Here is a 288,358-nt window from a genome sequence, read left to right on the forward strand (position 1 = left end):
TCATATTACACGCTTTTAGAAAGCTCCCGACAGTTTAAACGGTGAACAGGCTTCGAAATACACACGAAGCTTTTTTGAACGTTCACTGATGTGAGGTGCCAGTGTAATCGGGAAACTGCGTCATGACAGGAAAAAAAAAGGGGGGGGGGATTGTCTGAAAGACTCGCATTTGGAACACCTCGCCAGAATAACTCGGCCTTCTACATCCTGCCTGCAGGATACAACGAGATAGCCTTGCCTTTTTCGATACCGACCTTGTTGATTATATGCTTTGTTTGGTCGCCCCCTTCTCCTTTTTAACTTACACGTTTCTGGGCCTATCACACCGCGTTCACCTGTGGTTTAGTTTGCGAAGTGTATTGAATATTTTTGGTAAGGCATTTGGGCGCCGGTATTTTAGACGGTAAATTCAATGTTTTCTTGTTCTTGTATGTAACGACGTGGAATAATAGGGCTGGGAAGCATCGGGTGCCCGAACGCAACTACTTCTATGCGCATTCGTCCACCCTAATACTGTTAGTTTAGCTGTTGGAGATCTGAAACACGACGGTTACCAGCCCAGTATGGCTGCCCAAACTCATCCTTAAAGTAGTCTATACCTGTGAGCAGCCAGCAATATTAGTAGCCACCTTTGTGTTGAGAGCACTTTTGTTTGTTGCTGAAACGTAAGACCTGAAATAAAGGTTTTGAATATAGCAAGAATGGTTTGCAGTGTTGTGTACTTGATTTTGCTAGGTGTTCTTTAATAATTCTATATCGCTGATCCACTGGTTACCGGATCGAATACCGGCCACAGCGGCTGCATTTTCGATGGAGGCGAAAGTGCTCGACGCCCATGCATCTACATATTGTGTGCTCGTTAAAGAACCTCAGGTGGTCAAAATTTCCGGAGCCCTTCACCATGGCGTCTCTCATAGTCAAATCAGGGTTTTGTGCCACGAAACGCCATCAATTATTATAAGTAATTTCAATTTTATTGGCAGAGCAAAAAAGCTATGTCTGTGTTTGAGATAGCATTTGAAAAATCCTATTAGAAAAAACCTCATTGGGCTATGCGACTGATTACGACTCAATTGGCCACGTATCACTTTTCTTCGCTGCAACATACATCGAAAGATGAGAGTATTTTATCTCGAAGCGCGGCGTGAGATATGGCGTCATGTGGCAGTGATGTGAAGAAACGACAATGTTTTTAGAACGCGAGCACACTGTTTAACACGTACGTATTGATTTTGCGACTCAAATATGCGTAATATTTGCTTCTCAATCGACAATGTTCACAAGTAAGAACAAAGCCAACAGATAAAGATGAGTGAAATTTGCGCACGGGCTTAAACTTTCGCCTGGTGACTGAATCGACGGACAGGCATTTACACGGGCAGACCTAATTTTTTTCATTGAAGTATCCCAAGAAAGACTGTCGTCTTTAATATGCGGTGAGTGTGGCACTATCAAATCGCACGCAGTTTTACGGAAATACGTCAAAAGTTACAGGTGAACTTTAGCGGCCAGTCATTATGCGATGCAAGGTGTTCGAGAGGAGCAAGAGGAGGAGGATAAAATGAAAGAAAGAAAGAGCGAACAGCCACACTCCCACATGGCAATAGAATGCTGGAAGAAGTGCGTCGAGAGATTGAAGAGAAAGAAAAATACAACGGTAGAAAATGTTGTGGGGATGCGCCAAATTCATGTTAGGAAGCCAGAAAAGTATATGGAGTTATGTTTCGTGACTTTCACGACCTTTGTCTCACGCTACTAAGAAGTGTGAGAGCACTGCACCTGTTCTGTGAAGTTATACCACCACCTATAGACGAAGCTTTCCGACAGCAATGCGAGGATGTTTAGAGCTCTATCTGTGTTTTTGAAAACGGGTAAAACAAAGGCAAGTATTTCAATCAGGTTAAGACCCTAAGTGCCTCATCAGAGAGCGTGCAGTACAAAACATCGCGTGGCCTCGCACGCAAAGAAATAAAATCCAGGAGTTAAGTCGGATTACAACCCAGGCAGTCTGCACGGCTATTGAGCCACTCCGCAAGTTCTTGAAGCTTTATCGCAAAAAAATTGCACAGAAGGTGTACCGTCATCCGTATAGCCACGTTAACCCACGTAACTGCACGATGCAACCATGGAAAAACACTATACATAACACCAATAAACACATATAAACTGTGTAACGAGAGATCTTGATTTATAGCTGGCCACCTAGTACCGGAGGATTAATACCCGTGCCACAGAGAAAATTTACCCGTGCCACAGAGAAAATTTCATTCACCTACTAATGCCTTCGGATTGAATGTCATTCGCGCGGTGTCACACGGATGAACGAAATGGCATTCGCCCAAATGCCATTTGTCACCTAATGCCATCGCCAGAACTCATTCAACTGAGAACTGCGTACTCTCGACGGTACAGCTAATATCGTCATTGTATAAAACGACATTTGATTCGACTGGAAGGAAACTTTTCACGTGTTTTATTTACACATTACACTAATCACCTGAACAAGTACCTGAAAAACCTATCTTCAGCTGGTAGACGCTGTAAAATGCATGCGGCTGGCGTCATTTTCTTTTGCGCTGCGGATCTGACTAGCTGTGGCCTAAGTTGCTACATGTTCAGTTGCAACATCGTGCAACAAAGTAACGAATGCAATCTAACGGCAGCGTAATAAGCTTATTTATACATTTATTCATTATCTTATGTGTATGAAGCTTGTAAACACTTGTTTATGTTTTTATTGCTGGTCACCCAATGCTTACGAGGAAGTTGCTGCGATCGACATCATCAAGTCAAATGTCTTTCGCTTTGGACGTGTAGCAGTGCCGCCAAAAAAGATGTCATTCGGGAACTGTATGCCTTCGCTACCGAATCTCATATTAAGTCTCCATGTGGCAGGAGTATTAGTCATAATTTGTCATCATTATTGCCAGTCAGAACATCCGCATAGGGTGCATGCACGTAGGTGGACGTGTTGTCTTACAGACGCGTAGTGGTGTATTCGTTGCTTCTCAACACAATCATGAATTACGCCAACACAATCATGAATTACACTTTTCAAGACCACTTGCTGAAGGTCTCTGATGTAGCTTAGACCAGGCTCTAAAGCCACTCTTACAGCTCAAAGGGACACTGAAGGCAGCTATTAAGTCGATGTTGGTTGTTGAAATAGCGGTCCAGAAACCTCGTAGTGTTGCTTTTGTGCCAATGAAGTGCTTATTTTGAAACAACCTCATGTGTTAGTGGTGCGCATCAAGTTAGCGTAGTTCAAATCCCCAGCCGAAGCGTAACGTCTCGCGTCACTGTTGCTGTGTGCAATGTTGCCCAGCTTTACTGCGTTGCCGCCACACTAGTAGCAGCAGTACGAAAGCAGCAGGAGCTACAGCAGCAACAACGGCAATTCAGCAATTCCCTGTCATTGACTCCGAAATGGCAGACGTTATTGATCCACTTTGGGCCCACTAGATGGCACGACTAGTCCAGTTTAACCAGGCGAAAATTGAACTTTGATCCACTCGCACAATTCCCAATGGTAACGTCCGGTGGTTCTTTTTTACATGAATCAAATAGAAACAAACAAGCAGCGTTTTATTACGTCTCTTGATGGTCGGAAGGTTTTATTTAGTGCAGCTAGATCGATTACTAGTAATTAACTGTAGGCGGTACCGCTGAAGCCATCGGGATAATTTTGCGAATGTGCTATCGTAACACATGTGTTCTCGTGCATTTACCTTGATTTCTCGGTAAGTAGGACACTGCAGGTGATAATATGATCGTTTTAGACGTTGTCATACATTGAGATTTCCTTATGACTAAAATTGTTATTTGCCTTCAGCGTCCCTTTAACCACGCAGATTGGCTTTCACCTTACATAGCCGCTTTGGACAACAAATGAAAAAACCTATGAGTTTTTGCTATGATACGATGCAGAAACCACAGTTTATTGCGTTAATATGGAATAAACTGTACTTAAACATAGCCTGGTGATGCTTAAAACTTTGCAGTGTCTTCTGAAGGTTACTCTTTTCATTCAGCGAGTGATTGTAGAGACATAGCTTTTCTATTTTCGTTAACCCTGCGTTAGGTTTAGCATAACGCAATGGTTCACGTAGACACCACCACATAAACGTTACCTGTATTATCTTTATGAACATAAAAACAACACAATTGATCCGGTTGCGCATGCGATATACCTAATACCTAGAGCAACATCACGATTCGGAGTATAAAACAGAAAGCCATAGGTTTCAATTCAATGTAGAAGCATTTCTGGACATGCTAGTCTATAAGGCACAATAAAACAAGCAGAACTCAATGACGAATTGTTGGGCTTCCTGTATGGCGCTTGACATTAGCCACCCACTCTTAAACTACATTCACTGAATACTTTGCTCCTTTTGCAGCTTATCTCCTCTCAAAACCACATTGTTCACCTATGTCGCATGCACTCCCCTTATTCGGCGTTGTGAACCTGCGGTAACGAACGGCGCGCCCGTATCTGCGTGACAACGTGTTTCCTGAAAGGGAAGTGGTCGGCCTAGTGCTTTTATTTCGTGATGGGAAAAGCGGCTGTTTTTAAACTGCATAAGGTTTTTTCCCCAGATAACTCTGTGTACGCTGGTCAAAAAGTGCTTTTACGAGGGTACCCTGTGCTTAACGGTCCGACAAGTTTGAACGTTTCCTGGCCAAAGCACAATGGGTGCGCGTTTATATAGTGCACGAGGCGTGAAATCCTGCTCCGAATGTGCCTACGAATGGCGTTGGAAGGACGTGCACGTCTTTGCTTCATCTGAAGTAGCTTAGTGCAGCCTGCTCCAATTAAAGTTCGCGGTAAACAACGTCTACACAGAAGAATGGTTAGTTGGGCAAGTTGATACTTATCCATAAGTGTACTGCGCAAAAGAACGGACAGAAACACGAAGTATAAAAAAGGGACAGGCAAGCGCACACTATCAACTGAAGTTTTATTGCAAGACCGAGGCAATAGATAAAGGGAAAAAATGAATAGCGAAGAAGGGCAAAGGGGGAGGAGAAAAATGCACAAGGGGCTCAAATGACAAAACCTATGCATCATCGGGAATAGCACGCACGTCATGCAAAACCTTGATAGGTCAACTGCTTATCGTGTATGGTCACAGAAGTAAAGCTGACGCACGACTCAGACATCTTGTGAATATTCGCAGCCTCAATAGGCTCGCGCACTCTTTGGTTTTTAGGCCGAAACTGCACAGAAGTGTCATCAAAGAGCGGGACGCAGCCGCATTCCTTACAGTGGGCTGGTAAATCAAAGTCCGAGTGGCCTTTCAGGGAATCAAAATGTTCTCGGGGTCTGACATTAAGACAGCGACCTGTCTGACCCACGTGTGCACATTTGCATGACAAGGGTATGGAATAGACAACACCGGTGATACATCATACTTAATTTTGAATCTGACTAGCTTTGCATGTATCTTGCTGGACATATATGTTATTCGCGACTCGTCTATCTGCTTTGGCACACAAAGTGGATAACTTGTACCCGGCAGGAATAACCACTCGGACATCACATCTTGAAGCCACCTTTTTTAGGCGGTGGGTAAAACCGTGAACATATGAAAGAACAGCAAATTTCTTATGCTTCGCCTTCTCATCCAAGTTGCAACCAACACTTGGGCCTCCTTTTATTTTCTTAATCAACTTTTCTGAGACCTTTTACAATACATCCCATGGGAAGCCTGCTTATCTAAGTTTTTGTACCTGTCGAGCAAAACTTTTTTCAACTAAATGAGTGCAGAATTTCTGCAGTACAGGGCTAAAACAAGAGAGTGCAATTGCATTTTTAACCAATTTTGTATGACCCGATTTATAGTTTAGCATAGGTTTCACAGACCGAGGGGTGTAGCACCAACACACATGCGTGGGCGAGAACTGTTGCTGAAGATTAAAATTGGATACATTGGTCCTTCAAGTATTCCGAAGTGAACTTCAGGCATAAACCACACTGCTCGTTTCTCTTTAAAATACCTGCAGACATGTCTTCAGTTTCCTTGCGAAACAAAAAACAATGTAGTAATCGACATAATGAAAAACGACATAACTGAGGCCTGTAAAACCAGTTGGAGCACCCGATCACCTCTACTTAGATAAATATTGCCTAAAACCGAGGTCACCTTCGATCCAATACGTACACTTTTCTTCTGCAGGTACATCACCTTGGAAATAAATTAATAAAGAATGCGCTTTACTTTTTCATAGTCATGTGTATGGTAGGATCCTAGGTTATGAATGCTTTCGTTAAGAACCAAGTTAAATGAGGCCGTTGTATCTGAAAATTTGTTATTCAACTCCGGAAGGATTCACTTTACTGCAACTTTTTTTAAGGATACTTACTTACGCTTTTGTAGTTTTAAATGACCTATATAGCTTAGCACCATTGTTATAATTGTAAGCTAACTTGTGCTAGCGTGGCAACGATGCAAAAAGTACGTGCTTAATGTGTTTTCTAAAACTAGCACGTTAACTATACTGTCGTTAGCACGAGGGGGCGTTCATTTCAGAATTCATAGTTTTTGTAAGCTTGTTTTCATTTTTTACAGGAACGTCTTCAAACTTTCACCATACGCCTACACAGCATGAACCTGACATCAGTAAAGTCCTGAACCCTGACTATTCTCTGAATTATGCAAAATGCAAAGATTCGCGATTCAGCTTTTCCCACTGGTGCTGCTTTCCACTCTCGCATTATGCAGCTGGAGTAGAGTAAACGAAAATAAACTCCAAAAACTCGCCGTTCAGCATGTTTCAATATACGCTCTCTGGTTGCCACACTTGTCATTTTGCTTTATTACGACGCCTTTCAAATATACTAGAAGATTCAGAGAGATGAGACTTCGTAGAAGTACACTTCACCATTCTTCTTTTTCTTCCCATATTTGCCGAAACATTTATAGAGTTGTTTTTTTATTGTTTTGAGCGTTAGTGAACTTTCTACGCAATTTCGACTGCAGTACTTGTAAAAAATTTACTTTCCGGGCATGCAAACAAACAAGAGGTGGGAATGCAGAGATGATGCAGGAATTATTGGAGCGAAAAAAAAAAGGTATAACAAAGGCATTCATTTTAGGGGCGAAGCTCCTTATGGCGTGGCTTGGGCGTCCCTCGTATGTAACCACCAGTGGCACATACCCGAAATAGGTATAACACTTGACCTCCAAGGTGGTGCCAGTGAGAGATTTCTTCTGTGCGTTGTTTAACAATAAAAAATAGTGCTCAATGTACATGCCAATGGCTGCTAATGGGGAATGAGAGACATGAGCATTCGGCTTTTAGTCAACGCGCACGCTGCGATCCCCATTAGCAGCCATTGGCATGTATATTGAGCCCTATCGGACAAGAAAGGGATGCTACGTTATACTCGCTGGGTGTAACCTCCTTAGCTTTAGAAAGGTTTAGCGAGCGCTGAGCCGCAGTGCCATGAATACAATGAACTTGTATATACCATGAATGAACTCAAGGTGGTTAAAAATGAGAAGTAGATACGAAGCGCAAGCTGTAAGAAAGTAAAAGCCGAATTCTCCTGTCTCTCATTTCTCATTAGCAGCCATTGGCATGTAAATTGAGCCCTATCTGACAGGGAAAGGTTGCTACGTTATACTCGCTGGGCGTAACCTCCTTGGTTTTCGAAAGGTTTAGCGAGCGTTTGGTCGCAGTGCCATGAATACAGTGAACTAGAATATACCATGAACTCGAGGTGGTTAAAGGTGGGAAGTGAACCCAAAGCGCAGGCCGTAAGAAAGTGTGCGTGTGCCACCTCTCATTTAGTCCTTGGAATGTCCGCTGGATGGCGGTGCTTCTATATGGGGAATATATGATAAAAAGATGCGAGATGGTGGGACTTGGAGTGTTGAATAGATGAACGAACGGACACACAAACAGATGCATGGATGGACGCATGAACGGACACAGGGGCGGATGCATGAAAGAACGCAGGGACGGGCGCACAAACAGACGCATGGATGGTCACACAGACGGACGCATGGATGGACGAATGCTTCGCCCCACTCTCCATCATTCACTCCGTGGATATGCTGCCATTTTTTTTATGCCTTGATCATGCTATGTCTTATGCAAGACCGAGAAACATGGTCCAGCAGCAGCAAAAAGAACTTGCGCCTTTGTACTCATCTACTGGGATAGTACTAATAAATGACAATACTATAAGGATATGAGAAAAAAGTCCAATAGTAATGGTTCATTTCGCCTTATAGCAATATCTATAAATCAGTTTTGAGCAATTATTTGGACGTGTGATCTATGGTTACGTACCAATAACTTGGCATTTACACTTACTTTACAGTTAAATTGGATTAGAACATATTTGGCTTTCTGTTCGCGACCTACGCACATTAACTGGCTCTACATAGTCGACCACGACACTTCTTGAACTAAGTGACAAAAGCGCACTTCCGGAGCGTCCAACGTAAAGGCATCATTGTTTTGTAACTACAATAGTTTGATAATTTCCCGTGTCATACAGGACACCCATGCCATAGACATCTAATAACAAAGTAGTAGGCTTAGCATGGCCAAATGACGTTGCGATTGCTATCAGCAACAAATTGCTGACATCTTTATAGGCGAATACGAAACAATCAATGCAGTGCGTGAATGGAACGTCTGTAACTTCCAGCCGTTAGGCAAAGAATACCCACAAGTTATCTCCGGAATTCGATCGCGGATGAAGTTTAGAGAGATAACCGAAAAATATTTGTTTAAGGTCATACTGCACAACATAGGTCAGCAAAAAAGGAGGACGCGGTCAGAAACACCCAGAAATACTTCTTGCGTTTTAGATCTTCTCGGACTCGCCCTCACCGAAATTTTCTGTGTTTAGAAAAAATAGTTAACGATTTAGAGCCCTAGGTGCTCTACTATGGAAGAGCTGTGTGCCGTCCCTGATAAAACACACCCCTGTTGACCACCTTTCGAGCTGCTGATGAATGTAATTTGTTTGTTCCACCGAACTCACTCTAACCTAAACTGATCAACATATTACTCACCCGGACTCAGTCACCACTTGATGAGTCAGCTCCCCGACCTAGGCTGCACAATGCGTCTTCCTGTAAACAAATGATATAAAATAATGTGGCAACACAAAACAAAAAAGGATAGTCATTTTTTCTTAGGCGTTTCTTAAGCTTATAGATATGTTAAAAGGGGCAGCCATCGCCAAAAAACGCCGACAAAAAAGCTTTCATTCTTCTGTGTTAAAATAAACAAAAGCTAATGTTAGTCATCGTCAAGCAAAATATATATCTTGAACTTCTAGAGATGCAGAGATGTCTTGACCGTACGTCGACATATTTTAGGGCAATTGGGGATCATTTTAACCAATGCCATCATTTTCCTCACAGTTGTAGCCGTCTTTTATGCACCGCGTTGCTAGTATAAAGGCGATGTTTATCTCATAAACTCGCACTTAACAGTTCGTTTGTTTTGTTCCTTCTTTTCAATACTGTTTGAAACAGTCGTGTCAGCTCTATCTGTAGACGTGCACAGAGGGATAAACTAACGATAACACATCAGTCAAACGTAATGTCAATTTTTCAGACCAGCCTTCAAAGAGCCCCTTGTAAGTTCTACTGGGGCAACTGGAAGTCTATAGCCAAAACTTGCCAACTGAAAAGAAATATTGCTAATTTTTGAGAAGGAAAGCGACCACTATGCTATCTTATTTTGTCGAGAAGCGAGTGGCCTTTCTACACATCTGAGATACACTATGTGTACTCTTTAGATTATGTGATACATTGTGTTCGCTAAATGGTGATGAAGGAGAATACCTCAGCTTTTGTAATAAGTTGGAAGCTTTAAGCGACTGACTCAGTACGCAATTCACGTTGTGTGGTGCCATGTTATTCTACTCTTCTACCACGCTATGTAATACACATATTAGCGTAATTTCTTGGTTGAAATGACGCCTGTATAGAGTATTTTTGCGAAGCCACCTCAAGAACAGGCATGGCTGTTCGTAGTATATTGGAGTGGCACACAAATGGCATAGGTTCAAATACCACGCGTCCCTGATGTTTTTTAATACTTTGCGTGACAGAGGTGTCAAACACCGATGGTGGCAGCGGAACACTAAAAGACCAAGACAAACTCCTGTGATCTCATAACAGCTTTAGCTGTAATGAAGATAATTGGAAAATATTCCGCATAATACCGTGTTCCTTAATCTAAAAAAACAAAAGATAAGCAAGCTAACGCAATGCGTTAGCGTCAAGTGAAAGTCACACTTATGAACGTAAATTAAGGCTTCGTAAACTAGGCTCTTCGATTTAGTGTGGGAACGCGTTCTGCGTTTTTTTTAGCGCAAAGGAACGCCACTAGAAAGAAGACGGGACAAAGCTCTTGCCCCTGTCGTGTATCTTGTAGTGTCGGTTCACGCTAGGAAACCACTAACAAGATGATCTTTATGCTCTTGAGCGCCACGCCACGGTGGTGTAGTGGCTAAGGTACTCGGCTGCTGACCCGAAGGTCGCGGGATCAAATCCCGGCTGTGGCGGCTGCATTTCCGATGGAGACGGAAATGTTGTAGGCCCGTGTACTCAGATTTGGGTGCACGTTAAACAACCCCAGGTGGTCGAAATTTCTGAAGCCCTCCACTACGGCGTCTCTCATAATCATAGAGTGGTTTTGGGACGTTAAATCCCACAAATCAATCAATCATTTATGCACTTGAGCCTGAAAGTCTCGTGAAGGGTTTTCAGCCCTGCTTTCACACATTTGCCTCAGTTATGACGTACAGATATGTTGCTTGTCATTATGTCTTCGAAATGGGGCTTCTGGGGTATGCTGATCTAGCGAAGCACGCATTAACCGACAAAGTTGTATCCAATGTGTTTTTTGACCTAAAAAGAAAATGAAGGTTACAGATGATTTTAAAAATTCTGCTGTTTTTTAGGTATTTTCTTCTGCGACGGTTCATTGAAACTTCCTATATTTCGAATCGTTTCTTCATAAAATCTCTAGAGAATCGATGTATTTTTGCATATTTTTCACATATTCCTGTAATAAGCTAAAACAAACATATATAGATTCAGTGTAATCCCAAACAAAACGCTTCACTAGGGTTTCAAGCCACTGGTCTAGCATTTATTCCACATGGTTGCCTAAACTTTATTGACGAATCAGCCGCAGCACACACGGCTCTTTAATTTCACGATGCAGTGCCCAATGTAGAAGTTACCACTCTGCTACTACAGTCACACCTACGCGTTCTATTTAAAACATTGCATCGTTAAAGTCAGCAGTTTCAAGTTGTAAAATCTCTGCTAATTTCCTCGGTCAAACTTGCGGGTGAGTATGCGCAAGCTAATCGATTCCCTGTCCATGAAAATTCTATATCGAACGAAAAAAAAAGGCCTCCTGTATAAGCTAGAGCTTATCTTAACGGTAGCAGCAGGTGCATTTCTCCGCATAATCGTTGATGCTCTGGACACCCATTGTTCACCAGTTACCCACAAAAACTCAGAACCGGCAATCCTTGGCACAAGCGACTGTAGATAAATTGGGCGTCGATTCGATGTCGCTACGCCCGTCCACTTTTAGGGGTCCCAATTTTCTGTTTACTTTTGCCATCCTATAGCTTCCCGCATGTGCATCAATTTTTCGCTTTCTCATGCCACCTTGTTGAAGCCTCATTTTAGCGTTGTCGGTTTTTGTTTTGTTTGGATTGCTTGTGCGAACTGCTCCATAGGCCCGACTCAGCCTGTCTTTTTTTTTTTTTGCTTCATCACTTTGTCGTCGTCTTCTGTTCTGGTTCGCCGAGCTTGCGTCTTCGAAAGGCACGCTGCCACTCCCTCTCCCTCTTCACCTCCCTGATGATGGTCTTTCAGTGGGCGGCAGTAATCGCTGTTCATGTAAGTGCGAAGCACCTATCGATGGCCAAGTTGCAGCCGCCTCATTGATCCGAACTCCGAAATAGAGCCACGCTACCGTACGCCCACCCAATCAAGGTCAATTAGCGATTCCTTCTTCGCGTCCGATAATCTATAATGGCGTGCCTAAGCGAAGTTGCATCTATCTTGTGACTGTGCGCTTAGATGGTACTGTACCTCGAGGACGGCAATTCCAATCCACGCAGAAGTAAACGCCACAGCTTGAACGCCGAGTAGTACAGAGCAAGTGCGGGCGTGCAGATCCATATTCAAAATCTGCGCATATACGACTACGTGAAGCGTATGCCCTTGGCACGCGCGGTTCTATTCTGTTTGTTTCGTAAGTTTTCCAAAAGAGAAATTCATGTTAGAAGGGCGCGTGCAGACGCACCGAGACGTCATGAAAAACAGCCCATACCAATAACACGTGGTGTTACGGGATCGTTGCATATACTTGCTATAAAGTATTTGCGCCAAAGCGATAGCACTAATAAGAAGCCAAAATATGAGCTGGAGGTTGATAAAAGAAAGACGCAGAGTAAAATGACAAACTAACCATGTTAACGAATTGTTTACCGAATGTTTTGGTAGTGCACTACCATAACATTCCTAACCTAACCTAACCTTACCTAACCTAACCGTTGTCATTTAGAATGCACCATGGTGCATTCTAAAAGACAACAATATATGATCCCCTGTTCTACTGCTTGGTGAGTGACCAGAAATTTGTATAAACGTTTCAGGATTTCCCATAAAATATAGGAATACGTATAAACTTTTCGCACTAAGAAATGACCGAACACCAGTTACCACTATGACAGCAGTATATAATAATTATTTATATTCACAAAAACTGTTACTATACCACTAATACTACTACTACAACTCCTAGTAGCACTACGTATACTACTACTACTACTAAAAAGATAAAATAATGAAGTAACCTAGTAGAAACCCGAAAGGAAGAAAGGAGGAACAACAAGAGAGATGGCAGTCAAGACACGACCTATATAAACCGTATCAGGCCAAACAACTCTATGCTGCAGTGATAATCTACCTCATTCTCCTCGCTGGATGACAGTTGAATTAAGGCACACCAATCGAGGTGATTCGTAATGCAAAAAATGAGTTAACGGGGCTTTAAGGGCATACTAATACGTGGAACATGTGCCCCAGCACTTGTATATTAAAAAAGGAAGGGGGGCTAGATTCACACGTTAAAGAAAGTGCAGGAATAGACTACAGCACATGCAAAAACAAGTTATCTCACTTCATTTCTACGTACATACTATTTTGCAACGAATAGAGGCACAATAATTGAACAACAATAGCTTTACGACCAACAGAGTGACAACTATTAAGAAGTAATGTGCGTGTATATTGAAGGAAAGCATTCCAGCATACTTCGCCGTAAGTATTATGGAGATCACTCGAGGGCTTAAAATTCGAAGGAGGGGCAGGAGTGTGGCAGTCGTTCAAGCCACTTCATGATTAAGTGCCCGGTCATGCTTAATCGCAGACGACATGACAGGCCGCGACAGCTAATTAAGAGCTCCGGTACCTCCGTGCTCGAAGGCTCGAGTTCAATTTTTTCGCCATGACGAACGCATTTAGATGTGGGCAGACTGTAAACAACCACGTGTACGCACATTTGGGCACACGGTAAACAAGGCCATGCAGTCACAATTATTCCGCGATTCCCCCCTACAGTGCGCCTTGTAATTATATTATGGCTTAACCACGTCAAGCTCCAGACGTTAGTGAATTCGTACCGTGGAGACAGGCACTGAGAATTGGGTGATTTGGTGCAGCATATTATTGCATTGCTATAGTGCAGCCCAGTTTTAGGATGAAGAAAAATTGCCACAGTGAAGAAGCCCTAGCTCATGGTGTTGTTTGTTTTTCTCTTTCTTCACTGTTGCACAATTTCTTCATGCTCAAACTGACCTGTCCTATAGCAATACGGAGAGCAAGCACGTGTAGCTAGAAACAGAACTTTCATAAAACTTAAGGCAGTCTTACGGTGCAAACCTTAGTCGAGAGCCAAGAAATCCAGAGCCACTCGTTCAAAATGGTCAGTCAGCACTTGCAGGTCAGCGAGCTCCAAGCTGGACAGTGGCGATTTCACCACTTGACCGTGTGTGTTGGTGTTAGTCTCGTTTGAGTGTGTGTAAGGTGTGGGGATGCTTTGAGCAGCCAAGGTAGTTCAAAAAAAATTTCAAAATGAGGTTTATCTATAGCTAAAAAAACGCTCTGAAAAATGGAAGAAGCGTCAAAGGGGTGAAGAGGAAACTTGGGATAGGCAAAAATCAGATGTATGCACTAAGGGACAAAGAAGGCAAAATAACTACCAATATAGATGGTTTAGTTAAAATAACGGAGCAGTTTTACAAAGATCTGTACAGTGACCGGGACAACCACGTCCTTATTACTATAAGAACTAGCGGTAACCCAGATGACACCCCACCAGTAATGAAAGAAGAAGTCAGAAATGTCTTGGAGAGTATGCAAAGAGGCAAAGCGGCTGGTGAGGATCAGGTAACATCAGATCTGCTGAAAGATGGCGGACAGATTGTGTTAGAAATACTAGCCACTCTGTTTACGAGGTGTCTCCTTACGGGAAGAGTACCAGAGTCGTGGAAGAATGCTTACATCATCTTAATACATAACAAATGACATGACAAGGACTTGAAGAATTACAGGCCGATCAGCTTGCTCTCCTTAGTAAACAAGCTATTTACAAAGGTAATTGCTAACAGCGTTAAGGAAACAGTAGAATTCAATCAACCAAGGGAACAAGCATGATTTCGAACAGGCTACTCAACAATCGACCATATTCATACTATCAATAAGATAATCGAGAAATGCTCAGAGTATAGCCAACCACTATACATAGCCTTCATAGATTCCGAGAAGCCGTTTGATTCAGTAGAAATATCAGCAATCATGCAGATACTGCGGAATCAGGGCGTCGATGAAGCATGTATAAACATCCTGGAAAAAATATACAGGGGATCAACTGCTACCATAGTACTCTATAAAGAAAGCAACAGAATACCAATCAAGAAGGGTGTAAGGCATGGGGATACAATCTCTCCAATGCTATTTACCGCGTGTTTACAAAAGGTTTTCAGAGGCCTAGAATGGAAACAGTTAGGCATAAGAGTTAATGGAGAGTACCTTGGTAACCTGCGCTTCGCCGATGACATTGCATTGCTGAGTAACTCAGGGGATGAGTCGCAACTCATGATTACGGAGTTAGACAAGGAGAGCAGAAAGGTGGGTCGTAAAATTAAACTACAGAAAACAAATGTAATGTACCACAACCTCGAAAGAGAGCAGCGCTTCGGGAGAGGCAATAGGCCACTTCGAGTTGTAAAAGACTATGTCTACTTAGGGCAGGTAAAAACCGCGGAGCCGAACCACGAGAGTGAAGTAACGAGAAGCATAAGAATGGGGTGGAGCACATTTGGCAAGCACTCTCAAGTCATGACAGGTAGATTGCCACTATCCCTCAAGAGGAAGGTATATAACAGCTGCATCTTGCCAGTACTTAGCTAGGGAGCAGAAACCTGGAGACTTACAAAGAGCGTTCAGCTCAAATTGAGGACAACGCAGCGAGCAATTGAAAGAAAAATGGTAGGTGTAACCTTAAGAGAGAAGAAGAGAGCAGAGTGGATTAGGGGACAAAGGGGGGTTAAGGATATCATAGTTGAAATAAAGAAGAGGAAATGGACATGAGCCGGGCATGTAGCGCTTAGACAGGATAACCGCTGGTCATTAAGGGTAACTAACTGGATTCCCAGAGAAGGCAAGTGGGTTAAGGGGAGACAGAAGGTTAGGTGGGCAGATGAGATTAAGAATATTGCAGGTGTGAATAGGCAGCAGCAAGCACAAGACCTAGTTGACTGGCGGAACGTGGCAGAAGCCTTTGTCCTGCAGTGAACGTAGTCAGGCTGATGATGATGATGATGATGATGACGACGATGTTGATGATGATGATGGTGATGATGAAAAAGATTACACGCAGCGATCCGACCCTGGTGCGAAGAAATCCGCGTGCTTATTTCGAAGTAATGCATTGCATCAAAGCAGGCAAGCTGCGTGCAACAGCTGGTAGTGTGTGCCACCCAGCGTTATTCAGCCCGGCGGTGAGCAAGAACTTCAGCTCCTATAATCGAGAACAACTTCGCAAGTCCATGGCATTTCGTCCTAAAATGTCGATGCACGCAGGCCCGCACCAATGTGCACCCATTCCATAGTGACGTGATGAGCAGGATCACCGGTAACTCCACCTACGCAGAACATTGCCGAGTGCATGATTGCGACCGTGTTTTCGGGCCGGGGAGGTGATCGAATGCCACTCGATCTTCGGAGTTGGCCTCTCTGAAACTTGATTGTATTGTACTATAGGAAAAAATAGTCATGTGTTTACCTTTTAGAGAGGGCTCATCTCCAACGTATATGACCTTTTAAAGAGACACTGTAACACCAAAAAAGCCGAAGGACAGTTTTTTTTTCTTAGAATATGCGTTTTTACAATAAGTGCTTCTATGGCTCTTCTCAGCCGTGCAGAATGACACCAGCTGTCTGGCCCCATGGGCTTACGGCTTGACTAACTCGGAATCACGCTAGCTCTAATAAGCCTATTGTCAAACTAGAAAGTTTTAACAAAAAATTTATGCGTCTGCAAACTTTTTCTTAGTTTTTTGTAGGTAACTGACGACGTTAAAGATGATGGTAAAGCTAGTGATGAAAAGCGTCTTGTGGAACTATAACACACATGGGAGATTTTTTTATTTGCGTCATGACGAGTATGACGTCATTGATATAGCGATAGCGGCAAATGGCTGTTGCTAATTTTTTTTCAGAGTCAATGGTCAGCCCGTGTCACTGATGTGCTATAGCCTACGCCGAGTATATTAAAAAAATAACATATACCTTTTAGCCGCCAATTTTCAAGCATATATCAAAAGAAGCCTGTAAAGGATTCAGAACAAATTAAAAAAAACTGTAAAATTTGAAGAGGTCGCCTGATTCAACAGTGTTCCTTGATGTACCATAATAGGAAGCTTGCTTAAATTGTGAAGCAAATGAGCGAACGCTGAAACCACAAGCTACTCTGAAACATTCTCATCTAAATGTCTCACCGCATTAGCGTTGGCAAATGCGATGACTGATGGTGAAAACAGAGATATACGGATGCAGACGGAAACAGAAACGCCAAATACACACAAAAAAAGAACTTTTGATTCGAATGTTGCCCCTGCCAGTTCGTCGCCGATAGAAGGCTTCTTCCACGTGAAGACACGCTAATAATTTCTGCATAGCTCCCACATTAAGCCTGCCTTTTTTTGTTTTCTACGCATCAGGACAGCCTCGATTAAAAAGCAGCCATGCGTCATGCAGTTACAAAGGGACGCTGTGGCAAAATAAATCAAGTGCGGCGACCGTTAATAGAACAGCGCATATACTGAAAATGACCCCAAACCAAAACGTCGCTAACAAGCGCGCACCCACAGACTCGGGCACGCCAGCCCTACAGCGCACAAATTGCCCTCGCATTCCCACATGCGACGGTATTCGCGCGTCAACGCGTTAACTTCTGCTGCTGCGCGCGCTTCCGACGGTGTGCGCGCGGGCCCGCGTATGCGGTCGCGGCGTAGGGCGCGCTCTCGACTGGCAAATATGTTCGCAGAGCGGTGCCGACAAAGAACCGCCAACGACACACTCTCCGCTTTGTGCGAGTGATCATGCAGCACAAGCCGATGTTGATACCACAAAAAAAATAGAGGAAACGATGCCGCTGGCGTTGCTTGTGCGTAGCGGCGCATGTGGGCTGGTTCAACGGTAATTGCGTTGGACGCTAATGGAAGTAATTGAGGGTTGGCCGCAAGAGAGGTGGGTTCGCGCTAATAGGCCACGCTACGGTGACCGGCCATGCGCCCAGCCTTTACACGTAAATTGCTACGCCGAAACGAGAAAAGGGAAGGGGTGCCCGCAAAATTGGGAAATGTTGTGTACACAACTGGATGCAAGTTTAAAAAAGGAAAAAGAAAATAATGTTTACGTTAGTGAAAAGATGGATATCGTCTATTCAGGGTGAAGACCCGAAAACAGGCTGCTGTTTCGACTCCGCTTTCATGATAACGTTGTACAGTGCTAAAGCGTTCTCGTAACCACACTGATAACTCATTGTTCTCTCCTTGGCCTGCAGCAACGCATAGCCTGTGTGACGCGCCACAATAAAAAACGTGTTTGGCGTTTTTGCAGCTACCGACTTTTGACTAAAGTTCATGAATAACTATTTCGTGCATATCTGTGTGCGTGACTGTACGAGTTGTGCTCGTCTACTAGCCAGAAGGTCGCGGATGCGATCCCGGCCGCTGCAATTCGACGGAAACGAAGTGCTGGAGGCCCGTGAGCTGTGGAATGCCAGAGCGCGTTCAAGAACACCCGACAGTCAACATTTCCGGTGTCTTTCACTCCAGCACGCCTCATAATCTTATTGTGGTTTTGCCAAGCAAAACCCAAGATATTAATAATGACTGTGCGTTTTATTCGTGTGGGTTTGTGATCATTGTGTATACTATAGTCAATGCTCCACATATAAAGTAGGGAGCGACGTGAATAACCTGGCTAACGTCTCCGGTTGCTGTAAAAGTTTATCATGCGTATGAGTTCTGGCGGTGTAGGCCAATATATGGGTAGAGAAGAGCTTTGCACGAGAAACAAAACAGTACTTAGCAGCTGTGCATGTCATTAGAGGATGCGAAGCCGAGCATAATAGAAACCCGCTTTCTGCCGACTTACCACAGGTCTGCAGTTAAGGTGTCCTCGCCACCTCTGTGAAACAGGCCTCAGGCCTCTTTCACTTACCGTGTGGTCGTTCCGCTTGCCTACATTGTCCGGAGAGGGGGCAATGGGTGCCGTAAAAAGAAGTTTTTTTGATTAAGTAATATTGAAATGTTTTTGTTTCCTTCGTTTTTTATGCCGTTTTTCCCCACATAGAGATACAAATTATTGTGTTGGAGGGAAGAACGGTTATTTCAGGAACCGGCGCTTGTATTCTTGTTTTCTTCCTTCTCAGTGTTAAGTTACTTTTTTTGCGCCATTTCAAACTCATGATGCATGTGAAAAGGAGACAAAGGAGGAGGAGGTAGACGCAGAGAGATGTAACAAAACGAAGCAAGCCCGCATACAGTTTAAACCCTCAATAAAGCCCTCAGGAACGGAGTTCTCACGGCAAAGTCGTAATCCGGCCATCCCGGCGAACATATATAAATATCAATGAATTAGCCCCCCTCACGAAAGGAAAAAAAATTTTAAAAGCACTCCCGCTAAGTGTAAACTATCATGTAGGGATCAGGAACTTTTTTTTCAACCATTAAGCCAGGTGGAACCCCGAAGCTTGAACATTGCAGCACCGCTCATTCGACATGTCGGGCACATCCAGTGCTTCCGCGTTCCGCGCGTCTGTTACCGTTAGTCCTGTGCGTTTGTCACCGAAGTCCGTGGTACTGACTAGGGGAGCACTGAGTTTACTTTTTTTCATTTTTTTATGGTTTCGACACACGCATTTGATATTTGAAAACTTCTCTTCTCAGTAATAGGAACCGTCGCAGATGCATGCGGAACCCGTGTACATTTTAATGGTGACCGTCCCTTTAAATAAAGCTGAGGAGAACACACGGAAATGCCTACACTATAAGTAACGCCCACGAGACGCTCATTGAATGGCAGTGACTATTTTGGTTAATAGCGTTCTTGATAAGCTAATGCTTACAAGTATTTAACGGAAGAGGTCCAGTTCCTAATACACATATATGTTGCACGAGATTTCCGGCACATTGCATACATGTGCTGGCTCTGGTCTTGGAACTCATTTCAAAAATCAGTTTAGCCCACCACGATACCATCATTCGATAATGCCATGAAAAGAAGGCTCTTTTATTTGCCCGAGGATGTCTCACAAGCTAGAAAAGAAACGCCAGTGAAATATTGGTGGAAAAGCTGCTATGAAGTGCTCAAAACAGCTCGCCTACACTTAACGGGCATTGACGCAGTACGATTGAGGCAACAACACATATGTAAAGGAGGAATAGGATAAAATTCAATATAGATTTTTGTAGTACTCCTATATCGATAGTTTTTAGCCTGAGAGCACGCCTAAAACAGATGCAACCTCAGTACGGTTCAGTAAATACCTAGAAATGAATTTTTGTGATGGGCCAGTTCACCATAAGAGAGCTTGTTCAAAAGAATAATTTCTTTCTCTCTTTCTTCATTTCTTTCTTTCTTTCTTTCTTTCTTTCTTTCTTATCAAAGTTATTTCACTTCTTTTCATATCTCTCGCTATGGGATGTAATAATGTTGTGCATCATCTCTGGGAAAACTTCAATAAATATTAGCAAGTTTCGCCTTTTACATTTAGCCTTGTCAATAAATCCGTTACGCAAAGAAAACAAAATTAGTCCTTTGAATTAGTGCTGTATCAAATCAAAGCTCGCTCGCTGGGTATCCTTACAGCTCCACGTTAAAGAAATGTTCCCTGAGATGAAACGTCCTCATGAGTACGCATTTAGTGGTAACGAGAGTGAGAGAGTGGGGCCGACTCACTTCACTTGAATAAAAGACGCTCAGCAGAAATGGCGCTTGGGGATGTATAGCTGGACATCGAGGCACAAAAAAAGAGAAAGAAAACACGAATGTATAATTGCGAAATGCAGCCTATCAAAAAATCTTGACCAAGAATCGGGGCCTAATGAAACATCAAATAGAACTTGCACACTTCAAATCGATGAAGACGACCTTGGTACTTATTGCTCTCTTTCGCTCTACAGCCCACGATAAAGTGAACGAATTGCTTATTCAGATATTCAGTACCACGTAGTCTTCACAGAACCTAATGACAGTAAGGATGCTAACGTGCTCATGCGACAACACAACTGCAGTTTAGCGTCCAGAGTAATGACGAAGCGTAACAATGCCAAAATAATACATGAAATGGAATAATGTGTCCTTTTCTAGTACCTAATGGCTTAACATTGTTAAGTGCAAAACAATTAGGAGCGAGTGCAACTATCTGCGGGACTAACAATATGTTGATGAAGCCTTATATCGCTGCAACAAGATCGCGACGCATTTGCAATATTATTACAAAGTAGTGAAAATTTTGCGATGTATTTATTAGTAATGAACAGCCGTTCTTTTTTTTGCTTGATAGTGAGAGCAAAGTCAGTGCAGTGGGTCTGGCTTAACGTATTAAAACATGTGTTGGCTTTTAGTGCAGGTACTAAAGATGTTGACGCAGTAACTGTAGTCAATAGGGGGATGCGTAAAGAACTTGGTCACGAAAATAAAATGGCATCACATGCAGTCAAGTGTTTGCCAAATGCACATGTGGTTTCTTCATTCTTGAATTAGTGCTTCGATTGTGTACACAGAAAATAGGTGCATGGTACTTGACAAACTGTTGCAATACACCTCAGACACAATAATATCAATTTGTAGAATATGCCTGATTGTGAAACCTGTGAAGCTGGAACATCATAGATCTGCATGTGTGTCATTATGCGGATGGCAAATAAGCTATGCTACCGGTTGGATATGGCAGCCCAGGAAAGTGCCTATGATGAACCTCAATAAATTGTGCGTATGTCTGCAGTACTGTTCGCATAGACAATCACCCTGCATTGCACTCGATCCACTAAACGACCAGAATCTTTCGGAAGAAAGAATCCTGCACGACAGACAAGACTACGTCGCAGAACAAGACTGTGCATGTGTATTCTTTAATATATATATATATATATATATATATATATATATATATATATATATATATATATATATATATATATATATATATATATATATATATATATATATATATATATATATATATATATATATATATATACCATTGTTTTGACTAATATTTTTCTGCCTCTGTACACGATTGCAACCGGTTCCTCTCCCAGGTTAACCTCCCTGTTTTTTCCTCCTTTGGTCATTTCTCTTTTTCTGAGTGATAGACCGTAGCAGACAATGCATGAATACTTTTCAGAGACTGAAGTAGATTTCCTGTAGTATTTTAAGATAAAATACACAAATTGCGTACCATTGTTACGCTGCATGTTAAGAATCAATTCGAGTGAACTACATTACGATAATTGGGTGAACGGATTGTACTCAAGCTCGAAGAATATTCTCTCGCCTGGCACAGTAAAAGTTAGGCTCACAAAACTTCCGTTTCGCGAATGTTTTATATTTTGTTGAAAATCAGCGCACATGTAGCGTCCTCTCTTGACCTCTCTGTGTGCCATTGTGATAAGTATTACCTAGTGTCTTACAAGCAAGGCCGCATTTCTTCCACTTATTCTGCATTTGCGAACTTGCCGCACTCGTGATACGCGCAGTATCTTGACTTGGTAAAACATTATTCGACGAACACTTCTGAAGTAGTACGCCAATTTGCCAATACAGACCCGAATTCTCGCAACTGCAGGAGAGAGCGATACTTCCCTCGTAATCATTCAGCGGTTTTCAAAATCAACCATTTCAAATCAGCGGTTTTAAAATCAACCAGCTCCGTTGTGACTTTTTTCCCGTTAGCAGAGAAACGTTTTGCACGAATAGCTTATGCAAATGACGTCTATTATGAAAATATCCTCATTAACTTGCATGAAGTGAAGTTTACAATGATTGCATTCATATGCGCCTAGGTGATAGGCATGCTCGACATGCTGCACGTGCTGTATTTTCAGCTTGCGGCGCTGTGTCACGCCAACAGGGAAATTAGGTATCGACCATGGCCCCGAGAAGTCACGCGTCATTAACACTCGTTTTTAATTCACACTTCGTGTTCTTCGCGTCTCTCATGAAATGTAAACAAACTCAGTGTGCCAGGAGAGGACACCGTTGGCCTAATCTTCTTCACCCTTTCTAAGGTGTTCCGGCAATCAGCTCGCGTGTGTTTGCTTGAGAACTGCCCCATCCGACCGGTTTCACTCGGACTAACTGCTATGAGTGTTTCGTATAACGAGCGCACGTGGTTTGCCCCTCGTACCTTCCCGTTTAACTGCTGCCACAAACTGCGTTTCATTACGCACTGTTTGCTTCAAATTCACCAAGTGTCTTAGGTTTACGCAATGACTTTAGCCTGAAAGAAATTACACGCCATGGATTGGCTTGTATAATGCATTTCAAGCTGGAGTTGTTGAGCTGCTGATACATTAAGAAATATTTAGCGGAAAGTGACATATGGACGAGAATAGACACAACACGTGCGCTGATGCGTGTGTTGTGTCTTACCTTCTTCTCTATGTGTCACTGTGCACTAAATATTGCCTAATGTCTCACAAAAAAAAAACAGAATTTATCCCCTTCACACACTAAAGTTGCCCAAATTCTTAACTTGTAAAGTGTAGAAGTTGTCAGGCTCAAGTTAGCTCGCGTGTAGTGCAGCATTGAAGAGGTTATTTGTTTTGTAGTGCGAAAATGCAGCATGTATAGTATTGTCGGCCGTTTTGTATCGCCTTGCAGACTGCAGTTTTTAACACAAAACTCTTTTCTGCTTGGGTCCACCAAGACTTTTGTAGCGTGTTTACTCCACGAAAATGATGTCGAAGAAATCTACAGGATGACAGAGAAAAATGTTCTGTCAGTGGAATTCGAACGCACGACCTCCCGGTCAACTGGAACACATGCCAGACAGGCCATCCACTGTGCTGGGAACTTTTCTTTCTTTATTGCAGCATGCAAAAATTTATGCGCCATCGTCACTCACCCAGGAGGATTTGCAAACGCGCCATTTATATCTCACAGTTTCTTCTCGGACTGTTTTTGGTTGGTGGGGTGGTGTCGCCCTCTAGGAGTGGTAAATGGAAATGAAGTAACGTGATTGTGACCGGTGCGATTAGATCCTGCAACACGTTGCTGCTATAAGTCCACCCCTTTGGACGTGTTTGCAATTACAGAACTAATTTAGTCTTAAACCTCCTGAACAGCGTCGACTTCACTCATAGCATGCATCCATGCCACAAATAGGACTGCGACATGCGTTTACTTCGCCTGGCCGTAACTCCGCGTGTCGCACTTACGCACTTCACCAGAAAAATCGAGGGTGGGCTACCGGGCCGACACAATGAGCGTTGCGTTTCCATTTCATGTGGCCATAGTTTTCAGTGTATTACCATATCACGGGATGGTGACCCTAGCGAAGTTCTGCGCTCAACCAGTAATGTTTTTGGCAGTCGCACAACCTTTTCTGATAACGCTTTCCCCGTTAGCTGCTACAGCTACAACAATGGTTTTGTTGCGCCCTGTACGCGCCAGAAGAATCCAGCGAAAAAAACACGGCGATGATGCATCATGGACGAGATGATTGCGCCTCTTCCGGTTCGCACCTACCAAAATGGCTTCAGAAAAAATATATGCATTGTGTTATCGCAGCAACAACGTCTGTCTGTCTGCTTTCACAGTTCGTTTGAAAATGAACATTAGTCGCTGGGATAGAGATGCACGTACCATCAAGCTTCAATATGGGATCTACGTCAAATTGTGCTATGGCTGCCAAGTGCCACTACATGTTCTTTTTTTATCAATGTAAGGTAAACATTGCTCTAATTTCAATGACGGAGGGATGAAGCACATTTATTTTGTTGACAAATGCTGCATTATAATGCAAAACCAATGTACAAAACTTCAGAGAAAGCCAATCTGGTATATTATACGGCTGATCTCCGCTCAAGTACCTTATAACAGAACAATTGAGATGCAGCGCACAGGTGTAGTGGTTATGGTGCTCCGATGCTAACCCTTTGGTCTCGAGGACAAATGCCGCACTTCGGTGGACGCGAAGAGGCTTGTGTGCTTAACTTTAGGTGCACGTAGTGGCAACTTCCGGAGGTCTCCACTCTGGCGTCTCTCGCAGATATACGGTGGTTTCGGGTTTCATGGTATTGTGTGTGCGCGTGTGTGCGTGTGTGCGCGCGCGCGCGTGTGTGTGTGTGTGTGCGTGTGTGTGTGTGTGTGTGTGTTTTCTGTTCTGTGATTTGTTGGCTTGGATTGACTTCCGAAGTGCAAATAATGGGGAGAGAATTCATACCCCCCCACAGAGGCCCATTCAAAATAAACAAGTGCTCTAACCAAAGTCGTGACCTCTGTAAGCCAGCACTGTGACATCATGAGCATGCTCTCGTGAACCAAACTCTGTCCACGTAAGTTTGTAGGTTTCGCGAGCTCGCAGAGGCATTTAAATATAATGTTTAGTTTTCACTCGAAACTAGGCTACCATGTGGCAATAAAGCGAATAGTAATGTTTCGTTCATCATACGATGCGGTATTGCTCTTCTCTTTTTTTTTTCTTCTTAAGCTCGACAGTTGCACATATACATTTGAACTCCATTTACTTATTTAAACTCCTGTCGAAATGCTTAACACTTATGGGCTGTCGGGTTGTTTCGCTTTAACGCATATTGTGTTCTGCTGGATGATATATTTTGGGCCTTTCGTATTTAGGATTTTTTAAAATCCTATGTTTGCTTTTCTTAGTTACTTGAATAATCGGTGTAATTATAAAAGCATTCTATTTAGAAAAAAGTTATTTTGTCTAAATAAGATGCAGAAAATTTTCTTTTTGGAATTTTTCCCTGGCCCAAAATTTTCTTTTGTTCAAAGTTCTCAATCATGCAATGTGTGTTCATTATGCATTTCTTTACGTTTTGCAAGTCATAAGGTTATCAAGTTGATGTGCCTGCATCTTATAAAGGAATATGTCCATCGAACACACTGTGGAGATGGTTCCACGTGATAGTTTTATCAGCTAGCAAAACGTTATGAATGCATTACTATGAGACTTGGCTCTAATAGTGTGAGGCTGAGATACTTTCGCTGTATGTCGACAAAATCAACAGTGTCTCGGTGGCATGACAGTAAAAATGACAAGTCGCGCACAATAAAGAGCGTGAGCTTTAAATGAAAATACAACCAAAATTTATTGCCGTCACCACAGCAATTTTCTTGCTTTTATTAACACATTACAATATGGAACCTTGAAAGGTCGTTGTTACTACGCGGTATTAAAAATAAAAAAAAAACTTAAGAGCTTGACTAAACTTAAGGCACATATTGCTAGCAAGATGTAGTGGTGAACGCGAATATGGTGAGTGGGCTGTTGTGTGTTTTTTTTTGTAGAGGGCAGTAATTATGGACGATGGTGGCTGAACCATCGCGCTATAACGAGAGCTGTCCCTCTGTCATTTAGGTTAAATTGGGTGTTAAAATCTCAACACACTTGACGTCTTTCAAATTTGCAGAAATTTCGTAGAGCACGAATTTCTCAGCATGCTCAACACGCTGACGCAATGTGTGTTGAAAAGTAGTCATCATTCACGGGAACGCATTGCATCAGTTATGACAGCGTTGCATAAAATTTCTCTCTTTCTTCACAAATGTGTTCTTCAAAGTGAAATTGCATAGCCAAGAAAGGGGACTGCATGTCGCAAGCGAGCAATATTACGGTCCGGGGAGGAACGTGGGTCTCAGCAAAACGCACGCTAATGCAGCATGGAAGAAAAAACATTTTTTGTGTGTGAAGTTTGGATGCGTCGTATTCGGGTCTAAATGGAGCCTCCCAAAGGTGACCGACTTGGCAGAAGGCGGTCGTTCATAAAGCAAAAGCGTATGTCTGACATTTACGTCTCAGCATTACCCTCGAAATGCTCTTTCTTTGACCTTCATGACCCAGGCTGTTAACTCAAGACGCACATACACACACACACACACACATACACACACACACACACGCGCGCGCGAGCGCGCGCGCATGCTCGCTTGTTTGAAAGCTCAGCAGTTATGAACATTAATCACTGATAAAACGTTATTTGCATGTCCCCTTTTTTTCTCGCATACCTCCTTTTTAGCTATTTTCAGCAGTTTTCTTCTCTTTTTCTATCCAGATTTCTCTTACTAATGCAGCGTAGCAAGTAAAAAACTTGAACTTCAGTCAAGACAACTGCAGGTTGCTGATATATGTATTTTCAGAAAATAAAACAAACCGCAGCAATTCATAATGTTAGTTGGAGGTGAAAAAAATGAAGAATGCAAGCAGACATTTTTAATGAAGTTTGAACTGAGTTTGTCTTGTATAGCTTGTTTTGTGCATCCTGCGCTACATGCACTTCCCAGTGTCATCATAGACCAGCACGAACACACATTACTTCTTGTTGCTCTAAACCAAAGATCTTCTTTTGAGCTTGCTTCACCACATTAAAACTGTTTTACCAGAGGTGCACTCTTTACAGGCGGGTTCTTGCAGCAGAACGAGTAACGTGTTGCCTTACAGCACATGGTCGTCAAAGAGCCCGTGCCAAAGAAAAGACGCCATCGACTTTGGCGGCGAAGTCCATGCGAGAAAATTCAAATGGCTTCAATTATTAAAAATAATTGTTTGAGGTGGCATTATTTTCAGGTAGTTTGCGCGGCACTCAAGTATTCAACTGCAGAGCCGTGCAATGCCTGCAACTGCTAGGAAAAAATACAGTTTGTAATGTCGGGCAAGATCTAGCATTAAGAGATGTATTACGTCTGTGCAGTAATGTGCAGTCCCAAAATGGTGTCACAAATTATCGATTACGCTATGAGTGGCTCATTCACAGTCACAGCATGCACAAAATGTCACATACGTGGGCTTTCCTGTTGCCGTAGAATTGCGTAAGAGATTCTTCTAAATCAAAATTGCAGCAGACGCCCTATGCTAGTTCATAATGACGAATACCACGCGCAGAGGCGTTCTTCTCATATCAAGATTCAGGCTTATGCCGAGAAAGGAATCACGTGAATGGCACCTAAGATCGCTATTGATTTCACTCTTAAAAGCCTCTAAACCGCCCCGAGTTCAATCGTTTGGCAATAGTTTCTTTCTCGCCTTTACTACCCTTTATACGAGTGCTTATCCTTCTCGCCACTTATTTTTCTTCATAAAACGCGTGGAAAATTTGCAATAAATGTTTATTTTGCGCTTTTTGACCACACGCTTGCTGTCTGCCTCTTGCGCAGTCGCGAACTTAGAAAACGGATGGAAATTCGTTTATTACGCACGATTGTCCTGCGAGACAAGAAAGAACGAACATGCGACTGCGCTGAAAGGCAAGATAGAGGACATTTTAAAACAAATATCTCTCATACAACTAGTGTATCAACCAATCGAAAGCTTATTTCATTTTGACGTCATGTGAGCAATCAGCGGTCGTCACGAATAGGGTCGCGAATACGGTAAATGCCAAAAGAGGATAACCTGCTTCTTTTTGGTATTTTAGAGGCCGTTTAGGGGCTCTTAAAAAGTTTTAGGGTTCCATATAGTTTTTTTTTGCAATAAAGAAGCACGACAATGCGCACAGTGGTTGCGGCGGCTGCATTTTTGATGGAGGCGAGAATGCTGTAGGCCCTTGTGCTCAGATTCGAGTGCATGTTGCAGAACACCAAGTTGTCAAAGTTTCCGAAGTCCTCCACTACGGCGTCTTTTATGATTATATGGTGGTTTCGGGACATTCAACTTCACACAATATTTTTACGTGGAAAGTGGGCCACTAGACTGTGAGTCATCCAGTGTAGAGCGCCAAGTTGAGACGCCTTTAGTCCGAAAAAAAAATGCACCTCTTGAGCAGCTCTAGTCAGAACGCTATTCTAGTAGCCACAGGCTATGTTCACACGCCCTAAACACCAAGAGCAGCCTAGACGATTCTCTTCCAAATGTACAGTATTCATGCGAAGACACCTGCGCGATCGCTGCAGTGTGCGAGAGCTTAGATTCTGGAATGCGTTAAACAAGCTTGTGTGCTCAGAAGGAATTGAAGTACGCTCCGAGAAACAGCATTTGGTATCACTCCAAGTATTGAGAATCCGAAACATAGGCGACACGGCAAGCTGGTGTCCTCTGGATAATAACTTTGGCGGTCTGCTGGTAATACAAAATGAGCAGACATCAAAATTTTTCATGCACTCTACAGCTTTGCAGTCATTTAAACGCCATATAAAATTCGCCACAGTGGTTTGGTAGCTATGATTATTATCCGCGGGCCACCATTGAAAACGCAACTAGTCCATATGTGTTAATTTAGGTGTGCGTTCATAAACATAAGATGGTCTAAGTTTCCTGAGCTCCTCACCATTGTGTCCGTCATACGCAAATTGATATTTAGGGATGTTAAGCTCCAATAAAGATTAGTGTATTATCAACACTATGTATAAGCTAAATTACACTGCAATAGGAGCATTTTTCTCTTGTATAGTGTTTCTAAAATGTAGCTTGTTTGTTTGGCACCAGCTACTCCTTTTCAATAAATTATATGAGAAACAATCTTAGCGATTGCAACAAAACAAAACAGAGGACCACCATGGCACGATGCAGGCCAATGGAGGAACATTATCCACTAAAGTGTGTTCAAAACAATTCAAGAAATTTTCGCAAAACTTAAAATCGCAAGACACGGGCTCTAGAATATGCCCATGACTTTGGGGTACAGGTTTTTAGAGCTGACAGAGCGAGAGACTACCAAATTACTGTGTTCAAGAGGCATTTATCATTAGGTATGTTTAAACATGTTGTGGGTACTTATGTGCGTATGAATGAACAGATGAACTTTAGTAGGTTCTTCGCAACGTACTTTAACACGTTGCGGGCAACTCCCACGTCGTAAAAGAAAGATTAAGCCTATTTGCTGCTTCGCGGGCCCGTTCAACTGCCCATAGCTGTTTTTTGAGTTCGAAGCTGGCAATAGCGCCCCCGCCCCCTTTCAGGAAGGCGTTATGACTTCACACAGCGTAACGCAGGGCACAGCCAGAGCATGTGTTCTAAATTAGTTATACCATTGCAGAAGGAACATGTATTTTTAGGCTGTATTTCGGTATACATCTAGAGCAATAACGCGATGTTAGGTTACACTCCAAATAGAAGAAGCCTGAGTGTCAAAGATTGAGGTCAAGTTTTCTGTGTGGTGGTGAGTATTGTATGCTTATAATACAATACACGTTTCTTACTAAACAGCTGTCACACCCTTCTCTTTAAGCTACCTGTGTTACATAAATGATATGCCCCTGTTTCACATGTCATCATGTTTTGGGTCTATTTTTGAAACGTCTCGTTCAAAAAATCAAAAAATTACCGTATTCAGCAACCAAGCGTGTAGTTGAAAGTGAAATCCGCAAATGTGCTTTCTTAAGCATCAGCGCGCCGTTAACATCACACGGAAAGAAACATCAACGTAGAGAATGTGAAAAGTTGGCCATCGCTCCTTTTCTTCGCTGCCTTTATTTTTTTCCGTATTGGTAAAGCACCACAGTTTACTGTCTAAACACACCATTTCAGATATCTATAGGTCCAGCCATTATGCAAAGGAGGTCCGGTAGTGGCATGTGATGATCGGTTAGCGGTTATCGCGTGGGCAACAGGCATTTCGCAATTGCGCACCGAACTACGGCTGGGCCGGTGGTGTTCGGTTATTTACTGTGATGTATACAGTCTGATGGCAGCTTCGTGACTTCGGTGCGGAGGATACGTTTATCTAGGCCTTATGAGTATTATGCGAAGGACATTCTTCATAGTTAATAATGGTTCCTGCGCATGCTCTGGGCACCTGGCTTCTGAGGAAAGATTTCACCGCTCGATTACCTCGAGTTTCCCTATCGAGGTTTGCGTGGAAGCAGCGGTCCCACGTTGTTATCTCGTTCACATTTTGTTATGGATGGCTGTTCGCTTCGAAACACCCGTTAAAGGCGGTACATTTATACAAGCAGGAGTACGCAGACGGGATCTTCTGACGGAAGTAATTATGAGTTTTCAATTACTAGTTAACACGCTACCTGCATCGAATAAGTCAGTACTGTAACTTTAACAGAGACGTAAATAATTTTAAGGCTGGCAAGTGTTAAGCAATAAATTTAAAGCTTTCAGTACTATTTACGTGAAAGACGTTAGTACAGTGGAGGTTAGTTGACCACAACGTAGTAAAACGCACTAATTCAAAATACGATACCAGATATATATATTTTGTTGTCAAAAACTAAATAAAGTAGCCAATTTTCGGTGTAAGGAGGAGGAAATAAATAAATGTAAAGTGAGAAGATTGTCTAGCATCATACCTTGAAAAATATGTGGGTTATAATACTGCCGCACATAAAAACAAAGACAAAAACAGTTATAGTGAACAAAAGTATGTGAATCAAGATATTACTTCTTTCTATGAACAAACGAAGTCGTTGAAGCAGGTCAATTTTTTGTCAATGCGCTTATTCTTTATCCTTTTCTGGCACTCGTGAACTTCTCAACTTCTTGGTTTCAACACGAAGTTTTGAAGTTGATAACATTTTAGAGCGTCAGGCTGTCGTACACTATTCTGTGCTGTAGCATGCTGACGTCTTTGCCCAGCACGTCAAGGATAGCGAGAGTGCACTCGTGCCAAGAAAAATTATTCTTCCTCGTCTTCTCCAAGCACCCTGATGATGATAAAAGAGCGCTCACTCGCACCAAGGAGCAGTCTTCGAGTGTGTTGATTATGATCACCTATCTTCATCAGCAAAAAAAAAAAAAACTAGTCCCCTTGGCATGACGCAGGCAAAATCCCATATACGAAAAAAGACACTACATGTGGGTTTTAACGTCTCAAAACCACCATATGATTATGAGAGACGCTGTAGTAGAAGACTTCAGAAAATTTTACTACCTTGGGTTCTTTAACGTGCACCCAAATCTGAGCACACGGGTCTACAGCATTTTTGCCTCAACCAAAAATTCAGACGCTGCAGCTTGAATTCGATACTGCGACCTGCGGGTCAGAAGCCGTGTACCTTAGCCACTAGACCACTGTGTTGGGATTACATATAAAAAAGTGATGAAAATGTTCAACAAAACATGAGATGAAAAAAAGAAACAGAAATATTCAAGAGAGAGAAAAATTGGCAGAAAATTGAAAGAGCAAGCACAAAGAAATAGATAGTGAGGTTAATGGGAGATATAACTAAACATCAAATGAAGAAAGAAAAGAACACAGATAAAAATGAATCAATCGCGATTTTATTGACCTAATTCTTGACTTCGCACTTGCGCATCTTGTAAATCAAGTCACACGTCAGCACAACATTTAGATCTTATATATACATCTTCTCCGGATAACACAAAAACTTCAACCTATAACTTTCGGTTTAATGACGACTTGCTTCTGTCCGCTGCGTTCGAGATATCTGAATGTTCACAAAACGTAGAACGGAAACCTATTTACAACAACAGTAAATCGATTTATGAAGCCAATTACCACGGCCTTAAAATTTTTGTTATACTTTCTTTCTATCGTTTTCCTTCCGTTCACTCACAGAAAACTGGTGTTTCTTTGGACATAAACTAACCGAGTTGGCTCATGCTCACATACCACGTATCTCGCTTTGAGTAACAGTATCTAAAACAAGGTTCTACAGATCGCTGCACGTTATGAAAAACAAACAAAAACTAAACTGGCTGATCCCACGTACAGTGGAAATAGATATGAATAGAAGTTTGATATGTCACATTATAATCAGCACAACGTTATGATGAGGACGTAAATTATGCCATACGTGACTTTCATGTCAGGATTATCATGCTTGGACATGCTATTTACCTCATTCGTCTATTTACGTCACGTGATACCGAATTTGGTATATGTGCAGCTAGAGAAATGGCTGCGAGCGTGCTATGAGCGTGCTATAAATAGTCATGTTTACATGACACCCATGTCATTATTATTATGTTAGGACGTGTCATTTACCTTCATAATGCATTCAAATCTCGTAATACTAAATTTTGTATATATCAAACTAGCGAAGCGGCCGCGAGGGCATCATGAGCGTGGCATGTAGTCATGTTTTTACACGACACGTATCGCCCTTCAACGGTGTAGTGAATAAGGTACATGGCTGCTGACCCACAGGTCGCGGGATCAAAATCTGGCTGCGGCAGCTGCATTTTCGATGAAGGCGAAAATGCTGTAGGCCCGTTTGGTCAGATTCGGGTGGAATTTAAAGAACCACAGGTGGCCGAAAGTTCTAGAGTCTTCCACTACGGCGTTTTTTATAATCATATAGTGGTTTGGGACGGTAAACGCTGCATATAAAATTAAATCTTCACACAACACACATCTCATCAGTATTATGTTTGCACCAGTCGTATACCCTCGTCGTCCACGCGTCTTGTAACACCAAATTGAGTATATGTAGAGCTGGCAAAATGGCCGTGAGTTCATCATGAGCGTGACAAGTAGTCATTACTTACATGACATGCATGTTATGATTTGCACGTTAAGGTCTGTAATTTATGTTAGCCCTCCAGTCATGTCATACCATGTGAGTTTGCAACATGTCATGTGAACGAAACCACCGTAAGAGCAGCAAGACCATGAACTGTAAATCATGACATTCATCGCAATAACGTGATAGTTTTCATGTGATGACTAGTTATGTTTGTCATACAGTCATGTTATGTCATACCAATTTTGGTATTGATACCATTATCTAAACGGCCAAGAGAGCTAAAAGTCGTAGGCAGCTAGCTAGCTAGCTAGATAGATAGATAGATAGATAGATAGATAGATAGATAGATGGATAGATAGATAGATAGATAGATAGATAGATAGATAGATAGATAGATAGATAGATAGATAGATAGATAGATAGATAGATAGATAGATAGATAGATAGATAGATAGATAGATAGATAGATAGATAGATAGATAGATAGATAGATACGCTCAATGTTCCCGAAGTTCCCTTCTGAATACTTTGAAATGCTTCGCATTTAACATCTACTCAAAACGGCAAAGGTCAGGGCACTCTTTAAGCTCTGGCGCAATATTGATCTGCAGAAAAAGCCTACTCTCGCACCCTTCATGACGCTAAATACAAGTTTATGCCTTGTGACCTCCAATCACTCATCAAAATGAAACCGAAAAGTTCTAATAATTCATTCCTGCTATTAACAACGTAGACGATATTTCAAGGGGGGGGGGGTGACGGGAGAAATGTGGATTCCAACGTTGTGCCACCTTGTTTAATAATTATTTCGCGAGTGTTTTACTAAGAAAGACCATTCTAACATTCCATCTGCAGAACAAGTTGATTACAGGTACATTCAAACATAATCGTCATTACTGCGGGAATCTCAGCACTCATTAAAAATATAAAAATATTGACGCGCGCAGGCGTCGATGGTATTAATACTGAAGTTCTTAAACAAAATTGTATTTATCGCCTTCATACTTGCCCACATCTTCAATCAATCACTGTAAAAAGGCGAGATACCGCATGAAGAAAAAAATTGGCAAAATAATACCTCTGTACAAATCTGGCAACAAAGCTGATGTTTGTAGTTGTCGCTGTATATTTCTAACTAGCACGCCGAGTATACTGCTCGAACATGTCATGGCATCTAACATCGCTGAGCACCCTGAAGCTAAGAACTTTTTTCATCGGAACCAACAGGGGTTCATAAAACGTTTTCATGTGACACCCAACTAATGAAATTCACATATACTGAAATGAGAGAGCGTTGTTACACCAACCATCAACCGACTTTGTTGTGTAAGTGTGTTAGCTGCGCTCGTAATTACAGCACGCATGACGCGCATACGTTAACGAACGGGAGGAAACTGCACCCCAGTCACCGCTGTTTTGAACAGTCACGTCAATGTAGTCAATTGCTTGTTGCGCTCATCGGTTCGTTGGTTGCGGCTTCACCGTAGAATTTAGCATTTCATTATTTTATGGTTATTTCTAGAGGCCCCTTTTCCAAAATCCTAAAGTGGCAATGGGTTCTTCGCATGAATGACTTCCATTCTGTGATTTGACTTGACTGCCTACCTCCCCTAATTAAAAATTTAATTAACTTGGGTTTCCTAACTACTGTTTCAAGTGCTGTCTTCAACCCTTCTAAGATATCTGCCACTACAGAAAAAGTAACTGCGGAGACAGCGAGGAAGTAGCGTCTTTTGTCGATTTTTGAACAATATTGGGCACATTTCTTGAAACAACCTGCATACACGCACACATGCAGACGCACGCGCAAACATACATGCAGTATGGTTCAACCCCCTGCCCCACCCCCACAAGAAATTTGTGGCTACGCCTCTGTTGTTCACCGGTACAACTTTAGCATCGCGCGCAGTGCCCAAAAATGCCTTTTTCCATTTTCCTGCTCCGAGATGCCCTCTCAGCCCTTTGAGCAACGCCGAGCGATAATTTATATGCTTCTCACTGCTCGACCAAAAGATAGATACCTGTTGTCATCGATCACACGCTAAGCAGGGACTTCACCATCGCGATTTGCAAACGCTAGCAATGTTGCCTCTTATTTCACACCAGACACTACGTCATTCTACAGCACGGCGCAATAGGTGAGCCACCCGGTGACCGAAGGACGCATATTTTCGTCTGACGTCGTCAAGCATTCATAGAGACATTCACGGTCTTTCATCGGACCACCACAAGTTACAATCATGAAACGAATGATTCAACAGACATATCTCACCAAACATCCGGTAATATCATGACAATGTACGTCGCTACCGCTTACTAAGACACGGGCCGTGTGGCGTTTGCGCCCAAAACACTGCTACGCCGACTACGTCTCGACTCTCTCCTTTGTTCTATCAATACGGACCGAAGGCCTCCAGCACGTTATGCGCAATACCTTATTTCCACGCTTATGCATGTGAGTGAGTGGACGGCAGTTTCCCAAGCTGCTTAGCGTTGAAAAGTCGCCGGAGAGCCCGATCTCACGCCACTGCTGGTGCGCAGCGTAAAATGCACTATCGAGATCTATCGAAATATTTTAGCGTCGTATCCCCGTGACTGAGTTATATGGCTCTGGACTGGCGCTGGTTGTCGAGCCACATGAGCTTTCTTCTAATGTAGTAAGCAACAAAGTCGAGACATGAGATTGCGCATACAGAACTAACTGCTAGAGCCTTACTATTATGGCCTGTGCCGTGGTGTTCTGCCCGTAATTCTCCGGGATGACTGTTTCGGAAGGGAAAAGCGTCACTGCTTGCTGAAGTAGAGAACGCTGCTCACGTAAAAAAGACGATTCGGCAACATAAGTTTTGCGCTGGTTCTGTCATTGCTGGTCAGTCTCTAATAGTATAGTGGGTATTAAAAATTCTCCTAATTATACTAATAAAAGCTTTCTTCGTGCTTTCGATGAATCCTTAAAAATTATTCAGTTAACTGCTGATGCAGCAGTTAACTAAATATTCACCTGGTTCCCCTTTCTGTGTTGTTTAAATAATGGGTAGCGTAGTAAGAAATAATAAAACAATGAAAGCTCACTTGCTCCATTTTCAAAAACGAAACAGGCACTGCAGCAAAGATTCTGGGTGTAACGCTTTAGCGAAAAAACAAGCGACTGATCCTTCAGCAATCACGCACAAGTGATAACAGTTGCTGGAGTATAACATACCAGAACTACGATATGTTAATGGGGCGTGCCGCAGAAGAGGACTGGACTGGAAAAACTATAGCCTAAAGGCTGCACCACGTGCTTAGTGCGTAGCGGGCGTCTCTCATTCTATGTTGCGGCTGAGTGGAGTGCCTTAAATTTCGACCATCTGGAATTATCATCACGTAAATATACACCTACATACAAGCATCTATATCTAAGTGCTCCAGTACTCTCTACTATCTCGAAATGCTGGAGCCGTGGTCAAAATTAAACCACTGTTCTTTGAAACGGCTGCCGGGCACTGTGACCACGGACAGAAACTCTGTAAAAACAAAAAGAAAAACTGGAAAAGTTTACTTCGGATTAGAACTCCCGCCGCGTCAAACTGACCAGGAGTGAGCTACCAGCTCGGTCGCTCAACCAACTCGGCCATAACACTAGCCTGTCGTTTGGTGATGAGAATAGAGTTATAAGTGATACTATTTTCCACTACGCGAGTCGATGTGACTCTAGTGTAACAAAACTCTATTTTGAAACCTGTTTTGTCCCGCATAAACACGGTTGTGGGCTCAAATGAAAGGCTAGTCTTTGTACTACTTATATCTATGAGAGATTTGCAAGTATCTGCCTTGTTTTGTTAGACGGCCTATGTTTGTCGCGAAAATCAAGTTGTGATTTTGGTTACTTTCATAGGGTTCCATTGCGTAAACTTTATTTTTGTCATGGTAACAAATTCAGAAGCCCCGACGTTAACGATGACGCATTTATTAGGTGGAGTACAGCTACTAGAAATTTTTCCTTTGAGAAATTTTGGAATTTTAGCCTCTGTGATTTTTAATCGTCGAAAAAACGACCTTGTATTATTGAAAACGTGAGAACTTCCTGCTGTGGGCGCTAAGAGAGCTTATCAACGAGTGTACTTTAAAGCTAGATATGGTGTGCTATGGGTTTGTTGTTAGTTTTAATATACATCAATGACTTGTCATCCAATATCTCCTCTAAGACGATTACATCATCTATCACAAAATTATTTAATCGTTAGATGACCTCGCTCTTCAGGAAGACCAAAATCTTATAACTAGTTGGTGCTCACACAGCCAAATGACGTCTAGTACTGATAAATACAAGCTAATGACCTTCACCGGCGGTTTCATTACACTTTTGATAACTATCATGTGAGATGCACATCATCGTAGAATGACCATGGCCTGTATCTTTCACCCTTACTCTCATGGCTTACGTTTATTGACAAAAATTAATCGCAGGCATTCCGCATTTTTGGCTACTTCAACCGTAACCTTCACAGTGCTCTAACATCGACCAAACCACTTGCATAAACAACTTTTGTTGATTCTCAACTTTAATTCGCCTCATCAGTTTGGTTACCTGATCAGGCCTATCTTATGAATGGCCTTAAACGTGTGCGAAACTGTACCACGCTTATTGTTGCTAAATATTACAGCCTAAACTCCAATATCACTCACATCAAATTACGCTATGCTTCAAAAGCTATTGGGGAAAAGCTACGCGGGAAGAGGACGGAAGAGAGGGCTCAGCTTGGCGTTATCAAATTTTCGTTTGAAAACATACACACAAAAAAGCTACTGAGGGAACTGCAATGTAAAGAATTGTTTCGAAATAATATAAATGCGTGCTACCGAGAGATGACCCGGCGAATATGCGGCGAAGAACATATACATCACGTCAAAGTTCACATTTTTTTTTTCATTTCCTAACGGTTTTCCGGCAACATTGCTTTTCCACCAGTCTCCTCGTCTACCAGACTCATTCCTTTCAAGAAGGACCGAAAAGGCAAGCTATCGTTATCACTGCAGACAGGAATCACTCGCTTCTCCGAGTACAGCGGCTGCTAGTCCGCTGGCCTCTTTCGGGAACTCGCCATTGTCAGCAAGTGCCACTTTTCCTCGCAGTTTTTCTCTTCTAATATATTCATTGCTCTTTTTTGTTTTTTTCGTCCCTTTCTTTTCTTTACTCTCTTCAAAGGGAGCGCGCGTAAGTCTTTTCGCAGAACTCGAGGCTTCCACACGCCAACTGGGTGTACTCTGCTTCAAATATGCATGAACCTTAAGCGAGTACCATTGTGTATTTTTCTACAGCCCCTGGCTCATATTTCTATTGGTAGTATACGTTGAGAAAGAACGAAATAAAGAAAGAAAGATGGGAAGAAGGAAAAATGGAAGAAAAAGAGAGAGAAGAAATAACTTGGCTGGTGTGAAAGAAAAAGTATTAGAAAGAAAAATCAACACAAGCTGTATACGTTAGGAAGAGAAAAGGGAGGAAATAGACAAAACACCATTTGGTGCTGGCTTCGGCGAAAGAGAGAAACAAAACGAAACGAACAGCGGAGAGCTGTAACAATTTGCACAATTCGCACCTACCCCTTTGTTGCGTGAACTGAGCCCGACGATGGCGTTTGTGTGCCATTGAGCCAATGGTCGCTACCACGACGTAGATGCATATGGAAGCCAACTGCGAGAGTCCCAAACCCATAGTTTCACTCTCGTTGAGTTTTAGCACTGGAATGTGCACCTCTAGTGTTTCTGGAATAATCGAGAAGCAGTTTAACTTGAGAAAATTTTACACAGATATTCATATTAGTGACAAAAAAAATATACACTCTAGATTCAACATGTCAATTCTCTTCATACAAAGCAGATTGTGTTAAGCCTACCTTCACATGTCCCGGGGTTATTCGAGTTGTTACCAGGCGAAGCAAACTGTTTGTTTGAGGGCATCAAATATTGTAACGCAATAGTTCATATAAGCTCTAGCCTTATGGATAGTACTGGTGAAATAAACTTGACCATGAGATAAATAAGTGAAAGATGGTAGGAGGGCTTGTGGCTGAAAATAGTGGAGCATGGACAAAAACAGACAAGTAGTCCGAAAAGCAAGATTACTTAACCTATACAAAGCTAAGGCTTTATATGTTATACGTATATGTAAAAAAAACAAAAAAAAAACATGGTTCAGGTAGACAAGGCTAAGGCAGAACTGGGCTTCCCGGCTCACAGGTCATCGTCTAATTACAAACGATCCATACATCCATCCAGGTAGGCCGTTTCGTTTGACACCCAAGTGAATATTTCACAAAAATAAAAAAAAATGATAATTTTGAAGTCAGCTATACTATTAGTGTATGCCGGAGGCCGCCTTTCGTGTTCTACATTACTATGTAGAACAAGAAATTACTGCGGAAAAGCACGAGATAGGATGACATCTGGAGTAAATTGTTGGAAAACCACTCATACTTATGTGTTTTTGTGTTGTCAGTGTCAGATTGTTTTTTTTTCTTTTTGCGTACTAGCTGTGATAAAAAAAAACTCCGCTTGTTATAAATTAGTCTCCAACGGCTGGACCAAATATGTGTGCGGTGGCTGTCGTACAATCGATGATAGACCGATAGATAGATAGATAGATAGATAGATAGATAGATAGATAGATAGACGGATAGATAGATAGATAGATAGATAGAATGATAGATAGATAGATAGATAGATAGATAGATAGATAGATAGATAGATAGATAGATAGGTAGGTAGGTAGGTAGGTAGATAGATAGATAGATAGATAGATAGATAGATAGATAGATAGATAGATAGATAGATAGATAGATAGATAGATAGATAGATAGATAGATAGATAGATAGATAGATCGATAGATGCGAACCTAAATTTGCGACCAATCGGATGAGGTCGTTGTGACAGCAGCTTTAATTATCACTTTTAATTAGAACAAGTGTGCGGTGTTCTGTGTTCGAAAGAAATACAAAATTAACATTTTAGATGTGTAGAGCCACAAAATTAAAAATAGAAGACCAGTTTTAGGTCACCGCATAATATTATACGTGTTGTGGGAAGTTAAGTACGTTAATTAAGGCTATTGAAACAGAAATGACATGTCCAATAAAAGGTCAAGTTCCTGTATTGTGTAGGCATAGCACGATGCTAGGTATAATAGTTTAGGTGTTACTTTGACTAAGTGATATATCCGCTAAACGATGAGGTGCCTGAACTTCACTCCATACAGAGAAATAATACTTAGGCAGTGATAAAAGCGACAGCTACGCTCGAGCTAGTATTGCATTGGACAACAGCAGAAAATTATGAAATAAAAAACTGAGAACAATGCAAACAGAAACAGTGATGCTGAAGACCGTTGTGTTAGCAAAATCACAAAAATGTTTAATGTCCTTTCTACTACCTTGAAAAAAATGTCGAAAGCAGTACTGCGTCTCAAGCATCGAAAAATCAAGAAAAAGTGTAGGATGAATGGATTAGAATTTTAGAATGTGAGAATGACGAAATAGTAAGGCGCATTTTGGTTAAGGCACCAATGTTAAGGCACGTAGAAAGGGCAACGGAAGAAAAAAAAGAGCTCAAATTTAAGTTAGTGCCGTTCGCTTAGAGAAAATGTGTGCAGATGTTCTCGTTGGTTTTTGAGTGATTTCTTACATCGCTTTCTTGCACTTGGAAACTTATTTTCTGCAAACAAAGAATAAACAGCTGTCGATTGTAACTCTTTTTCTCGAATGCTGGCACAAATGGTTGCATGACTTTTTTTTTTCTTGTGGTGTTGCATTAAATACGCATATGTGTAACAAAAGTATTTTGCTAAATCACAGCATTGCAGGCTGAGATGTGTCGAAAGACGATGTTTTACTAGAACAATCTAGCAAATGCTTACATTCCAGGCTTACAGAACTGCAATAACATACTTTTGCTTGGTGGCTTATGGGTATTTTTCTTATTTGCAGCTATGCGGTGGGGACGCTGCTTGGCTAGGGAAAAATCTCACAGAAACTCCTTCTGTCATCCCATGATGTCTTCACCAGCGGGTAAGCATTACATATATATATATATATATATATATATATATATATATATATATATATATATATATATATATATATATATATATATATATATATATATATATATATATATATATATATAGTAAACTCACCTCGCGTCATCTTGCTGGTGCTCAAATGAACACGCTTAAATGCTGCCGAGTTCTGCGTACCGCCAGTGATAAAAGGTGTGTATGAGCAGCTCACTGTTAGCTTTTTTAGTAATGTGCACCATATAACCAAGTCGTTAAGCACCGTACACTGCGTATTCAGGGATCGCAAGTTCGATTCTTGGTGACGAAACGTTTTCTTGTAGTCTTATAGTTTTTTATCATCAGTTCTTGTACATTTTATCACCATATCCATGACGGAAATAGGTCAGCGAGGTTTAGGTGGACATCAACGTAAAAAAATATTACTAAATTAGTGTCTCAGACAAATTAATGGTATGAAATATTGTAAGAGGAACCAGTATCTGTTGTATGTTGCCGAATCGTGTACAACTTGTTCGTCCTTTTCACCGTTCGGATACTCCAAGACGTCAATTATTTGGCTCATTCGACTATTGGCTAGCTTTCTGGTTATTTGCTTTGTAAAAAAACAGTTCATCCTGATTTCAAATCCCAGACCTGGAAATGTCTTGTGCCCTAGGAAGCTTTTTATTACGATAGCACATATATGGACAGCCCTGCCGTGGTGGTCTAGTGGCTAAGGTACTGGGCGGCTGACCCGCAGGTCGCGGGATCGAATCCAGGATGCAGCGGCTGCATTTTCGATGTAGGCGAAAATACTGTAGGCCCATGTGCTCCGATTTGGGTGCAAGTTAAAAAACCTCAGGTGGTAGAAATTTTCGCAGCCCTCCACTATGGCGCCTTTCATAATCTTATGGTGGTTTTGTGACGTTAAGCCTCACATATCAATCAATCGCATATATGGAGAGTCTCGGCTGTTTTTTTGCCAGGGCCACCACCATTGATCACTCTATATGTATATGTATCTACATAAACGAAAAAGCAAGAAAGAAATAATACAGAAAAATACTCCGGCGTGCGGAATCGAACGTTTGACCGCTGAATTGTGAGCACGAGGCATCAGCCACGAAGGAGCACATGTATGAGCATTCAAATAGCAAGCTATTTATATTTACCACTAAGCGCTTGCTATACGTACATCTTGGGGGAACTATCGTGGTTTCAGAATTACCAGCGAGATGGCGCAATGAGCGCGTGGCGCCTGATCGTCACGACGCGGTGGCGTGTGCTCTTATCTCCCGCGCGTAATTGCCCCGCTGAGAGGGTACGCTCACGCTTGCGCTCGTTTATATCGCGGTGGCGACATTCGTACGCCTTGGGCTTCCGTGGTAGTAACCAGGCGTGGTAGTTACCAGGCGCACAAAAGTCACTGCACTCGTTGCACAATTTCCATTTGTCAAAAGGGTGCCCTTTTCAGACACAGCGAAGTAACAACTGAGAGAATTTTTCGCGCCCATCTGTACCTGTGACTACGTTTTGTGCGTCATTTGTGCTTGAGAAACGCGGGGCACATTTTGATTTGCTTGCCACTCTTCGCGTGGCTTTCCAATTTGTTGATATCGCTTTCATTGCTTCGCCTTTGCGGCAAAGCTGTGACTTTTTTCCTCTTAAAAAATTCATACAAATTTTCTTGTGCGTTTGTGCTACAAAGTTGTGAATGCCGAATTCTAACATTCTTAAAAACCGTGTTTGAAATAACTCGATTACAACATCTGGCACACAACCCTCACTTCGTCAAGATATTTTGCTATTACAGAAGCTGAAACACACAATGGCTTGGCAGTGCACAGAATCTTTGTCGCGAAAAATAATACTGAACGGGATCTTATAAACATTCAGTCTACCATATTGCAGACCATATGAGGTATTCCTGGAAAGGCTTGATATTTGAGCTGGAAAATAACCACTACTTCAGGGTTAGGAAGTTTGGGTATGAACTATGACTTTTGATATATAACATGGACGGCCGTAGCACATTTGTGAGTTCTGCTTTATTCGAGCAACGCATCACTGCAATTTATGAAAGGATTTTTCATGACGCTTTTCTGTATTGATCTCTTAGCGTAGCTTATAAATTACTGTAATCTAAACCCTGTCTCACACCATTTTCATTATGCGTTATTTAAGTCAGTGCGTTCTTTATCTCTCATTTTCCACCTCTTATATCATGTCATTGGAGGGTAGCAAATCAAAAGCTTCTGTTCCAGGGAAAGTGTCTGCATTTTTCTGATATATATCTTCCTCATGAAACTAAGCCAAAGAAGTGATCGAGTTTGTTTCGCCACATAAAGGCTCTATAGGCACTGGTGCACTCTTTACAGGCAAATTGGTGCATAGCTGTGCGGCAACGTTCACGCACGTTTGAATGAGTGCATTTGTCGTTAAATATTCAACGTCGTTGTCGCTGTCATAATCGAAATCCACAGCGTCATCGGTTCACGAAAAGTCCCAATGGTTGCAAAGAACTAAATGATCAGTGTGAACGACGCGACCTTTAAAGTACCGGTATTTATGGTAGCAGTTGGGGTAGTGCTGTTGATAATCTTCACGATGCTGATAATGCTGATAAAATTGTTACACCGTACGGCTTTCGTCTTCTATTTGTCTTAGGCGAATGCGCAAGAAAATTTTCAGTTTTATGAAAGAGCTTTTACCTGATAAGGTTCAGTATTACCGGCAAAGAATAACTTCGCAGTTCAAGCATATTTTTAAAGGGCAGCTCATAGGCTCCCATTCTTGCATTGAGTGGCGTCGCCGTTGGCATTGTTACCGATGGCGTAACCAACAGAGCAAACGGGGACGAAACAGAGCGAACATGAAGTCTCTAAATATCTAAGCTCACCTTCTTCCTTGTCAGGCACGCTTTTCCATTGGTAGCGGTCACGGAGAAAATAGTAATATTCTTCCTCCGTCGTAGCGCCTCATGCGCATGCAGGGCTGGAACGTACACTGCTGCAGGCTTCGTTTGTCGCAATGAAGCTGTACTCACTTCCCTCGGTTCACGACGGCTTCAACGCACAGAGTGGTGTGCGTAACACTTGAATGCTGGTAGTTTTCGTGGCAACATGTAACAAGGGTTCAAGTGCTGCAACTGCGCATAGCCAATTCTGCAAACGCTTTTGGCATTGCATAAACATGAATCTGCACTCAGAATTCGCATGAGCAAATTTTATTTTCAAAAATAAATTTGATTGTTCCCTTTATGTAGCATATGGTTAGGGCGTGCAAAATATGGCTAGAGCTGCCATGCCGTAACTGAACTCGGATACACAAACAAGCGTAAGTACAAACTTATGTATGTCGATGCTTGAGCATCCGTGGTTACTGAACATTTTCAACGATAGCTGAAAATGTTCAGTGACCAATGTACACCTGAATTGTGAGCGATGCTATATCTAACTTTCCCGATAACCACATTTACTCTTCCTTGTAGTAATTTCGCGGCTACTAGAAAGTAACTAATGTTATTTTTGTGTTTTTTATATGTGAGGTAGTCAACAACCTAAAACCAACACATTTCGTTAAGAAAGAATAAAGGTATTTTATGGTTCTTTCCTGCTATAGATCTCCTTTGCCATTCAAGAGCCAGGCTTTCGGTTGATCTTACACAATCACTGCCGCCGGTGTTCTCGCTGTTAGAGAAGCAAGGAGTTCAATTAATCCCCACACTTCCCTAGGTAGTGACTAATTATGGCCATATATAAGATCCCTTTGAAATTTAGCTTTACGCAAGGGAACTCCAGCAGACCGACCATCCGCCTTCTTATCAGAATCCAGCACACATTCACTTTCTCTACGTCTGCCGCTTTAATTCTTTTTTTTTCTTTTTTATCGTCAGCTTTATTTTCATCCGCCCCGGGCTAAATCAACGAACTCGGAGACGAGCATTGAGCCCTCCTTTGGAATTATTCATTGCCCATTTTCACTTCGCGCTGCTTTATTATACTCATACGCTCAGATTATTTTATAGAGTATACGCTATTACGGCTGCGAGCCAGAACGATCGATGAGATTTAAATATTAAACAAGAAGGTGTTCGATATAGGATGAAGACATGGAGGGATTATGTACGAATTTGAAGTGAATAGCGGGACATAAAATAGGCCACGTGAATTGGAAATAAGTTTAGAACGACGGCATTTGTGAAACACGTGGCGAAAACTAAAAGTGTGCCAGAAGATGAAAAATAAAGAAATGCAAATAAACGACGAAGAGATACGAGAGAGATGTACGCTAGGACGTTTCGAAATAAAAATGTCGAGGAAAGAATGCAAAGATAAGTTAGAGAAAGGAAGCGAAGCTGAAAGTTGGAAAACAGGACAAAAAAAAGCAATAAACGTTAGATGGTGGTGTTTTCCCAAAACTGAGCGATCGAGGACGATGGAAGCTCAGAAGAATACGGTTAATAACATGAAGACCAGGGTCACACACTGATGCTTCTTTTGTTTCTCTGTTTCTTGTTAAGCGCATCCCCCCCCCCCCCCCCCTTATTTTCGCGCTTGCCTAGTCTCTTGGGAATCTACCACTGCCCTATTGCTCTGACTTTCAATGCGGAAAGAATGACCAAAATAGACCTTGCACAATCAATATTCTCCGAGGCAGATCGGTCCCTTGTGGTGGTCAATTATGGCGTCGTGATTACGGCAGACAAAAAAAAAAGCCTGGTGACATTTCACCGTTACCTCGAGACTTTGCGACTGGTACGTGAAAAGGGCGGTATGTGAAGGCCATTTATTTGTCTCACCAGCCTTCATCGTTAGGAGTAGACGAAAAACTAATACACAAAAGAATGCCATGAGAGAGAGGTGGGGCAGACGAGATCACTATGTTTATTGTAAATAAGATTGGGATTGCTTTTTTGTAATGTTATTGACTAATAACTGAAGCAAGCTGTTGAAAGCAATGGTGCGCGTGCTTTGCGATATATTTAGCGCAAAAGCGTTCCGTTCAGACGTAATTGGTAAAGTGCGTGATAACCTCTCGAGAAAAATAAATAAATATGCGCCTTTGTGCAGCTCAATGGTTACAAAAGGTGGCGAATGAAACCAATAGGTTTTACTTTATCTCACCTTTAAGCTTCTTTGACGTTCGTGATTATTTAGAGGCTTCAGCATAACTCGGAAGCAACATTATAAGACATTTATTTGCCAGTCCTCTCTGCGTCACCAATGAAAATGGGGCCATCGCTCGAACGCGGGACATAGTGAAAATCCAACACAAAAGCTCAAATTTTCATTGGGCACCCCACAGTTGCAGCTCACGACTTCTGCTGGAATAGCTATCCTAAACAAGCGCTCGCAGTCAAGCGCTGCGATTAATGGCTTCCAACCTGTGAGATCTGTACAATGTAGTAGAGAATATCGAAAATTCTCAACCACATAGCTTCTGAATGAGATACAGTATAAAGACAGAAGCTGACTAAGCGTTTTTGTTGGGAAAGCACTTGTGAATCTCAGGTGAACATCAGACTTCTTTGTGTCACTCCTAAGGATTTGGGGACACGTATACGTAGCGCCAACTCTCGGCAACCGCAAGTACGCACAGCTGGAACTGAATGGGAAAGAACAAACACGTATCATATTTGTCAAAACGCAAAATACGTATTGAAAATGACTCCCGGGTATAGACAGCACAGACTCACTGGAACAGTTTAGCAATGTTTGCAGTATTGTAAGACAAAGACCACCTAATCACTGTTTAATAGAAACCCATGAAGCCGTATTTCAAATATATAACCTTTCTGAGAAACTGCTGGATGGTAGCGTGATAGTGGAATGTTGACAGAATGTTGCAGTGTGCCTCTGCTGTATATAACCGGAAATCATTTTAAGTAACTATGCTTTTTTAGTAAGACGTGACTTTCAAGTCTACGTCCCATTCTGTTATGGCCGGGTATTGTTGCCATCGGCGGTGGGTGGCGCTTTCCGCTCATGTCCCGTAATACTTGTCTTGCAGGTAGCCGTGGGTCAAAGGAACATCCTGCGCCTGTTCGATCAGTCTGCCAAGTGATAAATTTTTGGCGTCCACGAAGTGTTCACTCATAGTTAATGAAGCACCAATGCATCGTCGGTTAGCAGTTACTGTAGAGCGCATTTCCATAGGACATTTGAATATAAAAACGACCTCGTCGTCAACGCTAGTGTAACAAAGCTTGCGCAGCGAGGCCGACCTTTATAAAACTTTCCACAAGCACGTCTATTCACCTCGATGGGTGCTTTATGAATGGCCGTCACGCTTCTACCATCAATCACCCGCCCTATTAAAGTGCGACCTTTCATGTCGTCCCCGCTAGGGCATGCGCGTTCGTAGTTGTTGTGAGCGTGTGTTTTAATTCATTACCACTCATTATGTTTCTCTTGTATACCGAGAAGGCCCAATGTTATGTCTGCTTTTTCCACTCTCAACTCGTGCGTGACGATTGATCTATTTAGTGCCATGTAACGCCAAATGCCACTCAAGAAAGACAGGTTCGCGTGTCAGGGCATTCTTTGTCAGGATGAACGCAAGACCCTTCACCAGCGGCCTCATGTAATAGATTCGGATATCCGAGGGGTCAGTGTGACTGGCTTCCGTCTTAACCTTAACTAATTTCTTCTGAATCTGAAATATCCCAATGCCCCGCCGTGTTGGTCTAGTAGCCAAGTTACTCGGCTGCTGACCAGCAGGTCGTGAGATCAAATCTCAGCTGCGGCAGCTGCATTTCTGATGGAGGCGAGAGTGCTGAGGCCCGTGTGCTCAGATTTGGGTGCACGTTAAAGAACCCCAGGTGGTCGAAATTTGCGGTGCCCTCCAATATTACGTCTCTGATAATCATATGGTAGTTTCGGGACGTTAAACCCCACATACAAATCATATATCTCAATCGATGAAGACGAAAACTGGTCGTGTTCACGTGCGCTATAGTGTACGTGAACAGGACCAGCTCTACACCACTACTTTCTCGGCTGAACCCTACTAATTTCACCTGAACCTGATATGGTCCAATTGATGAAGGCGAAAACTGGTCGTGTTCACGTGCGCTATAGAGTACCTGAACGCGACCAGCTCTATACTGCTACATTGTCTAGACCACTAATGTCTACTTTGCCAACTACTTCGTCTCGCCCGCTATAGTGAGCCAGACAGGGTAGTTGTCTATACACAGTCTTGTAAAGTGACCTCTATATTGGTACGTGGCCCGCACGTTCCTAATATTTTCGTATAAATAAGGTCGAGTTGAGCTACGTGCCTGTGAAATCAACTCGTTCACGTCGAGTTGGTGCAAATGAAGCCATCACACTAACATGACTTCAACTTACAGTAATATTGTTGGTAAATTTTCATTTCTTCGTGCCCCAGAGATTGCTTTCACCACGTGATAAAACGGAGTTTGAGGATTAGAAGATTGTCTTGTTGTAAAGGAGAGGACGAAAGTATAGATGCACAAATAAGCATTTCCTATAGAGAACAGAATCGAGAGACAATAACTTCAGCTCCACGTCTGAAATACAATCTCTTGCTTGTTACCGCCAAAAGTAAAGTTTTCTTGATCATCACACGCAGTTATCACTGTGAGTATACTACTAAACTTATCTCTGAGGTAAAGAATTCTCACTGCATTGACGTAGACATCAGCATGTTCTTTGCATTACGCTAAGCAAATGACTACTGGGCGTCTTAGTTATTGCGTGAAACAAGACGATTTTACTATAGTACTCAGGATCTGAAACGAAACAATTCAGGGCTAAGCAATGGACTGACTTTCGTCTCTATCGTAGTTAGCTCGTGTCACAGTGGCACAGTTTTCACCCCAGTGCTTACATCCGAGCCAACATGACCTTTTCCGTAACGAGACTCGTGGCAACGTGTCGTCGTTATCTCTAATAACTGCACATTAAAATCGATCGTAATACCGAAACTTGTGTTGTCGCATTTCAATCCGTGAGCCCCATACCTTTTGACTATCTTTCTTTTATGTTGCACCAAAGCCGACACGGTAAAATGTTACACCTGTCCGTATCTAACCTGGCACTCGGAACACGTAGCAGCCGCGGCCGCCGACCAGGACTATGATATGGTCCGTTTACGCAAATCGCATTCCCGATCAACAATTAGCCTAATGAAAGAAGGCCCCATGTTATAGCCTCCGCGATTGCGCAGTGCACAGCTCGACATCTGCCCTCTGCCGTTCTTGTTTTGTGCACCGCGCGTGTCAATGGCTGCCTATAACTCGTTGAGAGATGCATGCACGCCCCCAGTCTCACCTAACAGGCTGACCACTGCCAAGGTCACCCTAATTGGAGCTATCTTTAGCCACTTCGTAAGCAGGGTGCTTGCAGTGCACAGAATGATGTGACCGGCAAATGAAAGCTTCGTACAGCAGGCTTCCACGACCGCGTCAGTTGCACGTTATTAAGCGAATGGGAGACAAGTGCACACCTAATATCTATCCCGTATGAGCATAATGAATAGGCAACACCCCAAAAAAGAAAGTATAATACGCAGAAAGCTCGGCAGACATACGTCAAAAAGTCATGTTTCACAAAAGCTTGGGTTTTTGCGTAGGAAATGATGTGGTAATTGCATCAGCGCGCTTTTCCCCTCTGAGTTTAGACCATCGTGGTAGTGTTGTGCACTACATGTATTCACTTCAAGTTCTATTTAACGTCGTACATGAAGCATAGCAACACTGCTTTTCGAAAAGTCAACAAAGACACAGACAAAAAAAGTTGGCACTATACCCACTCTCATCATTGTGTTAAAGTAATCACAGCTTAATTTCACATATTCTACTGGTGCCCTAATTTGTCTCAGCCGAGAAAAGTGAACTGGACCTCGGCTGATGCTTTGAATGAGCAATAGCTTCATTTTCACTGTACACCTTGTTTTGTATGAAAATGAAACTGAAAACAATTCGTCATTTCAAAACGTTTACTCTGATAACATTTCCTGAGAAACAATTTTTTATCTCTTAAAACATACATTTTCCTCTGAACTTCCACCACTTTTAAATTTCTTTGAACGTAAGCGTCCTTTACACACCTGACGAGTCAACAAAGTCGACTTATCCATCTCTCGTGCTTTCTCGACGCTGTTTTTTCAGGTGCACCATATATCAGCTAATGAATATATAATAAAGGTGAGCTTCAGCTGTAAAAGGGAGTTTCAGGTCCACTAAAACATCAGGATTGAGAACAATATCACAAAGACGTGGCTGCTGCCGATCATCCATACAAAGCCTTACCAATAAATAATAACGCAGTGTGCCACTTGAGTGATATCTCTCCTTTATGTAAGTGCTGAATCGTTATACCAAAACAATTCCATTATGGTTGTCTCTTTTCTTTGTTCTATTGGCAAGCTTCGTCAGCCGTTCCAGAGTTTCTCTGCACCCGCTATTAAATGCGTATTTCATTCGCTATCATTGAGATTGTCGAAAAAAAACAACACAGTGAATGTTTCTCTATAACACGGAAGTATGCAAAGGTGAATATATATGTATGTTGAGAGAGAGAGGGAGACTCAAAGGGGAAAACCGATATGGTGGTGAAGGGGTCGAAAACGCAAAGTGAGTTTAAAGCTTTCGGCAACAACAACAACATAATAAATATTTTTCGTCACTTCGGTCGGTGAGCAGACTTCATATACGCGCTAGAGTCCGGTTGAAAAATCACCTAAGCTTTTACTGTGCTGTCGCTGTCGCACCGAGGGTCTTGTATTTATTTCTCTCTCTTTCCCTGTTCTTTTCTATATATTATGAGGAAGAGCTTTAATCGAGGCGAGCTCGAGCTGGCACACACTGATGATGATATCTACAGATGAGGAAATTATACAAATGATCATGACACGTCCAATTGATAAAGAAAAGTCGGTGACTGCGTTCACACTAATTCCCCGTCATGCTGGAAGCGGCCTCCTGGCCGCGCGAGAGACAATATTAGAAATTGCGTCGGGTGTACAGTTTCAGCCGAGAAACGTGCACAATTTCTGTCCCACGGCAACGGTGGTCGGAGGGAGCGTTAAGTGGTGAGATACGGTAATTAACGGAGGACGTTTGTTCAATCACCGTATAAGGCCCTATAAAACGACCGAGGAATTTTTCACATAAGCCGGGCACACGCACGGGAGTCCACAGAAGAACTTCGTCTCCTGGGGAAAAGGTGACAGCACGGTGTGTTGAGTCGTAGCGAGACTTGCGAGCTTCCTGAGAGATGCCGGTGTTGATTCGGGCCAGATGACGGCAGTGCTCGAGGCGAGACAAAAATTGTGTGGATAAAGGGCTTGCTGAGGTAGCAGGAGCCGAAAGGAAGGAGACGTCCACAGTTACACTTGTAGAGCGGCCATGGACCAGAAAATAGGGAGAAAAGCCGGTGGTGCGTTGCGTAGCTGTATTGTAGGCGAACGTTACGAATGGCAAAATGGCGTCCCAGTCCGAGAGGGTCCGATGAAAGCGTTCTGTCAAGCCATTTGTTTGAGGATGATAAGTAGAAGTTGTTTTGTGGATGTTTTGGCAGCGCGTAGAACCTCAGCAACAATAGGGGAAAGAAATACCTTGCCGCGGTCACTCAGCAGAACACGTGGAGCTCCATGGCGTAAAAATTTGTTACGCAGAAAAAAATTAGCTACTTCAGTGGCTGTACCAGCGTGCAGTGAGGCGGTTTCCGCGTAATGAGTGAGGTGGTCAACAGCCGTTACAATGCAACGATTTCCATTGGAGTTCACGAGAAGGGGGCCGTACAAGCCTATCCCGACGACTTCGAATGGAAAAGCGGGGCAAGGAAGAGGTTGAAGAAAGCCAGAAGGAGCAGTCGTGGGTCGTTTCCGCCGTTAACATAAGGCACACGAAGAAACATATTTGGCAATCGCGGATGAGAGGCCAGGCCAAGTGAACCGACTGCGTATTTTGTCGTACGTTTTGTGATAGCCGAGATGCCCAGCAGTAGGATCATCATGGAATGTCTCAAGAACCTGACGTTGTAGACAACGTGGTATAACGGGGACCCATTTGTTTCCTTCAACGTAGTAAATATAGCGATGTAAAACACCATCGTGAAGCTTGAATTTCTTTAGTTGTCGGCGAAGTCGGGCGTTCGGAGGAGTGAATGTACCTTCTAAGCGTGCTATTATGGAGCTGCAGGAAGAGTCAACGCGTTGATGCGACACAAGGGTAGAAGGGCGGGCGGATCTTAGCCAACTGAGACCTGCGATGGGTAATGCTGCGGTGGAATTTGGTGACGGTGGGCTATTACGGTTGGGTAAAGGGCTACGAGAGAGAGCATCAGCATCTTGGTGCTTCTTACCAGACCTGTAGATGACATCAAAGTTGTGCTCTTGTAAACGAAGCACCCAGCGGCCAAGACGACCCGGTAAGTTCTTTAGCGACGAAAGCCAGCACAATGCGTTGTGGTCGGTGACGACTGTGAAGTGGCGGCCGTGGAGGTAGAGAACGGCACCGAGACCATGACCACTGGCGTCAGTGAGAAGAATGGTGGGTGCACCTGGATTGAAATGACATAGTACCGGGTCGGATGTCAGGGTTTGCTTCAACGCCAGGAAAGCCTTTTCACAGTCTTCAGACCAGACGAATGCCGTGTTATTTGCGAGCAGTTGATGGATAGGAGAGGCAAGCCTTGCGAAATTGCGTATGAAGCACCTAAATTAGGATGCCAAGCCGAAAAAACTGCGCAGGTCTTTTTCACGCAACGGACGGCAAAACTCGAGGACGGCGGCAAGCTTTTCAGGATCCGGTCGAATACCGTCTTTGCTGACTAAGTGCCCTAGAACCTTGATCATCTTGCTTGAGAAGGTGCATTTTTTTTTTCGTATTCAGCTGTAAACCAGCTTTTGCAAGAAAACCTAGGACTTCGAGACGTTGTAGATGTTGCGAAAAAGTAGACGAAACACTATGATGTCGTCTAGGTAGCATAAGCAGGTTGTCCACTTCAGGCCACGCAGTACGCTGTCGATCATACGTTCGAAGGTAGCAGGCGCGTTACAAAGTCCGAAAGGCATTACGTTAAATTCATATAGCCCATCTGGGGTGGTAAAAGCCGTCTTCTCTTTGTCAGATTCGAACACTGGTATTTGCCAGTAGCCCGATCGCAGGTCAAGGCTCGAAAAATACTCTGCGCCATGCAACGAATCTAGTGCGTCATCAATTCGTGGGAGAAGGTAAACATCTTTGCGCGTTATTTTGTTGAGTGCCCGATAATCAACGCAAAAACGTACCGTTCCGTCTTTCTTTTGCACCAACACAACCGGCGAAGACCACGGACTCGAGGAAGGACGTATGATATTTCGTTGAAGCATGTCTGATACGTTTTCCTCGATTATCTTCCATTCTGCGAGAGACACGCGGTATGCGCGCCGGTGAATTATTCGGGAGCCGTCAGTCTGAATTCGGTGAGTCGCAGAAGTTGTCATACCAAGGACAGCGGAATGAACGTCAAACAAAGGGCGATGTCTGTTCAATAAATTCAGCAATTCTTGACTCTGGGCTGCTGTCAAATCAGGGCTTATCGTCACTGATAGAGGAGTGGGAGAGATGAGTGGCGGCGTGCTTGGCTCTTGTAGGTCTTCTTGACTTGGAAGGGCAACAATTGCAACGGGATACGGGTCAATATCGCATGTGACTGTTGATCCACAGGGCAACAATAAGGGTTCGGGGGTCTGGTTTAACGCAGTAATAAAAGCAGACCCTTCAGAAAAACGAACAAGGCCTGGAATGATCAGAATGCCTCGATGTACCGGGAGGCCATAAGGTAGTAGAAGCACGTCGCCATCCACAACGTTGCTGCAATCAACGCTAATTACTTCTTCTTGGGATGGCCAAAGAACATAATCTGAAGTGGTGACGAGACGAATGCGCTGTACGTGTTTCGATACAGAAGAGTTGGTGGGATTGAGGTGGATGAGGCGCTGACGACAAGATACAGAAGCGCGTGCAGACGACAGAAAATCCCACGCCAAAATGAGTTCGTGGGTGCACTCACGGAGAACTGCAACAGCAATATGATGACGAATACCGTCTATGAAAACGCGAATTGTACACTGGGCGAGTGGACGACAAATGGCGTTCGTCGCAGCACGGAGAGACGGGCCCGAATAAGGTGTTGTTACTTTTCGGAGACGGGAGCAAAGGTCAGAGCGAATAATGGAAATAGCAGCACCAGTATCCACTAGAACTTCGACGCGTATACCTTCGACTAACGTGAACTTTCTTACAGCGCAACACCAGAAAAAATACAGGACAGGGAAGGAGTAGAACAGAAAGAAAAAAACGGCGCTTTTTTTCTTTCTGTTCTACTCCTTCCCTGTCCTGTATTTTTTTTGGTGTTGCGCTGTAAAAAAGTTCACGATGGATCCTAACCAACTGGCCCGACTTACCGTCTTACTACCTTCGACTAACACTGTTAACAAGTTCGATGGTCTGTCTGGAGGAATCGCTGGCTGTCCGGTGGATGCAGTTTCCCCTCCTAAAACTGCATTGGGGAGTTTTCCGGGTGGGCATTCAGGACATTGGAGGCGGGTCGCAGAGGCGACACGGAACGGCAATTGGGAGATGGTGAGCGGCGGCGAGACTCACGGGAGCTCACAGGCAGATGACTACCGTAAGGTGGAGAGGGCGAACGCTGAAAAGAAGACCGGTAAGGCGTGCGCCGGTAGTTCGTGAGTGGACTGAAGCGTCCGCGTTCCTCTGGAGCGTAGCCACGTTGCTCGTACTGTTGACGCCTTCGGCAAAAGCGAGATATATGACCCCTATAGCCGCCATATTAACAGATTCGGCGTTGAGGACGCGGCATGGCGTAATACGGCTGTGGGCGCATCGGTGGTGACACGTACGCCACAGGTACATGGCCACTTGGTGTAGACGATGGTATAGTGGTGGGTGCTGAGAGCGCCGCGACTTCTGCGTACGTTGGTACCTCACGAGGTCTGGATTCGGCGGAACAAGGTGAATGTGACGCAGATGCAATCTCTTGCCTAATGATGTCCCGCAAGTTGGTTGGAGCTGAGGCTAAAGTAGACGATGGGGCGCAGGAAGAGCAGCGCCCATGAAGCTCCTCACGAACGATGTCGCGGACCGGGGCACGGATGTTGAGGGCCGCAGGAAGCCAAATGTCCGAGGCATCATGGCAAAGACGAAGAGACTGAAGTTCTTCTAGTCTCTGGCAAATGGTGACGACATCTTGAGTCGTGGTAGGGTTTCGCGACGCAAGGGCGTTGAATGCGATGGTATTTATGCCTTTGATAATATGGCGTTTGCTTTGAGGCATAGCTGAATTTACACGCTTGCACAAGGCGATAACATCCTCAATGTACGTGGTGTATGATTCACCCACTAGCTGAATGCGTTCAGCAAGCTTCTTTTTTTGCTGCTTCGGCGCGGACACAGGGGGAACCGATAATCTGACGGAGCTGCCGTGCGAATGTGTCCCAGTCGGGAAGATCTTGGAGGTGGTTACAAAACCAGGTTTTGGCAACATCAGTTAGGTAGAAAGGGACCGTACGCAACTTGTGTAGAGTATCCCACCTGTTCAACTCGCTGACGAGGTCGTAGGTGTGTAGCCATTCTTCAACGTCATCCCCTTTGAGACCCGAGAATACTGGCGGATCTCGCTGGTGGCTGTGGATGGCCAGGGTCGACGGCGGAGGCTGCACTTGGCTAGTGGTGTTGGATTGACCAAGATTGTCTTGCACTGCCATGGCTGGTGGTAGTAGACGACGACCCGAGCAGAGCTCCGGTGGTAACGTGCGAGAGGACTTGGGGATCGAGAAGCACCGTCCACCACTTATGAGGAAGAACTTTATTCGAGGCGAGCTCGAGCTGGCACACAGTAATGATGATATCTACAGATGAGGAAATTATACAAATGATGATGACACGTCCAATTGATAAAGAAGAGTGGGTGACTGCGCTCACACAATATATATATATATATATATATATATATATATATATTATTCCGATCTAACAGACAGTAATTCCAAGGTTTGTATAGGAGAAGTTATTAGTACAAATAAAAAGTAAATAAGAAGAAAGAAAAGTGGGTGAAAAAATAACCAGCCGTGAGCAGGAATCGAACCTATGACCTTCGAATAACGCGTTCGATGCTATATATATATATATATATATATATATAGAGAGAGAGAGAGAGAGAGAGAGGGGGGGGGGGGAGGGAGGGGGAGAGAAAGCCAGGAGTAAACAGGAAGGTGGAACACCCATGCTGCAGTGAAAAAAAAAAGTGAGAACCTCTTCAGGGCTGAGAGCTGTGGTTTCCGTGCGGGACCTGTTTAAAGGCAATTAGCGAGACTCATTAAGCTGCGTGTCCCGTCTTTTTAAGAGCGGTAACGAGCAATCACGGGTCCTTCTCACAGGATCGATCAAGCGCGGTGCTCAGGGCCGATGCTCATTATCGTGACACAGCTATCAGGCGGCGGAATAAGAATCAGCGACGAATCTAGGCTTTGTGCCTGAAATTAGTTGGTTTCCTGGTTGGTTGCCGGTTCATTTGTCTGGTGTAACCTTTTCCGAGGAACTGGCCATTGTTGCCTGAAGGAAATTCAGACGAGCGTGTCCTCTTGGCGTGTGTTACAAGCATTTTTGAAGCAATCTTACTTTTGGAGTATTCAGTCAAGGCTTAAAGCTTGCTTTATTAGTTGCGAAAAGCGCTAGCTACCAAATGCAACGGAATTTTGAGATACGTATGCAGAAACACTCTTTGACATGAACTTTAGTTGCCAACGCCTTCAATGCAGCACAAGCGCGTTTCAAACGCATGGACTGTCTTGAGGCTGTAGCAATTCAAGTTCAAGTCTACGACTGTTTCTGTATACGGGGGTAAGTCTACCAATGAAATTACTACAAAACTTACTTGAGGTAATGCCTGAGCTGGCATCTATGGATACCCCAAAACAGGTGGCGTGAGCCTGAGTTGGATTGCCGGTTTCTTCATATATTTGCACACACTACATCTTTGTAGCTGTACATGGCTTTGACAATATCCGAAATCTTAAAAAAAAACTACGTTTTGGAAAAACGATACATTGCAGTGATTTTACGATGTAGCTTCTCCACCACCACTGCGGAAATTTAAGGCCATCTGAATACGCCGTGTAAAGAGCATCAACATATTATAACAACTTATTGTAGTTTTAATAAAAACGGAGAAACTCTACATGAAAACACTTGGGTTGGCGTTTAATGTACACGGCCAAAACTAGTACTATCATCTACGCTTTACAAAGTCCTAAACGTTTCTAATAAGACAGATCCGAGAAACGCACTTCTCGAGCATGAACGCTGAATATTCAATACCATTATTGCTTACTTTATTATCTATAGATAATCAGTTTTCCTGTCACACTCTATTAAGTAGTACTCCAAAAGCCCACCAAGGGCCGAACGAGATAGGCATCAACTGATTCTAGTGCACCATTGATCGCGTGTATGAATTGCGCGCGCCTTTAAGTTTGCGTGACTGGACATGAACGCTCTCTAATTTTGGCACAAAATTTTGCATAATATATGTAAGCGTTGATGCCGAGAAGACACTTTATATCCCGCACGTAATTATCTGCATAATGTTATGTATTCGCCATGCTTAGCTCTATTACAAGGACGCATTGTCGATTGTTGATAAGCACTTGAAATTCTAAAACGGCCTAAACTGTAGGGAGATGTAAGTATGTACATCATCTTGAAAAGGCTGGCTAATGCTGTTCATTGGTTTCGTAAATAGCATAGCTTTTAAGCTCTTCTAAGAATGGTAGCGTACAGCAGTCCAGAAAAATTGCACAATGTTTTCCGCAGCTTACGGTGAATTTGTCGGTGAATAGGGTTGAAAACTACTTCAATATTGTCATTGTGATAACGTTGATGTGGTGATGCATCGTCGTTCACTTACATGCGTCATGCAGGTAAGATTAAGAGTAGTCTAATATAACCAACAAGCAATCTGCTCACTATGTTTGTAACCTGTGGTCGCCCTGGTATGGCAGACACTCCTACATGCGACTACTGCGGAGCTGAAGAGACCATCGAACACGTCCTGTGCAGCTGCGCTTGCTACGACAAACAGCGATGCCAGCTCCGGATGGTTTTCAATCGACTTGACCCCGGACCATTTTGTGTGCAGAAGATACTAGGACCTTGGGCATCTGCCTCAGTTGCGCAGAAAGCAACTAAAGCACTGCTACTTTACCTTAAGTCAAAAAACCTGAGCGACCGCCTGTAGACTTTGTGTGCTCCCCGAGTGTGCTCGTGATCGTGTGTACCTTCTCATCTTTCTGCAACCTCTTTTCTCCCCTTTATTCCTTCCCCAGTTCAGGGTAGCAAACCGGATGTGCGTCTGGTTAACCTCCCTGCCTTTCCTTGCATCTTTATCTCTCTCTCTCTTTCTGTGGTCGCCCTGACACTTCTGGCAATATAGATAAGACGCGCGTAATCTTCCGTGTTTACGAGGGACGTTGAGTTGCCGCTACGTCAATTCTCACTCTCACGACACTGTATTATTCAATAAGAGAGATCCCCATTTTCTTTCTCTCGGTGAAATTATGACAAGGCAGCGTTATGAAGCTGACGAGGGCAGCAGCGATATTCATACCTAAAAGAGTCTGAATTGGTTGGTGAAAGGGCCAAAGCCATAAGGATGCCAACTGGGTAGAAGGTGTAGAGAAAAGTAGACAAGGAGACAAAGGCAAGCAAAACCAGGGAGGTTAAGCAGACGCCCCACCGGTTTGCTATTCTTCGGGGGAGGAAGAGGGATAAAAGGAGTGATAACAGAGACAGACCTAGATAGAGATATGGACACAATACCATGGTGTACACCGTATACAAAACAAAGGTGGTAATGTGAAACAACAACAGGGTGTTTGATCAACACCCCCGTTAATAGCACCGTCTATAGCATTGATTATTTTTATCCATAAAGAACGGGGCCATAAGGGCGCATAAGCTTTATACCACCTCTATTAGCAATGTCGAATCAAACTGCAAAAATAAAGAAGCCTGTATTAGACGAACAGGAAAACGTTGCCGTGGACGTTTGATGTAAATGGCTAAAAATATTATTACCATATGTGTTCGTGACAGTACCCTGGACGCTTACGATTACATAAATCCGAGAAATAGACCTCTAAAGCATGAACATTTATTATTAAATACAATTACCCCTTATTCGTTTGTGTTTAGCTAAATTTTGCTACTTGCGTAGTCCTTCGGGTGACATCATGACTCCCCAACCAAGCACCCAATCAGCTAGGCATCAGTTGACTCTACTGCACCATCGATTGCATGTATGAATGGTGTGGGCCTGTCGACTACCGTGGCTTGGAATGAGTGCTCCATAATTTCAGTAGAGGGTTCACTTAGTACGTGTAATCATTGATGCCGTAAAGCAACCTTATGTACCGCACGCTTACTATGTGTATCGTGTTAAGTATTCCCTTTGCCTTTAGCTGTGTTAAAATACATCACATTTTGATTGTTCGTGTGCGCTAGAGTTCTACAGCTATCTGAAATGCAGTGTGAGGTAAGTATACTCAAATTCTCGACAATCGGACACAATGCTGTGTCCTTTACGTTTTAAATGCAAAGCATTTCTTAGTGAACTTCAGCGACTTTGAGCGTATTTATCTATCTATCTATCTATCTATCTATCTATCTATCTATCTATCTATCTATCTATCTATCTATCTATCTATCTATCTATCTATCTATCTATCTATCTAGCCGCTTACGTTTGGGTACTCTCGTGGTTACCCCCTTAACTTGACGTGAACCAAAATTAGCATGGGAGGGTAAGATGAATTGACAAACATGACGCACTGGTCAAGACATGATTAATCTCACAATCTAGTCGCGTACGTCATCAAACACTTCTCGTCAGGCAGCGGCACATACCCACTGGCGGGTATGTGCCACTGGAATGCGGGTATGTGCCACAGGTGATTGACACGTAGTGTCTACCTATAAGCGACGTGAACACACAGGCAATTTTCACGCGTAAGCGTTAATAAATACCCGACATCGGTAGAGTCGACCCAACGGTGGTATAGTATAAATTTCAGTGTTAAGAAAAACATGACATAGGCAGCGTTTACCCACCGCTGAATGCAAATAATGAATTTCTGGGTCCCAGCAGGAATTTAGCCCAAGCATTTTGCGTGGCAGTCAAGCATTCTACCGCAGAGCTACGCCAGGTCTCGGAACTACTTTTCAAATAGACGCTAATCTTCGTGAAACGTCAACAATGGTTGCAGTGCTGCCCACCTAATTTTATAGAAATACATGTGTACTCCTTTAATACAGCGGTCACGTCGGGTTAACGTCAATTGTGGTTAGGTACCGTACGCTGACATTGATTCATGTAGCAGTGTCCAGGGCCAGCATCTTCGTGAGCATCAGCGCTTCATATAAGCTTCTGGTGTTGCTAATGCGCATGTTTCAGTTGACATCGTTGCACAAGTGCAAACAACTGGTTATATAAACATCAGCAACTCTTCAACATATGTCTGTGCATGCAACATTTTTACATGTACTTATCGTCATTATATGGCGTGTATCTCAATAAAAAATATTGCAACTAGGTCACCTTCCCTCTGCATGCTTCGCACAACGTCGATTCCCACGTACGTGGGTTCTGCCGATTTTTTTTGTCCTTCTGTCGGTGCTATCTGTATCAATTACCACAATGATCACGACAATCCTCATGAAAGGCACCCACTGATTGCGTAAACTACATGGCACCTGGCTAGGCGCCTTTAACCATGCTCTTCCGAGTACAGAAGCGTAAGGTACATTGGCGAAATATAGGGTACCTCTAAGTTTCACTATTAAGAGTTGAACGCGATAGCGATATGCTCTTCTTAGTGCATACCTCAACTACCTAGTACCTACTTTTTTGTATAACGTTACTCGAGCAGTATGAATTGTCTATTACTACGATGTAATCGATAAAGTTGAAAGTGGTTTGTGTCATTGAAACGTTCGAATATGGTTCTATTCTGTGTAATGGTTAACATGCTTTAAACCACTAGCAACCATTTGTGTGAATCTTTCCGAAGTTGCTATGTACCCACTACGTGGACTTAAGGGAATACTTGTGGTAACGTAAGTGCCTTTTCTATTGGGTGGCCGGCTTTAAGCAACGAAGTCATCACAAAAATCCCATGTTCTGATGCCCGATCACTTGTACCACACAATGTCACTGCGTGCATCACGCAATATCCCCACGCAATACTATGTGTTGTATTGTAAATCCCATATAAAGAATGTCACATGTTTAAAGCTTGTAAGTTACTTTCACTGCATTTCCAAGCAGATAAAGTTATTTTCGCTGTGTTTCAAAACAGAGCTGTAGCTGCGAGGTAGAACATCTGCTTGCCCTGTAGATGGCCTGGGTTTGATCAGAACTCCGACCGGGAAATTTTTTGTTTATTTAGTTTGCATCTTTATCACTGTTGTTGTCACGTACAACATGATGATTTCTCGCTCACAACCGACTAACCTGACGCCGACATGGACGCCGATGCCGGAATTATTGTGAAACGAGATCATTAACGCTATCGCGATATAATTGCGTGATGAATGCGCCCACTGGAAGTGTATACCTGCACCGATTAATTATTGTAGTTACTAATGTGCGCTCACTAATTTATCACCAGCAAAACATTTGTGTTCAATAGTCAGGATAAATATTGGAAGCTTCCCATACTCCCTACGTCTGCTGGGGCACTGCAGGCAACAGATGATGCATGCTTTATTTTGGTTTGTTTACGAGAGACACCGAACGTTCTTGCGACAACATTTTTCCTTGCTAGTGACAGACGCGTGCGCTAAAACATCACCACCGAAAAAAAAAAAAAATTGGGGAGGCGTTCACTAGAAAAAATGCGAACCTTCTCTTTGATGATGCAACTAGGACAAATCAGTGCTACAAAGCTAGTAACCACACATGGGGCATTTTCACTTAAAATGATGTATTTCAACTTGCCAAAAATCATGCACCATGAGCATGTAAACTGGTTAAAAAATACACTTTGCTGCAAAACCGTAGAGCACGAATGTTGAAGTGAAGGCACTGCATGGTGCTTAAACAACCCCTTCCCACTGAAATGCCCCCCCCTCCACCTTAAATCCAAACGTTACCTTGTTTAATTTACTAACTCAGGAGGGAGCTATAAGGACACATATGCCCAATACCACTGGTATCAAGAATGTTGAACCAAACTACATACTAGAACAGTCCACAATAGACGAATAAGACCCAAGGCTATATTCGTCATAGTTGAGCAAACGCATCCAGAATGTTTTTTTGATATTCAGTTATCTAAGTTGTACGCTAATAAAACGTCGGAGAACATGGCGCATTTACGGAGTATTTCTGCCACACAACTCTATGCTCATCAGGCTTGCTCGTTTTTCGTTTCGTAAAAACCCCGTTGTCGCCACTTTCTATCAAGAGTGCATGTCGTGCTCACAACGCGCACCTCATTTGTGACCGCAAATAGCTGGGACCATGGTTATAAATAAAGCAAAGAAAATATGCAAAGTAGTTAACAACTGATGTTGTATGGAAAGAATACTGCCCCGATACACGATATAATTGCCAGATATACGCATATGGTAGCGTTTTACAATACCTAAGCACAATAATCCTTTTTTCACGGCGCTAAAGGTAAGCGTACCCTCTGCTGAGAAAGTACGCAGGGTAGTAGGCAAAACATTTTGTTTTAAACTTTCCTACAGTGCTTGTCTCGTTGAAAAACTTTAGTTAGCTGGGTGTTGCGCACTGTGTTTTGTGTGCTATGTATGTTATGCATTTTCCCGCTTGGCGTGTCCCCGTCATTCTTCTTCACGCTTTTTAAAAATAGCATGCTGGACATGCCACCGGAGAACCTCTCCTGCAGTGTTCATTATATGACCTTCCTTATCTTGCTCTCTCTCTTTCTCTCTTTTCCTTTTTCACTGAGCGCAGCTATGCCGTAATCTTGCACATTGCGAGTCGCAGGCAACGGAGGAAAGTGCCAACTTGCATAGGAACTTTCTTTGCACAGAACATTGTTCATAATAAGTATATAACACTCGTTTAGTATGAATTCTTTGAGTGCGTTTCTCGCACTGTAGTGCCAAATTTAGGAATCAGCGTATCTGATCGTATCCACATTTTCATTATGATTCAAAAGAAAGCGCTGCACGTAAATGAGATAAAAAAATCGGCAGCATATCAACGGAGTGAATGACGGAGAGTGGGGCGAAGCATTCGTTCGTCCATTCGTTCCTGCTTCCGTCCGTCCATGCGTCCGTCTGTGTGACCGTCCATGCGTCCATCCGCCCGTCCGTGCGTGCACTTGTTCGTGCGTCTGTCCCTGCGTCCGTCCATGCATCCGCCCCTGCGTCCGTTCATGCATCTGTCTGTGTGTTCGCTCGTCCATTTATTCAACATTCCAAGAACCACCATCTCGCATCTTTTCATCATATATTCCCCATATAGAAGCACCGCCATCCAGCGGACATTCCAAGGACTTAACGAGAGGTGGCACACACACACTTTCTTACTGCTTGCGCTTCGTGTCTACTTCCCAACTTTAACCACCTCGAGTTCAGGGTATATACTAGTTCACTGTATTCATAGCACTGCGGCCCAACGCTCGCTAAACCTTTCTAAAACCAAGGAGGTTACGCTCAGCGAGTATAACGTAGCAACTTTTCTGTCAGATAGTGCTCAATGTACATGCCAATGGCTGCTAATAGGGATCGCAGCGTGCGCGTTAACTATAAGCCAAAAGCTCCTGTCTCTCATTCCCCATTAGCAGCCATTGGCATGTACGTTGAGCACTATTTTTCATTGTTCAATAACGCACAGAAAAAATATCTCACTTGCACGACCTTGGAGGTCAAAATTCTATACTTGCTGCACACTACAACGGCTACGAGGGACATATGTGTGTCGCTATAAGGAGCTTCGCCCCTAAAGAGTTGCCTGCTTTGTTACGCTCAATGCAGCCATCAAATATTTCAAGAAGACGCAGGTTTCTTTTACCCTTCATTTTTGAGCGTTCATCCAAACTTGACGTAAAGACCTTTGCCGATCTGGCTATGGCATATGCATATCATTGCATAAATATTTACGAAGTACGCTCTGTACTGCCCAAACGTTAACGGATAGATAAACCATGGTCCTTATTAAAATTTGTGTTCTCAAATGAAACGCTGTTTCGTTGAAAATAAATAACAGGGCATGCACGGTAATTCCGTGTTTCGTCCTCGCCATCACTCGTGACGGTATGTAAGCCGTCGAATGAAAGAAAATCCATAGTTATTGAGACTAATTCTTGCCGTACAACATTGATCACGCTAAAATTAGGCATCTGCATAATCCTTCAACCTTAACGCGTATCCATTCCTTTCGTCTCTTCCTATGGGCTTCGTGCAACGCTCCATTCACGTCATCACCGAAGTCGGCTGCCCGTGAACGCTGGATCATACAGGAAAGCACTGGGTCAAACAAAATACATTAACCAAGTTGAGTCTAGGTGGAGTAAAAATAATTAGCGTTGCCCGCAGTATGTCGCTCAAGCATGAGTCGCATAGCAGAGCTGGTGAGCTGGTCCTGGCTTGGATAGGCTTTTAACTATCTCACCTCTTTTCATTCGCACCTCTCACAGTGATGTCGACTTTATTTATGTCTTTGTTTGTCCTAGTTTATTTCTTTTGCTTTCTATCTGTTTCTTTTCCTTCCTTACTCTTCATATCTTCATTTCTCCTAGCCTTCACTCTCTCTATATTCCTTTCTTCCTTGCCTTTCCTCTCTCCCTTCCTCGCTAAGTATGTAATTTTCTCTCTGATTATTTCACGTTTTTTTTTCTTTCTTCCCTTTTTTCTTCCTTTCTTCCTTTCTTTTTTCTTTTTCTTTCTTTCCCGTCGCTCTTTATCTTTCTTTTTTTCTACGCTATGTTTCACTTCCTCTCTTTCTCTGTTGAAATCCTTGCGAGTACAGCGCACGTTATTAACACCAGACCGTAAAAGCTTTTCGCAGCTCTATATCACGGCGTCTCTCCTGATCTTTTCGTGGTTTCGGGACTTGAAACCCAAGATGTTATAACCCGTTATACCTGCTTAGTATACAATACTACGCTTTTCAAAGCTATGATATGCTCCGCTACCACGTCCAGATAGCCAAGTAGTTACGACGCCCTTTTTGAGATCGTTGGTAGACGTATTTGAATCTCGTTTTGGAAGAAAAACGTTGTCGACAAAATTTTTCTCCTCATCTTTCTCTGTCTTCATTTTTTTCGCTGTGTGATTGTTTTTTCGCCTCGCCGAATTTTGGCTTCCCACGCCAGAAAAATAGGCACACGTGTTCTGGAAGTGAATCACAAGAGGAAGATGTGGACCAAGATGAACAAAAAATTAGCAGAGATTACATCGGTTCATAGTGATAATTCTCTGTTTACGACACACAAAAAACCTCACGCATAAACCAACTGTTCTGTAAAAAGAAACATCAGACAACATACAAATTTCCTACAACAGCCTGCGTATACAATAAAAAATAAATAAATAAATAGACACAGAAAACTTAAGCATTACTCCAGCTGATAAGTAATACTCATTTCATTATTTTTCATGGCTCATACAAGGAATGCACTAGAAAAACGTTGGAATAATTTTTATTATTACATTTTGTTATGAAAAGATATCATTATTCCTTGCTTTGACTGAAACAATAAGAGTAAATATATATAATTTGAAAGTAAATGAAGAAATACTGAATTTTTTGCCGGCGTACTTGCAATATTAGAATCACTCGATGCGTTAGCAGCACAAACTCCAATAAAGCTTTCCTCTTTTTTTAGGCAAGAGCTGTTTTTTTTAAAGCGATATTTAACAGTTATTTGAAAGAGAGCATTCAATTGCATTTTGTTCCAGTCATTCTAACAGGTTCAGAAATAGAAGTGGCTTCGCACTACTCGTACTAAGCCTTCCTTACAAAAATATATTTAGACAGTCTACAGACTGTTTAAACACGTTTGTAGGAAATCTGTCTGAATCTCTCTTTGTATGGCTGAAAAAAGCCTTTTTGTTCGGTCACCACTTTCTCCTTCTTTCTTCCTCTCTTTATTCCTTTGAATCTTTTATTGTTTTTCTGTAATTTCTCTCTTTTTTTTTCTAATCCTTTGTAGGTTTCTTCATATTTATTTATGGCTTTATTTATCTATCCGTATATTTCTTCCTTGCTTCCTCTTTTTCAGTTTTGATACGTGATTTTTGCTTGCAGTAGGCCAAGCGAAGGCGATAGCATGCAATCCAAGCCCCCGACAGCCCAGGCCACAAAAGTACTTTGCACTTGAAAAGCAAACAGCCATCAGTGAGAGGCCTTGATTTTACAGAAAATGACGCAGTATGACTACTATCCAATTTCGCGGTTAATCATTCAGTTGTGTGAAGCACATCATTGAACTAATTCGTACAATAACAATACCTTGATACAACTACATTGACCACTCACGAGATACAAGAGCTTACAACGTACTTTCCCTCGATAAGAAGCTAACAAGCTTGGCGCGTAAAAAATAGTTCCAAAAACAGCAATTCGTGTAGCGGGAAAAACATCCAAGAAATAGAGAAATGGTTGGTGTGATAAAATTTTTCAAGAAAAATAAATCCCATGAACGAAAATTGACAGAACAGGGAGGCACCTAGAAACCAGAAAATAAACTATGCTACTATTTCATAGATGTCTGAATCATTCTAGGGCACTCTGACGCCCGCACATTCAAGACAGAACTGACGTCTAAAAAATCCCAATGCACTCTCTCAAATGGATATGCCTAACATTGTGATGGAATATAAGCTTAGGACAAGAAGGCGCATCTTTTCGCGGGACAAAAGAACACAAACACGCTGAACAAAGCTTTTTCTATCTTTGTCTCAGTGAATCCAATGGTTTTTTTTTTTTGAGGAACTCGTATTTGCATCGGTGAATGCAGCATCTGATATGCATTGCTTTGCCATCATACTACGTTATTGCTTTATGTCTGTGCCTGTATGTATAGTATGAAACCTCTGGTACCACGGGAGTTTCTTGCTTGAGTGCTCCAACAGATTCGCCCCGTCAGCCATCAGCAACAATGCGATGTTGTAGCTTGTGTCGCCCTTATGGTTGTACGTTATTTACTTGAGTAACGACGCCGGATGATAAAAAGGGCTGTCAGTAACCTTGAAATAATGCAGCGGCGGAGAATGAAACAAAACAACATTTTTTGCCATTAGTTTGAAAATCAAAGCCCAAACTTTTTCTTTCTTAGCGGTAAATGTTCTTAAGACTTAGCCTTGTCTTTCATTGTGGTTATGGTATGAAACCATTGCTTAGTCCAAAGATTAAAAAAAAATGGTCTTACGATAGACTTCAACGTGGACATAGGCGAATTATAAGGTAAGGAATCTCTGTTCCCAGCAAAAATAACCAATTGAGAACAGTATTAAGGCGTTGATCTTTAATAAATTGTGTTTTAAGCTTGTCAAGGAAACCTGTAACACAAAGGCACACGTCGGGAACTAAATGTTCGAACACATCACCCGTATTAAAATACGAAAAAATGACAGGCAGAGAAAGTTGGAAGCTTGCGATGGGAAAATTCGTGAGGCTTGAGGAAAAGACTTTCAGTTGCCGAAACATCAGCTTGACGCAACCCCCGTTTGCGAATTTTTCCCCATATTTTAACGGTATCTTGCCACCAGTAAGATGGTGGGTTGAAGGACTCTTGTTTGCATCGAGGCAACTTATGGCTCTCTTTTAATAGAGTGCCTATAGTGCTCCAATGCGATCACTGTTTACTCTAAACATTCACTTTCGAGGCATATCCTCCGCTCTAGAAATTTCGCAAATGCTCTTTCAATTGTCTAAATCTACTGCAAGGCGAAATAAACTGAAATTTCTAATACACTTACGGCATTTAATTTACATTATGTACAGTTACTAACCGATATGATAACCAGAGTTTCGCCCAGTCGCCTAGATGCCTAGATGTGTGGAACTTTTTTTTTTTATTGCTTCTTTGCATCCATTAACACGAATGCATATTAGCACGTCAAACGGGTGGCGTGATCTCTTTTTAAGAAATGCAAATCAACACAGCAAGATTACACGCATTGTATTCCATTTGAGAACCATAAAAAATACCATATGTGCCCAGAACCCCCATCCCCTTCCGCCCCCCCCTCCATAAATCGCAGGATTTCTTACGCCATCACGTAAGATGAGTGGACAGGAAAAGCTATCACTTTCGTATTCTTCAGAGTCAATGTGTAGACCACGCCTGCTCTCCCCTTCCTAAAGCTTTCAACACCTAACGTGCCTTTGCACTACTTCTGTGCTCGGCCCACCAAGCGACCATGCCATGCCATGACGCCGCCATCTGACGCCACATCTGCGTAATGATGACGTCCTAAGCTTTGCAAACGTGTGACATCGTGATAGAAAACATGGTTACATTTTCAGGTGATGATGCTTTCTTTGCGACATTTGGGTTGAGACATGAGAGAGACTGATAAAATGAAAACGCTTGGAGGTTTACCTGGAAAAAATAACCGGTTGGCTACTCTGTGTAGGACCAGGGAATTAGGGTTGCTAGCCTAGTATTCTACGACTGACCCATGCCAGTGCTTGTTACTCGTTTCTAAACTGGCTTTAGGCAGGCTTGATGTCAAGAAAGGAATCGCGTTAAGGTGAGTAATAAAGCGTTTTAGGACATCAAAGGAACAACCAGGCGTCACACAATGCAAATTGCGTAACGAGTGGGTCATTTATGTTCCAACCAATTAAAAACTTGTTCTTGATCACCTAATAAAAGTGGCTTATACCCACTTCAGGCACAATTCTTCATCATCGTCACCCACCAAAGGAAAAATTGCACAAAATTTCTATTAAGTGTGTTGCCGATACCACACATCTGCAAAGAATGACGAAGGATAGCATAGTGAATGCTGTTCTATATACTACACAAAAATTGGGATTATTTAGGGCGTAGTGGTAACCCAGCAAGTGTGGTTTTAGTAGTTACCCAAAGAGTGTTTAGAAAAGGCTCTGAAAGGCTGCTTTGACTGTGCTGCGCGTTGCGCGCTGGCCTGGCGTTTATTTTTTTTTTTTCTCGCAATGCATGATGGCAGCCGATTTCTTGCCTCCTTAATTTTTTGTTGTTGTTGTACTACCCGAATCGCTAAAAATCACGTGAAGCGTGTTGTTGAATTTTGCTGATGAGTAGTCAGCCAGTAATCTCCGACTCGCACTCACGCTTAGGCAGCGACACCACCTCGTGGCCTAGTCACAACCAAGCGCAGCGACATATCACAACGGTGCCTTCCCGATATTCACACAGACCACGATGCACCGGTCGCATCGTTTCGCTTCTCGGCTGTCATTTTTTCGTTCGTTACGTCCACTATCACGTATTGCGGTCTTTCTCACACTCCTTTTGCCATCTCCTTCCGACACCTCGTTCCCTATTCCACGCCATCTATACGATATAGGCACGACAATCCATCACATCGGGCGAGGCGTGCATGCAAAGCGAGAAGTTCGAGTGACATTGGGCACGCACGCCAATATTGGCGTGGGAACCGTACGACGCATGATGAGGATATTCGCTCGGAGAGAGTGACTGTATGAGGCGATGAGAAGGACACCACCCGTAGACAGCGAAGCCTAACCGACTGACAACACCCGTTCATTCGAAGGCAGCCGTGCCTGTTGTCGCCTGTCGCGGTGCGCTTGCTTTTCTCCGCACTGAATTCATATCTTCTTTGTCATCTTCGCCGCAGTCGTCGACTGTCGCGGCGTGCCTGACATCCGGTCCAGATGCATGCAAGACTCAATCTCTGGCTGTACAAGCCGGGACAGAAAAAAAAAAACGGTGTACGTTTCTTGTTGCGCTTTCTCTCTTTCCGAAACACTGGCCTCGTGTCAGCCGCAGACGTCCGACGTCGTGGTAGTCAGCTGTCTCCGGCAACGCCTCAGCTTATCGGCAACAAAGAGGTGTGGACACGCCAGCGGTATACGTCTTGTATTTTTATGACGACACTTCTCGGGGGAAATAGAAGTCATTCTAGAAACTCAGAAAAAACGACACCACAGCCGCGTGTGTACGTTATCACCCATTGTGGCTGTACTCTGCGTGATATGAAACGAGAAACGTATACGTCTAATGCATGATATTGTATATTTTGTTAGCGCTATTATACTGTGCTCACGAGTTTGCACGCGTGATGCAATCCCATGCCAAACGGGACAAAGTTTAGAAGGACGTAGGCGACTATCTACGTTCCTACCGTTCCTACCGGAATGATGCGTTCCAGCTTTTGTTCTTCGTTGAAGAAGCACATAGTTTGTCAAAGCAGCGTGTGAACGTTTGAATTGTTTAAGTATAACTGGGTCTACTTTGATCAATCCATCCTGAAGCAATTCGCAGCGTGATTATGTTGAGCTGTTCAACTCATTGTTCTCGTGACGTGGAGGCAGACTAGCGCGACTCGCTTTTGAAACAAGGCAATGAGGCGGCGTCTATCAATAGTGCCGCCACAAGCTGTAGCGAATGCTTTGCCACAAATACAAGAGCAGCGACACTTGCTTAAGCAATCCCAGCGCAGAAAATCTCTCGCGTAGCATGTCAGTGATTTCGGAAGTGATGTTGCAGCTAAGCGTACAAACGAACCTACTGTTTGTCAAACCTCGTAGTTAGCCCCGGAACTCTCTGACCAATGCGTGCTTTGCTTTCTACAATATCTGTCGACTGTTAGAATGCAGAATTCGTGAGTACACTCTCTAGCGAGTGCCAGGGAAAGAATACGATAAGAAAGCAATAAATGCACTGTTTCGTTACGTCGATGTCTTAATCATCTACAATACTTCCCAATTATTTCTAATTGTTTTTTCGAGTTTACGCACTGAATGCAAAAAAAAAAGAGTATACTGAACGCTAAACCAAACCGTGCGTTTAACGCATTATTCACAATTTGTCTGCCCTTCTTTGCTCATTTTTTGAATGATTGAATTGCTATGCGGAGGGACATCGGCCACTCCGAAGCCTCGAAAAAGCAATTATAAATCTCGGCCGCAGCTTGATTTCGCAATTACCGAGATCAGTTCCTTCCGGAGAAATCAAGCTCGAAAGAAAGAACAAGAACAAAAACCGCCTGGTTTGAGAGTCTGCAAGCCAAAACAAAAAAAAAACTAAGGATGGAACTAGGGAGAGCAAAATAATGGCGTATCGGAAAAGGGGTAACTTGCTCGAGAATGCCGCTGGCATGGAGGGCAAAGCGAAGTGGTTATGCACCTTTCACTTTGATGTCTGGGAACGAAATGAAAAACAGCCTTTTTTTCAAGCGCGATAGATGGCGAGGAAGAATGGAGACTGAGAAAACAGAAATGTGCGATTGAGGGAGACGGCATCAAAAAAAAAAGGAGGACTTGCTGAAAGCACGTCATGGCTGCAATAAATCTAGCAACGAGGGAGAGACATGCGTGTCTAAACGCTCTTTGAAGCGGACTATTCAAAGGGGAAAGTACGTCTTGATGTGACACAGACAAGAGCGCTTCATTTTATGTCTTCCGCATGTTAGTTTCCCAATACGGGATGATTGCTACGAAGAATGCACCTGCAGGCACCATGATAGTTCAGCTTCGTAAACCAGTAGTTGAGAACGTTAAACAAGTTGTGTTAAGACTAGTTGTTTGACAGAATTAATTTATGTCAAAGTGATACGTGGTAGGGATAATAAATCAGGTAATATGTTTTTGTACAGTCTACGTTTGTGACATTTCAAGGTGAGGCTAGCAGGCGAGGACAAAGGGCGAAGTGGAAGCACAGCACTTAATGCTTTTGACTGTCCCATTTATTGAACTCGTGTAGTTCACCATGGTGGTAACGTAGTTGCGTTAGTCGGCTGCCGACGTGAAAGTCGTGGCTTTAATCTTGATTGATTGATTGATTGATTTGTGGAGTTTAACGTTCAAAACCACCATTTGATTATGAGAGACGCCGTAGTGGAGGACTCCGGAAATTTTGACCACCTGGGGTTCTTTAACGTGCACCCAAATCTGAGTACACGGGCCTACAACATTTCCGCCTCCATCGGAAATGCAGCCGCCGCAGCCAGGAATCGAACCCGTGACCTGCGGGTCAGCAGCCGAGTACCTTAGCCACTAGACCACCACGGCGGGGCGTGGCTTTAATCTTGAGTTTGGCGGTAGCATTTGAGGGGGTCGATGTGTGAGAGCCCCGCATACCGTGCGGTACCAGCGCACATTAGGGAACATTGTGCGGTCTTATTTCACGCAGCCCTACACGGTGGTGCGCATTGTAATATAATCGTCTTTGTGGTAGGTGAAATCATTGTTAGATTTTGATTTGCTAATATAAGGGAATCACAAAAAAGCAAACCTCCAATACATTGAAAATGAGGAACAAGGTAAAATGTCAAGTACATTTTCGGTTGCACGTCAATATGCCGCATCATGTAAACCCGAGCAAGTGATGACGTTTGCCGATGATCACGGGCCACAGGAATCGTATCGTTAGTGAAGCAGCTATTGACAATAAAAAAACTATATGCATATCCGAGGCATTTTCGCCCACACGTGTGTCCTTGCGGTTACCGTCCCATCCGATCATCATCGTAAAGCCTTACCCGGTATGGGTTTCGCTCAGGTGCTTCGCCAGTCACACTAGACGCGCCGCTCACCGACAATTACGCCATCGCGACTCGCCTGAAGCAGATACAAAGTGCCAGCTCTGGGTTGCGTGGCGGCCACGGCTTATACGATAAACAGAGACCAGTGTCCTCACAGAGTGCTTATATTTGTTTTTGTTTGTTTTTTTCAATGGGGTGGCAGCGACGCGCTGAGCGTATAACCATGCTCCCCTCGCACACGTTCCAGCCAGCCGTTCATTAAAAGCGTGAGATTGCGGCCGCGCGTTGTCGACGGTATCGGTCTGTTGGGAAACCTGACAGTACGTCCCGAGCGAGACGCTCATCTAATGAGTGTATTTTCGGTGCCCTAAATGAACCTGACGGGTGAACGTCGAAAGGAGGCCCGGTGGAGCTTGCACCTTGTGGAATGAGCTTCAGTGTGAGAAAAAAACAAAAAAAGAACGAGGCTCAAACTACACACTCCGACAAAACCTTCGCGCCTTCTTCGAAAAGGGTCACGTCCGCTTAGTCCTCATTCTCGCAAGTGCCTTAACCATTAAACAATAGATTTCATATGCCTCGCTTGTTTTTGCTACTATACCTTTTTGCTACAGTTTTGTCAAACCACTTTCTGCTTTTGTCGCCCCGTAGAATTCATTAAAATATGCCCAATTCTTCAAGAAAATTTGTATTGGGGCGTACATATGCAGCTAAAACACGAAAGTACAAATACATTATCTGTTCTATTCTGTTCCAAATTATTACCTGGACAGGTTGAAATTTATTTTAGCTTGGCCGTTATACTTTTCTACTTTCTGTAGCCCAAAATGGTTGTTCGAACGAAGAGTGCGCCAATAAAGAAAAAAAATTAGTAAATAAAACAAAATGAGGAAAATAGCGAGGACATGACACCTCGTTAGCAAACAAATTTTCGGACGCTCTCACTTTTGTTACTAACAAATTACGGAATAGCACATCACTGAACACATCCCCTCGACCACGCCACCATCACAGGTGCTTTAGTGCTGTTTCCTCTGAGGAAGATTTCCAAAAACTCCCTTATGTTGCTAAACCTGCTACATGCATTATAAATTTGACATTATTTGAACGTCGAAATAGTTTTCCAGAGCTGGTCATTCAAGGTCTATTCGCTGTTCTATATAGGTAGTGTGATTTTGCGATGGCACCCGTCAAGGTGCAATTGTACAATCGCACTACCTATATGAACATTCCGAGATAAATCTGTCTTGCGGGGAAGGGATCGGATTGGTCCCGAAATGTTGGGCTCTTCCCAAATTTTGCTGCAGCCATTTCACCCTCCTAAATCATACTGATTTACAACCTAAAACGCTTCCTGAACCAAAAGATGAGCTTGTGTTATAAGTACTATTACAACAATCTGTCACCAGAAACATTGCTTTTGAACGCTATTTAGAATTAGTTAGACCACCCTATAGTGCAACATGTTTTGCTGAACTAGCTTAATTCGTGTGGCAGGTGACTACAGATTGTGCATTTGAGGCGTCATTCTAGCGTTATAGAATGATCCGTAATGGCAGCTAGAGAAGCGCTGATGTTCGCTTTGTCCAGCTTATGTTTGTCTTAAGATTTGAAGTGTTTTATCCGGCACCTGCGCAATAGACCATCAAAAATCATGTAACGAACAGTTCCGGGTCAACATTGCTTGCAAAAAACTTCTAGAATGCTCACCGCAAGTAGAGATGAACAGAATGCGCCACTTTACCATGTAGTCATTGATGAGGCCATGAAGGCACTGAAAAAGACGTCACAGAAAAAAAAAACGGTCGTATGAAAAACAAGCACTTCGTCGCAAAGTAGAGAGAACGTTAGAAAAGAGCAATTCATCGCACGTGATTCCTCAGAGTGTCAACAGTGCTAGAGTTTGAATACTAAAAAATTCCACAAAGAAAAAAAAGTTAAACAATGTAAAACAAATTATCCTAGGCCAAACGGCACTCTTTACTGTGCACTATGCCCTCGAGGGTAATTTTTAGATCATCAGGGAAGAAATGTTTAAGTCAACCAAGATAATAATCTTGTTTTCGAAAAAGCACCACTTGGATGTATCATAACTATTTAGCTCATAATGAACACATGTGTTTTCTATATATGGATCTAGTTGACGAAGGCATTACAATCGGAGTAGATGCATTTTGGAGAGAATAAATTCAAGCGCGCAACCTGACGAGGAAGGTAGACAGACTGGAGCTAATTTGTAAGACCTTACTGAGGTCCACACTGCGTGCCATATTTATGTAACTTGTGGTAAGATGACTTGTAAGAGCAGTCATTCAGAAAATCAGTGACCAATTAATTTACGAAGACAATGCGAAGAGTATTATAGCAAAGAGAGGATATGAGAATTCTTTGAGTGACTACAGGCACATTTTCAATTTAACTTATCTTCACAAGACAAGCAACTGTTTATACGATGAAGATTGACAGAAAACACTACGTTCCTGATTGCTACCTACGCACAACAAAACTTCGTGTTGCAGACACCGAAGTCATTGTGTTTCCCATTCAACGTTCGCTTTACCACATGCTGTATTTATACGCTAAGTCCGGGTCATATAATGGTGAAATATGCGGCACCTATTTAGGTCTTTCGTTACCGCGCGAAAATGGTTGTTTTTCATATGTCTCGAGAAGATCAATTTTGCCAATTTGAACAGTACTCCAGCACGCATTGAAGCAACCAAACTTTGCACAATGAAGAGGTTTTTCTAAAAAATATATTTTATATTGCAACCAAATATTAAAAAAGAAACATATAAGAAGTGTTGAATTTGTCGTCGCCAGCTGGTTAAGAGTGCAATAAAAACACTTTGCATGCAAAAATATTCAAAAGAAAGAAAATTCAGAATGTACAATTTGTAAATAAATGCCCCAGGAAACGTATAAAGAGTAGTGAATGTCGTACGAAAATGTTTCTCGTGACATAGACAAAGAAAATCAGGACCGATTTCTGCTTCGTTTCTCGTGCCATGCGTTGAAGCATTGCGTGGCTTTTGGTGAGACGCAAGTGTACTCGCACACTTTTTTCAGTAAATATTTGTCTTGCGATAAGAGTTTCCAGGTGTCTTACTATAGATGGACACCCGAGATGTGAATAACTCCTCTATAAATGAGATCTCCAATGAACTCCGGTATTTCGTCTAGAGTCACCTCTTCCCATAGGCCACCTCACATTGCATAGGTTGTCGTTCCAATATGTGCATCCAGGCTTTTTTCTTTGCATTTTTGCGCATATTGTACGCAGTTCTAAAACGTTTCACACTGCTCCGTAGTAAGGGCCAGTATGTGCTCCGGGGGCCTCCTTGTCATTAGGAAAAACTCTGTAGTCAGCGCCAGCACACTGCGTCTCAGCGAAGTGTGCAGCTCGCACGTAACCAGAGGGCATATAAGGCTGTGCACAAAGGTCAGAAGCTATAAGCGCTTTCGGTGGAGGAGACAACTAAACAAAACAAACACACGAAGGGCTGCGGATGTCTCAGGCTGACGCAAAACATCGTCGCCATAAAACTTGAAGGTGAGGTGCTCTCATCCTTGAACTTTAGGCTCGTCCTCACTCAGTTCAGGTGGGGTTGCAAGACATTTTCGAGCAGCGCGTGTGTTTTGCATAACTGATACGCACTCATGTGCGCATGACGACGACGTCATAGGAGCACCTATTGGCACTAGATGTAACCCTGTGTGTCTGAATAACAATGCAAGCAAAATCAAAGCTGACGAAAACTGTCAAAGAAGACCACCTCCAAACTTTAAACACGCGGTGAACCTTTGTAATTACTTTTTGTAGAACAAATTTTGCCTGACTCCTAGAAAAAACTTTTTATTGATTATGTGGCACACATTTCTGGCGATTATTACTGCTCAAGATAGTCCATATGAGAAGCTGAAACGGAATTTCTATATATGGCTTGCAAATGTTATTTTCAATGCAGAACCTCGATGTTACTGTAGCCTAATAGAGACGCACACGCACTTCTGTCAGGTTCGCCAGGCTAGCGCACTTTTCCAACAATAAACGCCCATTGGTTCGCGCAATAGTCTGTAGAAAATTTATGTTGTCAAAGCGGGCAACTTCAAATGAATTATGATAGGTTAGTGGCTGGACCCACGACCATTTTAACCACCACATTTTGATGAACTAGAATTTACAGTCGCTCGTGACTAAGAGATCACAGAGGCTTGTCTCCTGCGTAAAATTCTGTGCGCGATACCGAGTGACTGAACACTTTGAACGAAAAAGGGCAAAAGTAAGGTTGCGGTTTAAAAACGTTTTATTATTAAATAAAATGAGGTGCTTTTCAACAACTTCACGGCGAATTCAGAGTTCATGGTTGCTGGATGGTTTGCAAAATCCAGTACGACTACGTCGATCTAGACATGCAAGGTTTGTCTTCTCCCAAGAAATAATCTTACCGAAAACCGAAAATGTGCAGCAATGCACTCTTTTAGCGTACCGTAGACTAATCTCAAAGTCCCACTTACCACCACTCCGGAAGAAGAAATTGTACATTTATTCAAGTGCACAGTAATTGCATGTTGAGAAAATACTTGATTGTTAGCATGGCAGCTTGGGAAAAAGTATGGGCAGTGCCGCTAACTATAAAGCGTAAAAGACTCTGATACACTCCGGCGCGCTTCGAAATGCAAGTGTCACTATTTGATACCTGAGCTAACTTTTTATTTCTTCACAGCATTATCGCATAGATGCTTCGAAATAAAAGAGTATGAAAATGTTTTACAAAACTCCGTTGCGCAGTTTCAATGATGAGATGCAGGAGTGCCGCATTCGTTCTCTTCACGTTTCGCAAGGTCTTTCTATTTACTGAAGCCAATATCGAATACGTTGTCGACGAAGTATGAAAGCCAGATCACCAGCAATACTCAGGCCCAAACCACTTCACTCATGGTTGAAAAATAGCTCTTTAGAGCCTTATCATGAAACGCGGTGCGCAGTGCAAGGTATAGTGAAAGGCAAGATTTAAATTGTGCTCTTATATCAGCTTTCATTCCCATCTTGCGGTTGTCTACATAAAAAAAAGTAAACGTGAACTTCCACTACCACTATCGAGGTTCGCTGAACGCACAAACTGAACGCCATAATCTTCAACATACCGTCGATTTCCTTGAGCGTTTTTTTTTTTCGTCTCGTGCAAGAAGCGTGTACATTCTATATACGATGTATCCATACGTTCAGGAAAAAGCTTATTCACTTTTTGTCTCATCTCTGGAAGAATCAATCAGTTTTTCTTTTTGTGTTCATTGTATATTCCCTGCCTTCCTTGATGATTTCGCCCCTGTGTTTTCAAAAAGAAATAAGGAAAGTAAAAATGAGGTAACATTTTTCAGCCTTCGTATTTAAAGAAACAAATACAATAAATAAATAGGTCGACGTTAGAGCGATACGTTTACCTTAAAAGAGGTCTTGATGAAAGCTTTCCTGCTCGCCATTATCTGTCCATTCATCTCACATAGAGTGTTACTTTTTTGTTTTTCATAACCTTAGAATGTGCGTTACGTAACCATCGAATCTGAGCATCGGCGCTGAACGAGTAGGCTTAAATAGCTCTATAATAATAATAGTAAACTACCTCACAAATACTCTTACAGATGCACCCAAGTCAACTCAAATGCGGCACCTAATTTCTTTTCTTCTTCGTCACTGTATCCATCACCCCCTCTTCTCCTTTTTCCCATCCCTGCAGTAGTTTTCTGCAGCTTGCATGGCCTCCGTGATTGGTGCTCTCTTGTGCTGCTCATGACGTCATGTGATGACATCATCACCGATCATTGTGGCACTATACCTCACTGGTCACCTCTACTAGCCCTAACATTATGCCCGGAATAGCGCATTTGAAATCAGCCACCAGCAACAATACCATAAGCTTTCTTTTTTTTTAAGGCGAAGCATTTTTAAGCGAACTTCGACGAGTTTGATCTCGTATCTATCTATCTATCTATCTATCTATCTATCTATCTATCTATCTATCTATCTATCTATCTATCTATCTATCTATCTATCTATCTATCTATCCACTTACGTCTGGTTGCTCCCATGATCACCCGCTTCACTTGGAGTGAACCAAAATTAGTATGGGAGGGTGAGATGGTTTGACAAAATTTACGTGCTAATCAAGACATAAATTATATGACGATTCTGTCGCTTACGTCGTCAAACACTTTTCACCAAACAGTTGTACATACCCATGGGTGGGTATGTGCCACAGGTGATTGGCAGTTATCCCAGGAACAGCGAGAAGACACATGCAAATTTTTAACGCGTGAACGTTAAGAAAAAGCTGACATTGGCAGTGTTGACCCAAGGAATGCAAAGTATCTGTCAGGCTCCCAGCAGGAAATGAACCCCAGCATTCTGCTTGGTAATCAAGTATTCTACCACAGAGTGACACCAGGTCTCGGATATACTTTTGAAATAGACCCAAGTGTTCTTGAAACATCAAATGTGGTTCTGGTGCTGGCTATCAAATTTTATAAGCTATACATATGTATATATTCCTATGATACAATCTTCACGGCGGGTTACATTCAATTTTCGGTGCGATTCGCTGAAGGTGATTTATGAAGCAGTGTCCACGGCTACCATCCTTGCGAGCAACAGCGCTTCATATCAGCTTATCGCTTCTGCAGTGCTAATGCTCCTGTTCCTGCTGGCATCGTTGTGCAGTAAGTGTAAACTACTGGTGCTATAAACATCTGAAACTGTTCAGTGTATGTTTGTGCGCGCAACATTGCGTCATTTCATAACCTGTCGCTCGATAAAAAAAATTAACACGGTCACCTTTCCTCCACATACTTCGCATAATATCGATTCCCAAGGTACATTGAATCTGCCGAATTTTTTTTTCTTTTAAGCTAACACCCTTCAATTTTAGGTGCCTCCACTTTATCTGTACATGTAACAAGTAGCTTTCCTTACTGTGACGCAACATAAACACGCGAATTTTGCTTTGGTCTTTATAGACCGTTAAATGAAGTGACCAAAAAGCTTTTCTGGGTACAACGCTTGCTGCTACTATCGTATAGTCTTGAAAGCATCGATCCGTGGGGAGTTGAGCCACACTACCAAGATCAGACAATCCAAGCAGTATTCACACAAAAAAATTGTACCACACACTCCATGGACGACCGTTCAGCTGTATACGAATGGTCGCGCTAGGCAACAACCTCTAAGATAACGTATGATCACCCGATTTAAAATACCTTAACCATTGAAAGTCTGTGACATTTATAGAGAAGTACGAAATGTGACCGGCTATCAGGCGCCTGCGTTTATAATTACAGCCATGAATACCAACTTAGATCACTTTCGCGCGTATAGTACTGGTACATAAACTGAAAAAGTTCACTGTATTTCGCACACGAGTGCATCTGACAACAACGAAAAATTTTATTCTCGTGAAATGTTGTTAGCGTGCTTCAGCAACGCTGGTTTTCCATGCGAAACGTAAGTACAGCAAGGTCGGCACGCAGCTTCATTTTCACACAATAAATCGATTGACCATTTCGTTTTTCTTTTCACGTTGCTGTCTGCAATGAACTTCTCACGAGGCTAAAATATTCAGACAAACTTAAGTGATAATCACACCGTACGGGAAATTTACAGGCCGTGCTTACGTAGTTACCATATGGTTAACCGGTACAGCTGAGAGTGAGAGAGATAGAAAAAAAAAAGAAGGCCGGAATGTTAACCAGATATTGGCATCTGGTTTGCTACCCACAACTGTAGGTGGGGAAATAGGGGCAAGAAAGAGAGGGTAGATAGAGAGAGAGAAAAAAACGCGGGTGCACTCATGATAAAACGAAAACACACACGTGAAAGGTGTTCTGCCGACTACCGTTCAGAAAGACCGGTCGATCGCAAAAAGTGCAGTAGCTCTTTCGGGGCCTTCTTCTGTGAAGTTGCATCGTGTCGATATTGTAGAATTCTTTCCTTCGACAGAGGTTGATTATCTGATTGACTGAATGGTTGATTGATTATTTGATTGATTGATATGTAGGGTTTAACTTCCCGAAACCCCCGTATGATTATGATAGACACCGTAGTGGAGGGCTCCGCAAAGTTAGACTACCTGGAGTTCTTTAACGTGCACCCAATTCTGAGTACACGGGCCTACAACATTTCTGCTTCCATCAGAAACGCAGCCGCTGCAGCCGAGGTCGATTATCTAATTTGCTGAGTTCCTTGCAAAGGCATTGTCGTTGTCTACTGTACTCTAGGCAGCCACAAGGGATATGTTGAATGGTTTCTTCTTTGCCACAGTGGCCACAGGCTGCGGTGTCGGCCATCCCAATGCGGAAAGCGTAGGCGTTGGTAAGCGCAACGCCCAACCACAGCCTACATAAAAAGGTTGGGCCTGCTCGGCAAAGCATTGACGGAACTTGAAGACTTAACGTAGGGTCAAGCGAGTACAGTCGGGCATGCTTGAAGTGCGGCTGATTCCATTGCGATGTGGTTTGCCGGCGAGCAAGTCTGCGGAGCTCTCGTGCAGCATCTGTCCTAGAAGTGGTAGTAGCCATTCATGGTCTTCTGCGAAGGCTGAGCGGGCAGCTTGATCGGCCCATTCATTGCTGATTATTTCGCATTGACTGGGTAACCACTAAAATGTAATTTGGTGCTCCTTCTCAGTCAGGTGGTGTATAACCTCTGCTATCTCTAGTACTAGCTGCTCGTGTGGTTCACGGCGTAAGGCTGAGAGCGGAGACTGCAGTGCCGCTTTCGAGTCGCTGAAAAAGGCCACTTGCGTGTAGGTTGATCAATAACAAATTGCAACGCGGTACGAAGTGCTGCCGATTCTGCTGTCGTTGATGTTGTTGCACGGGATGTCTTGAATCTATTCGTCGTGACCACCCTTGGTATCACGACTGCTCCGGTTGAGCTGTTCGGCTGAAATATATATATATATATATATATATATATATATATATATATATATATATATATATATATATATATATATATATATATATCCTGATATTTTCCATACAAAAGAAGTAGTGTGAGCTGCTTTTGAGCCGATGAGAACAAAGTGGCTTTTTACTGGGCGCCAGGTATGGTAATATTAATATTTGGTTGAGTGAGGCACCATGGCGGAGTCACAGGTTTAGCGGCAGGAGAGTACGAAGTTGGGACCGACTCGCCATGTGCGGTCACTGTTTTGCAGTAAGATGTGCGTGGTCGGTCCTCTGGTAGAGAGGCTAGATGATGTCGAGGAGTTCGATTAAGGTGTCGTATATGTGGCCTCAGCACTTCAACATTAATGTGGGTCTTGATGAGGTGGTTCCTTGTGATGGCGATAGTTGCCGCTGTTGATGCACTTTGGGGCAAGCCTAGACAAATTCGGAGTGCTTGAGCCTGGACACTTAGAAATATTCGTATACTTGTTTTACTTGCGTTGGTTAACACTTGTAGACTATACCGTAAGAATCCAAGTAAAAAAACCCTCTATAGTTGCAACAAAGTGGCTGTGGACAATCCCCAGTCTTTCGCAGCGAAGACCTTGAACAAACGCCAGATGCCTGTCAGCTGCCTTTTCATGTATGATACATGTGGGCTCCATGAGCGGTCTCTGTTAATTACAACACCCAGGAACTTGTGTGATCGGAAGTAAAGTATCATTTCGCCGTTTATTAGAACGCTGTAATTCTGCATTGGTTTGCGCGTAAATGCCACAAGTTCACATTTCTCAGAGGAAATTTCCACACCTCGTTTACGGAGGTAAATAGCAGCTTGAGTGGCAGCTCTCTGCATTCGCTCTCACAGCTGTAGACATGTTACTGCAGACGTCCAAACGTATAAGTCATCCGCGTACAATGAAAATCTGATAGTACTTGGCTAAAACACTCTATTTACTACACCAACTTGTCTTCACCTAGTAGGCGCATGCAACAATACCAATTATAGTCCTTGTCTTTTTATTTCCTTGTTATCTAATGGTTTTTGGGACTATAATCACTCTAGCTGTGGAACCAACCTGTTCACATACAATGGCGTGTTCACATACCTTAGAAGTGGTGAAGCGCGCCGCATCGAGATAAATACAGTACTACTCCCGCCTCAAACGTTGTGTTGAGGTTTCGCAACATCAATAACACAAAAAGTCGTTCAAAAGAACGACGACCGCACACTGGCCTGGATATCTCCTCTTGTGCCTAGCCTCACGTTCCCGTTGATGGATGAAGCCGCTGGAATGGGTGGTGCGCGCTTTTTTCTCTCTAAAACTCGGCTTCCTTTCGCCGACAGCCAGTTTTTGCCGCATTCTTTGAATAATGGTGTGCGTGCCCACTGTTTCCCCGTGCTTTACTTCTTTCTGAGAGCTCGTACAAGTGCGTCTGGTTTTGTTTAGACGAGGGAAGAGAAGAGGGGGGAGGGTGCAGACTGTGTGACGTAGTACATAAAACAGACGGGCTTCTAACCTCGAACATAATCTATAATGTGACCTTCACGATACTGCCTGCACGTGCAGAAAGGTCGAAGAAAAACAGTGCGGTTTTTTTCTTTTTCTTTCGCTTCTTCGACTACTCTACTTTAGTGTTTATCCTCTACTGAAGGTGACGGGGAGGAGGGGGAGTGAAACAAGACCCTGTTGTGGGGACCTGAAAGCGAGGCAAATGTTGGGTAGTGTGCGTGACAATGGTGACGGATGGATATTGCAGTGCATTCGTTTTGTTTTTATTGTTTTGCGAATATCCAGATGTATTTTTTCCTCGCTGGTCAAATACTAACAAACAGTGAACAGCCAGAGATTGAATGCGGAAGAAATGAAAAGAGAAGATGGCACAAGCTAAACGGAAAAATGGAGAAGCCTGGCTTGCGAGAAAGCGGGCGAAACAAATGGTGCACCCCGCTCTCATTGAGTTTGTTTTGCCCGGTCATCTTTACTTCTTTTCTTTTTTGCAGAGTATAGTTTGGCCAGCTTCTGCAGTGACTGACGGCACATGGCAGCGACCGCGCAATATATGTATGCGTTTATATGGCATACGGATCTGCCGTGGCTCGCAGTCGTTCTCCGGAAACTCCTGTTTTGTTTTTTTTCCTCTGTCTTTTTCGACTCTGTCAGTATGTTTCGCACCATTTGTCACGGCCGCATATATAGTTCATTGTGAGTGTGACACTCGCACTGAAGTTGTGTTATAGAGAAAGTTCCGAGGCATTTGTGTGTGTGTGTGTGTGTGTGTGTGTGTGTGTGTGTGTGTGTGTGTGCGTGTGTGTGTGTGCGTGCGTGTGTGTGTGTGTGCGTGCGCGTGCATGTGCGTTTGCGTGTGTGCTTAAGACCAATGTCGACGCGTGTGGCACTTACAGCGTTCGTAACTGCGATGCAACGTGCGGCGGACATCGGCTTTTGGTCTTAAAACGTAATAATTATTTAGTTATTTTAGAATTGCCCTGGGAATATCACATTACGTCATATGATAACTCGCACGCGTTATAAAGAGCCACTTATCTCCTTTCTCGTATCATCTCTCTACTTTGGAAACTGGATAGGTGTTGCCATGTCTGCACAGTTATTAGCTGATGACGAAAAGGGGTGCGCACGTGAGAACGCACAAGCTAGTGGTCTCTATTATGAAAACGCCAACACCCAGCACCTGAACTAACAAAAATTTAAGTTTGGAAGTAATCTTAGCTAGTGACTGCTAGCCTTCGCTAATAGAAAATTGGCTGTGGCCTAAAGGTATGCCTGAGGGTGCGTAGAGAGAGGTGCGGTAATCTTGTTGTAAAGCTTGTTTCTCTGTATGGTTACTCATCTCGAGTCGTGCGGCTAGTTTTTCCTCCATCTCCCAAGCCCGCTGCCTCCTCTTGATTTTGTTCTGATGACAAGGTCTGGCTTCTTTTAAACAATCTAAATTACTCTCTATATCTGCCAACGCATCCCACGGAGCCAACCCTTCTACATGTACGATGCAACGCTGGCTCCTTCTCTGTTTATGGAACGCAGTTTCACCAGCTCCTCCTCTGTTATGCATCGCGGTTTCACTGGCGCCTCCTTTGACGTCATGCCAGATGGTACGGTGCGCAGCGCTGCTAGATGCGGTGGTTGCAAGGCAACGGTTCAGCTTGGGGTGTGGCCACAGGTCACAGCGGAATGGTGAGAAAACGGTGATTGTAGGTTTTGCGACAATATTTACAGGCTCCGTCATGGATTCGCCTAAAATGATTCGAAGGCTAAAATGACCTCGGGTGGCAATTTTCTGACCACTACTATATTCATAATATAATAATGACCATCATTTAGGAAGCTGGAGAAGTCATGTCAGAGGAAGCGCACCAGCTGTAGGGGTAAGATTGAAAGGTTGGGCGAGTAGAAATCGACCAACACGTGGAAAACCAGCATACACGCAACCAATATGTTCTAGGTGCCGATGATGATCATAACTAATTATAGCGCAAAGCTTTGTGAAAGCTTAGAACAAAAAATTGACGTGGTTTGAATGTATTCATTCTCAGAACTATCCAGAGATAAAAAAAACACGAAGGACACAAGAAGTGCACACAACACGCGCTGACCCCAGGGATTTTTTTAATCATAAATACACAAAAAAGTAAAGGAGAGACGTCATCGCATCACAATACATATGCTTCAAATGAAAATAACTTTTCCGGCTCTAGAACATTGGATAAACATGCGCACAGCGAGTTCCATGCCGAATTCTCTCGCGCAATGAAAAAATATTCGTAATAAATGCGAAGCATTTCTTTCCCCACCACAGCACTTTTATCATCTATCTATCTGTCTATCTATCTATCTATCTATCTATCTATCTATCTATCTATCTATCTATCTATCTATCTATCTATCTATCTATCTATCTATCTATCTATCTATCAGTTTACGTGTGGGTGCTCCCGTGATCACCCGCGTAACTTGGCATGAAGAAAATTAGTATGGGATGGTAAGATGGCTTTACGAATATGACGCGCTAGTGAATACATGAATAATGTCACAATCCCATCGCGTACGTTGTCAAACACTTTCCACCAAACAGTCGCACATACTCGCGGGCGGGTAAGTGCCACGGGTGATTCGCTCTTATTGCATACACGGAAACACAATGACACAGAGAAAAGAGGGAGAGAGCAAGCTGGCAACTGCCACCTGAAGGGGCAACACGCCTGCTCACTCTTTTGGGAGGAAGAAACAGAGGAAACGAATATAAGAGGAGAGAAACAAGAAACAAAATTCGGAAGTAAAAAAAATGATGATGACTTAGACAAGTAGAGTAAAAAATTAAGAAAAATCTCACTATAAAAAGGTGGCCTGGTCCGCAGAGGTTGCTCGTGTGAATCGCCACCAAATAAACACCAGATTGTATATACAATGAGGGACTCGAAGCATTTCGTGGTGTCGTAGTCTCTGTACACTGGCAAGATCCACACGCCATCACCGTGCATCGGGAATTGCTGTGAACGCCTACGAAACCCGAAAGTCTGAGCTCATCATTTCTTAAATTGGCTTCTTGGAGAGCTACAATATCCGGTGCATTCTTTATTGCAAGGAGCATTAGAATGAGGTCAGCATGGCACGGTTGTAGAGACCTGAAGTTCTATTGCAAGGCACGTGTGGACGGGGCTTGCGACGGGTGTTGATGTTGCTTTCAGTGAGTACTGTCAAGAAATGGAACGGGAGCCTCCAAAAATTGTTGTGTGGCTAACGCTGCTGGCGTTTGACGACCGGCTACGATGGATCTGATGACGTTAACAAGCATCCTAAGCATGGTGAGAAGTTGGGCATCATCGTTAAATGGAGCCATTTCTGGCGCCTTGTTTACAGTATTTTCTACTGCAGACATGGCCTTGGCGGAAGCTGGTTCTGACACTTTATGAGGCGTGACCTATGCGGAGGTTGTGTCCGACGGCTTTGATGGAAGCGCCGGCCACGATGTTGTCGAAATGCTGAAATTGCGCTTCCCTCCGCGCTTCAATTCACTCTGACTGTACTATTCTTCGGACGGGGAGGTGCATGCTGAGTTGTGCCATTTCCAGGTACTTGATGCGTTCTATGGCTAGGCATCTTTTCTCCCGATGCCATCGTTTTAGCTTTTTCTTTCAGGACCTATCATGTTTTTGTTTAGCTTGGGACACTCTTTGTTCGTAGCCTAGTGTTCGCCATTACAGTTAGGGCAGCGAGATGTTGCACTTTCACAAAAATTTACGTTGCGATTTGCGCCACATTTAGCACAGACCAATACACTTGTGCAGAAAACCAGTACAAGTCGAAGCTTGAGACATTTGCAGTATTGTAAAGGTTTTGGTATGAAAGGTCCGACCAGGCACCCCACTAGTTCTGCCTTTATGTGACTAGGTAGCTTTTCGCACCCGAAAAGAATCTTCACACACTTTGAAGAGCCAAACCTTCGAGCGTCGTATACACAACAGATGAGAAGATGGTGCAAATCGTGCTCGGTCTATCTCAGCCATGCAACGCCAACGTTTGGGCTTTTATTCCACATGGTGCTAATATAACAGCTGGTGTTATAGCAGATGTAGACCTAGATTGATCAGACGGCGTTTTGAAAAGTATGATCGTTTGCACACCACGGTTAGCCCAAGAACGACGAAAACAGACATGGGTAACTTTAACGCGTTAGCGTTAAGAAAAAGCCGAGATTGGTGGCGTTGACCCGAGATATGTACACTAAATGTCAGGCTCCCAGCAGGAATCGAACCCATTATTCTGCTTGGAAATAGAGTATTCTACCACAGAGCAACACCAGGCCTCGCATTTACTTTTCAAACATACACCAGTGTTCGTGAAACGTCAAATGTGGTTGCAGTGCTGGCTATTAGGTTTTATAAGCATTACACATGTACTCATATGATAATATGGTAACGTCGGGTTAACTTGAATTTTATGTGCCACTCACTGAAGTCGATTCATGTAGCAGTGTCCACGGCTACCACACTTACGTGCATCAGCACTTTGTATTAGCCTATCACTTCTGGTGTTGCTAATAGTTCCTGTCAGCATCGTTGTGCAATAAGAGCAAACAACTTATTATATGAACATCTGCAATTGTATAACATATGTCTGTGCGCGCAACATTTGTATTCATATCTAGCTTCATCTCATAGCGTGTCGCTCAATAAAAAAATTCAACACGGTCACCTACCCTCCGCATGCTTCGCATAAACGCGAACTTTGTCATACGTTTGCTTAATACAGCATTCGCTTTTTTAGCGTAATGAGTTGTGTGCTTTTGTTCACACGGGCGCACATTCCAGACTGACTGTTTGGGGAGGAAACGATGGTTTACACTCCACAGCCCTTGGCAAGAATTTTGAAGCGATTTAAAAGCTTGTGTGCATAGTAAATACAGTGGTTATTTTTTGTTTTCCGCTGCTTTCAGTTGGTGCTGTCTTTTGCAGCTGTGATTTTTGGACTATAAATTTTTCGCATGCTATAGCAACTGTTCAAATCGTACTCTTAGCGTGGAAACTATGGAGGATATCGTGTACCCATGTTCTTTTTAGTCTGTACAATGACTGCAGGAGAGTGTGGTTCTTGTTTTATACGCTCAGGATGGGTACAGAAAAAATGAATCTACACCCACTACACGAACCCATGGTACCATGTGGAAAAAAAAACAGCTTGCCCGATAAAATATCGAAGATTTTCACATAAGGAGAAAGAACGAAATACGCGTTAACCAGTGATCGAAGAAGCTTTGGAATCATCATCATCATCATAAACACCATAATTACCATTGGCCTGGCAACGACCACTGCAGGACAAAGGCATCTCCCATGTTCCACCAGTTAACTCGGTCCTGTGCTTGCTGCTTCCACTTTATAACCGATTCCAATTTAATCTACCCACCTAATTTTATTGTACGTAGCATTGCACTTGAAGTTGTAAAAGAGTACGTCTACGTAGGACAGCTAGTAACCGCCGATTCGAAGCACAAGATTAAACTAACTAGACGAATAAGAATGGGAAGGAGCGCAATCAGCAAGCACTCTGTAACAGCCCAACCTTACCGCTACTTACCTACGGAGCAAAAACCTCGATGATTACAAAGAGGATTCAACTTATGTTGAGGATGACGCGGCGAGCAATCGAAAGGAAAATGATAGGGGTAGTTTAAGAGTCAAGAAAAAAACAGAGTCGGTCGAGAAACAAAGCAGTGTTAAGGATATCATTGTTAAAATAAAGAAGAAGTGAACGTGGGCCGGGTATAGGTAGTGCGTGGGCAGGACAACCGCTGGTCATGAAGTGACAAGATTCCAAGAGAAGGCAACCGAGTGAAGGAGAGACAGAAAGCTTTGCAATGAGGAATGTCAAATGTGAATATTCGGTCAGCAGGTAAGGTAATCTGACACACAAACAAAAAAAAAACTTGTGTTCATGTTTAGATAAGAAACAAGAACAAGAAAAGTTTTTTTTTTCATTTGGAGCTCATGTCACGTGACATGGTGCATTTTCTGTTTAGTTTTCTGTTTATTTCTGAATACAAATCAGTTGGAAGTTAGGGCTTGTCATGTGCACTTCTTCCCTCCTTTGTCCTTTGTGTGATCGCTGCACAGCCCTAAGCCCTGTAATGAGTTCACAGCATTCATCAACCTACTCGCTGTGCAATTCACACCCTGCGGCGTCATGTGGGATTCCATGCTTCCGCCGCAGCAACATTAGCTCTGTTAACGTGACGTGACACCGGACATCGCGACAATATAGGGTCTTTTTTCCTCAGAGACTTTTCACACGCGTGGCTCCGTGGTGGAATATTTGACTGGTCCCTATACTACCTCGATGCGATGTCAGTTCGAACCCTTACTTTGTTTCTCTGATTTCTATCGCAGTCACGTGAGTTTTGATGCACACCTCATTTTTTTTATGGCAAGCGTCTTTTGAGGCACTCAAGGCTTTCGCCCTAATATGCACATATTCAACAATAGCTCAAGGCTCGCGGAATCAACAACTGGCGAATAATATTTTTTTAAGAGTGGAAAGTTTCAAGGGGCCAGACACACGTATGCCCTCATGGGCTCTAGTATGCTATATACATTATGTCGTCGTCGTCACACGACATACCTCTCCAGGTGTAATGCTCTCAGCGCACGTTTCACACCAGGAGGAAGTCTGACACCTCAACAGGGAACCTTTTTTTTAATAAATGAATAAAAAGAGAGGTCGGTGTCAATGCGTGGTGCTGGCTACTCATCTTCTCTTGCATGAAAATTCACATCGCACATTTGATGGCAAAGACAAGGCTAAACATATATACATAGCACAACACTTACGCAACAAGTCAAAATTTACAATACTGAAGTGTGTCCCCACCACACAGAAACGTGTCCGCACCACGCAGAAATGTGTCCATGCCACACAGAGTTTGTGAAAACACAACTATTCATGCCAATTTACGTGTCTACACAAAACATGAAAGTTCTCTAAAATGGCAAAGGTTATGATGTCTTTTAAGTATTGAACTGTTTTTACAAAAGTTTTCACAAAGATATTGTACTGAAATGTAAAAATATGGTTATGAAACTTCTAACGCAGCAAACGACGCAAAAACAAAGCAAAAATAAATGAAGAAATAAAAATGAATAGAAAGAAAAACTGAAAAGTAAAAAAAGAAAGAAAATAAGGAGGAAATAAAATGCAACCTGGAGAGAAACAAAGTAGGCTCCCCAGCTCCGCAATTTCCTTCGGCTTGACTCCCTTACATAGAAGCTGCTTTACCTGATCTTTCTTTCGTGAATGCGAGCACAGAGCTTTATTATTCTCTCACAGAGAACGAGAGGTGCCTTGGATACCACATCACTGTTCTTTTTGGGGTAGTTACCCGGACAGACACCCTTATGAATGCGATTTGTTCTCTTTATTCAGTTTTTCATAGGTAGAGTATACGTAACGGCAGCATTGTCGTTCACGTTCAGCGCACGGCGTTTGCTGAATTGCTCCACTGCTTTACACTTACAAAGGTCGAAAATTGACGACGTCTCGACTTTCTTAATAACCGCCTGTTTGCGCTCGATATCTCTTTTTTGTGCCAGTTAGTACGGACAGAAGAACTTTTCTGTACCTCAACAGTGACCCAAGGGAGATAAAGAGAAATATCCAGATGTTCATTAACACATCTTCTTGTTTGCCACCTAAAATTAGGACCCGTGTATCGTGAATCGCAAGAATAACTAATTGTGGGCGAAACCGATGTGCCCTAATTCAGCTTTGATATTGTATTATCAATGATGTCCTTTCTTCAGGTCTTATATAGGTATTGCGACGTTCCAGGGTTTCTATTTGCTCTTCTTTTCTCGTTTATTACTCCCAAGCGGACACTTTCCGTCATAGTAAGAGAAAATTGAACGCATTTTTTCTCATCGCATTTTCACTCCGTTCCACTCATGAGCTTATTCATGTGCGATTTGTGTCATTAGTGTCGTATATATTGCCTCTACATAAAAAAAAATCTGTCTAAAGTTAATCATCAAAACATCAGAGCCTGAGTCAGTAAAAACATGTTACACTAGAGTATTACTCATAAGAGAAGCTTTCAGCTATAGACTTGTTGCTGGACATTTTATTATCCAAATTTGCTGGCCAATGGCGAAGAGTGCTTACAATTGTTAGTGTCGGCAGGGTTATTTGTCAAAGACAGAAAGGTGTCACAACTGGGAATCCACGCGCACCAAAGATTGGTCGAGTCCGAACGAACGTAAGCTTTGCTAGCAAATCATAAATGAATATTAAGCCATTACGTGCTTCTGACAACGGCTTGTCGATCGTTCCCGGCTTTACAGGGCTAAAAGGTTAAGTAAACATTTCTCACAATCCAAAGTCAGGTGCCCTCAACAGTCAATACTATTTACATTTACATCTCCTTATCACAACATTACCATCAAATATATCTGCAGTTCAAACATTGACAAGGATTGACTGACTGGGGACAAATATTCATACACCAAGATTAAAAAAGGTGCAAGAACACAATACACAAATGAAGCATAGGTACACGAGGACGAACTCCGGGCTTGCAACACACCTTTCTTCACGTCGTCTCACGCATAATCACAGGCACGCGGTTACGGAAAAAAGCGAAAAGGACACGTATGACGCTTGCCTATATATGTGTGTACCCTTGACATTTTGTGTGACCACGTGTCTGTGTATATGCCTGAGCCGACGTGAATAAAGATATGTTGAGATTCCGGCACCCGTGCTCGTGTACCTACGCTTCGTTTGTGTATTGTGTTCTTGCGCCGTTTTTAATCATGAACCCACACCAGTTTGCCCAACTGTTCCTCAACATGACTCATAAACTATTCTAATTTCTTCTTTTCTTAATGCGTTTTGCATCTTTAGCTGGTTTAAAAAAAGAAGTCAATATTCAAAAATGGGTTTTGGAGGTATCCTACACACTTCTGACATTTTTATGCTCTTACAGTGCACGTTGAGATTACAAGAACTTAAGCAAAACGTAAGATAAAGACAAGGTTGGCTCGTGAATACAGTCCTGAAGGCATGAGGCAGTCGTTTTGGTAGTGTAAAAAATAAAGGCACATTCATAGGAGAGTGTACGCCGACAGGATGGGTGCTGGCGTCCTGTCTACACCGACAGAAGCGCCAATAGCCGGCTATAAAACCTACTCTGAGCCTCTTACTGCATGATTAAGAGGGGTAGCCACATATTCTCCCCCCTCTCTGTACAAATGCCTATCCTTACAACTATGAACTCGCGAACCCTTGGAACCAAGCTAGAGAGGCCTAACGTGGTATAGTGTGCTAAGAAATGACCACAACGTGGTAACAAATTAGAATATCACACCAAGAATGAGAAGCACTTCGATATATATGTATACTTTCACCATACCACAGCAGCACAATGATTATTATATTATTATTATTATTATTATTATTATTATTATTATTATTATTATTATTATTATTATTATTATTATTATTATTATTATTATTATTTGATTTGAAAACACAGATACACAAGGACGCAGAGGAAAGAGGAAGAGAGCAAGCTGGCAATTGCCACCTGGAGGGGCACTATGCCTGTTCACTCTTTCGGGAGGAGGGAAGAAACAGAGAAAACAAAGATTAGAGGGGAGGAAGAGGAAAGAACATCTGAAAGAGAGGAAAAAATGACGAAAACGTTGACAGAAATCAGTTAAAAGAAGAAAGAGAAATTATAAACGGGTGGCCAGGTCCGTTTGGTTCATAAATGTTTGGGAAACTCGGTGTGCCTGGTCGCGTCGGGAAGCACTACCACTCGGAAAGAGGTAGTCGTGTAGGGTCACGCACTTGAGACCTAGGAATTTATATTCCTTAATATGCAAAGACCGCTGTGTAGCAAATGTGGGACAGTGCACTACGACATGCTCAAGTGTTTCGCAGGAGCCACAAGCTGCGCACAACGGGCTGTCCACACGCCCTTGACGGTGTAATCGTTAACGTAACAGCACAGAGCCCACTCTTAGTTTGTACAACAGCGTTCGGGAACTACGAGGCAAGCTACGGCCACGAACACGGGGAAAGAACGATCCGTTCGCCACACGCTGGTCTGGGTGCTGCTTTAAGAGGTGTTTGCGTTATAGGCGGACGAGCGTTGTCCATCGTACATAGAATTTTCGGACAGTCACAGTCATCATGGTTGCATGACGAAGCAAGGCGATCCGCTTCTTCATTGCCCACAATACCCATGTGCAAAGGTACCCACTGTGCAGCTAGGCATACCTCACGTGACAGAATATTTTTAATTGATTCCATGATACTGCTCTCAGTATAGGGCTGTCGGTCTCCTTGCTGGTGAGTCTGCTAAGGCCAACACGAGAGTCGGTGAGGATGACAACCTTCGATGCTGGTAACCTTTCTTGTACGTACTTAAGGGCGACATCAATCGCGGCTAGCTCGGCCATCACCGACGACGAGGGGTGTGGTATTTTCAACAACCGCCTGATATCGGTTGAAGGGCAGAAGAAAGCTGCAGATGCGCTCAGGCCATCGCTGCGTACAGAAGCGTCCGTAAATTCTTTTGCATAGTCTTCGAAGTTTTCAAATAAGTGTGAATGGGCTAATTGGTATAGTTCCGAAACAGGTTGGTCACACTTTTTGCGTATTCCTGGAATTGACAGATGGGTAGGGAAGACACATGGCCTGTGCTCTGTCGATGTTGCCAAGTGAATGGGTTCACCGGAATTGCCAGTAATGTCATTGAACAAAGCCGCCATTTTACCCATTCGAGAAAGTGGGTGCTGTAACAGCCTGTTAAAAAGTGTCTTGCCATGTGGGGCTTGGTTCAGACGCTCAATATGATGTAACGCTCTGTGATCAGCTTGCAGCCTTAGTGGCATTTGGTGTGCTTCAGTGAGTGGTGGGATGGATTGTGCTTCACGCGGTAAGCCAAACAGTACTCGGAGGGCAACACGGTGATCCTGTTCCAGCTGACCCATTAAAGCAGGCGGTACATTCAAGACTGGCAAAGCATACATCACGCAAGAGAGTACAGCTGATTGGTAAACCTGTAGTGCCATCTTCTGATCAATGCCCTCACCCCTATGTCAAAAGACAATGCCAGCCATCGTTCCGTAACAATTTTATATGGACCTCCATGTGAGATGGATGAGGCAAAGTTTACCCTGGCCGAGTAGCGTCATGCACTTAGCCTCTGTTACCGTCGCACTGCACCAGGCGAAGATGGCGTTACGTACCAAGCCTTACAAAACATTGATGAGGTCTTTCATCAAAGTATCCTGGACGAATACAACAAAGTGTGGCAAAAAAGTCTCATTCCTGCTGAATGGAAACCGTCTGTGGTAAGCCAATTTCAAAGCCTGGTCGCCCTGCAGAACTCCTGAAGTCATACCGGCCAATATCATAAATTCTAATATTATGAAGCTGATGTAACGTATGGTGCTGTTCGTGTGGACGCCAGATTATAAAAGCTCACTTTCTTCTCTGATGTCATGAGCGAATTTTATTGCCACCGTTCAGCTCTCGACAGCATAACAGATCTTGTATCATTGCTTGAATCTGCTCGAGCAAACAGAGATTCAGCATATGATCTATTTCTTGACATACAGCAAGCGTTTGACTTGGTGCCACATAAGGCGATTATTTGTGTACTAATGAATGGGGGAACTTTAGGTCGTCTGTTACACTTTCCCCTTGATTTTATATCTGAGCGCAAAATGAAAGTGGGCATTGGAGTAGTACAGAGTCAACCTCGCGCTGTTAAATGTGGCGTCCCGCAAGGCAGCGTCTTGTCACCGCTTCTCTTTAACAGTGTACTTGCAGGACTTCCAGGCTGACTACCGCAAGAATGTGACTTTCCTATGGGCACAGCGATTTATGATCATGACATTGCACTCTGGGTCAGTATCCGTCGCACCATGGTCCACGTCTTCCTGGTATATTACGGCGAGCTCTGAATGCAACTTCAGAATACTTGGTGGAAGTTTGCCCGCAGGTTTCACCTGCGAAGTCAGCTGCCATCGCGTATCATCCAAGGCAACGCGCTCTTCAAAGCCTCAGCAGGCTTTACCTCGGAGACACACCGAAACAGTTGGTACACCAACATCGCTACCAGGATCTAATCATCGATGATCGCCTTTCTTGGCGCCCTGCTGTTAAAACTGTGAGGCGAAAAGCACTGCACAAAGATGGACGCTCGAAAAAAACACACGACAAGCGTGAACTAACAACCGTCATAGTTTTCCCGCGCTTTTTTTTCATTAGAGGAACGCGCTGACAATATCCAGAATGCAAAAACCGACACTCTCTCTTTTTCTTTTAAACTGTAGCACGTGTATTGACCCCTCTGCGTCTCCTGCCAAGCGGTGGCGTCTGACACCTCATGTGCTCAATGCTTTTTATTTTGTTATTTATGGGTGAAGCTTTTTACGGTGTAGGTATGTTTCTCGTAATCCAGACGACATCCCACTAGTAATGATGGAAGAAGTCAGAAAAGTTTTGGAGAGCATGCTAAGAGGCAAAGCTGCTGGTGAGGATCAAGTAACATCAGATCAGCTGAAAGATGGAGGACAGATTGAGTGAGAAAAACTAGCCACCCTGTTTACGAGAGGTCTCTTGGCGGGAAGAGTACCGGAGTCTTGAAAAAATGCTAACATCATCCTTATACGTAAGAAAGAAGATAAGGACTTGAAGCATTACGGGCAGATCAGCTAGCTCTCTGCAGTATACAAGCTATTTAGAAAGATAATTGCTAACACAGTAAAGAAAACATTAGAATTCAATAAACCAAAGGAACAAGCAGGATTTTGACCAGGCTACTCAACAATCGACCACATTAATACCATCAGTCAGGTAATAAAGAAATGCTCAGAAAATATAACCAACCACTATACATAGCCTTCATAGACTACGAGAAAGCGTTTAATTCAGTAGAAATATCAGCCTTCATGCAGACACTGCGGAATCAGGGAGTCGATGAAATATATATAAACGTCCTTGAAGAAATCTACAGGGGATCAACTGCTACCACAGTGCTTCATAAAGAAAGCAACAGCATACCAATCAAGAAGGGTGTAAGACTGAGGGACACAATCGCCCCAATGCTATTTACCGCGTGCTTACAGGAGGTTTTCAGAAGCCTAGAATGGGAACAGATAGGGATAAGAGTTAATGGAGAATACCTTAGTAACTTGCGCTTCGCGGATGACATTGCATTGCTGAGTAACTCAGGGGACGAATTGCAACTCATGATTACGGAGTTAGACAAGGAGAGCAGAAAGGTGGGTCTTAAAATTAATCTACAGAAAACGAAAGTAATGTAAAACAACGTCGGAAAAGAGCAGCGCTTCGAGATAGGTAATAGTGCACTTCAAGTTGCAAAAGACTATGTCTACTTAGGGCAGGTAATAACCGCGGAGCCAAGCCACGAGATTGAAGTCACTAGAAGAACAAGAATGGGGTGGAGCACATTTGGCAAGCACTCTCAAATTATGACAGGTAGATTGCCACTATACTTCAAGAGGAAGGTATATAACAGCTGTATCTTGCCGGTACTAAGCTATGGAGCAAAAACCTGGAGACTTACAAAGAGGGTTCAGCTTAAATTGACGACGACACAGCGAGCTATGGAAAGAAAAATGGTATGTGTAACCTTAAGAGACAAAAAGAGAGCAAAGTGGATTAGGGAACAAACGGGGGTTAAGTATTTATAGTTGAATAAGAAGAGAAAAGGGACATGGGCCGGGCATGTAGCGCGTAGACAGGATAACCGCTTGTCATTAAGGGTAACTAACTGGATTCCCAGAGAAGGCAAGCGTGTTAGAGTGAGACAGAAGGTTAGGTGGGCACATGAGATTAAGATGTTTGTGGGTATAAATTGGCAGCAGCAAGCACAGGACCGGGTTAACTGGTGGAACATGGGAGAGGCCTTTGTCCTGCAGTGGACGTAGTCAGGCTGATGATGATGTCTCCTGTAGTTGTTTATTGTGGCCATAATATATATATACATACATATATATATATATATATATATATATATATATATATATATATGTGATGCTACGATGAATGGGCGACGTGGCCTGGCGCATACCCCATGTTTATTCCGTTCTGCACTTCTTCCTCATCCTCTACCAACCGTCGCTCATACGTTACACGATTCCCCCTCCCCCCGAAAGAAGGCACGGATTACGAACGAGAAGTAGTAAACAAGGAGAGATTGAAAAGTCACAAATGTCAAAATTCATAATCGGTTCTATGCTTCAGGGGAGTTCCGTAAACTTTCAAAGACTTCAGGAGATAGTGCAGCAGTCCGGTTTACGCAGGAGTTCTGGTGGGCGAGGCTGACTGTGGCGTTCTGGAGAAGATAACCGCGTCCTGCACAACTGCACTGACCATGACACGGCTTCAGCAGCTGCGAAGAACCAACGATGCTGGACGTCCTTGTAGAATTTGAAGGTCGGACGTCGTAGGCGCCGAGTTTTCTGCCGCGGGTGCTGTATTCTTTGTCGTGGCTGAGACAGAAGCAGTGCTTCAGGATTGCGTTCACGAGATCCGAAGTTGATGATACGATGTCTATGTACCTGCAATTTGCAAATGGTAACGTTCAGTCTCTTTCGTGGTTTTCTGTGGTGGTATCTCCATCGGTAGGAGAGTACACGAAGCCTTGATATCTCGTACAGAAGACTTCCTTGACGTTTCCTTCTACGAATATGGCTCAAATGTTGACTTGGTCTTTCCTTTAGTTGGTGTCGTTTCTGACGACCATCCTTAAGCCACAGATCTGCTTGTGATCTCATTTTAGTTCGTCGTTGTGCTTGATGTAACTGCCGTAGTTTCCGGAGTTCTTTGAGTTCTTGATGGCACTGCTGATGTTGCGGAATCTTACGAGGTGGTACTCGTTTAGTAACACGAGCCTGCTTTTTCTTCATAGTTGATGTGACTAGTAGATAGTTGGTTGTCGTTGGGTTGTCGCGATTCTCGAAAGAAAATGAAGGTGGTGCACTAGAATCGACAGAGAAGTCTTTGGAGGCTCTTGCAACGCCATTCTTAATAGACGCTTCTGGTACAGGGCAGTGCTTGAGAGTTGATTTTTCCGAGCCTACTGTGTTTTTTGGACTCTTAGGTGGCTGGGAACTCGACGGCGACACTGACAAACGCTTGATTTGGTCGGATTTTGCTTGGGATTGTTTCTCTGTCTGCGCAACTTTGCAGGTTAACTGTTCTGATGCATGAATATGGACGGTAGACCCTGGGCTTGGCTGAGTATATTCGGAGTTCCTCAGCTGTATACCAACCGTAGCGAGCGTGTGAGGCGTGAAGTGGGCGTTGTCAGTAACTGAAGAGCAAAGTGACGGAAAACCAGGTGGTGGGCCAAGTGTACGATGCGGGGAGTACAGTGCGCTGGATGGTTCGGTAACACCAGTCCTATGGTGCAGTAATGGTGTAGAGGTCAATTGTCGTGCCGTAGCAAAACAAGGTGGAAGATTAACTCTTCGCGGAAATAGACCTTGATGTCTTTCAGTGAGCGGATGTTTGAAGAGGTCTTGTCGGAATGGGAATGGCCGACTCGATTTGGCTGTTTTAGTGCTTGAAGACTGCTGGTGGTTGTGACAACTGAGATCGATTGCCTTCAGATCACGGGTTGTAAGTGAATCCTCATCGTAATCTTTAAATCGAATGATCATTTCTTCTTTGATTTTTTGCCATGATTCGTCGTTGTCGAATATGTGGGTGAGGTAAAATTTAAAAGCCTCACCAGTGACGTAGTCGGTAAAGTTGGTGACCATCTCCCGTTCCGACCATGATGCAGCGGTAGCGTGGAGCTCGAACAGGTCGAACCAGTCCTGTACAAGTCCATCGTCCGCTGCTCCGGTGTACTTGGGGATGGGAAGGTCGGTCGATGATTCCGTCATGATGCTCGTCGATGTGTACTGCTAGATGCTGGTTTGGTAGTTCACTTATGGTCAGGGTGTCTTGCGGACAACCTTGTCGATGATGTGCGACTGATGAAGGGGCTGCCAGGTCTTCATCCTGTCGGCTCGTGTGATGCTACGATGAATGGGCGACGTGGCCTGGCGCATACCCCATGTTTATTCCGTTCTGCACTTCTTCCTCATCCTCTACCAACCGTCGCTCATACGTCACACACACACATATATATATATATATATATATATATATATATATATATTCACACAAGGGGGAAGTGAAGTAGAGACTAAATGAAAGCCAGCCAGAAGGAGAGACACATTGCAGACCCCCCCACACACTGAGAAGTCATTTAAAATAAGTTGGTTCAAGGGGATGGAGAGGAGTAACTAATGGATAAAAAAAAGAAAGGTACAACCGCGAAATACAACTTAAGCACGAGCTCGCCTAACACCAGCTCGGATGTTTTCCACTGCACAAGTCTAGGTCCGAACAAGTCTTATCGAGGAACCAAGCGAATGTGATAAAACAGAATGCAAGAAGCTGCAGCATCAACAGTATCATGCAAGCGTGACCACCACCGCCACCAACCAAAGGGGTCACCGGGCGACAAGGGATGTGAGAAGGGCTTTTGCCGGCATGAAACCATATAGCGACGGAGTTCGCGGTGGCGCGAGATTAAGCCCACTCGCGCCACTGGTCCTTTAATTAATTTCCACTGCAGCCCCGATTTTTCCGGTCTGGCGAAGCTGTCTGCAATTTGTGATTGTGCGGGTGTGTGTGACATCACAGAAACAAGCGTGCAGAGAGGCAATGCACCCACTCTGTTGGTGCGTGTTGTGTGTGCGTGTGTGTGCATTCATGCATGTGATATATATATATATATATATATAGATATATATTTATATATATATATATATATATATATATATATATATATATATATATATATATATATATATATATAGAGAGAGAGAGAGAGAGAGAGAGAGAGAGAACTGGTAAAGACTCCCTGTATAGTTAAGTACCATTTCCTCGTGACAGCGTTAGAGCGCTCGTTTCGCAGAAAGTTTGTTCATGGCGTTGACGTCGCTGGTTGGGAGCTGAAAACCTGCGAAGTCCGCGAGAAAAACTTGAACACACACACACACACACATAAATATATATATATATATATATATATATATATATATATATATATATATATATATATATATATATATATATATATATAGAAAAAGGAGTAATTCACACACAACGAACGTTTCAGCACAGTTTAGTCCGACGTTTCGACCGTGGGACCGGTCTTCGTCTTCCCAGACGAAGACCGGTCCCACGGTCGAAACGTCGGACTAAACTGTGCTGAAACGTTCGTTGTGTGTGAATTACTCCTTTTTCTATACTATCAGAGCCTGCGTGATACTTCCTATAATCCCTTCCCTATATATATATATATATATATATATATATATATATATATATATATATATATATATATATATATATATATATATATATATATCAGATAGAGACACGCCAATACATCGCGGTGGTCTACTTATACGCTTGACAAAATAAACTACCGACATACTAAATAGAGGGATGTTGTATAGTCCATGCCAGCCAGATGGTCGTGCTCAAAGCCATTACTATGTGAACACAATGGTTAGCAAACTAGACTGGGTCGAGGTAATCTAATTTGTCCCTCAGTCTGCAGAGCAAACAGTAGCCTACACATCGGCCTGCTACGAGGACTCAGATAGAGGCTCTCAGGTGGAGCAACGACAAAAAAGTGAATGTCTTAAAATCACTAGTTACTTCGAAGGCACGAGAGTAGGCGGAAGCGGAAAGAGTACATAAGCTTTCTGAACAAGTATTACTAGGGCTAGTCTAGTTTCTGACAAAAATAATGGAAGGATGAACGACTCCGTGTTCTAGCAGATGGCGCTGGTGAGCGCCATCTTTGTACGCTATTGCTAAAAAAAAAACATAGATGAAATTGTTGTACCAAAGAATTTTCAAAAAAACACATGTACTAAAAAACTGCTGGAAGTAATCTTGGAACTCAAAAAAGCCGAAGGACGCGATTGCGGCTTTGGTGGCCTAGATTCTTCTTGTTTGCACTAGAGCTTTCGAGCAGTTGATCTATAATGGGGAACGGGTGTTTGCACTGCGCGTAATATGGTGGCTGACGATGTTTGCTCAACGTGCAAGCCGTTATGAAACCAGAAAAAGAAACAAATCACGAAACAGGCCAGCCGGAGAGCACGGATTATCCGATTCACCATAATGGAGCTTCAGAAATATTAGATATTGACCAAACGAGTCACATTTAGGTTTTGATTTCTCAAGGGAAGCAGGAAAAAGAAAAAAAAATTGTTTTCATATCCGTTGTAGATGTAGGGTGCTTTTCAAAAAAAAAAGAACTGTGCCACCTATAGTGTTAGAATGGGTGGTGATAATTGAATTGCATGCCGTATCCATATAGCTTGGAAGGTACATATAGAAGACGAACTATTGAGAAAAGTAAGCTAAGCGTATGATAACCATAAAAAAATTCATTTAATAAATTACACTCTGCTGTTGCAGTTAGCTCCAGCGATACGATTATTTGAAAGAACATGAGAATATAATTTCACCGTTCAAGCAATCTTGCGTAACCCTTAACTTGGGTATTAGCTTATTATTGAGTTGATTGATCTGTTGATAGCGCTCATAAACTGTTCACTTTCCTTGCACGTAACATGCTCACTGCATTACGCTTATTGTTCAAAACATTAGTAGAAGCCTGCTGGTTCTCTTTTATTTGTTTCTGGCGCACATTTTCAGCACTATGTGATTGATAGATAGACATAAGATACGAGCCAAAGCTCATGAGCTTCTTATCAAGTGCGAGGCCCTAGGGACGGCTTAATGTTCTCCCATAGTAGAGTACATAGTACTCTAAATTGTTGACCACTTTTTCTAAACACACTGCACAATAAACTCAGTTGGAAGTTAGCGCTCGTTTTTTTTGTTTTCTTTTCGTCGTTCCAAGCTCGCCCTATAACAATCGTCATTAGCGGAAGACTTTGGACGAACCCGTTTTTTTTTTCATGTCTGTATACACAGTCAGGAGAAAACGCCCTTTCGGAAACTGTATTCATATCTGAGCATAATCACGTTGAAAGGGAACTTAATTTAGAGGTTTAGCTTCATATCGGGTTGTTATCAAGACTGCTTTCAAAACATACGACTGCAGTTTGTTTTTTTCATGCGACCATGTTCTGAAGAACGATTGATGGTCGTTTTAAACAGAAGGTCTCATGTACATTGATGAACGAGTAATGTCGAGTCGTTTCAGCAATCCTTCCTTCTTTCCTGTTTTTCTTCCTTCCGTCCTTCCTTTCTTCCCTACTTTCTTTCTTCCTTCCTTTCTTCCTTCCTTTCTTTCCCTCTTTATTTCTTTCCTCCTTCCTTCCTTCCTTCTTCCCCAATATGGAAAACGTACAGCACGTACGTCTTCTTTAACTTCTTGTAAACAAATCCTGTTTTCTTTCTCATTTAATTCTCGCTGGGAACCTCACATTGTCTTATTTGTTAGTTTCCCCTTCATGTCGTATATTTTTAATGTTGCGTTTCCTCTTTCACTATCTTTTGTCTTTATCACTTCTCTGTTCTATCATCTCTTACTCCCCTTACCCTCTTCTTCAGCACGGGGTAGCCAGCTGGTCTGAGAACACCTTAACCTTCCTGTCCTTCTTAGAGTTCATTTGTTCTTTCCTCGTTGTTCTTTTGCAATCTTCGAATTAAATATTAGTTATAGAATAATTTTTACAGGCCCTTGTTTCATTTAGCAACATGCAACAGTATATTCATGTGATATTTCGCCACCAGTTTTTTCATTTATTCCATTCAGAATTATTTCACTGTCTACGTGCACAGTTTACTTACCATAACAGTAAAAACACACAAAAAATTAGTGCTCTCTCAAATACTCGGCACATTAGAACTCTCGCACTTTAGCTAACACGGCCGGATGAATTATGAAACGCGTCGATCAAAAAGTCACACCGTTCTAAGGCGAAAATGGATTTGGAAGTATAAAGGAACGGAAACGACACTGAAAATATATCCGAAAGGTAGTGACGTGCTTACTCTTTCCTTCACGAGTTACTTGCATCATTTATGCATTGCATGAGACCTCCTCTCTGTCGTTCTTCTTTCGAAAATTTTCTATGATGCCGGTATTCGTGGTATAGCAGGATATGTGCTTGAGTATCTTGGTGTATAGATTGGAACAGTGGAGTCAAAAGCCCTCCATTAAGGTTGAAGGCAAACACGTGCTTCTTGCAGAGGTGAATCTCCACAGCACCAGCACTTCTTTTTCAGCGGACTTTGGAGAATCGATGGCTTGGCGCTGGAAAGCTTGAGTCCTAGGATAACATTGTTTCTTAAGGCTGGCTGGACAGCCACGAGGGTATTTTGCGAATCGATGAACTGAAATGCTCCTGGGCTTTTATTATAAAGAAAGAACTAGAAGCAAACACCGAAAAAAATCGAAAAACTAAGGTAATGTAAGCAAATGTAAGACTAAGGCAGCGTGGTATCACCTTTATTGCTGCTATGATGGGCAAGTAGACTTTGCAGTGCGAATCAAGTATTTTCAAAGCACAGTCAAGCTTTTATTCGGAATGGCACCATGTCGGAAGCCCCGTACTTCTGTAACGTCAAAAAAAAAAAAACGTGTCGCATGTACAAGGACTTTTTACTATATATATATATATATATATATATATATATATATGTGTGTGTGTGTGTGTGTGTGTGTGTGTGTGTGTGTGCGTGTGTGTGTGTGTGTGTGTGTGTGTGTGTGTATCTAAGTGCTCGTTCTTTTGTGTTTTGACACAGTAATAATGAGATCTAACAGACAATAATGCCAAGTAAAGTATACGGGAAAATATTACACCAAATTCCAATGTTATTGTGAAGAAAGAAGAGTGGGGAAAAAAGATAACTTGCCTTGGGCTGGAACCAAGCCTGCAACATGCGAATAACACGTTCGATGCTTTACCACTGAGTTACCACGGCAGCTATCGCCCCAGTCATTTTATTGGGTATATATGTGAATCTGAACGTGGGATTGTAAGTCAGCGTGACCAGTAGCCACGGCGGCGTTTGTGGCACACTCTTTATGAGCTTGTTTGGCGTCATGCAGCACGTGAACTTATTACGAGCTTGCAGCTGACCGGAATTCTTTCGTATAGTACCTAAAAGCACCAAGTTTGCCAGTACGGGACCCTCATTGTTGAATAAGGAAAGAAGCGTATACCTAAGGGCTCGTTTTTTTTTTGTGTTTTGACACAGTATTAGTGAGATCTAACAGAAAATAATGCCAAGGAAAGTATATATAGGGGAAGTAACTAGACCAAATTGCAGAGTTATTTTGAAGAAAGAAAAGTGGGTGCAAGCAGTACTAGGATAACATTATCGGTATTCGAAGGTCGCAGGTTTGGTTCCTGCCCACGGCAAGTTATCTTTTCACCCACTTTTTTTTTTGGAAGCTTTGGAACCGCTTTTGGAGCTTATGAAGTCTTCGAAAGCTTTGTAATATCAATTGGTTAGGCTGGTGTGGTCTGAGCTCCGGTAAAAGAAATACATTATCGAACTACCTTTATGATAGCCCTAGCAACCACATGTCAGAAAATTGTCTACAAATCTGCAATTTCTTCAGTAATCACCAGTTAGTTAAGCAGCACGATACTGATATACGAATGATAACACACGCGCAAGCAGACAGTCTCACGAGCGCGTGTTTATGAACGCACACATAAACGTATATATGATCACCAGCCCGAGAAAGGACCATATTAGGCAAATCCACCGGTCTATACCCTAGCATCTATAGAGTAAATATTTCATATTTTTAGAAAGACATTGGCACACCAGTTTTCAGCAAACAGATCAATTGAGTGAAGTGAGCTCAAAGGTCAATGCAAAGTCACGACCCCATAGGCAACAAATAGCGAAATAACTGGCATTCGCAGAGAAGCGAGCAAGCTTGAAGAGTCGGAGGAGTGGCTAGTACAGAAGAACAGGTGGTATAAGGAAAAGTAGGCTCCACACTCTTAAAGAGTGCCGTTCGCAAGCTGAACTTTATGTCGCATCTTCATTAAATGTTCCGAAAAACTGCGTAAGGTCCTTCTTATATACTTGTCGGCCCTTTTTATCGTGGCTGTACTCAATGCAAATAAGCCTGACGGATGAGACTCCATTCCGCCCTGTGTTCCTACATGAGTGCCTTGGTTAGTTCTTATTGTCGCAAAGGTTTCTAACACCAGCACACCCATGTCGTTCGATTCCTCCCCTTTTCACCCTTGAAATATTTTGCGCAGCCGCTCAGAATAGCAAGAGTTCGCGAACACACTTTCTTCCTATGTTGGTGTGAATGTTAGTGCTGGATGCTTATCTCGTATTCCCACTAACAGTTTGCCCAGTTACGGACTTCATGAATTATCCAATGACAATTCCACACCGCCAAAGCAGATGCCACTACATAGAGTGTGTTGTTAGGCAGACTACAATGTTATGAAGACGGACACAGTGTTCATATAAAATGAAGCAACGTTACATTATCTTCTAACAAGTTAGAGCGCTAGAATTATAAATCATTTTGTACCATGTTCTCACATGCTGTTCTATTTAGATGCCAACAAACTTTTCTGTTTTATCATTACTTTTATGAAAGGAAAATACACATATCTGTATATTTTCCTTAATCGGAACGATGACGAAGTTTTCTAGAAAAGTTCGAATTTCTAGCCAAAAAGGAGCAGCCCTCTGCAAAACAATGGGCAAGCGATTCTTTACACAATTTCTTCTGGATCCACAGGTCGACACTTTCCAACACCCAACTAGCCACTGACCAATATTCTTCGCCATGTGGCTTCCTTGAAAAAAAAAATTCAGGTTCTTCGAACATACGGCAGGAGGTTGACGAAAATTACTCCTCCTCCCCCCTTCTTTTATTTAAAAAAAAATCTTGGCAAACGCTGAAGGGTGATATGAAAACTACCAGCTCAGAGTCTTCACACCACTATTGTTTAGCTGTCTCAATTCGTTTCTCTTGAATTTGGGTTCTCTAATGTGAAAAAATACTCAAAATCATTCCGAAATTAACAAGCTATGATTATTTGTGAAATACAAGCCTAAGAGGGACGACGACGAAGTGTCTCTTCATAGAACGCTTCTGCTTTCGGCTCCGAGCATTGTTATCAAGTTTTTCGCTTTTTACGGGAGACGCTGCTCCCTGCCCCAAGGCGACGGACGCGGAGTCATCCACTGGTCCGCCCAGCCAGAGGTCTGCTATGGCGAGCTCCTCGGTAAATCAGCGCGCCTGGCCCAGAACCAGTGAGGCCAACGGTGATAGTCACTGCATCATGGCTGTGGACGTGGAGCCTTCTGCGGCTCTGTCCGACCATAGACCACCTTTGGCAAGCTCGTCGCGGAAACGAAGCACCTGTTCGAGCACCAGCGAGGACACGGAACTGTACTCGGCCACTGGCGACGACTCGTCGGATGACGACTTCGAGACCGTGAGAAGCAGGAAGGCCAAAAGAAGAAGTATCAAGTCGTCTTCACCAGCAGGGACATTAACGTCTCATTCAAAAGGAGAATGCTGGCCGCACACCATCCTCTTCATGCCCGAGGACTCCACCATCAGCCTTCGAGCAGTAAACAGGCAAGCTCTCTCTATGTACTTTGAGGGGGTAGCACCAAACGACATTAAGGATATCCGGGTGAACACGCGGAAGAATATTCTAGCTGTGGACACAATGACTGCCAGCGCCATAGACAAGCTTCGCAGAGTATCAGATTTGGGAGGCATCAAAGTTCGACCGGTTATTCCAATGGACGGTGCCTGCACGGCGGGAGTAATCTACGACATTGATTTGGCCATAGCAAATTCGGACCTCCCAACTCTCATAAAACCAGCGAACGAAGGAGTTCTCATCGCGAATGTACTTCGCCTCGGAAACACCCGATGTGTAAAGATAATGTTCAAAGGAGATTCCATTCCGTCGCATGTCAAAGTGGGACACTTCCGACATCCTGTTCGACCATTTGTCCCTAAACCACTCCAGTGCCATAACTGCATGAAAATTGGTCACATCAAGAGTGTATGTACAAACACCACAGTATGCCCCCGATGCGCTGAGCCGCACACTGCAGACGCATGTCGGGCAACAAGTCTGAAGTGCAGAAACTGTGATGGTCCGCATGATGCTGCATCCAAGGAATGCCCTCGGATTAAGAAGGAAATCGCCATTATCAAACAAATGGTTAGGGACAATTCAACCCACAGAGAGGCTGCTGAAAGGGTACGGCGGCGACGTAGTCGCCGACGGAGGCGTGTAGGACAGAGTGTTGCGCATAACCCATTTCCTCCGAGCACGAGAGAAGTAGTAAACACGAAGCGAAATGAAGTGGAGAAGCTCACAGCTGCGGATGAGTGGCCTACGCTTCCGCGTACGCAGCCGGCAAAGGAGCCTCCTGCGAGGCCTCGCCGCCCTACACCTTCCACCGAGTCTACTTCCGTTGAGGATGTGTCAAGGGTCGATCGACAGATCATCCCGATGTTACGATCCCTCGTCGCTGTCATGGCAGACATACTAAGAAGCCTGGGAACTCCAACCGCTCGAAGCGGGTTACAGGTGTTGGACGCGCTGAGCCCAGTCCTCGCCTCCCTCGCGTAGAGTCATGGCAGGAGATCAACAATCGTTCCGCAAAGACGTCAGAGAAGCATCAGTCATCCAGTGGAACGCAAGAGGACTTAGATCACGGATTTCCGATTTTCGTCAGTACGTGTTTTCTAACCGTTTCCCAATCATCGTAATATGTGAACCGAAATTATCAAACCCGATCAGGCTATCCGGCTACGAATCAATCCCGTCCAAAACCCGAAACGAAAGCAGCAAGGTCATTGTGTATATTCGTCGGGAGCTTACCTACATCATTCAACCTGTGTCGCCTCATGATGAGAACCAATATATTTGCCTGACTGTGAAGCAGAAAACCCTCACCTTCACATTAATAGGTGTCTACTTATCTCCCTCAGCCCGTTTTGATTGCCAAAGACTGGATGACATTCTTTCGAGCGTCCCGGATCCGTGGATAATTATAGGGGACTTCAACGCCCACCACCCAATCTGGGGAAGTTCAAAAGTCAATACCACGGGCCGGAGGCTGGCTTCATTTGTATCGACTCATGAACTGTCTCTACTTAATGATGGGAGCCCTACATTTCTGCGAGGATTAACGTACAGCAGCTGTTTGGACTTGACGTTCGTGTCACGTCGCTTCGCCACAAGCGTTAAGTGGTTTTTAGACATCGAGACACATGGTAGCGATCACATCCCCAGTTATCTCACCATCGAAGGCTTTGCTAGCGACCACCCGCCGAAAACCGTACGGAGGATCGATCTTTCAGCATTCACAACCAACATTGAACACGCTTGTGAAAAAGGCTTAACCTCTGGCATTGAGCAAGCGATCAAACAAGCAGCGCAGAGTGCGATGCGCACGCTGGCATATTCTTCAAGGCCCTCAGAAACGGACATGGAGTTAGAGCGACTCCGTGCGATTCGTCGGCGTGCGGAGCGTAGATATCGACGCACAAAATCCATTCAAGATCTACGGATGGCCAGGCGCATGCAAAAGAAGATCCAGCGTCGTATAGACAAACTGGAGTTTCAACGGTGGGCGAAATTTTGCGCGAGTCTAGACCCTCGCAAACCGCTTTCTCAAATATGGCGAACCGTGCGAGGCCTACGCATATTTCCTCAACAACGTTTTCCGTTTAAAGCCTTGGCCCTTTTCCAAAATAGAAGGGATATCGAGGTAGCGGAAGACTTTTGTAAGAAGATTGCGGGCCCGCCAAATTGCACAGAAGCCCTTACTGCTGATTACACGCCACATTCACTGGACCCGCACCTGGACCTGCCTTTTTCAATGGAAGAACTGAATATGGCTCTTGCTTCATGCAATCGATCGTCATCGCCTGGGCCGGATGGCATATCATACCGCCTATTATGCAATCTCGGTGATCGAGCACGAAGTGCTTTGCTGGAAGTATTCAATGAGTCTTGGAGAGATGGAACGGTCCCCAGAGAGTGGAAAACAAGCCGGTTGGTTGCACTTCTCAAACCTGGAAAATCGCCTCTAGAGCTGACATCATACCGCCCAATAGCGCTGGCTAGTTGCGTAGGGAAGCTGATGGAGCGAATGATCCTTGCCAGACTCGAGTGGTTCCTAGAACGCCATAGAATATATCCAGACGCCATGGCCGGTTTTCGTCGTCTTCGGAGCTCCATTGACAATGTCATTGACCTGGTGACCTACGTACAACACCAGAAAATGAGCAGACGGTTATCTGTCGCACTATTTTTAGATGTCAAAGGAGCATATGACAATGTTTCTCATGAAGCCATACTTGACGCCCTCGAGTCAGTTGGTTTGGGTGGGCGAGTGTACCGCTGGATCCAATGCTACCTACATATGAGATCATTGTTTATGCAAACTGATGATGGGCCGACTTCTGAACATTATACACACCGTGGTGTTCCTCAAGGTGGTGTATTGAGCCCCACACTGTTCAACCTGGTTCTGATCGGTCTCGTTGAACGCATACCAGATTCCGTGCAGATATCTCTCTATGCAGATGATATTTGTGCCTGGACATCAGGTGTAACACGTCCTCAGGTACGTGCGAGACTCCAGAAAGCAGCGAATTCAATATCGGCGTACCTTAGAGAACAAGGCCTCGAGATTTCTCCTGAGAAATCGGCGCTGGTCGCGTTCACGCGGAAGGCAATGACGTCATTTCCCATCACCATCGATGGACACAGTGTCTGCTACGCCAGGACCCACAGGTTTTTGGGGGTCACGATCGATCGAAATCTCTGCTGGAGTCCCCATGTGGCCACTCTAAAGAAGCGCCTAACGGCCATCGCACAACTTTTCAAGTTCCTCGGAGGCAAAACGTGGGGCACATCAGTGCACGCGATGTTGCATTTGTACAAAACGCTGTTTCTGGGGTACCTGCGGTATAGCTTGCCGGTTCTGACGAACGCTTGCAAAAGCAGTATACGCACAATAGAAAACGCCCAGGGCCAGGCACTCAGAGTTTGTCTTGGATTACCACGCTGTACATCAACAGCGGAAACCATCGCAATCGCCAAAGATCATCCGGCCACAGTGCACATTACTTTGGAGGTGCTTAGAGCTCATCTTAGACACCTTGCTCGCGCCCCTGCCCACCACCTAGCTTCGCTTCCAGAAGATCGACCGAGTGCCTCCTTCTGTAAGAGAGTATTGACTTTCCGTGAGTGCCTTCCAACAGTCTACACGCCTCCGGAACGGATACTAACACCTCCTTGGTGCTTGGACCGACCAAAACTGCGCTTGACAGTGCCGGGGATTCGCAAGAAGGCGGAGCTCTCGGCGCCAGCTTTAAAGCAGATGATTCTACTCATGCTACACGAAGAATACAAAGATCATGTCAAACTTTACACGGATGGCTCGACAACTGTTGGAGGATCTGCAGGAGCTGTGATCTTCCCAGCAAGAGCCGAAACCATCCAGTTCAGAACGTCACACAAGACGACATCGACAGCCGTGGAGCTCGCGGCACTCCGCAGCGCACTCCGCAGGATTGACCAAGAGTCACCACAAAAATGGAGCATTTTTACTGATTCGAAACCAGCTCTCCAATGTCTACACAATGCTCTACGTCGTGGACCTCAAGACCAATTGGCGCTCGAAATACGACAACTGTACCATCACCTAATAGACGAAGGACATGACATATCTTTTCAGTGGTTACCAGGCCATTGCGGCATCATCGGTAACGAACATGCCGACAATGCATCTAAGAATGCTCACGAAAATGGAGTGATGGAACCTATTCCATTATCAAGAAGCGACGCAGCAGCAAAGATTAATACGCTTGCGCAGGATGTCGCAAGGTCTATGCGGAATACGCCCGGTTTTCTCCACACCCGTCTTCACCGCCTGGACCCATGCCTACGACTTACTATTCCATCTGGCCTACCCCGATCCGAGACGACCCTTCTCTGCCGTATGTGGCTTGGGGTGTCTTTCACGAACGCTTTTGCCTGCCGCATCGGAATGAGAGACAGCGCTACATGCGACCATTGCGACAATGACGAAACAATTGAACATATTTTATGTCAGTGCCCCCAGTACAGCTCTCAGCGACAGTCCCTCTCAGCAGTGTTTGCTCGCCTCGACGACCAGCCATTTTCTGAGCAGTCAATCTTGGAATGTCGGAAAGATCGAGCCTCACGCCAGAAAGCAACGAAGGCGCTGATGAAGTTTCTGCGAGCGACCCGCCTCGTTGAACGATTGTGACACTACTGTGTGCGAGTGTGTGTGTGTGTGTTTGTGCTTCTCTTCCTCCCTTTCCCTTTTTTTTTCCCCTTACCCCTTCCCCAGTGCAGGGTAGCAAACCGGATATGTTTTCTGGTTAACCTCCCTGCCTTTCCGCATTAAATTTTCTCTCTCTCTCTACAAGCCTAAATAAAAATTCACAAGTTGATGTATGTTTGGCATTTAGATACCTAACAACACTCTCCAAATGAACATATTGAATACATCGTTTCGTAAGAGCACTATCGCGGTAGTGAAGCTGACACTTGAGGCACATGTCTCGGATTAGCCAGGAATGCAGATATTGCATCATATTCCGAGGGACTGCTATAGCCATAAACAATATTGAAATCCCACGTGCTGGTGCTATAAGCGAAGTACATTGAATTGTACTAAAAAAAACTTGCTTGAGCTGTGCAGAAAAAAAATAATGTCGATGAATATGCATGCTGCGTCACGTCTGATAGGTATTTTCTCCATCAGCAGCTTGACGGGCAATCTCAACTAATTGGCCAATGTTTGAGCTCTAAATGCTTTGAATGGCTGTGTGGCGAAATGCTGCCAGAGAAATACGGCCAAAAAAAGAAAAAGTATTTAGAGAAACTGCATATTTCACTTATTCGCATCAGTCTGAACTGGCATGCAAACTTAAAAAAGCGAACAATCATAAAAAACGTGGTTACTTCTTTATCGCGAACAGGTGAGAGAAATCCGTGAAGTTAGGTTCAGTTGGGTTCCATTAAAAAAAGTATACGAGAACGCGTTATTGAAACAGTTCTGTAAAATTTTGGACGCTTCTAGCATAAATTTACAGTTCCGAACAATTCAATTTCGTCAGCAAAACTTCGAAAGCGACAGTTTCCTTGTTCTAAAAAGAAACAAATAAGAAGCACCACGCCACTCTTTTTCCAGTAGCTCTTGCTAAGCCTAAGTCTATATGGCTGAGGAATTCCTCGTACTTAATATATAGCCCTTCCGCAAAAACCATCACTGCACTGGGTGTTTGTACTGGCGTTGTGTATGTTAGGCTCGCTTGTCCCGCTTTGCCCGCATCTGCCTTGCTTCCGGTTTGTGTTCCAGTTTTATGCTTCCGCTCTGTACCTTTCCTTTATCTGATCAAAACTGAATTACAGCGCCCAAGGAAAAACGCTCTCGAGTGTTTTCGCTCTTCCGAGAGGAAAACAAATCGAAAGCGAATCAGGCTCTAAGAATAAATATACAAAAACTAGCCTGCGTAAGTGCGGCTTGCGTTGTTGGTTTGGAGAGAAGACAAACGCCTTCTTCTCTAAAGCGCTTAATGATCTTTCAGCATCTGCATGCGAGCTATAGGAAGCGAAATAGATAGTTAGAAAAGGACATACCGCTAGGAATACACGTCCACAAACAGCAGTTTTTCTTATAGAAGGCTGAACGCCATTCGATATGTTCACGACATGCGCGTACACTTGTACTGCTTAAAAGAGAATCGTTGATAGTCGATATCCAAAGCATGCACACTACGTATAAAACGGGCTAAGAAAAAACGCAAAATTGTGTACACTTACATTCGCACAAACACACACACACACGCACGCACACACGTGGGGAGACGGGGCTCTGTTAATTTTAAAGTCAGGCGTAAACACCACGGCTCACGTCAATAATATGTAATCTAACATAAACCTGAACCGCCTTTCACAATAAAAGAAACTTGCGCACGTGTCCTTACAGCGAATTGCATGAGGCAGTGGTATAGGTATAGTCAAAATTGGTGCAGCGGAAAAGCTATATAGCTTCACCGGATTCTCTTTAGACAATAAAACAGCAAAAAGCACCCATCATAAGAGAAAAGAAAAACAGGCAAAGGTAAATAAAACAGATACCATTAAAAACTGTTCAGCTAAACTTAAATAATAACTACAGTTTTGTCAGGACAAATAGAAAAATATGATGAACGCGAAGCTTAACTCAATATTCGCAGTTTCGTCAACTGTAAACTCTATTAACTAGTGACCAAGGCAGTGTGGTCACTTTTTCCTCCTTTCCTCATATCTTGTCTTTTCACACTTTTGCTATAATGAAACTTCCCCACCGGGAAAGCGATTGCTGAAATCGCAAGTTTTGCACACGCAGCAGTCGATATGTTGGGAACTCCACATGACAGTGCCGCTGCTTTGGTTTTGTGAGTACTGGACCATTGTTTTTCTGTTCACAGTAGCCAATCAGAAGCTCTGCAATTCATCAGACATGCGCTTGCGTTCACCAGTATTCTTCTTCTTCTTGAGCGCGAGTTAAACTGGGTCTACCAAAAGAAAAGCGAGGAAATGGTCTTTACACAGCCCGAAAACTGCCGACCGTCAGCTTGCAAGCACAGTTATTAACCTTGAAGAAAAAAAATTTAAAAAACAACTATAAGGTTCTTGAATGACGACGCCCTCAAGTTTACCTGCTGCCGAGTTCCAAAATTCAAGCTGTTCTTTTAATGGAACATAATAATGAAGAAAAAATAAAGGTTACCCAACAACTTCATGGCAAAAAAAAGTTGTTTCACGCCCACAGTGCAATCTGGCTCTTTTATTTGGGTACTGCCAAGGCTGGATATTAAGGCGTATTAATTCACCCACTGAATAGTTGCTGATTTATGTGAGCATGGCAAGAGCAGAGAAAAAAGCTCGGTTCTCAAAGTGTTCAATTGGAGAGAGTGCAAGGAGCCTGAATAAAAAATGTTCACGCCATAATGCAGACATTTCGGTTGTGCATAAGCGAAACTATGCATTGTAAGAATAAAAAAAGACATGTCTCGATAAGATAGCTTGGAACGAGAAATACTCATAGCGCAACATACGGTGTGAGTGAAGTTGTTTGTAATCGCTATTATTGCGAAGAAAGCATTCAAATCTTAAATAAAACTCAGAAAGGATCACTGCATCACGCTTCAGCTGTAGTCCATGTAATCTAGTCTAAGGTTGCTGTGTAATAAACAATCGACAGTGTTTATACGCTACCGCAATACAAAAGTGGCCTTTGGCGTAGATAGGTGCAAAATACTGCAAATATTGAAATTTAAAGTTCTAGTGCAGTGGTTGCAACGAAGAATACCTGCACACGAGTACCAAAACGAGAACTGCGTGTACGCGCGTATGAAAAACAATTTCACAGAGATCGCAAGTAATGGAGTCTCTTACGTATTTGGCCTCTATATTAAATTACAAGGAGAGTCCCTGTTCCCTTTTTTCTCCAACAGAGTTTCTCCGACATCGCATTGCCTCAATCCTTTCTGGTTTTCGAAACGGAAATACTGAGAAAAGGCTCATTTCTTTTCCTTAAAATCGGATTACGGCGCATTGCATCTCAAACATGTTCATGCGGCTAGGGTGACAAGGATATGACATTGTCTGCTTATCGACCACCACAAAAACGTCGCACACAGACACAGACTCAAACAGGAGCTCCCCTTGCTGAATTCATGTTGTACCTTTTCCCTTACCGTTGATTTAGACTTGAAAAGTGCGTCGGTACCGAACGAAACCGCCAACGAACTAATAGATGGATGGATGGTTGCGAAACTTTATGGCAAGCCCTAAGGTGTGCGACTTCGCATGCAGCAGGCCGCTCTCGTTGTGGGACAGTCAGGCCAAGTCCGACTTCTGCATAGTGGTCCCTCTGGACAGAGTTTATTTTTTCACGACCGGTTTTATCTTGCAGCTTGTTATACACAAAGCACGTCAAATTTCCGTACTTACCAATAAACTGATGTTCGCACTAATATTAACAAATATTCACATAAAATCATCAAGCCCAATTCTATACAATGTACAAACTTCTGTTATATATACCAGGTTTTGACATTCCACAGTCCTGACTTGTACGCTCGACCCTCTTCAACGTCACTTTGGTTTCTATATTTCAATGCAACATCTGCACTCTAAAATTGTTAATAACATTCCACACCCCCCCCCCCTCCCAAAAAAAAAGCCACGAATGAAGCCATGCAAGATTTCACATAAGGAATGATGAGCCTACTGTGGAAAAGCTATGATAGTACTAAGTAAATGAAATATTAAAATTATAAAATATTTATTCTGCCCTTCAGTGGTAATCACCCGAAATTTGCTTCTTGCCTGTTATAAAAAGCTCATTAGCACTTTTCTCCATGTAAACAGATATGGTGGATGATAAGACACGTAAGAACAGCCTACCTAACCAATATCAATTCGAAGACAGCACCTTGAGTGGATTATTCGTGCTTTGCACAGCAGTCTATATGCTCTTTATATAATTAAACGTCAGCGAAAAAAGTGCAGGAGGTGAGAGAGATAAACTTACAGCCGAAAGACATGTAGCATAACCTGAAATTAAGTACCCAGCACTTGAGAAGTGGCAGGGTGAAACATAGAGAGAGAGAGAGAGAGATGATAAGGTTGAGTGAAAGGCAGGGAGGCCACCCATAAAGGTAAACAAAAATTGCGACATAATCCCAAAAGGAAAGCCCAATGGGATGCAAAGTAGCAGCGTTTTGCACTGAGCGATCGGCGTTTTTCACTCGTGCTTCGTCGGTGTCGTTGGTCTACCGCTGTCGACGCTGGCGTTTGGCTTCCCTGGCTCGCGCCTAGTCAATGTTTCAGGCGTGATGTCACCATTCTAGAACGCGATCGGCTCTGCTTACCCTCGCAACGCCGGCGACTGCCGGGTTAGGCCAATCGCAGCGTCGGATTTTTCAGCGGGTGAAGGAGCTTCGCTTTCCGGGGTCCTCTCACGCGGATAAACGAGCCGAAAGAGTGTCCACTCGATGTGCGCTCGAACGTTGCTAGCGATAGAGAGGGTGAAGACAGAAAGTGGCGACACGCGGTTAGCGCATGGTAAGTGAGGGAGGAAGTGACGTCACCATGCACTGCGAGGGAAGGCGTGACCTATTTGGCACCGCTGCAACACCTGCAGCGAAGGGAGCGTGGTGCGGTGCGTCGGCACGGAGACACGGATGGACAGCGTTATACAATCTTGACAAAAAGCTGCTGCGCATGTAATATAGAGAGAGTACGAAGACAGACAGACAGACAGACAGACAGACAGGCAGACAGACAGACAGGCAGACAGGCAGACAGACAGACAGACAGACAGACAGACAGACAGACAGACAGACAGATAGATAGATAGATAGATAGACAGATAGATAGATAGATAGATAGATAGATAGATAGATAGATAGATAGATAGATAGATAGATAGATAGATAGATAGATAGGGCTGAATATTTGAGCTCTTGAGTTGTCGCTATTAGCAAGGCCACTTTGAGTTGTGTAAGCTTGAATATTAGGCGAGTATATTGTGTTACTGTCTTACGGCATGTACAGGAAGCCGCTATACTATTCTTCTTTTTTTCCACTTTGATTAGACTGCATTTTATTATGCCCAGATAATACTGCAGTCTTCCCAGACGTGCTCTGCATTAGGCTGAAATAACGGCAACTTGATAGTTCATCGACAAGCTGTTCTAGATCATGAGCTGTTCTAGAGCTTACGCGAGTCAACGGGTTTATGCTGCGAAAAAAATTCAACAAAAGCTGACACTTCACCTCATAGAAGTTTGGGAAAACTAGCAACTTCTTATCGATTGAAAATAAAATTGTGATTGCCCCTAAGGCCAGCACATAATTATCCATGATGTGAAAACGAAGTAAAGCAACAGGCTGCAGGTTAATCCAAGTAAGAATGCTGAAAATGGGCTGTCACTTTTTGTTGCAAGCAGAAAAAAGAAGAACGCATAAGATTGTACAGCTCTTTATCGCGGGACGACGGTGTCTTTCCCCTCGCAAAAGAAAAAAAGCGAGAAATAAATCATGCGTACAAAGCGGACACAAAACGAAAAACCTGACGGGATAAATTTTGATCGGAGAGAAAACTGTGGGTAGCTCGACTGGCAGCTGCCAAGAAACTCATGAAAAAAAAAACCGAAAGTTATAGACCCTGAGACGTGTAAATGGCGGAACGTATCTTCAGTAGCTCCGTAAACGTAGAGTTGGGCTGCAAGAGTGGCAATCGATCATTGAGGAGAAAGGGAAGCGAGCCATCTCTTTTTGTCCGCTGTTGACGTCAAGTCGTTAAAGATTGTTGCTTCGCGGCACCAAAGCGTGAAACAAACATCGTTTTAAGCCCATCCGTGAATGAAATAACAATCAAGAGAGCAGCACAAGGCCGGGCAACGTGTGCTGTATGTGCTGGCTGTTGATAGATGCACGTCGTCTCTTCGTCTGACGAAGTGAACAGAACGATAAAAGGAAAAATTAAGTGCTTGTTTTTCTCTTTTCTTTTGCGTAAACACAACCTTAAACAACGTCAATAATGAAGCCAAGGAAACAATAGGGGAAGTCTTTCATAGTCGTTTAACATTGTTGTAACAAAGTCGATATTTATAAATGTGAAGAGATCAAAAACGTTGAAAGCGCAAGTTATCGCGGGCAAACATCGAACCCGCGACCTTAGCATTGCGTGCCAGATTCTCTCCTTTTCTTGGTTTCGCTGTCTGTTTTCATAAATAGCCATCATAGGTACTCCCGAAATGGTTAAAATGAGAGAGAAAGAGACAGAAATGGGAATAATTTGAATGCGTTAACCGTAATGAAAATGCAGTGGTGGTTCAGGGCTGTATGGGCACTCGCCTACAATGCGGGACGTATTGCTGTAGATTTCCTAGCAGTGCCGCCAAGAACTCGGCGGGCTTTCTGTCGCGGGTAATTCGAGGAACCGCGGCCTGGCACTCCCTGTTGGGTATATTCCATTATCAAGAAGGCTGCCTCCCCTTTATTAAAGTGAAAGCGTGAAATGCCTTATCACTTGTGAAATCAGGCCGTCAACGACAGCGCCATGCGGCTTCGCAGATGAATGACGAAAAAAACCATTCTCTCTTAGTAAAGGCGTGATGTCACAGATGCCAAATTTAGTGACACCATTGTGAGGTGAGCATACCATTATAAGGTCCCCATTACGAGGTCACGTACCATCACCTGATGACGTCATCGCTGCATAACGTTGTCTCGTTGAATAGGTGCAATCATTGAGTCGGCGGTAATTGCACCAATTCACTGGCTGCACAAAAGTACATCAGGCGCAGAAACCTTTCGAAGGTTAATGAGCAGGATCATTACATCGACTGAGAAAAAAAAGGATCGCTTTTATCTTCCAGTAGTCTCAAGTGAGGGCAATATGGACTTTGAGAACATTTTTTTTCCTCCCGTTTAATTCTTTACTCAAACTTTTTCTTCTCGAAAGACGCTGAACCCTCGTGTTCTGTGAAATTGACGTTTTCCCTCGCCTCAAATTAGGACTAAACATCCCCATGTTAGAGTGTGCCCATCTTCACAAGTTTACTAGCAGCAATAAAAATCGGCCCCGTATCTCCATGTTACACTGCAAATGTCGTCAAACGATGATAGTCTTGCGTCTGGGGAGAGTGAACAAAACGTTTATTTGATATTCTGCGCAAGAAAATTGGTGAATAGTATTCTGAAGGCGCTGCATTAGAGTGCCCCGAGTGTGCAGCGGAGGCTAAAAAGTGAGTCAAGTCACGTCACATGTGAGATATGAGCGCTATCTGGCGGTTATTTTGGAAAATGAAGCACGCGGCATGCGCGCCTGTCTGATAAGGTGTAGAACGCAAGGCGACGGGCAGGTGCCACCACCGTGTCGTCTTAGCAAACCGTTGGGAACACTTGCCTTTTCATGCAAGTGTTGCATGGTCAGCGCAGCGTGATAAACGCTACGGTCCTTAGAATTACCTATGTATGCCTTTTCTAATAAAAAGACACATATACGTGCCATAACGTTATAATATATAGTTATATATAACGTACGTGACACCATCTCAACACATGACGTGTTGTTATAGTGCCTCAGATATGCGAATAATTGCTTTTTAATTGACAATCGCAGAAGTATGTACGCTGAACCTTGAGCAATATTGGTGAGTGCTGCGGATGGGGTTCACCATTTGGAGTATCGTTTGGTCACTTTGGTGTCGTTTAGAATACAATTTTAAGGGTGGACAAACAGACAAATGTGCAGACAAACAGATAGAAAGACCGAAATTTTTGCGTCAAAGATCCTCAAGAAAGACTACCATATTTAATAATAGAACACATGAATCTATTTCTAAAAACCACGATACAGAAGGCACGCCCCGGGGCACTACCGAGTGCACATTCGTCTTTTCCATTTCCCCTCTATCTAAACGAGACCACTTTGGTCAGACGATCAACAAGGCAGCGCCATAGCGACTCAACTAAGGCGACCACTTGCCCAGATCGAAAGGCTGGGTCCGATAATGGTAGAGAAATTTCTGTGTTTCATTCTTTGTGATGTGTTTTGTGATCGTTTTTATAACAATTTTCTTTGAGTACGTTTAATATTACGCAGACATCAAGCATTTTATCTGCTATGCGGTCTGTATATGCAGCGAATGCTTGATTTCATGATCATTTGTGGACCAGCGACGAATGCTGTCGAAACAAGGAAGCTTCGTTGCGATAAATGAATTACTCTCCCTTATCTAAGAAATACTACAACACAACAGACAGTTGGTAGTGACTGTACAAGTATTATGCACACAAATTTATACAATACGTCTGTCTCCATTAAGCAGTCAGTGCTGAGCACAGGTCGTTAATCAATTTCGAACGAGGCAGCAATGTGTTTGCTTACACCGTCAGATTAACGTGTGCCAGCACGCAGAGTGCATTGTGGGTATTTTATTCTGAGCAAATATTTGTTCTGTCCAACTATTTTATTGTCTATTGTATTGATCCTACTCACCTTGTTTGGCAGAGGTTTTTATTTCGGTTTTTTTTCGTACATACGAGCCATGCTACCAATGTTGCTTCTTTCCTGATTGAGGTGGCCCTTGCATCTTACGATAAATATTTTTTATAATTCTTATTCATGTTAGAAATATATACAAAAATACTTAGAATGTTGTTAAAAATGAAGGAAGTTTCGAATGACCTTATTCGTTGACTTATGTTGTTTAACGCTCCATCAGTCGATCATGAAACTGTCGAATTCAATAGATCGGTGAAAGAGTTCGAATTGTTTCCACAGCCCCACCTTTACTGAACGTATGTCATCGCGGCATCATCATAATCATAATCCGCAATATCACGATTGTCATCACTCTGTTTCTCTCCAATTGCCTACATTTATTTTACGTACAGACCTGCATGAAAGCATCTCCTAATAAATATCTCACAGTGCTTCACTCAATAGAATTGAAACGCTTCATAAAGTATCGCTTGTAAACAATACAATTATTTTTAAACATGTAGTTTAGTTTTTTTGTTTATCGCATTCTACGCACAATAACTCAAGCAGATATGAATACTGTGACTACTAAGTTTGGCAAAACATAACAACACTTCGTAATTACAATGTTTATTTACACATTTTCATTTGATTATACTGCAGGAAGAAAAAAAACATGAAAATACCTAAACGTATTAATTCTTGGAAAAGAATGTAGTAAGTCTATCATGTGTGCAGTGATGTGCTCTTCTTGTTAGGAGCAGCGAGAGTTATAGAGATGGGACTAGAACTAAATTGTAAGTGTTCAGCGCCTGTGCAGTCTATTCATCAGCCATTGTCTCTAGTTTTGCGCTGTTTTTAGATGCCAAGCAGTTTAATGAGCAACACAAAGAAACGGTGCATATTTTTTGTGTTTTCTCTATTTACGACTTTTATATTTCTGATGAAGGCTACATTAGAAACTGCGGGAAAGAAAGTTTGTAACCTGATATTGGCAATAACTAGCCTCTTTCATACCCTGAAAGACTAAAATAGTACGAAGGGATGAAGTGATAAAAAAAATCACATGCCATCAGACCTAAACACTGCCCTTTGTGAGTGAATTAGGCGGTAATATATCACACCTTGCCAAGTTCACTTCATTTGAGCAAACAGAAAGTTGAAGCGTGAGGCCCGCGCGCGTACCAACTTTTCCCATAAGCGCTTTCGCGCCCATTGGTGCGCTAGTGGCCTTGAAAAATGTCTATAAAATAGTAGTTGCGTTTGTGTAGGCCACTCCAAGCCACGGGCATCATAGAAGAGTCTCCTCAGCTCGAGATATTCCTGAGGGAAGACGAAGCTGGAAATTGGGACCGAAGTTACGCAGGCGCGCGTATGTGAATTCTGTCAAGGTTCACTGTACCAGTGTGAGATCACGCGCAAGCTGCGTCGGTCCTTGAGAACAGGATAGCTGTGTATTGAGTACCATCGTGTGAAGATCTAGCGGCCTCATCTGCGCGGTCATTGCCATATATACCGCGATGACCTGGTATCCACTGATACACTATGCTGTGTTGTTTCCAGATTGCTTGTTGATGAAGAAGCCTTATTTCAGCTACTAACTGTTACTGACATGCTTTGGCCGCAAATAACACTCACACAAAGTAAAAAAACACACAACGACAAGCACAAACGGCTTGTCGCTTGTGCTTGTCGGAGTGTTTCCTTACTTTGTGTGTGTGTTATTTGCGGCCAAAGCATGTCAGTAAGCAAGTACCAACTAGGCAAACAATTAGTATTGCTACTAACTGTTAATTAGGTCCATGGCAAAAAGGTGACGTGAGACATTGAAAAGCTGCCTTCAAGTCCGAAAAGATAGACCACGATTCCGAAGGTTCTTCAACTTAAAGTCCAGAGCTGCACGTATGGCGGCGAGTGGGAGAGGAACTGTGACAGGCGGCCAATGAGGATCCGTGAAGCACCGTGACGTCACGTAAAACGTAGGCGATGTCCGTGCAAGTTCGAACGCACGTCTCCAGGCAGAGAAAACCTATGCATGACTCGCGCCACACACGCGCGAAAAAAGGCCTGGCGGTGAAACCACGGTGGCCATGGCCCTGACTCTCGACCCACACAGCGCCAGCGCTCACGATAGTGCGGAAGCGAGACGCCTAAAGAGAAGGCCGCGCTCAATTCTTACGCTTGCAGCCAAAAACGAACACAAATATGTATAGGTAATCGTAACCCGAAACGACTTTTTTTTTGCTGCGCATCGCTTGTTTTGAATAATCGTTTTAACACGACACTGTTTTATGCCGGGGTCCACCAAAAGATCCGTGACGTATTTCCGTCACAGAACTGGCATCGAAAAAAGTACGCACGGTAAGAAGAGAAAACAAAGTTTGGTCTATAGGGTTCGAACCCATAATCTCTGGGTCTACGACAAACGATGCCGCGCATGCTATCCACTGCACCATGTCCACACTTTTTGTTCTTCATTGCAGCATGTACATTAAAAAAACATCTAGCAACAGCCATGTCTACACACTCAATATGCATTAAAAAATACGCCCTTTGTATCTACCACTGTCCTCTCACTACGTTCTTTATAAAGTGCAGTACTTCATCATGAGTGTTACGATAACCATGGTACCCGCCATTCAGTCATTCAGCGCGTCGTTTGTAAGCGTCCACCATATTCAGCGCGTTCCAATAAAAAAATGTAATTTTGTCAACGCCTTAACACACCCCCCGGAGGTGACATTAGTTTTACCCCGGGTGTCGGCTTCGCTCATAGTTATCTGTCCCTTTAAAACAGCTCTGCAACGCCCACTGGCTTCATCTGGCTTACGGTGTCAGACACAAACAATTTATGCGGCTTTAACTCCGTGTTCCCCACATATAAGCTCGCCCCGTGAACAATCGCAGCCAGCAAAAGGAAAGACGTCACGTGCGTTGCGCTTTACAGCGAAAGCTGTTATGAGATCACTTTTCGGGTCACGCGCAGTTGCATGTTGTCCACCGCCATGCCGCCGCCACCGTCGCTGCCACCACTGCCACCACTGCCGCTGTCCGTAACCACATCACACGAAATGAGAAAAATATGGCAGCATATCCACGGAGTGAATGATGCAGAGTGGGGCGAAGCTAGCCGTCTGTCTATCCGTTCTAGCTTCCGTCCATCCATGCCTCCGTCTGTGTTACCATCAATGCGTCCATACACCCGTCCGTGCGTGCGTCTGTTCGTGCGTCTGCACGTCCATCTGTGTGTCCGTCCCTGCGTTCGTCCATGCATCCACCCCTGCATGCATTCATGCGTTCATCCGTCTGTGCAGCCATTCGTGCGTCCGTCCACGCCTTTGTCTGTGTGTCCGTTCGTCCATCTAGTCGACACCCCAAGTACCGCCATCTTGCATCTTTTCATCATATATTCCGCATATAGAAGCACCGCCATCAAGGGGACATTCCAAGGACTAAACGAGAGGTGGAACTCGCACGCTTTCTTGGGGCTTGCGCTTCGTGTCCACTTCCCACCTTTAACCACCTCGAGTTCATGGTATATAGTAGTTCACGGTGTTCATGGCACAGCAGCCCAACGCTCGCTAAACCTTTTCTAAACCAAGGAGGTTGCGTCCAGCGGGTATAACGTAGCAACCCTTTTTTGTTAGATAGTGCTCAATGTACATGCAAATGGCTGCTAATGGGGAATGAGAGACAGGAGAATTCGGCTCTCAGTTAACGCGCACGCTGCGAAGTTTTTATTGTTCAACAACGCACCTGTGGAGAAATCTCCCACCATGCAGCACCACCTCTCAGGTCAAAGCATAAGACATGTTACGTACTACGACGAGGAACAAACGGGTGCCGCATTAAGGAGCTTCGCCCCTAAAAAAACCTTGCACCAATGACAGAGTGGGTCTTGAAGCTGGGTCCACTGGGTACCAGCCCAATAATTTACCACTGAGTTACGCCGGTGCTTGTAACTTGCCAAACTTGCCTTAGGCAAGCATGACCTAGCAACAATGGAACAGTGGGGCACGAACCCAGGTCCGCTGGTTGCCAGCCTAGTATTTCATACCACTGAGCTACACCGGTGCTTGTGAGTTGTTGTCAAACTTGCCTTAGGCAGGCTCGATGTCGGGAAAGCCATCGTGGTAATACAACTTATAAAGCGTTTTACAACAGCGAAACAACAACCAGTCGTCGCACAATGCGTATAGCGTATCGAGTGTGCCGTCCAATGTTCCAACCCATTACAAAATATTGTCCTTGTTTCTCTATTTACTGTGGTGCATACCCACTTCAGCTTAAATTTCTCATTGTCGTCAGCCACTGCATGAACAATTGGCACAAAATTCCTTGTAAGTGTTAAGTGGGTACCACGCTTCGCAGATGAATGGCGAAAAATAGCATAGCAATTGCCGGCCTACTACCGAAAAGCATATTATTATTGCCCTTTTGGGCACCAAGCAAGTGTGCTTGCAGTAGTTACCCAATGAGTGTTTTGAAAAGGCTCTAAAAAGCCGCTCTTCTATCTTTCGCTGTGACTGTGCTGCGCCTACCACGCAGGCCTGGCATTATTTCTATCTTTGGGCAGTGATGTTTATTTGGAAAATGGGGTGACTAGACGACCATAGCCCAAGTTCGGCTTCCACTTAGTCACGATCTCTGGCTGTTACATTGTTTTCTCTGGGTCCGCTCTCACCCTTAACAACTAGAGCTACCACAAGCATATGGACCACAAGGGTTTGCTCAATCATAAATGATGGATGTAAGACATTGGGTTAGAGACGTAGATGTTTCCACGTTAAGGAGTGCTATAGCTGTCAAACATCAAAAGACTTTTGCGTAAGCTTTTTTCATCAATGTACAGTAAACATTAAACTTCTCCTATTTTCATATTTTATCGATTTCAATGACGGAGGGATCAACCATGTTTTAGGGGCAAAGCTCCTTAGGCCATGGGTTGTTCCCTCCTTCATACGTCGTATGTAGTCACCTCTAGTTATTGGCTTGCTCAATAGATGGCGTTGTGCGTATACCTAATTCTGAATAATATAACAAGATGGTGTTAGTGGTTTTCACAAGATATCCATTTAGTGAATGATGATGAGTGGAATGAACCGTCTGTTCGGGTATTCATGTGTCCAACTGTCCATGCATCCGTCCATAGGTCCGTGCGGCCGTGCTTTTGTTCGTCCATCCGTGCGTCTGACTGTCTGTCGGTCCGCGCATGATTCCGCCCGTCCGTCCATGCGCCCACCCACCCGTGCTTGCGTCTGTCCTTCCGTGCATCTCTCCGTCCTTCCATGCTTCCGTGCGTCCGTCCATTCATCTGTCCATCCGTCTGTCAGTCCGTTCCTGCGTCCATGCTTCTGTGCGTCCTTTTGTGCATCTATGCTTCTGTCTGTCCGGCCATCCGTGCTTCTGTCCGTCCGTTTGTTCTTGCTTGCATGCGTCCATCCATGCGTCCATCAATTCGTCCGTGCCTCTGTCAATCCATCCATGCGGTCGCACTGGTGGATGAACACATGAACAGATGGACTGACACTTCACCCCTCTCATCATCATTCACTCGGTTGATATGCTGTGATTTCTTAGTTTTTTTCGCAGTTTTTCGCAGCAGTCATACAGTTGCAGTGGTCGAGATGATATGACTCTTCGCCCCTTCACAGAAAAAGAGTTATAACGGAACAGAGCAAAATAGCTTAGAATAATGCCCTTTAGGCGCTTGAAAACTGGGCTCGCTCTCTGGATTTCGTGCCAACCGGTTGTGCCCCCGCGATCTCCGACGACAGCGCCGCTCTGGCCGCCTGGGCTCCCTCTACGCCATCTCCTGCCGCCGACCTGAGCTCTCGCTGAGTGGTGCCCCGTCCTCGGACTTCTGCGACTGCGTCCATCTTTCCTATCTTCTCTTCTCTCGCTCAGGGACAGCGAGCGACTTCTGTCGCTCGCTGTCCCTGAGCCTCGCTCTCTCCTTCGTCTCTCTATATATATCTTTCAATCCTATCCTTTTATTTCCTCCTTACCCCCATCCCTTGTGAGCTACTGCTGAGGTGTCGCACTCTGATGCAGACAGTTACGGGGCTCACTTTTCTTTTCTTTTCCCTTTAGGAATAACATAAGAATCACACAAGAAAACTGACCAAATTTGTGCAACTGCAAACGTACAGCGAAAAGTGAAATAGTTACGAGGGATGCTCCGGTCTTTCTCGCTATGTAATATCGAACTTCTTGTTTGATTTTTTTTTTGGAAAACAATCAAATTTTGGTTTTGAGGTCTTTTTTTACGAAGTTGAACTTCTGTTTTTCGGCATGTATTCGCCTTGCGCATGGATCGTCGTTTAAAGTTTCTTCATGCCATTTCATATAAACAACTAAAGTTGTTCGAAATTAAGGTTCGTAGCACGCACTGCAATTGTACATGTAACGTGAACAATTGCACGACGCAAGAGCCGACTGAGGTCATGAAACTTGAGTAGCCAAAGGGGAGTCTCACAGCGCCTGTACCTAAAATAGAATTGAAAATATCACGTCTGTTCCTCGTTTTTGCTAATCCTGGCTTCACACGTAACGGGTTACCATATATAGTAAACAGTGACTCAGTTTAGGCTGATAAATTGCACCTCAAGATTGCTAATGTCGCAAATTTCATCATCAGAGGTTCATTAATAAAGGAGAAAAACGACGTTGGAGTTTCGTGTTTAAATTTCACAGCGACATCTCCGTACGTGACGCCTCTGACTTCAAAATGTACTTTTCGTATTTTCCCGATCATAGCGCGATGAAATTTCGCAAAAATTCGCATGACCGGTCTATGATGCCCTGAGATAGCCGTATAATTCATTTCTACCAAATACAGGTTACGTATAGGATAGTAGTTTCTAATATATATATATATATATATAAATATATATATATATATATATATATATATATATATATATATATATATATATATATATATATATATATGATAACCCCTGAACAACCCTATTATGCCTTGAGCATTCATAAGACTTAAGCGGCGCGGCGCTATACTCGAACGTTATGAGAGGAGATTAAATTAGCGAACTCCACTCGTCGTTACGTCCCCGCCACCCGTAATAAGCGTTATTTTTACGCAAAGTGCATCTGACGCTGAAAACAACGATGGAAGATAAGTGTGACAAAGCTGAGAAAGAAAATGAAGCTTTTATACTTAAACGAGACATCGTCTGCTTATCACCCTATTTCGTTTAAAACCGAGAGAGCGTGTCGCGTCAGCACTAAGGCTGAACAATAAAAAAGTACCGTAACAAGATTTCATCAGATATATAATTGCGTGCGTTGCTTGAACAGTATGGGTTACTCAAAATCCCAAGCCCAAACACTGCCGATGGTTAACCGGAGTGAAAGCTTTCTTAATCTTTTTCAGCTGCTTCATTCGTGGTTTTACCACGGCAGAAACCAAGCACTAAGAAAAAGAAAAAAAGCGCTTAAAGACCACCTCTGAGGGGGATGTTTTCGGTGATCAATTGATTGATTGATTGATTTGTGGGGTTTAACGTCCCAAAACCACTATATGATTATGAGAGACGCCGTAGTGGAGGGCTCCGGAAATTTTGACCACCTGGGGTTCTTTAACGTGCACCCAAATCTGAGCACACGGGCCTCGACATTTCCGCCTCCATCGGAAATGCAGCCGCCGCAGCCGGGATTTGAACCCGCGACGTGCGGGTCAGCAGCCGAGTACCTTAGCCACTAGACCACCGCGGCGGGGCTTTCGGTGATCAATACTTTCGTGCATTCGCGCGTCGTATTGAGAAAAGAAAATTGCGTATTGACCGTTTGAGACCCAACGGAGCTGCCGGCCATTAAGTAAAGTGGGCCGGTAGTTTAGAAACGCCACAAGAAGGAAACATTTGGGAACATGGTACTGGCCCCCAGTCTCTAGCAACAGGCTTGGCTTTTGAAATGAAACTAACGCAGCAATAAAGAAGTTTCACACAAGAATCGCCCTTCTGGTTTTTGTTTTATTTATCGTTTCTTTTACACTGCCTGGTCATAGTAACATCACAGAGTGGTAAGTTATTGCAATAGAGTTTTCGGGAGTTCCACTCTTTTAGGCAGAGCATCGCGAACCACAAGCTATTCTCGCTTACTTAATCGCAGTAAGCGAGCCTGGCATAGCTTTGCACACAGGAGAACACATAATCAGATTTTATAGGCTACTTTTTTTCGCAAAAGACATACACAAAAGCGTAGTGCTATGTTCTCGTATAAAGTTTTCGTATGATGTTTGTTGGCCGATTCGTGAATGTTTGTATTTCAAGTTAAAGTACAACAAATTTATTGATTGGTATGTGGGGTTTAACGTCCCAAAACCACCATATGATTATGAGAGACGCCGTAGTGGAGACCTCAAGAAATTTCGACCACCTGGGGTTCTTTAACGTGCACCCAAATCTGAGCACACGGGCCTACAACGTTTCCGCCTTCATCGAAAATGCAGCCGCCGCAGCCGGGATACGAACCCGCGACCTGCGGGTCAGCAGCCGAGTACCTTAGCCAGTAGACCACCGCGGCGGGACAGAAGTACAACAAAGGTAAACGGCTTATCCTTCTGTTCATGTTAGTCATGCTGATAATAAAACAGGCGGGAGGAGAAAATATGCGCAACAAACTCGCACCGAAAGAATTCTTTATATAGCTGGTAGACTGATAAATGCGTTGATTGGTGCTCACATCCAAAGTAATAAATGCTTCATTGAGAGTGGCAGCGAGATCAAACTACAAACTACAATAACAAAAAAGCCCCCATTCCATTATAGGTTTTGTTAGTGAACGTAGTCGCCCAAGAAGAAACAAAAAGTCTTCAAAACATTTCTTAATAAACTAAAATGTTTGTTGTCATCGCTGTTACTATACGTAAGTAACAGTGAAAAAGGAGGTGAACGTAGCAAAAAAATTATTGGTATAACCAAATAATATCGAGATTCGCTACAGATTGCGAAAAAATTTACAGTGGAACATTTAGAAAGCAGAATGACGGTCTTAAATGTATTTTTTTTAATGTCTTTAAGATACAGCCCGGTACATCAAGTTTAAATCACCAGCACGTTACACCAAGTCGAGAAAACAATGTGTCATGCACTTTCATCACATTGCGGTTCATCTTTGATGGCAATGATTTAGTATTTTTGCTAAAAAAATGTTCACTCCGAGTTCTTGTCGAGTTCTCGCTCAAGTAACCGTCGATTTGTGTCGTGTTTGGGACGGACGAGCAACAGGTGATGCTTAGTTCGAATCGAATAGAAAATTTCTAATAGCAATTTCATACAAGTTCATCGCTATAATTAGGAAACAAATTTTCAAAGGTCCCGGCAACACTAAATAAGCGAGTCATTTTATTCAATACTTCTGGAAATGCGAAATTCACTGATGTCACTACGCATGAGACGTAATTTTATTTCAACGAAACAAGCCAGATCAGTTCGGGGCTATGCCCCGCCGCGGTGGTCTAGTGGCTAAGGTACTCGGCTGCTGACCCGCAGGGCGCGGGTTCGAATCCCGGCTGCGGCGGCTGCATTTCCGATGGAGGCGGAAATGTTGTAGGCCCGTGTGCTCAGATTTGGGTGCACGTTAAAGAACCCCAGGTGGTCTAAATTTCCGGAGCCCTCCACTACCGCGTCTCTCATAATCATACAGTGGTTTTGGGACGTTAAACCCCACATATCAATCAATCAATCAATCAGTTCGGGGCTAGAGCGACACACGATGCGAATTTTCGAGATCGGAAGTAAATCACACGGAAGTGATGACATTAGCCGAGTGTTTTAATTAGTTTTACACGACAAGTCACACGTATTGCTCATATGGTCCCAGTAACGCTAATGTGTGCCAAAAATTATAAACGTGCTGCTTATACTTCCTCAGTAAAATGACTTCCTGTTTAAAATAAAAAATCTTGAAACAAATTCAAAGCGATGCTAGGGGCGCTGTAAAACTGCCACTTCTGTCACTACAAGACCACTCTTCTGGTATGGATCCATAGGATGCTTGAAGTGATTGTAAACGGCCCTTGACGTTAGCGAGAGAGTGATATATGAAGGACGGGGGAAGGAATTTTCTAAGAAATGGAAAGAACATAAAAGTGAGCCTCGCAATTGTTTGCAGCTAAGGTGCATCACATACGCAGTAGCTCACGAGAGAATGGGATAAGGAGAAATTTTAAAAAATGGCAGATCCCACATACAGTGGGAACCGATGATATGTGAAGCTCAAATGAGAAACGTTGATATGTCACTTTAAAATCAGCACAACGTTACAACGTGGAGGTTAATGATGCCGTACGTGACTTCCGTGTCATGATAGATATGTACGCTCAATGTCGCCGAAGTTCGCTAAAAAATGCTTCACATAGAAAAGAGTACAATATGAAGTAAAGATTGAAAATATGGAAAAGATTGAGACATGTTGGAAGGTGTCCGAGGACGGGCCACCAACTAGTTACAGCTACACGGCGTCAGGCGTTCGCAGACGACGGACTGATTAGCGAGATCTACGCTGGCATCCGAGATAACGGACGACAGAACCATTTAGCACGGAATACATTAAGTCCAGAAAGAAACTTGTCTTGGCGTCTTCTGCTCCAGTGTTGAGCTTTGAAGACCAGTAACATGAGTTTCCGTGTACCGATTTTCCTTTTGATTTTTTTTCGTATCAGCATTTACACGCATTCTAGCGCTAAATAAGGCCATCGCAATACCGCCGCAGGGCCCTCTTAGGTAGAGAAGTTAAAGAACTCAAATTATATCTCCATTATTGTCACCCTATCATAATAACCTAATGATTATTAAAATCAGAACAAAACGAGGCCACGCATAAATATACCTGCAAGCCTTGCATTTAACGAATAAAACATTTCCTTTCCACCCTCAGGGCTGCTCGAGCTCATTGGGATTTGGCGCTGATGCCATAGTTCCAGAAATACGTTCAAGCTGGTAAAAAACCTTCCTTCCGGCTTGAAGTTTTATCTTCCACACCTCGCAGATTGCATAATCATCTCTGTTTCACTCGCATGTACAGAAGCGGTCACGAATTTAATTCGTCGGCGCTTCCTTGTGTCATTCGACTGTGGAATGCACTTCCGGATTCAAGTGTGTCAGAAAAAAATCCTGATATCTTTTGTCGACTCATCATTTCGCATTAGTATGCATAAGCTTGCTCACATGTAAACCTTTTTTTCTTTATTTTTCTTCTCGTTATATATGTCTCATTCGTTCTTAATTTTGAGTTTATCTTTTTTTTTGCTAACTCCTCGTACTAGTTTTTTTTTTACTTTGAGTCCTGCGTAGTTTACGAAATGTATCACTTCATGCTCTCGGTAATGTTTTTGCATTGTATACGCATTGTTAGCCAATATCTTAATGTGTTTGTGAAGCTACGTGTGTACTGTTTAGACAATTCTTCCTGTATGATAATACGTATTCACCATGTGTGATGAATGAATGAATGGATGCGAAACTATGTTTAATAACTTGAGGTGCATGACTGAACGTGTAGCAGGCCACTCCCACGTTGGGACAGTCAGGCCAAACCCGACCACCGCACCATCAGCCCTCTGGACTGCCCACAGTTGATCCCCGACACTGGGGCTCTTGATAGCGGATAACTAGTTTTTATCATTCGATTGGTCCATGCCCCGCAACGACGGGCAACGCCAGAGGATGTGGTCAAGGCTAGCGAATTCGTTGCAGTGCCTGCAAGAGCTATTAGGATAAATGTCGGGATAAATGTTATGCAATAAAGCCGGGCGAGGATACAAACCCGTCTAGAGTAGCCTGAGAGTCAAAGCTTGCGCTCGATTTTACTTATTGTAAGAGGAAGGGGAAAGTCTCTCCTGCCGAGACAAAAGTGCTAGGTGATTTCATTATAAGTGGTCGGTTGATCTCTGTTCTCCACAACTGCGGGCCGGCGGGAGAGTTCTCTGTGGTGTTCGCACATAATTTGGGTGGTGATGCTTTTTTCCTCACATACTAGAGGGTCAAAGCATCACCACTCACACTATGTGTGATATTTTTTTTGTATGTGATGCCCCCCCCCCTCCTAACTCAATGCCTTGAACGAGGCTTGTAAGGAATCTTTGAATAAAGGAATATATGTGAAAATCCAGATTACAACACAAATTTTAATTCAAACTTAGTGTCCATTTCTCGCCGGACCTCTGTTTTGTTGATATTAGAAATCACGCAGTGTTTATAGACAAGATTGTTGTCTAATCTTGTCTCAAGTATAAATGAACAAACTGGTACACCTATGCAGACAGCAGTGGAGTCATTGCGCGCTCATCTGGCGAAAGAGATGACTGTCAGCAGAACACTCGTCTCACCGCATATAGCGCAGGCGTCAGTGCTCGGATTTAACGGCAACTTGACCGAGGCTGCTTCCAATGACTGACGCATAGATTGCATGGCTGTCGCTCTTTTCGTAAATGTTCGATTGTACAAACTCCCAGAGCCAGACGGCACTGGCTGCCCCACCATGGTGGTCTAGTGGCTAAGGTACTCGGCTGCGGACCCGCAGGTCGCGGGATTGAATCCCGGCTGTGGCGGCTGCATTTTCGATGGAGACAAAAATGCTGTAGGCCTGTGTGCTCAGATTTGGCTGCACGTCAAACAACCCCAGGTGGTCGAAATTTCCGGAGCCCTCCCTCCACTACGGCGTCCCTCGTAATCCTATGGTGGTTTTGGGACGTTGTACCCCACATATCAATCAGTCAGACAGCACTGGCCATCCTGTGTTTGTTTATGTTCTTTTTGTTGAAGTTTTATGGAATACACGCGTGTACGAGTAAAACACGATTGGTGTCTTTGACATGGTAGAGAGTTTTTTTCATGTGTGCAACGTAGATGTACTGCATGCAGTGTATGCTTGCTTTTTCTGTACTTGCGCTGCTCTACAAGGAGAGCTCTCGGGGAAATTTTTTATGACGTCTTGATAAAAGTAGAACTAGAGTTGATAGATTTTTTAGAAACACAGGCAACCCTTATAAAATCAGTTACTAAAATCACCAAGTTTGAGATCATAATGCCTTAGCTTTTTTTTTTTTTCGAGTGACGATATTGTGGGTAGAGGGTGAGCTACGTACAATGCAGGCACGCTATAGCAAGATGGTGTGAGTACTTCTTTCTTTCTTTCTTTCTTTCTTTCTTTCTTTCTTTCTTTCTTTCTTTCTTTCTTTCTTTCTTTCTTTCTTTCTTTCTTTCTTTCTTTCTTTTTTCTTTCTTTCTTTCTTCCTTTCCTTCTTTCGTTCTTTCTTTTTTTCTGTTCTTTCTTTCTTTTTTTAAGTTCGTTCATTTGTCTTTTCACATTACTCTAAGATTGTTCTGATACATTTTTTCAGTTTTCCGAACCTCAAAGACGCACTGATTTCTAATATAAGTGTGCGTGTGTTTGGGCCCATTCAAGGGCAATCTTATTATTCGCTAGCTAAATAATATGTAGCATCTTCAAAAAATTGCACTGGTGTTCATCGCGGCGTCCAGGCACTGTGAATATTGGATGAAACAGCAGAGTTTGGGCATCCCATTGCAGTGCGCACCGGTGAAATTTGTTGAATTCGCCAGTAAACTTCCACATGATCACCATAATTCATGCATAGCCACGAGGAGGGCGCATCGGGAATAACTGCTTTATAGTCGAGAGGTTAGAATGCATGTGTCTCAATGTCCGTTTCTTCTTTCGCTTCATATTCTAGATAACACCTGGAGCCGCCGGTCACCTGCTGAGGAGCAGCAGACGTGAGAAGGCAAGTTAGTTATCCTTGGTATGTCAAGAATAGTAATTAACATGCCGAAATGCAGGCGCATTGGAATCTGCGTTCTTTGAATCTCTATAATACATATATAGACGCAAACTGTGTAAGGGGGTGGCGGGTTCAATGTATGCGTTCATGCTGTATAAGAGTGAAACCTGAACCGGCGTCTGCAGCTCATGTGCGCCTCATACAGTGACTGTATAGTCGCACAGCACCACGTTAACAAACCTCAAACAGTATAAAACTTAATTTACTAACCACCCCTCGTGTGACATGTCAATGGCTACCATTTGTCACCATTGAGATGTGAAAGTGCAATTAAGATAGAAAAAAAACATTCGCTCGAGGAATGAATAGTAAAAGTATGCCTAACACGTTTGCTTTCAATAGGACAACGAGAAAAAAGGAATGAAAACATTCAGGAATGTTGAAGAAAGTTAATAGGCACATTTGCAACAGAGCACGAGCGTTACAAGACTGTAGTCGCTAAGTTAAAGCGCTCTAATGACTTGGCTATAACAGAATTCTGGAGTGCTAAAATTACATTGGTAATTTGGGTAACGTAAACCATTCAAATAATCAAATTAAAACGACTTATATCTAAAACAGCCCCGAGTGATCGGGTAGTACCCATCATTTTTAGCGCAATGAGTTCATTTTTTTTCTGGCTTTCTTCGAACTTCATATTTATATACCATATGGAATGCAAATCAGCATCGCGAAGTGGAAGTGCCTAATCCCCGCTGCGCCAGCATCCGTAGCGTATGCCTTACTTCAAAAACTGCTAGCATCGCGCAAAACAGGGTGCAGGTGGCCGAGGCCTTTTTTAGAGAAGCAGCGTTTCTGAAGTAGCTTTTCGTTGAACAGGGTCTGGGTATGCAATCAGGAAAGATTTAAGAGCGGCCGGAGTGCTTGGATGCCGCGTGGTAATGGCGAGTTTCAATTAGTGAAATGTTAACCCGCTGAGTTTTCGTAGAGAGAAGCGCCGTTCGCACACGTGTAGCTGCCGCAGGCGTACCACGCATTGATTGGTCGATTTTGAGTGAGCGTGTTCTAGAAAAGCGGCGAGATAGGGCCTCTTACAATAGCGGCGCGTTTTCAAACATTTAACGCACCTTGCGGTGTAATTCTGCTTCTGAGAGAAGCAGGAGAAAATGCAACCGCTTTTGGGTGTAAAAAGATGTGTTGCCTCGTTCTTGAGCCTGAATGAGAATGAACAAGACGTTTTCTCAACATACACTGCACCGAGTTTAATAAGGTTCTTGCATGCCGAACACGCTGGGAGGCGAAATTCATAGACTGAATTCGGGGTCAGACGTTTTCGCAAAGTTGACGAGCGTCACAAATGAATTAAACTGCCATGCAAGCACTACTGCGCTCTTTGAAGCTCAAAACAAGATAGGAGGCGCACAAACGTCCCTTTGATAATTGCGAGCGTGTTTTCTTTTTCTCCCAAAGACAGTATACCGTTTTGCTTTCGCTATCCTCTCTAATCTATTTCTCTCCTCTTGATTCATAGATTATAGTCTCTCGTCTATTCCAGTGCTCTTTTTTCGTGTAGGAAATTAGAAGCAGTTTTAACGCATGTTCAATGATCTGCACATGCATATGCTTAGTGTAAGATGGTCACAAACGGTATATAGCTCATATTCGTCGCTCTAACAAATGCCACTGCCGATAACCTGTACGCTTAATTGACAAACTCCGTAAAAAGACTGTTGATTATGCGGCTTGTACGCCACGCTCCACGAAATAAGTTTCACTCAAACAGAATCTGAATGATAGCGCGGACCCAGAGCAAGCAATTCCTTGGTACACCGTATCTCAGAAACTCCACCCGCAGGAAAAACAAAATATATTTTGCTCTCTTTCCCTTTCAGGGGGGATGATAACTTCATACAAGGCTCATGTACGCTCCTCAAACAGGAAACGCTTGCTTTACGAGGCTCTGCGGTGAGGTATAGAAACGCTGCCACACATGCATGGCGATCGAAAGCATTCAATTATTGCGTTCCCACTCTCTTGTATTTATGTGGAGTGGTGCGCTATTCCCGGAGAATATCTTTATATCCTTTTTTTTCTTGTCAGAAAACTGCACTGAATATATAGATCTCGTGCTTTACGTAGACTGCCGAGAGTCCCAAAGGTATTGGCGAGTTGATCAAGCTTCCATATATCGACTTCACAACGAACACAATCGAAGCTTGTTAGTTGTAGCGGAGTACGAGAATTCCAACAGCAGCACTCGTTTCAGCTCAATCGTATCCTATCAGAAAGCAGGCATTCTGTACAACCAAGCACCAGCGGGGAAAGGGAGTCTTCTTGCAATCACGTGACCCGCAGAACGGAAAAATGCGCCTCCGGTGCGCGTGCGTGCTTGTGTTGATTGAAAAGTCGAAACACGGCCTGCTTTCAGGTTCACCTCGAATCTACCGTATACCTATGCGAGGGCTGGCTTCAGCCGACGGGAAAATCAATCTTTCGGTGTGCGCAGCTCATTTCGACTCAGCGCTTGCTTCTCCGGTGATCAAATCGGCGAATGCTTGGCACTGATGACGATGACGACTAAACGAAAGGAAAAAAAAGTGCGCCGTACGAGGTTGCCAGCCTCGGAAGTAATGACTATCAGCTTCACTTAATAGAGGAATGAAAATTGACGAAATGTTTGTTGTATTCTCGTACAGCTGCGTCTGGCCACTCTTAGTGGTGAAATGCGCGTGGAAAAAAAAGAAATTTATTGTAACAGCTGATATTGGAATTCACGATGACATTGCGAATAATAATGTCGCAGGTTCGGCTCCTGCCAAAGGCAAGATATCACTTTGTCCACGTTTTCTTTCTTTCCACTTTTGATTACCTCTAACAACATCTCCTGTGCTTTCCTTGCCCTTTTTACTTAACAAATAAAACTACCCCTTTAGTTTGCCCTTCTTTCGTACGTTGTTCGTAAATTTTACACCTCATCCTGCTGTACAATCAGTAAACCAGACACACACGTGCATCAGCAAAATGGTGAGAAAGTGAAGCTTTGTGTTTTTTTTTTCTTTTTTGCCACCGGGCACGCAGCGAATGACCCTAATTTCGCACTCTGATACGCTGTGTATGTCATAAGCGCTTAAAATAAATACCCCCACTTTTTTCACAGCACTGATTGATATGTGGGGTTTAACGTCCCAAAACCACCATATGATTATGAAAGACACCGTAGTGGAGCACCCAGGAAATTACGACCGCCTCCAGAAATTTTGACGGCACCCAAATCTGAGCGCACAGATCTACAACATTCCCGCCTCCATTAAAAATGCAGCTGCCGCAGCCGGGGTTCAGTCCCACGTTCGCGGGTCAGCAGCCGAGTACCTTAGCCACTAGACCACCGCAGGGGGGGGGGGGGGGGGGGGCTGTTTCTCAGCGCTAATTTACCCCGAACGTTACGCCTGAAGCGTTCCACAAATGGTTTTGCCGGACTGAGATTGGAAAGTGGCCATCGTTGTAATACCAATGTCTTTAATAGGCGCTTGCGGAGCTTCACCACCAAAATTTAAGCCATTAGACATGATTGCAACACTTTAGTTTCGATCACAGTGTCTATTCACGAAGCATGCGAGGAAGCAGTACATGGCACGTGCACTGCACGTCTGAGCGTTATCTATCGCAACTTACACAGCACTCTTCGTACGCTCCATTTTCTTTCTTCAAGTTCAGAGTTGCAAAGCAGTCGCACAGCTAGCGGGCCTAGCTGCCTTTTTTTTCCCCAACTTTCCTGCACTGCACTGATGCTCCATCGCATGGGGCGTAAACAGTCGCGTTTGTAGGCTAGTCGCTTCTTGAACACCGATTCGGAGTCGCACTGCGTGCTTCTACTGCGGGACGCCGGCGCAGACTGAAGCATTAGCACGCAATTTACGTCACGTGCCTACGATCAGTAATAGAGACCAAATACTCAAGAACACGGAAAAATGGGCATAGGGCAATGGTCGTGATATATAACCTTTCCTTGGTCCTTGGTGCTTTTGCGCTGTGTTATGGGACGAATACACACAAACCAATGTTGCACAATCTCGCCCTAGTCGCTACAGTGTACTCGTAACAATCGCGTTTTGCTATGCATTGCCACTTCACGTTCTTGACGGCACAACAGGGGGGACAAATTGAAGGCCAAAAGACACGCTTTTGAACCATGCGAAAGCAGTGGAGCTTGCTATTTTCACCAACGTGCTCGTTCACAAACTAAGAGCCTGAATTCAGCGTCCTTCGCGAATATGCGTAACGGCCCAGCCTGGCAAAAACGCTTGTAACTTGCATCGCTCACAGCTGTTTTCTTACTGTGCAAGAAACCGTTCTTCCGCATGACCAAGTCTTGCGCAACTGTGATCGTTTACTGCTGACGCAACGCGATCGTGTTAGATGAGGAAAGAGCGCGCACGTTTACGAAAGACAAGTTATACAAGATTTTGGCCCAATCGCTCAGAAGTAATTGACTCCCCGGTGCAACGACCTCAGGCAGTGGCGCGACAGAAAAGCTATAAATTTGCTGCTGCATGGCTGCACAGACAGATGGGCTTGAGGTAGAAGCTAACATGCGCGAATGATAAAAATATAAGGTGGCAGAAGTTTAGACTAACTTCGACACTCGCCTGTTTACGTGTGGTAGTTGTACGACGAGAAATTTTTGATTCAAAGTTTGCCTGACATAATAATCCTCAGGGATGCGCCACTGAGTGGCGGTTTCTCGCAATAAATTGACTTTAATTTTCTTCCATATAACTCAAACTTTGGCAACGAGTGTTTGGAGAGATTGCATTGAAAATTTGCTTTCTAGCATTTGAAGCGGAAACAAAAGCATTCTTACGAGCTTTATGAAGTTGCCAGCCTTAGTTTTCATTTTAGTATACTTCACAGATGAGCAAAATGGATTGACGGAAGCTCCTGCTCCAGGATAGAAGTAAATTACGAGTGTGCGTGCCGTGGTCAAACTTCGGGGTAAACAAAAATAATGTATTCTGACACCCTTGTCTTATAGATTACTGCATAATACCTTGCTTAACGGTACTTTGATTTGAAAAGATTTATATGTTCGTTATTCCGTATCGACATTGGCACTTTTCCCTGCATGCATCTGAAGAATACTTACCAGTGATAGCGTATATGTGTCACAGGAGTAGATTAAGAATGACGTAGTGTATTAGATTTATTCTTAGACTTTTTATGGCGACGTCGGGCTACCTTTTGGTCCCGAAAAATTTTTCTGCGATCTTATTTTCACGACAATGTGATGGCCGCAATTTATGTCAGCGATTCAAAAGATTGTAGCTTTTTAAGCCTACCTGGTTGACAGATGTAAACACGATTAGGTTATATTCGGCTTCTTTTCTTATTTCGCAAATGCTTTCGTTGTGTTGCTGTGCTCATTGGATATATTCTTTACATGGCTTGCATATTTATGGCTAATTTTCTATAACAGCGTGTGACATTGGAATAAAACTGGCTATGTAAACTAAGTCAAACCAGCCATGTGTTTGAGCCTATATATAAGACTACTCCAGAAGGCTGAGAGTGTCTGTACATATGTATGCTTACTTTGTCTCTGTGTACTGGTTATTCAGATTTGCGTTCAGAGTTAAAGTCGTATTGTCGTTCCGGATTCCCTACTGAAAGGTGAACTAAAACCCCATTTCAGGACAAGCGAGATCACGTATTTGGTCGGCGGCGTAGTGCATGTAACAGGAAAGTTTCCCACCGCGCGGCTCAATTGGGATTTGCTAGCGGCCTGGACGAAAGGAATTCTACTTGCGAACTAGCTTTGCGTGCTAGGCGGTTGTGACACGACGGCCACTGCGCACAAAGGCACAGACAGGGAACCAAATGGGAACAGTCTCTTCAAAGATGGCACCGACTGCAACGCTGTCTCTCTTCTGTGAAAGAGGCAGCTCGAAGTGGAGCCAACTCAAACGTAAAGATGGGCGTCAATGCCAGCTGCGTCAGAGAGGTACCCTGTATGGCGCTGCTTCTGGCACACGTCATCCTAACGTAGATTGGTCCCCCGCTAACGAGAGATCCTCGTTGGCCCGGTAATCCGCTTAGTCACCCCCATTCCTCATCTCTGCAGTCGACCGTATAAGGCGCGCCGCCGACTCCGCTCAGCGTCCCGCGTTGCATTAACGGTGCCCTCGCTTCGCCCTCTCGTGCTCCTCGAGTGTCCAGCCTCCCACGTCGCCAGATAGGAGCAAGAGTGATGACTTCTTGACGAGGCCTTAAGCGCCAGAGAGATTCCGCGAGAGTACTCCTGGAAGATCTCGCCTCGAGAGTATACAGTTGACCGATGGCCGCCCACTGACGACTGCCCCTCTTCTTCCTCCACTTCCCCCCTTTCGTTTTTAGTCGACAATCATCTCGGCTTCTCCCTGGTGTGCTCACTGTTGCTTCAAGCTGCAGCCATTACACATCCGCCTTTTATGCCTCCGCATCCTGTTCGCGAAGTTTTGGGTTATGTTTGTCGTGCTTGCTTTTAAAGCTTAGCGAAGACACTTTTCCACCACCCATGACCACCAGCCGTCAACACGAACTCGTTCTTCATTGGTCGCACTTGGCTTGTACACTCAGACCGTCATCCCGCTGCCCTTGATGCGTACATTTCACACATTCACTTGCAGGCAATGATATTGTAGTGCGTGCAGTCAGGAGTTGCGTTTTATGACTGACTCATGAAATCTGTGACAACATTCATAGCTTCGAACTGCTTTCAAGCGCGAAAGATTGAGACTGTTAACTGTTTACTGGAATTGTTTACCGAGCCCAGTGCATCCCATCGTCCGGTATGTTCACTATGTAGAAGGTTATTGAGAAAGTTCGTTGTATCCAGGTGCTTTACAAAAAAAAAAAACCCGACAGGAAGGACACTTAAACAACGCTTGCGGGTCCCGATGGCAAACCATGCGAGTAACTCAGAGTGTAGCGAACACTAATAATAATAATGCAAGTGACAAAACAACTGAAACTGGGCTGTAGCTATGTCGTGAGCCTAATTAAATTGAGTGACTGGGTAAGTAAAATTCGAAGGAGCGTGAATACTTTCCTCGGTGTGCCCCAAAAGTTCTTGGTTCAAGTTGCGTTTGGTCTCGCTGTGTACTGAGTATTGTTTCCCTTATTGTTAAAGCTGTTTTTATAGCAATACATACGAGCAACACAAGTGACGACAGCGGGGCAGAGCACAGGCGCATATTTAGGCTACACTTGTATACGATTTTAAAGAAAGTATAGCAGTTGTGGATACCGTATGCCGTAGCCTCTTCTTGCGGTGTGTTTTTGCCCGTCAAGCATATTTAACATGACCATATACGAAGTAGGCCAGCAACAAGTTCACTCAAGCTATATTTTGAACGTGTGTGCATTGCGTGTTTAAAGGTTTCAGGCTTTCCCGAAATTTCTTGAAAGCTTGAAATAAAGAACCATAAGAGACAGCTGCCTGCTAATCCTGTAGGCTCGTAGTGCTTTGGCTTTAAAATAAATGATAGAGAAGGAAAGTTAAGAAGGTGAATTTTTTCAGAATAACCGGCATGAATAGTGCTTTGGAATTCATAAAAACGTTTTGTTATAGACACATTAGGGAGCACTGTCCTGTGAAGCGTCGTTCAAAGGTGTGTATGAGATAAAGAGAGAGAGAGGGGGGAAGGCGAAAAGTGAAGTAGAGAACAGGGTGAGAGACCATCAGGATCCCTTTAGCCGATCACTACTCTCTCCACCGAACGCCAAGGAGCACCTCTCTCCCCATGTAGATGATGTTACTGCATATGCTATTTTTATCTTAAACTAACACAGCTTTTGCTAAATTTGAGAGTGCCAGGAAACCCTGGAAATCAATCGGACCAATTATCCCTGAATAATAATAATAATAATAATAATAATAATAATAATAATAATAATAATAATAATAATAATAATAATAATAATAATAATAATAATAATACATTTTAAGGATTTGCAAGCGGCAAGTGCGCCCTATTAGGCCAATAACCTTCTATTTATCCCCACCCATTCTGTTTTCTTCTGTTGTCGAGCACCCCGACGTGATGGTCTAGTGGCTAAGGTACTCAGCTGCTGACCTGTAGGTCGCGGGATTGAATCCCGGCTGCGGCGCCTGCATTTCCGATGGAGGCGGAAATGCTGTAGGCCTGTGGGCTCGGACTTGAGTTCACGTTAAAGATCCTGCTGTGGGCGAAATTTCCGGAGTCCTTCGCTACGACGTTTCTCTGATCATATGGTTCTTTTGGGACGTTAAACCTAATGTGTCAATCAATCAACCAATCAATCAATCAACCCGTTGTCAAGCATTGAATAAAAAAAGGAAAGCGAACGTGAAAGGTAATGCACAACCACGTTTTCACTTATTATTTGCGACAACTAGGATGATATACCAGAGTATCCGGCCAATCATATGTCACGACGCTACTCACAAAAAGGGCGCACGAATCAAATCATTAGTAACGATCAAGTCGCTGTAAACTACACGTTACAGCGCGGTGCAATGTCCGGCGCGCAATTAATTGTCGTCGATAGCGGAGTTCAACCAGCCTTGCGGAACGCTGATGCGATGCGGAGAGAATCGCGTCATCCGAGTGAGTTCGCGTATAAATGACATCAAGTCAATGCTGATCCTGCGATAAGTCAATCAGCATCAGTGGTGATTCCGAAGGGCATTAAGCCCTCCTCCCCGAAGCTCGGCTATCATATGCTCACTCCCCCTCCCCCCCTGTTAACGTCAGTCTTGACCTTCGGTCGTCCACTGTTGTATTGGTAGCCCCGGGGCCACAGTTCTCGTCTTCTTTAATTAGTCCTTTCCAGATTGTCGTCTTTTAAAGGGTGACTGAACTGTAGGTTCCGCTATTGAGTACAATTACTTGGCTCCGCTAGAGCAATCGCAATGACCTTGTGTGCACTTGTGTAATAACCAAGCCACGAATGATCCAGAAAGAGTGAATAATAATGACCCCTCGCAGACAGTAATGCAAAGACGGGACATTTCGACCCAATGTTATTTGTAGTAAATGTAATGTAACCGTTATTGTGTCCGCCTTTTTTATGTCGCCCACCTCCAATGTAAAGCTTGATGCAAAGCATTTCAAGATCTAATAAATAAAAAATAAATAATATCTTACACTAATATACAACCGCGGGCATTGTTTTGCATGTCTGGTCGAAGCGCGTGTCGATGCAAATTTTTCATGCGGAATTTACTTAGATCGTTTGGTTGTTCTTTAAGCTACGCAATTGCCTATATGATTCTGAAGAGGAAGCGTGTTGCGTTTCGCTTTTTTGCAGCCTTTGCGCTCTCCTGCTTTGTGATTACGGCGACCGTTTCTCTTGTTCTCTCTTGAAATTGAGCTTAAAAAGTGGTGGACATAAGGTTCACAGTGATGGCTCAACACGGGAGTAATTCTAAATAAATCTCCAAGTGTGACATTTTTTCCATGCTGAACGTAATTAAGCAGCGATGAAAGTTATAATAATGCTTTACAGGACTGCGAGAAGTAAGTTAATTTTGAATTGCATCATGTTCGTCCTTTGTCACTTACGATTTTGTCGTAACCATCAAGAAAGGTAGTCATCAAAATGTATAAAGAATGCAAAGAATTTTTCGAGTTGATGAGTCAAATATTAGACGTGAATAAAGACATGTGGACATTTAACTTATGTTGTCTAAATGTCACGTTGATCCAGAATGATGCATTTTGGAACTATATCTCACCTCAACTTAGTGGAAAATATGGGCAACAGTTATCGCACATCTACTGGCTGCGCCTAATATACGTGCAGCAGATTCTGGGGTGGAGGCATAGCCAGAAAGTTTTTCGAAGGGGGGGGGGGGCAGAGCCTTTCTTTTGTCGCACCTGGTACGCCAGAGTTCTAAAGCTTTACGTGGCAAAAGGTTAGCCTGATCAGCTCAATGTAGTGAGGGACTCGCGATAAATTTTCATCGCATGGAGGATCTTTTCTAGGCCGATAAAGCAATGTGCATCTTTTTGCGTTTTACTCGCGTTGATGCAGGTACTGTGCGCCGTGGCGGAATAGCGGTTTGGTGATTGGCTGCAGACTCTAGGATCACGGGTTGGATCACAGGCCGTGGCTGAACCATTTAAATGGAGGTGACATGCTAGAGGCCCATGTCAAGTGTGGTGTCAGTGCAAGTAAAAAAAAAAACCAAGCGGTTGAGAATTTTAGAGCCCTCCACTGCAGCGTGCCTCACATTACTTCTGTGGCTCTGGTGCGTGAAAACCCAGATATTGTAATGAGGCTTCTATGGTTGGGATCAAACCCAAAATTGTTAAATTGTTAAGGATGGCACCTGTCGTGTGCAAGGGCACAGCAACTGGTGCTTTGACGTGGGCCATGGCCCTTAGCACTCGAGGATCGGAGTTGACTCTTTGACATCCTGACACGTAAAACTTGGAAGCCTCAAGCTTTGCCACATGTAAAGTCGGTTACAACTTACGAGCCCGCACCTCCGAAACGAACGCGGCAACCGGTCGTTTACACAACGCAAGATATAGTCGGGGACAGTTGGTGACAACGGAAATAGTCAGCGATAGTCGGTAAGTCAGAAATAGTCGGTGACAACGTCTTCTTCGGGACTCATGACGTCAGTCCGGAATGTACTCCGTTCGGTGCAGGCTCGTTTGCTCTCACCTTTGGTGAGGAAATGATGTGGACTTCTTAAGTGGCATCCAAGTGTTGGTAGGTTGGTAGTCAGTCTGTCAGTTCATAAACATTATTCAGGTTCTAAAGAACTACAGGTATACTGCGAGTCGCGCCCATGTTGGAGCCGGAAGACCATGGTCATCCGCCCGTTAGCGGGACCTTTGGACAGTGTTAGGGGCTCGAGGTTGATGATAGGTACGGCGGCTTTTCTTTAGGGTAGCTGGCTCCCCGCCGTCGTCCACATAGCCGATCTTCACCAGTGAGGGGACGCGTTATGGAGGGATATTTACATGATAGTTGAAAAATGGAACGGTAAAAAATTCAGCGATTATTTACATAAAGTCTTCGGCTTTTATAGCCCGTCGTCTCCTTACACGGAGGTTCGAAGAAGGCGGTGACCACTCTTGCCACAAATCAGGTGATGAAGTCTCAGTGGTCCACCCACCGGAGAGGGTAAAGAAATTGGGCCACTCGTGAGCATAAGAACGTGGGTGAAAATATCCAATGGTTATCACGAGCGCACCACACAAAAGACGCACCTGGCCCACGCCTTCAAGACATCGCATGGCGAGGTAGTACGGCCTGGTGGAGAGGAAAAGTTGTGCTCCTCCAGGGAGATGGCCGCTGACACGAACGTCAGCAGCGGTCCAAGGCTGCGTTCTCCTGCGTACCGGAACATTCTCGAACATAGCTGTCCAGGTGCTGGTTTCCTGAGGATGGCCACAGCGACGCCTTTTCACGCTTCCGAACTGTCGGCGCTTTTGTGGCGACCTTGCGTACTAGACTACAATAGCCGAGTCTAGAGGCACACTTCATGAAAACTGCCACAGTGGCGCCGTCTCACGCTGTCCGAACCCGATCCAACAAATGGTTGTTCGCAAAACTTCCGTCGAGTTCCACGTAACAGCACACTACGAGGCCTACCTAGAGGACAGCGTCGTGCTTTTCGCTTCCGCCTGGGTGCCGATATCGGGGAGAAAGGCTCACAGACTGGCTCCCGCACAATGGCGTCTGCTAAGACGAACTGCCGGGCCAATTGTAACAACAGTTCGTGGTTGTTTCTAGAGATCACCGCTTTTGAGGGCCTCCTCTAAGCTCTCTTGTTTATTAAAAGAAACGCGTAATAATGCAGAGCACTACCAAAGCAACTCACAAATCAATTTTATTGATATCAAATCCTATCTTTACAATTCTTCGCATTTTCGCAAATGAGTTCTCTTTTGTTCTACAATTTATTGATGAAATACTTATTTTTGCTGGTGTGACCTTACGTAACAATAAAGGAGAAAGAAGCACGCAAAAATATCCAATCACGTGCGGCAATGAAATTTTTGTGCAAGAAGAAAAAATATTAGTGCAGTGGGATCAAAGGCATTGGGGCCAAATGAATGTACCCATGGGGAGAAACTAGAAGTACTGCCCAAAGCCTTGAACATATTCATGCATGCAGATTACATATGCATATGGACGTCCCACAAATCACTGGAAGTGATCGAACATCGGTTTCAACAAGGGCTAAATGCAATAAGTAATTACCTCAAAGAGCAAGGCATGCAGATTTTTCACGCCAAATCTGTAGTTTTGCCATTCCAGAGAAAAACAGTAAAAAACTTGAAGCTTTTTGTGGATCGCCAGAGAATCGAAATCGCACGAAAGCATAGCTTCCTTGGCGTTACTTCAGATAGCCAACTCAGATGGAGTCAGCATGTTGCTGATATAGAAAATCAAGTGAACTGCACCATAAATGTTATACTTCTCATCGCGGGAACAAAATGGGGCGGTACATCAGCGTCTCTACTTCACGTCCATTGTGCACTAATCCGACAGAAAATCGCCTACTCTGCGCCAGTTCTCCACAATATCTCTCAGACCTCGCTACACCAACTTCAGTTGTTACAAGCACGAAGCTTACGCATATGTCTGGGGGTTCCACAGACAACATCATGTTCTCTGCCACAGGCAGAGGCAAGAGAACCCAACTTTATAGTAATTAGAAATGTGGAGACATGTCGGCACCTCTTTCGTCTAGTTACGCAACACCCTTCCCATCCGCTCCTATCCAACATCGTGAACCGCGCTGGAGCGCAAATACACCATGTGTACCAACAGTACATTTCCCGGCTTCCTGTGTCGACACATTGAGCACTGGACCAAAACTACCCGCCATGGCTCCTTCAGCTACCAACTATTGAAGCGTCAATAGAAGGACTTCGCAGCAAACATGAAATGCCAATCGTTGCAGCACAGCAGCTGACATCACATCATCTGTTCGACAGGTACCAAGGATACACTCACGTGTACACTGACGGCTCCGTCACCAAAGAGACAGCGACATCAGCATTCGAAATTCCGGAATTGCACGAAGAATATGCATGTCACTTGGGCCACCTCTCCTCTTCAACAACGTCGGAGCTCGTAGCGATTTTGCTAGCCCTAAGCTTTATTAAGCTGTTAACGACACCAAGAAAATGGGGTGGTAATTACAGACTCTCTGGCAGCACTGGCATGTGTGGAAAATGCCACATCAAGACACGTTGATGTGCGATAGTATACGCTATAATAAAAGAGCTCTCAGAAGCTATGAAGTCGAGTCATCGAGTGGCATTTCAGTGGGTTTCCAGTCACTGCGAAATTAAGGGAAATGAAATGGCAGATGAGTTGGCGAATACCGCTCATAATTCTACGCAAACGTGCCTCATTCCTGTATATCAATATGATGTAAATAGAATTTTAAGAACAACAAAACGTGAACTATCCCTGTCTACCTGGTTCACAGACAAAAGAAAGGAATCGATCCTATATTCTGTTGATCCTAATCTTGAATACCAATTAGACCGTGACCTCCCAAGACGTATCGACACAATCTTTCATCGCCTACGACTCGGAACTGCTTACACAAAGTACTTCCTACTTAGCATTCAGCGCGCAGCATCGTCAGCAAGTTCATGCGGCCACGACGCCGAAAATATCTGTCACCTCTTGCTTGACTGTCCGAAACACGACACACACCGAAGGCGACTAGAAAAGGAACTGCATAAGTTAGATCTCGAGCGGCCATTTGCGTTGAATAAAATACTAGGTCCATGGCCATCCAAAACAAATGGCAAAGCCATGAAGGTGCTGCAACAGTTCTTCGAAGAAACGAACATTTGTGACGGCTACTGAGTGAACAAAAGTTAAAAGTGAGCGTGGCGTCTACATGTTTGATCTGCTTATAGGATAACTTTTGCTCTAGCCCATGTAGGGCTGTATATATGCTACTGATTTTTTATATTTTTTATTTGTACCAATCACGTAGAAAAGAGTAGCCGTCGCCAACTAACGGTGACAAAAAACTTCATTTATTTTCAATTTCAATAAAAGAAAAAGAGAAGGTGGTGTTGACCGCAGTGATCGATCTATCCTAGAAAGCTAAATTGCGGGTTACTGGTTCGATTCATGGTGGTCATACTTCGATGAGAGCTAAGCGCAATAACATCCTTGTATTTAAACTAACGTGCACAGAACCTCAGGTGGTCAGATTAATTCAGAGCTTTTAACTCTACGGCATGCCTCATGATCCTATCGTCAAGGGGTCCCAAAGGAGACCCAGTAACCTTGACAATCTCATGCACCTAATCGTATAAGTGTATACTATCATATTATTCGATTGATAGCCATAGGTAAAATGAAATTACGAAGCGTGAATTGTTGTTACATGAATACGAGCTCACGCCGTGCAGTGTAGTTTACCTAAATATCTTTAATGGTAACAGAGTGTGTTTTAAGAAGGACAAAACAAGAAACTGCTTGCTTTTTGAACCTGTAAGTAACCCCTAGGTCCAAAAACTGTAATCAAGAAAAATATGCGCAATTTTCTTTTGTGAACATGCTGCCGCAAGAATTTCGCGAATACGTGCGATATTAGAGAAGTTACAGAGAAAAGAAAATTCGTATCAACTGGTTTCGAAATTTCCCGCGGCCCCGCCACCATTCTCCTTCACAGTAAGGAGAAGGCGTAGCCCGTCATCGTGGGTGGTTTAGATCAATCTACGAGCTGCGGGCTATGTGAAGTCACCGATCGGCGACTTTGCGTCCCTACGCGTGAAAGAATCGGTCGTGTGTAGGAAAAGAGTGCGGGAATTACTTTCCAAAATGGAAGGTCTGCGTGGCGCGCAGCGTTGTAATATTACAGAAAAATATTTGCCGCGGTCTACTCTATCAATTACCCAGCTTCAAGGGGGTGTAAAAAAAGTCGGAGCCTGTTGATTGGCAATTTAAAACGCTGCGCCTTTGAGCCTTAATGAACAGTTTGCAATATTCTGCTAGGAGGCTTTCCTGTAAGGTTTGTTTCCAACCAAAAACACTCGTTCACTGACTGCTTTCCCCGCTCATTGTGTTTTTGCCTTTCCCCTTTTTGACATTTTGTTGTACTCGCGTGCCTTCGCTGCAATTCACAGTGGTGCATTATGTTGTACTTGCGTGCTGGCATGCCTTCGCTGGAATTCGGAGACGTAAAAGCACAACGAGTGAGAAAAGCAGTCTGTGAGCGAAAGTTCTTAATTGGAAAAAAGCCTTGCAGAAAAGCCGCCTTTCAGACTATTGCAAACTGTCCATAGAAGTCTCAATAGGAGAAAAAAAAGAGAACGTCACCGATTCCATCGATTTGAGCACGTCATCAGGCTATTTTCACGCTGGTGCGACAATAGACCTGTAGTATGTTGATTCCAAAGAAAAAGAATGCGTGTGTGCTAATATAGGAGTCGTAGTTGTGGGCAATCATCCACGTTTGGCGCATATCTCTCAACAAATGGGCAGCCTGTGACGAAATACTCTACGTGAATAGCTTGTACGAGGCACTTCAAACAGTGCATTTCGTTCTCAAAAACACAATCACAACGAATCACCACTCTACGGAGGCCTTCAGCTGGCTCGAAAAAGGAACACCTCAAACTCGACGTCGTATTCTCCGAGCACCATCTTCATCACAACTATCTAGTGCTAGCTCGAACACATTTATTGAATGAGAACCCAACTCCGCGAAAGAAGTGCAGCAGCTCTGACAAGGCCTTTTATCTGACTTTGTGGGCGCAATTCAAGACCACCGTCTTGCTTACAACAAAAGAAGGGGGTAAAATGAATAAAAAAGATAAGCATGTGGTTCAATTGAAGACGTCGATGGCTTTGACGTTCTGTGGAAGCCATGAGAGCTTCCTTTCATGTCCCAGGAGCCCTTTAGTGTAATTTATGAGGGTTTTGTTTGAGAAACGTGTGTTGTGCAGCGGGGCCTCACGCGGCTGGCTCAGCTCACAGATGCAAATTATACGCATTTGTAGGTTAGTGACAAAGCCGAACAAACGGCAAAAAAATCGGCGCTGCGGCCGTCCCTTTCTGAAAGACTATGCTCCTCTATGGCCGACGCCTCCGCAGCCCATCTTGCGTTTAGCGCGCGCGGCGCAGCAGTCATTGTTCCTCACGCTCGCCTTGAATCCTCGTAAAGCTCACCAACGGCTGGCGGCTTTCGTCTCTCCTATATGGGGAGTAAAGCTCGATGTAGATGACTATGTCTCCTGGCAGCTCTTGCTGCATGGGCGGGCTTTTCGGTTCCGCCCAGCCTCCCTAATGAGCGTTCCGGGTAATTACCACGCCGGGAAAGAAGGGCACGCGGGGAGGCTTGGCTAGGCATGCTTATAATGATTTCCCGTTACCAGTTTATGGTTCCTTTTTCTTGTCCTTGTTCTTTGGAACGATGCACGTCGGTTGGCACTGTGTGGGTGCACTTTTACTTGTTCTCAACCTCTCGCGTTAGACCGTGCGGAGTCCGTGTGCGCCTCTTTTGCTACGTGCTGCCTCCGCCGTATACGCAGTTGCTGCTGCCCTACGAGTTCTATAGCCGGCGGCAGCCTGTTGAGGGAGATAATCAATGGAAGATGCCGCACGCATAGCCCAATGCAGGTTGCTGCGTCTGCCGACAATGCGCCGGTTCCCACGAAGAAAGGTGCGTTCGTGGCAACGACTCTGTTAAGCTCCATCGCCTTTGCACTTGTGCTCTTTAGTTCGCTGGAGGTGGGCTGTGTTCCGCGTGCCTAATTAAAGAAACTACTCTCCCTCTCACAATATTTCTCCCTACGCGTCTCTCCTGTTGACGCTTACCAGAGAAGATTGGAAGCTCAAAACGACAGACGTTCGTTTTTATTGAGCCGGAGTAGATTAATGACTTTATGCTCAGGGTTCCACCAAACAAACGCTGACAAGTTTTTGCGGTGTGCGTCTCGAAGAAACGTGACACTGCGTGTTAAAGAGTTAGGATTTATATCGCATTGTCGTTCAAGGCGTAAGAAAATACCAACATGACACGCATATTCTCAAGAGAGAACTGAAGGGTTTGATGTATGTGTGTGTGCATACATTTCTAGTCAGTTTCAGGGCTAGAGACGATGAAAGTTAAATAAGAAGGTATGACAAGGCAGGTTAACATAGATATTTTAGGGGCGAAACTCCTTAAGGCATGGGTCTGTACATCCTCTGGTGTATGTAGTAGTAGGTAGCTACCGGTGGCACATACCCGCTCTAGAGAGGATATGTGTTAAAGGGGATGCGAGGTGGGGGATGGCGGAACTTAGGAGTATTCACTAGATGGATGCAGGTACGGATGAATGGATTGACGGACAGACAGACTAGTAGATGGACGGACAGATGGACGGATGCATGGATGTACCGACGAATGGAAGCACGAACGGATGGACAGACGGACGGACGCATGACCAGACGAATGAACGCATGGATGAATGCACAGATGGTCGCGTGGACGGACGGAAGCAGCAATGAAAGGACGGAAGCACAGATGCACGGAAGGGCTGATGGAGCTTCGCCTCACTCATCATCATTCACTCCGTGGATATGCTGTGATTTTTTTTTCATTCTGTTGTAGACACTAGAAATGCAGAAAGGAAGGGACTGTATCGTACAGGTTCCTAAAGTGAAGAAAAAAAAAACCAAAACAAGAACTGCTTACTGAAGTGCTGTTTTAGTTGAAGAGCATTCTTCGTAATTTCAATATTTTTTTAGATATAACGACAACTTCCAATGAAGTCAGACATTTTGGCAGATAAGCTGTCATTAAGCTTAGATTAGTGCCGTCTATCCTTCATTATCCCTAGTTTTTCAAAATTATCAAACATTAGCCATAGTTACCCTACACTATCAATCACATAGACAACAGTAGGCACGGCCGCTCGATTTTCCCTGGCTGTGGCACGAGCAGCGTTTCCAAAGCTGTACGTGCAATTCTTCACACTGCAGCAGACGATGTGCCCGGCGTTCAAAACTTTTTCTTCAATATACGCCGCACACACGTTTTTCAACACGCAGTGTGGGATATAATACATGCTAGAGTCAATAACCTTCTCAGCAAAGCCTTGCCAACACGGTTACTCCAGCCTAAAATACTACCCAGTTCAAAGAAACGGGCAAACCGGCGAAAGCTGCCAGCGCGCCGGCTGCACGATCCCCCAAACGAAAGCCATGTTGGGCTGGCACTAGTGCCCTCTCTAGGCAGTGAAAGTTGCGAATATAATAGCTTGTCACAAATTGCAAAGCTAATGTTTTAATTTCTTTGCAAGAATCAGTTCTTTACAGTCAAAATGCAGTCTCCACAATTTACTTGATGACAGCAGCGGGTTCATGGTGATAACAAGAATGCCAGTATTATTACTTTGTAGCAGCTGTTATCAACTAATCTACAGCAGAACGGTGTTTCAGTGAATCTTCAGGACACTTTTGTGTGCCCCTAATTTTGGGGGGTATAGGGGTGCGTATGTGACGAGCGTTTTTTTTTAATTCTTTTTTTAAGCCTACTAACATATAAATTTTATCAGGTACTATATCTTGAAACGCGGTGTCTAAATAACGTATGTTTCAGGGAAGCTGCAAGAATTGAATAGGTAAGGAGAAAATGCCTCGTGAACTGCGATAAACACCAAGAAGTAGCACAAGAAGGAACGTGTGGGTGATTCACATACAACTGTCATTGTGATAGAAATGAATGTTACGCTTGTATGTACCGAATCTCACGAAGTCATATGTTTTCATCGATTGTCTGTGCGTTTACGATATAAAGCTTTTTCAGTACCCTTATTTCTTTTCGTTTGTTAAAAAGCAATTTCTAGTTTTAAATTAACTCAATTACTAGGTTAATGAAACAAAATACACGCCTCTGCGACGATCTACGCCTTATCTCATGCACGTTGTCACGGCAAGTGTAAGTACACATCGAAAAATAATATAAACACAACAAGAAGATAACCGTTTTCAATATTTTGAATTGACTTTCCTTGAAGAATAAACAAAACATAACACCAATATGCTGATCGTTGGTTCGGTCATTGCAAAAGATTCTTCCAGATTCAACGATATTCAGCAATTTTACCGGCCTAAATCACAATATTACCAAAAGGCATGCGGGGTAGTGGAACGTCAAGGCCTCGAAAAAGTACAGGCCAATGAGCTTACTGTCCTTTTTCTACAAACTATTTGCAAAAATAATAAGGTTTTTAAAATAAACTATTTAAATAAACTGTGGTTTTTAGTAAATAAACTATTTATAAATATTTGGATAGTTCAGGCGGAGAAGGAGCTCTACAGAGACCTGTAGAGAAGCCTAAACAACCAGGATAATATCGTGAGAAAAAATAATAATCCAGAGGAATTCTATATCCAACCAGTAACGACAGGGGAAGTAAGGAAAGCCCTTGAAGGAATGCAAAGAGGCAAAGCCGCTCGTGAGAATAAGGTGAGAACGGACCCCCTGGAAGATGGCGGAGAAATTGTGTTAGAAAAACTGGCCATCTTATAAAGAAAGTGTATCTGGACGGGACAGGTATACCCGAATCTTGGAAGAGCCCCAACATAATTTAATGGATATAAAAGTACATGTCAACGACATGAAAAATCACCGGCTGATCACCTTACTGCCCGTTCTCTACAAACTATTTGCAAAAGTGATAGCTGATAGAATTGAAGCGACATTAGAATTCAATCAACCATAGGACTAATTAAGATTTTGTACAGGCTACTCCGCAGTATAAATTATTCATACTATCAATGAAGTAATAGAAAAATGAGTGGAATACAATGAACTCCTATACCTAGTTTTCGATTGATATGTGAGGTTTAACGTCCCAAAACCACCATATCATTATGAGAGACGCCGTAGTGGAAGACTTAGGAAATTTGGACCACCTGGGGTTCTTTAACGTGCACCTAAATCTGAGAACACAGGTGCACAGAATTGGCGCTTCCATCGAAAATGCAGCCGCCACAGCCTAGATTTATACCGTGACCAGCGGGTCAGCAGCCGAGTACCCTAGCCACTAGACCAGCCCGCGGGGTTGCACATAGCTTCCATAAATTACGAGATGGCTTATGACTCAGGCGAGACAGCAGCACTCAAGCAGGCACTGCAGAACCAGGGCATCGACGAAGCCCACATAAACGTTCTGGAAGAATTCTACGAGGAATGCACAGCCACCATTGTTCTCCCTAAAGAAAGTGACCAAATCCCAGTAAAGAAGGGTGTAAGGCATGGAAACACGATCTCTCCAATGCTCTCCAACCGCATGTTTACAGGAGGTTTTCAGGGCCCAAGATTGAAATTGTGGCGGTTTGGGCAAGTTGGTATGATATGACGATAGTTATAGCTCGAGAACATAACGACGACAGAGAAACAAGAAGGAGACGAGCGCTCATCTCCTTCTTGTGCTTTGTCATTGTTCTGTTCTCGCGCTATAACTATCGTCCTAGATTGGGAATAGTTATTGATAAGAGTTAATGGAGAGTTTTTTGGTAACATGTGAATCGCTGATGATAATGTCTTGATAAGTAACTCCTAGGGAGGAACCACAGCTTATGATTACTGTACTGGACGCGGAAAACAGAAGAGTAGGTCTGAAAACTAATATGCACAGAAATAATGTGCAGCAGTCTCGGTAGAAAAGACCACTTTGCGATAGGGGCAGTTACGCCGAAAGCTGTTAAGAAATATGTCTACTTAGGACAGGTAGTAACCACGCAGCCGAACCATAAGAGTGAAATAACTCTAATATTTGGGATATGATGGATCATATTCACCAAGCATTCTGAAATCATGATTGATAATTTTCCACTAACCCTGCAGAGGAGGGTATACAACAGCTGCATTTTGCCGGTACTTACTATACGGAGCAGAAACCTGTAGGCTTACAAAGAGTCTTCAGTCTGAATTAAAGGCGACGCAGCGAGGAATGCATAGAAAAAAGATACGTGTAACCTTAAGAGACAACAAGAGAAGAGAGTGGGTGAGGAAAGAAACCAGGTTTAAGGGTATCATAGCAGAAATCAAGAAGAAATGAACAAAGGCCGGGCACGTAGCACGCAAGCAGGATAACCGCTTGTCATTAAGGGTAACTGACGGGATTCCCAGCGAAATCAAACGCACTAAGGGGAGATAGAAGAACGTGTTGAATAGCGGATCATGAGAGAGCCTTGCAGTTTGTGTAGTCAGGTTGATAATAATGATGATCATGACTGAAACGCTGCTGCCATTTTTCCTGTGTGGGATTCATTAACGTGCACCTAAATCTAAGCACACAGACCTCAGGCATTCGACATCCAGAACCGCGATAGCCACGACCATGTTTAAACTCACGACATTCGAGGCAATTGCCGTAACCATTGCATTACTACGGTTACTTATTCTAAATATAAACTATAATCAGGAATTGAAAAATCGCGAAAGTATGTCACTCTCGCAGTGAAAAGTGCTTGGGCACGTTGGTGTGGGTGTAACGATGGTGTGCCGTGTTTTCGAAATGTTAGGCTAAGCTCTTTAAATGTTGTGGCAGAGTGGCTAGAGAAAGAAGAGACTTTAACCGTCTCTGCTAGAGGACAGTGTAGGAAAGCGGTCTACTTGTTCAAGCGCTTTCGCTTGACCGCCGATATCACAGACCACGCCACTAGTGCCACATGAAGTGAGGCTTTGGACTAGTTGGTTTAGCATTATGAACCACAGGTCACCAGGGCCTTTGTCAAGCCGTTGCACGGCTTTTAGCCTTAGCGACCTTCCAGTTTTGTCCGGTAAATAAAATAAAGTTTGAAAGTTTGAAGCACAATTAGCCCAAATTCGACATGGAGACACAAGAAGGGGCACTGACAAGTGCTGGTAGTGCCTCTTTTTGTGTTCCCGTGTTGAATTCGCGCTGTTCATACTACATGTAGTCATATGAAGTCAGAAAACAGGTTTTGGTGTGCCGGTGGCGAACACCGTTAAAACTGTAGAAATTGCCCCCAAAAGAGATCTTTGAACTCGCATTTTTTAGGGAAAAAACACAATCCATAATCTAATCAAACCTAAAGACTCATATCCCAAATATAAGGCTAGATTCCTCCAGAGGTCGTAAGACCTCAGAAATTTATGGTGGTGGTCACTCCACTTCACTGCACCGCGTGGTTGTCGTTTTTGTCCCCTGTAACAGCTGTCTAGGCACTTTAGTTTTCATATAGAGAAACAAGTTTTATTCGTATTCCTAATTCCTATCTTTCCTCGTTCTTTTCTTTATTTGTTACACTCGCGATCTATCCCTTTAAGATGAACGTAAGATGTACTTTCAATAACACTGGGTTTTCTTTTTCTTGGGCCCCGCCGCGGTGGCCTAGTGGCTAAGGTACTCGGCTGCTGACCCGCAAGTCGCGGGTTCAAACCCCGGCTGCGGCGGTTGCATTTCCGAAGGAGGCGGAAATGTTGTAGGCCCGTGTGCTCAGATTTGGGTGCACGTTAAAGAACCCCAGGTGGTCGAAATTTCCGGAGCCCTCCACTACGGCGTCTCTCATAATCAAATGGTGGTTTTGGGACGTTAAACCCCACAAATCAATCAATTAATGGGTTTTCTTGGCCAGCTGGCTCTGCACCACAGGCAAGCTGGCTCACCACTGCTCACCACCACTGAACGAACTGCGTGCTGTAGGCGCTCTAATACAACCGGCTATGAGTATTGGCTCTACGGAGTTTAACGGCCTAAAGCGATCCAGGCTGTGAGAGGCACCGTACTGGAGAGATCGGAAAAGAAATCGAGCCTGTGCTGTTTTCTTTTTAAGGGCGAAGCTCCTTAGGGTGTGGGCTGTGCGTCCCCTGTAGCCTGTATGTAGCCACCTCTAGTTTAGTTCTTGCAGTGTTCACTAGATGGCGGTACCGTCTCCTGTATGTAGCCACCTCTCATTTAGTTCTTGTAGTGTTTACTAGATGGTGGTACTTGTAGCTGATGATGAAAAGATGCAAGATGTTATAAACTAGAAAGCGGTACTTGTAGTTGATGAAAGACGCGAGATCTTATAAAATAAGAATGATGTCACATATGGCAAGTGTCATTGGTTGAAGGCAATCGTTCGATTTAGTGCGGCGACGTACGCTAGGGGGAGCGATGTAATAAAATCGAGTGGGCAAAATGTACAGAGGATTCATGGTTTACCAGGTTTACCTCCGGAGCTTCGCCCACTCATCATCATTCACTTCGTGGATATGGCGGAATTTTTTTTACATGCACTGGTGTCACACAGTTCGTGGTCCTCTAGCATTTCTTCTTCATTTAAGCGCGACCACGGTGGCCTCACTCGAAGCCATGCTTTTCGTGTCACGACCGAGTACCGTAATTTCTCCCGCAACATGCCTAATATTACGTCCTGCGAATGCCTCTAAAAAGTTGACGCGCGTCGTACTATCTTACTTTGAGTGGTGCAATGATTGCAACTGTACTTGTCACCCAGATGCTCTCTGCATCTTTTGTGAAGCCTATAAAAGAAAAACCGAATGAGGACCAAAAATCCACAAATTAGCAGGGCTGACCCCATCACGTAATATTGACAGGACTGATGTCATGGCATCAGCGTTGCTATAACAACACCATGGGGACTATCTCCTTCGTGCGCCATGATGCGGGGATAAAAAAGGTTGTACTCTATGAAGCAGGTAACCGTTTTTACTGTGTGCATGTCAATCAAATTATGGTGGTCGTAACAGTGTCCTCTAAAAAAAGGAAATGGCGAATACATCGATCTATTGGAAGGAAACCCAAAAAGACGTATAAGCAGCACAACGCTATGAACGCACAAAGCGAATCTTGCGGATTGTGTTCCTCAGACCCCTTCACCCTCTTCAAAAGAAAAAAAAAACAATAAACACATATTGCGAACAGAGGGGAACTGCACGTACAACTGAAGAAAAGGCACTGCGTTTCGCAACTGTTATAAACTGGGTGAGGCATGTGACGGTGCGAGTTCGGTGCTGAACTTAGAACAAGTGAATTGGAATTCCCCTTTATTGAGACTGAGTTTTCGCGTCGTCACGTCTGGACGTTAATAAAAGAAAACGCGGAAGTTTAATCAATGGTTTTCCCAACACCCTTCGCTGCTTTGTGGATTTCGATTTCCAGGCGTCATGTGCCCGCATTAGGACCGTATGAAGGCTCGCGGGAATTTCGGTGGCAAGCTCGAGGCATCAATTCCTAGACAAGGGTGCGGTAATGGAACTGCTTCCACGCGGATCCAAAAGAATGCTTTTTTTCTGCGTTTGTACGCTTAGATTGGCTAAAGATAGAAGAAAGATCTTGTCCCGTGAGGTCTTGAGCTGCGGAGAAGATCGATAACAACGCCATTTGGCTAAAGTGAGTGAGACAAATGCAGACCCAGATGTAAAAACCTTTGCCTGTCTTCTTGTCGCTAGCGAGACAAAACGGGAAGACTGAACACTACAGTTGCGTTGCCTCCAGAAAGGAAAGAAACAAGCTGGAAATAGAAAGTGAGATCAAAATGAGAAAACACGTAGCCACCCTTTGTCCATTCTGCGACCTTACATCAGAACAAAAAAATTCGCAAACAAATATTGTAAGCCGTCATCAGTCAGCCATAACGTGTGACGAGGTGGGGTGGCAGTTGACGCCACAGACTCTGCATTTCGCATCGCACAGACAGTTGCTACGAAATTCTCAGTATGCAATAAATGGCAACGTTAGGGTGTCGTATTTCAGCAAAGGCTAAACGTGGTAAGCCTTTAACTGTTTTTGCCTTTCGCATCGTTTCCATTACGATGTTTTAAACTAACCAGTGAGAATTAGCAGGCTAGAAACCCATTTTCTAAGCCGACCTCTCCTCATTCTCCTAATTAAACATATTCTTCTTCTTCTTCAACCAACCAGCCAAAAATTTCACCCTACAAAATGTTTTTCTACGTCGTGGCCCCAGCACCGAAGCAGATTTCAAAGTTTCTGCAATATACAGGAATACCTCGCCCTTTTGAACAAATATTTTGCATTTTCGACAATCTCAAGATTGATTTGTTATCGGTACGTATGGCCCAATGTCTCGCTTCTAAAATGCCGCAGATAAATTTCACCACTTCAAAAATATATATACTAGTTTAATATCGTTGAACGAGATTCTGTCATAATGCACACAGGCTCTTTTTTCTAGAAAGTCTGGAACGAAAACCACAAAAACCGCAGTTTTCTCGCTACAGCATTCACCTGTATAGATAGACCTGCGTCCTCCAGTTTTGCCTTTTATCGAAGTTAACATGAATTTGTGGTTAGGCTGCTTGACTGCTGAACCACAGGTCACGGAATCGAATTCGTGCAGCATTTTCGATGAAGGCAAGATTACATGAATCCTGGGTACTTAGATTTAGGTGCATGTTAAGAAAACCCTGGTGAATGAAATTTCCGAAGCCATTCCCAACGGCGCCTCTCATGATTATATCGTGGTTTTGTGACGTTAAATTTGAAGAAATATTAGTGTTTTATCAAAACAACAGAGCACCAATTGTACGATACGTGCCGACTCTCTTAATTGCGTAGATTTTTTTTTGCTCGAACTAAGTATAACAGATGGTAATATATTTAACGAGAACATTCGGTGCAGCCAGAGACTGTTGGACGGAAGCAAACGCACGCGTAGCGTGCTGCTCGAACTCCCACCGTCGGGAAAGTTTGGTTAGTTTTACGTCCACGCGAAATCGTTATACGTGCAACCGGAGCAAATAGGGTGGGTTTCGAATTTCTACGAGAACATTCGTTGATACACGCGACCCGCATACAGGCAGGCCGCTATCTAGACGATCGTGTAGGTCACGCGAAATTGCAGTGCCCGCAGGGAACGACTCGCACGCCTTCTTCCCTTTTTTTGTTACCTCCGGGGAAACAAGCGGCTTTTAACCGTGTCGTTAAAAAAAAAGAAGCACCGTTACGGTGGCTCAGTATCAATGCGGGCTATCCGCCAACGCATTGACGAGTACGCTTTGTGCGGCGTCAAACGACTTCGTCCCCGCAATGGCTTGCGAGTTTGTGGGACTGCGGTGTGTGCAAACGAGCCGCCCACGGTGACGATAGCGAATGGAGGAGCCGTTACTAGCAGCTGTCGAGTGATGGCTGCTTCGCATTTGCCCCCTTAGTTTGTGGAAATATAGGCGCACGTTAAACTGACAACGCCCGCTTTCCCACCCCGCCCACATTCTTCGCAACGCTTTCTGGTAAAAAAAAACAAAAAAACAAAAAATAAGCTTCACAACTGGAGTGAGACATTCATTCAAATGCGTACATCCGTTGTAAGAACAAAAGAGAAAGAAAAAAAGGAAAGTCAGGGAGGTTTAACAAGCTTTGGCAAGGTTTTCTTCACCATACATAGGCTGGGGAGAAGGGTATACGTAATAGAAAAGGTAGAGGAGAAATAAAAATGGCAAAAACGCGAAAAATGATAATTTACTTTGTTTGGACACACCTAATACTAACGTCTACTGTTAAGTCACAGGCGCTCGTGAAGTCTGGTCATCTTCAAGATGCACAAAAGGGCTTACGGGGCCTTGTGCATGTACATATGCGAAATTGTGGTCCACCTTTCAAAGTACAAGGATCTCGTTTTACGAAAGTGGTCTTGAGTACAAATGAGGGATCTTGTCTTTCCGTCCACGTTGCTGAGTCAGGTAGGACGGCCAGGGGAAAATATTGTACTCAAGCGTCTCCTCACTACCGAATAAGGTACATGTGTAAGTGTCCACGCTAAGATGCTATCGTAATCTTTAGGAGCCTACATTAGAAAGGTCTATGACTGGGCGTGTTGGCGTAGTATGGTTCAAGTTGCATAGCTTAACAATTAGCTAGAGACACAAGGAATACATAAACACATACCACTATGTCTCTTCTCGCTGCTTCTTACCTTAAAATATACAGTGGAATATGTGTAACTGTGTAAGCGCAGATGAATTGGTGAAGATGCGAGTAATAAACTATGATAATGATTATATGTGCCACGCTCCTACGTATGTTAGAGGCGCAGACACTCTCAAGACTGTGGAATGATCCGTCTAAACATTTATGGGAGCACGGGGTACCCCACAGGGAGCAGTGTTATCACCGCTCCTTTCCAACATTGCTATGATGCGCCTTCCAAGCGAATTGGCCAGGGTGGAAGGCACACAACACGCAGTATATGCCGACGATATTACAATCTGGACCACTGAAGGGAGCCTTGGTAAAATGTAGGAACACCTTCAGCAGGCCGCATCCATAGTCGAGGCGTATGCCAACGATTGTGGACTCCAATGTGCTCCAAACAAATCAGAGTTTCTGCACGTTAGAGCGAAGCCAAGAGATAAGTCAGCCATACACATCTCCCTGTATGGGGTTCCCATCAGAGAGGTGGAAGAGCTCCGTATTCTGGGCCTGTTCATTCACCACAAACTCAGACTGGACTCCACTATAGCGAAACTCAAGAGAATAGGCGAACAGGTAGGGCGCATGATCCACCGCGTTTCCAACAAGCGGGGTGGTCTGCGGGGCAGGGACGCGCTTCGGCTCGCCCATGCCTTCGTGACTAGCCGGATCCTCTATGCTGTCCCATACCTTCGCACTAACAAGCAAGAAGACGAAAGAATAGATGCCATCATTTGTAAGGCTACTAAACGAGCTCTGGATCTCCCGGTGGTCACTTTCAACGCCAAACTGAGGGCGTTAGGTGTGCTCAACTCCTACCAAAAGTGTCGGGAGGCCCACCTTATGAATCAATATACGCGGCTCGTGCAGACGGCTCCCGGGCGCCGCCTGCTCAACCGCTTACATATACAGCACACTTGCACTGCAGAGGAGGCGGAGCGTATTCCGGAACTGTGGCGGCATATGCTCTCGGTCTCTCCACTCCCCAGTAAAATGGATAAGCACACGCACGAAAGCAGAAGACAGGCGCGGGCTCTGACGCTTGAGAGGCAACACGGCTCCCGACCTGGTGTATTCTACGTAGATATAGCAGGGCCTTCGCCCACGGGATTTTACACGGCCTCTGTAGTTCACCGGGAAAAGCATGTCAATGGGCTCTCGTTCCGAGCACAAAATCCAGAGCGCGCTGAGGAAGTCGCGATAGCGCTTGCTGCTGCGGACCCCAACTCGAAAGTTATCATCACGGACTCCCGGAAAGCATGTGCTCATTACTTGGTAGGAGAGATATCCCCCCTAGCCAGCCAAATTCTAAAACGGGTTCTCGCTGATCCAGCCCCAAAACGCATCGTATGGGCTCCTGGCCATCAGGGCTTACGAGGTAATAAGGCCGCTGACGCGGCCGCCCGAGCGCTTACCCACCGGGCTCCTCACCTTGGCTCTTATGACTCGGAGGCCAATACACCACTGCTGCGGTTCAAAGAAATTCTGACCTATTATCGCGACACTCACCGCCTTTACCCGGCTCCTGCAAAGGGGCTGAGTAAGGCGGAAGAGCGAACTCTAAGGCACCTGCAGACAGGTACTCTACTCTGTCCTGCAATCCTAAAACATTTCGATGCGAACACAGATGGGCTGTGCCCACACTGTGGGGAGACGTGTGATATCTTCCACATGGTATGGGCATGTCCAAAAAATCCCCACCTACCCCCTTCCCCTACCCCTTCCCGAGAGGCATGGGAGACTGCCCTCCTCAACTGCTCATCACTAGAGTCTCAACGGGCTCTGGTGAGACGGGCGCGATTAGGGGCCTCGTCATGCGGTGTCCCGGACTAAGGACGCCGACCATGTAGCGGGGTCATGCTTTGGCCCTGTACCTCTCTCTTTTATAATAAATGTTTTTCATCATCATCTAAACATTTATAGCAGATATAGAGTAAAACAACAAAATTCAGGAGCTTTATCTAAACATCTCGAATGTTTTATAGCATGATAAATCAGACGCACACAAGTTTCAACAAAAATATCTGCTATGCGTGCTGCACCGCGCTCTGGAAAGAGACTCAGAATACAGAGTGCATACAATAGATTGTGGCAAGTGATAAAAAAGGTCACATTTTCGGCATAACGCCAAAGTAATGAATGCGATAGCAACAAATTGGGCTGGTATATGAAGTATGGCCAGGAGATTATTTAGAAACCATACGAAGCGTAACACGGTCGATTAAGCTCGAATTTGAGAGTAATGCAGTAACCACAATATCTAAAGAGGTGTTGCTGTGAATATTTGACTCTGTGACGCCCGACAGAAGGCGAAGTGCAAGTTCGGTATTCAGAAACGTTACAAGTGATTGGTTTTTACGTCGAAGTACAATACCGTTGGAGTCGTCAGTAAATATCACCGGCAGATCCTGTAGGAACGCAAGACAAAAGCTGTGCAGGAAGAAGTTCACGACGTCAGTCCTCAAGGTTCTTGGTAAGATGTACAGTGTTGCGATGAAGAAGCTGTGCAATCTTTGAATGACGCAAGCGTCAGAACAACTCATATGAGGCAGCGAGTTGAGCTTGCCCGTCTAAAGTGATAGTAGCTGCGCGGGTTTCGATAGGAGGCGGATTCACGGGCATGGCACGAGCAGCAAAGTCGCGGAGTCCTGGGCTTGATGCGAGCAATTTTTCCTGTTTCTTCAGAGTGGAAGTGGTACCAGATACATTTTGCAATGCCCCTTTCATCCAACTGAATGCGCTTCAGTGAACCCGCCTTCTCCATTGATCAAGCTATCGGATACGTCAATATCTAGAGAAACCATGTATGGCTTGCCCAAACATAGTACATGCTTTGTTCAAGAATGTTTTTTGTAAGTTCATTGATAGTAAGCCAGTGGGAAATGGTGTATATATATTGCTTGCCGTTAGTGTGATAGACAGTACGAGCGGCGGGGCCTTGTTGGTTAATGCAGCTCACTGACGAGCGATAGGTCACTGGTTCGAATGTCTGATGGGCGCCCTGGAATTTCTTCTTTTGATCTATTTTTCTTGGTGAGACACACACATACACCATATATATATATATATATATATATATATATATATATATATATATATATATATATATATATATATATATATATATATATATATATATATATATATATATATATATATATATATATATATATATATATATAATGAGATATAACAGACAGTAATGCCAAGGAATGTACAGGGGAAGTTATTAACATTAATGGAATGTAAATAAGAAGAAAGAAAAGTGGATGAAAAAATTACCAACTGTAAGCAGGAATCGAACCTACGACCTTCGAATAGGTTCGATTCCTGCTTACAGTTGGTAATTTTTTCATCCACTTTTCTTTCTTCTTATTTACATTCCATTAATGTTAATAACTTCCCCTGTACATTCCTTGGCATTACTGTCTGTTATATCTCATTATTATTGTGTTAAAAACACGGAAAAACGAGCCCTTAGGTATACACTTCTTTCCCTTATATATATATATATATATATATGTGTGTGTGTGTGTGTGTGTGTGTGTTTGTGCGTGTATGAATAATCAGCCGAAAGTGTTCATATACAGAGTGACTTAAATAAAACTTGGTCTTGGTGACTTAAAACGCCGCAAATATTGCAGAGGAGAATGCACAGCTATAAAAGTTCGTTGCCGCTAATGGTCATGCGTTGCCGTCACAATCACGTCATAATCTCCAGTGGGTGATGTCTTGTCGTTAACGTGATGTCTTGAAAGCTCTGACCAAATTCTCACATTTACATGATCTGAATTTTAGACCACAAAGTTTCTTCGCTATTCAGAATAAGTCATTTGCATAAAGAGAAAATTCTATCCCTCGTTTCTCATGTGCGTCTAGTTCCCTTCCGCAGTGGTAGTTAGCAGGTCATAACTTTCATTTCACACGACATCCTGGTTTGACTACTAAAATGAATATGTCTGGCTCATGCTCTTAATCGCGGCCTACTCTGTGCAATATATTGCTGCTGTTCTTGGAGTAGTATATTAGTCAATGCAGAAACGGTGAAAGAAACTGATTGGACGTAATATGGCACCACGAGAATCATTACACTTACGGTATTTTTTTCAGAATCGTAAAAGAAAAGTTTTTTTGTTGTCACTTGACACCAAGGCCCTTTTCGCCACGGTCTCGCCGCCCCTGCACAGCGCGCCGTGTACTGGAGCGAGGCTGCGGTAGGCGACAGCCACGCCTCAGCACCCGCTGGTCTCGCACTCTCAGCCGGGCTCTCCTCAAACAATCCATTAGCGAGATTCATTAAGGATTCGGCTTAGCGAAACACTCCACGCTGAACCGAGCAAACCGCGTTTCAGGAAATAGGCGAGGACGCACGGCTTCGAATTACGGGACACAATTGGTCGACCGTATACAGGGATTCTTCTTTGCCGCCAACTAGCGTGCTCGTTCAGATGACGGCTGCACGGAGGAGGACGGAGACCTTTTGTCTGATGGCCGCAATTCCGTTGTTCAGCAGCAGTTTCCCCGATCGTTTCCCCAACCAGGCGCCGTCAGAAAAGAGCAATCATGAAAGAGCGCCGGGAACAAAGCGCTGGTTGCGTCAGTCGACGCTTTTCGACGTTTCCAATGCGGAGTTCGGGTGCTTAGCGAATTTCGCACGTCACTGATTGCATGTACGAAGAAATTGCATGTACGACAATAAAACCATGATGACCAAGGCCATTTAAGCAAATGTTACACACATACAACTAAGAAAAACTTGCATCGCGTGGTTGAACCTCTTCTGAATCGGGGCTGCTTTGAACATAAACAGCCACGTAGTCGACAGCGACTTGGAACAAATGCGTGGCACTCCGTTAATGCCGTCATGAACAGTATGTTCTCTAAAGCGCCAGCCACGAACAACTCGACGAGAACTCTTAATGATGACACAATACGTATTCAGCGCCATACATTCGCCGCACATAAAAGTTGGCGAGTCCGTATTTCTAAAAGATCCTTAGCAAGTTTCTTTGTAAAAAGCTGTAGTTAACAAAATATTTTTTGGAATTCTCAGTTTTTCTAATGAGTTAGAGGCTTTTGTAGGCTATCAGAATTTTTATTTGCCCAGAGAATCGGTTCTTCTCAAAAAGGTATCGCATGCAAGAGGTACAGCTCAGGGTAATACTCTTTCTTTAAACTTGTAGTTACACATCAAGCTCGAGCCTTCTGACTTAGCTACACCTTTGTTCACTGTTTCTCGAATGACACACCATGCGTTAAGATCACCTGTTTATGCCCTCCGCTGTTATTAGAGAATGGCATTAAACTATGAGCCTTGCGAAACTGGGCGTCCGCGCACATTTTTAATCTTCTGTTTCTGTCTCTCCCCTCATGTGCAAAATAAGTTTCGATCTATCATTTAATTGTGACTTTTTGTTACATCTGTTACTCCTCATGTGATAGTAAGTATAATAAAACATACTAAAATACGGAGGATCCTGACACGTCCGTCAATTCTAAAGCTCACTTGATTAGCCGGGCGAATAAATTTTGACGTAGTCAACAATTCAACTGCAAAGCCACCATCAACATCGTCATTTTTTTTTCACCCGTGTTCTAAAAAAGGAGAGCTCGCTCATTGAAAAAATTACCGTTACACAAAACGGTAATGCTTACAATTACCGTTACACAAAATGGTAATTAGAGTTGTCGTAACGGCCATCCTGATGAAACTTGCTTCTGCTTGTACTGCTCGCCATTTTGCCGTAGCAGAACAAATCATTAGGAGCATTTTTTTAATGCAAACCAACAAGGATCGGAGACGCTGAGGAGACTTATTTCGAATAGGAGGATACCTGAGAAGAGCTAGGGCTCTCGGCTCACGAGCTTCGTAGAGGGCTATACTGTCCACAAAGTTCGACCTTTAATCCCCTAACCCCTTCCCCCAGTGCAGGGTAGCAAACCGGACGTGCGCCTGGTTGACCTCCCTGCCTTTCTTTTTTCCCTTGCTCCTCCTCCTCCTCCTCCTCCTCCTCGACACTTTTGAAGCACGCTTCTGCGTAACAAGGGCACTCATGTCCCCTTTTGTGAGTGTGAGATAAAGCTCACGCTTTTTGGATTCCGGTGGATTGACAAGGTTACTCACACCCAGGCGTATTATACGTTCATGAAGACCAAGACAACCCATTTGAATTCATCGAAGGCTGCAGAACTCGCCCCTATACGTGCAGCACTGGAGTTTATCGTCGTTGAAAAACCTTCGCAAGCTTGGTCCACCTTCTCAGACTTGAAGGCAGCTTTTCAATGTCTTATATGACCCTTTCGAAATGAACCTAATGAGCAGATAGAGGCTGATATAAAATTTCTTCACCGCCCAGTAATAAAGAAACAGCAAAGCATAGCGTATCAGTGGATACCAGGTCTTTGTGGTATATATGCAGAAGAGGCCACTAGATCTACACATGACACCATTCTAAAGAACCGACGCCGCCACAAGGCTTCGTTCACCGGCATGTAACCTCGTACTGGCACCTTACAACTCGATGGAATTCGCAAACGCTCCCTCACATAACTTGAATCTCGATCTTAAGCTTCGTCTTACCTCGGGAATATTTCGAGCTGATGAGACACATCTGTGCAGCCTTTGGCTTGACGTGGCCTTCACGAACGCGTACTCCTCTTTTATATGAAAGACCAGCACCTCTACTTGGAATAACTGCCACTGCGAAAGAACAATCACCCATCTTTTGTGCGAATGTACCCATTCCAACGCGACAAGAAAAGAACTTACCGAAGCTCTATATAGATTAGATGATAGCCCTTTGCCGGACCACAAGATTCTCGGTCATTGGACGAGTGTATTCTCAGCCGAGCAGGCTTTGAAAGTTTTATCACATTTTTTTGCCGACAAGGTATTAGAGACGAATCTTGGTGCAACATACTCTTTAAATTTGCTTTTCCTCTTTCGCTGTTTTTTGTCTTCTCTCCGTTTGTAACATGTTCTTTCTATCATTTCCTACTCCGTTATCCCCTTCCGCAAAAGAGGGTAACCAGCCATTATGCAAACTTACTAACTTACCTGACCTTCCGTCTATTTATTTTTCCTTCTCCTCTTGCAGAAGTGGAGGATCACGAAGCTTTAAAGCTACCGTTTGTAGGAACTCTCACTATTCTATTATTTTTGTATATCTTAGGCTTGTTCTTCTTTTCTCAAGAAATGTGAGTGTGCATTGTTTTTTATCTGAAGCGTGTGTTCATACACACCGCTTAAAAGACCCATCATCATTAGAAATGGTAGATCCTTAAGGTAGTTTTTTCACCTACTAGTACTATTATTACCATATTCATCAGGCTCACAAATCTGTAATGAGAATTCATGGGTGCTTTTTAGATAAGCATAACCATTTAAAAAATATACAGCTTTGGAACTTAGTAAAACACAAAAAACAAACAAAATACCAAATGCACTACAGGTCGTTATCACCGGAAATATTATGTCTTTGAAGCCAGCTCAAAAACACTGCATGAATTCTTCATGGACTTTATAGATATTCCTAAAGTGGGAAGTTTAAGGCTGAACGATGTTCTTTACATTACACTAGAACATACTAAGTAAGAATACCCAGAACGGTGATGAAAGATCGGGATATTGTAACGTTACTTTTTGCTGCATATTTTCTTGAAACAGCAGCGGGGCTATTAAGCATTCTCGGTAATCGGCTTAAGGCCTGAATTTTGCATTAGTGGCACGCCATCCTCGTAGCACTTGAATGCTTCCCAGTACAAAATGAAGAAGGCGCTGGGAGCTTAGTGTCGGGAAGACTTACTCTCATTCTAGTAGCATTTTGAAAAATAAGGTGGAGTGCACAATTGCCATCCTCAAATATTTATTGTTTGAAAGCGTGGAACAGACAACTACCATATTTTGAAGCGGATACTTTTTGGCTCCCATAGCTTAGTCATTTCCACATCGCTACCGCTTGTCGTGGCCTACGAGGCACCTTAGCTAGCCCAGCTGGTGCGTCAAACGACACAGAAAGTTTGAGGCCGCATTACCTAAGCCGAAAGCCACTACAGTAAGCGTGTGGCCTAATCAGATTGTTACTATGACAAGTACACGTCGTCAGAGTAACTTGAATCTCCTGCTCGCAAGGCAGTGGTGGTGTAAAACGTTTTGCGGTTCTTCGCGATACACAGGGCATCCGAACTATCACACACCACGAATTAAAGAAAAAAAGAACAGCGTAACGCAAAAGGAAGCTGGTAGATATTGCTCCCAGTAAATTCAAGTATCCACCACTAATTTTCAGTACTGAAGTTCAATTAGTAAAATTGGTATTTATAAGTAAAATAGTACTGACATAATTATAAAAATTTCAGTAAGGTGTAGGATGTATGTAGGTATGTTCAAATCACATTAAGCAGCGTCATTTTTCTAGAGTGTACTAGTTTCATGCTCATTTGCCTCACGCAAAGAAAGCCTGCACTCTCACCCGCAGATGACAGGAACGCCCTCAAATAAGCTTTTTTAAGCAACCATTATGCAGGTTTTCCAATGAAAGAGACAGCATCTCGCACTTTGGAAAAGTGTACAGGTTGGGTGCGAGCATGCGTGGCCATTATGCAGGCATTCATACCACTTCATTGGATCCAGCTATCACTATGCAGATCTCGCGGGTGACTGTTATATCTTAGTACGTGGTGGTAACGCTGTTCTGATTACGGCCTGACTTTGTAAGACGAAAGCGGCGCGTTTTTAAAGACGATAGTCTTTGTTGAGGACCTTTGACGCAAAATTTTTGGTCTGTGTGTCTGTCTATCTGTCTGTCTGTACACTTCTCTGTTCGTTCGCCCTTAACGGTACCATAAACGGTACCAAAGTGGCCAAACGATACTCCAAACCACCGACCACATCCGCAGCCCCCACCAATATTGCTCAAGATTCAGCATTCATATTTGTGCGATTGTCAATTAAAAAGCAATTATTGCGCATATCTGATGTACTATAAAAACACGTCAATATTCTGTATACGGGTCTCTTACTAGAAAAAGCATACATAAGTAATTCTAAGGACCGTAGCGTTTATCACGTTGCCCTGATCATGCAACACTTGGACGAAAAGGCAAGTGTTTCCAACGCTTGGCTACGACGACACGTTGGTGGCACCCGTCTCTTTGAGTTCTACACCTTATCACCTCCGCAACGGGCGCACAGGGCGCGCGCGCTTTGTTTCCGGAGATAACTGCCAGATAGTGCTCATGTCTCACGTGTGACGTGACTTGATGCGCTCGTTAGCCTCCGCTGCATGCTCGAGGCTTTCTAACGCAGCGCCTCCGGTATACCATTCACCGATTCTCTTGCGCAGTACATCAAATAAGCGTTTTGTTTACTCTCTCCAGACGCAAGACTATCGCCTTTCGACGACATTTGCAGAGTAACTTGCAGATACGGAGCTAATTTTTTTTTTCGATAGGTGAACTTCGATAAAAAAATGCACTTATATATAATATTGGAAAGAAGTGTATACTTAAGGGCTCGTTCTTCCGTGTTTGACAGAATAATAATGATATCTAACAGACAATAATGCCCAGGAAAGTATAAGGGAAGGTAAAAAACCTAATAGTAATGTAAATGTGAAGAAATAAAAGTGGTGAAAAGATACCTTGCCGTGGGTAGGAACCGAACCTGCGACCTTCGAATAACGCGTTAGATGCTCTACCAACTGAGCTATATACCATGACGGCTGTTCCCCTAGCCACTTTATTGGGTATATATGTGAATTAAACGTGGGAGTGTCAATCAGCGCCACCAGTAGCCATGGCGGCGAATGTGGCACACTGTTTATGAGCCTGTTTAGCGTCTCGTTACACGTGAACGTATTACGAGCGGGCAGCTGTACGTGGGATCAGCCAAATTTTTTAAATTGACAATCGCACAAGTATGAACGTCCATGCTTGAGCAATATTGGTGGGCGCCGAGGATGGAGTCGGCCGCTTGGGGTATCGTCTGGTGCCTTTTAGGGTACCGTTAAGGGCGGACAAACAGACAAATGAACTGACAGACAAAGTTTTTTTGCGTCGAAGGCCCCCAGAAAGACTCTTTAAAAAATTCATGCCGTTTAGTTATCACAGCACATGTCTGCCAGTGCCCGACAGCAGAATATTGAGGAGTGCTTTATAATCTTCCACGCACACAGAGCAAAACTTTGAGCAAACAAGAACAATATTTGACAAGTCTGTCCACACTTCGAAAAAACATACAGATTTTATCGACAGCTTTCGGAATCGGAAAGACGATGCAGTTGTATAGCATCAAGAACAGGCTGTCAGCCGACGGAAGTTTTAGGAGATTCAGAATGACCAATATTTAAATTTCCCCCTTGACATGTTTTTTTCTCCACAAACATCCGGTGAATAATGCGAATGTTTGTCTTTCCGAATATTTGTTTGTTTATTTGCTGGCGTAGTAGTAAGAGCTTTCCGCTAACCGCTTCACAAACCATGAACACACTGGTATAAACATCGGTGCCTTTCAAATAGCGTTGCGTGCGCAGGTTTTCCATCGAAGAATTGAGCGGTTCTTATTGAATTTGTTTCTCGCCGCAGATGGTAAAAAATACACGTTCTAAGCAATCATGGAGGTTCAATAAATATATAAAAAAGGGTTTTAAAAATGGAAAAGTAAACAAAAGCGCAGTGGTTTAAAAATGATCCGGTATGCAAACAACGAGAATTTGGTTGCAATTGCTTTTTATATTTTCAAACTACTTTGCAACGCACGTAAGGTTAGTTTGCATTGAGGTAAATGCGCAGATCACGCATTGCAATTAGCAGCAAAAAATAAATAAAATTTTCTAGCGTTACCTTTCTAGGACGCCACGTTGCCGCGTAAAAAAAGAGAGAGATGTCGAAAACAAGAATAATATTTGTTTTAATTGTAAGACGATGCGGGACGTTTCTACATCCGGCGGGATTTTATTTATTAGCATTTTTTACGTTCACTGCGCAGCTATACAGAGAAAAAAATATACGGCAAGGGAGGTTCATAAAACAAGCTAGTTCTCGAAATATTAAAACGAGTCATGACGTAGAAGCGCGAACAGATAATCCATTCGGTCATGCGAATGAGCACAGCCACAAGATATAAAGAATGAAGTTAGCGTCAATGTTCTGACTGGTGAACATATCTGTTCTGGAAATTCAGCAGATCCGATGCTCTGTGGTAAATTGTGGAATTGGTTCCGTGCCAAGCTGTCGGCGAGTAAATTGTCTGTGCTGCATTTTTTTTTTGGGGGTGGGGGGGGGGGGGGCTTGAGCCAAGCCTTGCGAGGTGGATCGATGTGTTTTAGTACGTGTGCTGGTAGTGTGGACATCTTCGGCCTGCTTAGGATGTCTGACACGTTGACATTTAGAGCATGACTTGTGGTGCGCACTCATATTAGAGTACAAAGGCGTTCGTACGATTGAAAGGAAGAGCACTTTATAGTGTGATTATGTGAATATCACCCGTAACATTTGTTAGCGTACTCGGGCGAGGCCGAGCAACATTTTAATATAGCTTGCTTGATCATAGGATTGAAAACGAAAGGTTCGTAAGCCTGTCATAAAAGCGGAGACAATACTGGCACCACAATTAACGTTAACGCGATGTGACGTCTTGTAGGTGTTCATTGCTTCGCTATAAACTTAGGTAGCGGGTACTGCAGACCCATTTGGCATTGCACTGGTGTTACAAAAACATGAGGCCTTTATCCAAAGAAGCTTTCAGACCAAGTCTGGCTCTTTCAAAAAGTATCTTACTGTCCCGCAGATTGCATGGAATATGTTCATACTGAGGTCTTGATTTTTTTTTTAATTTTGTGGGTCAACGCAGCCATGGCCGATTTTCCTTAACGTCCTAGAAATTTAGCGATCAATGTCTGTTCTTCCCGTTACAGGGTGTTTGTTTAACTATCAATCACTTGTTGCGTACACACGCTTACTGCGAGCCGTAGTATATGGGTACGTGCTTAGAAAATGCAGTAAAGTACATCATGTGTAAATATTGCAGATAATGCCGCAGAAGAAGTGAAATGTATTTAAAACTGCTTAAGGTAGATTTCTGTTGAGGGTAGCCTAGTACTTGAAAAAAATGAACCACGAACGAAGTACTGAACTCAGGATATTTAGCCATGAATGCTTATATTCATGCAAAAGGCTCACGTGTCGAGGGGTCAAACTCAAGATACACAGATTACATCTGATAATCCCTGAATACATAGAGCTGGCTGTAGGCCATGTCTGGGGACTGTTAAAAGACTTGACTGATCTTTACAATCTAGCAAATCTAATCGATGTCTACAACACTTTCAAGTGTTTCTCCTTCTTATCTCTTCTGCTGGTTTTCTTTCTGACCGCACTCCTTTCTAGCCATGGGCAGGGTAACAAACCAGGTAACTCGTAGTGCTATGATAGCACTGACGGCGCTGGGGTGAACGCATGAATGAACGAATGAATGAATGGATGGATGAATGAATGAATGAATGAATGAATGAAGGAATGGCTACTCTACCTTGCACGGCCGTGTTCTAACCTTCTGCTTACGAATCATTAATTCAATCGGTCAAATATTTCCCTCATTATTGTGCATTATAAATAATAATTTGGTTCATCCTGAAACAACGGTCTTGTGTAAGATCATTGAAATGGCAACTAACAAATTAAGACAATGCTTTTTCACTCATGAGAATAATATATTCCGCCAAAAAAACCCCAACGACACGGCTTCTGAGGTCATAGTTGCACAGGCGTAAGCCTTATTAAGGTTGTTATATTCGCTTGAAGCGCACATTTTGCGTAAAGCCTGAGCTACGCAACCTCTAATAGGGACGGGCAATCCATGAAAGTCAATATCAGAGGCCGTGTCAAGTGGTACGAGACTCCGGCAGAAACTTGACGGCTCGCTCGCGAAAGAACGTGCACATGTCATATTACCACGGACGCACTGCCATGTCAGGGAAGAGATTAGAACATTCGAAGGGTGCTTTGAGATCACTACTCCTAAGATAGACGAACGGTAAGCACTTCTTCTGGGTTGGGATTTTTCTGAGACAGGGAAACTGTATAAGGCAGGGCGAAACAAAAATTCATTCGTCATATCGAAGCAAACAATTCTAGGGGATATGTACCACGAAAATTGGGAAAGCTCTACTCATTGAAAAAAATAAATGGTATTCTAGCTCCTTGTTTTAATGATCCTGGCTGGCCCCGTATCGGTGGTCGGATGTTCCAATGGATCCAGGATTATTTGACGAGAAGGTCTTTTTTGTACAAACCTCAGATGGACCTACCAACAATTACTATACCTCCCGTGGCGTTCCTCAGGGCGCCGTATTAAGTCCCACTTTATTTAACCTCGTGATGGTAGGACTTCGTGAAATTTTGCCAAGTACCATCCTCATATCCATATATGCTGACGATATTTGTCTATGGACTTCGGCTGTAACTCGTCTACAAGTACGTGCAAGAGTCCAGCAGGCTGCCACCCTGACACGCTCATATCTCCGCAAGCAAGGTCTTTCCGTCTCAACGGAGAAATGTGCATTGGTTGCGTTTACTCGCCGAGCCATGACACAATACCCCGTTACCATCAATGGACAAAATATTCCATACCAGAAGAACCATCGCTTCCTGGGTGTGACTATTGACAGGGACCTTTCGTGGAGTGCCCACTGCAATTACCTGAAGAGAAGGCTAACTTCCATCGTCCATATAATGCGGTTCCTCTGCGGAAAATCTTGGGGCGCATCCATAAGGTCAATGATGCAGCTATACAGGGCACTGTTTCTGGGATTTTTGCGCTACAGCTTACCGTTACTGGCAAGTACGTGCAAGACGAACATCCGCACTCTCGAAAGTCTGCAACGACAAGCACTACGCGTGTGCTTAGGATTACCGCGATGCACCTCAACCTACGGGGCAATTATGATCGCAAGAGAGCATCCAATTTGAACATACATCACCACTGACAATTTGAGAGCCCACATAAGACACCTCTGCCGAGTTCCTGGTCACCATGTTGCAGTGTTGCCACTTCAAAGACCACACGCGATGCTTTCAAAGATTATTTCTGCCCAAAGAGAATGCCTTCCTTTTGGCTTCACTCCAGCAACAAGACCATCGTCACCCCCGTGGTGCCTACAACAACCACAGGTGTGCCTCACTATTCCGGGAATAACGAACAAGAGCCATCATTCAACAGTGGTCCTACGACAGGTGACATTGTCGCTACTCAACGAAAAATACGGCCAGAGGACCCACATTTACACCGATGGATCGGTCTCGGCTGACAGCTCCACAGGTGCTGTTGTCATTCCGGCGTACCAGGTCACTATAAAGCTCAAACTGTCGCATAGGACAACATCCACAGCAGCGGAGATTGCCGCCTTACGTACTGCTATACCTTAAATCGCGGAAGCCCGACCTCGAAAATGGGCTGTGTTCTGCGACTCCAAGGCATCTCTTCAGAGCTTGCAATCAGCTTTACGACAGAGGGAGCATCAACAACTAGTGAATGAAATAAGAGAAGTGATTCACGAAGTTTTATCAAAAGGACATGACTTGGTGTTCCAGTGGTTACCGGGGCATTGTGGTATTGTCGGTAATGACCTTGCTGATAATGCTGCCCGATCCGCCCACGCGAACGCCCAGACAAGCCCAATTCCATTGTCGAGAACAGACGCTGCAAGGGGCCTTCACTCGTTCGCTAACCCATGTCGGATACTTGGCTGAGTGACCCCAGTGTTAGGAACCGCCGCCTACACAAATTGGACCCATCGATAAAGCTTAAAGTTCTATCGGACCTCTCCCGCCAGTATGCAACTTTACTGTGCCGCCTGTGGTTAGGAGTAGCTTTTACAAAGGCGTACTCTTTTCACATAGGAATGGCGGATAGCTGCCGATGTGAATCGTGCGACACTGACGAGACAATAGAACATCTACTGTGTTCATGTGAACGTTTTGCGAGCGAACGCAACTTGCTACGCGAAACGTTGGAGACACTAGACAGTAGACCTTTTTCCGAAGAGAAGATACTTGGCTCATGGCTCTACGCGTCGCTGGCCAGCAAAGCGACGCGGGCATTGCTAAGTTTTCTAAAGACGACCGGACTACGCGACCGCTTATAAGCGTGCAATGGACAAGGTCACATCTACACACACGTTTCCCTTCACTTCTCTCTCTCTTCTCCTTTAATCCTCTCACCCCTTCCCCCAGTGCAGGGTAGCAAACCGGACGTGCGTCTGGTTGACCTCCCTGCCTTTCATTTCTTCCCTTCCTCCTCCTCCTCCTCCTCCTGGCCCCGTATATGACTTTTAATAATAACAATAATAATAATAATAATAATAATAATAATAATAATAATAATAATAATAATAATACCAACTTAGTAGAAATAATGTAAAATAATTGTTGGGGTTTAACCTACCAAAACCATCACGTGATTATGAGAGACACCGTAGTAAAAGGCTCTTAATATTTTGAGCGTCTGGTGTTCTTGAAATTGCATCTAAATCTAGGTACACGAGCCGCAAGCATTTATGGCACCCTCGAAAATAAGGCAACCATGACCACGATTCGATTTAACGGCCTGTGGATCGGCAGTAGAGCCCCATCCTTTTTCTTGGGGGGGGGGGGGGAGGGAGGGCTTTATACTTTTATCGGAGAGTCAAGGAAACCAAAATATAATTAACGTGTCTTTTTAAAGAGAGTCAATTTAATTGACAAATAATGACGACCTGAAAGAGTAGCATATACTTCTCTTTATGTTTCTACTGCACCGCTTAGAACGAATGAAAAGGGTGTTCCACAGAGGCCTATGAAGAGTCTCTCTTTCTACCATTAAATAAGACATGGCGCAAAGGATAGGCTGTATGGATCTTTTTGTCCACCTGTTTCTTGCACGCGGCTCGATGGCTGCCTCACAACGAGCATAACCATAGAGTTACATAGTAAGCGTTTACTATGTTACTCTATGGCATAGCATTGCGCCGCTGAACTAGCACCGCTTTCTGGTAGTACGGAATGAAAATGAAATGCATATCTGAATTTAGCAGTAATCATGAGACTTGGGGTTTCCAGAGGTGAGTTTAAAAAAAGCTTTCTTACTAATCAAGAGTCGCTACGCAAGGACGCGTTAAAGGTGAGAACTACGCGATGAAATAAATAGGAAACACTGTAAATATTTTCAGTTCGAGATACGGCAGTGAAAGCACAAAATTTTCAGCAATAAGAAGTCAACAACTCCGTCATATTGTTTGCACTCTGGGAATAAAGAAGGCACTTTTTATTGGTATTGCTACTGTTCACAATTCAATTTTTCTCTACCGATGACAATGTGTGGTGCATTTGCTACAAAAAGGCGTAAACACAATGTATGCTTTTATCCAGGTGCTCCTATCTCGATTGTTGTGGTTGAGATGAAAAATGAGGAAAAATCATACTGTTAAAGGAGATGTGGCGCACGTATGTCACGCCTGCACAAATCTATTTCTGAGTGCATGAATCTGAAAGGAGCAATCCCTAGGGTTCTCTCCCTAATTTGGCATAATATATGTATGCGAACATTGTTTACGACAGTGAGAGGGAACATTTTTCGTAATGAGCAACTTCGGTCTAAGTGCAGGGAAATTCATTGACGAGTCTATATGCATAGGTTTGTGCTTGTTCACTACATTGCGAGGGCAATTAATATGCAAGTGAAGACGAGTTGCAGGTACCTCGCCTTAACTTTAAACAATCTTTGTTTACAAAAAGCCACAACAACAAAAAAACGCTATTGGAACCTAACGTAACTATAATACCTTCGTTGCTGCTCTCAAGGAGTGAATGCACTTGTAAAGCAAACAAAGCACGCGCCACCCTTCCTAAAGATGCTTTTATTTGTAACATGTTAATGCATGTGCAACGAAATTATGCATTTGTTTCTTTTCCGCCTTTTTATATAAGGCAGCCATGTACAATAAGTGTCCGCTTTTCACTCTCTGCCAACGTCGCTTTAGTTAATTAACATGGCTTTCTTGTGGCAAGTGCCAAATACTTTATTAATGATGGATGGAACAAACGCAACAAACAAAACAGAGCATTCAAACAACATACTTGTGAAAACGCTGATGAACTTTGGCAGGAGCGCTCTACAACAACAAGAACAATAACGTGACGCAAGCACTCAACATCGCGACCGTTCCGGGTGCATCTTGTTTGCTTCGCAATCTCATCGCTGCACAGCGGAAGCTGCGTCGCCGCGAGAAGAAGGCCGTCCTCACCAGGGCAAACTTAATCGGGAAAAATAACAGCGCCATCGGCACCAACAAGTAACAGCTCAGTTGGGAAGCAAGCGAAGCGAAAAACACAGGAGTGTCAACACGCCCGGGAAAACAGCGTGGAAGGTTCTTTCAGTTTTGTTTGGCTTGTATTCCAGTGAAGTGGAAGTGCCCCGCATTCAGAGGCCAAACTTCTGAAGCGAAAGAGGGTGACGATTCTTCTAGAGAAAGCCGAAACCAACATCAAACATTAGCGCCCAAACACATCTAAAATGGAAATTCATTGCCCGCCTTTATTTGTATTCATGCAAAGAGCTTTTGCGAACGTAAAGCAACAAGCTATCCTTTAAGCGGAAACTAATAGACTGGCAGTTTATTATTTGAAATGCTGAAGTAGAAGTATAGTTTACAACAGACACAAGGTAATCGAAAATGCTACTACATTATATTGCGTCAAGCCTGGAATGCGTATGTCAGAATTTTCAGAAATTGACTTGTCGTAGCGATAATGTTATCGTGGCTATTACAGCCTTATTGACAAAGCTATAATTCTTTAGTTTTCATGAAATATTTTTCAATGCTCGGTTTACTTATTCCCTCCAGTCTCTGTTTGCAGTAAGTAGCAAAAAAAAAGCTCTAACCCAGCTATCGCTTCTCAGTCGTTGAAAAGGAAAAAGAAAAAAATTGGGAAGAAAGGAAAAAAAAGGGACGGGTATGCTATAGAACATTCCTTCTTTCGTTGGCATCCATAAATATTCGGTATAAAGGAAAAGAAAAGAAAGAAAGATTTGAAATCTTTATACGCACCTGCAAGGAGGTTAGTGCGTAGATTTCGTTTATATGAAAAAACAAAGCCAGGGCGAACAAAAAAAGCACGTTTTGTACCGCAAGAACGCGTTAAAAGAACTCGATTGCAAGATTGTCGTGGCAGTTAGAGGTGTTGCTTCACCACTCATGATCCTTGAAAAAGTGTTGTGAAGTTGCCACTCCAGAATGGGAATTATTCCGGAATGATTACGCGCTGCTTGCGCTGTTACGCCCAGCGCGAGCAGGACCGAAAGGAAGGAGAAAACAGTGCCAAAAGGAAGGAAAAATATAAACATATAGTCCGAAATATAAAACAGAACAGTGCGTTTCAGAAGATGGCGAATAAAAGATAAAAAATGAAAATAATTGCAACAATGCAAAAATGTTATATGCATCGCTTTCTCTGGGGTACGAGCTGGCTACATGTGAATTTAATTGCACGCAGAAAGAAACATTCGCAACATATTCACCCTTAATTACTCTGTCAGTATTTGCGTCTGCATTGGTATGATTGTCAATGCGATCATGCTCAAAATTACCCGTTCACACCATCAACAGCAGACCAAAGAAGTGTACATACTCCAAGTTGCCCAATATTTACTAGAACTAACGGACAATATCACCGTAGAAAGCATGGGGATGTAATAAAAAGCAATTGTAACGTAAATGTGAAGAAAGAAACGTGAAACAAAAGATAACTTACTACGGGAAGGGACCGAACAAGCGACCTTTGAATAGCGCGTCCAATGCCTTACGACTGAACTAAGGTGGCGGTAATACACCCGTTCACATTATAATGCGTACATGCGCACTTAAACGTCGGAGCGCCAGTCAGCGCCGCGTGTTGCTATTACGGCGTCAAATATATAGGGTGATGCACTGAGGTGCCCGTTTCTGCGTTGAGCTGCATCATCATTGGCTTCCATGTTGTCGGCGTAACTTATAGAAGTCATGAAATACAGAGTCCGTAGATATCACGAGCCTTAGGCTGTAAACTTTTATCCCTTTGTGTAGCTTATAAAACATTAAAATCCGAGTCATTCCTCTCATTTTTTTCCACCGCACATGCTTTTTTTTGTCCATGCATTTTCAATTGTATCACTTTCAATCTTTCTTTTTACCTTATTGCAGAGTATTGAACCAAAAGCTTCAATTACTGTCAGAGCCATTTCTTTTTTCTGATTTATATCGCTTTCAATGAACTAAGCAAAAAAGTTGTTAAGTTTGTTTCACCTCAAGAACACAATATAAGCAGCGGTGCATCCTTTACAGGTGCAATGTCGCGTTTCTGCACGGCGACGTCGGCGCTTTCTAATGCGATAGCGTTGAAATGCACGTGCCGCGGAAAATGCCATGCCGGTGTCGATGTCGTCATCCACGTCGGCGAAATTGTCTTTGCACGGAAAAATTCTGACCGATGCAATTATTAAAATTAACAGCGTGGGTAGCGACTCACACGGCATCTCAAGTTCCGGCGTAGATGGTATTGCAAGGGGGGGGGGGGGGGCGGGGGTTCGGCGCTGATGGTCGTGATGGTTATGACAATGCTGATGATAAAACAGCCACGCTCGATGGCTTTTGTCTTGAAGTAGTGTTAGGCGAATTCATAGATAACCTTGTGAGTAATTAGCAAAAGCTCCAATATGATAAGGTTTCATTGACGTCTACAAAGAGTAAGTTTACAGCTAGAGCTTGTCTTTAGCGCTCAGATTTTAGGCGTCTGCTATTGCGTTAAGCGCCGTCGCTGCTGGCGTTGTCGTCCATGCTGGAGTAACCGATACAGCGAACGAAGATTATATCAATAACGCGAGCATCAGCCTCTGACCTCGCTTTCTTGCTCCGTCATGCGTACTGGCCCCTCGGTCGGATATCCTGCGGGTGCAGGGCTGCACGTGCACCGCGGCTAGTTTCGCTTGTGATTATGGGGCTGACGGATTTCCTCCAAGAGTATTATAGTAAACGTAGTTTCACTTGCTCCGCAACGACTGCAGTGCACAGAATGGTGTGCGTAGCACTCAAGTGCTGGCAGGGACACTTGTGGCAATGTAACGAATGTTACATTGCTACAAGTGCGGATAGCCAAAATTTTAAACACATTTGGCGTTGCCTCAACATGAAGTCGGGTTGAGAATTCGCATTAACGAGTGTGGTAATCGTCAGCATTTTCTTTTCAAACACGTGGAAGTGATCTCTCGCTCCATTACAGACACACTTAGGAATTATCCCGACACGACGGAATAGTGGAGAACACTACCTCTCGGTTTTTGTCGAGCGGCCATGGTAAGGACAGCTAGCAGCATTCTCATAGTAGGCTAAGTATTACTCTGAATATTTACCCTTCATTATGAACAAGACATTTCACGGTAGAGTGCATAGTGCAAGAAAAGGTCACCCGTTTCTTTTTAAACACGGACCGATAAATGTTTCGCAATTGTTGTCAATTGCTACGTCGAACAATCAGGAACACTTACGCAAAGCTATCTCGTAGAAGATAGTTTGGTGCTCGAAAGCATTCTCACTTCTCCTGCACGCGCGAGTATTCTCTTTGCAGAAGCACCGGAAGCCAACTGCGGCATTCCCGACTGGCAGAGAAAGAAAGAGAGAGGAAGACAAGGAATATTACGGAGATGTTTACCGCAGCAAGTAATAGCTTTTTCCTATGGAGCCGGAAATGTTGTAGGCCCGTGCACTCAGATTTGGGTGCACGTTAAAAAACCCCAGGTGGTCGAAATTTCCGGAGCCCTCTGCTACGGCGTCTCTCATAATCATATGGTGGTTTTGGGACGTTAAAACCCAGAAATCAATCATCAAGTAAAAGCTTTGCTACCATGTTGTTTGGATGGGGAACGGAAACGTAAAATATTGAACGCTAGAAATCTGCGCAAGCAAGCCGGCAAATATTATCTTAGTACAGAACAGCTACTGGGAGGAGGCGGTTACGAATTTTCCTATAAAAACTTGAGGAGAAAGAGGGGCAAAAGAATGAAATGGCAAGGGTGTTAATCAGACACGCTCCCAGTTTGCTACCCTGCATTGGAGAAATAAACAAAGGTGCGAAAAGAGAGATCGGCAAACTCACGCCCACGTTTGGGAAAGCATGTACTTTCTGTGAGTAGAGCTACTAGTTAAGTATCTCTTTTTTTCGATCACAATGGAACACCAATTGCATTCACCATAATTCTCATTCATCATAACTACTCTCAGGAGGTCAAACGTAGGTAGGAGTGTTTGCTTGGTAATCGTACCCATTAAAAGCAAACTTTTTATTATTATTTTTCTTAAAACAGGTGACCCGACAGTAGCTGCGTTTCTTATAGGCGTGAACACCGTGTTGTCATTCTATTGTGTCATTTTCATCTAGACTTCACTATATCTCTCGCGCGGAAAAATGAACAAACTTTGTTGTCTCTGAAGAAAGCGATACTGCCCCGCCGTGGTGGTCTAGTGGCTAGGGTACTCGGTTGCTGACCCGCAGGCAGCGGGATCGAATCCCGGCGGCAGTGGCTGCATTTCCGATGGAGGCGGAAATGATGTAGGCCCGAGTGCTCAGATTTGGGTGCACGTTAAGGAACCCCAGGTGGTTGAAATTTCTGGAGCCCTCCATCATGGGGTCTCTCATAATCATATGGTGATTTTGGGACGTTAAACCCCACAAATCAATCAATCAATCAACAAAGTGATACAGGCTTGAACGTTTCGCACAATTTCCCTACGTACTTTGAGAATGCGGGAAGTTAGAAAATGTTTATATGCAAACGTTGTTAGGACCGACCATCCGAATTGCGAAGCAAGTCTGGTTTTCTTCTTTTTTTGCAACAATATCCACGGCACGTCTCAGGCATTATTGCGGGGAGCACAGTGGTTCATAGAATTATTCCGTAGTCTTGCGGCTAACTTCATCGGCTATTAAGATATTCCATTCCGTAATAGAATGTGGGGAAAAAAAAGGGTGTTCAAACAGATCAGTTCTGCGGTTGTATCGCCGTACTTTAAATTTGTGGTTATAACGAGAGGATGGATACTGTGCTGGTTTGAAATACTCTGATGAATTAAAGCCCGTTTTCATTTTAAAGATAAGATAGAATAGTTTCAGTTTTAGATTGCGTGTTCAATGTTGCAAGCATTGCCAAATAAGGTCTCTCCTTATACATCGGGAGGAGTCACTACGGTGATACTTATCCAGACGAATCTTGTTGCGATTGACTGACTTCGCTCAAATGCGTGAATATGTACTTTGTCAAACTGATCCCACACATGAAAGGCTTATTTGAGTATTGGTCAAACGTAGGCATAATAATCGGCCTGTTTCACCTCTTTAGTTACATGTTTAGGATTTCTTTGTAAAAAGCGAAGGGCACTTCCGGCTGTGCTGAGAACGCTGCAGATGCGTTCTGGCTATTTCCCATACTCCGAAAATGGGACACCCAAGTGCTTGTATTTGTCTTCTTTACTCATCACTTGATTGTTTAGCATGTATGATTTATAAACCTATTGAAGCTCTTAGAAAAAGGGGCGTGAAGACAGTTATTAGTGTTTAGTACCATGTAAATATTTCTACACCATACCTCCATGTGAATAAAGTCATGCTGAAGTCATCCTGAAGCTTAAGTATACAAAACACCGTATTCTGCCAACATTTGATGGTGTATTTCACATTCTGTGCAGTTTCTACATTAAAACTTGCTTGTCGAAAACAGAAAAAAATTAATCGCGTTTGACATGATCTTATAACTTTTTTACCATTTGGGGTCATCAGAGTAGCTCAACCACATCAGTGGCACGTAGAACACGACATATTGTGATTGAGTCATCACGCGATCTTGGTGACAAAACACATCCTGCGGATAGCGGATGCTGCAATGAGATGCTCTGCTAAATCTCTCAATTCATTTCACTTTATTTTCAATTCCAACATGATAGAACGAAAAACTGTTTGGACCCATAGCCAAAGGCTGGAATAGGGTCCAATGATGCGAAACAAGACGACACAGTATCCAAATGATAGCACAAGGCAACAATAGCACATGTATAAAAACAATAGAACAAGGCATTGAATCAGGATACAAGATGCTAAACATTGCGGATATAGTAAAGAAGGTTAGGCATTGTACAGACATATATTGTCAGATACTCGAACTTGGGTAAGATAACAGAAACATCTTGCACTCGTATACGCCAAAGACAGTTTCGAAACGGTGCGCGAGCTTTCTTCGGGGCCATATTTTCATACATAGGCTCATGCTCACTCTCTTTGGCGCTCTCGGTGCCTGCTGTATGACGTGGATGCCAATGTGAAGACTTGCGCTAACGTAACATGTTCTCCGTGCCGTCCCACCAAGCTTATAGCTTTGAGTTCACCACTGGCTCCACTGCTCTCAACGAATTTGTGAAATATTTACGACAAATATTTAGTGAGGCAGTTAACTACGATGCAGAGGTTATTCGGTCATTAAACAAAGAAGTGGGTCGTCTGCGGGCGTGCTTATCGCGTGAGCAAACAAGGGGGGGGGGGGGGGGGCGCCTATGATCGTTACGCTATTAGGGCAACGATCAGCGCGCGGCTCTTGCTCCCACAGCAGGCGGGAGCTTCTATAGGCTGCGCTTTTAATAGAACAATATGATGCCAATAGTGCACCTGGAGCAGTCGTCCACATATCGATGCCCTCTGCTCAAAAGAAAGGGCGATCAGTGGCTACACACGACGTATAGTGCTTAGTACCAGCATGCGCTGCACCCTGAAGGCGCTTCTCATCAATGTCGTCACTGCGCACGAGCCTTCTTGTGGTCATTAACTGTGGCCGGGCCGCAGGAAACTTGGTTACTACCTGGGAAGTGCATGTGTACTACAATTGTTAATGCTCCTAAAAACTCTAACCTTGCTTAGTTAAACATTCGAATATGTTGCTATCGCATTGATTGCTTTCCCTTTTGGTGAAACTGTGACTTCTTCTCGCTGCATTGGCAAAAACGTAATGTCGCTGTTGGAGCATGACCTTCCCTTCGCTGCACTCCCTCCCCTACCCCTATGGTAACTTCTCATGTGCACTACTACATGCACCATTCATGTCACTCATACCGCTAAGCGCAAACACCACAACGGCTGCGATCAGAATACCCGCTGCCTGGCTGACCCACGTCCGATGAGCAGGTAGCGGTTCGCGAGCCACATTAATCACTCGGTACTTGTGTTGAAGCAGGCAGGAGGACGTAAAAAAAAAAAACTTTTGAATATTGTGAGGAACCGGTTCCTCACAATATATATAGCGCATCACAGAGAGTCGTAATTGCATGAAATGTTAGCTGAGCGAACGCAATCAGGAAATTAAACAAACACGGAGGACAAAGATATTACAACGAGCGTAGGAGAAAACGTTGTACGCCAGCTATATAATAAAACAGCGCAGTGTGAGCCGAGCTTGCTCGAGAACCAGCGGAAGTGATTGGCAGAGCCATCACACACTATTGTTACACGTAATGACAGCAGTGGCGACCCCATAGTGGAGACCAAGTACCACTGATAACCATTCGGTACGATCGCCTGCATGCCGTGCCATCGCACACCGAGAGACGGCACTGCACGATACTTGGGTGTTAGGTGCAGCATGGCAGCGCGCGGGAAACATACGCGTTAGCGCAGGTTATATACTACGCGGTGCGATTAACAAGCACGGCCTCGAAAATCGCCGGAGCGCGGGATATGAAGCGAGCCCGGTGTAATATGGCTGTATATGTATGCGCCATAGCCTCGGAACCCGGGGCGCGCCCGTCTCATCCCAGGGTTTGTCCGGTGCTCAGTGGGAGGCGGTATATGCGAGTGCTTTTCCACCCCCGTTCCGCATGTTCTTTTTTTGTTTTTTTAAAGGCACACGCGAGGTCAGCCGTGGTGTATGCGCGGATGATTCGCGGAAGGCTTCTGACTGGAAGGACCTGGGCACCCTGATTGCGGAGGCGCAGCATGAAACTTGTACGCCCGACCTTGTGATTTTAAATGATGTTCCCGTCGTGGTGAGCTTTTCTAGAGAATGAAGAACGAGATGGGAGGGTGAGTTGCACAAAAGTCATTAAAGTGTCGTCTCTGTTTATTCTCTGCAGTGTAGGTCGTTGACGTAGAGGTTCAGTGCCCAGACGTTTTAATCTGCATCGTGTGTGCGGCGTACGAGCGGCCGTCAGCCTAAATGATTGCCCGGAGAATTCTAACCCCGAGATTGTTTTTGTCCTCGCGGGAAAAAGAAAGGTAACAAGTGACTGTATACTGCTGAGAAGCTCGTTGGCCCCCGAATAGCTGACGTGTGTAAATACGAACCCGGGAGTTCCTTTATATCCTTTTAAATGATAGTGATGTTACTTTAGCTCCTTCTCATGTCTACTTTGTTGAGCAGGTTGAAACTTTCTATACACATCAATGCGTGCACTAAGCACGCATTTGAGGAGTATTCGCGACGTATTATTACATTTTTTTTTGCGTTCGTATAGTTCGCATGTTTTAGACACGCCATGTGCACATGAGAAGGCACGAAAAAGATATCGGGGCAGAGCATCATTGCTGCAGAGTACAGCGAAATTCATGTTGCTGCTCTAACGACCGATTGTCTACATGAACTTACTTTAGCCGCCACTATCCAACACTTTCCGTCGTATAGCAGGCAGCGGTCATCAACTCGACAGTTTATACCAACGACGCTCCTCGTTGGACTTTGACGAAAAGTGCTAGTAGATTACCGTACATGTAAATGTGATAAAGCCAGAACAGCGGTCATCACTCTTTTCAAATTGTTGGGGAAATTAAGAGAAACAAAGAGAGATGGAGTAGCCTTCTATAAATACACACCAGTGTCTATGAAAAATAAGCTAAAGAAAATGCTACACTGCACCTACGCGTGGTTTTTGTTGCTTCAAGCCTTCCTTTTTTTTCGGAAGCAGAATAGCTGTCTTCAAGGGCTCATAAAAAAGTGTGACAAAACTAATATAAGACTTAAGATAGCCCTGTGAAGCCATGTGTATTAATATTCCTATTAGCTAAAGAGTGCTGCTAATATCACGTCATTATTATAGGGCTACCTGTGATGTATTTTTATTTAGGTATATGAATAAATAAATGAATGGTGACTAGAGCTTGGGGACTGTTATCTTTTTCACTTTGCTACTGGAACACCAAAAACATCACAACAAATTATCCTTATATGCATATTCAGTCTTACGTTTGTTAAGTTCAAAAGTTCTCATTTCAACAGAACACAAACACAATCGCAGTGCTCACTTTGATGTAGTCCGCTCAATATCTGTTGCTGGTTGCGGCAAACAGTGCAAAAAAAAAAAACGAAGACATAGTAAAATAAAGACGTTCCTTTACTCAATCTTTATTTTTTGCGCTGTTTACTTCGACCAGCTCTGAATTGTTACCAACTTGCCAGTTTTCAATAATACAATATTTATCACAAAGTCGACCTAAGAGGATTAACCTAATAAAGTTACTTGGTTCGTAATACGTCAAATGTGTTGCTTACATAAAAAAGTGTTCCTTTAGAAAATGTTTGCCCTTTTTAACCTCTTGCTTCGTAATTTTGCCGTTGCAGGCTGCGCCTGAAGTGTTCGGCTACAAAAGAACTGAGGATTAGTGCAACGTAAGTCATGCTCGTTGGTTTATTAAGCATGGAGCGTACACGGGAAAAATCTGATAGTTTATTCGCAGAGAAACGGAGACTGCACAGTTGCAAAACGATTGGATACAGCTTGTGTGCTTAAGTTGCGAAACCAATAAGTACACTGTGAGCAGCTATTAAAAAAAAAAACACTGGCAGAGGCAATTTTTAACTCACTGCACTTAACTGCAACTTGCAGATCAATACAGCGAGTGCTAGAAGCAAGAGATGTAAGCTTCTTATCTCTGTAATGTTGCAGGAGGTAACCTGTTCAATTGAATCTACGTTGTGAGTACGTACGAGGAAGGCCGTGCAGTAAATACTTTACAATAGGATAGACACACTCACACAAAAAGGCTTTATCTAGCGGTCCCATGCCACCAATTGCCCACCGAGGGAGTGCCCTTCAAAACGACTGTGAACTTCGTTCTGCCGAGCACCAGGCTAAAAGTGTACTTGTACCTATTTATTCAGTAGCTGTCTGGCAGCAGCTTCCCCAGTACAGGGTAGCCAGCCGGTCTGAGAACTGGCTAACCTTCTTGTCCCTTCTCTTTCAATCCTCCTCCTCCTCCTGAGTTATTTCAAAAAGGCTTTGTTAAAAATGTTCTGCCTTTCTTGACCTCCTGCTTCCTAATTTCGGAAGCATAATAGCTGCCTTCAAGGGCCCATCTCAAACGAAACGACAGCTGACTCGGAGGTCGTGGAATCGAATCCCGGTCGTAGTGGCTGCATATTTACAAAGATGAAAATGCCTGAGGCCAGTGTACTTACATTTAGAAGCATGTTGAAAACCCCAGGTGGTCTAAATTTCCGGAACCTTCTTGTACGGCACACCGCATAACCAAATCATGGTTTGTGGACGTTAAACCTTTTTAGTTATTATCCCCGTGATAACGGGGTGCCGTTTACAGTGAAAGAACAAAGCTAACTTCATTATTGCGCTTCGTACGTCAAATGAATGCTTTCCGAATGTTACTACTGTCATACACGCCTACACACGAAATATCCTGCTAGCTATAAATATAGAATGTTCTGCATAATCTAAGAAGTTGCCTGGCAGGAAGAAAAAAAATACTGCATCTTAATCGACAAAAAAGCTACAATTATCATGTTATAAAAAGGGTTCGAGTAAAATGTTTCGCTGACTGTGAGTTTCTCTATTATATACAAGACGTTCATTTACACTTTCACGACTGCCTTAGAAAGCCGGACATCTGCGTTCATTCCTTATCGTAAAGTCTCTGTCACTGTCTCTTAAATCACTGAACCACGCCACACTTACCACTTTCCTGCACTTTTTCATTCGGCACGTGCTGCGCTGTCAGGTCTTTCAAGGGGTAGTCTTCGTCTAGCAAGGGGCAGTCGTTTCGTTCCCCGAAAATATACGCAGGCGTCCCAGTCACCGAGCCTTTTCCGTGGGAATGGGCGAGTGTTGGTTAGAGACTCGACGATGCTTCAGGAGAACGGGAAGATCTTAACATCTTCGAATGGAAGGGGAAGAGCGACAACATAATTTGCGAACATCCACCGTCCTTGTGCAACAGCAAGTTAGAAACTGCTGCGACTAAATTTAAGGACGAAATTGTATCTTATGAACGAGTACTGTATGTGAGTTTTCTTTCTAGATTTTACCTACCTAAAGTCAACGCTCACGTTAGAACCGAACGCCTAAATGCTACTGTGCAATCGAGCAGGAATACGATACACAAAACACAGCTGAGAACTCTGGGGTCGTAAAGCATGCGTATTATGACAGAGCTGTTATCTTTGTTACATCGAACGACACAAGCCAAGTACATGCGCAGCCAGGAAACCTGCTTGACCAGAGTGTTTGCCATTTCTGTATACGAACAGGTGGCAGTATTTTCTATCTAAAAGCCGTGGTTACGTCTGATTCGATTCGGATTACCACATCACCGTGTACTTCTACGCACTTCATTCGTCTACGCTAAGGCCACTTTCCTAAGTAAGGGTCGAGTATCGGTTCTGAAGCGAGAAACTGAGTTACTGTACTTTCCCTTTCAGCCCACTGATTGGCTTCCTGCGTATCAGTTTCTGTCGTTGCTTCTATAAGCCTAGGCAAATTCGTTACCTTACCATACTATACTATGCCTTGCCAAGCATTTCCCCATCCTGCACGATGCCTACACGTGAACTCAGTATGAAATCTATTTAGTTCTGACTTCTGCCATTAGGACTCCTCCATGTCCCCTTACAGTTCACTCGCTTTTTGTAAAAGGTATTTAAAATCCGTAAATATTGCGTTCTGTGAATTGAGTTCTGCGAACTCCCCTCCGGATTCTAGTATCGATGCCATAATCCCCCACTGCCTGGTCTCCAGCCTGTTTCTCCCCTACCTTGGCGTTGAAGGCACCCATCGGTATAATATAACGTTTTTTTTTTTACCTCATTACCTCATTCATTGCCGATTCCACGTCACCATATAGAAGCTTCAAGTAATACGTCATCATGGCTGCATGTAGGAGCGTAGGCCTCTACCACATTCATTGTGTATCTCTTACTAAGTTTAATTATGATACTTGCCACTATTTATTATTGCTAAAGTATTCTTCTATGTTACCAGATATATTTCTGTGAATAAGGACGTCATAGCCGAAATCAAGAAGAAGAAATGTTCATGGGCCGGGCACGTTGTACGAAGGCAAGATGAACGTTGGTCATTAAAATCACAGACTGAATTTCAAGAAAAGAGATGCAGTTGAAGAGAAGACAGAACGTGAGGCGGGCAGATGAAATTAGAAAGTTCGTGGGTATAAAGCAGCAGCAGCAAGCACAGGACCGAGTTGACTGGCGGAACATCGGAGAGGCCTTTCTCCTGAAGTGGGCGTTGTCAGGCTGATGATGATTATGCTCGTCATGATGATGGTGACAAACTCCATCACTCTGTGCCACACGTGCCAGCATAGGTGCACTAGGATCACCAGGAATTAATTCTATACACCTGCGCCAATATGATAATGTAGGCGGGTGAGCTAGTAATGAAAAGTAACATTTATTTGAATGTATTGGTGCCATTGTTAAGGGTACGAGCGTGAGTTCCAGACTACGTATTACTATGCAAACGCTAAATTGGTTATGAGGGAATTCGACCAATTGTAGTTATTCTTTCAGGTTAACCACCTTAAAATACAACTGCGTGTTGCTTTGTATAGGAATAAAAGATAGCATAAAACTGATTCTGCTTTCACGCATGGTAATGTACGTACGCAAGCTTTGTAGTATGGCAACACTGAATGTTCCGAGTTATTCGTACTATAGGTTTCGCACTATGTCGTTACGAAGTTTCTTGCCTTCCATTATTCTTTCCTTCTATGTTTCTCCTTCTTGAAAGTACAGGCAGCCGTTGCACCTCTTCTAGTGGCAGTTGCCAGCCTCTTCCCTCCGTATATTGATGTGTTCGTGTGTTCTGTGTAAATTCTAATAATAATAATAATAATAATAATAATAATAATAATAATAATAATAATAATAATAATAATAATAATAATAATAATAATAATAATAATAATAATAATAATAATAATAATAAACCTTTTACAATGTCATATGCTTGCGCTCATGTGGAGATAATCATATGGTTAACGTCCTGATGACCAAACCAATTATTCATAATATTAGTATTAACATGACTCAAAATATCTGAACATACCATTGAACGTGTTATGCTATTTCTGTACAATGCATTTCAGCTTCGTGGACGGTGCAAGTACGCTGCGCAGCTGCTAAGAGAATGCTGCCGAAATAACGCGTAATATAGCTTCTTGAAAGCCCTCAAGTACTTCATAGCGCTGCGCTAAGCGCACCACGCATCGGAGCATGGCACACAGCGCAATCAGCCCTTTCATTATAAGCTTCTAGTGATGACCACTACTTCGGTTAAACGCACTCTATTGTCCAGAGAATGAGAATTCTCGTCGCGCGCACAGTTGGTGTTACCCGCAAAGTTTAAGCGAGCCGCGACATCACATCCGCGAAAACTCCGCATTAAACCATAACGTGTTGCCCAAACTTGGAAGGGGGGTTGAGGGGCGCTGAAGGTATTGGTGTCTTGTGGTGACTTTCCACAAATCCACATTTACCTTATGTCTCCTTACATGCTGCGTGATGCTATATCGCATGTTTAGCGATGCGGCCACCTGTCCCCACCAGTGAAGCAGGCCGCTTCAGTTGAGTCATTGCTAGCCCAAATAGAGAAGTCTTTTTCCTCGCTTTCATCCCTTCCGGTCCACTAAGAGGCAGGCATATATAGCGTGCCCGGTACGCCGTTCCATCGAAACAGCTCAGGACGGACGGCGCGGCAAACGAGTGGAGCGTGAAAGACGAAGAAGGCGTTAGGCCGATGCCTTAGGCCGAAGAAGATTCGTGGCCTCCTCTTCTGAGCTTTAGATCGTCAGCACGGTGCTTAGTAAGCCTCACGACTCCTCGAAGTTTCGCCCCTTCAGTGAAGATGCTTCGTGCGTGCCACGAGAATTTGCGCCGTAGGCAGGGAATGCAGACGGAAGAAGCTCCCTCCCCCCCTCGTGAAACGCTGTTCGGATATCCATGCATGACAAGCTGAGCCTACCCCGTCTTGATGTTTTTACTTTTCCCAGCGTTTCTGGGCAGTATTACACTAGCTTATATCACTGTTTTTTTTTTGTTGCCACACTCGTAGTCTGTGCTATAAGCTGTAGAAGTAAGCATCAAGGGTATAACCTCTAAGCTGTCTTTCATCACAGCCCTGCCTTGCTTGGAGTAGCGGCTTCGGTGTGTGGTAAATCAATGTGATTTAATTTCAAAAAGTATAAGAACGCTTATGTACTTCACTTTGGGTACGCCTTCAGAAAACTAAGAGAGAGAAAGAGAGATAAAACTTTATTTTAAGAAATCAGTCAATCGCGTGATGGATTGCTCATCACCCGTAGCCGTCAGCCGGAATCCCTTTAGACACGGCAGCAACAATGGCTTGACTATGATGTCTTGCTGGACGGTGGAGTCTGCGCTGCATAGCAGGGCCTTTCACGACTCTACAGCGTATGAATCATTGTTCTGGTTCTGACATGTCCACACCAGGCAGACGGAATTTGCGATCCCATCACGAAATTTGAACTGATACCGGAAAACTTCTCGGCGCCACCTAATGTACAGTACTGTGTTTGGAAGAAAAACTTCCGTCAATTAAGGATCAAAATTAATCACACGTTGATAATCAAACTGAATCTTTTTTAGCATTCTTTATTTACTGCATAACTAACACTTATCTTACACCAGCATGCAGGACACATAATTACAAAGCCAAAAGCCGCACAACGCACCAGGAGCAAAGACTCGTAAAGGAAATGATACCCTACGGTACAGGCATATATCACACCAAACTGGAACTTCATTTGCGTGGTCATTTGTGTTCGCGATAACGTTCACGAAGTTGTAATATTGCGCCATCGTTTTCGCTATCCCTGCTACATAAAAAAAACTGTATTTGACATCGTCGCAACGTCGTATATTCTGTATCATTGGCTGATATTTCAATAACAACAAAAATAAAGGGCAGCTCTCACAAATGAACTTTCACTGTACCACTTGGCGATGTTGCCACTTTTCTGAACTGCTTCGGGCACGAATAGGTGAACAAATTTAGGACATACACAATATTTCAAAATGCAAACCACATTTGGTCGCCCCTAACCTGCGGCGTTCGCTTACTCAGTTTCCCCTCTCGTATAACAAAGCAAGCGCATAAGTTTAAAACGAAGTGAACCAGAGCTCTTAGTGCCGGAACGGAAGTAACAGCAGCTTTTATTTCCTTCTCGGGGACAGTCATATTTTACGTTGTTCGATGTATCTGGTCCTGCCCTGGTGGGAGATATAAAAACAGCCACCGTGATGGAGTAATTGTGCGAGTTCTAGGTCAGGTCATTATAACGTCCTGTTGTCTTTTTGTTTAGTTCCATTTTCGTTCCCTCGACTTTTGCGGGCAGTTTGGTCGTTCGCAAATCGATTATCACATGTTAGCTTACTTCGTGTTTTCCGGGTTCCTTTTCTTTCTTGGTCTGAAGCTAACAGCCTTTCTTCTTGCTATAAGAGATCTGTTTGTGCGTTTTATTAGTTCAAACACGAATGATTTCACTGCGCATTCAACCCTGGTTTAAGTGGAGGTCTCCCGTTTCGTTCTTTTTTTTTTGCGTGTTGAAACATTCGACGAAGATTAGAAGAAACTGTCGCTTGTGAGTTCGTTTTGCCCTTTGCTGTCTGCCTTTGCTAGCATTACGTCCAGCGTAAGAGAAGCTGTGATTGACTAATATGGGCAATTCTAGAACTCGGAGTTTTCTTCGAAAAAGCAAACCTTCGCCCTTGACCGCTTGAACTTTGTAAGTGGTTTACCGCAAAAGCGTGTGGCTTGCGCTTTTTCATCATTGAGATGCAGGCGACACGGGTGAACGGTTCCCTGCACACCGTTACGCATACCTTCAAAAGGTATCGCTCAATGCGAATGGTGCAGTGACAGAGAAGGAGAACAATAAAGAAAAGAGTTGCGGTGCTAGAGTAAAGCAGTGAATATGATAGGAACAAATTGAAGTGTTTTACGAAGTAAGGCTAGCAATTATAGCTTTTGCGGATTCGATCTCACGTAACTCAGGCGAAACGCTGGTTCAAAGGAATACGGCCACTGCAGGGACCGAAGTGTTTTTAACGCGATAGCAATAAAGAGCTCGTTTCGCAGAAATTATGGCATAGGTGTCGGCGTCCTTGGTTGTGAGTGAACGAAATAACGAGAACGATGCAACAGAATAACAGTTGATAAAAAAGAACCATTGGACATTGATCCAGGGTTCTTTCCAAGTGGGGATTGAACCCGGGTCGTTTGCATGGCCAGTGCATGTTTTACCACACAGCCTCACCTCTTCTCATAAAAACAGTAAAAAGAACTTCTGCTTGAAAATGCAGTGGAAACAGCTTTCATGCATAACAAACACACGCGCCCTGTATACATTCCTCACAATGCAACATAAAATATTGTGGTTGCAATGCGTGGTAAAAGCGTTCATTGCCAACGCAGGTGTGGCGATGTTGTCGCATGGACGCTCCGTGCGACAGAAATGTCTTACTGTTTTCGTAGCTGCTTCAGCCGCATTCGTCCCCATTGCTTGCACTCACGCGTGGAGCGTACAACTCGTTTGGCGGCGTTGTCAAGTTAGGCCTTATACGAAGCATGACGGCAACGACAACGCAAGTACCTACTGAGAGTCGTTATATAATTGCTAGTGGAATAAAACAAAACTACCTTCATTCGTTGCTCGAAACTAGTTGTAGCAATTCGAAAAGAATCGGCAAGCCTAGTATTGGTAACTTCGGCTCAGTTTGCAGGCAGTTGTGGCGGAGACTTACGACTCCCTTTATGAAAACCGCATCAACTGTGCGTTTTAGCTCGCTTAAGCTCACATTTTTGCGCAATTTCGTGCTGTCAACTAAAACTTCTGTAGTGCTGCTGTAGCACATCAGCTAAAGGAATTGGTCGGTACCTTGTTCGTTCCTTCTTCCAAAGACATATTTTAAGCAGAGATACAGCACTATCTTCTGCAAAATTAGGAGACGTGGTGAGCAGTAAGCCTTGTTTAAGCAGGCCTTGTTTAAGCAGGCACCACTCGTGACTCGAATATACTTGACTTGTTATTAACAACGGCACCAAATACTATATCAAATATAACATACATGAATGGCTTCAGCAACCACCGGTTAATTCAAATGATTCTTGACGTCCCATTTCATCTCGATGGAGCTAAAACAAAAACAATTCGCGATTATAATAGAGGTAATTACATTGTTATAAATGATGAATTATGCACGTTCTTTGAGAGCGTACTTTTACCATACTTTCATAATTGATCCGTAGAAGACAACTGGAGGCCCGTGTGCTCAGATTTGGGCGCACGTTAAAAGAACCCCAGGTGGTCGAAATTTCCGGAGCCCTTCACTACGGCGTCTCTCATAATCATATGGTGGTTTTGGGACGTTAAACCCCACAAATCGATCATTAGAAGACAACTGGACACTCTTCAAAAAGAAATTAGCTTCATTAGTTAGTGAACATATTGCTACAATCAAAATAACAAATGATCAACAAAATTCATGGTTCAATAAATCGCTTAACTGATTAACAAATAAAAAAAGAGATCGTATGCGGCAGCTAAACGCGCGCAAACTGCACCTCTGTGGCAAAAGTATAGAGACTTTTTGAATAGCTACTGCTCCGCGATACGCGCCGCCTGTGATAAGTATTTTTCTCACGATCTACCGTCACTGCTCACCACTAACGCTAAGAAGTTTCGGAAATAAGTGTGCCCAGAACGTCACGATAACAAAATAACGTTGCGGAATGACGACCACATTCCCATTCCAGATCAAGACTGTCCTAACGCTTTCAATACTTTCTTTACATCAGTTTACACCACTGAAGATCATACAAACGTCCCCGATGTAGCCGATCTTGACTATCCCTTTTTGCAGCCCATTGAAATCACTGTTGACGGAATCGCATCTATAATAAATAATCTTAAACTGGCCACGTCAGCGGGCGTTGACGAGATTAACACTAAGATACTAAAAAGTACAGCCTCACCCTCGAGTAAAATATTATGCCCCATTTTTCAGCAATCACTATCAACAGGACAGCTTCCACATGACTGGAATGTTGCAAAGGTCATCCCCGTGTTTAAAAGCGGCAATAAAAACTCACCTCAAAATTACAGACCCCTTCCTCTGACATCCATCTGCTGTAAGATGCTTGAGCATGTAATCGCCTCTCATATTTACAATCACTTAGAGCAGAATGACTTTTTTCTTCCCAAACCAACATGGATTTAGAAAGGCCCTATCATGCGAAACACAGCTTTTCGAATTCACGACTAACCTACATCATCACTTAGATCCAAACTTGCAAATTGACAGTCTCTTTCTGGAATTTTCCAAAGCTTTCGATCGTGTTGCTCACTGCCACTTAATCTCTAAACTATCTTATTTGTAAATAGATGCAGCAACTCTGTTATGGATACGGAACTTTCTTACTAATCGGCAGCAATTCACCATTGTTAATGATTTTTCATCCCCACTTTCACACGTTTGTCCTGGTGTGCCGCAAGGGAGTGTTCTCGGTCCACAGCTTTTTCTTACTTATATTAATGACTTACCAAGTAATTTATCCTCACAAGTGCGCATTTTCGCTGACGACTGTATTGTTTACCAAGCAATAACTAGTACTTGTAATCAAATAACAATCCAAAATGACCTCGACCTCATCAGCAATAGGTATAATAGTTGGCTAATGCCTCTTAATTCAAGTAAATGTAAAGTAATGTCCTCCTCTCGCAAACATTCTAACTCTGAGTTGTTTTACTTTAATAATGGCAATCCCGTAACTAGTGTTGACTCTTAAACATGTAGGTGTAACCTTCACCTCTAACCTTTCTTGGACTACCCACGTCACCAACATCTGCAGTGATGCCTCACGATCATTAGGCTATATACGCCGCAATCTACGTAAGACGCCCACAAATATACGTGCTTTAGCTTACATAACATTTGTTCACCCTCAGCTAGAATTCGCTTCTGCAGTTTGGTCCCCTCAATACAGCTATTTAACTAACATGCTGGAATCGATCCAGAATAGAGCCGCTAGATTCATCTCACAAAACTACGATCATAGCGCAAGCATAACACAAGTAAAAAAAAAACTTATCACTTTCTCTTTTGAGCAGCCGACGTGATCTAAACCTCCTTTCATTATTTCATAAATACGTACATGAAACAAGGCCATTATATATGACATTGCAAACATCTGCATTCACATCGAAGAGACTAAATCATCATCGTTCGTTCACGCGCATATATGGTAAAACATACAAGTTTAACTCATCTGCACTCCCCCGTGTCATCCGCTATGGAACAGCCTTCCAGATGAAATCGTAGCTGAACGCAATCGGGAAAAATTCCGGCACCTTCTACTCACCCATATACATGATTAACTGCTCGTTTTATTCGTATCAAAATCGGCACCTACGCGTTTATTTACTACTAGTATCTCGATTTTTTTTTCTCTTACTTTAAACTTATTTTGTTTGATGGTTTGAATACTAACATGCCATTTAGTTCTGCTGTGTTTTATTCAGTTATGTTTTATTTTGAATAATGGAAAGTCTTTTCACAATCTGTTCTTGTTTTTTTAACTTGTTTTACGTCATTATCTCACGCGTCTATTTATCTGATGTTCATTACTGTTCTATTCTTATTAAAATTATTATTATTACGTTCTCATTGTTATTCCTGTTAGGACTTGTATAATGATTGACAATTAGTTCATGTTACTGTTTGTATAGAAGTTGTATGAATTTGTGTATGTCATTCGTTTATGCTCCCTTTACACAATGCCCTGTTGGGTCTGTAAGGTATTTTGAAATAATAAATAAATAAATAAATGAATGAATACATAAATAAATAAGTATCTTTTTTTGAAAAGATACTGCTTTATACAGCTCTGAATCTGCTGCATGAATATCGGCATATTGTCCAGCAAATGAAGTTATAAGTTAGAACATTTTCCTGTGTAATAACAACGATATTGAAGAAAGGGCATATACGTCGACGGTAAAGTGTCGTGTAACCGCTTTTTACGCAATTGTGATGCTTGAAAATCTTCCCAATATATTTCATATTTAATGCATATTACCACTCGTCAATAAATTCTAACAGTGTAAAGCGAGTGAAATATCAGTTCAAATGTTGCTCAGGTACAGTACCCATAAACAACCATGACTAACAATACAACAGGTAAAAAGTCTGAAATGGGGATGCCGAAGTTCCAAACGACATAATTAGGCACGCAAGCGAGATATTTTTTTCAGACATCAAATAGCTTACGTACTTAACTTTATCACAGTTCACGGGCTTCGTGAGAAACAAGGTTGTAGCCGTAATCACTTTCCAAATTATCAAAAGGGAAATACACAATTGACCTCCATAACATTCTAATGGGATTCTTCTCAACCTGAAAATATTAGAAATAATTTTTACAGCATTCTATGGGGTTTGGTGGCTCACCATCGATATACATTTTGTAAGAATGTCTTAGGCGACATTAAATTTACATGCCTCTTTAGGCCAGTAAAGAACCTGACCTGGAGGTATCACTTGCACTCCTGAGTCACGTGAGGAACGTCAGTAGCCAGTGGAACACTGAACTTAGGGCGTCCCCTTGGAGTTGATGACCCCTTATCCCAAACCCTTGCCAATTAAGTTACTCTCTCTACATATTCTTCAGCTGTGGGCATGTCACCATCAAAGATGTTTGCCGCGATTCGTCATGCGCGTGCCTTTCTGCACGCATTACTTCATGCCGTTTCTCGGCCTTTAACGAAACAACCACCAAATTTTTCCAGTGAATGGCACGCTCTTTAAGACCTACAACGTACTATAGAGTGTCGCAGTTAGGAATTTGGTCGGCTTCTTTGGACTATGACCAAACCAAGATTTTTCAAACACTATCGCTTTCACTCGCATCAACAAATGCAGTGAGGTGCGTTCCTGGACGCCCAGCGAGGGGCAAAATGGCGTCGTGTCTTGCGCTGCGGCAGCGCCATTTCTGTAGGCGACGCATAGGTAATTCCTTCATTTCTCTTCGTGGAGCTTGGCTCTAGCAAAGCCGTCCATAGACATACATTTGATTAAAAAAAGATAAGAGATCGAAGTATTGAGAGTGGTTTTTAGCTACTAATTCTCTAAGGGTGATAGAAAGCAAAACAGAATAATTTGGAAGATACCGCGGCAGTAACTTCGTAGTAAATGTAATAGGATAATTTGCAACACACTGCCCCTTGTTTACACCCTGCACAAAGCACCGCTATTGTACATTAGAAACACAACCACAACAGAAAATTTTTTTGTAGCCCATTAAAGCGCGAGTTCAAATCAATATACCGAACACACCAGACATGTTTACACAGCCGTTTACGTGGGAAACGAAAAGCGCCTAGATTCAAGTAGTGGGTATTCGCAAAAATGTATCAGATTTCTCTTCTCAGCGTCATAAAATATTGGTTCAGTCCGATAGGTTTGCTTTTCAGCCGCGCATTGCCGAAGGCTTTCAGAACGAGCTTCTGAAAAATCTAGTGTTACACGCAAGCTTAAACCGAAAATAGAAGCTTCGTTTCTAAACTAACAATGTAGCGCGACTTCTGAAAAACATGGTGTTCCACGCAAGCTTAGACCGAGAACGGAAGCATTGTTTCGAAAATAATACTGTTACGCGTAAAAATCGTGAGACACAGTACAAGGGAAGGAACAAAGTGGAGCACAAATTTCCAACAAAATTTATTTCGAAAAGCGCCCTTATATATAATCACGAAATGCAAAAAAACAGACAAAACAATTTTGAAACCCACAATTGCCATGCGAGAAAATATACAATCTTAGTAAGGGCAATTATTTATGACAAAGCCCGAGAGAGCGAGTGCTGTTCAGCCTTAATCTACAAATCCTCTCTTCCTGAATAATCTACCTTGTAATTTTATTTCTGTTTGTAACAACAATCAACGTTCCATGAAAAAGTGGTTTGCGGCCACACGTGCTGCATTGCAGTGCCACAAAACTATCGCGACAATTCCTCATGTTGCAAGCATGTTCACAGAGCCAGTCATTAATACAGTGGCCAATTAGTCCTATGTATAGTGCTTGCCGCATGAAAGAGGTATTTTATGCACACGTGACAAACAGGGTATTGTGCCTTTTCGAATATACAAGTACGTCAACTTTTTCGTGGCAAAAAAACTACACCTTTACAATAGCCCGCGCCTTGACTTCTTTAAGTTGTGGACGAATAACATATATAAGGAAGTACGGAACACTTCTGGGGTCTTACTGGCTCAACCTGAGGGAAGACTTGTTCCGAGGTCTCAAGGTGCTTCACAATATTTTCTGGGACAGAAACCTGTATGTGAGAAGGGTAGCCAGCATTGTTCCGAAATGTTATGGTTATCGGTGGTGTATCGTCTAGTAATACTTTAGAATTTTTATTCTATTATTTAAGACCTACCTATATCTAATGGACGTTATGCTCCATTTTGAATAAAAAGGGGCATATGTAACGGGTCATGTTTGGCTCTAATCTTGGGTGACTTGTTTCAGCCAAGCTCGGCAGAACCGTTACCGGTGACTTCTGTTACAACCGAATCATGCGCATTTTATTGCGATAGCAAATATTTCTACACTCTGGGCTGGATTTCACCACAGGCGTCGGCGTCATGCACCGTATATGTATACGTATCTATATATATTAAAACGCAGGAAAGAAAAAAAAATCCAGAAAAAAGACTCCGGCGCGCGGAATCGAATGCGGGACATTCGCGTGGTGATTGCGAGGCGTTATCCACTGAACCACAGAGGGCTACCCCCTTTAGCGTTCATACGGCAAGCTAGTTATATCTCCCACTTACCGCTGTTGGCGGGCATCTCGGGGGGCAGAGGGGGACTATCGTGTTTACAGCATTATCAGCAAAATGGCACAGTGAGCGCGCGGCAGCTGTCATCTTTCACGCGTACTTAGGCCCGCGTACGTATTAAGATTGTGTACGCTAGATCGCGCGCCTTTATCTTGCAGAGGGAAGAATTGTACAACGTGGCTAGCCTTTGGGTTTCGTCGGATTGATTTTGTTGTAGTTACCGGGTGCACAAAGGTCACTGCAATCGTTGCACAGCCTCTGTTTGCGAAAAGGGGCACGCTTTTCAGATATAGCGAAGTAACAACTGAGACGCTTATTCACGTTCACCCGTATCTGTGAGTACGTTTTGTGTATCATTTGTTCGCGAAAAACGTGGGGCACGTTTCGATCTGCTTGCCATTCTGCGCGTGACCTTCCAATTTATCGCTATCACGTTCATCGCTTTGCCTTTGCGGCAAAGCTGTGACTATTTTTACAATACTTGGAAACTTTCTCATTGTTATTGACTGTGACCTAATGTACTGTGCCCTAGATAACTTCAACTTTATCAAGAAGCGGTTTAAAGTCCTAATAACTCATGAGTTGCCTGTGAATAGCACTCTCAGGTTTTTATATTTAGCTCCAATTTTTCACCATGACCACGCTTGTTGGACTTACAAGCCAAGGAGTAGTTAACCCCTGCATCCGTACCACTCCGTCCGCACAAAACTCGTCAAAAGATCGAGGCATGTAGATTTGTCAGCTAGTCTTAAAGCTGATGGCCGCTAGTCCTAAAGAGCAAGGAGAGTGACTTTTGATTGCTGGCTACCTCTCTCACATACAAGATTCTGTCTCGAAAATTTGCTCAAGAAGCTTCAGACGTCAGAACAAGCTCTCCCCAGGTTGAGCCAGTAAGGCCTCAGATGTTTGCCGTAGTTGCTTATACATATAATCTCCCAGAACTTGAAAAAGGTTGGGGAGTGGGCCAATGTGAAGGTGGCTGTTTCTGCCCCAAAAAAGTTGACGTACTTCTGTATGTAGGTTGCTTCACATGCAAAACCAGTTGTTCTAGAAGGCACAAAACCTTGTTGGTCACGTGCGCAGAAAATATAGTCGCTCAGATACCTCCTTCAAGCTGCAAGCACTCAATAGGACGAACTGGCCGCTGTAATAATGACCGGCTCTGTGAACTCATTTGTAACGTCAGAAATGGTCGTGAAGGTTTCTTGGCACTCCATTGCAGCACAGCTGGCTCCAAACTACTTTTTTATGATACCGTGCTTGTTGGTAAAAACAGAAATAAAATGACAAGAGGATTATCATGGCATATAGCATTTGTAGATAACGATATAACTGCGTCCGCACTCCCTCTCTCAAGATTTTTCGAGAAGAATTGTGCTTCCTAAGATCGTAGATTTTCACGCATGGCATTGCGGGCTTCAAAACAGTTTTGTATGTTTTCTCGCATTTTGTGAGTATATATATGTACGCTCTTCAAAATATATTTTGTGGTAAGTTATCGCTTCACTTTGTCCCTTCCATTGTCCTGTGTCTCACAATTTCTACGCTCTACGTTATAAGTTATGTATTTCCAACACTGCCAAACTTCATACTCTTGTCGTTTCAAAAGGGGCTCCAGTTCATACTTCAGTGTTTGCTGTGTAATGCTACCAATACATTCAGAGCTATAGGCATGCATCTGCACCGAAAATATTCCACACGCACGCAGGAATGCAAACGCACCATCCACACCCAACCACCCACCCTCCTTCCCCTACCCCTCCCCCACACACGCACGCACATGCTAACAAACGGCCGCAGCAACACGGTGGTGATGCCAGCGGTTCAACCTGTTTCACTTCGTTTTATTCGTATGACTAACAAGTGCATGAGTTTTTTTCCGGCGACCGTGTGACTATCAGCTGAAGAAAGTACCAGTGCGCAAATTTGAAGCCTCGCATCTCTCATAGGGCTGAAAGCTGCCTATTTGATGGGAACTCGTGGCCACTGGAGCAAATATACAAGCGAGTCTTCTCATCTTCGCAACGGAATATCACACTCCGGAGCACCTAAGCAGTGTCCATGCTTGAGGCGCGACACACAAATAGATCGCCTCCGGCAAAATTAGAAATGTCGTCTCGCTGGTGTTTTATAAAAGGAATGTGTACCGGAAAATTCTATGGTTTGCTACAATAAGTAGGCGTCCAATTTTACAATTCTGTAATATTAAAGCTTGACTTGATACTTTGCGCTGGCCTCCGGCTGTTTCATCACCGCGGTTTTCTTTTACGCAGTGCACCAATTTATGAAATACCAACTTGGCCAATCGTACAGCGTAAATATGGGGAAAGGAGGAGTAGAATGGAAAGAAAAAAATAGAGGGCGGAAATAGACACAAAGCGCGTGCACTCAAGCACTGCTATTAATACAGCAGCGACCATGGCGCTTTTTAATTGTTTATAAGGGCTTCATTAGCACAATGAAATTTCTCTGCTGCTACGGCTCATAAGCTCGTCATTCCCCATCCGTCTTGGCGTCAGCAGAATTGACAGCTTGTATTAGTGACCATCTGACAAAAACGTATACTTCATAGATTTTGCGATGATCCAAATTTAAGATTACCGATAGCTTCGAATGATGTACTTTTGCAGTTACAAACAGTGGAGAACTGTGAGATGTGAGACGCATTAATGGACACCTTATACCCCAAACTCGACTGCTCTTTGTTCCTGAGTTGCTCCTTCGCTGTGTAGAAAACTTGGTGTTCTTTTCTGCGAAACCATCGCGCACAATGTCTGTGAGCATCCCCGTTTTCACAGTCAACAATCAGTCCTCTCGGTTGTACCAGATCAGCACCCCACCTTTCCCTCTCTCACAACAAACGAATTTCCATGGTTCCGACCTCTTGAGACTTCAACGTGAACCATAAGAGAAACTCTGATTTGTTTTCCAAGAAATGTCCGACAGAATGACACATTGAGATGGTCAGTTAGTATTGTTGTGCGTTATTTTAATTGGAAAGGCCGTAGTTGTACTGACTTTGCACCGCATTCATGCACGCTCCTCTTGTGCTGTTTTTCTTGCTTTTTCACAAGCACAGGGTAGCCAATTAAAGATTGCTTCTGGTTCACGTTTTCTTCTTCTCTTCACCTTTCTCTTTCTCACTTCTCCCTCCCCCTAAACTCTTAACATTCATTAATATCATACTATGCGACGAAATCTGCAACTGAAGAGGCAGTTTCTCAACAAAGAAAAAAAACAATCACAATTCTCAAGCTGTCGTAATGTAATCTAAAAACTATACTTGGGATATAATGTAAATTTTAGAGAATTATAGGTTTTCCGAAAATGGCCTAATGTTTCTGCACATAACGTACATCACGACGTCATACGCCTAATTGGATAGCCTCGGTCAACGGTTTGCTTCTTTGTTTATTGATGCCTTCTTATGCAGGATATTGGCTGATATAAAATTTAATAAAATACCACGTCCACTACCACGTCTCTGCCACACTACGCAAATGCCTCGCTCCGAACGACTTTTCTTAGTAGAGAAATTGCCGCAGTTTCCTAATACTGATTTTTTTTCTTTTGCCGGAGGCCCGGCATGATCATATCTTCTTACGCGCATGGTCGCACATGCAGGGAGCCACTCAGATATCCTGCGCAAATATTGACCCCTTACGTGGCCCGTGTTTTTCTTTGGCTGATAAGATCTGTTCAGAAACATGCAGATACTGTGCCTTCTGCAGATAGAGCTCCTCTGAAGCGTTACAAAGCAAGCCCACTATCACAAAAACGCGAAACGATGGAGCTGTAGACAGCTCATGACGCGTTGCAAGGAAATTGCGAATCAGTACGCTGAATTCGGAGGTGGGACTTGGCGGCCTGCATTGCTGCTGGGTATGTCAACAACACGCCACCGACTCGCGCTGTTCTCTGGTAAACCATGCCTGCTGGATTTATATCAAAAACTCAATACTCGTGCTTGATACGCCAGGAGAATCTCAAACACTCGGCGACGAAGGCTCGCACTTCCATCATTCATAGTGGTCATACTGTATTGCTTCGAGACCCTTGGCCGCACTTCAAGTTGAACTTGTTGAAGCTCGGGGGAGTTAGCGTATTGACTGAAGAAAGATAAATACAACGCTGAAGTTGTTTTGAAACTGCTCAGTGTCACGAAGTTACTACGATGCCTTGGTGAAACCCGCACGAGTAATAAAGTTACGTGGCGCAGCAGTGCCTGACGGTGCACATCTGTGGCATTGGTAAGTAGTTCTGGCAGTGTGCACTACGAACTTCACTGCTAACAAACAAATCCAGAGACACATTGTAACTAGCATTGCAGGTCAACAGCATTGCAGACCAGGTTTCCAGACCAACTATGTAATGTGGGGTGGTGGTTGTCGAAAACTTCCTAAACACACCTGTGCTGCTTTGTATTCTTACTACAATGCTTGGTCATCTCAGAAAATTTCTGATACTTTTCTCTCTCTTTGCTAGTGGTATTATATATTCGAAAAACTAATGATCACCTCGAATACAGAAGCAGCTTTGTCGCCTGTAAAGTTGGCGCCGCAACCTGGTTAGTTTAATCTAAGGGCGTTTAATATGCATAAAGGCGCCTGCAGAGATTTACAATTTTCTCCTAGTATTTTATAGTCTTCTGTTGCGGTTTATTTGCCGTGGATAATGATCTCGTTTTGCTGATTAGCGAGTACTTTATCATTGGTGGCTATCATCACGAGTTAACAACCCCGTGATGTCTGAAACCTGGTAACTTGATGAACAAGCTACCAGCAAGCTCAATAACCTGAAACAATGACACCTTCACAGTTGTGCTGAAATGGCGTCGTTACAGAAAGAATATGAACACTAAGCCCTGTAGGTTATATCTATTACATATATATGCATGCCAACTGCTGAGACGCAGGTGGCTAAGCTCAGACGTTTGTTCTACAAAACTGTCTGCCCAATTGTCCCCTTAGCTTAGAAACGACCGTTTCCCAGACATGAATGTTGCGCATTTCAAGAAGTTCATTAAACCTGTGAAGAGCGTTTCGAAATAACGCGAAGCATGCTCAAGTATGAAGAATATACGAGAAGGCACTGTTTTTATTTTACGCGAGATGCTAGCTATGTTTTTCTGATATACTCGCTAGAGTACCGTTTACGGTATTATACGAGATATATCGCCTATGAGATACGTAATGCTCAGGCAAAGTGCAGAAATTCAACTGTATGCGCGCACACATACAGGACGTATATGTGAATAGAGTCATTGCGCTAAGACAAGGACGACATAAAGAAATCAGGACGTCATGTCCTTTTTCTGGGGCGCCCGCAATATCAGCGCTATGACGTCAGTGAAAGTAACCAACCCACTAGCCCAAGAGTACGGTCTTCGACGTATAAAATACTTGTTTTTAAATTATTGATAAGTACATACATATAAATATGAACGTCTTTTACAGAGGCTGTGCCTTCGCAGGTGAAAAAAAAATCACAGCATATTTACGGAGTGAATGGTGATGAGTGGGGCGAAGCGCTGGAGGGTTTCATCGCTAAACTGTGAACCATAGATGAATATCGCCCACTACATTATCAAAGACGTGGCATACAGTGTACATATGTATACACGAAATCTTATTATTGGTAAGGGGTAGCCATACGTCGCCTCCATTGCCCCTTAATTATAATGGCTTTATGGTCGGTGAAGTGGTGTATCGGGAATGGGGCGTAGTGGTATGTTTGCGAAGACGAAGTAGTGGGCAGTTTGCAAAGGTGGACCTATAGGCGGTCACGTAGAAACAAGGCATGGACACAGTGGGAAAATCTATAGTTCTCTATTGCGCACCTGCAAACAAGTACACGACCATCTTGCATTTCCCATTGGCTGCTTCTCAATAGTATTGGCTTTATGGTCGCTGAAGTGGTGGATCGGTGATGGCGTGTAGTGCGATGTTTGCAAGTTGGCTACATACACCAACCGAGGAAGGACAGACCCACACCCTAAGGAGCTTCGCCCCTAAAAGTTCACGATGATCTAACGGCTTCAGCCGTATTTTCCCAGGGACATATGCATGTTCTGGACATCTATGACTATAAAGTAATACAAAATGTGCATAGAAATGTTTTCGCAGTGTCAGTAAAGTTTGAACTTAGAAGTGCCCTAAAAAGAGACGCAATATTTTTTTTTCATATTAGCAAACAATTCTTTCGGAATACTAATATCTCCAAGCTTCACCACGAGAACACGCTTCATAAGGAGAAAAAAAAAAACGGCAGGAAAACGGAACATGTCTGTCGCCGCTCTTCAAGAGTTCCGCAGCGGTCGCTGTGAGGTCACCGGCTTCGATAACATTTGCTAGAGCTTACGTAGCTTTTATTTTGAAAAAAAAAAGTTACACTGTTGTTTGAACGAACCGCGAGACCTAAGATAGCCTAATTTCAGATAATATTGGAAATCTCTGACGGAAGTTGTCAATACTTCACTGCGAATTAAAGAACATTAAAATTTAGCTTCAATTTTCTCTTCTATTACTCAACCTATGGTAGCGAAATCACCAACAGAAAATTTTCCAGGCAAATTTTTTTCGGTCTAGACCATAGTTCAACGAAAAAAAGCGGAGCTCACGCTGACTCCCTGACTCCATCAAGAAATATGTTTTCCTCTTGGTGCTTAGTTAGGCTCAGACTAACTCAAAATTTTTTCAAACAGGACTCGCACGGAATAACACTCATTCAAATTTCGCTCAACCGGACTCACTGTTGACTCAAATTTGCCAAATTATTACAGATCCGGCGCCACCCAGACTCAAAATCACGGCCAAATGTAAGATCTGCGTGAGTATGAATGAGTTTAATCAACAGGGAGTGCGCCGACTTATTGTCTAGACTGATTAATGTTTTTTTCACTCTACATTTTCCTTGTAACGGAAGCGAAAATCAATTTTGGTGGAGCGAGAAAAAAAGAGGAGTACAGGCCTCGGAGACGAGATTCCGCTGCCCATATAGATTTAATCTCGTGGACGTGTACAGAGCCCGACATTCGGCTTTCAGCACGTTATTCATCCGCCCCATCGCAGATTGAATTCGATAGATTGGCAGCGCACAGTGGTCGACATGACTGGTCAACACGGAAACTTAAAATTTAGGACACGTACCCGAATTGCAGAGAATGCTTAAATTTGTCCCGCGGTGGCAGAGTGGTGAAGATATAGGGCGCATGTCTAAGTTACGCATGTACAGCTGCTAACTTCTGTAGTCTTGCATTGTCAGAGCTGTAAACAGAACGTTCAAAGTGGATTTTATTTTCTTGCTTGATGACGCACCGGACCACTTTTTTATAATGCTATCAATGGCGTTATACCATTTTTATTTTGCATCCTGACATGTTGAGGATAAAATGTCTCCACTTTATTTGCAACACTTTATTGTAAGAATACGTTTTATACAATAGCAAAACGAATGCGAACCAAAAATATGCACACAGAAAAAATTTATCAAGTTACATGCTATGGAAAACCATCGAAAAGTGACGGTGTAAGAGCCAGAGTGTCTGGGTTTGGCTAGTGAGATTGCGTAATGTGAAAATTCTGCCAATGACTTAAAAATGTGCTTGCTTACACACCATCTTCATTACTATCATAACTTTGGGCGTTATGATCATCTTCATCATCAATTCCTTCGATTTATTCATTTAATCACTCCTCTCTCTCATCACATTACCAGCGTGAGAACTCCTTTACTTCTTCGGCCTACTACATTACTATCTACTACTATTACTACTACTACTATACTATTACTTCGAGAACAACGTAACAGGGTAATAGCGTACTATGATAGTTTCCTTGCAGAACAAAAACATTTCAGCGTATAAACGGGGTCGACACGTAATTAAATTCGAAATTACTCAAAGAAAACCAATTTTGTTTCTAGGACATCAATATTTCAAAGCCTATGTAGTACCGGCATCAAATCAAACATGGAAACCGGCCATCATTAGCAATGGTACAGTGCGCAACGTTCATTTGTAACCATCGACAGGCGCTCAGAATTCCGCTTTGACAGCACTGCGCATTTCCTTGTTGATGAACGGACGGTGTGCAAAATACTATTTCTAAAGCTTGCCGCTGTCCGCACTTCAATTGACGCCGATTGTACAGCACGGTTCACTCTTAGAGGGAACACGCGAGTCTGTGGCCGGTGGTCTGCAGAGCGCTAACTGCTGGGGAGATTTTGAAATACGACACATGCGCGTTGCTTCATCAAAGTGTTGCGCGCCCCGCATCGTCTGCTACTTTGCCCACGCACTCGGCCTGCGCTAGCAAGCCATGAGCCCTCGCGCTTTTTCCTACTTGTAGCTCTTTTCTATTGCACGCATCTCCACGAAGTGAATAATGACGAGTGGGCAAAGCTAGGTATTGAAGTTTTTAATGTCTACGTTGAAATCGCCGTCTAGCATAAATTGTGTGTACTTTTAGCTGTTTTCTATTGTTCCGCCACAATTATGATTGATATTAGGGTATTGTTAAAACAGTTTTGTGTCTCAAACTTGTTACTCGAGCGTTCTCCCATATAGTGTGAATTTAGTGACAAAGTGGCAGTTTGACATAAAGAGTAGACGACAAAGTGTGGTCCTAATGTCCCTAATGTCTAAATTGAAGTCGTGAACTAGTATATGGGGTTTGTGCGTAGAGGCATTTTATACTGCTCTGTGACAATTATGATTGATGTTAGTTCATTGTTAATCTTTTTTGAGCCTCACATATGTTTCGACTATACCATAAACGTTTCCCGAGCTTTTCCTGTATATTCTGAAGTGACTGACATAAAGTGACATAAAGGGTCGACGACAAAGCTAGGTCCCAAGGTCCTAATGCCTACATTTAGGTCGCCAACTGATGCAAAGGGTGTGTGCTTGTGGGTATTTCGCAATAACCTGGCACAATTATTATTGATATTAGTCTATTGTTGAAGTTCTTTTTGTGTCTCGCATCACCCGTACGTCACGCGAGCGTTGCCCCATGTAGTGTAGCCTTGACATGTGAACAACAGAGCCCCGCCGCGGTGGTCTGGTGGCTAAGGTACTCGGCTGCTAACCCGCAGGTCGCGGGATCGAATCCCGGCTGCGGCGGCTGCATTTCCGATGGAGGTGGAAATGTTGTAGGCCCGTGTGTTCAGATTTTGGTGCACGATTTTGGGACGTTAAACCCCACATATCAATCAATCAATCAATCGATCGATCGATCGATCAATCAGATGAAAAACAAACAAGCTTTGCCCCTAAAAGCTCTCACGTTTGCTCTATTCACTGTCACCTCGGTTAAACGTTTCACTATCTCGTGTACAGTCTACTGCGAGATTGTCAAACGTTGATAGCGAGAAGTGATCAACTGAGGCCACGGGGCAGCGAGTACTGCGAAAATGAGGACCGGAAAGGGCACTCCACGTACTACCTTCTTCTTTTGAGATGGGGTCCATTGCGACCGCCGAGAAATTTTCCGATGACCGCGGAGGAGAAATGAAAATAGATAATCAATAAGTAAGTGAGAGAGGGCCGATATCCAGGCAATGTGGGAGGAGGAATGAAAATAAAAGTCAAAGTTTTGACACAAGGGCGAAGCAATGAACGCGACAGCAGCAAATTGGAAGGTCACGTGCAGAATGGAGCAGATCGAGACGTGCCCCACGTTTCTCACTCAAAAATGACGCACGAAACATACTCACAGGTTCAGAAGAACGCAAATAAGCGTCTCATTTGTTACTTCGCTGTGTATGAGAAGCACGCTTTTTTTGCAAAAGGAGGCTGTGCAACGATTGCAGTGACCTTTGTGCACCCGTACCTACAAAAAAACTTTCGACGAAACCCATAGGCTAGCCAAGACGTACGATTCTCCCCACTGCAAGATGAGGGCGCGCGAACGAGCGTACACATCCTTATTCTCTCCGCAGGCCAAAGTACGCGTGAAAGATGAGAGCCACCGCGTGCTCATCTTTCCAAAGCCGCCGCGTGCTCACTGCGCCATCTCACTGATAACGCTTAAAACACGATAGCCCCCCCCCCCCGAGATACCCGCTCACAGCGGTAAGTGGTAGATATAAAATAGCTTGCTGTTTCAACGGGGAAGGAGATACCTCTCGGTGGTTCCGTGGTTAACGCCTCGCATTCACGACGCAAAGGTCCCAAGTTTGATTCCGCGCGCCAGAGTCTATAAAGAAGACAGTCGTTCTTGGAGACCTTCGACGCAAAAAATTTTAGTCTGTCTGTCTGTCTGTCTGTCTGTACATTTGTCTGTTTGCCCACTTTGAACGGCATCGCGTACTTGAAACGGCCGACCCCATCCGCAGCGCCCACCTATGTTGCTCAAGGCTGAGTGCTCATGCTTGTACAATTGTCAATTAAAAGCAATTATTGCGCATGTCCGGGGCACCATAACAACACGTATACATTCCGCATGTGCATCTCTTAGTAGAATCTGCCGCGGTGCTTTAGTGGTTAAGATATTCGCCTGCTGATCGCAGGTCACGTGTCCCGGCTGCAGCGGCTGCATTTCCGATGGAGGCGGAAATGTTGTAGGCTCGTGTGCTCAGATTTGGGTGCACGTTAAGGAACCCCAGGTGGTCAAAATTTTTGGAGCCCTCTACTACGGCGCCTCTCACATTCATATGGTGGATTTGGGAAGTTAAACCCCACATATCAATCAATCAATCAATCAATCAATCAATCAATCTCTTACTAGAAGAGGCATACATAAGTAATTTTAAGGACCCTAGCGCTTATCACGCGGCGCGCACCATGCAACGCTTGCACGGAAAGGCGAGTGTCCCCAACGCTTTGCTAAAACGAAACGGTGGTGGCACCTACCCGTCGCCTTGCGTTCTACACCTTATCACCTCTGAGATGGGCGCGCACACCCGTCTCAGAGCCACGCGTTTTGTTTTCTAAGGCAACTACCAGATGGCACTTACGTCTCACGTGTGACGTGAGTTGAGGTGCTCGTTCGCCTCCACTGCACGCTCGAGGCACTCTTACGCAGCGCCTCCAGAATACCATTCACCAATTTGCTTGCGCAGAACATCAAATAAATGTTTTGTTCACTCCCTCCACAGGCAAGACTACGGTTTTTCGACGAAGTTTTCAGATTACATGCAGATACGTGGCCCATTTTTTATCTCAATTTTTTTCTGTCTTGCGTTTATATATATATATATATATATATATATATATATATAAATATATATATATATATATATATATATATATATATATATATATATATATATATATATATATATATATATATATATATATATATATATATATATATATATATATATACGCATACATATACGGTGCATGTCGTCGACGTCACCACCCACGCCGACACCGGCGGCAAAATCCAGCCGAGAGTGTCCATATAACTGCTATCACAATAAAAACAGAAAATGACAAAAAACATTTTCCCGCCCGCATGGCGATAGCTTTTATATGTTGATGTAGTTAATCGCAAGGGCGAAAAGTCGCTGAGAAGTTCGACTGAAAATGAAGACTTTTCTGCGTGGTACCAGAGGCGTAGCAAAATGAACTTTTCGACCTCCCTGCCTGGGCATTACCGTCCATAGAAGGTCAATAAAAATGTAAGCATATATGTATTATATATATATATACGCTTCTCCGTGATATTTTGTGCCTTCTTGCTTTAATTAAAAAGAATGTTTTGTTACATTCACTTTCCTATTTCACAACGGCTGCTGGAGGCAAAGTACTTTACGTAGGTGTGCTCCTATCTGGGGGCACGCTAAAAAATCCCACGTGGTCAAAATTTCCGGGGCTCTCCACTATGGTGTCTCTTATCATCACATGGAGATTTTGGGACGGTAAACCCAAGATATGATCATCTATTGTACAACGAGCTATCCATCTCTCACATGAAAGCGACCAGCTGTAGGAAAGTGGTTCAGATGAAAATCGAAATCTAGGTCAGTATTGACCTTCGTCGTCATTTATTCGGAGACACACTATGGTCTATGGCCTCATGCATTCAAAATGAATCCATCGAAGGGCACAAGATTTTCTTGTCTTACGTCTTGTTGCACCTAGAGCCATCGTTTTCAGAGGAAATAACAGGTAACTTGTACCAGGAATATACGGAAGTTTGCAAGGAAGTGCTGATCACGCGACAAGAATAAGCTTGGATTTCATGCTTTCACATTGTAGGAAGTCCTAATATCGACAATAAACATCGCAGACAGAACGCCCTTCCCGCTGTAGGTTTATCCAACAAAGCCCATGTTATCGTGCCGATACGATGTTGTTGACCAATCGTTCCTGACATGGAGACGCGTGGTCATTGTCTCAATGAGGAACGCTGGCGTGAGACGGCGAGTATTGGACGGGACCACCTAAATTATAAATTCTAGTTTTCTGTAGGGTCACCTGAGTTTATCGTACAAGCAGTGTAAACACAGTGCAATAACCACAAAACGAGAAGGAAGGCCCAAATAAAATACCTATTTTACACAGAAATTAGTGAAAAGCAATACCATAGATAATGAAAACATAACCACGCATGGCAACACTGAAAGGCGTTAAATTGAGAAGCTGGCACAAGGCGTGTACACTGGACACAGAGTAGCCCATTACAGTGAAAACTCTGCAATAAGGAACAAGGTATATAAAGAAACGCAGACGACCAGCGCTGACTTACAACTGAAGTTGATTTCCGAACGAAAACAGCGTATAAATAAAACAGCACGTGAACAAAGGTAGCAGGCCACTATTTGCAAAAAAATCAACATGTGACATCAGCCTACGTTACTTTTGGTAGTCACTCACGCTTAACAAATAGTGAACTTGTGTTTCCATCGAAGCAATGGACGGTATGCTCACGCAGTTATTGCCATGTCTCGAAATTTCCGCAGCCTCGGTTATCTCAAGCGTTCATGGAGAACCACATCGCTCCACCACTCGAAATCTTTTAAACAGCGCTTTGCACTCAGGAGTGTCACACGTGCAGCAACTTCAGCGCTTGTCTGTATTTCTTCCTGTCCGTTGTCCCTTATTGCGATGTCGTCAGTATAACGGACCACCAAATTGCCCAAAAACTCGCACTCTTAAGATAGACCAATTTGAAAAGATTCGTTTCCCTGCTGCCCGCTAAATGCAGTTCGCGGGAGTGATCTCAGCCTAATTTTTATCTCTTTCCCGCGCTCCCGTTCACAACCATACGTGAAGGGTAACATCTGCAACTCTCTCTCTTTCGCACTTGAGACAATCAATGCGTGACAACACGCATCTTGCACCCCCGTTGCAGCAGTTTTTGTTTTCTCAACTTTGACCCGACCGACGATCACCCTGACCGAGGTCGGCACAATACCGGACCCATGTGTGCGAGATGGCGAGCCACACATGAAAGAAAAAAAAAGGAAGGAAAGGGGAACACATTAGATTGCCTGGGGAAGCTACCGGGGTGCCTAATAGATAGGGGCCTCGCCGAGGCGTAATTGATCGGTTCAAGTAGATTGACGCCTCGCGGGACGGAATTGCCTGCAGCTTCACCGCGATAACCACGGCGTTTCGCTTTTCCTTAGTTATTGGAACAGCATAGAAGAGGTGGGTGCGAGCAGCGTGGTCGTATCTTGCTGTCACGTGTGAGGTATTGGATCAAAGGTTCCATGGTGGCCCCTTAGGCACTGCTACTAACTCATTTTTGTGTCGACGGCTGACGAGTCGTGCAGAAACCTACGCGGCCTCAGCCGCCTGTCGGCTTTTCATATTCACTGCTGTTTTGGTTTTAGTCCATCTCGTTGATCGAACATTTCAGTAATAACGGAGAAAATGTGGCGAACCTAACAAAGATGAAGAACAAACTGATGTCGATAATGAAGTATGAGGACAAGATAGAAAAATAAAAGAGGGGGAGAGGTGGACTGCCAAGGAATCATGTGTAGCTATAGCTGCGCAGTCTTTCTATCTGCGTGCTCCCGTAGCGTGTATCTTTTAAAACAAGGCCGGCCGAACTGAGCAGGAGTATATTTTAATTGGTGAACCTAATCAGCTTTGACTGAGCGAGAGAACCGCGCTGGATGCGCATCGCACTTCCCTCTAACTAAATGAGTCAGTCGCAGATGCCTTCGCATTAAGGAAGTTGGAGATAAAGCGCGGAGAATGGTACAGGGGGAAGTGGGTGGCGTATCGTATACAGGTAAGCGCTAGAAGATAACTCAACCGAGCAGCGCCCACCTGTACTTGGCGGGATCAGTGCACCAGTACACGGCGGCGAAGCCCTCTCGACTCGCTTGCAGCCTCTGGGAGACTTTATAGCCACCGCAAAAAAAACTATTTGCTCCCGATTCTTGTTTCATTATTCGCACATGTCGTCTTCAGGCTCTCTACGCCCGCTTGTTCTTTCGTTGCACTTTTTGCGAATTTCATTTTCTGTGCCAAGTTATTCTCTCCTTTGTTCACCAGCCGTTCCTTTTTCCTATTTACCAGCTCACGTGCTTGAGAAAGATCTTCCGCTGGCTTCAGTGTACCGCCACCGTCTGGTCCCAGTGCGGAGCAGGCAAAGCCGATGGACGGCCAAGAAAGAAAAACGAAGGGCTCAGCGAATTTCTAATCACTCTGAATTCTGCGCCCTTGCTTGTTGAAGACCTTTTCTCTTTTATATTTTCATTATTTTCTCTGACTAGCTCACCACCCTATGGCAGGATAGAGGCGGTTCCAGATAGCGATGTGGAGCCAGTAATGAGAACACCTGCGGTACGCCGACAAAGCTCACTGGACAGACGAGCTTCAAGCCGAGGAAAAGAATTGATTTTTTTGGCGCGTATCTGGAAGTGGGCGAGGCCAGTGACGCGGCAGAGCGTGTCAGAGACGGCGAAAGTGTATTGGAGCGCAAAGGGTCGGAGAAGGTGGTGGCGGGTCTTCGTGGTACCGGGCTTGCTTGAGCGTATATGTGCGGTCACTCGAAAAAGGAAAGAGAATGCTTGTGTGAGTGTGTGTGTGTGCGTGTAAGGAAGCAATGAAGAAAGAGGAAGAAGGAGTATAAAGGCCAGGAATTCCCCAGCGAGTTGGGCTCGCGGTCTCATTTCAAGCTTGAAGCAACGGCGAACATTGAGGTTGGCAGCTTTCGGACTCCAGACGATGACTTGGGCGGACGCGGTGTTTTTGCTGCCTCGCATTGGCGGCTCGTAGTCTGCACTCTAGGGGTTATTGAGGCCTTCAGACTCTCCACGTTTAGAACGAAGGCGGACACAAAGAGAAGCCGCTGTTTGAGGTTCATGGTCGACAGCGCAGGTGGCGTGGAATGTTAGTGCACGTTTTCTTCACACTTGGTTCTCCTGAGAATTTCAGCTATCGGTGGATCCCGCACTGGTGTTTTGGATTCGGCGTCGCTAATTACCAACTGGCCTATCCTCTCACCAAGTCCTCTTTCGTGGAACTGCGTTTGCTCCCTAGGACGATCTGGCGTAGGATGTTCAACGAACCTGTCTCTACTAGCTCCGTAGAAAAATATGTATGGTAACTAATTACCCCAAAAGCCCTGTGTGCCCGTTATCATATGCTTCGTTCTCACCTCATTTGGTGTTTTGTGGTCTGCTTAAGGACAAAAAGCTTCACTGATCAAACAGCCGAGAAGTACATCCTCTCGCAAAATGCACTTACGAGGTAACCGGCTTAAACGTATGAACTTGTTGACTCTAGATAACGTCCTGTATTATCCTTTCGCGAGGTAGTGGCAGGTATTTTATAGCATTTAGTACAGGACAGGCATGTAAAAAAACACTAAAAGTAGGACGACAGGGCTTCAAAATGCCTGCGCGTTTACTCAACAGAACAGTTGCTGACTGCCACTATCTTTCGGCGCTGATAAAACAAAATTCGGTCAAAATAGCTTGACTGCCTATTTGTTGTCAGCTAGCTGACATAATAAAAATTTCTCTGGTTTTACGTTCTTTGATGACGTTGGAGTGCTGCAAAGAGCACGATAGATTTGAAGCGGACCGCAAAGTTGTTGCTGGAGATATAGACCACTGACGTTATATAGACAGATGATTTTTTATTTAAGCGCAAGTATGGAACTATATTGTATACCTGTTTAAATTTCGTAGCAGCCTAGTTGTTCAAAATAAACACAAAGTTAGCACGTTTTATGCAAATCCTTTAGATGCCCATCATGATAAAAAGCGAACATGAAGTGAGAATATTGAGGGAAACAGCAAAAAAAAAAAAACTGATGTGGCATACAGAAAATGTACTAGCAGTATTCCACTTAGTTCAATGTATGGCCAATTCACAACCAAAATATGGATACTTTGACAAGTTGTGTTTTCAGCAATTTAATAGTTCAAGTGTAAAGACAACGTGCATTTCCTACGAATATTTGACATGCACGTCAATACGAAGTACTACTAAAAATTAAAAAAAACACTAATATAAACAAATAATATTCTGCCCCACTTTGTAGGGCTAAGACAGCATGCAGAACATCCATACTGGGAATGCTGCGTATAGCTCATAGCGCGGCACTATTCATATTTAAAGATAATCAAAACTGAAGCAGCGCCGCGTGTCGGCCAACAGCTTAGAAGCAAACACAATACAAGTTTCTTACAATAATTTTTGACAAATATAAATCTGATGAATCTCGCCTAGTCAAACAAAAATAAGCAAGAATATTCATGTTATCACTGAAGGATAGAGGATGCGTGAAAGATTGTCGCACCTATCAACCTTGTTGAGGAGAGCAGACTGAACAGCAGAGAGATTATGTGAGTAGCAAAAGAGAAGAGGGGAGCAGGTATTCGGAGGCGTCTGTTGAGACACTACAACGGCGTAGGCGAGGAGCCAAAGCTTCACGACCATTTCTGGACTGGACCTTTAAGTGCGGTTCCTTGTCCCAGCTCAATGGCATTCTTACGAGCCACTTCGGAGGGCCATCATGCACTATGCTAAAGCCAGCGCTAGCTGATAACGTCATCCATCAATGCCCGGTTCACCGCCAAGAATGCTATCGCAGACACCCCTGAGAAGATGCGCCGCATTCGCAACACATAATGCTCAAGCCTGACTACCGCGTCGAGACAGCGACTCGTGGAGATCAATACGATCGAGACTTCGGTATCCACCCCTTCCCCCCTAACGTTTTCCCTTTCTTTCTGGCCAGTAGACCCGGAAGTATGAATTGAATACGCTTCAGTGTCAGGGTTTCGAACAAAGTGGGAGCCGTGAAAAACAACACCCGCCGGTTATGGCGCGATCGTCGTAAGCAATGGCGTGGTCATATGTGCATCGCATTGCATGAATGTTACTTGAAGAGGATAGGCGTTCACTGCCCATTCAGTTTGTTTTGAACGGGAGTTGGCAGAATTTGTGGAAGTGGTGGACGGCTGTCAGAGTCTGTTGATATATCGAGCGCTAATGGTCACACTTGTTTACGGAGCGAAGGCGAGTGGGCACACAAGGGGATACTTGGGCGAGAAGCCTTGGTTGTTATACGACGTTTGTCACCCAGACGTGAAATACAGGCAAGGTCGGTAAGGCATGCTTCGAAAAAAATAAAGCCCCTGTATATGAGAATATTAGTCAAGCTTCTGTGGTGTTTGCTGTTTAATATCTCCCGCTTATTCTTTCGTTCTTGAAAAAGAGGGAGAACTAAATAGGGGGCAGAGAAACTTTCTACGCTGAAATAGGAGGAGGTAAAGAAGCATGAAGAAGGAGCACAAAAAATAACTAACACATAAAAAGGGAAAGAGTAGGAGCACGGCACTGCAGTTCCCCCATTACGTCAATGCTATGCAACGACATCAATACAAGCTTAACTGATTTCCAGTGCGAGGGAAATTCAGGTCAGCGTTTTTTTTTAACTGTATGATCTGGCAGGTGGCTGCCGTCAAATGCTTCACAAGAACGCTTAAACAGCCCCACATAACCACACTTTGCAAGACGACAGAATGATTTTTTCCTCACTAACCATCACTACTCATCCAACAGGCGTTCTCTCCTCCTCATTACTTATTCCTCAACAGCTCGTGTAAATTGTCAGCACTAAGTGCCGAACCCATCAAGATTTCACTCTTCTCGTCCACGCACTGTTATGAACGCTTTGATTGGTTGCATAGCAAAGCAGTGTAAGGAAAAAACTTCGTGTATATAGACAATTCGAGAGGATAAGCACTATATAGACGTCACACGAAAAACTGTTTTTGCGTCATGAAGAGCTCCACAAAGACGACAAATGCCAGGACAGAAAAGGGTACTCATTTTGTGTTGTGTGTGTGGGGGGGGAGGAGGGTGTTCCTTTGGAACCTGGTGATGCAAGGGAAAGGCGGGGCTTTAAAAGATATGGTTAGCATTCATTCCGGCATTGTTTTTGTCTGAATTGTGATTACAAGGTATTCTAAAGCATCCATACATCAATGCCAGGGATATTTTCCCACCCGGGCATTCAAAAAGGCGTCTTCTACACGGAGTATTTGCATTTTTTATTGTCAGAGTATTTACTAAGCAGAGTTATAGAACAATGCAGTGGCTTTCTAACCACAAGGCTCTTGTGAGTAATTTAAGGCCGATCTGCAAACATACCTGTCAGGAATCTGTGGAGGCAATGTCATGCCCTCCTAGGGTACTGTGCAATAACACGAACGATTTTCAGACACAAGGAAATGAAGGCGACTAAAACAAACGCATTGCATTCGTTGTCTGCCAACCATAATTCGTTCGCAATATATTACGATAACATGACACCATCGAATAAGAACCAGCCGATCTTTTTTATCACTCCTATGAACTATAAAGCAGCAGTGGTACACCTACTAGTGAAAGTATGTTTGTTAGACTTGCCCTAGAGGCAAGGCGAGAATAAAAGAAACATCTTGATGGCACTCGGTAAGGGTGCTAGTGTGCGCATGGTGGCAATTTCGTAGTAAACGTGGTGTCTGACCGCCATGTAAAGGTAAATTTCGTCTAGTATGTCTTCTTTTTTTTTCGTGTTTTCCTGCGATAAATGACTATCTGGTGACTACAAGCAGGGTTGCAATTAGTACTCACACCAGGTAACATTGGTAACATTGGTCACAGTGGTGTTCGAAAACACGCATGCGTTGTTAGCTAGCCGTGCCAACGTTAACAAGGAAGCCGGTACCAAATATATGCCACCAAGGGTGGCATATGTTTGGTACTGGCTTCCTTGTTAACGTTGGCACGGCTAGCTAACAACGCATGCGTGTTTTCGAACACCAAAGTTAACAAGGAAGCCGGTACCAAATATATGCCACCAAGGGTGGCTTCCGTGATAAAGTCACTCTTAGTTTGAACGAGGTGATCGATGTATGTTGCTTATGAATCCCAGGTCAGAGGACCTGCTGCTGGTAAGTAGCCACGAATTTATCGTTATATATGGAGTTGTGCTTAGTGACTTTTATGTACGAAGCCCCTCAATAAGTACAGTATATTACGTTGCCAGCTTCAAAAGATGTTCAGGTGATCAAATTATGCTCATTGTGTTAAATGGAGTCATCATTTACACAATTGTTCTTACAACAACAACTATAGCATATTATGACAACGGACAACGATGCCATTATTAGGAAGACGGTGATAGTGGCAGTGATAGCGAGAACGACTATGACCGTGATGACATGATTAATACGGTAGTGTCATTGTGACGGGGCACAAAACAGTTGCACATAAAGGGTGATAATGACGTAGTGAAAATGATGCGTTGTAAAATTATAGCCAAAGACTGCCAACGGCTCCACTAATAATCTGAGCAGTTAGAATGAATGCCACACTTTGCCTGAGCTGTTCTGCATGTGTAATTTGTTCCAAGATTATTTACGTCAATATCGACCGCTGCCTACCACATCAAACGTTTATGGTTTGCATCACTATTCTACTGGTTCTCGAAATTTCTGATAATTACTTCGCATAATCTCTAGCTATATCATGGAACTATTCTCTAATGCGCCACTTTGCACATCTTTTCTACAATAGCTGAGCGTAGAAGAATAGCTGCTCAAGGTAATGATTTAAGTTTAAAAAAAAATAGTTCCTTTGGACATCCAGTTTGGCAAAGCTATATGCAGCACTATGTCGAACGTTGCTAAGACGTGGAAACTTGTTGTCACAATTTAACACATCCAAATATCACGACGTCTATCTCACTGCCTTAACAAAGAAGGCTTTGCTACACGGCAGCGATTGCAGTGTTGTGCGGACAAGAAAACCGAAAGTATACCTCTATCTTTTCACAAGGACAGCGCTGTCACCGAGAAAAGGACAAACGACCCTAACGACCTTGTAAATATATTGAGAAAACCTTGTAATTAGCGTTTCTTTTCAATAGCGGTTCGCGGCGTTTACTACTGAGACAACCGAAAGTATGCTTCTCCATATACATCGCCCAAATAATTTCCTACTCTTTCGCTGAGTGACTAATCGGGGAAGCGAGATGGCCTTTTATTGCCATAGTTGCCCCGTGAACGTAACGCAGTGGTCGTTATTGATTGCGCAGTGATCAGGGTTGGCAACTTGCGTCGTACCGCGTATTAGATCAACCCTAGAAGGAGCGCCCTTCAAAGGTAGGTGCCGCTGCTGTTCATGGGCTTTCTGACTTCAAATGGTATATAATCGTAAGGAAGGTTTACAATACTACATAACCTTTTTTTCACGTTAAAAACTGGGATTAGATACTTTTTTCTTGCCCTTTCATATTCCTTTCTTTATTTTTTTGAGATTTCTTTTTTCTGTTTAGCTCAACAATCGCGGAATTCAGCAATAAAATTATATGACAACTATATTGTAACTGCTCCTCATAATTTTTGGATAAAAAAAGCTTTGATGCGTGTACATACCATAAATTTTTGTTGTTTTTATGTAGATACAAATGCACGGACATTAGGAACTCAAAATCCGGAGCAAGTGCTCCTTAAGGTCAAAGATAGAGGTGGAGGGGGAGGGGGACCTGCTCGGTCAGGGAGAAAAAATTCGGCAGCAAAAGAGCCTCTAAGAATAAAGAAGGGACAAACGTGGTTCTAATGAATCGCTTTATTGCATTTCCATTCGCTCTCGCTGGGCAAATAAGAGCAGTGAATGAAACAGCGGCAGCGGTGGCAGAAGAAGAAGCCGCATATTTGATATCTCCCGAAGAAGAGAGGGGGCGCCTGCTCAGGTAGGGTCGCTTGCTCAGGATTTAACGGTATGGGAAAATGTTGTTCGTAAATACATGTCAATATGTAAGTGCGGATTTTTAGAGGGGAATATGTGCACATGTTTCATATGCGTAGACTCGGATACAGAAGTGTGTATAATGTGTATTGTATTTTTTTCTCAGTTTACGCGCATGATGTGTACTGGTTGTCAAGCCAACGGGGTAGGAACCCCGTCAAGTTGCTTTTGTACAGCTATCGGTTCCTTGCTCTCATATATTTTTAAACTTTATCTTTCTTGGAAGTAGAGAGAAATGCCGAAAAAACTTTAAACTTGGAACTGAAAAATTCGGATCGTAATAATTCTGTTTCTAGGCGCCTTTCTTTTAGCCCCAATGTAGGGCAGCGAACCAAATATTCCCAAGGTTATCCTCCATACTAATATTTCTTTCTTTGATTTATTTCTCTCAAATAGGTGCCGAGAGATATGATATCGCCATAAAATGCGCATCGTGAAATCTCTTTTTTTTACGAGACGCACGTATTCCGGTTTTCTTGTTAAATATATAATAAAGTAAAACACGTGTAGAAAGACACGCAAGCACGAACTTGCTTGTGGTCACCCACATAAACTTCGACGAAGTATTTTTGCACAGCTCTCCTCCCGTACCTGAGACAGGCCTTCAAGTCTTCCCGGCAAGTAGCGAACTTGAAATCTAGGCCCGAAAGCGCGGTTCAGTGGTTCAAAAAGAAGCCCGGTGATAAGCACGCTGATGCATAAAACATACAACTCAACTCCGATCTATCGGAAAGAGCACCCGATATATCTACATCGCAGGAAACGCCGGCTCATACAGCATTTCCAGCTGCTTCTGGGAAGGGTCTGTAAACGTTGAGCATTTTATTTTATTGTTATATTTTTTGCGGCTTGCGACGCAGCTCGCGGAGAAGCCTTGAGAAATGCTTGAGATGGATGCGCGTTTCATTGATTTAATGCGTTACTCGACCATCGCATGGCATGAATTATTCAGCTTGGAGCGGATAAGTTGCCGCATCCATCAAGGTGCGTTTTTTCGATGGTGGAGTGGGCGCCGCGTAGCGTCAATTTTCGCTTCTGTTTTCTCCCCGATCTAAATACTGACCCATTAGACTGACACGGGAGGCGCCTGGGTGCGTAAATAGAGCGACAAAACCAGAAAAATGCGGTTCATCAAGGATTTATATCTCTACTTTGCTTGTTGTGCTCATGGTTTGTGTTAAGGTCCACTTAAGTTCGACCTAACGTCAAACTCAGAGCCATCGTGCAGTATTCCAAATGCTTCAGGAAGATGTTTTTAAACACAGGTTTTTGACAGCAAGTAAATCAGTCAAGGAGCCTGGGAAACCTTACGAACGAATGGTGACGACTGCGGTGAACTTTGTGAATGTCACTTCCTGAAATAGCGGCCTCCAAGTATTTTATTTCCTAACTCTTCGACACAGTAATACCATGGACTGTACTAGTTTTTGCGACAATTTATAGAACGACACCCTTAACCAGCTAACTATCGAATGTTATGCGATGGCACAGAATAACCTTGGCTTATCACGATTCCGCTAAGTCAACATTATCAGCTCTACGGAAAATCCCCACGCTTACCTCATTATTATTGTCTCATAGGTGTAATTTTACTATTGTAATATTGTAGTTTGTTATGGCAATGGGATGATTGATACGTGAGTGAAAGGAAGCGACGTTGAACATAACCACCAGTTCAGAACTGGGCGAGACAACAACAATCTCGCTGACACAATAAAAGTGTTTTTAGAGTGAAGAGCTTTCACTTTGAGAGTTCAAGTTCCGCATTTCCGTTACTTCTTCTCCTGACATTGAGTTCACCTCGCTTTACACTTGAGTATACTTGTGTCTTTAAGATGTCATTGATCATCACCTTTAGCTTGGTTTTGAACTTCCTGCACTACACCCAAATGTGTTCGAGACAAAGTGTTCGAGCGAAATTGTGAAGTCTAGCACAAAGCCTCGGACCAGCGAATCGACATTAGCCCTTCGAGATCGCGCCTTTCGAGGGCTGGTGGCCAAAAATAACAGCATATTCGAGCAGCGCTTTGGCATATCTGCTTTATCTGCTTGAACACTTGATAAACGAATCAGATTCTCGCCTGATTGATGACGTCTACGTCTTTCGCGAGCGAGACCATTCGAAGCAAGTTGAATAAATCACGTGTCGTGTCTGAAAATAAATCGAAGTGGCACGCTCCTTGCTAATGAAGCATCAGCAGCCTCATCGATTAGCCCAGACAAAGTTTGCTGCAAACACGGTGTCAGCCAAATATCTACTAATTGGATCACTACGAACGTGCACATATAGAAGAAAGGAAAGTTTCCAAGCAAACCATCGTCGCCTATTAGTGCAGAAACACTGCTTACCTGTAATAAGTGGCGGAAATACACAAAGTAGGCTGTACCCATGTTGGAAGTCGACATCTCAAGGCTGCATAAAAGAAGCAAGAAACAAAAAAATATACTCATGAGAATCAAAAGCGGGGGCATAACCCCAATACTGACGCTTCGAATGGTGAACCGAATTAACAGCGAGCGAGTTGAGTGATTACACTAGTTTTTTTTTTTATTTTTTAGTAGTAATGGTAATTTATTTTATTTATTGAAATGCAAGAAAAAAATGCTTCTGCAAAAGTCTTTTCATGCGCACGACAAAGGCCTCTGCACTTGTAGTTCACCACAGATACGCAATTTTTGTTTTTGCAGTTACAAACAAGCAAAGCATAATACACTTACGTAGTGGAGATATGCAAGTCATACGCATAAAAAGAGACAAAAAATATGCAGGAACAATACTGAATACATCGTATACCATAATGAAACGACACACTCTCCGAACACAAGTGAATATGTGACAGCCCAATTGTACCTACTCTTTTTACACAATATAAATTAGCCATGATAAGTTATTTCTCTTTTATCAAACTTTTTCAATTTGTTTTTAAATGTATTTAAACTGATGTCAAACTGCATGCCATTTTAAAATTCATTACCCATTTGCGTTAATTTGTAATGCAGTGTATGTTTTCCACAACTTGTCCTGGTTCTTGGTAAACCGTTTATGATTTTTTTTTTAGCAGGGTAACGTTGGTCATTTCCATTTTGCTTACACCACTTCTTTTGGTGTACCACTTGAAGCAGTTTAAAATATAATATTTAGTTTGCTTTTAGCACTTCTCGTTTATGAAATAGCACTGAAGTGCGCAAATGGTTCTATCTACCCTGGTAATTTTCGTAACAGTGAAACATTTCCTTTCTTGAATTATAAGTTTGTTATATTTTTTCACTGTTGTCGTACCCCATACTGGTACGCCGTAACAAAGCCTCGAGCATAATAGAGCTTTGTACTTTTTTTTCAGCCACTGAAGAATGAGGGAACCAATTCTGTGCATGCATCCAACCGTTGCCACAAGTTTTTAACTAAATGATTATTGTGCACGTTCCAAGTTATGCCTCGACTAAGCAGTACTCCAAGAAATTTTTTTTATGTTTTTCTTGTTTTATGGTGTTCCTATCGAAGCTTACCTTGATGTCATATTTGACATACCTATTTACTGGGCAAAATATATTACATCTCCTCTTCTTGGCATTCAACTGTAGTTTGTTCGGTTTAAGTCAGTTTAAGAGTGGCGTACTGTATACATTTTTTCTAGTTCTTTAGAGTGATTTGAGATAAAAAATCCCTTGATGTCGTCCGCATACAATAATAAGCTCTGGTGAGACGGATATACATACGATATTGTCACGTCGCTCCAGGGGGTGTCGACAAGGTTTATTGACGTCTAAGCAACAGGGCTCTAACCAAGCGCGTCGGTTGGGCTTGTTTGCCAGAGTGGGGGCCCACGCGCACTTCTTTCTTCTGTGTCGTGTGAGCCTTCACCTTGGCATACGACCCACTACTAGAAGTAGGTGGCAATATGAATTACATAAAGCAAAACAAGCGGAAGGCCCAGTATAGAGCCATGCGGAACTCCTTGGGTCAACTGAAGCTGACTTAATGTATTGTTTTTTTTTGTATTAGTTGGTACCAGTTATGCATATAGTTTTGTAAAAGCTTAAGGGTGGTCCCACATATGTCTTACCGTGATAGTTTTCAATATGATAAGTAATTAAGTGTAAATTTTCTATTTTGCACAATTGCAAGTATTTCATCTTTAGTAATCGTTAAAACTTGTCAAGTAGACGTATTTTTCTGAAAACTATATTGACATGTTGTGATGATGTCACACTTATTGAAAAAGGATAACAACCAGTCGTGATTAACGCCTTAAAAACAATTGATAACGTCGAAAATATTGAATTACGTCTATAATTTGACATAGTAATAATGCCATCTCTTTTATGAATGAAGCTACTCTTGCAACTTATGATAATATCGGTTTTGTGAAATCAAGTTCATCTATTCAATTACTGCACAACGACCAATTAGAAAAGGCAGAGGTGTGAAACCCAGCTTGGCACGACCTGGTTACATTTTTAAAAAGATAAAATATAGTGCAAGAAAACGATGACGAAAGATTGAAGGTTTCGCTCTAGGCAAACACTGCAGTATTTTAAGACTGACCAACCCGACTGTTATTTTTGAAGGTCGAAAACTAACTGTGCTACTAATTGCGCGTCCATTGGGAGCCGATGGCTAATATGTTCTTGCAGCTGGCAGCACCACTATATATGCTCCTTTTCATGCTTTCATGCACATGAACAACTCGTAAGCCAAGAACATGTGGTAAAATCATGTCATTGGTTTCTTCATTTATGCGGAATGCTATGCGTGTGCTGATGAGCAAGATGTAGACACCGACAGCTCGAAGCGTGTTGCAACTTCTTGACAGCATCACTTCAGTTCTCGTAAGCCTTCAGAATTCTGCTGCTTCAGAACGCAAGCTGCACATTCATGGCTTCCCCATGGGAAAGATTTTGGGTGTATGGAACCGCGCATACAAGTTAATGCAACGAATGTGCTCAATTGATTATAACACGGATGTGACTCACCGTCGGTGATGTTAAGCACATAACTGCCGTTTTGTCAACGGCATGAGTGATATTCCTCTTCCTCTCTCTCTCTCTAACATTTATTTCCTTACCCCTCCACAGGGCAATGTAGCCTACCAGGCTTAATCATAGTTAACCTCCCTGCATTTTTTTCATCCTTATTCTCTCTCTCTCTCTGAATGCTTGACGGTGCCACATAAATGAATAGTTGCTCGTATATAAAGTGTGTTCATAATAAAGAGGTGCGAAATGTTGTAACAGCATGACCTTTAACATAGAGACCCTTGCCGTTAAGACACAACGTAGTGAGACATGTGGGGAATACAGTTGCAGTCGTTGCCATGAATCAGGGCATGTGAGGGTGACCGCATGCGCAGGAGAGAGCAGATGTTCATATAAAGAGCACCGCAAAATTGATGCGAGAGCGCATGGGAGGAATGGTGGCGTTCGCATCTCAAAGTTTGACGATTAAGCGATGCGTTATGTTGTCGTAAGCTTTATACCGCATAGCTTAATTGTCAAACTGCGCGACAGAGTTCCACAAAAACACTTCATCGGATTCACTGCATCGCATCGAAAGCAGCTGGAGCTCGTACACATGTAGCTCGAGAGCTAGTCCACCAGTTCTGCAGCCAAGAATTTTATTCCAGGCGCAATTTTAACGGTTAACTTTGGCCCAGTTGGCACAGTTTGAGACTATTAACTGTGATGCTATGCGCACAATAACAGCGTTACCTCACATCACTCCCAAGCCAACTTTAATGGAGCACGCCCAGCTTAACACAATTGCAGAGCTGGTTACGCAAAGAAAAAAACTCGTGAAATCAAAAGAAAACTTGTACCGGTTGTTGCTGCGTTGCATGCTCACTTTCAACGTGGCTCTGGCATTGACAACCAGCCCGAGTCTATGCCTCCCTGGGAATTCACCACGATCACATCTAATAAAACAACAAAGTTACGGCGCTCCCAAACACCATCTACAATTGGCGAACGCTCCATCATCGAGGCCCCATGTGCTAATACCTGCAAACTATATACAGATGCTGCTATTCTACAAGATGGTGGAAGGACATCATTTCTGAGTAGTATACGCATACTTTTGTCGGAGGCCATTAGCGTTATATATCTGCGGAAGCCACTCCACTTGTGATAGAGCTTCAAGCTATCCACGACGCAATCGAGGATGCTACCTCCAAGCTGCCCACAATTAGGCAGATAGACGTATACACTGATTCTTTAGAAGCTATTAAGGAGCTCAAGAAAGTACACAAGGCAATGGAGATGTGCGAAGCGATTCATAAGCTGAAACATAATACGGCTACTTGCGTAAAGGTACATTAGATTCAAGGCCATGCTGCGAACCCGCACAACATTGCTGCTGACCAGCAGGCGCACTGCCCTCCAGACATAGACTTTCCAGCCATTCCCCTTTCACCTCAGCCCCTAAACTTCCTCCATACCCGTAAAAATGTTCTCCGGCAGGATACACGTGCTCTCATTCCACCGTGTGTCTGCTCTCTCCCCCCTCACCTTTCTAGAGAAGAGGAAGTTGTGCTTAGGAGGCTTCGGGCAGGGGTGGCCCTTGCACCGGCCGTTATATCGTCATGAAACTCGTCACATTTACGAGTTCGTGATACGTGCCCGTATTGTCCCACTCCTGCGATGCAAGCAGATATATACCACCTTTTATAAACATGTAAAGGGTTGCAGCCAGAACGCTCCCGTCACCTCGCTCAAGCCGGCCTTCACCACAGCGACACAGCCAATTACAACCGCTGGATACATGAAAACAGATTCCACAAGACAATACTTCACTTCATACACAACACCGGCCTAACAGCACACATTTACCACGAAAATATTATGCCTCAAAGGCAAGTCTTCAACGCAAGAAAAAAAAAGCAATGCGTTATCCTATTTCTCGAAGCAAAAGGTGTTAAACCGGCCGTAATTTAGCGCATTTGACCACCTTGCGTCTATTTCACTGAAAAAAAAAAAAGCATCTGAAAGCGAAACGCTTAACTCGGACGGCAATTTCAAAAACGTTGTGAAAGACTGGGGCTCTTCTCGGCCGCGAAAATTATGGGAACAAGGCATCCTTCAGATGATTAATCACTCAGATCGTTGCATGATATCGGGTACCATAGTGTGAACTTTAGATAAAGTTTTCATTTACAGCTGCAGTGTCATCTGGTACATTTTCATTTGAACAGCCCTTGTATTATAGAATATTAGAGAAAACACCCTCAAACGATCTATGATGAGGGGTTGCTTATGGCCGGGGTCGAGTGGTGGTTCCACACGGACAATGTGTTGTGCTGTCTTGTGTAGCGTACCTATACTTTAATAATAATATTTGTGTTTCAACGCCCCAAAACACCGGCAATATTATGAGAAATTCCGCATCGGAAAGCTTCAGAAAATTAGGCCAGCTGGGTTTCTTTAAAATACACAGAAATCTGGCAGTAATCTAGCAGTAATCATTCTGCCTTCATTGAAGTCCAACTGCAGCAGTCAGGATCAAACTCGCGAACTACGGAACAGCAGCAGGGCACAGTAGTCACTGCACCACCGCGGCGGGCTTGTACTTGCTGATTGTACGTTTACTTCATGGTATTTTGGCGGTGTTACATGAACAGGTGGTGTGCGAAGATCCAGTTTCCATTTTTAAGGTATTGAACTAATTGTAACGGCTGTTTTTTTTTAATCACTGTGGTCTGCTGGGGTGCTTACTCAAGAAAAGTCGACATGTTTTAGCGTCCTGGACACCTGTATTTTGCGGATCTTTGCATAGTTCTAATTTGTTTCAGAATGAAACAGCAAACTGCTGTCATGCTTACCTCCCTATTGCTACTTCTGATACAGTAGTGCGGCGACACAAGCTTTGTGTGTGTGTGTGTGTGTGTCGCCACACAAACTCGAACTCAATCCTGGCTATCACTACAATATTTTCTCTCCAGTGCAGCAGTTCCTTATTTTTGCTCACTTCATCGAAAATCCGTCGGCGAAAGCAAACCAAAATTCTTTCGTCGTGTGGTGTGGGCCGAAACACAGTGTTTTCCATTGAACAGCGTCGGAAGCGACGTCCGAAGCGAGAGGGAAACAAGAATAAAATCCCTTTGGCTTGTTTCGATTTCGAAGCAACATCACTTTGTCCTTCGTTTATTGTTTTTGTCGTAACTGTTGTTGCGCACCCGCTCCGCAGTGTGCGAGAACGCCGGGAGCAGAACGCCGCCGGCACACTCCAGAGACACAGTAAATAGTGGCCCGGCGGCCAAGATAGCTATTTTTCCGGCACTAAGAGCATGGCCAGTCGGAGGCTCACCCTCCGTTTGCTGTCCCGCTCGAAGCAGAACGAATGTATATAGAGGAAATAGTGAGCTCCAGAGGACGACGCAACACAAAAAGAACAAACTTCCGTGATACTTCAAAAAAAAGGGGGGGGGGGGGGACAGAGAAACGATTTGTTCTAGCTCATGAAGTGGCCTCATGTTTACATTTGCCCGGGACCGTTTGTTGGGGGAAAATACAGCGTATCACGTAATATCAAATACCGTGCTTATAGGATGGGACGCAGATATTCCTAAACTATGTTCGCTCAACACCATTTGTTCAATATTTTATTTAGAAATATGTTTTTGTTATTTGGGCTTAATGGAAAATATATTTTTTCATGTCGTCGCAGTATGATCTATATGGGTGACGCCTTGACCAAAGCCATTCGATCAACCTATTAGATTGTTGAGCTCTCGGGGCTCATCGAAGGACTTTAAGGATACTGGTATTTTGATAACGACACTAAATGGCAAAATGAGTTTTTATAAAATTTGGTTTCATTTTTGTGAACCGAAACGCAGGTTACGGCTGGAGAACAAAAAGACTTTTTATTGAGTATTTAATAGCTTATTTTTAGCTGCGCGAAATGAGCGCTAGTATATCATGCTAACTTTATTAAGGCCTAAAGTGTTTCTCATCTTACCATCAGAGATACTTTATTCAGCCTTTTCCTGCAAAATGGTTGGAACTTTTTACATATGAATGAACCGCAAGATACTATTAAGTTTGAGATTTATGTTAGACTGATATTTCAGATTGGTTATCGAGGTAGCAGCATTGACAATGTTTGTGTACATATACACCCTTTTGAAATTGTTAGAAATTGTTCTGTATTTGTGCCCTGAATGCGTCAATATAGGCTTGTTTAAGCTCGTGCCATGCGTAACGAGTATGATATCGTGTTTTCATGCGTCAACGACTGTGATTAGGCATTGTATTTTGCCCCTTCCCTCTCACATTACTTCTACTTAAATCTGTAGGGGCTTTCTAAAAATAAATAAATGAATAAATAAAAATGTAAACATACCAGTGCTGCGCACAAATCTAGCTTGGTGTGCACAATACGAGTCTAGAATTAACGTTCTTCACGGTGCGCGTAATGTGGGATCCTTGATGTATTTCTTGTCCAACCCTGAAAATAGCAACCCACCACATTGTGGCTTCGCTACGTCTCTTCGCGAAAGTTTGCGGGACTCAGACATCATTTCAACTTTACATGATTGTCCTCTTCTCTATTTGTGATGTTTAACGTTCCAAAAGCACCATCAGATTATGAGAGATGCCGTAGTGCAGGGCTCTGGAAATTTTGACCACCTGGGGTTCTTTATCGTGCACCAAAATCTGAGCTCACGGGTCTACAGCATTTTTGCTTTCATCGAAAATGCAGCCGCCACTGCCGGCACTCTATCCCGCGACCTCCGTGTCAGCAGCCGAGTACCATGGCCACTATAGACCACCACGGCGGGGTGGTTTTCCTCTTCTTGTGAAAGAATAAATGTACCATCAAATTGAAGCACTATGCACACATATAGCAGTACCTTTGGAATGTCCCCGTCCGCCACACGGAGTACTCGAAGCATGTAATTATTGTTTATTACTTGTCTCCGCCTCGGCTTTTTTTCTTCTTTTATGTGTTTCAGTGGACAAACTACGTTATTACCTTTAGTTAATTTAATTTGGGTATGTTTTAAACGCAGTGGCACAATATATGTATACAATTGGACATGCGCTGAACGACATGTGGCCATAGCAGGTTTCAGGTGCAGGCAACTATTAGAACGACTGTCAACTTTCATGAGAAACGCCATACTTATAAACTAACGAAATTGCTACATACCGTGTTACTCTATTGACGAAAGCAAGTGTATGCCGCCTGTTGCCAGGACTTCACTCTCCATGCTATTACGTATCCCGAATCTACGATCGTAAGGTAGTGAGTGATACATACCACAAACCCTACTTAAACTCATGCAAAACTGAGGCAGCACACTAAGCAGGTTACGAAAGTTTTGCTGTGTCTTTTGAGCAATACAGATCCACTCGAATGCTTGTGAACAACTAGACGCTGAACACTTCTCTGTATTCGTGTAGTATTTGCAAGCATAAACGTCGTTACCTTGCCTCTCTTTTCATTCCCTTTTCTTAGTACACAGCAGCAAACCGATCCAGGGTTTTTGAGCTCCTATGCGTGCACATGTGTTGGCGCATTCTGCGAGGTACCTGAAGCGACGAGTGGAATCACAGCATAGAGTAGAATCACATACCTCTTAAATGAGTAGCAAAACCTTCCAGTTCTTAAGCGCGCGTAGTGAATGCTGTTTAATTAGTAATGGCAGTATCAATTTAACGCGATAGAGTTAGAGAGCTCGTGACGCAGGAATTGCGCAATCGGCGTCGGCACCATTGGTTGTGAGCTAAAGATCGAGAAAGAAGCAAATAAAATAAACCATAACATTCTTGGTACCAGTGAAGATCGAACCCGAGCCGATCGTGGGGCAAATAAGGTGTCCTACCACTAAGGCACAATATTACTTGCAGCTACTTCGGGAAAAAACACTATACATAAATGCCATGTAATGGAAAGAGTCTCCTTAACACATTTTGTTCGACAGGTGGCACAACGAAAGCGAGCCCATACGGCGATTTGTAGGTGCATTTGGGAAGCCATCAAACTACGTTGAAAAAGGCCGAGATAGTGCAACCATCGCCGCTAAGAACACGCAGGAACTTTCAAAACGCTTTAAAAATAAACAACTATCTCCATCTAGCGGAAAACATATAATCCATTTCCAAAGGCGTTCGTCAAGAAAACAGCCAACGCTAAATAACGTGCTGCATCCTATGAACAATTGTGAGACTCTTTACGACCTCCGAGATGGCGAGCACGTGGTGTGTATCTTGGAGACCATGTGACTTTTGCTTTAGATCAAAAACCTGTGTGTACCATGTCGCGCGCGGGCGTGCACACACTTGTGTGTGTGTGTGTGTGTGTGTGTGTGTGTGTGTGTGTGTGTGTGTGTGTGTGTGGCTGGATTTCGCTATCGCGTTCAACTCTTCAAGGCGAAGCTTAAGGTTCCCCCAATTTTTTATTTGTTACAATGATACACAACAAGATGGGACAGAGGAGAAAAAAATTAAGGCAGCTTCGCCCTACAGGCAAGCGGAGCTGGGCAGAATACTTAGTTTCTTTTCGGAATGTTTTTCTTTTCCCCCAGTTTATTTCGTTTCCTCTCTTTTTTGTGTCTTTTTTTAATTGCGATGCATTCCTTAGTGAACTTCGGCGACTTTGAGCGTATCTATCTATCTATCTATCTATCTATCTTGCTGCTTACGACTTTTAGCTCTCCTGGCCGTTTCAATATTGATATCGATACGAAACATAGAATGGCATAACATGGCTGTATGAAAAGTTTGGCAGATCCTACGTACCTGTGAATTTACGTCGCGAAGCATGCGCAGGGAAAGTGACCAAGTTGCAATTTGTTTATTGAGCGACACGTCAATAAATGACGCCTAATATATTTACAAATGTTGCACGCACAGATATATGTTGAAGAGTCAGATGTAACCGGTTGCAGATATAACCAGTTGTTTGCACTTGCGCAACCATGTACTCTGGAACATGCGTACTGGCAATACCAGAAGCTGATATGAAGCGCTGATGCCCGCGAAGATGCAGGCCCCTGATACTGCTACACAAATCAACTTAAGCGCATGGCAACTAAGCACAATTGACGTTAAACCGACATCACGGCTGTATCAAAGGACTACATATGTAATGTCTATAAATTGGGCAGGCAGCACTGCAACCACTATTGACGTTTCATAAAGATTAGCGTCTATTTGAAAAGTCATCCCGAGACCTGGCGTAGCTCTGTGGTAGAATGCTACATCGCCACGCAGAATGCTTGGGTTCAATTCCAGCTGGGACCCGTACATTCATTCTTTGCATTTATTGCGTCGACGCTACTGAAGTCGTGTACTTGTCAACGCTCGCGCGTTGAAATTGCCCATGTGTGTTCTCATTGTTCCTGGGTAGATACTAAGTGTTGATCACCTGTGGCATATACCCCATACCAATCGCACATACCCGCCCGTGGGTATGTGCCACTGTCTAACGGGACGTGTTTGACGCCGTACGCGATCGGATTGTGACATTATTCATGTCTTGAACAGCGTGTCATATTCTTCGCACTATATTACCCTCTCATGCTTATTTTGGTTCACGTCAAGTTAAGGGGGCGACCACGAGAGCACCCAAACGTGAGCGTCTAGATAGATAGATAGATACGCTCAAAGTCGCCGAAGTTCACTAAGAAATGCTTCGCATTTAAAACATGTTTGACTAGTCATACCATGAAAATCATGACATGTATGTCATGAAATCATGATTCACATTTCATGATCTTGCAGCTCTCGCGGTGGTTTCGTTCACATGACATGTTGCAAAACTGGTATGGTATCACATGACTGCATGGCGAAAGCAAGTGACAGACACTAACGTAGAAATCATGACATGCATGTCATGAAATAACATGACTACATGCCATGCTCATGATGCGCTCGCGGCCATTTCTCTATCATCACATACCCAAGTTTGATATTACAGTACTTGAATGGATGACGAAGGTATGTGGCTGGTGCGAATATGATAATCATGAGATGCGTGTTATGTAACAACATGACTTCATGTCACGCACGTGATGCGCTGGCAGCCGTTTCGCTAGTTTACCATGTACCAAACTTGATATTACGTGACGCGAACGAACGATAGGTAAAAGACACATCCAAACAGGATAATCATGACATGCGAGTCATGTAACATGACTACATGCCACACTCATGGTGCGCTCGCTGCCGTTTCGCTAGCTTCACATATGCCAAATTTTGTAATACGTGACGTCAATGGATGACAAAAGTATGTGACTGGCGCAATCATGATAATCATGAGATGCGTGTCATGTGAGAACATAAATACATACTAGAGTCAAGACGCTAATACATTTCGACGTGACTCGGTGCGCGTGCTCGGCGGCGTACATTTCGTCGGGTCACGCAGGTCTTGCGACGCCAGGCGCCGGTCTTGCCATATACTCGCAGGCGCGTGCCGCGCTGCGTTGCTTTGACGCATGCGCGTTTGATCACGTTCGGCGTCCCTCCGTCACGAAAAGAGGGATATGCAGTGTTATCTGGGTAACGCATCGGCGCGAAACGCAGCATGTCGCATTTCGCGCCGGTTGCCCTCGGGCTGCGCCGACGGACGCTGGTCGCGCTGGTAGCGCCTGGCGAGACTATAAAGTGCTCGCGTTTTGCTAATGTAGCGTCGCTGTGCCCAGCGTACGCGCGTGTCAACGCTACATTGGAGTGTATTGGGCGCTTCATGATGCGCTTGCGGCCCTTTTACTAACTCCATATATACCAAATTTGGTGTTACGTGAGGTTGATGAATGACGAAAATATACGGCTGGTACAAACGTGAAAATTCTGACAGGCGTGTCATGTAAGAACATGACAACATACCACGCTCATAGCGTGCTCGCGGCCATTTTGTTAGCTCCACATATACTAAATTCGGTATCACGTGACGTGAATAGACGACGAAGGTAAGCGACACATTCAAACATGATAATCATGACAAGTAAGTCATGTACGGCATCATTTACCACCACCTCGTAACATTGTGCTGATTTTATAGTGACATAATAACCTTCCTCATTCGTGCTTCGCATATTATGGATTCGCACTGTACGTGGGATCTGCCAATTTTTTTTTTCACTGTATACTTATACTTTCTTCCTACTCTCCATTGGTTTCTCTTTCTTGATCTTTGTATTTTTCTTCCTATTCTTGCCTTTCCTTTTTTTTCTACTTTCTTGCTTCTCGCTTTCTTTTATTTATTTTTATACGTGATTTGGCCTTTGTTGGTCTAGTTGACGATCGAATACGACAACATACGACAGTCCGGGTAGCTAACCTGCTCCGCACTTACAAGGACAGAGGAAACTAGTACTTCTAGCCCGGTGTTAAGTTGTGACCATATTTACTTTTTCAAATATCTGCTATATGACAATACACATTTACAGGTTGCATTATTTGCGCAGCTGCGTCGGTATAAGAGCCGATTAAATATGAAATGGCTTCTTTCGGATGTCCTCATGACGGCCGTGTAGTGGATTATTGCAGCCGCATGCTGGTATGCCCTGGTCATTTAGGTCAGCAACGGCCTTGCCTGAGCTTCCCTCACAATGTCATGACGTATTTTGATCTCTTGCTGAACGCTCAACAGATAGGTGCCTCTCAGATACGGAAGACAATGTCCCGCAGATTCCTCATGGGAAGTAGTATAGGGGCTCTTTCCGAAAACGCAATCGGTTACAGGAACTTATGCGGAAGGTTTCTTTTTTGGAAGTATTGAAGAGCGTTGCTTTTACAATTGCAGTTTGGTGATGAGTCAGCAAGGAGGGAGCCCGCACGCCACGAGGCTCTGCCTGTACCATCAGAAGTTTTCTGAACAAAATTGCTGTGCGATAGTTTGTGCATCGCTGATTTCTTTTTTTTTTACTTCCGCTGAGCTGCACTTACGTCAAGTATGCTGGTACGTTGGCCCGGAGATGCTCGCCTGGCTCGATACTTCGCACTTTTCTTCCTTCCATCCTTTGTCTCTTTTTGTGTCGAGAAGTGCCACAGACAAATTGCAACACTAGTGCACGTTAAAGAACCCCAGGTGGTCGAAATTTCCGGAGCCCTCCACTACGGCGTCTCTCATAATTATATGGTGGTTTTGGGACGTTAAATCTCACATATCAATCAATCATGCAACACTATCCCAGAGGCATACAGCCTTCGATTGCCTTGGCTTGCTACAAGGCGGTGAGGGCACTTTGCAAATGAAATTAGCAGGTTCTCGATAATTTTTATTCCCTTAATTTTTTCTTTTTTGGCGTACGTTAGTATGCGAAAAAGAAACAAAAAAAAACACGCGAACTGCTGGCACGGAAAGTTCCACGCATGCGAAAGCGTCTATTTGCCTCAGGTTACTTTTGTCGCCTTCCCTGTGTACTCAAGTGACCTTGGCAATGATTATATTCATGAGATGGTTCTTTTACTGTTGTACTCTTCAAGCTCGGATGCACTGATGCAACTTTTCGTTCTTTCAGGCCCATCCATGCTTAAATGCATACACACCTTCTCCTGGTGTTTCTTATCCGCTGGTTGTATGACATGAACAGCTGGTAAAAACAAATTTTTGTTCTTGGTATTTTTTATCCTTTGCAGATAACTAAGCTGATGCAGCTTGAACGAGAGGTGAACGAGAAACGCTAAGGCTAACCCAGTATCGCTTGTGTAGCGAAATTATGTGAAAAAGAATTCAAGTGAACAATACTAAAAGACATGAACTTTTCAGGTTGCCCAGACAAAGCCGTCGTTTAATATTTTTCTCTTCTTTACTAGGAAGGCTATCACTGTAGTATCAGTAGAATGTTTTTTTTATTGGTCACGTTCTGAAAGATAGCTATGAAGATAAATTATGACAGAGTTAATCAAATATATATATGCAAACTAGATACACACATTTATTGAATATGCTGTGCCTCAAAGATTAGCAGGCTCCGTAGGATATGCTTGTCTTCTTTAGTAGCACTCTGGAAGCAAGATTTGCTGATAAATTATGATAATTTATATTAACTTATATTGATTGGCTCACTACACAAATAAGCGCATGAAAAATATATTTGTTTATGAAATACATGGAGTGCCCCTAAGTCGAAAAAGAATGCTTTAAGAAAGCTTTTGACTATAATCATGTACCTTTCTGTAAAGTTGTCATAACTCACCGAATCGCACTGCAATCGAACTTTTTTTTTCTTAGTGTGCTCATGAGGTTGATCCCAAGTGCTGAAGCTAGGGTGAGTTGGTCATCCATGGACTTGGCTTGTATTAGCGTGGTACATGTAAGAAGTAAAGACGGCTTTCCATCTTATATGTGCAGCACTTATACAAGCTTATTATTAGGATATATTGTACCACGCTAACAGAAGCTAAGTCTAAAGAAATTGAGTTCTCTCGGTTCCTTGTACGTACCTGTGTTTTGCCACCTACTTGTCATATGAAGTTTATATTATGTCTCCTTTCATATGGGCTGAGTGCCCGTCCCCTTCGGCTGCTCTCTTCGAGCATGGCAGCGCCACACTCATTGATAGGAAAACAGAAGTGCTAGCGTACCATGGTTCATTTCGTTCAAGCTCATACGCTCTCTGTACCCAAAGGGGGCACAGACACCTGCACTAAAGCAACTCACACAGCTAGCTTCATACAATAAAGAATGTATTGCTCCATGCATAGCCCCACCTTCAGTGCTAATAACTGAAAATTATGATCGAATAATCAGAAGCACGGATTGACAGACGCCTGTAGTTAATGGTATTTCAAAATGACGAATATCTCTTCTCACTTGCTCTGCAAGCACTTCCTAAAATTCGCATATGTGATGACAAGTAAACATTATTGTGCAGTCTCCTTCTTATAATGTTTTCGGTGGTATAAGTGCTCTATTTAACCGTGCTGCTTCCTTGCTCTTTTTTTTACGTTTCAGGAGCAGTTCGGGACATGAATAGACATGCCAAATGCTGCAGTGGACACCAACGCCCGCATACATTTACTTAAGAGAGTCGACTATCGACGTGAAACTTTGTTTTTGAGAACGAAAATGCTGTGTGGAAACAAAAATTCACCGTGAGGAAAAGCTACGGAAAAGACATTCGTGAGAGCAGAAGTCATTACGAGAGGTGGCCATGAGCGTCAGAATTGCTCCGGTCACCACTGAGTGGCCGGCGGTGCTTGTGGGTGCCAACCCGCACTATGCCAGTGTGCTCGTCGAGGGTGACGACACCAGCCACCAGGACAACTGGAGCAGCGCTCAACAAGACCCGTGGGTGGCGAACGACACGACCAGCATGCAAGCCAATCTCAGCCAGTCCTGGCACGAGAACCTTCCGGTTGTGATAACCGTCTCCCTGCTTCTCTGCTTGGTGATCATAGCCACCGTGATCGGCAACATCTTCGTCATCGCAGCCATCATCTGGGAGCGCAACCTGCGTACCGTCAGCAACTACCTGGTGCTCTCGTTGGCCGTTGCAGACTTGATGGTGGCTTGCCTGGTGATGCCACTGGGCGCCGTTTACGAGGTGACGCGCGAGTGGAGAATGCCACCCGAGCTGTGCGACGTGTGGACGTGCTGCGATGTGCTGTGCTGCACCGCGTCCATCTTACACCTGCTCGCGATCGCCGTGGACCGGTACTGGGCGGTGACCATCGTGGACTACATGCGGCAGCGGGACGTTCGGAAGGTGGGCATCATGATATTCTTGGTGTGGAGCGTGGCCTTCGTAGTGTCTATAGCACCGATCTTCGGCTGGAAGGACAAGGACTCACGCAGCCGTGTCCTGCACGAGAAGAAGTGTCTGGTGAGTCAGGACGCCGCGTACCAGGTGTTCGCCACGTGCTCCAGCTTCTACGTGCCGCTCATCATGATCCTGCTGCTGTACTGGCGCATCTTCAAAGTGGCCCGCCAGAGGATTCGCCACAAGCCCGGAGCCAAGGCAGTGCTCATAGTTCACAAAGAACCGTCGACGTCGTCCGCCGTGGCTTCCAACGAGAACACGCCTCAGCACAATGCTACCGTTGCGAGCTCACCCGTGCGCAACAGCAGTAATCAGTCGTCGCCCAGCAACGGCATGAACAAAGCCATGCATGGCGGCATCGGCCGCCTTCTCGTGCTCACGAAGCGCGAGAAGAAGCACGTCGAGGAGACGATTGAGTCTCGGCGGGAGCGCAAGGCAGCCAAGACGGTGGCCATCATCACCGGCGTGTTCGTCATGTGCTGGCTGCCCTTCTTCGTCATGGCGCTCGTCATGCCACTGTGCGAGACGTGCGACCCCGGAAAGCTGGTGTTCAGTTTCTTTCTGTGGCTGGGCTACGCGAACTCGATGATAAACCCGATAATATATACCATATTTAGTCCTGACTTTCGCAACGCCTTCAATAGAATACTGTGCGGCAAGAAGCCGCCCATGAGATGACAGGAATGAGATTCCAGATTTGAAGCGGTTACACTGTGGGCTTTTTTTTATCAGGCTTCAGGCCACTCTTGGTGACCTCTATATATGAAAAAAATGATAACACGTTAACGCATTTTTGCCATCACTTCTGTCAAAGATATTTTTGTATTGACCCGCTAGAACAGAGTTTAAATAACACTGCACATTTGCTTTCGCTTTTGTGCTTTTCTCGAACCACACAGCTTCAGTTAGCCAAGCCTGAAATGTATTTCATGTGGTTGTCGGGTGGCTTCTTCATGTAAACTACGGTAAGACACTACCACTATCCCGTAACGAAGCAAAATTGTTAACGCGTCCTTTAGTGCGTGTGGCTTTAGCCTTTGGGGCTCTGGCGAAAGTCACAGACACTCCACGTACAAGGTAACTTTGACTTGCCCAAAATCCTGTTGCCTCAGGCCGGAATCCTGTTGCAAATATCAGCAGGTTCAGATTAGTATATCCGGTCAACAGTATAAAGGGTGCTTAGCTTCCTTAATATAACTTTTAGGTTAGAATTCTTCTGTAGTGATTGCGTTAAACCTGATGCCAAACACCGCAGAAATGCCCTTGGCAGACTATTCTGCAAGTTTTGCGGGAGGTTCCTACAGCGCATGGGGCTCTGCGCTGTTCGTTAGCCTCCTGCAACGCGCCTTTCTCATTCGCTCAAGCGCAGCGCTTATCACTAAGCACATTCTCTTCATCGACACCTACTCTTCAAACTTGAATATCGCTTTTTGCTTGCATTGCATCGCCAGTTGTTAAAATTTCTGGAGTTTTTGTGAAGGTGTTCGTTCATTTGGAGAGTGTATTTTCCGAAGCCACAAAGGCTTCTCTACAAACTCGCCAAGAAGTGCACATGGGCAAGCCTATAAGGAAAAGTGACGAACTCGTTCAGGGGCTGCTTCGAATTTGTCAACGGCCAATGAATCACGGGGTTTATCACGTGCTGGCCCTTCGCCCCACTGACATCAGCGAACACAGTCAAACTTCCAGAGAAGTGTCCCAGCTCCTCATCAATGTACAGTATATTCATTGTGATATTATCGGACGTCTAGTGTTTGAGTGGCAGAAAAAAGTCTACGTCTTGTCATGCCCAATATGACTGTCACCGTGTTACAGTTACACTTTCGATGATTCGCATTTTGCTGTATAACAATGTCACTGGTTAACCATATGTGTGTTGAGCATCTGTATTTTCCGTGTTTTCGTCGCCATGAACGCGCATATTGTACTCACTCTTCTAAAGGTACTAATGTGATACATTGCCTGACCATACACCTTTTTTTCGGGTGGCCTCGATGTCCCATGCCCTCGTCAATGCATGCCTTTGCCCTCTCTAAATCTACTGAGCCCTACGAAGCCGACGTATAAAATAAACAAGAGCATCGTTTCTCGTGGAGGTAAGTTTTTTCCAGCAGATGTTAAAAACCCGTACGACGACAGCTTTCGTTATAAGCACACTCGGAATGTGTGTAAGAGAAATTCTTCTGTAAGGTATGCTGGCATTGTACGCCTAATGATGTCCTTATTATTCTTTAGGAGTGCTAGACTGATAGGTACAAATTCACTGGTATCGAGAACACCCATGGCACTTAATAATGCAAGGATAAGAAACATGAAAAAAGTAAATTTAGGCGTATGCAACGGTTGAGTGTGCCGTTGCTTACAGAACCGCGGCAAACAATGTGGGTGTTCTTTTCTCATTGAAAAATGAGGAGCTCGTAAACATTTGAACATGAAGACGAAACTGTTCACACAAAATTTAAGAATTTTCTGCAATGCAATCAGCTAAATCAAACTTAAAAAAAACATAGGACATAAGGTACAGTTCTCGGCGAATGAAATATGAGGCTTCAAGCGAGTGGTTCTTGGCGGTAGGGGGACGGTGACAGTGAGAGGGCTTTTAACGGGTGGTTACTGTATACGGAAATTCAGTCTGTGGTGCGCGGTGGACTGCTACAGTCCTTCGAACGCATACGGCAAACCAGTCTGTGGTTCGCGGTGGACTGCTGCAGTCCTTCGGAACACGCGCCCGCCACCAGCTCCAGTGGTCTCACGTGGCATGGCCGTGATCGCAGCGCAGTATGATTGCGATAGCAATTACATCACCAGCGAGAGAGCGTGAACAGCGCGCATTAGAGGCGCTTTAGTTACCCCGCTCCTTGCGATAGGCGCTCCTCCTACCTTTAATACCTGTGCTTTGCCCTACGATGTGTGGTCACCCGTGCGCACGATTATATATTGATGGGGGTGCTTTTGTACGCCACCTCTTCACCGCGATGTTTGGAGTTACAAAGCGCACAAATGTAACTTCACTCGCTGCCGCAACCACATTCGCGAGGAAAACTGACCACTTCGAAAGTCACTGCAGTTCGCGCTCGTCCAATGCGTGTTCTTTTTGGGGCATCCTTTGTGTTTGAGCAGGGCGCTCAACGTCTCAAGCTGCCTTGTTGTACTTCGCTTGGCATTCCAACAACATTCATTGCTTCTCGCATGTGGTGACAGTGGGACTTTTCTTCTGGGTGAGAGGGGGGGGGCACCATGGCAAGCAATGATATGCTGGTACCACCAAGAAGCGAGACCGATCGGTTGCCTACCGAATGCAAGGACCACATGTCACGAACAGCGTCACGCTCCCCATCAACCTTCCCGCCTTCAGCCACGTGCTCTGAGTGTCATGTTTCAATCGCCGAGCACAGTAGTTATAGAAGCTAACACAGCACAGGACAGCTAGTTTTACGTATTATATTGAGCGCAAATTGAAAAAGGAAACATTAGGATATCAAGGTGCTTGCCTCAGTAATCTTAAATATAGTTTTTTTCTATGCCACGTTAAGAGTTTCGTCCGCACAAGGTTTATTACCAATGCGATGTTCATAAGAAACAAAAGCTGTTACGCCTCCCGTATAGAGAAGGCGCTCTTTCAAGTCAATATTTTAATTTCTTTTAAACAGCCTTCTTATCTGTCGAAGCATCAGGCCGCGTACACAGTAACGCGTAATATTCGTTACAATATCGAAATGACAATTTTCCATCTCTTGCTATACAAAACACTCACTTCAAGTATTGTCTCAATGTAGCTGCATGCTTTAAACTGGCACCTTTCTTATGTAAGTGCTTGAAGGCGTCAGCAGAGCAGGTACGTGTACGAGCCGAATGGTGGCATGTCCAACAGTAAATACTCAACCTCTCCATCAGCATCCCGTATCAGACTTAGAGACGACCACCCTGTTCGTGTTGCTCCAAGTTGGTTACCTACATTTATTCCCTCAAGACTCCCGCTGTCTTCCTGCATAGTAAGAGCCTGTTGACAAAGTGTTTCCCTGAAAAAAAAAAGAGCGCGCTTAGCAAAGTGAGCAGTACCTAAGTAGCAAGACTGCCAAGGCTTTTCGCTCAAGAAATTTCAAAGCAGTCGTGCTATGTAAAGTTGGCATTGTCTTTGTAGAGTAACATATAGCTGTTCGTGGTCGTCAGTCTCTTCGTGTGGGTGTGAGAATGAGTGTGCCAATGGATGTGTTGTACGCCAATTTATCATCCCCTTCACTCTGTGCTGCTCCCTGAATCTGTGGCGTATATGCTCAACTGACTATATTTATTCTTCGGTGAAACACACTAAACGAGCAGCATTTAGAAGCGTGTTTGTGGTAGCGGGAATGTGCGAGCAACATAGAAGCTGACATGACTGCTTTCTTAGAAAGTAGGCAGGATACCAATACTGAAAATGTTTCAATAAAAAAGAAGCATTAAGTTCGGCCCGTTTCACTACGAGAATTACCTTGCTTGTAAGTTTACTGTCTGCACTCCAAATGATAATATTCACAAGGAACATCATGTGGTGACAAAATATCGAGTGATCGTAAAACAAAGCGGTAATGAACACGACAAATAATAAAGCTTAGAAAAGCACGGATGATATTACTTAAAGTTTTTAAGCAAAAAAGATGAAACTATGAGATAAAGGGAAATGAAATGAAGTAACCGGAAAAGTAACTCGACGTCGATGTGTACCGAACCGACAACCATTGATTTGAATGATCTGGGTTCGGTACCCACCTGCGCCGAGTAATGTTAGTTTTTTTATGTTAATGTGATTTATTATGTTAGCTATGCTATGACAATGACACATTATATTGGCAGAGTGTGTTTTATGTGCCCTCTCGATGACATAAAAAGTGCAAGGACCTCTAGATTAAAAGAAGAAACACGTTTTGGTTTTTAGTTTTTCAAGCTCATAGCCTCTTTTTGGGGGGTATGGGAGAGAGAGAGAAAAAAATTATATTGAATGAAGCTTGTGAGTGAAGGTGGGAGGGTCCATTATTCCAGGAAACCTCTGGCTTGGACAGCCCGCCGAGCTCGAGCGACGAGTTGACGCTGCTCGACCAGGTCCGGCTGGGAGATCGCAGCCTCCCACGCTTCACTGAGGGGGGTGTAAATTTTTTTACAGCGTTCAAGGCACAAACAATGTCATGGCGTGCCACTTCCTACTATTATCGCGATGAAGGTCTGTACGAGGTTTTGGTTAATCGGTGTAAAAGATGGACGCATACAGCAACGTGAACAGGAACCGACGAACAGGAGTGGATGGTGGGTTTAAACCTTTTGGTTATCACTGGCTCTTGTACCATTGACGGTTATTTCATGGTATTCCAAATGTCTTTGCGTTGCGTACTCTGCTTCATCTCGTGTTTGTTATTCTGTGTCCCATGATGAATTGTGTAATTTTTTTGTCTTTGATTGCGATACGTGTATCACTAAATGCCCACATCTTTGTGTAGCAGCATGTGTGTTTTAATGAAGCAGGTGCTTTGAGGTGTGGGAGCAATGGGGAACAATAGAAGTTCGCGACTGTTCAAGGCGCCTAAGTCTCACTGCATAAACTCATTTCGTTAGAAAAAAGCATGTACGGCACCGGTTCTATTCCCAGGATTTGCGGACAACTGTACGTAGCGGCGGTTCTCAGCTGATAGAAACGATGTGCTGCCATAACTGAATGAGAATTAGGTTGAAAAATCAAACCTCTTAGAAAAGCTTCAATTTCTATATAGCTGATACTGAGTGGAAAGTTTTGGTCAAATTGCAGCATCGCTTTATGAAGGGCGCGATTACATGTGTTTTTACAAATTATGTGTAGTGTGCACAAATATCTGAGTGGTGTGGACACAGTCCTGTATTGAAAAACATGGACTGAGTGCGTAAGCGTTGAGCTATGTATAGCCTTTTGTGGCTTACCTAATTTTTGATGCCAACTTTTGTGCAAGAGAAGAGGAGTAGCCGGTGCCACGCATTGGCACCAACCTCTCCCTAAATGCACTTAATAAAAAAGAAAGCCGTGACTTACCAGAAACATGAAGCACCGCCCATTTGAAATCCACGGGGCCCCAATGTAATATACAAGACAACATGGGAAGCCACAAGTTTTGTTTAGGGACACTCTCATTTGACTATATTATTCAAATAAGACTTTGATGTATACAACCGGGAGGCATTTTCGATAACAAGCTTTTTTCGCCAGATATTATTTCTCTACGCCATTTTTTCATTCAATTAGTGCAAGCCTCCATTTTTTACGACAAAATATGGTGTTACTTGCCCATGTAGACAAATCCTGGTGATATTCTCGCGCGATATTACCGATATAATTAGATATCAGTGATTGAACCATGAGATATAGTGGTAATACGTGATGTGCCATCGCTATTGCTTCAGTTTCGTGCAAATCAAGGTAACGAAAGCTATCCTTGAGGTGCCCAAAGATTACGCGTGAAAGAGTTCGTGCAACAGAGTGACTTTCTGAATAACTTGTTGCTAGATTATAGTCGGTACATGGTGCGAAGCGTGATTGCCACTGAATTAACGAACGCAGTTTTATCAGTGGTTAGAATGATTATGGCTTCCCCCCAAAAATATGCGAACGGTCGGATATTGACCAAATATGCGGAATATTTGTTTGTAAGACGAGCTGTGTTCCACATATTTTCCACTCGGAAGCAGATCTTCGCTATTCGCACTTTCGTTTCACTTTCGGGGTAATTGTAGAGGTTCTTTTGCAAGGACTTCTGAAGGTATTGTCTTCTTTTGGTTGCGTAATACTCAAGTTGTTAATAAACTCTCTCGAGTAAGCACGTACGTATTTTATTGTTGAACTTCTTATTGCTTCTATATATGAATGGCAGGGTATGGTAGAGTGGTATGGTAGAGTCGCATGTATAATGATGACATGTAGAATGAGCATGTAGAATGCAGAATACCGAGATCTCTTTTCAGTTCTTACAATTTGGAAAAAGATATACCGTAATCATAGCCATTGAGACTGACATATGATGTCACATCTGTTAAGTGTACAATTTCTGCAAACTCACATTGCCAAAAAAATCATGCCCTTATTTTACATATAACGATGCGGGAAATTATAGGTTTTGTGATTCTCTACAATTGTTAACTTCTCATACGTTAGTGCTAGGGGCCTGACACTGAGCTGTATTGCCCACAAAAAGATTCCAGTAAAAATTTTTAAAATGGCCATTGTAGTATGGAGATATGTTTACCTCGGTGATCTTTACTATTTTCTCAGGCAACAGTGCGGGCCACATCTGGGTATACGTGTAAATAGGGTAATTGAAGTTGTATAACGTTGCCTGTGTAAGTGAGTGACTTGAAGATTACTTATTGTTACAGTAAATCTTTGTTGTTACAGAGTGTGCATAACACGATTGTTACCTACATTGCCATGGTCGACGTCATTAACAATACCCTGACACATATCGATATCTGCTTGTGTATATTATTACATACTTGTGTGAATTAATACATACAACACGAGGTTCCCGAGCTTCAAGTTCGTGCGTAGCATTTGGGTTTTATTGTTGTCGTTGAAAGAACAAGGTGGTGTGTACAAATGCTGGATCTGCGTAATATATAATTACATATATCTTCGGTATATTCATTCATGAATAAAGATTATTCTGCCTGTTGAATTACAAAATACAGTTCCTGTTTTATCTACAGTACATGATTGCGAAAGCGCATGAAATGAGATTTTTATACTAGCTGCCAAGGTCCGTGCAAAATGATTGTCAGTTCTGCCTTGACAGCACCGCATTTCGAAGCAATTAATATATACCGACTGTTTTTGCATCTTTCATGACAGCCGGTTTTCGTATCGCAAATCATGATATTAGTAGCACGAAGGCTGGCCACTGGCCGGATCACAAAATTGCTTGAACAACGAAAAGTTGTTGTGTGAGACATATTGACGAATATATGAGAGAGACAATAAGGTGAGGAAAAGGCAGGGAGGCTAATATGAAGTTGGAGCGTGCGGTTTGCTATTTTGAACTAAGGGAAAGAGGAATGGGGAATAAAAATGATAAAGAAAGCGAAAAGTGAAATAGACGCGCGAAAAAAGAAAAAAAGTGAGCGGGGGGGCTATAGCCTATTCACAAGGGCACTATCACGCAAAAAATTCAATAAGGCCTTCACTATTCTTCTGTGTGAAGACAGATCATGTCGGCTTTCAAACACTGATTGTTCTGACAAGGGTATGTCGTTATGCGGGCTGTCTTTGCCCGCTGTAACGGGGGAGTGACAGAGAAGGTGCTCAATCGTTTCATCGCTGCTGCAATGATCGCAAGCAACACTGTCGTCTATGCCGATTCGGAAGGCGAAATCTTCAGTGAAAGCGACACCAAGCCACAGTCCGCAAAGCACCGTTGTGTGAAGTCAAGAAAGTCCGGACAGTGGCCGAAGTCGACGAGACGGGTCCAGCCAATGCAGCTGCGTGTGCCGTAAGCACTCAGCGTTCCACAGAAATTTTACTTTGTCATTAGCATTTTTTTTCGAATTTTCATTGCATATACTATATGCGGCAATCAGTATGTGCTAGAGAGACGATTCCACGCACCACAATATTAATAACAAGGCTAGTTACAATGTTTGTTCGCTGGTGCAACCGTCCCACGACAAGACACGGCCGTTCTTTGGAATTGGTTGGGTGGCTGATGGCGAGCCATTAGAAGGACAAACTGCTTATGGAAGTAGAACTATAGTAATTGGAAAATCCGCAGCTCTCACTACGTGTACTCGCACTTTGTAGTTTCTGTTTCTTTGAGCAGTACCTTACACAATACGTTGTCGGATGCCTTGTTAATTTGCATTATACATCAACGAAGCTTGTAAAAGTGATATGGGCTATCGTCCTCTTTCAGATATATAAATGGATTATTAGCGGCAACTGCAGCTGATAGCATGTGTAAACAGATTCATTGACCTCGGAAATTCATGCATTTTGACATCAGTAATGTCTCCATTGCTCGCACATCGCAAGGGCTGTAACGCGGATCTTGTGGTACTTGCACTTTTCGCGACCCACCATGTTAGTATAGCAGTTCGCGTGTCATACATAGGCATGAGTTCAAGGTATGCCCTGCCACCGGGACTTCATGTTACCCCCTTAAAATAGTCTTGGCTCTTTCGATAATCTCACATAAACATGATTGATCTATTTATTCTATATTCATGAACACTTCCGGGTACAAGCCATGGCAGCTTAGACTCAGACCACTCGGGCAACAACCATGGTGGAGGAGGAGTTGCGAGGTGTAAAGCTGACCGAAAGGTCGTGTGATTGAATGCCGGCCACGGAGGCCGAATTTTCGATGGAAGCAAAGCTGCTTGAGACTCATGCACTTAGATTTTAGGTCCGTGTACAAAAGCCCCCGGTGGTCCAAATTTCTGGAGCCTGCCACCACGACGTCCTTAATATTTATATCATGGTTCTGGGGACATTATACTCCAACAGTTATTATCAATATTATTACTCTCGTAACCAGTAACATTTCTTTTCAAATGAAGTGACCACCACATATTTCTGATTTTCCAACAATCTGGGTATCGAGAGGGGTTGCACCTTAAGCATACTACGTTTCATTAGCTGATATGCGAATGGTAAACTAGTACGTGCTTTATCACAGAAGTCGAGCACTAAGTATTTGTACAGTCGTGATATAAAAAAAAAATACCGTAGCTTGCATGAACCGGAGGCTTAACGCTAAAGTGACAGTGGAGCTGAAAGACATTTTTGAAGCCCCGGCTGTAGCGATTTAGCTAATTATTGTTATTGTTCACTTTTTTTATAGTGAGTTAGCATTGGTAACAGACGTTGCAATAATTTCAACAGTGTTTAAAAAGCGCTCGATGGTCGTGACACCTGGTGTGCTAAACGAGACACGCGATGCTAAAGAGGAGACGCGAGACGTGGGACAGAATGATGTTTACTTTTCTGCGCATCAAGTGTGACAACATTGATTGATATGTGGGGATTAACGTCCCAAAACCACCATTTGATTATGAGAGACGCCGTAGTGGAGGGCTCCGGAAATTTCGACCACCTGGGGTTCTTTAACGTGCACCCAAATCTGAGCAGACGGGCCTACAACATTTCCGCCTCCATCAGAAATAGAGCCGCCGCAGCCGGGATTCGAACCCGCGACCTGCGGGTCAGCAGCCGAGTACCTTAGCCACTAGACCACCGCGGCGGGGCAAGTGTGACAACAGTGTAGTGTACCTGAACCGTTCAGTGAATACCACGGTGAATAGACTATCTCCATTCTAGCTTCCTGTAAAAAAGGATGATAACTTCTTGCTCATCATTATGGTAGTTTACTGTCACGTGGCAAGCGTTAAGTGATTTTTTGGGGAATATATCTACTAGCTGTACGTTTATTTTGCGTCCAGTGAGTTGTGTTACGTGATTAAGATGTCGCATGGCAATCGCCACGTTATTTTTTTTTTTTTGGCGGAGCCAGAGACATGGCAAGTGTTACATCATTTTGGCGAGAACTTGCCACGTGACTTTCATTACGTGATTTTAGGATGCGTGATCTATAATGACTCCCATCACGTGCCTAGTGTTAGGCAATCTTGGTACGAAAATGTTTTTCGTTTTGTTTGTATTTTTTTCAGTTCCTTCAATTGATTTCTCTTTCTTTCTTTTTCCTCTTTCTTTTTTTATCTATTTAATTTCTCTCCTTCTCTCTCAGTACGTTCCGTCTATCGCTTTCATATTTATTGCAACCTACGCCAACTCGGCGCACGTGTACTTGCAGTGAAGGAGGAGATCAAGAACAGAGAAAAGCCCACAGATGCCTTGCGCACCCTTTTGCTCTCGTATAAACGAGTAGATTACGTGGATTCATTTTTCTCTGTTTGCATCACGCAATGATGCGAAAAGCTTAAACAGCTGGGTCATTGATTGATATGTGGGGTTTAACATCCCAAAACCACCATTTGATTATGAGAGACGCCGTAGTGGAGGGCTCCGGAAATTTCGACCACCTGGGGTTCTTTAACGTGCACCCAAATCTGAGCACGCGGGCCTACAACATTTCCGCCTCCATCGGAAATGCAGCCGCCGCAGCCGGGATACGAACCCGTGACCTCCGGGTCAGCAACCAGGTACCTTAGCCACTAGACCACCTAAACAGCTGAGTTGTTAAAGCAAAAGAATGAATGTCGAACGCACGAAATAAAATACGGAAAACGAGCTTCAGTAGAAACTTGTATGAAACTCAGTGTCCTCTGAAATTAAATTTGGTTCATCTGTACAATACAAAAATTTTAAGGCATTGTCTTGGTGCCTTGTTAGGTGCCTTGATGTAGCGCTAAATTGTCAGGAAACTCACTAAGGGACAGAAATAAATTATGGCAGTAGGTGGACTAAAAGCTTACCAAGCTGATGATCGGCTCCTGCGGATGTATATTGTAAAAAAAATAACGTTTGTGCCTTGCCCATCAGTTAAGCGACACCCTGAGACTATCAATTAATACCAGCTCTCCAGTTTTTTTTTTTGCTTCCCAATGACTTCTGAAGTTCTATCTTATGCCGAGCTTTCATATTCGGACATGGTAAAGTTAATTTCAAGAAAAAGTGAGAGTTTCTATCTATAGAGATTTCTAATTAGTGCGAGAATGATATAAAAAAATCACCGCCCCAGCACTCTATACAAATAGGTAACCAGCGAAACCTGAAACATGTGGCTCCGGTGTTTACAAGTGGGTTCAATCCGATGTGGAACTGAAGCCTTTCGCAATTATTGGTTATATGATCGTGGTTCTTTGTGAGTTTAGACACACGTTTGGCTTGGGTTTACCACTGTGTTTATTTCACATGCCGTACATTGTGCTTCGCTTGATGGAGGTCATGGAGAAAAGTAATAAGCGGTTAAATTCAATCCGCAATGCGCTCATCATAGTAGTTATTCTCGAACCAGAAGCGGTCACAGACGTCACAGCCGAAGCCAAAGTGCCGCTGGAGAAACTCCCGCCAAAAGCGGGTGTTCCCCGCGAACGCGCTGCCGCAGTCATCACATTGACGCCTCAACAACGCGTTGTTGCAAGCTTTTGACACAACTAGCTGACACGGCGCCGTGGTCTGAAAACGTTGTGGGACCCTTAACCTTCGCCTTTTAGAGTTTTAACGCGATCGCAAAATCCAGCCCCTAGTGCGCCCTTTAACCGCTAAGTGCATGCTTAATAATATGTTTTGTTACATACACAAACACGCGCACGCACACACACACGCCCACAGTAGATTGTACCAGCACACGCGCACGAATGGTGCATACAGGTTTTAGGCGTGGCTTGTGCGTCCCTCGTGGTACGCAACAACCAGTGGCACATATCCGAAATAGCGGTCCTTACGATTTCGACCTCTAATGTGATTCCGGTGAGAGATTTCTTCTGTGCGTTGTTGAACAATAAAAGATAGTGCTCAATGACATGTTAATGGCTGCTAAGGGGGAATGAGAGACAGGAGCATTCAGCCTTTAGGTAACGCGCACGCTGCAATCCCCATTAGCAGCTAATGGCATGTACATTGAGCACAATCTGGCAAAAAAGGGTTGCTACGTTATACTCGCTGGGTTTAACCTCCTTGGTTTTAGAAAGGTTTAGCGAGCGTTGGGCCGCATAGCCATGAATACAGTGAACTAGTATATACCATGAACTCGAGGTGGTTAAAGCTGGGAAGTTACCCGAAGCGCAAGCCGCAAGAAAGTGTGCATGTGCCACTTCCCGTTTAGTCCTTGAAATGTCCGCTGGATGGCGGTGCCTCTATATGGAGAATATATGATGAAAAAATGCGAGATGGTGGTACTTGGAGTGCTGAATAGATGGACGAACGAACACACAGACAGATGCATGGATGGACGCATGAAGGGACGCCGGCGCGGATGCATGGACGAACGCAGGGACGGACGCACGAACAGACGCACCCACGGACGGGTGGATGGACGCATGGACGGTTACACAGACGTATGCAGGAACGGACGGAAGCAAGAACGAATGGACGGACGAATGCTTCGCCCACTCCCCATCATTCACTCCGTGGATATGCTGCCATTTTTTCGATCTGATGCAAGAGTCGCATGGCCTCTAAGATACACGCAGCGCGCTCGCTATCTCGGAGGCCATAAAGAGTCTCTCAATGCCTCACAGATGGCAGAAGATTATCTAGAGTTTGCTGTTTGCTTGATCAATGCCTCTGGAAAGACATGGTATGTTTTCCGCTAGATGGATATAGTTGTCCATTTTTAGAGCTGTTTGAAAGTCCCTCTGTGTTTTTAGCGGCGATGGCTGTGTCCCGGCCTTTTTCGACGTAGTTTGATGGCCTCTTAAATGCGCCTACAAATCACCGAATGGGCTCGTTTTCGTCGTGACACCTGTCGAACAAAACGCGTTAAGAAGACTCTTGCCACTACATAGCATTTCAGTAGTGTTTTTTCCCAAATCAGCTGTAAGTAACAATGTGGCCTTGTGGTAGAACACCTGCTTGCCACGCAAACGGCCGGCTCTGATCCCCAATGGAACCGAAAATTTTATTGTTTATTTTTGCTTTATTTCTCGATTTTTCGCTCACGGAAGATTTTTCGCTCAGAAACAACGGTGCCAACGCCGACGGCGGAAATTCAGTGGCACGAGCTCTCTAACGCTATCGCGTTGAAATGCGCCCGCCACCGGTACTTGCGTTCCGGTTCACGATTTAGCGGGGCCACGAAAAGCATTTGGATCATCGTTACGCAGTTGCTGCAAGCAATCGGCCTCCTGGTCCTCCTTTTTGTGCCCGGACTGGCTCAGCGAATCCGAGCTCTCTCGCGTTTCCACTGTTGGCGTTCTTCTAGAGTTGTCCGCGGCATACTCATGTGAAATGATTTAGAAGGAACTTATGCGTGCATGCTCGGCGCCACGACTGCGACGGGATGGACGACGTCACTCACAACGTAGCCAATGGCGCGCTTGCTTTGGTACGATGCTTCAAACAATGTAACTGAACACAGGCAATGGCGACCACTCGTGGCGCCACTGCAAATGTTTTTGTTTCTCTAAGTCCTATACAGCTTTGGCTGTAAGAGTTGCCACCTAACCATGATAGTGTGCGCTCGTTTAGCTTAAAACATGTTGCTGCTATAACAGCATAATTATATAATGTAAGTGAAGAGTAGTAAACCTCAGCTAACTGATAGGTATGATTACCTCGCATCTAGCTAACATAGCATTGCACGGCTGCGTACCTTGGAGCCTGATCTCCAACTACGTATCCCGTACAGCATATTACGACGTGACGGTACCTGACGGTAGTTAGAGCGCGAAAAGAGAACGATGACAAAGAGACAAGAAGGAGACTTCTTGTATCTTTGTCATCGTCTTCTTGTCTCTTTGTCAAGAAGGACAACCGCCACACTACTAAGTGACTATACCCTTCTGGGCCGTCTGTAGCTTGGAGTGGCCTTCTGAAATGACTGATGTTTTATTATTTAAATGTCTGATAAACCGTTATGTGAGGTCTGCGGGCGCAGCAAAACAATCATGCACATCTTCTGTGACTGTACCCACTTCAACTCCGAAAGAGCGGCCTTTTCAGCTGCACTAAGGCAGCTGGACAACCGCCCTCTCACGGAGAACAAATTGCTAGGACCCTGACCTACCCTCTCTTCAGCACGAATCGCTCTGAAGGCGTTGTTGCGGGTCCTTCAAATAACCGGACTTCAGAAAAACTGTGACTGTTCTCATATCTTGCTACTCTATAATACTTGAACGGTGCTGTAGTCGTCACTTTGTCTTGTTTCTTTCGTCGCCCGCAGTAACAAACTCTTCTTCTCTTTCACTCTTTCACACCTTTTTCCCCCACCCTACGTACAGAGTAGAAAACTGGAGGCTTCCTCTAGTTGATCTCTCTCTCAATCTTTCCTTTACCTTTTTTCTCTCTCTTTGAAGATGTTCGTAATCTGCGAGTAAATGTGGTAACTGAACTCAGTAAGATGTAGTTGCCCATATTGTGAACATCATGTTCTTGTGAGCAAGGTGGATGGACAAGGGTTCAAAACTCACTGTTCTCTATAAAAAAGCAACTGTTAATTTATTATAGAAGCAGTCAATGGTTTATCATAGAAGCAGTCAAACTGAAGGCCCCAGCGAGTCCTTACAGGTTATTCCTTCAGGGCGTCATTAAAGCTCTTTGTCTGTCTGTCAACCGATTTAGCAGCAGCCACGAAGAACATTTGTCGACATATATCTCGAGGTGCTGCCCCAAAGAGGCTTATTTTAAACCTCCTTTTGCTGGTCCGTTTCCGACGTAATTTTGCTAGACTACGCACCACGGCAATAAAATTCAAAGCGATTGAAATGCCACGAGTGGGGATGCAGGCACCGTATATTAATAGCGTATGAACAAAGTCAGGACGGCAGACCACTATTGTTCTCAAAGCTCATCAATCGTCTCAAGGCGTGGCTTGTACGAGAGAAGCCACAAGCGCTGTGAAGGTGCTCACTTACACCATTGCGTCTGCTGCTTGTTTTACTTTGAATCGCAACTAAATGTGAGACCCATGCAATTCTGTTCTTGCTGTTTCTGCAGGCGTGAGCCCCGACAAAGCTTGGTGCGTTTTGGGGCGCATCGTCCCTGATAGCAGTCCCAGTGGTGTGACGTCTTGTACTGTGCAAATAGTCCATGACCCTCGCCATCCTCCCTAAGGGGCGTGCTCTTGGAGATCTATTTCGCATAAAAAGGTAGTACACCACAGAAAACGCTAAAGCTACACAACACCACCACTCGCATGGTTGGGTATAACGCCTCGTATGTATTGACTGAACTGGGGCACGTCATGCGCGCTTTCCCTTGCGTGCACAGGACTTGTTGATGCGTCTGCGTATTATGGTCCTCTGACTCCGTCACGGAGGAAGGCTGGGAAAGAATTTCGCTTGTGAAGGCTGCATGCACGGGCCCAGTGACAAACATTTCAAGCTCGTCTCCTGATTTCACGGCGCTCCAAACTATATCTTGGTTCCGCTTGTAATGAACCGATTTCAGAAATTCTTCAGATACAGCGCTCTTCAAAGGGCACGCAACAGATTCCATTGATTAACTACTATTTCCTGTGTGCTCTTATGAGGGGCCCATTAAACGTGTTCTACTCCTCATTACAAGGCATGTGCCCGTGGCGCATGGATCACTGTTTCATAGCAACTACCGTCCACGGACTATTGGATAAATCAACTCCTAGTTACCAGGTTCAACAAGCACATGAGTTGGGCGCTTTAGGTTCATGAGCTATGTCAGGAACACAATTCTAATCTACCACTATCCTGTGAACCCCTCCTACATTATAGCGGTGTCAAGAATCTACGGGGTGCCAGTCACTCAGTGGTAAACCAATTTTACACCGTCATAGCTAACCTGACATGTTTCACGCACTGTGCGGCCAGTTATGGAACGACTTCAAACGTTAGCACGTATGTGCACATGAAACATACCTGAGACCATGCACTGACTTCCTCATAAGGCCCCTAGAAGGCATCTTGAGTGACGAGTATAGCACGAGAGGAGCTTCGCTGCAGCACACGTCTCATGCACCTCAATGTGCCTTGTGTCACCCTTACAAAAACACCGTTAAGAGTCATCGTCAGATGGTGTCTACCAGATTGTACTTCTCGGAAGAAGCGGATGCGGAATGGTGTTTGACGTAAATAATGTTGTTAAATCTCTCTCTCTCTCTCCCGACAAGGACAGTTGTTGATCCACCATCTGCGCATGATGAGAAAAACGTCGCGGGACATGTTGCGGTGGTGTCAACATATCGGTTGCAACTAAATTAAGTATGGCCCGATGATAGGAATTTCAATATACTCTGCATCTATTGCAACTATCTCAAGCCTAACTAAGCGAGCTAGCCACAGAAGCAATTTAATTCCGCGTGTGCCTTGGTGGAATAGTCCTCGATCAAGTTTGCGACGTGAAGGTTGCAGGTTCGATACCAGCCGTGGTGGTCGCATTTTGATGGAAGCGAAATAGCAGAAGCCCATGTACTGTGCAATGTGAGTGCATGTTAAAGAACACCAGATGGTGAAAGTTTCCAGAGCTATTCTCTACAGCGTCTTTCACAATCATCTCGTGGTTTTAAGATGTAAAATACTTGATATTATTAGTATTCATTTATTCCCGAAAGGAATGGTACTATGAATAAGGTTGCAACGGAGAGGGTGACATTGAACAGAATGTCATCTAACGTTGCCGTTTGAGAGAACGCTTTTACGAAGTTTATTCATTTAGTTAAATGTCTCATACACAGGTCATGGCTCGGGGGATTCGGCGTCAGAGCTCCAAAAACATTTCACTACCGTTCACGAGAATAACTAACATTTATAGAACGTGAATCTGAAGTAAAGAGTTTTGGTTCAATGGCTATGTTTCAGGAAATGGTGGCCGCACCCAAAGAAAAAGAAGTGCTTAAGAACTCCACGTCACAGCTGCTTATCTGGTCAAAACGTTATTAATCGTTATACTCGAGAAAATTACGCATCACTTGTAAGTTACAAAGCTACGTTCCTCGTGAAGCCACGGACAGCTAGCGAAAGGTCAGCGCGCTGCTTGTTTGAAAACCATGATCACGGGTATAGATGCAGCGTGTGAACTAATCTACTTTTTTCACACTCTGTACACGCAAACTCATATCATTCCTTTGAGGAAGATAGGTCAGTTCAACCATAACAGTCGCTCTAATAAGAGGGAAGATAAATTACGAAAACATAACGTAACCAATTTGCATAATGCTTTTTTTCTGAGTATATAGGCACGTAGAACAACTGCCCCATTTTCAATTGGCCTGACACTTGTGTTGGGCGCACGGCACGCATAAACCCATTAGATGAACATGCTGCAGGTATAGCAGTTTCAATGTTGCAAAATTTTGCAATGTTGCAATGTTGCAAAGTGAGTCAGCTGTTTCATTCTTCATTCTGATGTTATACTTTTTTCTTCTTAATAATACACATGCCCAATTGAGGCCACCTTGCTAATATTTATCATTTTGATGCACCAACAACAGCAGCAAACACTCAGCTGGCTTTTTAAGCAGTCGACAAATGCTTCCGCTGTTCAATACACCTTGAAAAAATTTTGGAAATACAACTTCTTTAACTTGCCAGAAAAAAAAACCTTACGGAATCGACTGTTTATTTCCTTTGGATACGGAGAAACCCACGTCAATTTCTTGTCATAACGAAAGCACGGTAGATATATCAAACAGATTGAGAGAAGGGGAAAGTAGAGAGGCTAACTAGGCACTGGTATCCGGTATGCTACACTGCACTTGTGTGGGGAAGTGGGAGGTTGGGAGCAGAGGTGAAGAGGAAAACAGAAGTTTCGAATGAATAGCCAATACTGAAAGAAAGACATGAAGAAAAAGATGGAAGTACAAAGAAGATAGCCAGTGGAGAGAGAAGAAAAAGGCACAAGTACAGGTTGGGGTTAGCCAGTAGAAAAGAACAAAGAGGAAGAGAAAAAGCGAAGTACAGGGAGGGTAGCTAGTATTGAAAGAGAGGGAGGAAGAGACAGACGAGAGTACATGTATGATAGCCAGTATAGAGATTGAGGAATGAAAAGAAGGAAGTGCAGGGAGGACACCCCGTAGAGATTCAGAATTAGAGTTCAGGGAAAGAAGCCGGTAGAAAAGAAAGAAGAAGGAAGAGAAAGATGAAAGTGCGAGGAGTATATCCAGTAAAGAGAAAGAGGAAGATAAAAAGGGAAGCATAGAGAGGATAGCCAGTAAAGAAAGAGACGGAGGACAAGAAAAAGAGAGAAGGCAGGGAGGTTAACCAGGGACATGCCCGTGTTGCTACCCTACGCTGGAGGGATGGGAAGGGGGATTATAAAGATGAGAGAGAGAGAGAGAGAGAAAAGAGAAGAGAAAGAGGCAAGAGAATTGTCAGTCAATGGGCTGACGCATATGCAGCGGTGGCTCTAAAGAAAAGGTGAAGGCGTTCACATATATCTGTAGTCCTCAAAAAGCGCAAAACGGCTTTGACTGCCTTTTGGGCCGACGAAGGATGATTACGGTGCTCCTGCAGCATTTGCACAGAGAGTGGCCGATCGTCCAATTGTCACAATGTGTCAGAAAGCTATTGTCTCTCAGCAGTAAATCGAAAGCAATGGCATAGCAGACGGTCGACGTATTCTTCGGTGCCGCAGACGTCGCAATCCGCACTGTCGGTCAATCCAATGAGGGTTGTATATGCTTTTGTGAAGGCAAGCCCTAACCAAAGCCGAAAAATAAGCGAAGCTTACGTCGACTAAGTGCCCAAGGGGGTCGAAGTTCCAGTCGAGTATTTATTTGGTAGAGTATCGTATAGTCTTATGCTTGGGGAAAGAGATATACAGCATAAACACGGGAGAATGTAAAATACCTATGTGGACGCCTAATAAAACGTGCCATATTCCACACATTCTGTCTGCGACTCAACCACTTCCACGACTGCTCCTCCTTCAGAAACGCCCCTATCTCCGTTTGACACATGCTGCCGTGATTAATAATCGCGCTACCCTCGCACGTCCGGCCGACAAGGAAACCGCTTCACTTGGTCTCCAGAGGCAAGCCATGAGCCTCGAGCTGCGATTAACTGCTGCACGAAGCACGTCGAGAGATAGAGGCAAGAAAAAATGAAGCGAAAGACGACGTGGATGGAGTGCACGCACGCCCGCGACGGGCGACAAGAAGAGGAACCAGGACTCAGAGAGGGAGCGTAAGGACGGAAAAGGAAGCAGCGATAACAGTCACGTCTCGGCACGCCACTCAAGGAACCAAAAGCTCGGCGGCGTCTTCCGAGAGGATACGGTGGCATCACCGAGCACACTCCGTATCCACATGATTAAAGACTAGAGATACGGGACGTTGGGCCTCTCGTAAACGGGTGATGGGACGCCTATAAAGCGTGAAGAACTCATTGAGGCTTCCCGTCTATCCCCTATAGCTCAAAAGAAAGTAGGATCGGTTGCAGAGAACAGCAAGAACAACTAAAAAAAATCATCAAGTCATAGAATCTGCTGTCGAAAAGTCAAGTTGTTCCTCTCTTTTTTCCCTTCATAAGCTGCTCTTTGAGTGAACTTTGATAGAATACCAGGGGATGATATTGCGAATTAGCGGAGACTTCGATATGTAATACTGATACTGATGAAGCAGTGGAAACTAGACACAGCTCTGACCAGCAATGGTGGTTAACACGTACTGAGCATAATGGAAAAAAATATTGCAGTGGTTTAGCTTGGCTATGCCAGGATATACGTAGCGTTAGCAAAGACTCGGCTGATCATTCTTAGCGTTCCTGGTTGTCTAACTATGTAGGATTAGCTTGATTGTCACGCTTATTGCACACATTCAAACGGATTGTTTACGAAGTGCGTCTGGAAGATCGGAGCCACTCTGGTGCTTTCGCTGAGTTCCACAGTATATTCAGTCGACCGGCCAGCCTTGACGTCATCCACGGCGTTCCGTTGTTGCTGCAGTGGTGGTCAGGCCGTCGTTCAGACTCCTGGCGACGCCGCTTTGCTAGACTTTCGTTCCTTTGCTCCAGTGTATACGCAGCACGTTTAGCCTTCCACACTGGTAAACACCAGTCAGAAGCACAGCGGCTCCAGCACAGTGTCAGACGGCGATTGCACAGCGAGGACGCGCCGGCGCCAGTGCGTCAACCCACGGCTACGACGTCACTCCACTGGATTGCACAGACCGGTGGCGGCGGAGTGCGCGAGAGGTGCCGGATCCGGTGGCTCCGGTGCGCAAGCTGTGTGACATGTGTGACATCACTGATCCTTGAGCATGCGCGGCACGGTTCTTCATGTGCCGCGCGGAACGGGATTGGCTAGGCCAGTGTAGCTAACGCTACAAAGCCAGACTGATTCCTTTTTCTAGGAACCGGTATAACACTAAAATGAAAGGCGTCTTAATAGAGGTAGCTTAGCGTTTATTGGGCATTGTTTCACCATGAAGGCGAAGGAATTATTACTACCGCAAAAAATTGTGAAGTCAAGCGAAGAACGGCACGCAGCTCGAAACTTGGCGCACGTACTTCAAGCAGAAAGTACGCGCAATTGTCCCAGCTTAATTGATGAGAACTAACAGGCAATAATGCAACAGAAAGTATACGGGCTGTTATTATAAGTAACTGTAGTTTAATTGTGAAGAAAGAAAATTCGATGTGAAGATAACTTCCTACCGGCAGGATCAAAACCAGCGAGCTTCGTACAACGCGTCCGATGCTCTATTGCTGAGCTACGGTCCCAGCCAAGCTTCTTCATATACAGGTGCTCAAAAAAGATTGCTCAGTTTTCAGTCGACACTGGGGATCAAACACAGTACATACCACAGTGGATCATTCACTCACTCACTTCACACGGTAGCACTGATAATTGGGCTAGTTGGTATTGGTTTATCTTATAACTGAATAAGGACGCGCACACAGACATGTACACTATAACAGGAAATTACACAGACCAAGAGCACCTACTCGCAACTAAAGTTTATTCGAAAGGTAGGTATGTACATATATATCACTTCTGTCACATTCTTATCTGAGCTGAGGCACGTGTTTTATGGCCCCATTTTTGTTTTTTGCTGTTTCACCTGCCAGGTCATGTGACAGAATTGATATATGTTTTACGGATAAACTTTAGTTCCTTTTTTTTCGAATAAACTTTAGTTCTGGGTAGGCGTTCTTCGTCTGTGCAATTTCTTGTTCTAATGTCCATGTCTGTGTTCGAGCCCTTATTCAGTTAAAAAAAGAACATTTCACACAGGCTCTTGTCCGAGCTAGCTCTCATGCTTCTGCTGTGAAATGCCTAATCGCAATCTACATTATGTTCTCACGCTTCTTTCTTCGGTGCGCGCAAATATTCATATGGGCTGTAGTTTTCACGAAAATGGTGTCAATAAACAATCCTCAATGTGTTTTGCCATTTATTGTTGAATTTATGGCCTGTAAGTACATTTTCAAAAAACTGTGTGCTTAGATTTTAGTTATTTTTGCTTAGTTATGGTTAAAAAATTATGTTCGGAGCTACGCAACAGAACTGAACCACACTGGTATGGCCACCTTTATGTCGTCATACAGTGTTTTTTTTTTCCTTTGATCTATTCTCCCGAAATCCGGAGAATATTGACACGCTACAAAGTTTAAGGTGCACTAGACATTTCAAACAATAAAAAACACTTTTCTCTGAGTTGGGAAGATCAGTTTTCCGTTAACTGAACTAACATCTATTGCGTAGGTTCACAGCAGAGCTCGTTTGTATACGACGACAGGCGCTCACTTCCAATCAATGGTTATTCTGCAGTCGAAACTGGTGTACGCAGAAAATTAAAGCCATAAAAACGGGATTACAGCAGCGACGGCGCATGAGAGCGGGGATCGTTATATATGCAGTTACGCAAGTTCTCTCGCCGAGAAATTCAATGAACACCATTGAGGACGCTTACAACCACGCTTCGCAATCATGGACTTTCCTGTGGCATCAGGTGCGCTATTATCAGATCGCTGTGCTGACAACAGCAGAGCCTCGAAGCTTCCATTCATAGCGAGCAAAAGTACTGAAATCAAGTTGCTGCCACAGCTTTATTTTACTTCGTTCACGTCTTCCCTACCAGGCACTTGCTGTATGGTTAAGCTCCCTGCCTTTCTTTATACCATCTCTCTCTCTCTCTCTCTCTCTGACGTGATTGTTGACGCACAGCCCGGTTCCTTCTACGTACGTATGTCCTTTCTAAAATAAACTTAGGACACGATGATTCATGACACTAGAAAGTTGGACAATCTTTTTTTTTTCATACATTGTACGGCGCGTCATTTTGGTTGAAGATTTTACGTAATGTGCGCGGCGCACCTTTCACATACCCCATATCGTATATTTCGCAAGATGAACAAGGCAGCTGACAGCTGACGTTGCATTTTTCTGCCTGAAGGAAACGTGGTAGCTTACGCGTAAAATGACCTGGTCTTGTTAAAGGCAGCTTTTTATTTTTTTGTGCTTTGGTTGAGACAGGAATGACGAAGTGACATCAGGTGATATCTTCAACGAGAGGATGGGTAAATAGACCATATATAATGCGAAGAACTGGGAAGATAAGGCACAAGTAAATCACTGCCCCTGTGGAAGAAGGTGCATTCAAGCAAATGTGATAGATAGCTTGCACATAACGTCGTGGTCGCAGCTTGATAACGTACTGGTTCACAAACATGGCAGTTTGGGCGGCGTGGAGGGAGCATATTTACATCGCACTTGACCTGCTTCAGTATGATAACGATGTGGCCAGAATTTTGTTGGCCTCTGGCTGTCAATAACGAAAGAGCTTGCATGTGCGATAACGATAGCAGTAACGCGTGACATCGCAAACCTTGTGTGTGCCCGGTGGTTTGCCAGCAGAGTGGTTTCAGTGACGTCAGTGGAAGTCATCTCTAGGTCTACACACATTTTAATGGTACACACAAAGGGTTCTTATGAAAAAAATGATGAAAGAAATGAACTATATATATATATATATATATATATATATATATATATATATATATATATTTATATATATATATAGTGGGAGTAATAATTCAATGGGCCAGTTAGTCTTTGTGAAGGTATGGGATATGGCACAACGGGAGCGTTGTCAACAAGGATAAATATATTTATTTCCCAACAGTTTCGGGAGGGGTCCTCCCTTCATCAGGGGATGAGTTATACTGACATGAATTTCCAAACTTCGTTGCTGCCGCGTCCCTCTCGCCTTGAAACATGTTTGCGAGAGTGAGAGGGAACTGAAAAAAAAGGGGGGGGGGAGAAAAAAAAGAAAAAGAAAGAAAAGAAAGAAAGTAAAAAAGAGGAAGAACCACTGTCGACACTGAGAACGAAACCAACTGTCCGTGTACGTCCACATACGTTTCTTATCACGTGGTGTTCTGTTATCGACGTGTGTCGGGCCACCCAAGATTGTCGCCGCGGTGCCGGGAGGGTCCGTGACGGCGTGCGTAAAGAAAGGGTTTCCCCGTAATGGGTCGGTCGGCATGCGGCGTGCGTAAAGGAAGGGTCTCCCGTTAATGGGTCGGTCGGCTCTTTTTACCTTTAATCTTCGTCCGTTTCCCTTCAATGGTCATCAAGTGGTAGGCGAACGAAAACACTTTGTATGTGCATGTGGGAAAAAGGAAGAAAAGAAAAAAATGAATGAAGAAAAAACGAAAACAAGAATGGACAGTGTACACGTACTAGTCAGTCAGAAAAAAGCATGGTCTCCAGCTATCAATCTTTGTCACCAATTTCCTCCTGGCTTACTTCTCGGAGGCAGTTGAGTTTACCGGGGTCCTCGTTGATGCCGGCTACTAATGTTCGAAATTTGAAAATAAAATATGCCTCACGCTGTTCGCGCTCGCGTCTGTTTGAGAAACCGGACTGCAAAAGAGTTACGCTGATATTTTAAAAACTGTGGTTTGGCAGGCGCAGATGTCTAGATAAAGGTAGCTTCGGCAGTGAAGTGGCGTGGTACCGGTGATTATTGAACCGCAGCCGAAATGGCGTGTCTGTTTGGCCGATATATTCTTGTCCGCAGATGTTGCAATGTAGCATGACCAAGAAAGACATTGGGGCTCCGGCGCGTGGATAGCTGGAGCAAGGAAGAGAAGAACGAAGTCAGAATAAGAAAAGCTGGCCCAGAATCGGGTGTTGTCTCTTTTCTCTCCGTTACAATATATATATAATTTCTCATTTCTTACAGGAGCTTTTTCTCATCTCTAACATTGAAAGGCTGCGTAACTGCACAAATTTATTTTCTTTGTTGCTGCGGTTTGAGAAGTATTTCGTAGGTCTAGCGGCAGTGTTCATTAAAGTTTATAGCATTCCTAAGCTTGATGGCCATGTGATTTTCGGCTCGCAGCTCCTCGTTTGCACATAATACAAACACCACGTCACGTAGCGCGGCCTACACAAACGGGCCGTTCGGCTTTTCCCGGTGCTAACTACAGCAGCCCCTAAAAGAGTCCTATACTGCTGACGTGGCAGCTGTCTTCTGGTGTTTCGACGAGTGCTTGGCACAGCGCTTTCTGGGGAAACAGTTTGCCTCATTTACAGGACTGCGTCACCGATTGTTACTTTTGTATCTCTTCCAAATAAAGTAGAACACAACCACGAAAACTTCCACCCTCGCCTCAGCACTTCTTCTCTTACGGGAAAGTATTTTTTGGTCGTTTCCAAAAGAAAACGGGCCACAGAGGCGTTCGAGCAAAAACAATCTGAAAAACTGTACAGCGAAAAACAATGGTTCTTGATAAGGCCTGAACACAAAATATCATGTCACTCTTTTTTGTTACTTTTTCTCCCAAGTAGACCAAATGCGATTGCCCTGGTTATAGAAAGAGCCTTTACCCGAACGAAAGAAATGCAAGTCTTCTGAAACATCTCATTGACGTAGACAGCATTATGAAGAAAGTCAACAATGTACACAAAGTTGCAACAAGGCAGCTTAGCTTGAAATATTTTCATTGGAATAGGTTTTCTTAGAGACGCAGCAAAGAGCCTTGAAAAGTCGCTAGACGATTTTTCTGAATGACTGACCAGAATTTGAAGGAATCCTTTGCAGCAACCCGTTCTAAGAGTCCTGCCACAACGGCCATTCCCCGTCTTCGGCAATGAGATGCTTGCTGAAAGCTATGGCGCAAGAGACCAAGGAAACAACTATACATAGGCAAGAAGCTGCCAAAGAAAGCTAACTTTATAGCTTCCGCATAAATGCGCTCTGAAAGTTCAAGAAATGGTCCGCCTCAGTCTATAGCTATATGAAAACTGTTCGAGATCGAAAGTTGAGAAACGCGGAGAAATATATGAGGAGAATGAAAAGCAAAGGTGGTGGCCCTGGAGGCCACCTAGATTCACAATGCAGAAAAAAAGGATAAAAAATGCAGCCAATCTTTAAGTAAAAAGCAACAAAAATTAAACATGAAAAAATAAAAGGCTGCTTAACTTAAACTTTAAGTCGTGGAAAATTGTCCATGAGTAAACTGGCAGGATGGTTGACAAGTAGAAAACGTGAAATTCGCTCTGATAACCTGTTCCGCCAGACTAGAGAGTCCTTTTTGAGCAGCTGCCACAGTGCTTCAAAGACAGCACCTCGAAACGCTATATATGGACACGGTGTAATGATCTACAAATGCTCCAGGATTTCTCCAATGTGCGTTTGTAATATATCGACTCTAACTTTCGTTTATGTTTGCCATCAAAAGATGCAAATGTGCTGACTTGTATGTGACATTTAAGAATGTATGTCTTAACATGAAAGGTGGCCCTCAATAGGAGAAAAATTCAAACTATCACTTATTCCCACTTGATAAAGGTACTTGTCATGTCGAAAGGTGCTATCGAAGTTCCCGGCCCTTTTGCGGAAGAAGTCCTAGACTATCACATTAGCTGGGGCTACTCAAAGCTTCCCCAACACCGTACGCACATAGAAATTACACCAAGATGCATGTACGCGCTGTTGTCCAGCTCTGACCTGGGCGACCAGCAAGTGCAGTTCACCCAGGTCTAAAGGGCGGCCAAGGACAGTGGGGTACTCAACTGAGGCTCCTCCCATAAGAATCACCTATACTTCAATAAATTTCTATCTATCTATCTATCTATCTATCTATCTATCTATCTATCTATCTATCTATCTATCTATCTATCTATCTATCTATCTATCTATCTATCTATCTATCTATCGGTCTGTCTGTCTATCTATCTATCTATCTATCTATCTATCTATCTATCTATCTATCTATCTATCTATCTGTCTGTCTGTCTATCTATCTATCTATCTGTCTGTCTGTCTGTCTGTCTGTCTGTCTGTCTGTCTGTCTGTCTGTCTGTCTATCTATCTATCTATCTATCTATCTATCTATCTATCTATCTATCTATCTATCTATCTATCTATCTTCATCTTGATATCAAGCTCGTGGGGAGAATGGCTTCCCTAAGCAGTCTTAAGCACAAGCGCGGTGAAAGTAATTTTTTTATCATGCACTTTTTTACGCAGCACATTCAAGTGGGTTGATCCTCTCTCACCGTCTCTTCTCCTATTAGCAGCCACGATGCACTCTACTATTATTTAACACAGTGGTTGATGAGTCACGGTAGTTCGTTTGTAGAAAATTGGAAGCGTTATTCGAAGGTCGCACGTTTGGTTACTGTAGGTGGCAAGTTGTATTAAATGCGAAGCACTCATTAGTGAAGTTCGGCGATTTTGACCGTATCTATCTTTCTGTTTATCTATCTATCTAGTCACTTACGTTTGGGGGCTCTCGTGGTCACCGCCTTAATTTGGCGTGAACTAAAATTAGCATAGGAGGGTAAGATGGTTTGACGAATATGACGCGCTGGTCAAGACATTATTAATGTCACAATCCCGTCGCGTACATTGTCAAACACTTCCCGCTAGACAGTGACATATACCCATGGGCGATTATGTGCCGCTGGTATGCGGGTGATTGACACTTAGTATCTACCGAGGAACGACGAGAACACACAAGGGTAATTTTAACGCGCGAGCAGTAAAGAAAAACTTGACATCGGTAGCGTCGACCCGACGAATCAAACCCAAACATTCTGCGTGACAAAAAAGCATTTTACCACAGAGTTACGCCAGCTCTCAGAAATTTTTTTCAGATACACGCTAATCTTCGTGAAACGTCAGTACTGCTTGCAGTGCTGCCTACCCAGTTTTATTAACATTACATATGTATTGGTGTGAAACAATCGCGAAGTCGTGTTAACGTCAATTTTGATTAGTTGCCATGCACTGAAGTTGATTTATATAGCCGTGTCCAGGGCCAGCGTCCTCGCGAGCATGAGCGCTTCATATCAGCTTCGGGTGTTGCTAACACGCATGCTCCAGTAGGCATCGTTGCGCAAGTGCAAGCAACTGGTTGTATGAACATTTGCGACTCTTCAATATATGTGTGTGCGCGCCACATTCGCACATATATTTAGCGTCATTTCATGACGTGTCGCTCTATAAAAAAATGCAACATGATCACCTTCGCTCCGCATGCTTCGCATAACGTCAATTCCCAGGTACGTGGGATCTGCCGAATTTTTTCGTTCACTTTTCTTTCTTCTCATTTACAATACAATTACTTTTAATAAGATACGCTATAATTTCCTTGTCGTAATTGTTAGTTCTCATATGTATTCTGTCTAACAATGAAAACGCGCCCTTATATTTTAACTTCTTTCTTCGGTTAATTTAGAAGCCTGCTGGCTTCTAGCAACTTGGCGATAACGACCAAAAAGTCAAGCAGTCACTGCACACAGATATTAAAAAGTCGGCAGATCCCGCACCTCTTATGAATTGGTTACACGTAAAGAAGCCGGCGAATAATTGTATACGCCGAATTCCTTTGGCTGTGAGGCAAGTGTTACGATCTGGCTCAAAGTACACAGTAGTTACCTTCCTATCGTGCGTGTACCAAGAACAACTGCTGCACTGGCGTCCACTGCTCACTACTGCATGGTATAACTGTCAGTTCAAGCGCACGAATAAACAGAAAGGTAGAGAGGACAAGCGCTTTCTCGCGACTAAACGATTTATTAGAAAGGGAAGAATATATACTCAGGCAATGACAAAACAACGAATGCGAGTGCAGGCAAAAAGTACACCCGTGGCACCTCGAGAACACAGGGTAAAAGAAGAAAGATTATCACGGAACATAATCTAGAAAAGCCAACTCTTTATCGTGCAGCGAAACCGAAGGCTGGCTGACGCATTGTTCCCCTCTTTTTCTTATTTGAAAAGCTTCTGTCAACTCGCGAGTGAATTGATTGTTAGATCGAAAAACCACTTCAGTATTCTTAAAAAGAGGATAACAACCGCACTCCCTGCAATGAGCCGCGAGATGCGATGCACCCAAGGATTTAAAAAAAGAATCGTGCTCTCTAAGACGAACATTGACACACCTTCCCGACTGATCTGTGTACGCTTTACCACAGCTAAAAAGAGTCATGTAAACAACGCCCATTGCACAGTCCACGAACTTTTTGCTGTGTTTCATGCAACATTGCGCAAACTCCCTGCGCATGCGCGAACAAATAGACTGCAGCTTGCTTTTGGATGAGAAAAGCACATCGACTTTATATCTATTGGCAAGTTGGTTAAGTTATTGCGATGTCTTATGAAGGCAAGGAATCACTGATATCCTCCTACCTTTTCTACTCTCATCAAGACGCCCCGAGTGGTTCCCTTCAAATTTAAGTTTCTTAATCATCTTGTTACACACGGACGTGATGACATCATTAGGATACCCTGCTTGTGCTATTTTTTTTACTTGACTATCAAAGCTCATTTTCATTCTGTGTCGGCAGCACTTTTTCAGAGCAAAACCCAAACTCGTAGTAACAATACTTCTTTTCACTAGCTTACAGTGGCTCAACCTGTAATTGCGTATAGGCTTTGCGGATCTAGGACACTAATACCAGCAAACATGCTGGGGTACGAAGACCAAGTTAAGATCTAGAAATTGCAGTTGCTTTAAACGCGGCAATTAAAAAAAAAGTTTAGTTTCTTGCCTGCTTCTTCAAAAACCTTGAAAATATTCAGAACATCTCGCGTAAAATCGGAGGACGTAGTGAACACAAGAAAATCATCGACGTATCTGAATACGTGAACCGGGAGTCCGGACAAATGCTTTTGAAGTGCCACATCAACCTTTCCGAGAAAAGTTTCGCTTAAAATCGGAGCTACTGAAAAGCCTATGCATATACCTGATCTTTAGACTTAAAGATTACCACCCGAAGCCACAAAGGTTGACTTTTTGCCTGCACACGCATGCGTTGTTTTGTGATTGCCTGAGTATATATTCTTCCCTTTCTAATAAATCGTTTCTCGTTTAGTTGCGAGAAAGAGCTTGTCCTCTCTTTTTTTCTGTTTATTCGTGCGCTTGCACTGACAGTTATACCATGCATATTCAACTAGCCCAACTTTTAATTCTGTGGCAACTCACTACTGCACTCGATATCTCATGGTAGGACATAACTTCCGCACTCATGTTAAAAAACGCACGTCAGTATTATTGAGTGTAATGGCACTTTATGGTGTGACAATCTGAATATTACATGTAACTTTCGTCAGCGTATTTCCCTGGGGTCTAGAAACGCTTAAATGTGGTGTGAAAGTACTATCGGTTGCGCTTTGGCAGGTTAAATTGATGACAGCTCACCTCTTATGCGACGACCGTAGTACACAACGTCATGTCCACGCGCTCCTACGAAAGTCAACGATGAGGCGATGCCGACCATTGCTTTCTGCAAACCTGTCCTGGCTGGCAGGTAAGATGGCTTGCAGCTGAGACGCACACAATGCTTGCGAAACGAGAACCGCCATGAATGAACTAAAGACGTTGAACACGTCACACCTGGAGTTGCGTGATATTACTTTTGTCACGCCAAGAAGAGACTTTGTAAGTTGGTGACAAGGTATTTTCTCGAGGTCAAAAATAGCTTTAGCTCTGTAAAGGACCGCTAAACCACCCTAAGTTAAGTGGGGACATTGTAGTTTTTTTTTGTCGGCTGCGCTACCTTTACTAGAAGTGCTATGTCCTTTTCGCCACTCATTTCTTCATCAAGTGCGTGCAATCTCGGCATTGAGACAATCAATATTTCGTTCTTTTTGAATAGACGCCACTATGTACAGTACCCACAAATTGAAACAGGACACTCGGAGCGTGTGGCCGCCGGTACATGTGTCGCCGCTCGTGGATATACTCGAGGAACCAAGGTGCTGCATTCTGATATAGAGTGAGAGCGGTACATCTGCAGAGCAGAATTGATCCTTTTGGTTGCTCAGTAGTCAGCAAATAGTTCACAAAATTCACACTGTCGGTATGTCGCTTTAAGAATCACACGCTTTCGCATGCCGCCTGAGTATGCTCGGTTGTGCTCTCCAGTTGTATTGTGGCGCGAGAAGGCGGCGATATTGTTCTGCGCCCTTCGAAGGTGCGGCACACATGCTGCTAAAGGAACTGGACTCAGCTAAGAAATCACAACTGACGTGTGTTCATAAACATGATAAATAGCTTCACAAAAAGATAGAAAGCTTGACGTGCTTTATGACTCGACGAAGAAGAAATGCAGAAGTCACTGGCCTGTTTTCAGGTAGGCTTAAAAAAATGTCTTAATACTGTGTCGCTTTGTCCGAGCACTCAATACTCCGGCTATTCTGCTTGGAAAACAATTGTAGAGCTATCAGCCATGGAAGAACGAGCCATATTATGCCATTTTTTAACAATAGGTCCCAATTCACTTTGTGGAAAATAACATATATGACATTGTTTTCCTCTCGCACGAAGGCAGGCTTGGGACTCACTTTCTTTTATGTCATAATCGAGACCACAAAGGGAACTTTCTGTGCTTCTGTTCAGACGCTTAACGGGTCTATGAAAGCATAAAATACGAAATCATTTAGCTGAATCCTGCGTCGTACTTGCACAGTGTGCGTACCACATCTCCTAAGTGCGCAAAATGAGAAAGTCGTCTGCTGGCCACGCAATATAAGCGGTGCGCATAAGCGAGCCAGTTTGGTCGATATGCCATTCTGCCCGTAAAGGGGCCTTGTGTGCGCGAGCTTCGCAGCGCCAAGCTGGCAGTGTGCACCTTGTGAACTAAATGCCGACTTATTAGCGATCGGAAGGAGTAATCCTGTTCTGTAGGCGTTCAATGAAACACCTTGTTTCCACGAGCCGTGGTACATGTACCAGCGGCCACACGATCCGGGAGTCCTATTTCAATTCATGAGTACTGTACGCTTGCGCAGTAGCAAATGCAGCAAACAAAATCAAATATGTTGATCGCGCGCACTAGTCATGCAGGACAGGCTACGAAGGATGTGACTGCATGGCAAACAGGGCAAGAGAGAATTCACAACAGATGCCTTTCGTATGTCGATGAATCAAAAACTTATTTCATCCTGACGTCACGTGAACAAATCGCTGGCATCAAGAATTGTGCCCCAAAGAAGGGCATGCCGGGAAAGAGTAACAAGCTCGCTCTTCATATTTTCAGAGTTTGTTTAGAGGCCCTTCAGGTGGGTCGTGTGACACTTTCTGAACATAGTCAGAGAATGCTGCCGATGAGTAGTGGGTGCTTCAGCCAACATGTGGAACAAATCTAAAGCCCACCATGCAGCAGAGATTTGGGAGTTGGTATCAGCACCGTGTGTTGGGGGCCAAATATCGACGTTGCATTTGAGCGAAAATTCGAGATAGATTCCAATAAATAAAATATAGTAACCTTCCACCACGGTGACGACCAAGCACAGACCTTCTGCGGGGCAAGCAAAGTGGCGCCGACGTACGCAAAGACGAAGAAGAATAGGGGCGGGATAGAGGCTGGAGGAGTTGGGATGGAGGTGGTATTGCGCAGTGCGCTAATAAAGGCTGCAGAGAGATTTTCTATATTGATTTTGTTGCCGAAGACTAAGGAAGCCAGCCTTTATCCCACGAGCTGTCGCTTCCAATCTGGGACGTCTTTCTGCAACCAGACACTCATAGAGCACGCCAAAATGAAGTGGGCGCTGCGTCGATGCCAGACTACGCAGAATGTGGACGAGTTGAATCAGCTCATCCAATGAGAACAGATAGAGCTATCGGCACTTTATGTTGTAATGTACACGTATCCTAAAGGAGTACCGCCACTAAAGTGGCTTCGGTCTTAGCGGGCAGCCGGGCTGAGTTCACCGTCACCTAGCGTGGCTATCGCAGATGCACACGTGCGCTCAGAGAGCCAAGGCGCCGAGCATAGTGGGGCAAGTACACAGAACTTATCGTAAACGAGTTACAACACTTATTTGCCTGCGGCAGCATTAAACGCAGTACAGCGCCCGTATCGAAAGGCGGCGAGAAAGAAAAATAAGCTTATTTATGCCACCGGCGAAAGTCCCACACAAAAGCTGCCGCGAGCACTTCTGTGTGGGTACAAACGCTTCACGGTGACACGAAATGGGCCTCTCAACTATACTGCGCACTCTCACGATCGGTGACCACTGGGTCCGATCACTAGAGCGAGGGCGAACTTCGCTCCGATCGGCTTTGAGGGACTCGGCTTGGTGTAGTAAGACCACTCGCGAACAGACCGCATCACTTTTCGGCCTAGCATTCAGAAGGAGTAAATAAAGGTAAACATTCGCCGTGGGTGCAAGGCACCTTTGGCGAGCCTGAGCGAGCCCTAAGAACAAAGGGAGCCGATGGATGGAACGAAAACCTGTGCTCATCATTCGCTGTCCGAAGAGGATCTCACTCCCGCCTGGCGTGCACACGAAACGCTTCCGGAGGCTCGACCACAGCGCCACCGTCGACACCTGTTACGATCCAGTGCCTGATGAGCTAGGGAGGTCAACGTCACTCCCGCTCTCCTAGCAGTGACGGACCACGATGGTGAGAGCCATGTTAGGACGGGAAAACGAAAGAAATGGGCGAAAAAGCCCGCGCAATGGCGACGGGTCTGCCCTAATTCCCCCAATGTCCTCCAGAGGCGGATAAAGGCGGTCAAGACAAAGATAGCCACACTCAACACCAAGCTGAAAATTTTTTGACAGATGACGAAGTGGCAGAAGACTATGATTTCGTCATAAAATATTGCCACTGGCATGAAACGAGATTGGGCAATGCGACTGGGTGTATGTACCATTGTGAGAAAAAATGCAGAATAGATCTTGTTTCTGGTCATCGGTTCGGCTCGACGTCCAGTGCTCCTGTAAATAGAGATTGTGCCATCCATAATCAAGTGAAATATTGCGGTGGGGGTGCCAGGTGCAACTGTATGCAGTGCAATCAACAGGAAGATCCCAGCATTAGTAACATGTTCCAAGAACCAGCTGACGTATGGTGTAGCAGGCGGCAACTAGGCCTACCACCTGAATTTGGCCTGCTTCCACAACTCAACATAAGTATGGCAAGTGCGAAGACTCAGACTCAAGAGACATATACACTACCTCCGCCATGATGTATCAACGCCCCGCGAATCCCGATGTCATTCCACGGTGACCCTTACGACGACGTCGACGACCAGCTTGACGACTCCAACCATCACGCCAGCGTTAACAAATGAAACGAGTACCAAGAACGTCGGTGTGTCTACTTTTACCTCAAGGGCTCTGCGCGCACTTTGATCAAAAGCCATGAATACACTATGGCAACCTGACCAGAGTTTTTCACCCAGCTGCAAAATACCCGAAACTGTGATCTGAAGGGGCAAGCAGAACGTCTTCTCAGCTCCCCAAATCAGCGACCGAACGAGAGCGTTGCCATGTTCGTTGAAAACATGTCGCAGCTCTTCAGGCGAGCTGGCTAATCAATTACGGAAGAGAATGTGCGTCTAACGATGCGGGAGGGGGGGGGGCAGACATAAAACAGTTGTTCGTGGGACTAGTGCGCGACCCTCCCGGCGCTGTAGTGGATTGCCTCCACAAAGCAACAACGTTGGAGCAAATGCTAAGACAGCGATCTTCTCAGTATGAGTGCTCTGGAGGTCTTCCATCTGTGTCATTGTCCCTGGCAACACCAGACGTCACTACCATATAGACCCCCATGGAGCTCATGCATAGGATTGTGCGAAAGGAGCTGCAAAAGCTGCACGCGGTGCCACCTCTGCCCCATTTTGCTTCTGGAACGGATAACGTCCACGAAAAGGTCCGGCAGCTGGTCCAACCCATGATGGCTTCGCGTATAGGCGAGGTCCGACCGACGATGCCTCCGCGTTCAGCCGAAGCTCCGCTTTCAACGTACGTGGAAGCGTTGCGTACACGTGCACCCTCTGTCGGCTCTCTGTCCCATCCGTCCATCCTACACACGACGCCGTTCTACTCTGTCCCACCGCAGAACGGAAAGCCACCACTTTTGTGCCAGCGCATGGCGTGCTCCCGAGAACCGACCTCTATGTAATCACTGTGATGAGTCAGGTCAAGCCTACCGTGAGTGTGCATACCGGCACATGGGTCTTTCTGGCTTTCATGCGGATGCTTGCCGACCCCGAAATGGTGAACGGCCCCGTGCTATCGCGTCAAGTACTTGTCGAGTACTTGGCAGGCCAACAGTCTCCAAACCTTCCGTGTCGACGATCCCGCTCGCCGTCTCCACGGCACTCCACGTCACCTGGACAACAATCGAACTTAGCCGGACGTCGTTGGGGGTGGATGGCCTAGGCCGGCGAACCCTCGCCAGGGAAACTAAGAACAACAACTTCTGGGGACGAAGCCGTTTTTGATTGACCGCCTAAACACCCTCGCTCGAACTGCCCGCCAACATCTGATGACTTCCTTTCGCTGACGTATTCCAACGACGAAAAACGTTTATCTGCTCGCATCACCGTCCACGTCGACAGCCGCCCTGTGACCGCTATGGTAGACACAGGTGGCGATTATTTTGTGATAGGTGTTGACCTCGTTGCTCAACTATAGAAGCTAAAGACATCTTGGGGACATAGACCTAACATCCGGACAGCAGGAGGTCCCCTATTGACACCACTAGGAAAATGTACCGCAAGGCTCCAAAGTCGTGAGTCAACGTACGTTGCTTCATTCTTCGTGTTCCGCGGATGCTCACAAAAACTTATTCTAAGATTGAATTTCCTCTGCGAGCATGGAGCAGTTACTAACTTTCGTTTTCTGACGACCATACGCCCAGACAAGAAGGTACCCCTGCGCAGATCACAGCACTTAGAATTGCTGGTGGCACCATTGCCCTTCCACCGTGAGCCGATATATTGGGAACTGTGGAGAGCGACTGCGATAACAAGAGTAGTGGTGTTGCCGAAACTTGGCTCTCGGTGCTCTTGGCTCGGCCAATATGTCTCGCGTGGAGTATCGTTCGACTGAAACGTCGGATGGCTCAGCTTTTTTCTACGGATTTCAGCGAAGAGTACCAACACTTGGCAAAGCAAACAGCGATCACAAACTTCGAAGCCATTGATGACTAGGCATGGTACTATATCGCTCCGATTGCCATGCACTGCCGCCGAATGTGACACTGCATTGGCCAGCACAGTTGACGTGAACTGCCGCTATCTTCCGCGCAAAAGGAGTAGATACGCATGTATAGTGACTTTTTTGCGTCCACTTCAAAAATCAAGCAGAGCCCAACCATAAAGCACCGCATTGTGGTTGCCGGTCTGGCTATGCAATTTTATAAACATTAGCTATATGCTCAGGTAATACAGCCGTCATGTCGGGTTATCGTCAATTGTAGTTAGGTGTCGTTCACTGAAGTTGATTTGTGTTGCAGTGTCCAGGACTACCACCCTCGCGAGCACCACCGGTACATATCAGTTTATCATTTTTCGTGTTTATCATATTATTGTTGTTGTTGCCACCATGACGCGACTGTAAAAAACTAGTTATATAACACTTCTTCTTATGTGGTTATAAAAGGGAAAAAGAAGAGAAAAGTGAACCCCGTAACTGTCTGCATCAGGTGCGACACCTCAACAGTAGCTCACAAGGAATGGGGATAAGGAAAGATTAAAAGGATAGGATTAAAAGGTAAATAGAGAGAGAGTGAGGAGCAGGGACAGGAAGCGACGGAAGTAAAGAGATGATAGGAAAGATGAAACACGGTCGCAGGAGTACGAGGACAGGGTACCACTGGCGAGAGCTCTTGTCAGCAACAGGAGATGGCATAGGGCTAATCTAGTCGGCCAGAGCAACGCTGTCGTCGGGACCGGCGCCAGGAGGTAGCGTAGGACCAACCCAGTCAGCCAGAGCTCCACTGTCGTCAGAGATCGCGAGGACACAACCGGTCGGCACGGAATCCAGTGATGTAGTGTATATAAAACATATGCGGCTTTTTAACGTATCTTTGTGTGAGCATTTGTAGGTATATTAAGCGCCCTTTCGTAAGGTTTCGCTCAATAAAATAGTTACAACACAGTCACCGTCCATCTGCACGATTCGCATAACATCGATTCCCAAGGTATGGGAAATCTGCCGAATTTTCGTTTTACGTAGTAATCACAAAATACTATATATATTTGAAGCAGTGCAGTTCTGACAAATGTAGTGGCTTCTCTTGTGCTACAGATGAACAGTGCAACGTATTTATTACGTGCCAGTTAAGCATTCTTCTGAAACATCATAAGAATGTGAACTTTCTTGTCTATATCAGACCGTCTCTCCTGCTCCCCCGAACGTGGGAAACAAAGTTTAAGCTGTAATTAGTTTTCATAGTCGACTTTTCACTATCAATACTGTGCTATCAAACGCAAAATTGATAGTGTTATTGACAGTTTTTATCTATCATCGATAGTTCGATAGCTACTCAAACATTCATAGTATCAATACTGCTATCAATAGTTCTGCATTCCTAATCTGTGTACACGGTTCTCGCGACAAAAGTGTTGATATTTTCACTTTATTTTTATCATTGAGCACCGCGTAGGCTTTTCCTTATCCGAAAGTGATGCTTCAGTTTTGGCTAGGCGACACGCACTGATGGAAAGAGTAGTATTTGTGCATTGATGTATGCATAGTTTCGATAGGAATGGCGTCTGCCGCTCACTCCTGATAGCTGTAGCCCCACGCCTGCATCGAATTTCGAGCCATGGTGCTAGAATTGGCCGTCACTGTAATTCTCTCCGCGCAACCATGGCACTCTAGAGAGACGGGGTTCCCGCCAACAGCGGCACCCCAGAAGAGAGATGAGAGTGCAAATGAAGGGACAACAGCGAGGCGGACAAAGAGCGATGAAAGCAAAAGCGTCAAAAGGTCCGTCGCGGAATGCGGGCCGCGTTAGCAGCCTTATACATATACGCGGCCACGCCAAGAAGAGCACGATCCTATTCCCTGTTGAACAATTTGTGCATGACCTCGAAGCTAGGCCAATCGGCACATGCCAACTCATTCGCCATCATCGTCCCACAGTTTTATTGTTACGCTTTATGGTCTCGCCTGCATTGTGCTTTCTGTAGATTTTGGTTTTCGTTGTGGTCATGCAGCTAACTTTCATGGCACTTGTGTGCTTCCTACGAAGCAATTAGCGCATTGTACTGCATATGTTCGTGTGGTGTTGCACTCTAACTACGTTCTTATACCTGTCCGCAATACCACCGGAACGAGAAAGTAATATCCTAAGTGACATTTTACTATACGTAAAGGTGTTGAATAGTGGAAGCGGGAAGATTCAGGAATATATATAGTGCGTAGGGATATGAGAATATGAAGCTTTGAAGTGCAAAATCGATTCCAATAATGAAGTTCTTGTGAGAATCGAATACTTTTCGAATACTTTCAAATGCGAGCGGTGATACAACTACGGAGCTTAGCAAAGAAAATTTGTTTTCAAAAATGTAGTTCTGAGAAATGGTGTTTTACTGCAAATTATTTGCTGAAAGTTTAGTAACTGCACATAGCTAGTGCGCTAAGTACCTTATGAGCAACTATTTAGTGTTATACCAAAGGATAGCTAGCTGGTTTGTATGAATTGGAAGCAGCGACACTGCTTCAGCATGTCATCTTTCTTTCCGAATACAAAAACAGCAACTGAATAAGCATCTCAATGCCAAAGTGGTCATCTAAAGTTTAATTCTCTAAGACTGCTTTCTCAGTTGGGAGAAGCGATGACAAAAATCGGCAACACTTTCATTGCCGGTGCCTCACTTTGCGAGAACAATGCATACATTCTGGGTTTTGTCAACCTAACTATGCCTTTTTATTTTTCAACTCCTCCCCATCAGCCTCGGGGGTTTTGTTCAGTATAATTTCAGTGCTCTATTAAAGATACATGCTGGGTCTTACATACATTGTGATGTCATGCTCGAAACAATACAGTTGAATACCGGCATAGAATTGGCAAAAGTGAGCTAGAGGTATGCAATGCGCTAACTATATACTACTGATTTGACCATTTGCACATGAAGTGGTGCAAAATTTGCTGCCATCATAATATTTTACGGCCAATTTGTTAGCTTTTGATTTTGGAGTATTGCACTCAATAAAGGTGTCTTGTGAACATAATTGAACACCGAAATATTTGAACCAAATATTCGCTTAGCTCTAGTGTTGTGCTGTGGCGCATAGGCCGAATCAGCTGGCTAGGTTGCGTAATAAATGTTGTGGTCCATGACAGGGAACTTTTTAACTTCGGCTGTTTAACAGCGTAAAGACTATCACAGGTAAGTGCGCTAAACGCTGACAAGTTAATACGAATATTTCAGGAATACATAGGTGTGAGATATATATGAACAAGGAGGAGGAGAATAAAAACGGTAGGTCAGGGAAGTTAGCCAGTTCTCAGACCAGCTGGCCACCCTGTGCTGAAGAAGAGAGTGAGAGGATTGAGCGATGACTAAAAAAAGGATGGTGCAACAAGGAGAAGAAGAAAAAACACAAAAACAATATATTAGATGACACTGCCTAAAACCTGTCTTTGAGACTTGTTCGTGAAAAACGCTACTACGCTTTCAAAACTTTTCCTGCTAAGGACGTTGTCGGCCGGTGTCCTAACACCATTTCCTTCCACAATGCGTAATGGTCAAGTCTGCCTACCACTCTTGACAGGTCTTTTTTTGCTGCAATAAAGCAAGGACACTCAAACAGAAGATCGCTGATTGACAGTTATCCCATGATGGACTACTGGCTAATTCGATTTGAAACAAGTAAGCCTTCGTGAAGGCCACCTCAAACCATAGATGGCACTGGTGTGTCTCCTCAGTTCTAGTTAATCTCGATGGAAGACGGAGCTGTATATTAGGGTCCGACTTGCAAAGACATGCGTTGGTAAATTCCATCGAGTTCAACTGTGTGAGTGGCAATGCACGTGTACGCGATCGAAGCCTTGCAGCAGTGCCCCTTCTTGATAGCGGTATAGCTTCGCAATGGAGAGTATTATGAGCAGATCGTGCGGATTCATATGCGCTGTCATTTTCCTAGATACCGCAATGACCTGGTATCTACTGATAGAGTATACCTTGTGCTGCTTCTCTACAGCTCAAGAATGAAGCATTGTTACGTCAGCGACAAACTGTTTGTTTGGTCCACAGTGATATGGTAACCTGGTGTACTGAATGGCTGTTTTGTAATTAGTGAAGATTGACCATGTCTGTGGCGGTTTTTCAACTACGAACTCTAAGAGTAGCACACATTGTGGTGAATCCTGCAGCCGCCGATGACGTCGAATGCGATGTTTTGAATCCTATATTGACAGTTATCTAATGCAAGAGTCATCTGCTACAGTGCGCGAATTAAAGTGCAACTTGAACATAAGAAAAAGCGTCGCGAGCAATGATGCGAATGCGGGTGCTTTATACTAAGCTATACCACGTAACAACAAGCTCTGTTGAAATGATTGAGGTGGAAAACTACAGAAAAAAGGTGCTTGCACGCTTCATTCATATTTACTGGCACCATTCAACAACGTTACGAAAAACTGCACGCTTGTTTAAGCAGCCCTAAGCCGTAGGGATAGTTTGCTAAACTTACGTGGAAACCATTTTCTGAAAGAAGTACAGTTAAAATACCAAATAATAAATGTATGTGATTCCAAGACAACTTTCTTATACTTCCATATAGGGTAAATCAAGCAGAAAGAGAAATTGGAGAAAAGATCACTGATGTAAGACAGATTTTATAGACCAACTGACTCCCGACGCCTACGTTCCTGATTTTCGCCCACGATGCTTAACCATTGAGGGCGGTCATGTTGCTAATTCATCACAAAGCAAGCGCAGCGCCTTCTTTAGGTCATTGTTTATTGTACGTCTGCTTTCGCACTGTGCTTGTATTACCTATACTATCCAACGCCCACTTGATCCCTTCTTTCCTGATCGCGTTTCTATAGTAACTGAAGATTACCATATTTTCACGTGACGATGATGACGTTTAAGCAGCTGCCGGCGTGTTGAGTACGAAACTCTTTATTCGGACGAACTCGCGCAGTGGACATGAAAAGTTGGTGCACAAATTCACTGTACACTGACAGCAGCGAGAACAGTTATCGTCTGCAGTGTTACTTGATCTGTGGTAAAGTGCGTTGCCATTTGTACATGTGGCATCGAACATTGGAGTCTGATTGCTGGTGGCTGCATTGATTCCAAATAAACTCGTGTTCGCATTTGTGCGCTCAAGCCTATCGGAAGATGCTGATATAATCTGGAAGGTTCTCATACGTTGGGGCAAGGTTTGCGCTAGATGGTGGTTATACGTGTAACGAACTGGTTGCATAAAAATACCAGGCGTGCGTAGTGATATCATGTTTTATTATGATTGTACGTAAAATTACTATGTACAGTATTTGTTTATTGAAAATTATTTGTGTTTTTGCTGGTACTACTTCATTTACCAGGAAAACAACAAAAACCCATTTATTCAATCTGGTTCCTATGTTAGGCACCTTAATTATGAGAAGTGTCGTTATATATGCCTATATGAGACCGATAATTGCGTCCTATTTGAGCTTATTTACAGTACAATCCTAGAGCATGGAAGGTTCCCAACTAAACTAATTGAGTTAACAAAATGCTCGCAATGAAAATTTTTTTTCAATTGTATTTGTGCACACAATACCATATGATGTAAACACTCCAACATTACGGAAAGTGATTTGGAAATGTACCAAGTCTGCTGGCAGGACCAAAAGCAGCCCACCATGATCGCTTTTTGTACTGAGTTAGTCTCTCTCCGGAATGTGGAAATTCAACACGACGCTGCTTTCCTGATGAAGCTACGAGTAGTGCCTGCTAAACAACAGCGTATCTCTGTTTTCTGGAGAAGAAAATATGAGACGACTAAACATTCCTAGCCCAAGCTCTCCGCATTCCCTCGCGCTCGAACCACAAACGCAAACTTTCACATGTAAATTGGCCGACTGCTCACCACTCATTATATCCTTGGGGTTTGCTTATTGCGATGTAGTTTTGTTATTCAGTTTGTCATTCTCCGAGCTTGAACATCAGTATACGTGACGTGAGGGAAATACACGCAGCAATGTTTGAGCGAAGAAAGCAGGAAAAATAAAAGGCATCCGCAAAAACCATCCCTTTGGGGAAACCGGGAGAATGGCGCCAACTCTTAAACACTGCATGGTAGAGATGAAGACATCGACAATTTTGAAGGGGATAATTGTCATGATTGTGACTTCAGCGTCTTCGCGAGATTGAACAAACTTGTTTTCTTGTGTGTAAAGGGACAAAGTAAAATTATGTTTCAAAACATAGAAACGTGACTTGAATTTCTTCGGAACTACGTAATTCAGTCTTTCCCGACATCATTTGATCTGGTAAAAATGTTTGGCGTGAGCGTATAGTTCTCTTAAATGATCATTCAAAGATGAATTTATCAAATGCAGAAAACTCGCAGAAACTTGTCCTGCTATAGTGCTTAAAAGTTCCAGTTTCAAGGACAACAATTGATTCATTGATATGTGGCGTTTAACGTCCCAAAACCACCATATGATTATGAGAGATGCCGTAGTGAAGGGCTCCGGAAATTTCGACCACCTTGGGTTCATTACGGGCACCAAAATCTGAGCCCACAGTCGTACAACATTTCCGCCTCCGTCGGAAATGCAGCCGCTGCAGCCGGGATTCAATCCTGCAACCTGCGGGTCAGCAGCCGAATACTTTAGCCACTAGACCACCGTGGTGGGGTAGTTTCAAGGACAACAAAAAAGAGAGCTGTAATCCGATTGCACAAAGTGGAGTCCTTCTAAAACAAGAAGAGCGCAGGGGTCGTCTTGCTGGTGGCTCGAAATTTACAAGCTCTAATACGACTGCCTGACAAAAAACAAGAGGGAACCGTTATCCTATTCGAACGTAATAAGCATTTGTGGGCTGTCTCTTTTTCTCTCCTTGCGGAATATAAGTCCCGTCTAGATGATACTGGGACATTTCTTCCAGAGTGCATCGTAGGAGTAGAATAGACTTCAAAAACCAGCCCTTGAATAGATGAAGTTGAAAGACTGCTCCACATCAACACGTTCCGACGAAGCTCGCCCGCTACTGCTACGTTGTGGTCACGTTTCGCATCACTTAACAGTGTATGCTTAACCGGATAAGTAGGAATGTAATGCTAGATTTGTGTTAAGAATTCTGAAAATGCGAGAAATAAATTGTTCACAGACATGAAGTAAAATACCCCGACACAAGTACAAAGCATAGCAAGCGCAATTAGTGCAAAAATGTGATTGATTCCTTTGATATAGGAGTTGGTATAACACTGGAAAGTGAGACATGTCTTCAGAGAAGTAGTTTATTGTTGATTGCACACTGATGTATAATATATATTGGTGTAATATATATTGGCTACAACGCTCTTGGACCTTTACGCACTCACGTTGAATCTTGGTGACACTTCTCAATCATGACAAAGAACGACTTGTGACTGTAGTACATTTTCCCGGGATACTGCTTTGAACGCACCGGAGCATCGCGCAAATCACACAACTACAGGCGTTACAAATTGTGAAAGTGAAACCGAGGGGGTTTAGGCTACATCATTTTGTAAACAGTCTGCCAACTGCAGCAATGGATGCATCATTTACGGGTTGATGATCATCCTGCCAATGCGCTTGGCATGCGGTGTCGTGTTGACGAGCAACGTCCAGCTGGTGGGTCGCATTGGTGAAGGTGCGTTCTTTTGCACCCTTACTTCGGAGTGTGTAGGGCAGCCAGCCGAGTCACGATGCGCTCAACTTCGCAAACGCGAGAGTCAATGTTCTCAGCTCTAGCACGAACACGCGAAGGCCTACCGCTCCCCTCTGTCGTGTCCATCGCTGCGCCAAGCTCACTTGCGCGACAACGCCCGTCGGTGCCATTGACTTTCGGTGGCGCTTAATGCAGCAGTTTTCGTAGCAAAATGTAGAGTTGGGCTAGTTGGCTGGTATTCATAGTGTAACAGCGCGGAGTTCCCGTAGCCTGTGCTAGTCGGTTCTTCAGACTCGTATCACTAGACGGCGGTAAAAAGACCGTTGCTGCATATGGAAGCTGCACACGCTAGCACAACACGCAAGACAAAGCACTTAACTGCGTCGTCACCCAGTCAAAGCGCTCGGGGCGTTCAAGGTTAGCTTCAGAAACATGAATGGAGCTAATCGCGGAGGCCACGCTCGGCCATGCTGAGTAAAGGGACTTTCATGCTGAGTAGTTCAAACATCACCTAGCTGGCGTTGGTAGGGCGTCCTCATGCAAGCGTCTCTTGTGATGCTGGCTTCCAGGCGCCGTAACGTTGTGTTGAGGTACCTGAGCCTTCTCTGAGGGTAGTCCTTAATGTCATAATTTCACACTTCTCTCTTCGTGCTCAGCGGTATTATCCCGAAAAACCAAGAGTGCATGCAAAGAGACAAATGTACCATACATAGGGCGTGTCCTAATACTCTTCATATACGTGCTGGTGGCTCAGTCTTTTAAGCGACCGGTATCTATCACTGTATATATAGGCCAAGGAGTCATGAGCTAGACTCTCGAATTTCCGGAATTTGCAAAGCCTTTTCCTTTTGCTTATTTCATTACATTCTGTTCATGTAAGTTTTAAAAACGTTATATTGTCACGTAGGAATTTCCACAGAGCTTTTGTCGCCTTCTGTCACAATGGCTTCTCTCGGGCACATGACAGAATAGTGTACAGACATTTGGCTGTAGTCGATGTGCGCAAGAACGGACGCCAGTGACTGTCTCTGGATGTGATACAACGGACTGCAGTCACACAGGATGTGGTGTAGCGTCTCTTCGCAATGACAGGCATCGCATAGAGCGTTGTCAGCCATTTCTATGACAAAAGAATAAGTTTTTGTAATTGTCACTTCTAAGTACATCAGGGAAGTACTGATGGACGCCAGCGTAAAGCAAATTCATGTTGAAAAGTGCCTGTACCTGTCATTTCAAATAAACGACACACTCTCGCTTTTAGAGCTTGACTTAGCAGTCGTGGCTGTGTTAGACGAGAAGAGCCACGTGTTTTGTGGCAGGTTCTGCCTTCTCTGGGAGCTGGGGTCGAAAACAAATTGTTGTGAAGGTGTCAAGTTTCAACCACGTTCCTCCGAAGAAGTTGCAATTCCCAATGTTTACGTCCTACCAGTCCAAAACGTGTTTTTCCCTCAACCTTCTGGCTCTCTCTGTTCGTCCAACGTGGCCTGTTCTTTCTTATTTGGTTCGAGCCAAGCGAGCAAGTGCAGGGCAGTATGTTCAATAGCGTGAAACCATCCTTCCAGCGGTGCGCATGGTTGCACGCTTTTGGCGCTGCATCGTAGTCCACTCGGCGTCAATAAGGAACTTCATCGCACCAGTTAAACAACCAATAACTTGGCACACTAATCTTAGGCACATTCAAGGTGACACTTTCTTGACGATATTGAGCTTTAGACTAAACGTGCAGTTCTGGTACTTTCTCGGGATGTTACCACAAGCTATGACGCTACCAAAATATGCTCCCATAACGAGAAGGTGTGCTTTTTGAATAGAGCTTCCCAGGTGCGCGCATGAAGAAGATGGGTATAAGGGAGTGACTGCCCGTCTTTAACGTATGGCTCCACTCTTAGGGCGGATTCATACTTTTTCTCAGTCGGTCCTTTTATATGCCTTAGGTTAAAAAGCATGGTTATGACCCAGTAGAAGTTTGTGAATAGTGGCGGCTGAGAACCACTGACACGGCATTCTGGCTGCTTACTTGGTATCTTTACTCACGGAAAGTCAGGAACCTAGAGTAGGGCAACTTGGGTATCTCACATTTGTTTCAATTTCATCCTATTGCTATATAGCAAATGTATGGATCGGTCTTCGGCACCGGCGGTGCCGCCATGGTTGTCATGTTACTTATGAAATCCAAATAACCCCGCGCATCGCATGAACGAACGCTCGTCAGCAGGGGGGAGTTGTGTTGCTCGAGTGACCACGCCCTTCGATCCTATATAAGGGTGTGGTCACAATAGCTGACGTGCGTGCTGTCTTGGCAGACATCAGCAACCAGCTCGTAAACTCTTCTACAGGTTATGCTCTTGTAGCTTCGCGCAAAGAAGACAGACTGCACGAAAAGAGCTTCTCTCCATCTAACTCACGTATTCGCGTACAACAGCGTTTTGTAGAATTACGCAAGGTTGAATCTAGAAGACTTAGTTGCTAGCCTTAATTTTATAGCCTAACAATTCTTTTATACCGCATTCAGTGCTTCGTACTAGACGCGAAACGGACGTTTTTTATTTTGTTTAAATTGATTCTCGAGTATGTTGCCTTCGGTGCTCGACCAACCGGCGGGGGGGGGGGGGGGGCAGCTGTAAAAAAGCATTGCTCCTTCTTCCCATTATTATAAACCCTGAACACCTAAGTAGAAGTCACATTCTTAAGTAAGTGGAATACACAACGCATCATTTTGTCCCAAACAGACAAGGAATGTGGACGTTAAAACAAGCAAAAGTAGTTTTACGAACAACTAACGGTTATCTTTAAAGTATTGTAACAGTATTTGTTTAGACGGAGCAGCAAAAGAAAGCAGCTCATGCAGCCGTAAAATTAAGAAGGAACGATTGTGAAAGAGTTAGTAATAATAAAGAAGGTCCCTTCCCAGCTTGACATAGTGTGTCGTGAAACGCACTTCAACTGTTAGAGAAAAATGAGCACTGAAATATATAAAAAAAAGAAATAAATTTATTACTCAGCAAGAGCAGTTATGTAACGCTTAAACTTTTCTGTAACTTTAAGTTTTATGTAAGTTTAAGTTTAGGCCTATAGTACCACTACATAAATGATTTCAAGCTGTAAAATTGGCTTGGCAAGGTAAATGAATATATTCAAATATGTCGTTTTATGTGGTGAAGGGGTATTGCTGAAGAGAAGAGAACAGGCGTTTAAAGTCACCACAAGAAAAAGGATCACTGTACCAATCTATAATTTCGCATGCTGCACTAAGAAGACGTACTGCACGCAAAAACTGTGCTGTCTAAAGTGCAACTTTTAGGAACACGGATCTTGTGAAAGGATCGCGAGATGACGAACCAGTTTGTCTGGTACTGGTGGTGTTACCACAGCGCAAATAGCAATCAACCAGGATCACCAAGAAATTATTCCAGGCGAGTTCATTGACACAATCGTTGTGCGCTCGCTTCCACCATAATGGTCGGCACGATGATAGAGCAGGGACAATTGAGAGATTCATTCTTCAACACCATTTTCCTCCCACCGTGAGGATGTGCACAGGTCCAACTAAAACCAAGGCCTCGTGTTTTCGGAGTTCATTTTTCTTGAAAGTTAGAGCTTTTTTCATTTTTTGTGTACCTTCTGGGAGAGAATTCAGCATTTCTTGGAGTTCATTTTTCGCAAATCACGAATTCTCCAAAATGCGCTCTTTCATTTTGTCTAATAGGTAGTTGCAATGTGCACTCATTCATTTTATTTGCAATAAGTACGTGTTGCATTGATAGTGATAATTGTGTTTCTACCTCATTAGATTTTTTTCTCATTTCCAGTTAAGTTACTCTGTTTATAATCTGTTGACGCGCACTGCTGTAAATTACCCAAATTGTACCTTTGGAAGTACTAGGGAGGTCAAAAGCTAGTCAAGCTGCCTCTCAGCTTCAACTTCTTGATAGAAAATAGGCCAATCTTAATAATAATAATAATATTAATAATAATAATAATAATAATAATAATCTTTATTGTCATCTTGAGTTGTACAAAACAAATAACAGGCCTGTCACAGTCAGGCAGGTGCATGGAGGACTTGGCCCGGCACATCGGCAAGCGAGAGATGACATACATATTGAAAAGCTTTTCATGTAAACAATCAGAGAAAGAATACATGTAACTCAATTACGCTATATTTAAACAAAATAACAATCAAGAATCAATATAGTGAAAGCAATACTACCTAAACAGCAGAAATGTGAAGATAAGTATTGAAAAATTTTAAACACATTTTACCCATAATGCGATAACTGATGCAGCCTTAAGAGACCTCAGGGTCTTTCGTAGACGGCGTTTAGTCGTTGCCG

The 288,358-nt window shown here is 43.8% G+C and overlaps 1 protein-coding gene and 1 long non-coding RNA gene across 2 annotated transcripts; one reads left to right on the plus strand and one right to left on the minus strand.

The window, feature by feature from the left end:
- Positions 1 to 9,041: 9,041 nt before the first annotated feature.
- On the minus strand, positions 9,042 to 225,171 carry LOC142769016 (uncharacterized). The gene is made up of 3 exons (XR_012885601.1): positions 225,018 to 225,171; positions 74,670 to 74,733; positions 9,042 to 9,095 (listed from the first exon to the last, which is right to left on the minus strand). It is a non-coding gene; the product is annotated as an uncharacterized LOC142769016 (long non-coding RNA).
- A 14,695-nt stretch (positions 225,172 to 239,866) lies between these two features.
- On the plus strand, positions 239,867 to 241,057 carry 5-HT1B (5-hydroxytryptamine (serotonin) receptor 1B). Its single transcript, XM_037429372.2, has one exon. It carries the CDS (start codon positions 239,933 to 239,935, stop codon positions 241,055 to 241,057), a length of 1,125 nt encoding a protein of 374 aa, XP_037285269.1. The 5' UTR covers positions 239,867 to 239,932.
- The last annotated feature ends 47,301 nt before the right edge of the window (positions 241,058 to 288,358 follow it).

This window comes from Rhipicephalus microplus, chromosome 1, assembly GCF_043290135.1.
Source record: "Rhipicephalus microplus isolate Deutch F79 chromosome 1, USDA_Rmic, whole genome shotgun sequence".
Taxonomy (NCBI): Eukaryota; Metazoa; Arthropoda; class Arachnida; order Ixodida; family Ixodidae; genus Rhipicephalus; species Rhipicephalus microplus.

Bases quoted from the DNA above. Each gene is read 5' to 3' on its own strand.
- 5-HT1B (XM_037429372.2), top strand. From the start codon at position 239,933: ATGCAAGCCAATCTCAGCCAGTCCTGGCACGAGAACCTTCCGGTTGTG.